At 40.6% G+C, this 275,316-nt stretch overlaps 4 protein-coding genes and 2 long non-coding RNA genes across 15 annotated transcripts; 3 read left to right on the top strand and 3 right to left on the bottom strand.

The window, feature by feature from the left end:
* Positions 1-50,395: 50,395 nt before the first annotated feature.
* Positions 50,396-169,334, top strand: RFX3 (regulatory factor X3). 5 transcript variants are annotated; one of them, XM_033085588.2, is made up of 17 exons: positions 50,396-50,672; positions 109,708-109,832; positions 117,643-117,740; positions 127,734-127,992; positions 139,306-139,380; positions 143,432-143,613; positions 144,175-144,294; positions 146,685-146,806; positions 149,108-149,220; positions 150,006-150,121; positions 150,688-150,842; positions 156,310-156,407; positions 156,668-156,817; positions 158,237-158,445; positions 159,389-159,542; positions 161,604-161,646; positions 162,543-169,334. In XM_033085588.2, exons 2-17 carry the CDS (start codon positions 109,716-109,718, stop codon positions 162,779-162,781), a joined length of 2,250 nt encoding a protein of 749 aa, XP_032941479.1. In that variant the 5' UTR covers positions 50,396-50,672; positions 109,708-109,715; the 3' UTR covers positions 162,782-169,334. The 5 variants fall into 5 exon arrangements, with proteins under 5 accessions (XP_032941479.1, XP_032941481.1, XP_032941482.1 ...); XM_033085590.2 differs by lacking the exon at positions 50,396-50,672 and adding an exon at positions 50,960-50,979; XM_033085587.2 differs by lacking the exon at positions 50,396-50,672 and adding an exon at positions 81,314-81,361.
* Positions 61,029-65,137, bottom strand: LOC117010703. Its single transcript, XR_004420745.1, has 3 exons — positions 65,097-65,137; positions 64,702-64,789; positions 61,029-63,471 (listed from the first exon to the last, which is right to left on the bottom strand). It is a non-coding gene; the product is annotated as an uncharacterized LOC117010703 (long non-coding RNA).
* Positions 169,335-177,711: 8,377 nt separating the features above from the next.
* PUM3 (pumilio RNA binding family member 3) lies at positions 177,712-260,884 on the top strand. 6 transcript variants are annotated; one of them, XR_004420730.1, is made up of 20 exons: positions 206,641-206,728; positions 210,764-210,838; positions 221,641-221,747; positions 223,204-223,386; positions 226,005-226,140; positions 226,865-226,940; positions 227,640-227,733; positions 227,936-228,002; positions 228,554-228,728; positions 230,328-230,431; positions 230,947-231,025; positions 232,705-232,803; positions 233,871-233,924; positions 235,461-235,541; positions 237,252-237,394; positions 238,074-238,296; positions 239,337-239,424; positions 241,278-241,368; positions 246,525-246,706; positions 260,810-260,884. XR_004420730.1 is itself a non-coding variant. In XM_033085473.1 (19 exons), the coding sequence occupies exons 3-19, from the start codon at positions 221,651-221,653 to the stop codon at positions 246,652-246,654; spliced, it is 1,920 nt and encodes a 639-aa protein (XP_032941364.1). In that variant the 5' UTR covers positions 177,712-177,849; positions 210,764-210,838; positions 221,641-221,650; the 3' UTR covers positions 246,655-246,777. The 6 variants fall into 6 exon arrangements, 5 of the variants coding, with proteins under 5 accessions (XP_032941364.1, XP_032941362.1, XP_032941359.1 ...); XM_033085473.1 differs by lacking the exons at positions 206,641-206,728; positions 260,810-260,884 and adding an exon at positions 177,712-177,849 and having other exon boundaries at positions 246,525-246,777; XM_033085468.1 differs by lacking the exon at positions 260,810-260,884 and having other exon boundaries at positions 246,525-246,777.
* On the bottom strand, positions 206,349-213,515 carry LOC117010669 (acrosin-like). Its single transcript, XM_042780170.1, has 3 exons — positions 208,215-213,515; positions 207,321-207,998; positions 206,349-206,793 (listed from the first exon to the last, which is right to left on the bottom strand). The coding sequence occupies exons 1-3, from the start codon at positions 208,424-208,426 to the stop codon at positions 206,349-206,351; spliced, it is 1,335 nt and encodes a 444-aa protein (XP_042636104.1). The 5' UTR covers positions 208,427-213,515.
* KCNV2 (potassium voltage-gated channel modifier subfamily V member 2) lies at positions 260,812-269,919 on the bottom strand. Its single transcript, XM_033085474.1, has 2 exons — positions 264,550-269,919; positions 260,812-261,122 (listed from the first exon to the last, which is right to left on the bottom strand). The coding sequence occupies exons 1-2, from the start codon at positions 265,987-265,989 to the stop codon at positions 260,847-260,849; spliced, it is 1,716 nt and encodes a 571-aa protein (XP_032941365.1). The 5' UTR covers positions 265,990-269,919; the 3' UTR covers positions 260,812-260,846.
* Positions 260,990-263,292, top strand: LOC117010670. Its single transcript, XR_004420731.1, has 2 exons — positions 260,990-261,074; positions 261,829-263,292. It is a non-coding gene; the product is annotated as an uncharacterized LOC117010670 (long non-coding RNA).
* Positions 269,920-275,316: the final 5,397 nt, after the last annotated feature.

The following is a 275,316-nucleotide window of genomic DNA, read 5'->3' as shown; positions in this document are numbered from 1 at the left end:
TAATCACACTACCTGACTATCCCAGCCTTTTAGAAATAATTTTCTGAGCAACAAATTCTTGGGTTAGGGAGCTGCCATTATTCACTAGCAGAAACAGTAAGAAAATTACCTCAGACTCAATCTGAGCAGCTCAAGCTTCTGATTTTGCAGAACTTAGCTCTCATTGACTCTGTTGTCAGGCTTGGATTAGGAAGTACATACGCAAGTGCCTGACAAACTGAGTTAAACTGTTTCCAGTTTATGTCCAAGTCTCTGAAGTTGACCGAGAACATGCTTGATCTGATAATTCAGCATCAACAAATTTGGTTCAGAAAAATATGCACTTCTGTAGTGTTTTAGTGACAAAAGCCTACAGATAACATGAGTCATACTGACGTTACACTGCATTGTTTATCCCCAGTAACACACATTTCACCCACTGCTGGAAACGAAGTTACTTGAAGTGTTTCATCAGAAAAATGTGTATCTGCTTGGTTCCTTATTGCTGCCTTTCACAGATATTATAATGCCATCAAATATGAAAAGTGATTTGTCTTCTGTCAAAATAGTCCAGAATTCAAAGTAAGACCAGATTTGTACCTAATGCAAGCTTTGCCACTTTATCCCTTCTTTGCTTTTACAAATGCTTGCAAAGAACAAAAACTGTTATGGCTTCTGCATTTTCTAACAGTTTCATTTACACTATTCACTAACAGAAAAATAATACCACATAAAAAAGACTTGAACTAAGTTGTCTGTCAAAGCAAACACTGTGGACTTACATACTTGCAGTAAGTCTTCAGAATGCATTCTATACTTACAACAGATTGAGCAATAGAGTTGTAAGAGGGAATGAATATAACGAACATTTCCAAATGCCAAGTCCCGAAGAAAGCTGTGAAATGTCATCATTCGGTTCACCTCAGTAGACAAAGAAAATCCAGACCTTTGATGACCCCTGCTGAATAAACTAAGCACTGCATTTAAATTGTAAGTCAGGATGTACTTGGAAGAATAGTTCAATGCTCAGTATCATCAAAAAACCAAAGAAAAGGTTTTTATTTTTTTTTAAAGGACACATTCTTTCATGACATCTAATTAACTACAATCCTGCATCCATTAAAAAAAAAAAGTCAAGCTATCAGATGAAAATTATTTTACTGTACAAATACTACATGCTATATTTCTTTGCAGAGAAGACCAACCTGTGCAGCAATCACAAGCAGAATCCAGACACTTTCTGCACTGTCCGACATTGCTTAGAGCACTGAGGAGGTTCCTACAGTTCCTTTCCACAATAGCTCTTTCTGCAAATACTCTGTGCTAAGCCTTCCTTTTGGAGTCATGTATTAATGATGGGAAGCCCTTCATCAAACTCAGTGACTGCTCCTCAGTGCATTTCTCGGGAGAATAGTTAAGGGCAATGTAGAATTAGAGAATTATTTCTCTCCTTTAATACATAGAAAGTGTCTAACCCAGACATAAGCGTAAAAGTTATGTCTGTTTCATAGGTAAGAGGAATAATTTATTACAGGTAAGCAATATATATACAATACAGACCAGCTGTAGACATTTCTACACCATTCCTGCTCTTTTGGCAGTGAAATCTAGGACATGTGGGAGACACATGAGAACTGCAAACTAAGAGCTTAAGTGAAGGACATTTTTACAACCCAATGAAAGGTGAAGCACTAAATAATCAGAGTTTAGACATAACACTTCTATTAATCAGTTATAAAATTTATCAATAACATTCAAACTATGAAACAGACTGAAGAACTTCTTAGTGTGGTGTAATATTTTTGCAGGCAATTCTGAGTTTCACACATGGTTTAAATTCCCCATCTCTCTCTTCTCCATCATCTTGGACTTCAGTCTAACAAAGCCAGACAAATTCATTTCCCACTAGGAATTTCAGAAATGTTACACAAGACAAAGTATTTATTGGAAAATCATGAGATTAATATTTTTTTTTTTTTTAGAAAAGCAGGACCTGGTAAAATTGAAGGGTCACTGCAAAAAGCCTGGAAGATGCTGTTTTCTCCTACCCAGCAGCTCTTTTCAAGAGAACGAATGGAGCCAGAGCTGGGAAAGGGACCATCCCTGAAGTCTCAAGATAAAAGTATATTCCCTTTTAACTCTGCTGAAACACAGAAAGGAGTGTCAGAGCAATAAGCTTCCCACATTTCTTAAGGAAGCTAGGCTTGCTTTGCACACTTCTTCTAGGCCTTCAAAGGAGGGCAGCTCTAGAGAACACAAAAATCTTGTATTTCTTCAAAACCTATTAAAATACAGCATTTGGTCTCTGTTCTAAACAAAAATGGTGTACGATTCCAAAAACCATGGCATCAAAAATTAACACTCAACCGAGCTGCAAACATAAAAGAAACCTTTCCCCATTAGGCTAATCTGCCAGCTTTCATTAACCATCATGTGTCCTTCACCAGTGAGGGACAATTCAAAGACAACCTGTGATACTATATATATATATCTTGAGCTGTCACTTGACATTTTAGGTCACAGTTACCTGTGATCCAACACAATGTCTGAAAGTGTCACAAGAAAACCCTGCCACTGTTCTGACGAACAAATCAATAACATAATACGGGGGATGAAGAAACCTCTTGTCACATTTAATGGTTGCTTTTTCAACCTGAATCAGTACATTATATAACTGAAAGCACTGACCTAATAGCTAGCAGTGATAGCAACATAATGAAAGGGGAAAATAAGGGCCCCAAGAAAGAACCTTTTCAGTCAAAACATAAAACCGTGTTATCATCTGGTCAGTGGTTTAGGATACAGATATAACACAGAGAATATGCAATCTGCATAATTAATTTACATTGCTAGATATTGGGTCACCTGAGGATATCTGTGAAATCAGTGAAAAGACAAGATTTTTGCAGTTTTTCTCTACTAGTAGAAAAAAGTAAAATACTTCCAGACACATACATAGGAAAAACCAGAGGAATCCAACCAGTTCTCACGGCTGTACTTATCAAAATATTTCACCACATTTAAATTAGATAAGCATTGCAGCCCAATGCCATGAAGTAAGGCCTTAAAGACTGGGTAATCCTCAACAGTAAACACATATATTTAGATTTGTATCTGTATTATGTCCACACAAAAATTTTCTTCATGTACCAAATACACTGTGATCTTTTATACAGACTGTTATACAAACCAAAACCTGTTTTGAGTTTCTCTGAGAAACAATTTGATGCTTCTAGCAAGAGGATTTATTATTATCTGATTGCTCAACAAGGCAGCCATTACCCTGAACAGACACTAGTCCTCCCTTACAGCTAGAAAGAGTTTTTTTGTTGTAACTTGACAGTAGGTTTGTTGAATTAAATGTGTCTAAGATACAAGCTCTTTGTGTTACTTCATATGGTTTGTGTAGATCAGTTTTAGTTTTTTCCTTTGTAGCCTACAGCGAAAAGAATAATAGTGTTTCCTGAATTTCTTTTATATTGCGCTCTTTTTTTGTGAGGAAAAGTAGAATGTAATATTTCAATCAAATAGACGATTCCTTTCTCTGAAACTTCTCGAGAATCAAAAGTGGCAAAAATATTATTTTTGCAAATAGAGATCTACTTACCTTACTAATTGCAGCCCTCAGGGCAGTGTGAAGGTTGTGCAGGTGTAAGAATTTTCCCCACCTGATCTCACAAACTGAAAGGGACACTATTGGGCTAAAACCTGTATTTTAAAATAGAAAAAACTTTTAGAAAAAACTTCCACTAAAAAAAATCCCTTTATGTGCACCATTTTTGAGGGGTCTTTTTTTTCCTCTTTCTTCAGTTATAGCAATAAAAGCAGACTGTTAAGATGGACACAGGACACAACACTCAAGGGTCACGCGACAGCAGCCCATTTTTGTTGGCCGTAGTTCCCTTTAAATAGTGATCGCAAGCCCACATGGTTGTTCCTGACGGGCTGAATTCTGCTGCTGCCCAGTCAACCGGCCAATAGCTGTCTGCGCCCCCAATGGCCTAGACTGACGAGTTACATAATCATAAGTTACAAAATTAGTCATTTAATTATGACTGGGGTTATCTGTAACTGGGAGGCCTCCAGGCCAGTTGTTAGCCACCACAGAAGAGTACGCAGACTCATTTTAAGGAGCATTCATTTTAGCATGTTGTCTCATGGTAATACAATATTGTGGCATTGAGCTGAAATCTCCTGCAGGAATATGCTTACTTTCAATGCACTCTACTGTACAAAATGTTTACAAATATTTTAAAACATTAAATACGACTTACCATTAATCCCCAAACGCTAATGCATTTTTGTTACAAGTGCCATTGATTATCCTTTAAATAAACAGACAGAGATTCCTTTTCACCACTGTGATATATTACTTATTACCCTAATCCCTCTCATTATTGTTACCAGTTTCCCCTGTTGATTGTATAAAATTTGTACAGAGTACTTAAAAAGGACAAGAAAATATTACTGAAAAATAGGAAAATTAGAGGTTTGTTTCAGTAGCTGCTTTTAGTACCCAAAATTACTTCATATGTTTTCCCTTCTTCCCCTTCTTTTTAAAGCTTGCTCTTGATCTCTCTCATGCCTCTCTTAAAGTATCAGGAATTTTATGTACTACCTAAATGTCAAGAAGGTTCTGACAAGACAAACACACAATGCAACTAAATGAATTTTGAGATATCATGATAAGATCATGATGATGGAGTTTCTTCTCCTTATTGTCACCTGCAACATTTCATGACTACAAGGTGCACCCTTTTGACTAAAATTTTGGTCCAAACCCAGAAGTGCACCTTATAGTTCGGTGCACCTTATATAATGTACAAAGCTGTGAAATTTGCCAACCCAGAAGTGCGAGCTGTGAGCTGAACCATGGGGGTGGGCAGCCCCCGGCCAGCAGGAGCCAGGTGGGGAGGGAGGGAGCGGGCAGCCCCACACCGCCCAGAGCCGCACCACCCCAATTCGCAGCTGTCCTGAGCCACCCTGAACCGCAGCAACCCCGAGGTGCGAGCCATAGTTGCCCCCAGCCCTGGCAGCCCCGAGCCGCCCCGAACCATGGTAGCTGCGAGTTGCGGCCGCCCTGAGCCCTGCCTCGCCAGACGGGGGTGGGCGGGAGTGCCAGGGCCTGCGTACGGGGAGGACGCTTGGGGTTGCATTTAAAGGCTACACCAATCTGTGAAAAATGTTTGCACATTGAGCACCTACCAGTAAACTCCACGATCGCAGGATTCTTTTACTAATTTGTTACTTTGTTGCGCGTGGCACGGATCTTCACTGCAAAAAAAAGTGCACCTTATAATCCGGTGCACCTTATATAATGTACAAAGTTGTGAAATTTTCCGACTCCCAGAGGTGCGCCTTATAATCCGGTGTGCCTTATAGTTATGAATTTACTGTATGTGTTTTCATGTAATGCATGCCAAATTTTAAGTCAGTGACTTCTATACATTATCTAAATGTTTTTCAGAAATCAACTTTGAAATTTGATGAAATTTTTTTCTGAAGAAAAACCATTCCAGGGATGCAGGGCAATCTTCCAGGTAGATGTTTATTTTTTAGTTTGGATAAAGTCTTGAGTAACCTGGTGTTGCCTCGCAGGTGGAGGCGTAGTGACCCAGTTCCTAGGACGGGACACGTCGGCTAACACTTTACATGCCTGACGGGCCAAATCACTCACTGACACCCATGGGATGGATGGTGAAGTGCATTTATTTTCCGGCAAACGCCGGCTTAAGTAACTCTGGTACAGTTGTGATTGGCTAACGTCACGGAGAGGGTGTGCCCTAACTCCTCGTACATCACGATGTCTTCCGAACGATCTTTCTGGCTCACCACATTTCCCCCCTCTCCATGACCGGTTAAGCTTTCGTAACTGTACTAAACTGATGTTAGTAATAACTCGTGAAACACGTTAGTAACAACTCGCGAACCATTTAAAATGTCCGAATGCAATTGCAACTTGGCTATAACTTATCTAGTTAACAAATCACATAAACAGTTGAAGTCACTTCGCTCTACAGCGTAATATCGACTTTGTTTGAACGAGTTTTCACGAATCGGGCTAGTTTACTTATGAAACGGGGACCGAACATTAACACGGGTACAACAACTGCAACTGGTCCCACTAGGGTGAACACATGGCTGGTGAACTAGGGTTGCTGGGTAAACAGGGGAATTGAACTGATTTCATTGCCGGAGCGTTTGGCCGTGACGTTGGAACTTGTCTTCGAGTTCTTTGCTTGGCCGATGAAGCGGGTTTGGCAACAACAGAACACCGAAGCACGAAGATGGAACGCGAGGCTGACAAGATGGATCATGGCGGCAAACCTGTCAAAAGAAACTCAGAGATCTCGTTAGTTTCATCGGTTTTGTTAGACAGCACGGGCTTTATGGATTTTAATGGGCACCACTTGATGACATCATCCTTTTTTTACTGCCACGTACCCTTGCCCCGTGACCACTAGTCTCCTACCTTGTTCCTTCCCACTCCCTTACTCTGTTCTTAACTATAACTTGTGGGCCTTTCTCTAGCACTCAGGTGGCCCAGTATCTCTGGGTAGGACTATTTATCTCATACCCCCTGGGGAATTGATTTAAAGCTGGCAGTGCGGTTGCTAATATGCGCACTTGGTCACTCGGAGAATGGAATTGGTAAAACCCTTTGTCCCTGCCAGTACTTCCAGCCTAGTTCTCAGAGTTCGACCCGTTCTCTCAACGACGGTCTGCCCGGTGCTGTTGCACGGGATGCCATGCACCAGAGATGGCTTAGAGGCATGTATATATCTAGAAGGGCATTGAGACAGCAGTTTGATCTTCACACATATCCAAGAGAAGCATACATGCTGTGCAAGCTGCGGTGGTGTGCATGGAGCAGGACTTGGATACACTGGGCCAGAAATGATGAAATAAACGATTACCATGTGGATTACCATCTTTGAGCCAAGAAACTACCGTTTCTGTGACATGACCTGGTACTTGTCCTGGAATCCCGGGTGTGAGAAGACGAGGAGAGCGGGAGAATTTTCCAGGAGCCGGGAATCCATCAGGAGCCAGCCAGAATGCCGGGATTCCCACCGAGATTTATGGGAGCTTTGTGGGAATGTTGAGGGTCGGCGAGAATGCTGAGAGCAGGAACTCAGACTCAGGCTCGGACTCAGACTCGGAGCAGCTCGTTGTGATCGCGTACCTGCAGCTGAGCCTGGGCACCAGGGCGGTGGCAGAGGAATTCTCGGATGTGTGGGCGCGCTCCCGCCTGGACTGCTGGACGGGGACCTGGTGCCCCTCCGGGAGGAGCGCCTGCAGTCCTGGCGCAAGAAGAAGCTGATGGAAGGACTGCTGCGTGGATGGGAGCTAGATGTTCTTCTTTTGTGACTGGCTGATTCAATGCCCTGATGCCTTAGGGCAAATCTCCTGTCTTTCTCTCCCTCTAACCACAACAGAGAAAAACATGTATTTTGAATTACCTTAGTTTGGTGAAAACCACAATTCCCGATATTTTACAATCTCATCTTAGTGTTTAATATTGTTCGAGAACCTTCCTTTCAAATGACAACCTAGGAGAATCCTCTCCGGACAAGATTCTCTGTGTTCCCTTCAAAGGAAAAGGTTCTAGCCCTTGCAAGGCTGAATCAACCCGTCTAAATTACTTGTTTTCGATTTTAATTCAGAAATATCTGAACTTTATAGTTTTCTCCCCTTGTCAGCCAATTCCAATCTGGCCACAATTGAAAGAGACTGAGAAGGTTTTGATGGCAAACGTTCTTTGCTTAGCTAATATTCCAACCTGGCCAGGGCTGAGATATTAGACTAGGCAAAATGCTTTTTCCTATTACATTTTAAAACCCAACCTTTACTAAATTTTGAAAAGTGGTAAGGGATAAGTATTCTAGAAAATCACACAATTTCAATTTAACAATAAAATGCTTTTCACCAAACTAAATCACTCAATTTTTGGTTCCTCAAATTTATGATGTTAAAGGAAGCAACATCCCTAAGTTCTCTGAATGGCTAACAATATACGATGCCAGTGCAATGTACACAAACGACAGTAACAAACGTTGTGGTGTAAACTTCCTCATACGCTTAAAAAATGCTAACATGTGCTTGCTGTATTGATAAGGCACGTTTTCAGCAACTGCTGGAGAACGAGTTACCAAGGCGATTATCAACCTGGCAAGGTCTGCAAAACACACAAGTTCCGACTAGTTTGGTTCTGAGATGGGCAAGGCAGTTGCCGAACTTCCCGAGGGCATGTCCCGGGGAGAAACCCTCCTGTCTCCATGGACGCTGAGTGAGATGTAGCTGGAGCCACCCCTGGCCACATAACATCAGCAGGATAGCCTGTGTTCTTTTCTTGACTGTTTTAAACGTCCCTCTGTGCTGCTGCCCTCTAAAATTGGACCCTTGGCTTTTGACACTAAACTTCGGACCTCCAGGACTTTCACTTCCTGGTTCCAGTGGGCCCCTTTTGTTTGTGCGCGGTGTAAACAAGCCAGTATGTTTAATGGGAACGGCTGGCGCATTATTTCTATCAGAATCGGATTCCGATTCTGTACTGGATGTGTATCGTTTTGTGTGTCTTTGCTTCCCCCACCGCTCGTGCCGTGATGTCTGTCCAGCCCACCCGAACTCGCTATCCAAGTCGGCAGAAGTGGAGTGGTAAGGAGCTTCTGGCCACCGGTGACTTTTGCCCGAACTCCGCCTTCTTCTTCCCCCTCCCCTTCTCTGCCCTTCTTCGGAGGAGTTCTCCTCCTCCCAGGGGAGTGTTTTGGGGTGAGCTCCCCGGTTGGATCTTGGGGTCTCCTCCCTCTTGCCTGCTGCGTCCTCCCCCTGGTGTTCGCAATTGCGCATGCCTGTGGCGGGAACGGACTCCTCGCCCAGCCCCTCTCTCTCTTCCCCAGCGCCATTTTGTGACGCATTGGGCAGTGGCTTTTTAAAAACTTCTTCAGGGCTCGCCTCTTTAAGAATGCCCTGAGGCTCACATACTTTCCTGCAGTCTGGCAACCGATTAGTAGCTAGATTAGGGGGTGAGATAAGGGACTGGGACCACGAGCGGTTGTTAGTTTTCGACCCCGCGCGATCCCCGCGCGATCGCCAGATGCAGTCTGGGTGGCAGCGGCCACCCCCAAATTAGGTGTGATCTTTAAACAGCTTCGAGCTGCTTTCCAAGTCTCTTGCTCTGATAAAGCCCTTTCCAGGGCCCGCGTAACTTTTCCTCGGCTCCTCAAACATTTGCCTGATCCTGTGATTATCACATCTTCCACGAGTGCTTTGAGGCATTTATCCCGATATCCCGAATGCAGCACGTCCACAGGACGATCTATCGCACCCAATTCTATTAACCCTTCAACTGCGCACTCCAAATCTTTTCTTTTAACACTTAGCCCCCACTGATTGTGCAATTCCCCTATTACCTCACCGAGCGCCTCCATCTCGGCGGCACTGGGAGCGTCCTCCCCGTCGAAGTCGGTCCAGTCGCTTCGACCGTCCCTCCTGAACCGGCGTGAATCCCGTCACCCGATCGCCCGCGCCCGTGTAGCAGGGGGCTATCCGCCCACGCTCGTACGTCAGGGGGCTATTCGCCTACGCCCGTGGGGCAGTAGACGATGTTCCCTCACCCGAACGTCGAGAGGTGACCTTCCCTCACCCATACACTGGGGGGTGATCCCGGGTTTCGGAGTCACTTTGTTGCCTCACAGGTGGAGACGTAGTGACCCAGTTCCTAGGACGGGACACGTCGGCTAACCTTTGCACGCCTGACAGGCTAAATCACTCACGGACACCCATGTGGTGGATGGTGAAGTGCATTTATTTTCCGGCAAACGCCGGCTTAAGTAACTCTGGTACAGTTGTGATTGGCTAACGTCACGGAGAGGGTGTGCCCTAACTCCTCGTACATCGCGATGTCTTCCAAACGATCTTTCTGGCTAACCACAACCTGGTTGAGTGGAAGGTGTCATGGCAGGGACATGGGGACTAGATGGTCTGTGAGGTCCCTTCCAACCCTTAACATTCTATGATTCTATGATTTTGTGATTTAGAAAAAGATCTGGATTCAACCTTAAACCCACATAAATAGTACAGTACATACAACAATGCTTTAAAATGTCAGTTGCTACCATTCAGGTTCATTTTCATGAAGTGTAAACCTACAAATATCTGGGAGACTGTAAATCTAGTTTGAGAATTCACTACAGGCTATAGACTGGAGAATGATACAGATGCTGTAGGATCACTGATGTACATTTATCAGATTAATTTGTATAAATTTGACCTGCAAAAGGAAAAAAGAATGAGAAAATATGAAAGCTGAAGGTACATCTCATGGGTGAGACTAAACCTCTTGTTTGAACCTCCCAATAAAATTTTACCAATGAAAAAGTAATAGCCTAGATTTTAGGGAAAAAAGTTAACAAACCAAGACAACAAAATTTTTTGAAAGCCAAAAGTGAGGTAGAAAAAGCCTCTCAAAGTCAAGAGTAGCGTAAAAGAGAGTGATGATATACTGGTGTGATCGCTTTGTTTCACCCTGCATAGAATACAACTGGACCACAAAACACTATTTTTTCTTTAAGAAGAATGAAAATTTAATTCCTCATTCTTGGAATTAAGGAAAACAGACCTTTTAACCTACACATTCCTACTACTGCTTTATCACTTGTGTTTTTTTAAACAACTGTTTTAACAATTTCATTTAAATGGCTGGAGAAAGGGGCCAACAGGAAAGTAATGCAGTTTAACAAAAGGAGATTCCAAACGCTGCACCTGGGGAGAAATAACCCCCTGAACCAACAGGGCTCAACCAGAAAGGCCCAGGAGGAATGCGGGCCAGCAGTGAGTGCCTCCGTGCCCTGACAGGGTCAGCGAGAGCGCTGCCAGTGGGACACGGAGGGATCCTGCCCTCTCCCTGCCCCACGAGGCCACGCCTGGAGCGCTGTGCCCAGCTCTGGGCTCTGCAGCCCATGGGAGATGAGGAGCTACTGGGGAGAGCCCAGGGGAGGGCCACAAACACGGTGAGGGAACTGGAGTGAAAGCTGAGGGAAAGCTGAGAGAGCTGGGACAGCTCACCCTGGAGAAGACGCCACGACACCAGACTCACCCCAGGACCTGACAAATTGGGGGTTTAAAGCCACCAAAATATGTCGGACATGCCATGGAGCAGGGTCTTTTCCCTCTGGGATATTTGTTGTGCTCACCAGGTTCAACAGACAGGTGCCACAGGCTCCTGTGCTCGCAGACCTGGCCCAGTGTGCGGCCTCCAGCAGGACCCAGGCCCGGCACTGGCAGCGCCCTCAGCACCACTGAGGGCTCCCAGCGACTTCCTCCATCCCCCACCGGCCCCTGCAGGTACCCTGTGCCAGCTGAGCCTCGCTGGCTGGGCGGGAGCAGTGGAAGGGACACTTCTCCTGGAATGGGGGGCAGCGTGCCTGAGGGGAACAGAGGGCGAGGCACCTGTGGAAGGCAGCTGAGGGGCTGCTCCATCACTTTCCAGTAAGGTCTTCTTTCCCTGCGAGGAGACGAAGGCTCCTGTCCCCCCTCTCTGTCCCACACCGAGACCCTTCGGGAAGCCCCTCTCTCCCCTCTGCCCCACACCGAGACCCTTCGGGAAGCCCCTCTCCTTCCTCTCTCCCCTCTGCCCAGGCCCTGCGCCCTTCTCTGCTGCCGGTTCCCGGCTCCACAGCAGCTCGGGCCCTCGGCCGCTCTCTTGGCAGCACATGGCGCGCGGTGCCGAGGAGGCTCGGCAGGAGAGCGCCTCAGCCCCGCCGGCCGGCTCGAGCGGGGGCCAGCGGGAGCCAGCGGCAGCCGGGCTGTGCCCCATCTGCCTGGGCGACCTGGACAACGCGGCCCACGTGGGCACATGCCTGCACACCTTCTGTTTCGGCTGCATCCGGCAGTGGGCTGCCGTGCGCGCCGCCTGCCCGCTCTGCAGGCAGCGCTTCGGCCGCATCCTGCACACGGTGCGGGCGGACGACGACTACGAGGAGTACGAGGTCGGCCCGTCCGGCTGCCAGCAGAGCGCCGCGGCCGGGCACAGCGTGCGCGCCACATCCCCGCGCCGGCGCTACCAGCTGCGCCCGCGGCCCCACCGCGATCGCGCTGCCGGGAGGAGGGGGCGGCCGGCAAGGGGCCAAGGGACAGCTCCAAGGAGCTCCGACACCTCTGCCCCATAGCTGCAGGGCAGCGCTCGGCCGCTTGCCCTGCCGTGCTGGGGGCGCGGCTCACGGCCCTCCTGCCCTTGGAATGAACATCCAGAGCCTTTCCGGAGCACGTGTCTCTCACAGCCCCTTGGGATATTGATGTGAATACACTTAGTAGGCGGAGGTGTTATTTTAGCTCTGTGTTTCTTTTTCATTACTATTATTATTAGTCATAATAGTATTGGTATTTTTTAAATTATTAAAGTGTTCTTATCTCAACCCAGAAGGTTTATTCTTTTCTTTCCAATACTCCTTCCCAGTGGGAAGGGGCTGGTAAGTGGGTGCATTGATCTTGGTTGCTGGCTGGGGTTCTCCACTTCATTGTGCTGATCCTGGAAAACCATTGGCTTTGTGGACACCGAACAAAGATCCAGAAGCTTTTCAGAGCATGATTCTCTCAAAACCAAAGAAAGCCACTTCAGGCAATGCTTTCTAATAGTGCCTTAGTAGTGTAGGAAAACAAAAGGGGAATGTACTGTGAAGTTCTTTATATAAATGCTGTAACAGAGTCCCTTTCACCTGAACTCCCCAAGCACAAGAGCATCACTGCCCAAGCTCTGTGGCCATCAGCCAGAATGCCTGACCTGAAGCAAAGCCAGGTCCATGGACACAGGCTATGCTGACAACCTGCTCCCTCCTAGTGCCTCCACACCCAATTTAATTTGGCCATCCCCCTGTCACAGCGCTCTGAGCCTTCCTCTGACACTTTCATCCAGCAGCAGCCCAGCTCCTCTGGCCCCAGCCCCCACTGCCGTGGTTGGAATGCAGGAGAGGGCTGGGTTGAGGCTTTACAAATGATACTGCTGGGGATTATCTGCTGACCTGTACACCTTGGCTTGGCTTTTTTTGGAGAGCAAAGCTCTTAACTCCAAGCATCCCAGGACTTTGGAATCACCAAAGACTGGCATGCAAGCCGAGCGTATCTGTGCCAGGGGCCAAAACATGGGCATCCCACTCCCTCCACCTCCAAGTCTTACTGGGCCCATCCCAGTCCCCTGCTTTCAATCCTTTCTCCAGACACACCAGCACCAAACTTGAACATTTCCACCAGCTCTGCAACAATCCCGTCTTGCAGTGCTGGGACAGCCCCACAGACTCTTATCCCACGTCCCACAAGGGTCCCCAGCCCTGCTGGCAGAATTGCCCCAGCCAGTGAGGCCCCTGGGCTGCATTCCTGTGGGATCCATCTCCACTTGGCAAGGCCTGGAGGGCTTGGGGACATCAACATGCAAGCAGCACTGGTGGTGTGCCCTGTACCCAAAAGGCAAAGAGGCTCCTGGGGGGACACTGGGAGTGCTGCCAGCAGGACAGGAAGGGATTCCACCCTCCCCACCCTCTTCTCTGCCTGAAGAAATGTACAAAATTCCATGCAAACACAAGAAAAAACTTTTTGCTGTGTGGTGGTCATAGACTGGGATGTTGTTGAATAAGTTGTCTATACATTTAATTGTCATCATTGGCCTTCAGTACCTTGGAAGCAGGAGGTAATCTTCCCTCTACCTGCTCCCTAGGTACTTGGTTGTGCAGAATTAACCAGTCAAAATAAGGCAGGAATCTACTGGGCCTCCTACACTTCTACCAAAAGCTTTGATGAAGTTATCACTAATTACAGATTATCTTCTATAAAATATGGATGAAAAATGCATTAAAACATAGCATGAAGTTCTTTGATGGTGTGTTGTCCCTAAGTCAATGTTATTGAGCCTATGTATCTAATTCTGTGTGGGACTCAACACACGTTAATGTCTTAATTTTGCAGAAAAATCTAGAAACTGACCCACACAGATCTACCTTCCAAAGTTACCTTAATGCTACTACGTCTGGGCAGAAAAACTTTTTATACAAATTAACACAGAAAAATAATAGCATTATCATTTTGTCCTTTAGGCAAATAAAAAAATACATTTGTTTTAAATTCAGGTACTCTAATGAAATCACATAATTTGATAGTATTTTCAAGTTTAAAATAGCCATTGATCTCTGTTTGAGGACCCAAAACTAATTTTCTTCAAGTGTATTTTATGAAGCATCAGAAGAGGGAAAAAAAAAAAGCCCAGAATTTGTTTGAAGGGATGTTTTTTGGTTTTTTTAAATGGGAACCCCTCGATATAGTTAAAAGATCAGGAGAATGCATGAAAGATTAAGTGGAAGATGAGATAATAGACAAGATAATTGCAGAGCATTGAAGACTCAGGGATTTATTTTTAAGACATTCAAGCTCTATTTAGGAAAGCACTTTGCTAACTTTTGTAAATCCAAAAATAATTATCCTAACATGTTGAACAATAATGGGACTAACGGTGTTAAAGCTTCATCATTTCCTACTCCAAAGCAGCCCAAACAGTAACTGGCCACAGAGTGTTTCTGCAGCACAAATAGAAGATAACAAGACTAGAGGAGTCATAGTGCAGCAAAACCTCAATATACCACAAAAAGAGATTTGTTGTGCTCTGTGCTCTCAGAGTGGGAAGTGATGAGTCCTGAATTTTCTCACTGAGTTAACATGCACAGGGAAGTTGAACACACTTCCCCTCACTAGCTGTTCTTAAGCATCATTTTGTTTCTGTGGCACCAGAGGGGTAATGCTAATTCAGGGTGAGAGCTGAGGGTGTGAAAGCCAAGTGGACAGTTCCCTGAAATAGAACTGAACTAGTCTGACAGGGATAAAATCAAAAGCAAACATAAATCTGTGTTGATAAGTTTACAGGCAAGTAGATGTGTAGCTTAGCAAAGAAACAGAGAAACAGGTTCTGTATTGGTTTGGTCTTGGGCCTGCAGAGCTGCCTTGAGACTCCCCTGGTTTTATTCCTCCTTTCTGAGACAACAAATAAAAGAAAAACATGTTGCCTATTTTCAAAGTCATCTGCATGCCTTCTAGTGTTATTACACTTCTGTAATTATCACATCTTTTCAAGAAACTTCTAGACTCCTCTGTTTAGGAATCCTATTCTCTGTGTTGTTACAGAAAGGCTGAAGAAAGTGCTTTCCTCCTATATTTTTCATCTCCTCAGATTAAAAAAAAATTAAATGTATACTTAAATTATAATTTTTAAAAAAAATATATGGAGCGGTACATACATTTTAGATATCTATTAATGCATACAGTTGTTTGTAGATACAGCTACATATGTGTGTATATATATTACACAAATCTATAAATACTCGTGCTTGACTAAACACTATAGATTGCAAAATATGGACACCATCACAACACATGAGATGACCTGTTTCCTTTCTGTTAATGCCTGAAATGACACCAAAATATAAATAAACACATTTAATTGTGTTTTTAAAACTATGACTGACAAAAAACAATTCTACTGAGGTTTTTGAAAATGTTCTTAGTTTTATCATTACACTTACAATAGAAATTATTTCAGGTTAGATAGATGTGAAAGTTGTCTCTAACCATAATGAAGTATTTATTTATTAAAATAATTTATTTGTGTGTACAAATAACAGGCAACAAAGACCACTACTACAGACAGATTAGAGGAAGAAGCTGAATTCCTGAGGGTGAGGGAGTAAAACATGGGAGGTAAGACTAAAAGGAGACATAAAAATGAAACTCAGTATTTTATGGTTGGTGAAGGAGAAATTTCCAGAGTGCAGCAGGGTACAGGGAGGTAATGAAAACCACAGTTTAGTGAAAGTATGTTTGCATTAGCATGCTGAAGAGCTGTAAGTAAAACATTTTGCTTTGCTCAGAGATAAGAGAGTGTTGACATAATTACAGTTGAAAATTAAGATGATAGCTGAGGCCTGAAAGACATTTTTTATTTGTGTGGATAGATTAGAAAGGCTTTACCTCAGATTTAAGTTCAGGAAGTATATACAAGAGTTCATTATGTCAAGAATTTGGGGATCTAGGCATAATGCAGTGTTGAAGATGATGCTACATTATATACTTGAATAACAGTCAGTGTGATCATTTGTTCGACAGGAAATAAAATGTGCATAAAGAAGGGCTTCTCTTCTGAAAAGCTTCAATAATAGAAAAAAATATAGAATTTCCATGGCAACAACCAACAATCTTAAATGCCAAAATGGAAAAAATAAAACAGGCAAACAAAACATAAAATCAATTAAGAATTTAAGCAATGATAAACTACACACTTTAGAGTCTGATTCTATATCATGTATTTCAAATATTATTTCAGATTAAACAAACTATTTTAATGCTGTTGGTATTTTAAAGATCCTCAAGAAACTAAGGCCTGGAAAAGTGGACATAAACAATAGAACAATAAAATCTTAAGTCTTTCGTACAGGGGAGAAAGGAGGAGAAAACAGAAGAAAACGGATTTTTACAAAACTATGCAGAAATAACTTTTATATTCACATTCTTAACATGACATAAAATAACTCACAGATGGTAAATTTAAGAGTCTTTTAGTCTCCATTCTTTCCCTATGCTAAATTTACACCAATTTCAGGAATTTCTCAGCAGTTAACGATGTAATGATGTACTACCCTGAGTCTTTTTGAAGTCATTAAATGAAACTGCTGTGGACAATAGACTACTGTCCTCATTTTCATTACAGCCCCTAGCAAGGGGTCCACATTTTCTACTGAAGCAGTATCTTTTGGGGCTCAGTGGACCTACAGTAACTTATCTCATACTGTGACTTCATAATAACAGAATATAAGCCAACAGCAAAATTCAAGTTCTCAAGACAGAAGGGCAAATAGACTAGTAGGATTGCACAAGAGAGGATGAGGATAAAGAACTGGAAGAGATATGAGGCTGAAACTAAATAAGAAAGAAATATGAGGATATTCATTTTTCATAAAATAGTGTGTCTTGGAAAACGTGCTAATAATCGTATCTTCTATTCACATAACAGGGAATTTTTAGAGATCTGCAGAAGGGTCTTCTGTGTAAATCAAAAACTAGTGATACAATTTGGTAAGCCTTGGTGAAAAATATTAATAAAACTATATCCCTATGTTGTTCAGCAGTAGTGCTAGCAGACTCTACACAGTGAACTTTTCTGGGAAGGAGTAACTTTTTTAAAAATTTTATTTTACATCTAGCTCCATGGTTTTTTACATAATTTTGGTGATCTACCTGTCTGCCATCAATCTTCCTTTCTAGCACACTCTTTTATTCCCTTGTTTCTTGACTGGGATCCTTTCTGAAATTATTCTGAATATCAGTCTTGCACCTGTGAAGCTTCTTTAAAAAACTTGAAAAAAGCTAACGCTGTCTTATTCATCTGAAAATGAAGACCTTAACTCAGTTAATTTAATGCACTTATTGCAAAGTGGTACAACTTCATTACAGAGGAGTTTCAACATGGTTATGTTTAATCAACAAACAATGGAACAAATTGTTTTGCTTCTGAGAGCCGTCATATGTATCTCCCGAAACTTTACATTTACAACATGTGTAATGTGTCTTTGAAAAGAGAAAGAACCACATCTGTAGTGGTAACAGAGAAGTTCTAAGGGTCAATTTTATATTGTTGAAGTACTTCTGATCTTGGGCCGTAATGAGTTCCTCTTGTGCTGAGTACCTTAGTAAGTTGTATTCCACAATAATGAAGTAATGTACATAAAACTACTCAGCAAAGAAACATTAGACATGATGAATGGAAGTCCTGTCTTAAAGAATAGTTGGGACCCTAGGTTCTAAGGCAGAGTTGGTTTATTTCAGCTAGAACTGAGTACCTTTGGAGAGGCGACAACCTATGTCTCTGAGACTCAGAAATAAGAGTTCTCTTCCAAACTTGGTTTTCAATAGCAGCCTAGATGGACTATTTGCATGCTAATGTGACAATGTTTGTAATACCTCTCTGGTGGAAGTGCTGGTGTATTTACCTCTTCACTGTTAAAATTAGCACTCCTAACTGCCACTGAAACGCTAAATGCAGGCAAAGCAGCCTTTTCTCATATTTGAGAGATGTCAGGTTCTGCGTCAGCACTCCATCATTTCTCAGATACTGGCTGAAGCTACTTACTCAGTAAATGAGTAGCTGCTAGTGAACCTCTCAGGCACCTGTTCTCAAGCTTTAGAGCAGTTTGCAATTTTTATATTTATATACAGATTCAGTCTGAAAACCAATCTTTTTCTACGTGGAACTGGGCACTTTTGTAGTGATAAACACCCCTTATTAGTTTATACAGTCAGGCATTACTGGTTTTTTTAGCTAATACTTACAACACCAACTCTGCCACTGAGGTACGCTATTGTTTCTGCCTTTGCATGTCTTCACTGTAGCAAGCAAGGTTCTTTTGCAAGTTGTGACTAATTTTCCACTACAAGTTGCTTTTAGCTGACTAGCCATCTATTGGAAATGTTAAGGGACTGACCAATGTTTATCACTAACACTGGATAAGCTAATTTTCACTTTCGTAAATGTGAATCAAACTAGGGAAAGAAGTCCGATTAGTGAAAGGGAGTACAGAGGCAACAAAGTCAGCAAGGCAAGTTTGTTTTGACTTAGAAGTTTACTTTTTCTAAGTGAGTGAATTAAGCCAAATTATTCAAAATTCCACAAAATCTGGGGGCAAAATTGTGCCATATAGAATTTTAAAAAATTATTAATTCTTGTAGGAATCTGGGATGCATGTATATTTGACATCTTCCCTTCCCAGAAAAAGCAGAATAAAGGTTGTGTAAATTAATTTCCCATCCACTCAGTCAGTAGAAATCAGGTCAGCTCTACTTACGGCTGCATTAGCATTCCGATCAAGCTCACTTCACTCACATTTCCACCCAAACATCTCATTACAGCAGTCAGTCTAGGCTGTTCAGGGCACAACAGATATTTTCATCTTTTCCACATCTGGCCACTTGAAAGATGTGCTTTCAGTTTCTCTGAAGGAGTCAGAAATAGTTTTTGTGAGGTCATGGACCAAGTTTTGCGCACAAGGTGTGAGTCATCCACTTCCAAATCGTGATACTGTCCAAGTTGAGTGTGGTTTGCCTCAATGGCATTGACCATGCACTAGGTATTGTCTGGAAAAAAAACCTGATGTACCAAGTACAGTAATGTTGCACCACAAAAAAAAACCTGAAAAAAGTTTGCCTTTTCTTGAAAAATCCTTTGAAAGAGCTTTGAGGACTAATATGCCCTAGGTTATAAAGATAAATATTTGAACACCTGCAATACAAAAAATATCAGGGGATCAAATGTAAAGAGGTAGACCTATGCTGTTTCCAGAGAGATCATGGTTAAAGTCAAATTGATATCTCATTTAAAGTGTGCTAGGGTACTGCTTTTGAAAGATCTCGTACTATCAGAAAGTCATGTTTTAAGTAGTTAAATCTAAAAATGATTGAGATATCTTAAGAGAGAAAATACAGCCTAATGTTGACTGCTGGCTTTAGAGCTCAGAACTTAGTTGCCAGTATTTTGGGAACAGCATTTCCTCTGGGAAATGAGAGTAGATACCACTTTTAAATAATCTCTCCACCCTTTAAAAAACAGACAGACAGAAATGGCAGTAGGTGGAGCTGCCTTTCCTGCAGCCAATAGAGAAGTTTCTCTGCAGAAATTGCATTTGCAGGCAGCCAGTCAGCTTTTCCCAGTCCCTGACAGATGGTACTTGAACAAATCATGAACATGCAAGAATGCAGCTTTTTTGCATCATGTTACCGAAGTGCACAAGTCAGGAGAAGACTGAACACAGTACTGACAATGTTTGTCAGCACAAGCTGTTTATTTTTTCTTTTTTTTTTTTCTTCCTCAGTCATGATGAATGGCATTATTTTACAGTGATATGCTTTTGCTCTAGAGCATCTTGTTCACAACAGTAAAACATCCTATAATTAATGCTTGGACTGAAGGTAATGCTAATGTAAATATGTCTATTTTCATCATCTTCAGTGCTGACGTACATGAAGTACATCTTCGCAGATGATAATCAGGCTGACAGCTTTTTCTTCCATTATTGTTCCGGTGAAATAAATATGCAGTTCATCTATTTATTACTAAAGAGTACTTCCACTTCATCTCTCAGCTTGAAGCTGTACAGTGTAATGAGGGCTGTGATCAATGCATTGTCTTTATTTTAAAAGGGAGATTCATGAATCTGATTAACTGAAAAAATGAATGTGGCATAAAAACTTCTGAGAATCACTTACATGAGGTGAAGAATAATCATGGTTCAAATTTATGATACATGTCTGAACATTGGCTTGTTTCATATGACGAATTTAGTATTTGCTTTATTTCTGAGGCTTTGAGTAAGTATGGCAGGAAGGTTCTCTGACCACCATCTTCAAGTTGACTTTGCTGAGCAAATATGGTTCATTTTTTTTCACATGGCAGGCTACAAACCAAAACATTAATATTAAAATGAGTAATTTTGCTTGTGAATGAAGAGTTAATGCTGCCCTAATAGACATAGATATTACAGTAAAATCAGCTACTCTGGATGTTTACAAAGCACACAGAACATACGTCATCTTCTGATTTTATGCATCTCCATATGGTCTTCTTCAGCAATCCTAATTTCCAGTCTTTTCTCCAATATGCCTAAAAAAACTCAGGGAGGCTGACTAGCACATCTTCAGGTGATATGCTGCACAAAGACAGTCTGTAAAATCTTTGAAGAATATTTCTTGTTTTGTGGTAAGGGAAAAATGCAAGGAAATGTTTATTTTGTGGCTATGGCGAGCAAAATATGCACAGAATGGTATTTGATTTCACTGTAGTAGTAACAGGTGCAGGGCCTTTGGGCTCAAGTCTCCTGATATCTTTCTCATTTTATAATTTCTAAACCAAGAAAGACACTTCTAATGAGGACCTGACAATGACAATAGGAGGTGCTTGAAAGCAGCTCTGAGCAGTAAGATACTTCAGTGTTCAATAGATGGTAGAGGTGCATGGTTGCTATATTTATTTTCAGAGTGGCATTTACCATTCCTCTGACTGTAAGATCTTGAAGTAATACCCACCCCCTCCCCAGTTTCTGTCTGGCCTTAAGATCAGAAGGTGGGGACAACAATGCAAACTATATAGCTTTGTTTGTTTTTCCTATAGCTTGCCTCAGTGAAAGGAAAAAATAATTCTCCTGAGCTACAGTTCCATGTACATTATCACAGCTACTGAGCACTGTTTTTATATTGTCTTAATCTTAACAGTCTTTTTCAATCATATTAGGTTTTAGTGTCTCTTATTAATGCCCCAGAGCCAGGGCCCTTGCCTATTTCATTGAAGTGTCTCTAGACAGCTCTGATTTAATTGAACTTCAAGATGATCAGTAGTTAAATGGCTGATGATTCCTTCCAGCACATGAGATAAAAGCTTTTGTTTCTATGTGTACACCAAGAGTTGCACAATTTTGAGAAGTAACTTATTTTCCTCATTTAAGTTGGATCCATCTGGTAATTAATAGGAAAGTATCAACTAAATAAACAGAAGGTGGTAAAGTCAATAGCTTCAAAGTATTGTCTTGATCAGGAACTAGTTCTGTTTTTTAAATTTATGTGGATAATCTGTAAGTGATACTTATTTTAATTTATTGCTTGGCTGTTGGTTAAGCGTGTATCCTGGTGAACTGAAAATCCTGAAGTAATGGCCATGAAACTATTAGTCTAAACCCAGTAGCAATTTAGAAGAAGAACATGGTGGTTGTTTTTCTGTATTTCTCAGTTTCTTCTGCCAGGAAGAGGTTGGACCTGGCAGCATTGGTCATCAGCTGATAACAAGATCTTTTGTGGACATGGCCTAATCACCTCTGTTACACTCTGATAATACAAAGGCACAGGATGTGTTTAAGCTTCTGTCAGTTAACATCTGTGGTACTGAAAACTAATCTCAAGAGAATGAAGTTTGCAGGATGTAATCAGTACTGAGGAGATTTCAGATCAAGAAATTTTAAATTAACAACACCAAAAATGTTTTTTTCAAGACAGTGTTGTATAAAATAATACTTCATTCCCATTCAGAGTTGTTATTTTTATTTTAACAATTGGAAAAGCAGATGGGGAAAAATGTGGAGCCCTTTATTCACTATTGTTCAATGGCCAAGACTCCTCTGTAGAGCTGCTGCCTTGCCAAAAGTCAATTTTAAATAGGTAAATGAAATGTTTCAGTTCTATAATGAGAAATTTCTTAAACGAAGGTGATATTCCTTAATACCAGATTTATTTGCCTTCCTTCTGTGAGAGTTTTTGATATGGCAGGATTATAAGATCAAAATCATGGGTAATGTGGATCAAGACCATCATGCTGAAAAACTTCAGATAAATTTTATGCTGATATCACATGGCAGCAGCAAGAATGGGCAGAACAAACAGTCCCATGAGATCTCCATTTTAGCTGTCTAGCTTTACTGCATTAATACAAAAGCTTGATTTCTTACCCTATGTTTGTCTGCTTATATCACACTTCATAGTAAATGTTTTACTACTTTAATTATTAATACTACTATTATCATTTACAGTAAAGAGATAGAGTCTCCTATCCATTGGGGTTCTTACCTTTTCTTTAGTGTTACCATGAGTGGAGATCATGACATAAACTGAAAAAAAAAAAAAACGAGAGATATTTGACAGAGAGGAAAGATAGTGTTTACTCTTAATGAAACATTCTTTAGCCTGAAGTTGCACATGCTCAAAAGCATAGTCTATTCCAACCTTAGCCAGACTTCTCTCCCTGACCTGCCAATAATTTATACACTTTTGTCAGGAGTTAAGTTTGTTTCAACATGTTTAACCTTGATTTTCTAAGTCTTCATCTCCCATGCAGAAGATAGATAATAATGAATGTTTTCTCCACTTACTGTGAGCATGATCTTTGAAAGGTTTCAGTCATTTCAGTTGGTATGTGTGATGCAGTAATTTTAATGAACGCCTAAGCAGATTTCATCTAGTCCTTTTGTGTAGATAGGAATCATTAACACTCATGAAAAACTATCAGCTATTCTATTATCATATCATATCATACAGATTAACCTAATCAATGTGAATTTGGGTTTTAAATATCAATTGTCTAGATTACCCAATTACATTTTATTTAACTTTTTCAGACATGCCTGTTTATTGTGTGAGTGACTCCAACATGTATTTCTTTCCCATATTTAGTTTTGTTTGGGGATGATTGCATGAACTCAGAATAACATGGTGTGTTGTGCTATGAACACTCTTTATGAATATGATACTGTAAATTTTTAATAGAATTGAAGATTACTGTATGTATTTCAAGTAGGAGTCTAGGAACAATTATATATGTCCAGCAATGAAAGGAGTTGTACTTAATCAGAGTATACTTAATGACTGAAAAAAAATACCATCTACTTTAGTTTTCTTTACACAGGATGGATGCATCATGTTCTGTTACAATTAAACCAGAAATCCCTAGAGAAATGAAAGTCCCATCAGGCCAAATAAGGATATTATCAAAGGTTAAAGGAGATACTGCTTCAATGAAACTGGCAAAGTTCCCAGTGATTGAAAAAGGGGAACATAACTCATATTTTAAAAAAGGATTAAAAAGGAAGACCCAGGCAAATGAAATATGAGACCCAGTCAGTCTCACCTCAATCCCTGGCAAGATAGTGGAGCAGATCCTCCTAGAAACTATGCTGAGGTGTATGGAAGGCAGGGAAGAGATTGGTGACAGCTGACATGGCTTCATTAAGGCCAAATTGTGCTTGCCTGATTTGGTGGCCGCCTAATGGGGTTACAGCATTTGTGGATAGGGGAAGAATGACTCACATAATCCACGTGTCCTCATGCAAAGCATTTGATACTGTCCCATCTACATCCTTGCCTCTGCACTGGGGAGACACTGATTTAGTGGTCAAACATTTGGGGGATAAGGAATTGGCTGGACATTTCACTTAGAGAAATGCAGCCAACAGCTTGATGTCCAGGTGGAGACAGTGATGACTTGGGTCCCTCTGTGATCTGTACTGAGATGAGTATTATTTAACATCTTTCTTGGCAACATGGACAGTGGAATTGAGTGCACCTCTGCAAGTTTACTTGCCGAGCTTAATTGATGCTCTAGGTGCAGTTGATATTCTAGAAAGAGAGAATGCCATCCAGAGGGACCTTTACAAGCTTGAGAAATGGGCCAGCATGAGTTTTATGAAACTCAGTATGGCCAGGTGTTAAGTCCTGCACCTGAGTTAGGTCAATCCCAAACATGGATACAGCCTGGATGATGAATGGACTGAGAGCAGCCCTGCAGAGATGGACTTGAGTGTGTTGGTAGATGAGAAACTCAGCATGAACCAGCAATGTGCACTTGCATCCCAGAAAGTCAGCCATGTCCTGGGCTGTAGCCAAACTAGCAGGGCAAGGGAGGGGATTCTGCCCCTCAATTCTGGTCTCATGACACCCCACCTGGAGTGCTGCATCCAGCTATAGGACTTCTACAGGAGTAAGTCCCGACGGCCATGAACATGACCAGAGGGCTGGACCAAATCTTCCCTGAAGGCATGCTGAGACAGTTCAGGTTTTGGGACCATTCTTTAAAATATGCTTGCCTGAGGTTTTGCAGGTTTAATGAAGGCATTGTCATGAAGCTGTTCTGCAATGTGAGCTATGGATGCAATGCCAGCTAGCTCTCAGGTCTCCACAGACAACTGTGCAGGTCAGCTAGTGCTAGCTGGTAACAACTAGTGCTTAATTTGGCAGTCTCCGTTTTAATATCAAATCATGGCCTTTCCTCTCAAATACTAAAATAATTCATTTTATACTCTGTGGGAAATTAAATAAGGTCTCTCCTAATTATTTCATTCCTGATTTCACATCTGTGGCCAAGCACTTTCCTAGCACATAAATTCAATACTAACTGTAGCACAAAAATTATTGGAAAAGATCAGACACAGGTTGCACAGGTCCCCCCGACTTGTGGATCAACAGGATGCTGGAGGGGTTTTGCCTGGCCAGTGGAAGTTTCTCAGCTCCTTCTGTGCATTCAAGGCCAATGCAGACAGATCATGAAAGCTATAAATCATACCTTAATCTGGTCCCTCTCTTCTCTGTTTTCTCAGTCCTCCACCAAAGCCCCTACTATATAAAAATGGAAATCCCTGAGAAACCTCATTGACTATTAAATTCTGATATGCTAAGCTGTGTTGGTTGTACTAAAATCTTTCCTACCTCTCTCTAGCCATCTTCACCCTTCAGTCATTTCATGTCCACATTTCCTCTGTTTCTACAGGAATGAAAGAGTAAACATGCAAAATTTAAAATGTAAAGGAAAAGAATCTAATTAAATTTGTGTATTGGCAGAACATGAAATCACAGTATTCCAAATTTTAGCTGATTTTGCTTTGTCTGCCTCTCATCTTCTGGTCACGATTTGGCTTCTTTTAGATCTTTGTGTCAAAGTAAGTCTTTTGACTGCTATGAAAGGACTGTCATTGAGTATTACTGCAGTAACTGTACCAATCCTAGTAGAGGTTTTTATTGTAGTGACTCCAAATATTAATTTCTTGGAAGCTAATGGCCTTTAAACTAGCTGTGAGTGAGCACAGGCTCCAAGGCAGCCTGTTGGTCACCAAGTCAAGCTCAGCTGATAAGCCCTTCCCTTTACACCCAACAGCTGGTAATGGATGACATAAATCAGATGCTAGGATAACAATTTAAACATTAGTGACCCCAGCAGGGCTTCCTCCAATGTAAATTTATACTGTCTTTTGGTATGTAGAAAGCATTTTGTAAATCTTTTCTGTTCTGAACTATTTTAGCTGTTTTAGTGCTGTATTTTGGCCTGTATTAATGCTGTCATTTGTGTCATCCCACAGCCTTACATAATCCTCTTCAAAGAGAAATGGTTAAATGCTTCTTAGTTCCATCTTCAATAGAATTTATAATTCTATTATTATCATTATCAGTATCATTACCATTATCATTATTATTAACTATCTTTATCTTTATCTTTATCTTTATCTTTATCTTTATCTTTATCTTTATCTTTATCATCTTTATCATCTTTATCATCTTTATCTTGTCTTTATCATTGTAATGCGCATGGTTTGCTCCTGGACTAGTTCCAGCTTTTTCCAAGGCATTGTAGGAAATGTGCATTACCTCCGTTTGTCAATTTGTTTATGTTAGCAGATACAAACCTTGGTGTGTATATTTTGGCAAGTAACTGGTAATGCTCAGCACTCTCCTTTTACCACCCAAAAGTCAATGCATTTCCATTACTTTCTGCAGGGCAGAAAGTCAACAGCATAGATGCTTTTTCTCTAAAATTAGTATTTGTTTTTTGATTAAGTCATGTAAGCTAGTACAGTTCAGTGGAAAATTCAGACTGTAAAAAAACCCACGCAGGTTACATATATGAATTAACTATCTCAAGTTTAGTTGATACATTACAGCAGCAACCTTTGAGCTTTGATATTCTGATAATACTGCTCTGCTGGCTCGAATGCAAAGCATTGCTTGCTCCAAGTCAGAGAATTTTCATACACACGTAGGTGTGTTAAATTATTGCAGAGTTGAATTTTCAGTAAACAGGCATTCTTAGAGGTTAAGGTGATGCAAAAATGCTTTCTGAATGGCTTTTTTGTTGTTGTCCCCCCCCTTTTTTTACAATAAAATGAAGACCAGGTTACCAGGATTTGATGTCATTCTGTGTATGGGGAGGATAGTTGATTTGAACAGGGCACTGTGAAATGCTGCTTAGAAAGTGTGAGAAGCAAAAGAGATGCTGGAAAATGTACACTAGAACGCTAAAGTGAGAAGAGAAGCTAAGTAAATGAGATGCAGGAGTACAAAGAATAAACTGCAAAGTAATTGGAGGCAAGACAGAGTAAAATGTTGCAATACTTCAATGTTTAGAAGGATGAAAAGGCAGGTAATGTCTTGTAATGGCTGGAGATTAAAGGAGTTGTCCTTCTGCTTCTAGAGAAAATATCTCATATGTATTTAAGGCTGTATTTTGACCTTTAAACATTACTTCGTTTTGGGAACCTGTGACTCAGGAAGAATACTTACCAAGGTAAATACTGAGTAAAGACTGAGCAAGTACAGTCTCTTTAAAAATTTTAAAAATTTCAAGCTGAAAAAACATTTCCTTACCATTTGTTTCTTTCTTTTTTTTCTCTTCAGTTTGAGATATGTTGTTACTCCTGTGAAAATGGAAACATGAAACTAAATTAATATTTTCGTATGGTAGAAACCTTCTAACTGGTTTCTACATTAGCTTTCCAAAGGTAAAAATAGATAAAATTTTTCTAGCAACATCAGGATTACTTGAGTTTAGGTTCTTACATAGTTTTGCTGGGAAGTCTTTAAAATTCTGCCACTAATTTTTACCTCATTAGAGTGAGAATTTTTTGAAGGTCCTATAAATGTGGCTATTAGGGACAAAGAGTGGGATAATGGTCTGTATAAATACTTACCTGCCAGACAGTGGGTGCAGCATAGTTTCTGGCCCTGACAAGCAGGAAAGATCAGAACTGAGTTTCCTATATTTTCTCTCAGCAGGAGACACAGTAGAACCTGTACAGTCATTTTTGGAGGGGCAAAGAACAATTAGCAACCTACTTGTTTTGATTTGCTCTCTTTCTTTTGATGGTGCTAGTCCCAGATACTGTGGCAGTATTCCAGCTCTTTTGGGAAACTGACACCTTGGCAAAATTGAGCTATGATAGCTCAAAAATGCTTTCATGGCATTAACTGGTGTTCAGATTTACCACCTCCCTGGTGTTTTTCTAGTACTGATATGTGCTGGTTGCAGCCATATAGATATTTTAAAATACCAGAAAATGAGATTCAGTATTTCCTTCCTAACATGCACCGGAAAGTTACAATCTGAATTGGGGTGTGGAGGGGTGAACTTTTCGAAGTTTTAGAAGCAGCAGAGGCAGGATTAACAGAGTCCACCTGAGTTCTTAAGGGCAGTTTTCCATTCTTGAATTTTCATATGTAACAGAAACTTGGTGCAGAAAGCTTGACAGCTTTCATGTTTGCTTTGGACTGCTGTAAGAACTCAAATTTTCTTATATTTGAAAATTTACTCTAAGATTTCAGAATTACTTTTGAGAGAGTCTCCTGGGGAGGCTTCCTAAAAGTGCTGAGCTAGCTTCCTTCCAAAAAGGACCGATTAGAGAAGGACTTGTGTACTCACAAAGCTATCACATATTGAGGCTACTTGCTGCATTATGCATTCTAAATTTCGGTGCAACTTTTTCACTTTCAGGCCCTGCCAGGCAGACTTCCTGGAGCATTGAAGGAGAATAGTAGAGTGACACTTTCCATAAACTATGAGCCAGCAATGGTTGCAGCAAGCTACCATCCATCAGTGCATCTTGTTAGCCCCACAATATCACACAGGTACTTTTCTGTGTTTAATTATTTCTGATTAGTTCTTGAATGCTACTCAGCCTCTGCCTTGCTATCACTGCAGTCATTAATATTTGAGTTACCATTGTCAAAATGTCACCTGAGAAGGCATAAACACATTCCAGTATACAAACAGAAGGTTGAAGAGTAGTGGATAAAGTCAGTGCTTGGCATGGTACCTTCTGCCATGGTAAAATGCATCCTAAGCTGGCTCCCAAGCTGTTTGTTTCCTATTGAAGCATTAAAAAAAATGCAAAACCCCAGGCTCTTCCTTTAATCCAGTTTTATTTTGGGTCAACCGGGCTCTTCTCTCAGTAGAAGGACAGGAAGTCCTATAGTGCTTACATGTCCCTTACATGCTTAGTTTTTCCTCCTTTCTTGTTTAGTTCTTCCCCATGTCTCCCACTGCTTATGAGATATCCAGGGTTCACATCCCATATGTCTTGTCTATGTATACAGAGTCCTTGTCTAATAAAAAGGTGCTATATTATGTAGTCACTTTTCAGATAGAGTAATACTTTAATTATTAGCATAAACTGAATTTTCTTTTTTTGGTGAAAAGTGAAAAGATCATAATTTGAAATTATCATGCAACAGGGTCAGCACAAGAGAAATTGCTTTTCATGTTTTGATTAAGTCTATTTGAATCTAGACAAGAAAAGTGTAATATATATATTGAGGGAAGAATCCAATAGAATAGAATTGATTTTGCATTATATATTGTATTAAAAAATAACAAAATGTGAAGGAAAAAATAGAGCTGCAATAATCTTGAGATGGAATTTACAAAAAAACCAAACAAAAACCCAACCCAAAACAAAACAAAACAAAATAAAACAATCCCAAACAAACAAACAAAAAATCAAAACCCCAAACTAAGTCTAAACTCCAAAACAAGCCCCCAAAAAAACCCAACCCCCAAAACAAAACTAAAAAAAAACCTCCAACCCCAAAATAAAACAAAAACCCCAAAGTAATTATAAAGGAAGAAATATTGTATGAGGACTTATAAAAAGAAAACATTCTACAATTAAAAACAAAATGCCTTATATTTATAAGAAAGTACATATTAGAATTAATATACAATTTTACTATAGTTTTGTTCTAGAATCCTATTCCTTCAACTATCGAAACTGCATAAGCAAATAAACAATTTTTTTTCTGAAGGCATCCTCCTGGCTCTGGGTTTGTAGAGAGAGAATTACAGTAATTTCATGACTATAAGGTGCACCCTTTTGACTAAAATTTTGGCCCGAACCCGGAAGTACACCTTACAGTCCGGTGCGCCTTATATAATGGACAAAGTTTGGAAATTTGCCAACCCAGAAGTGCAAGCTGCAATGGGGGGCCGGTGCTGCGGGAGCGCCGGGTCACAAAGGGGGGTGGGAGCGGGTGGCTGCCACGTGGGGAGGGAGGGAGCCGGCAGCCACAGGCGGCCCTGGTGGCCGGGAGCCGCGCCAGGAGGGAGGCAGGTGGCGGCTGCAGGCAGCCCCGGCCGGTGCTCCAGGAGGGAGGCAGCCGGCCACCGACCGGGAGGAAGCCACGCAGCCGCTGGCTGGGGGTAAGCCGGGACGCGGCGTGGCTGCACAGTGGGAGCTGCGAGCCATGCCAGCCACCACTGGGGGTGGGCAGGAGTGCTGGGGTCTGCAGCACAGGGAGGGCACCTGGGGCTGCGTTTAAAAGGCTACACCGATCTGTGAAAAATTGAGGCCAAATTACCTGCCAGTAATTTGTTACTTTGTTGCATGCGGCGCAGCTTCTCGCTGCAAAAAAAACCCCCGTGCCTTATAGTCCAGTGCGCCTTATATAATGTGCAAAGTTGTGAAATTTGCCAACTCCCTAAGTTGTGCCTTATAATCTGGTGCACCTTATAGTCGTGAAATTACTGTACATATTATCACGTGTGAGTATTTGAGAGGTTGAAGAGAGTCTAATTGGCTATGAATATACATGATCGAATGACCTCTACTGCTGACTCTTTTGACATTCCCTACAGAAAAAACAGGTTGAAAGAATATTACATTTGTGAAGTTATGCTTAGAATTCCAGAATCAAACTTTAATTTTAAACTTAGAGCTGTCTCTAAGTTCATCTATTATGCCAAAATCGTTGCATACAAAACGAACACCCAATACCCCATCATTTACCATCACTATAATGTCTTTGCTGTCTGCATCCTACTACTAGGGATAGCACAGCAAAATGGCACCAGGTATCAAAAGAGGTCAAGGGTAACAAGCTTCAATAGGCAAAAAAAACTTGTATCATAACAAATTTTGGTATTTTATTTTCTTTTTTTACTACTCTAGAACTTACCACCTACTAAAAAATGGCCTGTCAAAATGCTCACCTGCTACTAATACTATTTTTTCCCATCTGCTTTTCAGCCTTGTTTTAGGACATATTTTCTCCTTCCTTCTACAGGCCTCTTCATTCTGCTTTGCAGAAACTAATACTTTCACGTTGATTTTTCTCCCTTTCCTGGGATTTTGGTCATATGTACACAATGTGTAACAGCAAGCAGGGGGAATTGGAACCTCATGGCTCTGTTGGTCTCTGCCCAAGAGCAAAAAAAAAGATTTTAGGGCCTTGGGATGAGTGGTTAAGGGATCAGGAGTACAGGTAGTGTTTGTTCTTCTCTCTCCTGCCATTTGCAGGGAATGATGAGAGAAGAAACAGAAGATCACAGACCAATACCTGGCTCTGAGCTTGGTGTCACTGGCAGAATTGTGGGTTCTTTGATCATGGGTTGGTTTACATGACAGCAGGCAACAGATGAGGTACACTTGTAACAAATGAGGAAAAGGAACTTGCACAGGAGCCAAGAGCATTCATTGAGAAAGTCTAGGGGAAAGGGAAAAAACCAGGCCTGATAGAAACAAGCCTGGGGACAGCACGACATTGTTTGAAGGGTGGTGTACCTGTGCAGCCATCTCAGTAGAGGCAAGGGATGCAGACCATGCAACAGCAAAGATGTGAGGGCTGTTGATGCATTAGAAACCACAGATGTGCCTGAGAATGGTGACATAAGCAGTGGAGCTTCTCTCCCTGCAAAGGTGGCGGGATCAATAGCCCAAATGAGCTGCTTCTACACCAATGCACACAGCATGGATGAGAAATGGAGGAGCTGGAAGCCACTGTGCAGCAGGAGTACTACAATGGTCAACACCACAGAACCATGGTAGGATGATTCAGGCAGCTGGATTGCTGCAACAGGAGGCTATGAGCTCTACAGGAGGGATAAGCAAGGAAAGAGAGGAAGTGGGGTAGCCCTGTGTACTAGGGAGTGTTTTGATTATCTCGACTTAATAATTGTAATTGTGAGGCTGGAGGTATATGGGTAAGAATCAGGGGGAAGGCCAACAGAACAGATATCCTGGTGGGTTTCTGTTACAGACCACACAACCAAGATGAAGAGGCAGATGAAATATTCAGCAGCTGGGAGAAGTCTCACAAGCATTAGATCTTGTTCTTGTGAGGGACTTCAACTCAGCAGGTGTCTGCTGGAATACAGTACCCCAGGAGGTTTCTGGAGTGTGTGGCAGATAACATCCTGACAAGCTGGTAAGTAAGCAATGTAGGGAAGGCATTTGCTATAACTGTTGTTTGTGAGCAGAGAAGGACTGGTGGGTGATGTGATGGTTGGCTGTATTGGGCACAGCAATCATGAAATGACAGTTCTCAATTCTCAGAAAGAAAAGAATGGAGGCCAGCAAAACTGCTGCTTGGAATTCTGGAGGGCAGACTGGCTGTTTAGGACACTGATTGACTGAAACCCTTGGAAGGCAGTCCTGAAAGGCAAAGATGTCCAGGAAAGCTGGACATTCTTCAAAAAGGAAATCTTAAAGACACAGGAGCAGGGCTGTCCCCATGTGCCAAAATACAAGGTCCTGGGGCACAAGACCAACATGGGTGAACAAGGAGCTTTAGCTGGAACTCAAGAAAAAAAGAGGAGAGTCTAAGCCTTTTTAAAGAAGGGGCATGAACTCAGGTGGACTACAAACATATCATGAAATTATATAGGGAGAAAATGAAAAGGGACAAAGCCCAACTAAAACTTGATCTCACTACTGTCATAAAAGACAATGAAAAATGTTTATATAATATATTCCCAACAAAGGCAGGCTAAGGAGAATCTGCATCCTTGATTGGAGAAAAATAATGACAAAGGATGAGAAAAAGGCTGAGGTACTTAACGGCACTTTTGTCTAAGTCTTTAATGGCAAGACAAGGTGTTCTAAGGGTACCCGGCCACCTGAACTGGAAAACAGGGATACGGAGCAAAATGAAGCTCACACAATCCAAGGGGAAATAGTCACTGGCTTGCTACACTACTTAGACACACATGTCTATGAGGCCAGATGGGATGCAACTAAGGGAGCTGGTTACTTAAGTGCTACTGACTCATTTTCCATTATTTAGTGGCAAAACTGGCTACCCAGGAGGGTCCTAGCTGACTGGATTTTGACAAACATGACTCCCATCTATAAGAAGAACTGGAAAGAGGACCTAGGAAGTTACAGGCCTGTCAGCCTTGGTGCCATGGAAGGTCATGAGATAGATCATCCCAAATCTCATCACGTGGCAACTATAGAGCAACCAGGGGGATCAGAGCCAGTCAGTATGGGTTTGTGAAAATCAGCTGCTGCTTGACCAACCCAATCTCCTTCTATGACAGAGTGACATGCTTACTGGATGAGAGAAAGACTGTGAATGTTGTCTACCTGGACTTGGTAAAGCTTTGGATACCATTTCCAACAGCATTCTCTTGGAGAGAATCAGTGGCTTGGATCAGTGCACGGTAGACTGTGAAAGGCAAATGGCTGAATGGCCTGGCCCAAAGAGTGGTGGTGGATGGAGTTATATACAGCTGGTGGCTGGTCACCCATGGTGTTTCCCAGGGCTGAGTACTGGGGCCACTTCTGTTTAATTTTGTTTTTTATGATCTGAACAGGGAATTGAGTGTACTCTCTGGCACTGTATGGATGACACCAAATTGGTAGGAACGTTGATGTGCTGGGGGGCAGGAAGGCTCTGCAGAGGGATCTGGGCAGGCTGGATGGATGGGCCAAAGCCAGTGGTGTGAGGTCAAACAAGACAATGTCCAGGTCCTGCCCTGGGTCACAACAACCCCAGGCAGTGCCACAGGCTGGGGCAGAGTGGCTGCAAAACTGCCCACAGGAAAAGGACCTGGGGGTGCTGCTGACAGCAGCTGAACATGAGCCAGCAGTGCCCAGGTGGCCAAGAAGGCCAATGGCATCCTGGGCTGTACTAGCAATAGTGTGGCCAGCAGGAGCAGGGCAGGGATTGTGCCCCTGTGCTCAGCACTGGTGGGGCCACATGTCAAGTCCGGTTCTGGGCCCCTCAGTCCAAGGAGGACATCGAGGTGCTGGAGCATGTCCAGAGAAGGGCAACGGAGCTGGGGAGGGGTCTGGAGCACAAGCCCTGTGAGGGAGCTGGGGTTTTTTAGGCTGGAGAAAAGGAGGCTCAGGGGAGCTCTTACTACTTTCTACAACTGTCTGAAAGGAGGTTGTAGCCAGGTTTTATTTGGCCTCTTCCCCGAGGTAACAAGTGACAGGACAAAAGGAAATGGCCTCAAGGGTGCTAACGGAAGTTTTGTTTGGATACTAGGAAAAGTTTCTTCACAGAAAGAGTGGTAGGCATTGGAACAGGTTGCCTAGGGAAGTGGTGGAATTACTAACTCTAGAGGGATTTAGAAGATGTGTAAATGTGGAATTTGGGGACAAGTTTAGTGGTGAACTTGACAGTGGAGTTTAATGGTTGGGCTTTATGCTCTTAGAGGTCTTTTCCAAACCAGATGATTCTGTGATTCCGTGTTGTTTCTATGTTGTTGCTTTACCAGAACAAAAGGCTTAAGAGTACGACACTGTGAAGAGTGGGTAGCCTGGAAGCTAAATGATTTTGGCCTTCAAAAGGGGCAGTGAATGCCTCCTGTGTCAACCAATCTTCCTGTGATCTTTATGGGCAGCCAGGACCCTAACTTCTGCTTTTGGTAGATACTGTATACTCACTTTTGCAACAAATATGTTTGTGGGCATTGAGCTGAAAATACCTACCCTTCCACCACAACTCCCTTTCCATTGCCTGGACAAGACTTGTACTCATTTTAACTAAATTCCTTCCATTCTGTCCATAGTGAGACTATGAATATAGACTTTTTGCACTGCAGGCCAAAACTGCTTCTCGTGTCTCTGCAGTCACCAACCACAACTTACAGATTGTACTCCCTGAATGGACATAGTAATAACAGTAATGAAATTCCTAGATTTATGAACTTGTGTAATAATTGTACATGTATCAGAGAAGTAAAATATTCTTACTAAGATGCAGAATATGAGGATCCAAGTTTTTTGATCTGTTGCTTCAGTGTGTGACCCTAGAAAAATCTTCACTCTTCTTCAAGTTTCTGTTCTCCTGTCTTCAAAAACTGTCACTGTACTCCTTTGGATGATATAATTGTATTTGAATAGACACTGAATTTGGCAGTAAGCAACTTGCACAATCTAGATCTTACTGTTCCCCCTACACCTTGCCAAAAATAAAAGATAAAACATGCTACAGTTACTTGAAATAACTTCTAATTTGTGATACATCCACTTAATCACGGTCATTTAAAAATGCATTCATCTAAAACCTTACGTGAAATTCTGTATAAGTGATGTCTAAATTCAGAAAATATATTCATGACTTTTCTTAAGAGTGATGTAAAGTAAAAGTGCACTTTTATCACATACATTGTATTTTGATTCTTGTGAAACGCAGTCCAAATACTGAAGTGCAATAGGATTTTTGTGATTCACAAAAAAATTATGAAAATACGTTAGTCATCATGACTGTGACAGTTACTCTGGGCTTAAAAGCACCAATATACAATAACCATAAGGCTTGAAACAAGATTTGGTGTTCACAGACAATGCTGGGATAGCTCATAGAATGAGAGAACAGCAGTGGGCAGGTTCAGGGTCTGCAGGAAGGATAGGTTGGGAAGGTGAGGAGGGGACATCATCTTCTATGTGAGAGAGCAGCCAGGATGCATGGGTCTCTGCCCTGGGCTGGCTTTCTGCCTTAGGATGAGTGATGAGATGGCTGGGTCCTGATGGCTAAGGATTACTAGGCAAATCCTTATGTGAGGAGAGATGTTTATGAAGGGTTAGGAAAATTGACTCTGATGAGGGATATGGGGAGAAAAACAAAGCTTTCTGCAGGTTCATTGTTGGGAAAAAGAGAAGGGAAAATGTGAACTTATTGCTGAATAGTCAGGGATCTAGAAGTAAGGGACACGGGAGAGGCCAAGTAGTCAATAACTTCTTCACCCCAGTGTTAACAGATAAAGCTACTCCTGTTCACTAAGACCACGGAGAAAGATTGGGGCCAGGAATACTTATCCTTGGTGGAGGAGGAGCAGGTTAGAGAACATTTAAATAGACTGCATATGCATCCACAGGACCCAACAGCTTGTACTGAGGGTGTACAGTGAGTGCTGAAGGAACTGGCCCTTGTACTAGTGAGGCCAGTCTCAAATATCTTTGAAAGGTCACTGCAACTGGAAGAGGTTCCTGAGGACTGGAAAAAAGCAAGTGCCATTTCCATCTTCAAGAAGAGCACAAAGGAGGATTCAGAAAACTACAGAGTTACCACCTTCACCTCAGTCCCAGGTTCAAAGGGTTATGGTGATTTGCACACACACCAGCTGGTGTGGAGTGGTCATTACTGATATGCTACAGGGATTGAGACCGAGTCCACTATTATTTAAGAATTTCATTAAGGGCCAAGAAGTGGTGGGACAAGAGTGCAACCTTAGAAAATTTGCACATGATTCAAAACTGAGAGAAGCATTGCTATTCAGACAGATCTGAACAGGCTGGAGAAATGGGTCAACAGAAACATCGTGGAAAAATGCAAAGTCCTGCACTCGGAGGGAAATAAGCCTCCATGCCACCACAGACTGAGGACTGACCATCTAGAAAGCAGCTTTGACCAAAAAACATCTGAAGGGCCTGAAGGATGAGTAGACCATGAGAAACATACCTTTACAGTAGATATTAGTATTTATCTTCTTTTTTCCTCTTCAGTCAGAGCTGGTATTGAAATCATGAGAGACAAAGTTTCATGTTTGGACTCAGCTCTTTATTAATTCTTATCTATAGTACAGTGAGTGCTACAGCATTTCTAGCTAACAAGCTAAAAGTAAAAAAATTGAGCCGTATTTCACTTGCTACAAGGTTTTTTAAAGCCAAACAGTCCAATTAAAAGCTAACACCTACATTATTTTTACTTTTGACCCTATGATCAAACACCTGTGACTTGCAGTGCAGCACTTTCTATCCAATTTAAAAAGTACTACTGAAAACCAAGAAGAAGGAGCAAGAAGGAAAAAAAATTTCCACTCCAAAACTTCCATCTTGTCCCATACCCATCACTATATTCTAAAACCCCAAATTCCAAACCCTTCACCATGTGATATTACCCACTTCCATCCAAACTACAAACTGGTGATTCTAACTCCATCACTCAATTTTGGAAGACTTCTTCAATGCCTCAAATGGAAAGCAGTGTTCCTCTGAGGATCAGTGCCTGACAGCACAGAAAGTTCAAAACTCCCAGGCTTCAGGGTTCCAACAAGCAGAGGCCTCTCTGTTTGCATCCGGAAAAGTGTTGTCAGCAGCCAGAGAGATTTCATCATTACTCTCTGCTCAGCCCCAATGAGAGACACTTGGAGTGCTGTGCACAGTCCTGAGTTCTCCAGCAAAAGTGATCCACAAACATATAGAAGTCCAGCAAAGGGTCACAATGATAAAGAGGTAGAAGCATCTCTCACGGAAGGCAGAGAGAGCTGTGCATGGAGAAATCTCAGGGAGGTCTTATGTAAATATCTGATAAGCAAAGGCAAAGCCAAGCTCCTCACAGTGGTCCCCAGTGACAGCAGAAACAGCAAAAATCAAAATACACAAAATTGCTTTCAAAAATAAGAGGAAAGTTTTTTTACTGTGTGGGTGAGGGAGACTCATTGAAGGCTGAATGAGGATGATTGTGAACAAGCTGCTCAGAGAAGTTGTGAAGTCTCCATCCCTAGAAATATTCAAACTCAGCTGGACACACAGCCCTAAGCAACCTGCTGTGGCTGACCTGCTCTGGGCAGAGGTGCCAACCAGCTTTGACGCTTCTGCAGTTCTGGAGCTAGAACCTCAGTTAGACCCAATGGTAGCATAGCACAGTCACAGGAACAAAGGCTGGACACACTGTGCTACTGTCAATATTCTCTCAATAAGAAAGAACGGGATCTGAATTTGTATTTAGAAAGTACAAGGGCACTTGGAGCAGACCTGTAATCTCTCATTCTACATATCACATGCTTTAAGAAAACAAGACAGCACCTGAGGGAAAAAAAAAATAAAGAGAGTTTAGCCAGAAGAGGTATGAAAATCAAAATTTGTTTCTGCTTCTGTCTAATGGTAGTGCCCCTTTTTTTCACTATTCACTTTTTGCCTTGAGTCTTGGCCTTTATCTTTTGTAGTTGCTGTTGTCCAGGGCTCCCCTGTGTTGACTTACCTGCTGTGCTGCCATGCCACGCTCCTGCCTGGCAATCCCATGACCAGCAGCCTGGTGAGGAAGCTCTGCACTCACAAGATGACCCTGCTTACCCTGGTCCACAGCCACCCATAAGATGGTCTTGCACAGGCCAGGGTAACTTGCTGAAGAAGCTCATGTGATGCTCTTAGCAAGGAAGGATTTCATGCCCAGTTCTTCAAAGAACTGAAGCTTGTTTCACCCCTTGAGTGGGTGAAACTGGAAGGCTTGCTGGAAGCAGATGCACTTGCCCTGATTATCAAGCTCTCACAAACAGTACTTCTCTTCCTGCCTCCTGGTGCTTTAAACAAGCATGAGGCTTGTGGTTGCAAAGCCCAAGTCCCCCCATCAGCCTCCTGGGGCAGGCCTTTTGGGCACTTGCAGCCCATGCTGGTTGACCACCATTGTAGGGACAAATCCGGCTGCCTCCATTTCACAGCCCTACAGCCACCCATGCGCGCACACACAGCCTTGTTCCATTGTAAGACCAGCCTCCAGGAGAAGTAGTACAGACTGAAAATGAGATGGAGAACCCCACAGAGCTGCAGTTAATTAAATGGGACTCTGCCTATCTGGAATGGGATATACCCTTTCTGAGTCTTTTTACATGATTCTTATTTTAGATGCTACCAAAAAGAAAAAAATTAAATTCCAAAATAGCATCAGATTTTAAGCATTAGTATGTAACTGGCTTTGAATTTGACAGATTTGATTGTACACATTAGGAAAGAAATGAAAATATACATAAGAGTTTTACATCAGGAAACAAATGAAAATATACATAAGAGGTTTGAATAAATGTTTTCTCCAGGTTCACTGCAATGGGTAAAAAACTGTAGTGCAAACCTGTAGATATTTATACTGAAAGAAAGCTATAATGCCTTTGACTGTATACCACAACTCCTACTCCATACTTGTTTTTCATAACATTGTATGTGTTTCTCACTGACTCAACATACAAAGCCTTATATACAAACAAAGGCTGTTGTTTACAGATGCCAAGCCTACTAGAAGACCCTAGACTGGTCTACTCTAGCCCAGCCAGTGATGAAGTATCCCCATTTGACTTCAGCAAAGAAGCCAAATATATGTAAATAAGTGCATGATTTGATTTATAATTATATGCTGAATTTAAATTAAGATCTAGTAGGCATATGTTCTTCCGGGTGGGTATTTGTATTAGAGAAGGTCTCTACTAGATCCTTAAATTTCATCTGCAATATCACCCACTCAGGAGTAGGCAGTAGAGTTCTCACAAACAGCACTGTGTGCCACACTCATTTACTACTTCAGGTGTCTGAAAGTTGTTTTTCTGGAAAGGACAATACTCACATGGTCTTCACACCAGCTAAGAAATCCAACCATACTGTGATGAAGGCAAGGACTTGCACTAACTCTGCTGGACACCAGGATGTAGAAGGTGACAATTAATTATTTTACCCTCTGTCACTGTCCAGAATGAATTGATTTAATCAGAACACATCAAGAGGATGATTCTAGCCATGCATCCAAAGACTTTTCTGCCATTGTCTTTGAGCATAAAGAAGAAATTTTAAAGTCTCATCTGTGGCATGCCAGACAGCAAAACACTTCTCTGGTGTCTGTACAAACACCACGGCTTAGACTCAGCAATGTCTGACATTGCCACAGCTACAAAATTGATCTATTTGGCACCATTCCCTGACATTAAAAATTTTGACTGAAATTACTTTTGCAGCAATTGTTTACATGACTATCACAACTCTGGTTAAACAACTAAAGACCCTGAATTCTATAATCAAAGGAATTTCTTTCAGGATTAAGGCTGAAATTTGTTTCAATTTTTTGAAAAGAAATACAGATTCTCAGTGGCTCTACAATCTCAGATTTTTCATGGCAACCAATTTTGTATTTCTTTATCTCAGATACGATGTAGCATAACACGTGCATACTAACTATATGTTATACTTCTTATATCAGAAACTGGAGAACAACAGATGTCTCATCCTGGGTTATCTTTACTCATTATACAGGTAAAGATGCTCTAGGAACATATCTCAATATAATTCAAAAAATAATGATTGACATTTCTGTGTATGATACTTTTTTATTTAAAACAGTGCAGCCAAACTCAAAGCAACTTTAAATCACATGAGCACAGAATCATTAGGTTGGAAAAAACTTCTAGGGTCAGCAAGTCCAACCTTTGACCCATCACCACCTTGCCAAATCAACCATAGCATTTAGTGTCACATCCAGTAATCTCTTGAAATCCTCCAGGAACTGTGACTTCACCAACTCCCTGGGCAGCCCATTCCAACGCTTAACAACCCCTTCAGTGAAGAAAATCCTCCTGATGTCCAGCCTGAACCTCCCCTGGCACAGCTTGAGGCCATTTCCTCTTGTGCAGTCACTTGTTGCCTGGGAGAAGAGGCCAAACCCCACCTGGTTACATCCTCCTTTCAGGCAGTTATAGAGAGTACAGTAATTTCACGACTATAAGGCACACCCTTTTAACTAAAATTCTGATGGAAACCTGGAAGTGCGCCTTATAATGTGGTGCACCTTATATATGGACAAAGTTAGGAAATTTGCCAACCCAGAAGTGCGAGCCGCAAGACCCACGGGAGAGCCGGTGGGGCCCCGGTACCGTCAAGTGGCAACGGCCCCCAGCTCCACCAAGTGGCTGCGGCGCCCGGCACTGCTGAGCGGCACAGGCTCCCGGCACCGCCAAGCAGCAGAGGCTCTCGGCCCTGCCAAGTCGCACAGGCGCCCAGCACCAGCAGCAGCCTCAAGCGAGGCTGAGCCTGCCTGGTCCCAAGCTGAGCCAGTAAAACCCGCGATCGCGCAATTCCATCACTAATTCATTACTTTGTTCCGTGCGGATCCTCGCTGCAAAAAAAAAGTGCGCCTTATAGTCTGGTGCGCCTTATATACGGACAAAGTTCAGAAATTTGTTGACTCCCAGAGGTGCGCCTTATACTCCGGTGCGCCTTATAGTCATGAAATTACTGTAATAAGGTCTCCCCTGAGCCTCCTTTTCTCCAGTCTAAACACCCCCAACTCCATCAGCCACTCCTCACAGGACTTGTGCTCCAGACCCCTCCCCAGCTCTGTTGCCCTTCTCTGGACATGCTCCAGCACCTCAATGTCCTCCTTGGACTGAGGGGCCCAGAACTGGACTTGACATGTGGCCTCACCAGTGCTGAGCAGAGGGGCACAATCCCTGCCCTGCTCCTGCTGGTCACACTATTGCTAGTACAGCCCAGGATGCCATTGGCCTTCTTGGCCACCTGGGCACTGCTGGCTCATGTTCAGCTGCTGTCAGCAGCACCCCCAGGTCCTTTTCCTGTGGGCAGTTTTGCAGCCACTCTGCCCCAGCCTGTGGCACTGCCTGGGGTTGTTGTGACCCAAGGGCAGAATCTGGAAGCCTTGGCCCATGATACTGCCTGTCCAGATCCCTCTGAAAAATCTTCCCATTGTCCAGCAGACCAACACTCCCACCCAACTTTGTGCTGTCCACAAACTTAGCAAGGGTAGACTTGACATCCTCATACATCCTCATTGATGAAGATTCTATAGAGAACTGGTTCTAGTAGCCCTGGGGAACACCACTCGTGACTGGCCACCAGCTGCATGTAACTCCATCCACCACCACTCTCTGGGCCTGGCCCCCAACCAGATTTTAACGCAGTGAAGAGTACCAGTCCAAGACATGGGCTCACAGCTTTTACAGAAAAATGCCATGTGCGATAATATTGAAGGCTTTGCTGAAGTTCAGGTAGACAATATCCACAGCTTTTCCATCATCCATCAGGCATGGCACTTGGTCATGAAAGGAGACCGGGTTGACGAAGTAGCACCACCCTTTCCTAAATCCCTGCTGGCTGGGCCTGATCCCATGGCTGTCCTCTAAGTGCTGAGTGACCATAATCAAGATAATCTGTTACATAACCCTCCCCAGCACTGAGGTCAGATTGACCAGCCTGTAGTTCCCCAGTTCCTCCTTCTGGTCGTTTTTGTGGATGAGCATCACATTGGCCAGCCTCCAGGTCTGAGACCTTCCCAGTTGGCAAAGACTAATGGTGGAGATTTTCTTGGTGAACACTTCTGCCAGCTCCCTCAGTACCCTTGAATGAATCCCATCCAATCCCATAGACTCCTGAGTGTCTAAATTGCTCAGTACTTCATCGTGTATTGCAGATCTGTTCTGCTCCCTGTACCCCAGCTCAGGGGGCTGGTGGCCCTGAGAATAAGAGTCTTACTGTTAAAGACTGGTGCAAAAAAGACATTAGGGACCTCAGTCTTTTCCTCCTTCTTGGTGGCAATGTTCCCCTCCGTGCCCAGTAAAGGATGGAGATTTTCCTTAGCCTTCCTTTTGTTGAGGTATTTATAAAACCACTTCTTATTATCTTTCACAGCAGAGGCCAGATTGAGTTCTGGTTGAGCTTTTGCCTTTCTAATTTTCTCTCTACATGTGCCAATGACATTTTTGTACTCCTCCTGAGTTACCTACTTATTCCTCCAAAGGTCATAAACCCTCCCTCTGTATCTCTAAGTTTCTAATTATACTGAAAATACTGATAATCATGTCAAGTTTCTGAATTATCCATGCATGTGGTATTACAGTATTTTAGTTTATACTAAAGCTCATACACTGTCAAGGCAAATCTGTCACTCTCCATTATTGTGCTTTAATTCCCTTCATGATGCCATCTTGGTACATACAAATTTTCAAAACACTTTTCAGTGTAACCAATGACAGGTGCATTCCAGAAGTTCACATAACATGTATCATTTGCTAATGCAGATGCAAGAGCCTCAACTCAGTGATCAAGCTGCACTCACTTAAGTGTACAGCAAGCACAGAGGTAGGAGCAGAAAGCTCTCAGTATGTACAGCTTATGCCATACCCTGTAGTGCTTTTCATACACATAAAAGGTTAGGTGTCACCAGTTTTACATACACTCTTTAGATCAGCCTTTATGATCAGCTTTTGCAATCTTACCCCTTCCTCATTCCTGCAAATGATGGTATTGTCCATTACTTGTGTCTCAGAATTATCAACAGGGGGCCACACAGGAACCTACACGGAATCTAGGAAAGTGCACTTCTTGTAAGATTCTGTGGACAGAGAGCTTATACTACTAGGAAGACACCAAATTGATGGTCTACTAGTGATGTCTCATCAGCTACTGATGAGAGGACCAGCAGTCAGGACAAAATATAATTGAGAAAATCAAGTATTTTCTGTGTGGAAAAGGTATCAACTTATCCTCACCAGAACCCAGGACTTACAGAGCAGCACAGCAGTGTAACAGAGTGCCTAGGCAACCCTAAAGTGTACGCACACCTGAGTCTCCTGCCCAGCAAAGCAGCGAGGCCATCTGTTCCCATCCCAAAGGTCAAACATGCAGACTGCACAGGCAGTTAAGTCAGTAGAGGAAAAGGAGTCTCAGTTTCTCAACTATCTGGTACAGATTGACAAAAAATCCTGGTGTACCTGAATGATTAACAAGGGAGGTGACTGTCCCCTTTACTCTGCTCTAGTGAGACTCCACCTGAAGAACTGCATTCAGCTCTGGAATCCTGGGTACAGGAAAGACATGGACCTGTTGGAGCAGGTCCAGAGGAGGGCCACAAGGCTTAGGGCTGGAGCACCTTTGCTATACGGAAAGCTTGAGAGTTTTGGGGTTGAACAGCCTGGAGAAGAAAAGGCTCTTGGGAAATCTTATCATTCTTTTAGTACTCATAAAGGGAACTTAAAGTAAAAATTAGCACAGACCTTTTAACAGGGCATGTAGTAATAGGACAGAGGTAATGATTTTAAACGTAAGAAAGGTATGCAGACTAGATATTTGGAAGAAATATTTTACAATGAGTGGGGCAAACACTGCCAAAGGTTTTCCAGACAACTGGTGGATGCCCCTGGAACCACTCAAGGTTATGTTGGACACAGATCTGAGCAACCTGATCTAACAGGAGATGTCACTGCAGGAGGTTTGGAGGACCTTTTAAAAGTCCCTTCTAACCCAAAATATTTTAGTGACATCCTGTGACATTCCAGGATGCCAACTGAAGAAGAAAAGTCAATATAAAACCCCCATATACTGTTCATGCAACGTGTAAGGGACTGACCCTATGGACCAAGACAACTTCACCTAACCTTATACAAATCTCAAAATATTTGTAGCCATTTGGAGAACATATAGCACATATAGCTGGAGTAAAGGTATGCAGATCACCACGTAAGAAGGAACATTCACTGCATAAGGGGGTGTTGGGATTAGGCTTCTTTTCTTTTTTACCCATAGAATTTTCCCCATAAGTTACTAGGACACACTAAGTACTGGGTACTTAAGAAAATGAAGAAGGGGCCAGGCTCAGGGGGAAGGAGGGCATCTGATTCCACTTCTCTCATCTGGGGAGTTTCTCTCCGAGGGACAGAGATGCCGTGAGAATTGGACACGTAAAGGACGGGGGCTGGGGCAGCTGCTGGCTGTCTCATTCTCGGCTTCAGAGGGCAGTCGGAGCTGCTGTGTGTGGAAGGGAATTTGCTGCTGCTGCCAGAGTCCAGCCCAGAGCTGCTTCTTCTGCCACGGGGTGAGCCCCTACTCATGAGAGGGGAACTGGGACCTTATTATTACCTACCTCCCTGAGAGAGGGACCTATCCCCATCTGCTTGTGTGCCCGGGATCCTGAGCTCCTGCCCTGCTCAGATCCAGGCCGCTGCTGTTCGCCCCTGCCACTTCTTCAGCACGGCTCTGAGCTTTCGCTGCACTGTAGTCCCACACCCCCTGCCTGCTGATACATCTTGCTGTGCCCGCTTGGACTCTTCAGAGTCCTGCAGAGGCACTGGGATCAGCTACCCAGGGTTTATGAACCAAGGCCTCTCTCCCATCCCTTCAGCCTGGGCACAGGGACCGACACTGCCCAGGGTTTATGAACCAAGGCCTCTCTCCCATCCCTTCAGCCTGGGCACAGGCACCGACACTGCCCAGGGTTTATGAACCAAGGCCTCTCTCCCATCCCCTCAGCCTGGGCCCCGCCGCCATTCCCGCGTGCTGCCCCAGCCCGCCCCGCAGCGCCCCCTGCAGGCGCGGGGGAATCATCGCCCCCACCCCGCCCGGGGGAGCCACCAGCGCCCCTGCTGGCCGTGCCCGGAACTGCAGCATGGGACAGCGCCCGTGGCCAGGAGTGTCCCTGGGCTCCTGCTCGGGCTGTGGTTAATGCTGGGCTGGTTGTTGTTTGTTTGCTTTATTACACACACTAATAAAGAACTGCTATTCCCATTCTCACATCTCTGCCTGACAGCCCCTTAATTTCAAAATTATTCTAATTCAGAGGGAGAGGGTTTACATTTTTCATTCCAAGAGGGGCTCCTGCCTTCCCCAGCAGACACCTCTCTTCCAAAATAAGACAGGGGTATAAGCAGAAAATAGAACGACTTGTTATGCCATTAGATAATGGAAGATTGTTGTATGTCCTACTATTTACCCAAAATGTATGTTCTACTATTTACCCAAAAGGTAAGTAGTAACCAAGTAACTAACTTGTTTAAGTAGAATTGTTAGTCTTCTGTGTATTTATGACAGTATCCAAAAGAATCATGACTGCCAAGCAACTGGACATTGCAGTCTCTAGATCTGCCTAAGTTGCCTAGCCTTTAACATCAGCATCTATACATACCTGCTTTTCCTTTTCTGCCCACATCATGAGCACTCGTAAGAATTAAAACCACAAAAATCAATGGCACTAGACTTCCCAGAAAGCAAAAGGGCTTGTTTCCTCATATAAAAGTTGGCTTTTCTTGACAAAAGATTTTGCAAATGCAAAACTTATACATGAGTTTAAGGGGTGACTAGGGAAGTTCTTGGAAAAGATTCTCTGATGTATCTAAAAAAAAGATTAATCATGGAAGGTTCAGAGAATCACTGAGCTGGAAATGGCCATAGGATGGCAAAGTTAAAAAAGTAAAATGTGTTTATGCTTCTAATTGCACTTGCCTAGGAATTAACTTTTACTATCCAGACTAGTAAGTATATTGGATTAGATGTTCCCATGGCCTGAGTCAGTTTGATTGCTCTCATGCACTTTTACTTTAGTATTTTGGATTGTCTTCATACTGTTTTATAAGATAGATAGCTACTGTGATCTGCACAGATATGCTACAAATGGCAGAATGTATCTGAAAACTATTCGGAAATGCAAACAACCTATGAAATGGACTTAAATAAAAAACAGCAATGTTATATGAAATTACTAGACAGGGTAATTATGACTTTATAAAAAATATGCAAATTGTGTAAGAGCCTGTATTTTGGAAAAGTACTGAGAGATAGCAATGTAGCTCTGTTGAAAATAAAAAAACTAAAAGCACTTTAAATCCAGCATTAAAGAGAAAAAGAGTAATTAATAGGCATAGTCTTTCTTCCATTACCATTCTCAACACACAAAACTGCAGTAGAAATTCCTGCATATGACATCAGCTATTTTTTCAGAGGTGTTGAAGTTTAGATTCTGGCAACAAAGAGTGATAATTTTCAAGGTACATGAGCAACTTCTGCCCAACCACCTTTGACTGAAAAACTTTGATTATATTTTGATTATTCCTTATCCACATAGTAAGATATAAAATTACCTTGATATATGCAGCATATTCTGCATCTTGCTGCAAAACACAAGGCTTTTAGCAACACAACCACTTTTAATCAACACTGCTTTCATATTTAAATTTGGCAGATTGTTTAATACTGCCATTAGTTACAAAAATTCTATGAAGGGATTGAATGTTTCAGTGAATGTTTTGCAGTGAATAACTGCGAAGTTGAATAAGTTAAAAAAACTCATCAGAAATTAAGATGAGACGTATTCTTTGATAAAGATCAAATTGATAAAATGTTGGGATACAAATTTGCAGAAATTTATTTTAAATTATTTGAAACAGATTCCACTAGGTCCTGACTGATCTAAGTGGGTACCTTTGCAAATTAACTTCATAGATGGAAACATCAAAATATTGAAGTGATTAAATAATTTTCCTGTAACAAAAGTAGCTACTTTCCTTTGACAAAGGAATTAATCATTCTCTTGTAGACGGAAACATGCTATAGATTCAAATATTTGCAAATATACTGGCTCAGGGAAGATGTATAGTGATATTTATACATACATTTTAAATTTCTGCCAAGGCCTTAATTTGTTCCTTCCACAATAATAGACACAATTTCAGGCAGAAAATCAACAGCCCAGTGCTTTTATCATCCAACTTTACTGCATTCACCACAGTTCACTCTAAGGTTGCCAAGCACATAACGATGCAAGTGACCACTGACACAACAGAAAATATCCAGAATTAAAATACTTAAGGTCAGTGCTTTCTTTAGCAACATAGATGACATGAATGTCGCTGAAGCTTTACCATGGAATTAGGTCACATCACTCTGGCAACAATCTTCTGGTAAAACTACTCAGTATACAACACCTCTATTTGGTTTTCACCTTATTCCTAATATGTTCACCTAATATGAAATTTAAAATTGTATGAAACACAAATCATTAAACCTTCCCATGTACAAGCTAAATTAAAGTACAGTAAATTCACGAATACAAGCCGCACTGAGTATAAGCCGCATCTCTGGGTGTTGGCAAATATTTCGGTTTTTGTCCATAGATAAGCCGCACACGAATATAAGCCGCTCTGTCGTTCGCAGCGAGGACCCGCGTGCAATTAGTAACAGAACCGCGGGAGGGCGGGGTTTACTGGCTGAGCTAAGGCTGTGCAGGCTCGGCCCGCTAGGGGCCGCTGACGGGGCCAGGTGGCCCAGCCCGGTGCTGCCGCTCGGGGCCGGCCGCCGCTGCCCCTGGGCTCGGTCACCCCGGGTCGGCGCTGCCCCGCGGTGGCAGGCAGGGACGGAGCTTCCCCCGCTCCTACGGCAGCGGCGGCGGGCAGGGACGGAGCTTTCCCGCGCCTGTGGCGCCGGCGGCGGGCGCGGACAAAGCACCCCGCCTCCTCCCCGAGCCGCGGCAATGGCGGCACGCACTTCCTGCCCCCCCCCGGGCCGCGGCAATGGCGGCGCGGGGCTCCCGCCGGCTCCCCGAGACGCGGCAATGGCGGCGCACACTTCCCCCCCCCTCCCCGGGCCGCGGCAATGGCTGCGCAGGGCTCCTGTCGGCTCCCGGAGCCGTGGCAATGGCGGCGCCCCCCCCCGTCGGCTCCCCGGGCCGCGGCAATGGCGGCGCCCCCCCCCGTCGGCTCCCCGGGCCGCGGCAATGGCGGCGCGGCCCCCCCGCGTCCTCCCCGGGCCGCGGCAATGGCGGCGCGCCCCCCCCCCCCTCCTCCCCTGGGCTGCAGCAGAGGAGGGAAGGAGAGAGCTCTCCCGCCTCTCTCCCCGCCCCCCGTGCTGCCTGCAGGGAGCCAGGGCAACACGGTAACACTGTAACAATTGCGAAATGCCGGCTTTTACTGGCCGGTGCTTGGCTCGGCACTCTGGCTGGCACGTCTGGGGTTGTAAATGTCAGAAAATTATTAATATATTAGCCGCACCCGACTATTAGCCGCACTTCCGGGTTTCCACCAAAATTTTTGTCAAATTGCTGCGGCTTGTATTCGTGAAATTACTGTACATGTATTTGCTAGATAGAAAGATGCTTATCAAAATATCTTTTACTTGAATTAATTGAATGCATTTCGATCTCTTTTTTATTAAATTAGATTGCTTATAGTTGTGTCTCATTTTCATGTTTTTGAAAAGTCATGTGAGTGTGAGCTCCAAAAACACCCAGATATCCAATGACATTATCTCAGCTGAAGTTACTAGTTTAGCATCTCATGAAAATTAGGTTCCACAGCAGAAATATCAAGACATAACCTCAGCTGTAGAAGTGCTTCAAACAGTTTTATTAATTCAAGATTGTTCTGTTATAGACTTAAATCTCTGTCAGTCAAGATCTTGTTTGTATATACTTAACCCTATTTCCCAGTACTTTCAACAAATAGATTCTATAGCTTAAGATGGTTACACAGGGCCCTAAAATCAGAGTAAATATACTAATGTAAGAGCAATTTCAATTTGTTTATGTAGGGATAGAGCTGGTTGTAGGCCATTCACACAAACGCAGGTGCTTTTAGCAGGAGGTATGAGAAAGATGTGACTGGTAAACCACGTGTTTGTGGACACAGACCAGTACATCAGTCAAGAGGGAACTCCACGGTTTACATGGATTACAGGCAAGCATTACTGGCTACATAGACTGCTGCAGCTGCGTATGAAGCTTCGAAGATACTTTTCTGGTTAGAAAAGGGCCACAGATGGGGATGCAAGGGGAATACTGGAAGACACAGTAGTAGCCAGTGGATGCAGGGGCACTTACGCATAGCCTCAAAGTCGTCTTCCCCCAGGAAGAACCTTTTTAGCTTGAGTGTGGCAGAACACTAGGCCAGGCTGCCCACTGAGGTCCTGGAGTTCCCTTCTCTGAAGACATTCAAAACACCAGGATATGTTCCTGTGTAACCTGCTGTGGGTGACGCTGCCTTGGCACGGGGGCCTGGACTAGATGATCTCCAGATGACCCTTCCAACCCTGTGACTCTATATACACCCGGAAGGAGCAGACGCAGCCTGTCACGAGAGCATTCGGTTATCACATTTAGTGGTAACTTGCCTGGAAGTGTTTAAGGAAAGACTGGACATGGTAATCAGTGCCCCGTCTAGGTGACATAGTGGTGTTTGGTCATTGATTAGAATTGGCGATCACAGGCCTTTTCCAACCCAGCTGATTCTGTGACTCGGTGTGCCAGCTGGTACAACGGCCCAACGCACACACTCGGGCCGAAAGGCCACGCGGGTTGGTAGCAGCCACCGCGCACGCCGGGGCCTTGATTCGGCCCCCTGCAGAAGTCCAGGGTCGGCAGGGCTGCCGAGAGGCCACCGGGAAGTCGGCGGAACAGGAAAGACGCCAGGCATGGTGGCGGCCACGCTTCCCCTTCCATCGCCGCTTGTCGCCGGCGACCCACTCCTCCTCTCACTCCTCTTCCTCCCCTCCTCGAAAATGGCAGCGCGGGCCACGGGCGGTGGGGGAGAGGCCCGGCTGCCGCCATCTTGAGGCGAGAGGGACGGCGGCCGCCGAGCTCCTCCTGCCCGGCCTCCCGCCGGAAGTGGCGTCAGGTGGCCCCCGCGAGGTCCCGCCCCCCTGCCTGGCTTCGCGCGGCCGCCGCGCGCCCCGCACCGCGCCGGGCCCACCGTGTGAGCGGCCCCGCGCGGACGGAGAACCGGGCGGGCGCGCGCCCCACGCCAGGGGGCCGGGGCAGCCGCCGCGCGCCAGCCGTTACCGCAGGCCCCGCCCCTTCCGGGGCGCTCGGCCGCGCCGCCGCCCCCGCCTCCCTCCGTCCGCCCGTCGGTCCCTCCCTCCCGCTCCCGCTCTCCTTTTGTGAGTTATAGCAACCGTTGCCTTGTGAGTCGAGCGCCATAGTCACCGTAGTCCTGGCGACTGTTACCCATCAACAACAGCCGCTCCGCTCCCGCTCCCGCTCCTGCTCCTCCTCCTCCTGCCGCTGCTCCGCACCCCCTGCCTCACCGTCACCCACCACAACAACAACAACAACAACCGCAGCCGCCGCCACCAGCAGCAGCGACAGCGGGAGCGCCGCCGCAGCCCGCCCCGGCACAGGTGAATGCGTTCGGCGGGCGCACCCCGGCCCTCCCTCCTTTTTCTCCGCGCGGCATCCGGGCCCGGGCTGCGCCCTCGGGCTGCGCCCGTGCTCGCGGGGCGGCGAGGGGACGCGGGGCTCCCCGCCGACCCCCCGCGGCCCTCCCGGGAGCGCCGTGCGGTCGGGGGGAGAGGGGCGGCCGGCATAGACGGGGGTGTCGGGCGGGGAGCGGGGCCGGCCGCCGTGCGGGTTGAGGAGGAGGAGAGGCTGGGCGATGCCGGGGACACAGGCACGCTGCGGGACCTCCTGGACAATCGCTGGGATGCGGTGCGTGTGCGTCTGAGTTGGGTCTCGTTTGTACGGCTCGGGAGACGGAGAAATTGGGGGACGCGCTGCGGCCGCAGTCAAAGGTTAATGGCTTGAAACCTGAAAAAAGCCGCAGGATTGGGAGGAAGGATGCAGCCAGATCTTGTAGGACAGCAGGAGTATGGGTTGAGTTCCCCCTTTCAGTTACAGGGGCCTTGTCCTGATTTGATGTGACTACTAAATAACTAAATGTTGCAGGTTTTCGTGAACTTGCTGTATCTTTTAATTACACTCTTCGTGTTGTCGATCATATCTACCTCTTCTTTTTTTGTGCCTTCTCTGTGTAATTTTTTCTTTTATTCGTAATTAATGTTGCAGTTTATTTTCGTGCATGCTATGTTTTCTTTGTATTGTGAAGTGGGGTTTTGTTTATTCAATACCCCCACTAATACATACACAGAGTAGCAGGTTGGTTTTTTTTATTCTTATTGCACTCCTTCTGCAGGGACTTCTTTTTAAATGATGCTTTCATACTGACAGTGTAGCTTGGAACAGTGCATGTGTAGGTCTAGTTTATTGCATAGTGAGTTACGTTCATGTGAAGAGAATCCATTTGTTTCCTTAAACTCTCCACGATTAAGGAAATTCAAGATACTAACTGCGAGTTTCAGCACTAAACAGCAGAGAAAGGACAAAAAAATAGTTTGAAAAAGAAGTCTGTGTGATTTTCTTAGTGGAGCTGCTTTTCAATAATACTTTTGTGAAAGCGGGAAGGGCTGCTATTTACCTCTAAAAGAGATGTAGTAGGACTCATGTTGTTAATGAGTATGGTTTTCCTCTTATTTTCAATCCAAAATGTATGCTTTCTTCATCCTTCTTGTGATTGCTTATTAAGATCTAAAGATTTTTGTTCTCACAGATGTCAAATTATACTTCATATCATTTTAAAATTCTTTGGATGAAGTGAATTTTTGGCATCTTTTATGGCAATGGAACACACATACATCCATACATACAAAGGGGAGAGTTGCACTCTCTGCTTTGACTTGTCAAATGATGTGTTGTTTTTGGCAGGCTTTTTTCTTTCTGAAGTGGTGACTTACTTATTTCCTAAATATTTAGTAAAATAGTTAGGAAAAAAAATAATGCCTCTTGTTTTTTTTAATCTAAACTCTACATTTGATTGTGTATGCATCTTTTGCATTTTTTTGTGCTTAGATAATCCAGTGTAAGGTATGGGATTTGTCTCCCATTGGAACTACCAATGAGTGTGAGTGGGGCAATTTTTTCAAGCAGGTATTAACTACGAAATCTGCTAAGTACTTAGTTCATTGTTTGATACAGCTATTCCTTGAGGTAAGGCATATTGGATTTTTTTAATGTGTTTTAATACTTCATAATTCACAAGAACTTAGTAAATAAATTACTTTAGATTATGACCAAAAGCCTCTACATCATCATCTTTTAGTTTTTTTACTCCAACATGAAACCACTGTGTGCTGATTTTATAGGTGCTGGTGTAAAGTTCTAAATATATTAATAATTTTCAGAATGAGTTCTTGCAGGGTATCAGTTATATGGCACATCTAAGTCTTTATGGATTTGTTGTTAGTTTCAATGAATCATTGGCTTTGAAATAATTCCTGGCATCTACTGTTGTTGAAAAGAGAGTGTGTCAGTTCTGCACCATACCTTTGTTGAGTAACTGTCCTGGATCAGGACAGAATACTGCTCAGAATGGGATCATTCCTGGGTGTTGAAGTCTCTTTGTAGAATGAGTATCCACGCTGCTCGGTGGCAAAGGAAAGTGTGTGCCTCTGTGTGAGACAAAGTTTCTGTTCTTACTTTGTGGGGTGATGTATACAGGTGTTTCTTAAAAATCATATTAAAAGCACATGTTTTAAACCCGAAAGACCTTTATAGTACTATTTGGCTGCATTTTCCTTAGCCAGTGACTACAATTTGGAAAATAATAAAGCAGGTGTAATCACTGCTTTTAATATTATGGACTTCACTGAGAAAAGTATTGACTCTTTATTCTTTCTGAGATACTGCAGTGACCACAGATGAGATTTGCATTATGCATTCTGGTTCCCTAATACCCACTGCTAACAAAATAGTTGATGTTTGTGATGCTAACCAATGTTTGAAAATTACATGTCTTGTGATTTTTTAAAAATTTATTTTAAATGCATAGGCTTTCGTGACTTGGAGAGTGTGACTATTTAATTTTGTTTCAGTGTATCCAAACAGTCACAATCAGGTGCTCTGTTGTGTTACTAGTAAGCTAACTGACATTACACTGCTTTGGAGAAATCCTTTCAGGATAGGCATCAAAGATACTGTTAAAAGCTGTTAAAGATTTTAAAGTCATGCAGCTTTATTAGATAATTAGATTCAACTTCGTTAGCACTCTACCATTTCTTGTTCCTGCCTGACAGGGTAGTTTGTTAAACAAAAACTACCTAGAGAAATAAATGTTACACTTTATTTCCACTTACTGAACTTTTGAGAGGTTAGGCTGCTTTTGTTTTCTTCGCTTGCTTGAAACATAAGCCAATGTCTAAAGTGCAATAGCACATTATCATTGTAGTTCCTTTTAGTGTTGTAGCTAGCGTTTCTCATTTTCATGCTTTACTTTGAAAGGCTTTCTTCCCTCTGAAAATATTCTACATTAGTTGTATTTTTTACCTGCAGTCTTCAACAGCTTACCATCTACAGGTATGTGTTATGCAGAATGTTTAAAAAATAAATAGGCTTTTAAAAATATATGTGACTATTAAAATGCTTTTTAAAAATCATTGTCACTTGGAAAGACATGTGAATGCTTGATAATAAAGAATAAAAAATAAGCTTTCATTGGCAATGTAGTGTCCTTGTAGCTGGAGTTCCATTTCAAAATCAAGCTCTTTGTCAAATTTGTATGCTAGAATACAAAAAGAAGAATGTTTTGAAATCATCAATGAAAACGCTTTTTGTTCTTTTACTAACAATTAGGGCTAAAAACTTAATGAGGCTTTTAAAGTGAATAACTAATGTTTAAGATTTTGTATTTCAGTTAGCCACAAGTTTATTATCTGTGTATTTTGCCTGCAGTTGGTTGTCAATCAAAACAATACTTCTCTTTTCTCACAGATGCTATGCATACCCATATTTTGGAAATTTAAGGATCAATATATATACTGATTTGGCTAAATCTAGTTTGTTAGGAACAGATGGCTAATTTAAACAGGTGTCACTTTCATTTCTTGTGCCTTGTGTTGAAACTTCCAGAGGTTTACAAAAGAGCTTCCTAAAGCAGATGGTGATCTCCTCTTCTGTGATTAGAAAAATGTACTTTTGTAGGAAATTATTTTCCTACTGACTATGTGTATTTTAATAGTTTGATGTGTCATATTAGAGTTTATGCTTTAATAGTTAGAATTTCATAGCAGAGTTTGAAATGTTTCATATAATACAATCATTTAAAAATTTCTCACTGGGCTTTTAAAGGATATGTGATTATTTTGGCGTGAAATTCAGTAGTTTGAGTGTGTGGATAGCTGTAGACATAATAATTGTTATTCATGCAAGACCAAGAGCAGATATATTCTGTGGTGTAACATTTTGGTTTTACTACCTTATATTTTTTGCTTAGAGATTATTTCATTTTATAATATTGTTAAATAAAAATGAATTCCTATTAAGAACACAGGATTAGTTTCAAACTAATATGTCTAATTTTTTTTTTTATGGCACCCTTCTGTATTAGCACATCAGCAGGTTTCTTTTATCTTATTTTTTTAAATCCAGTAGTTATAATTTCCTCTATTGCAAGAGGTTTTCGTAAGAAAGAATGAAATTTAAGTTGGTTTTCTATTTTTTTGGTTATTTTTTGTTTCTAAGGATTCTTTCTTTCTTTTTTTATGTTGACTTTTTTGTCGCAATGGCTGGTGTTTATTGTTAGTTGTTTTCTTTCTAGCAGATGCACCAGAGGGTGCTATGCTATTTGAAATACAAAAAGGAAAGAAAATCCTAAAAGTTTGTTCATTGAAATGCATTGATATTGCATATGAAACTTGAATAAACATTACTGAATTTTTCACACTTTCTTGTTCTGTGCAGTGCAACAAAGCAAATGTACTGTTTTGACAATATTATGTTAAAAATCATAGAGGAAATTGGCTGTTCTGGAGTTGATTATGTCTGTGTGTGTAGATTCACACACTTAAAATGCAGTTTCTGTTCATCAAAAGAAAACAAATATTTATATGTAAATTATGTCTGTTTCACATATAGCTGAAACTATATAGGCTGTATACTCATTGAAGTACTATATGAATTTATCTGAGACACACATGCGTTTTGGAGTGACCTTTATTGTATGTTACATGTTTTCTTTCTTTTTTTTTTCTAAGGCTATTCACATTTTATGGAACTAATTTACTCATATGTGAACACTCTTTAAAAAATGTATTGCTGTATGTAGAATTTTTTTCCTTTCTAACTGAAGCTCTTCCTAGATGAAGCTGAGGTTGGCATGGGATCTATGTACTTTAGAATTGCAAAAAGAATAGGATATTTTTCTCCATAAATCATCAGTTCTGGGAAAGAAAGTCACCAACCTACCTCCCCCTCACACCCTCCCCGCAAAAGAAAAAAGAAAAACTCCAACCAGCCCCTGCCTCTACATATTTGCAAGTACTATTATGTTTTCATTTTAAAAAAATCTCTATGGATGTATGAACCTATCAGATTAGAAATTAATTGAAGTAACTTCTGTAATTTAGTAATATTTGTTTTTTATGATACCCCACAAGATTAATAAGGCAACATTTTTTTTCTATGTGTAGGTGCTAATGGTGTGTAGTTTAGTGTAATTTCCCTTTGGAAGCATGCAAAAAGACACAGACTGTATCTAGGATCATACATCTTAAATTGCTTGGTTTTGCACACTATTGCAAACAATTTTATTGTTCTACCTGTTCCACTCTTGCTAATTTGCTTGGTTAGTTAGAAACTTCAGTTTTAGTGCCCTAAAATCAAGAGCTAGTGATGGAATATATTGTAAATTCTATTTGATAAAGAAATTTCCTGTATATTAGTGGGACTTGGAAGGTTAGTTTCTAGCAATTTAGGTTTCCTCTTTGAATGTCTAATTTATTTCTAACCTGTCTTCTTTAAATTCTTGCATGACATTCATAGCAATGCTATGAGAATGTCAAATACTGTATACGAATTACTGAACTGTACTTGTAGCGTTTATAACTTTATTAATTCATCAATGAGAAGAAAGACCAATTTAGCAGTATTTTTAAAGGTCATTTAATTCACCCACAGATCCAGTATGTTGAGGACATTTCAGCTTCTTAGACCATTTCTGAGCAAACAATATGTCTAGTTCTTTCATTTTCCTCTTATTGAAGACCGATTTCAAGTAAATTTATAAGGCCTTTAAGGCAAGAGCCATGTATTTAGATTTTGTTTGGGCTTTGGATGCTGCTACTACAACTAATGGCTCAAAGCCATGTTTACCATTTATGTACCAAATAAATGGATTCTCTCTTCTGTTTTACTTTCTCATTATATTTAATCTAACAATGCTTTCTTTTATGTACCACATCAGGGATGTTCTCTAAACTCTGAAATTCAGTGTAGTTAAATCATGCAACATTGCAAAGTAGAAACAGAAATAGGCTAATCTGTTAAAAGGTGGAGTATGTCAGTTTGCAGGAGCCATTAAATCAGATTATTCTACCTCAGTTAAGGTGTTCTGGGGTTTTTTGGTTTTTTTTGGGTTTTTTTTTTTTGTCTAATAACTTTTTAATGTGCTGTTAACTATGCATCCCTTACAAAGAACTTTAAAAGTATAATAGGATTATGTGACAGGAGAACTTGTATTTAAATAATTGAATAAATAAATGTATTTATTTATTCAAAAATACATTTTCTGGCTCCAGTGAACTGGTTCATATCTGCTGAATTTTCAGGTGATTCTCTTATACCTTTGGTCTGACTTTCTTCTCCTGTCCCCAAAAGTTCTGAAATCTGAGGTGGGAAGAAGGGAGAGCAGGCTTGTTTATGTATCTCTCTTTATCTGACAATAATATTGGATGTTTGTTGAATTTCTGAAGTTTATTTTCTAGTGGATTAGATGATTAGGACTGACAATTTGTACTATTGTGTTTTGGTGTGACCTGTTGGAGATTGTCCACGAGGCATTTTGAAATGTTGCTCTTGTACTCTGTGACCGACCTCATCCTAACAAAGTTAAGAGTCTTATCACCTGAGCTTTTTCTTCCTCGCATCGTGGTAGCATTCTGCAGTGGGAAGAGATAGGAGTGAAATTAACAGTGAAACTAAGAGAGTTGAATGGTGAAAAGTAACTAGCATTATCTAAGGAGGACTTAATCCCTTCATTATTGGTAGGGAAAAGCAAAAATAACAAAATAGCTGTAGCTCTCACACCATTGGAAGCAGTAGCCAATGTCTTATATTAAATGTCTCATAAATTTGAGGAGTTATTTTCTATTTAACTGCTACAAAAAGTATTGTAAATTCTGCCTTTAGAGTCTTAACTGTTTTGTTTTCCCAGTAAGATGTCTGCTGTATACCTCTATTCTGTGGTTTGAGAGTATACAGTAGAGTTACAGATTTAATGAAGGAAGAATGTTTCCTACCTCCCGCTTTTGCTGATGAGATGCGCATTGTAGTTCTTCCATTAGGAAGGACATGTGGCTATACACAAAGGATTGTTAATTTGTTTTTCTAGTTAAGATTTTATGTAAGGTTTGTAATTGGAAATCAGAAGTTTTAATATATTTTGTTTATTATTGGAAGTCGCTGTTAATTACTTTGTATCTCCAAGTTTAGAAGATATAATAAAGAATTAAGCTTGCATTGGAACTACTTTTTAAAAATTAAAATCCTATTCTTCCTTTTCAAAGTTTTAAAGAAAAATAGTTGTTCTATAATCACCATTTAAAAGCTTTTTTCCTAGTTTCTGATTGAAAAATCTGGAATAATTTAATGATCAGATGATATGCATTTTACAGTTAAGTTAGATATTGTTTACATATATATAATTCAAGAGACTATTACAATCATTTATAAAGTACATGATTTATGAAAACTATTTAGATTACTTCTTAGGAAAGTCCAGCTGTTTTCAAAGTTACAGTAATTTCACGAATACAAGCCGCACCAATTTGACTAAGATTTTGCTCCTAAACCGGAAATGCGGCTAATAATCAGGAGCGGCTAATACAACCTCAGAAGTGCCTGCCAGAGTGCTGAGCCGAGCAGCTGCAAAGTCGGCATTTTGCGATTGTTACAAATCGCTACTTTGTTGCACCGCGGGTGGAGCCTGGCTGCCTGCAGGCAGCACGGGGGGCGGGGAGAGAGGCGGGAGAGCTCTCTTTCCTCCTCTGCCACAGCCCAGGGGAGAGACGGGGGGGGGGCCCGGCGCCGCCATTGCCGCGGCCCGGGGAGGAGAGGGGGGACCCGGGCCGCCCCTACCGCGGCCCGGGGAGGAGGGGGGAAGCCGGCGCTGCCATTGCTGCGGCCCGGGGACGGGGGGGGGAAGCTGGCGCCGCCATTGCTGCGGCCCGGGGAGGGGGGGGGAAGCCGGCGCCGCCATTGCTGCGGCCCGGGGAGGGGGGGGGGGAAGCCGGCGCCGCCATTGCTGCGTCCCAGGGATGGGGGGGGAAGCCGGCGCCGCCATTGCTGCGGCTCGGGGAGCCGACGGGGTGCTTTGTCCCCGCCCGCCGCCGCCCCGGCAGGAGCGGGGAAACTCCGTCCCTGCCCGCCGCCGGCGCCACGGGCGCGGGAAAGCTCCCTCCCCGCCCGCCGCCGCTGCCGTAGGAGCAGGGGAAGCTCCGTCCCTGCCTGCCACCGCGGGGCAGCGCCGACCCGGGGTGACCGAGCCCAGTGGCAGCGCCGGCCGGCCCCGAGCTGCAGCACCGGGCTGGGCCACCTTGCCCCGTCAGCGGCCCCTAGCGGGCCGAGCCTGCACAGCCTTAGCTCAGCCAGTAAACCCCGCCCTCCCGCGGTTCTGTTAATAATTGCACGCAGGTCCTCGCTGCAAACGACAGAGCGGCTTATATTCGTGTGCGGCTTATCTATGGACAAAAACCAAAATATTTGCCAACACCCAGAGATGCGGCTTATAGTCAGTGCGGCTTGTATTCGTGAATTTACTGTACATAAGCCTTGGATAGTGAGGAGCAGTTGAGCTATCTGTGTAGTAGCTGATTTATCAAATTGGCTGTGAGCCATGAGGTGAGTTGACACACTGTGGTAGCTATGTTCATATCAACATTTGTGTTTGTCTTTAGCATTTAGTTCACTCCTATTTTGTTTTGTCCACTCTGTGTTAAATCACTTCAACTGAGTTGCAATTTGCAAAGGACTTGATAAATAACTCTTCCATATTCATTGTATTGTTTCCCTGTCATATTTAGTAAATGGAAAAAATGTAAAAAACTCCAGTATGTTTCTAATTCCTCAGAGTTGATTCTAGGTAATAGTAATAGCAATTCCCTGTGACTCCTAGGAAGTTTATTTGTTGGACTTTCTGAAAGGTGTGGAAGCTCTTCCATGAGCTACATCTTCCTTACAGTTGTTTTAGAGAGTAAAACATGCTTAGTGATAAATTGTAAATTTAATGTAATTTAATAGAATCATTATTTAATAATAAGTAGGATAGAAATATAGCTTCATTCGCTTACTTTGTGGAAATACTTTTGAGCTGCAAGTCTGGATTTTGAAGTGGGGCAAGAGTGAATGAATTAAGATGAAAATGCAGCTCTTCATGGTATTCTCTCTTTCCAGGTGCTTTCTGATGGAAGGTAATCCTGAGTTGCTCTGGCTTTCTTCCAACTCTGAAACTCCTTTCTAGTGTAAGGAGCACAGTCTTGAGAGGGTATTTCATGGAACAGTAGTGAGCAAATAAATGTATAGAAATTTCAGTATGCTGGGTCTGTAGTGGTATGGAGATGAGAAAGGCTATGGGTTATGCAAATCTCAGGCTAGTTAACAGAATTTAGGTTTTGTATCTGAAGTACCCTTTGCTAGCAAACTTATGTCACACTGAAGAAAGGTTTATTTGCAGGAAACTCAGAGATGGTCCTACAAAGCAACAGCATAATTTATTGTGTAAGTAATGATTCTGTTTTATGGAACAGACCTTCCAGTGTTTTAAAAGGTTCTGGGTTTACACTGATTCACACTGTGGATTTACACTTTTTAATGCTGTTGTTTCAGATCATTCAGATGGTCAGTTGTCATAACCTTATGAACTTGTGTGGTCTGGGATATCCAGATTTTATGTCACTGTTTTATATCCATACTTTCTGTGGAGGCAGATTTAAATTTCAGATATTAAAATTTCCTGCCATGATCCTAATATGGGCCACTGAATCAAACTTCCTGTCCTTAACAGGGTTTGAAAGTCTTCAGTATCTTCACTCTTTGGCCTACTTCAGTATTGATTTCTCCTTATTGAATTCTGAAGAAACTGACATTTCTTGAATTCAGGGAAAAGTTGGTCACAGGGTCATGATTTCAATGCAGTGACTAGCTTTCATGACCTGATGAAGATAGATTCTTTACACAGTCTCAAGTCACTGGGTACAAGTTTGTTTATCACAAACATATTTCAGGCAACTGAGATGAAGAAGAGTTTTGGGATTACTTTGCTTGTAATAACAGCTTCCACTGCTTGATTTCAGGACGAAATACTAGGTTATTTGGCTAAGACTTGTAACAACTCAGTGCTATAAACCTCAGCAGCTTTTAATGGCTTGTGTCCTCAGCACAGCTGTATGTTTGAGATACTCAGAAGTTCTTGTGTCAGCATAGTTGTATTTTCTGTTACATGCTATGATCCAAGGATGGTAACTTTTCAGATGCAGCTGAATTTCTTGAAAGCTCAACATCAACAGACTGACCAGCTGTATCCTACTGAAAAAAGGGTTAAGCTGGAACCAGCAGTTCATTTTTTTCCAGCACTTGAAAACAATTAATATTTTGAAAAACTACAAGCATTTTCTTCCCATATTTTATAAAATGGGAAAAGATATAATGTCCAAGTCAGGAAAGCAAGCGGATCTGGCAGATAGGAAAATAGAAGTTATGTTTTTATCATGTGTGATAAAGTAAGCAGTGTGTGTGTGTGTGTAAGTTTTGGTCAGAAATTTTAGTACTTGTCCCAGAGTTTGTAGTATAAGAAGGGGAAAGTAACAGGTTTTGGCCGTTAAAAATGGCTTGAAGATGTAATTGGGTGTTAACAGTGGGAAATGAGATGTTGATTCATAATACATAAATCCTCTAATAAAATTGCTTGTGTTGTCTCTGTAAAACAAACTGCATGATCATGAGTTTAACTTTGTTTTATAACTATGCTTCTGACCTCCCAGTGATCTGTTCTCTTTGGGTAGTATTTAGATTTTGTTTTTTGAAATATGTTCATTCCACATGAAGTACTTTAGTCTTCCACAGACTTATGCAAAAGTGTGTGCTCTAGTTACAGCATTTAACTTGCTAGTATGGAAATGGGTGTTTACCATAATGATGGCAGAATTATTTTTTGTTTTATATTTCCTTCATATATATATTTCTGTAGACTGTTGTTGTATAGTTATACAGTTCCTAGGTATCTCCAGTACTTTTCCCTTCCCTGATAGGCAGAAAGACAAAGTACATTCCAGAAGCTCCAAGTCCCAGGGGTCCAAGGCCCCTATCCTGTCTTGGTTCTCTTTGGGAGCCAAGGTTCAAACCAGCTCTTGGAGACACATTTTCATAAATAAAGTTTAGCTCCTACCTAAGGCAGGGGGCAGTTCAAGAAAGGGTAGAACCAGGGCGAATTACCTCATCGCTTGTGCTTCTAATTTAGGATTCTTTTCAATTATGCTGATTTGCTAAATGTATAAACCTGCCGCTTGAAGGCTTCCAATGAAGACCAGCCTTTATATTACCTCCTGTTCTAATACTGTCTCAAAAGTGTGTTGCTCATTTCTAGGTCTTTAAGGCATCAATAAAACCAAAGGAACAGGAGATGCTTAAGGTACTCAATACAATATGGTGTGCAGTTTGTGGTTGTTTTGTATTTGGTTGATTGTTAGGGGGTTTTTCCCTTGAAGAGTGGAATAAACATGGCAGATAATTTCTTAGGAATAAGAGTTATCTAGCAGGACATTTTATTTTAATCTAGGTGATTCAACTTGGAGTTACTTGTGTTAGGGCAAAGGGTAAAACTGGCAGTTTTCACATCATTGACTGGTATGTAATTTCTGTGTTGAGCATATTTTCTCAAATAATCTGTTAACTATCCTTCACAGGGTGTTAAAAAACTTATCTTTCCTTACAGCAAACGTACAGATTGACCATTGTAGGCAAGTTGTCTTAGGGAAATCTAGAACAAAAGTGGTCGCTGAAAAAATTATTCTTTTAATCTATTTCTACAATAATCTTCTGGCCAAAACGGGGAGGAATGACAGTTCTATGAAGCTCTCTTCATAGACTTCAGAGGACTTCAAGAGACCTGTAACTGCAGACTGCAGACTGGGGACAGAGTGGCTGAGAGTACAGGCTGGATGAGGCCCTGTGGTTGTCAGGTAGCTGAACATGTGCTAGCAATGTGCCTTGGCTGTAGGGAAGATCAAAAATGTCTCTTGAGCTGTGTGAATGCAGGTGTAGGCAGGAAATTGAGAGAAATACTTATCCAGCTCTCTTCTGTATTTATTATACAACATTCACATGCATTTCTGCTTTTACTCTCACTCTTCTGCAGTTGTGGGAAAGGTGTTTGTTGGAGTAAGTTCAGCAAAGGGCTGCTAAGACAGTCAGGAGCTGGAGTGCGCATATCTGTAAGTGGGCACTGAAGGATATGGACTTGTTCAGTCTTGAGAAGAGAGAGTTACAGGGCCTTCCTGGAGGTGGAAGCATGTGGTGAATGGATGAGAGACAATTTTGTAAGTTGAAATAAGAGAGGTTTAGATTGGAGACAAGAAGAACCAAGTGAGGTTTTGCATCTCCATCTTTGGAGATTTTCAAGCTCTGGGGAGCTGTCTAATGCCAAGTCTGAACCTGCTTTGGGAGGGAAGTTGGGATTGGCAGCTCCTGAAATCCACGCCAGCCCGAGCTATACTATGATTTTACTTGTAATTCTTGTTCTACAACAGAAGTTCCTGGACATGATCTGGTTTGCCTTCTAGTCTTGTTGGCCAGTTCAGTTTCCTAGGACAGCATTTGAATCCTCACATCTAGAGGTAAAAGTGGAGGGATAGAGCTAGAGTCACAAAGTAGTCCACTTGACTTACATCATAAAGACCTGGATTGGGTGCCCAGAAGATGATCTCCCCAATAATGCAACTCATGGCTTCCTTTTCTTCTTCAATGTGTTACATATCTGTTATTTTTGTCCAACACTTCATTCTATGGATTTTGCAAACTTATGTCTGGACATAGGCTGGATTCTTCACATTTATTTATACAATATTTTAGAATGAAACGTCAAGATTTTCCATTGGATTTCTGCAGAGGCAAAAAAATAAAAGCCATAATGAAAACTGCAGTAGCACGAAAGCGTTTTTTAGGTCTTTTCAGGAAAGACAGTGATGAACAAAGGGTTTTATAAAAGAAGGAAGGACCTTGGTTGAATATCTGGCAGAACCAAACCCCAGCTGCTGACACCTGTGAACATTTATTTGTGTGTATTTATCAAAGTCTTAATTGGCAGGTTTTGGTTTTGTTGTAGCAAAAGAGAAAAATAAATCAAAAGAGGAAGAATGCAAACAGCATTTTTTATTGGAAATAATTTAGAATTTTAAAATAAACTGGATAATTTCCTTTGTTGAAACAAGTTCAACGGTGTTGATGAAACATTCTATATTTGGCTGACTGCCTGATGATTTGTAAGTAGTGTTCAATGTACATAACAGCCTCTGAAGAAGAGGTCTTTTTTGTAATGAGGATATCTAAAATATTTTCCTGTAACTTGCCTGTATCTCTGTTCATTTTTATAAGTACTGGACCGTGTCCAAAAAAAAAGGATTTCAGAAGCAAGGACAATAATTTTTGAGTGTATGTAAAGATATGTTAGTTTTAAAAAATAGTGTTTGATTTGCTTTATCATATAGCTGCTGATATAGAATTAATAGCAATGATAGCGGTCAAGAGCAAGGATCTAAGGAAGTGTGCTTTAGAGTAACTATTATTGGTGAAATCAGAAAAAATATGTTGATAATAACACTTCTGTTGACTGAAGTGGTTCTCTTTGGGGGTCTTTTGTTTGTTTGGGCTGGAGTTTATCATGATGAGACATTCAGACCGATAGCAAAATAATTGTACAGTAATTTCACGACCGTAAGGCGCACCGGACTATAAGGCACACCCCCCGGGAGTCGGCAAAATTTGCAACTTTGTAGATCATGTAAGGTGCACCGGACTATAAGGCGCACTTCTGGGTTCGGGGGAAAATTTTAGTCAAATGGGTGTGCCTTATAGTTGTGAAATTACTGTACTTTAATTTCTCTTACTCTTGTTTAGTACTGAATGAGGGATAAGCAAAAACATGTATACATAAATAATTATGATAAATGTAGTCTTGATAATCATGGCAGTATTGGAAAGTAATCTCTTAATTTAAATAGAGATGTTTCCTATCAGCTAATAAACTCAATTGAATTGAATGATTAAGGCCTGGATAAGAAAATACATTTTTTAGGATAAGTTTTTATTTTATTCATTTTTTGTTAAACTTACCTGTCAAATTTGAGAGTTTCAGTTAAAGTGGGATGTAGGATTTCCATGAAGTGTTTCCAGTGATTTTTTCCAAGGAAAAATCCTTTTTCTGATTGAACAAAGTACATGAGTGCACAGTGAAACTCTAAGTACCCCAAAAGATCTAACACCGTGATGTAGTCAGTACCTTTTTCAAGTACCTCTATTCTAATGTGCTTGTCTTTTAGGGTGTTCATGTCAAGTCCTCCCTGACTTTTTAAAGTCAATGATTAAAATTAATATCAAGAAATTCAAGTACAGTAATTTCATGAATACAAGCCGCACCATTTAGACCAAAATTTTGGTGGAAACCCGGAAGTGCGGCTAATACTCCGAGGCGGCTGATTTATTAACAAAAATGTGATATCTGCCCTTACCTGGTACCGTGCCAGTCCTGTCCCGAGCAAAAATGGTTTGAAATCCATGGTTTCCCGGTGTTCTGACAATGAACCAATCAGAGAACAGCTTATTGCCTGCCTATGGATGGCGGCGTTACTGAGGGGCAGGGGGTGTTACTGGAGTGAGTTACCTCAGTGCGTTCTCTCGGCAGTTTGATAAAAGTGTGTGATATTTCTCTGTACTTTTTAAAGTGTTTTCAGTCTTGTGCGGCTGCGCGGCTGACTGGGCTCAAGTGGAGTGGGGTTGGGCACTGGGCTCATGCAGAGAGGGGTGGGGGGGGCGCTGGGCTTGCGCGGATGAGCGGGGTGGCTGTGTCAGCATGGAGATGCAGCTCCGCTTGGAGCTCGGCCGCGCGGATGAGCAGGGTGGCTATGCCGGCACGGAGATGCAGCTCCGCTCGGAGCTCGGCCGCTCGCCCGCACGGCTGAGCAGCTGTTTAAAGGCAACATGGATCCGTTGGGAATGCTCGCAAAATGACCACACTATTGTTGGTGTCTTTTTCGGCTTGTAAATAAAACTTGCAGGGAACGCTGCCGCAGCTATTGTCTGTGTCTTTTTTCACTTGGAAATAATGTTTCCAAGGTCGGCAGTAAGCCAGTAAGCCCCGGCGATCCGTGATTGTGTTACTAAATGACGACTTTGTGAAAGTTTACTGCGAACGAAAGTGCAGCTAATATTTGGGTGCGGCTTTTTTATTGAAAAAGACATCAATGTTGCCAACACACCAGAAATGCGGCTTATACTCTGTGCGGCTTGTATTCATGAAATTACTGTAATAGAAATCCTGTTGGACAAAACAGAGCTGCAATAAGGAAAACAAGTGAAATAAGATTATCTCAAAATTTATATAACTAGTGTTCAGTGTTAGTCTGGTATGTGTTGTAGTTTAGATTTCTATATTTCCATATTATAAATGAGATATCTAATGATATGTGATATTATTTTTACTGTTACATGGCAATTATGTAAGAACAATGAAGTGGTATGTTATATAGTCATATGTCTTCATTTTAAGACTCAGAAATCAAATTCAGTTTCTGCTGTTCATGACATAAATTTTGAATAAATATTGTTACTGAATGTTCTTTATATTTGAATTGGTTTTTATTCTCTAGGTGCAGTATGGTGCAGCCTAATTTTAAAAAATCACCAAATAATTATAAAAATCAGTTACCGTTGCCTTTTGTCAAACCATCTTTTGAACGTAATATTATTTAAATGTCTTGGCATCAAGCTTTTTGTCATGTTATATGAAAATTTCTATTAGGAAAGTTTTGTAACGTTAGAAACCAGAAAACAAGTAAACAATATGCTTTGGATCCAATTGTACAATTCTCAATAGTCAATTTGTATGATAATTTGTATGATAAGTACAATTACTGTAAACTACTCTAAATGTAGAGATTAGTTAAGTATTCACTGTTGTACAGTACCAGCTTGATTAATGACATTCTTTCATATATTTTTATAATTAATGAATTTTCCTTATTTTTTTACCTTTTTTTTTTTTTTTGCATTTCTCTCTGCTGGTTTTCAATATTCTGGTATGCTTTTCAGTATTCTTTACTTCACTTGGGTTTTACGTTGTACTGCATTTTTTTTTAACTCAGTGTTTTTTCTTTGAGGCAAAAAAGCCACGCTAGATAAACCTAGCTAACTTTAAATTCTTTAAATAAGAATCCTTATGCATATTTTCATTTTACAATTTGATGTTTTCAAATGCTTTCTACAGGCAATCGTAGCTAAGAGCTTAGAGAACTTTTCTTTGAGAGAAAGGTAGTGGTGAGCAAAGATTTAATAATTATAGGATATTGTTTATAAATAAATGCCTGTAAGCTGAAAGTATAAGTTGAAGTGGTTTAGTGGTTCTAAGTCACACATGAAATAAAAGTAAAATATTGGTATGTATCCAGGAAATGCAAGCTGTGGCTTGTTCAAATCACTCTTTTCAGGTGTTCAGTATTGTTAAGTTGGAAAAGCTGAACAGAATGTGCTGTTTGGAACTGCATGTCTTTTACAGTGAGGGCAACAAAAAGCCATGTGGGAGGTTTTTTTGTATGTTTGGCTTAGGGAATTTTTTGGTTTATTTTTTTGTGTATGAATTTGAATGTGTTTAAAATATTAGAATATATTTCATTTCATGCGACATCAAAATCAAAGCCGGTAGTAACAGTGTCTTGTGAATAAATATGTGCCTGTGAAAGCTAACATACTGGGAAAGGTCACACAGGAAGGCAAACAAAGTTATAATTAATATCTTAAGTAATGTGTCAAGTGTGATGGTAAATTTCAAGCATGTTTGGTAGAATAATGTTTTTGGAGTGAGAGACTTTTTTTGTCATTGCTTTCAACATAATGCATTTCTTGTGTATTTCACTGTAGAATTGCTGCTGCTGAATTTTCTCTTAAATTCAGTATACATTTCTTAAATAAAAAAAAGAAAAAACATGGTAAACATAGTGAAATGTTATTTGCCTTGTTACAGTTATAGTACTTCAAATAAATGGTTACAAAGCTGAGTAGTAGATTTCTAAAGAGATACTTCAAATTCAGATGGTAGGGCAGGGTAAGGGATATCTTTAGGACATAAAGCAGTATTTTATGAGACAGGTTTCTGTAAATGGGTTTCTAAATTTCTAAGTTTGTAAATGTTTCTTTCTCCCTTTTCTTCTTTCAAGTTAAAGTATGTGCCAGTCTTGATTTTTTTTGTCAGCATTTTTTCCCTCCTTTGTGGTTTATGATGCAGTTATTTTTTTGCTACTTTATTTTATCATCATTGGTGACAGTGATATCTGCTTCCTTATATTTTGCAATTACAATTATTTCTTCAGTACTTTTATAGCACTCACTTTTGTTATTAGGCTCTGCGGTTTAGTATCCGCAGATTGGCTGGTTGCTGTTTTTTTTCCCCTGTTATTGGATGCCTGGCTTGGATGTGGTTTAATATTTAACAGTTTACCCGAGATAGTGGGATGTGACTTGTCTGCTAAGCATCAGACAGTGCCGACGTATACCCTGTTGGTGGTAGGGATAGCCTACAGGTGCTGAGATGGGCTTTCAGGGACTGCCTGATTTTTTTATTTGCCAACAACCACTTTGCTTTCATGTTTGCTAATCTCTAGCTTTCTCTTGGGATGCTTTAGCCTGCTTCATGGCAATGTTTACAAAATTGATACTTAAAATATATATTTGGAAGAGTGTGCTTTTAGTCAGTTTGATAGAATTGGAAATAACTTGAATTGAGAAATTCAGAATCTGTTTCTTTTAACAACTACGTGAGAATAGGTAAATCTCCAGACTCTCCAAAAAATAACCAGACTTATTGCAGAGTGGAATGCTTGAAGAATATTTTGAAACTAGATCTTGAGTTATTTGGGGGTTTTGGTGGAAGGGGTATATTTTTTGTTGTTTCAGGGAACTTGGGAGCAATTGTGCATGCGTTTGGTCTGGATTAATTGTGGTGGTAGTGAACTCTATCCTAAAAATAGTTTTCTAAAGTTATGGGAGAAACGTTACCTTCATATGTCATCTTACTAAGGTGGAATTGTCTCCTAGAGCTAAGGGAATGTTCAGCTTGCACAGCTTATTTGAATGGCCAGTTTGCAAGTGAGTTCTGTAATAAAGGGTGAAGGAATCTTAGGCTTGTCCTTGAGCTGATTGTGGTGAGGTTCTGGTCAAATTTATTTTATAAACTGTCAGTGAAGACAACCAGAATATCTCACCAGACTGAAGGCATCAAGGCCCTATTCTGTTTTGTGTAAAGAAATCACTGATACCTACAAATTTCATTTGTATCAGTAACATTAAAGTAAATATACTTACAGAATTTAAGGAAAAATGGTGGATGGACAATGTTTTCCATCTGTTCTCTTTGTCAAAGTCCTCCTTGTCTCTAATAAGTTCTTGGGCAGCACAAAAGTACATAACAAGCTCTAACAAAATTTGGCTGCAGAACTTAATTCAGATAATCAGCGCCTACTTCTTAATTCTAAACCAGTATGTGGTTTCACAGCGTGGCATGCTTCGGTTGCACCTCTAGCTGTATCTAGTTGTTGGTGTTGTCCAAGCAGCCTGTCGTCTTTGAGGTCATGATGACTAGGGTAACATACTACAGTGATCTTTTTTTAATAAAATAATAAAAAGTCAACTGGCAGTGGTGATTATACACCACCTTGAGAAACAGAATCTCCCTAAATTCAACACTAGTTTAGTCTGAAAAGAAAACCATGACAACTGTTTGTACTCTTGCTTTATTATTACATCTGACCTGGTCACTATTGGAAATTCAATCTATTATTGCTGCTAGGAGCCTGTTGCTATGCAACAGATTTATCAGTTTGGCTGTAGAAGTTGATAGAAAGTGTTTCATTCTGACATTTGCTTTTAGATTCTACTATATTGGTGTCTGTCAACTGTTTCAGGCTGAATACCTCAAGTACAGGGGATAAGGCAGGTTTTTTGTTGCTTGAGTGTTACCCTGACACAGGTGAAAAGTTCAGTTTTGCCTTTGAAAAAGATTTTGAAAACTTAAAAATTCTGGAAAAGCAACGAAGTTGTAATTGGAAGAGTTTGAATTCATTAATACATTATGCTGATCTTTTGCTGTTTTACCCCCAACCATCTGAGATTTTTGTCTTCAGAACATGCTTCATGTTTGTTTTTGTTTTCATGGTTCCCCTGAAAAACATCAGTCACTAAGTAGTACAAAGCAGTTTGGAAAGGATAAATCATAGCATTTCCTTTTATGACTACTGGAATCCATTTTGTGGCACAGTCTGTTGTATCTGTTTCCTAGATAACTAATCTTAACATTTCCAATAACTTTTGGGACAGTGCATTAATTTATTAAATTTATACTCTTAAGAAAATAAGTTTTGTTTGTTTTTTTCTTCTGATATGACTGTATTCTTGAAAAGAAAATTAGAAGTTTCAGAAAAACATACTAATAAAATAATTAACTTTAAAAGGTAAGCAAAAATAGGTACTACCATTGAAGAAGAGACATTTGCAACTTATTTTTCAGTCCCAACATTCTGGATAGTCAGGCAGCAAATATTCACAATCCATCCTACAGTGTTATATGGATCCATTTAAAGGATGAACCTGGAGGAAATGCTGTATTCTTAATTCTGGTGCCATGGAACAACTTGTTCTTTGATGCAGCCTGGAACTGCTCCAGATTATTAGAAAAAAAAGCCATAATAATCAGCTCTTTTGCATGTCATTTCTTAGCCATTCTTCAGCAGATTTACAAAAATATTGCTGAAAGAAATTAATCAGCAGAGATTTACATAGATGTCTAATATGTAGAATATGTAGTGGTGACAAAGACAAAAACAGATCTCACTTGAAATCTGGTTAGAGGTTTGTTGAACATTTTTTTATAGAGATTATAAATAAGAAATATTCTGCTCTTTTAGAGTTATGTAGTTAATTTTTCCCCTCAAAGTCCCACTTTTATTATCTAGAGTATGAAAATGGTATGAAAATGTATTATTCTGTCAGAAGTTTGTTATAAAATATCTTTGCAGAGCATGTTTAGCAACTCCATTATACTAGCTGGTTAGTATGTGAAGGTTAAACTTTGATGGAGTTTGGAGTTAACAGATTTTAACTTTGCTAATTTAAATGATGAATTAGAGGAAATACTACTATCTGCTTTGTTGTAGCGTGGGGTATAGGTCAGATATTTTGTTTCTGTGTAATTTTTTGGGGTTTGTCTTTGTATACAGTATTCAAATCTGTCATTGTAACTTTTTTAAGGGTATGCCTGGAACTGGGGTTGACTAAGGAGAGTGTTCATCTATTTAAATAAACTGGTTAGAGCCATAGGAGAAGGCCTGTGGTGTTTTCAAGGCTTCTCAGCCTGAAAGTGCTGCATAACCCTTTTAGGTTGCATAGCAACAGGTTCCTAGCAACAATAATAGATTGAATTTCCAATAGTGACCAGGCCGGATGTAATAATGAAGCAAGAGTACAAACAGTTGTCATGGTTTTCTTTTCAGACTAAACTAGTGTTGAATTTAGGGAGATTCTGTTTCTCAAACTGGTGAACCTCTTTGCAAAATGAAAGTAAATTTTGAAAATTGAGGTACAAAAATGTGACAAGGTGCTTAAAATGAATGACTTTCATGTCTGGTAGTTTTGGAACATTGAGGAAAACAAAGAAACATTGAATTAGTTGTTAATGAAAAAGAGTATTTAGTAACCACTTTCAATTGCTTTTTAATCTCAACCTCTTTTATAAATTGACCTGGACTGGATCTTCATAGAAACCCAGACTGTACTGATACACATGTTGTTTAGAAAAGTTTGGAAATAGCTTGTCACTATACTGTTAAAAATTTCACGGTTATAAGCCGCACCTGATTATAAGCCGCATGTCCGGGTGTCAGCAATGTTTAGGTCTTTGTCAATATATAGCCGCACCTAATTATAAGCCGCACTTTCATTCACAGTGAACTTTCACAAAGTTGCCAATTAGTAGCAGGATCACGGGGCTTACTGGCAAGTGCTGACCTTGGAAACATTATTTCCAAGCGAAAAAAGATACAGACAATAGCTGCAGCAGTGTACCCAGCAAGTTTTATTAACAAGCAGAAAAAGATACTAATAATAGTGTGGTCATTTTACAAGCATTTCCAACGAATCCGCATTGCCTTTAAATAGCCACTCAGCCGGGCAGCTGCACAACCGTGTGGGCGGGGGTCCGGGCGGGTGTGGAGCCGGGTGGCCGGAGAGCCAGGCAGCCACGTGTGCGGGGCGGGGAACCAGGCAACCACGCAGGTGGGGAACTGGGCAACCACGCAGGTGGCCGGAGAGCCAAGCAGCCGCATAGGCAGGCAGGGAGCCGCGCAGCTGCACAAGACTGAAAACACCAAAAAAATACAGAGAACTATCACGGGCTCGGATGGGCGGTACGGACCAAAACTTTAGTCAAAATGGTGCGGCTTATAATCGTGAAATTACTGTAATAAACGTGAGTAACTATGTCACTAATCTGTCAGTATTTCGTATTTTCAAGACCTATTACATGTAAAAGGTAGAAATATGTGGTCAAGCAAGTGACTTGGAATGACAGAAATAATCTCACAAAATAGTAAGAGTTGTAATTCTGGATGATTGCATTTCAGTTTAAATGTTTTGACCTTGCTAACAGTGGAAAATTGTAAATAAATTGTTAAATAAAGATGCAGATTGACACTAAATTAACACCTGCGTCTCTTGTTGGGAGGGTGTTGAAGTATTGCTATAGTAAAGGCCAGTTACCTTAACAAAAAGGACAGATTAGTTGTTTGCAATCTGGTATATTCCATTAATATGGCACCCTTTGTTTTCGAAATAGATAAGAACTGTTCAAAGAATATAAAACATTCATCTTTAGTTACTGATGACAGAGGCAACTCTGGGGGCTGTACACTATTGAAGAAAAAATATAAAATTAAACGTTTGGAAGTTACAGGCTTGACTAGAGATGTTTCTCTGGATTTAGATGTTACAGTATGATCCAATGTTTATCAGTAGTGTTTTTTATCTCAGGATTTTTTAAAACTGAATTCTGAAAAAAGTGCTTCTTTTCAGTGGACCTCTTAGGTCTGACTACAGACAGTATTCTCCATTTTAACTGTTAATATCAGCATTTTGATAGAATCATAGAATGTTAAGGGATTTGAAGAGACCTTAAAGACTGTACAGTTGCAACTCCCCTGCCATGGTCAGGGACACCTCCCACTAGACCAGGTTGCTTAAGGCCTTATTCAACCTGGCCTTGAACATTGCCAGGGTTGGGGCATCTACAACTTCTCTGGGCAACCTGCTCCAGGGTCTCATCAACCTCACAGTAAAGAATTTCTTACTAAGTTTTTCCTTTTTTGACACTAGAATTCTTATGGTGAAGGGTATTAGCATGGTGACAGAGACATATTTTGGATATGATCAATGAAACAAGATACTTTTATGTGATTGTATTCAAAAATAGAATTCTCTTATTTGAATTGTGAGTTAATCAGTGAGTTAAACATTCTGAATTTGTATTGTGTTTGTAATTTAGACTATGCACTCATTTAAACTCTTGAATTTTAAAGCTTGAAAACTATTTAGGGGTGTAATCTAGTCTGAGTCTGACATCTAAGCAAAGGCGTTTGACCAGCATTTGTGGATTGCTGACTAATTTTGTACACAGAGGTATTATGTGGTAAAGTAACTACTGCCACAACTGGAGAGCTAGGAGAATTTGAAGGATTTAGCAGAATTAGAGGTTTGTAACTTAGAATAAGGTTAAAATTTGATAATGAAATTTTGTCTAGGATATAGAAAAAAGAAATTTAAAAATACATGAACATAACTTTTACGACCTTCATGGATTGTGACTGTTAAAGATATTTTTACTGAGAAATGTTTTGTGTAGTACAGTTGTGATATTTTCAAGAAAAGTCTCAGGCATTTTAACCTTACATAGTAACAATAGTATCTAGTATTTATTATGGCAAATACATATTCTTAAATCATGTACATTACTCTCAGAATTCCTGTAGGAATGTACAGTACAGTAATTTCACGATTATAAACCGCACTGAGTATAAACCGCATTTCTGGGTGTCAGCAACTTTTTGTTCTTTGTCCATACATAAGCCGCACGTTACAATACAGAGTATGATAAAAGGTATCTATTCTATCACCATCTGTTGAGGGTGGGGGCAGTGATCCTTATCTCAACGGCAGATATTCTGCTAATGGGCCATCCATTGAAACCAGGCGGGGCACTGTTCTTTATCTTTTCACAACCCATCCTTCCTCCAGCGAGTCATTTTCTGCTAATGGCCCACTGAGTCCCACTGTGGGACTGATAAAATTACTTCATCCCATTGGAAGTTGCTCCAGCCAGGACGAAGAGCCCAACATTTCTTACCAAGATAAAAACAGAGGTTTTGGGACACTAAGGGAACCCCTTCCTCCACTGGACTCCAGAGGAAAACCGGATTTCTGCACATCACCACTGGACCTCCACAGGGAAACTGCACCTTCTACAGGAGCACTGCTTCAACTGAATCACATCTGTCACTGCAAGAGGACTGCAGCCACCATTTAATGGAACTGCTACCAACACCCTGCCTGACAGGGTGTCAGGTTGTACCCTGACTTTGTCAGGGTTTGGAGTTTGTTTCTTTGAAGTACTGTATTTCTATTTTGATTTCCCTAGTAAAGAACTGTTATTCCTAATTCCCATATTTTTTCCTGAAAGCCCCTTGATTTCAAAATTATAGTAATTTGGAGGGAGGGGGTTTACATTCTGCATTTCAAAGAGAAGTTCCTGCCCTTCTCAGCAGACACCTGTCCTCCAAACTAAAACAGCAACTTTGTGTTTTTTGTCCGTACATAAGCCGCACCTGATTATAAGCCACACTTTGGGTTTGGACCAAAATTTTAGTCAAAACGGTGTGGCTTATAATTGTGAAATTACTGTAATTTTACGTGTATAAGGCGCACCCTTTTGACTAACATTTTGGTCTGAACCTGGGAGTGTGCCTTATACCCCGGAGCGCCTTATATATGGACAAAGTTCAGAAATTTGCCGACCCAGAAGTGCGAGCCCGCAGCAACCCCGACCCGAGCTCGCTCAGCCCTGGCGGCAGCCCCAAGCAGGGCAGAGCTCGCCCGGCCCTGAGCCGAGCCAGTAAACCCCACAATTGCGCAAGTCTGTTACTACTTCGTTACTTTGTTGCACACAGATCCTCACCGCAAAAAAAGAGTCCGCCTTATATGCCGGTGCGCCTTATATATGGACAAAGTTCAGAAATTTGCCGACACCCGGAAATACGCCTTATACTCCGGTGCGCCTTATACTTGTGAAATTGCCGTATTTACTTTCCAGAAGTAAAAACTCCTTTTCCATTCAAATCAAAAGAGCAGAGGTTAGGTATTTGACACTGTGTCAGATATGATAGTAATAAGTGCTTCTTTGTTTCCTGTGCTTTCAGGTGAAACACACCTGGAAAGGATATTTTGCATTTGTTAGAGCTTACAATTTTCATGAAAGAGGGAAAAAATATTTAATATAATAACTAAAAACTAGGAGGACAAAAAACTGATTGTAGAGTCTTGTAGCATGTAACAATGGAAAATTTTGAGGAACAAAAATGGAAGGTGAGCAAAAGAGAAAAGAAAATAGTTTTTTTATTTATTTTTTTTTTTTAACTGTAAGAATATGTAATTTTAGGAAATTTGTTCAAGTGTTTGGAAATGTAAAAAAAGACTGAGAGAAGGTAGGTCTCTGAAGTTTAGAGGACAATAGCAAACAAGAAGGTTGGCAGAAACTCTGTTGTCTCTGGGCTATTCATTTATCCTCCTACTGAATTGCTGTGAAATGTAACGTGTTGTGGCGGGACATTGTATGTTTAATTCTATTTTTTAAAAATTGCTACTGTTGATATGCAATTTATTTTCAGTATTTTCCATTTCATATAAACACATTCTATTCTCATATTGATTTATTGTAAGAACAATTACACTACAATTTAGTGTAAGAAGTCAAAATGTTTTTTTTTTTTTTTTTGTTTAATATCTGTAAGTTGAAAAGCATAGTTTGGAATAATTGACCAAACACCATTTCTGAAAAGAACATCTCATGTGCTTTCTGCTTATTTTTTGTTCTGGTGTCTTTCTTTTCTCAATACACTAACTATGACTAAAATAACAAATACAAGCAATAATGTTGGTTTATGTAGTTAAATGCTGTGTAAAATTACAAGATGTTTAAAAATGCACAGTTTTTTTAATAGGTAAAGGATCAGGCTGAAGTAGTTAATGCTTCTAAGCAAAAAGCTGTATTAGCGTTAAGTGTAGTTGTGTGAAGGATTACAAGATCTAATTAATTTTTTGGACTTAATTGCTGTTTATATGCAACTGGAGCATGTATGATATTCTTCTTTCATAAATTTACCCATGTAGAATATTCACTCTTTGATCATATACTGTTATTTATGCCACATTTATCTGCCAAGAAGAGTGAAGAATGTCAATGAGATGTTTTTCTGCTTAATTAAATACTTAACACCCAGCTTAATAGATCTACATCACATAAACATAGCCGTTAGTCAGATATAAGTACAGAATGCTGTTTGTGCATTGAACCTGAACTTGTGTGTTCAGTATCTCTCTTTTTGATGCACTCTTCAAGATTTTCTATTGGAAAGAAAGGTATAGGAAACTCCTGTGCAGTATACTTGCTTTAATCTAGGGAGGACAAAGATGTAAAAAAATAATCTTTAACGGTGACCTTTTGAAGAGAGAGATGGAATTTTCACATTATGAGACTTATACCTGTTTATATGAGATTTATATATTTTTATATGTCTGAAAAGTAATTCTTCAGCATGCTCTCATTTTATCCTTTTTTTGGAAGGGTTTCATTATTGGAAAATTCTGAGTTATCTAAAATTTGCAGATTTTTCTTAGGTATTTTCCTGTGTTTCTGACAATTAAGAATCTAAGATTTTTGTAGTGTTCTGAGAAAAAAAAATTTTGACATCTTTCTTCCAAATGCATTTTATGCCATAATAAATAGGAGAGTATCTAAATAGTATTGCTAAATATTACATACAACTTTACATTTATACTTTCATATACTAGTTCTTCGTGCTTCATGTTTTTAATAGAATTTTTTGACTATTCTGAAAATACTGACTATAATCATACAATCTTAAATGTTGCCCTTGGGGCTACCTATTTAGTATTAATTATTGATGAGAAGCTGTCATAGGAATATAAGAATTTTGCAGATATAGCATGTGAATTGCAGTCTCTCATAATTTAATTTTTGAAACATACTAGAACAAAAAGCCCTTGAAACATGGGTAATTTCTAGGTCTTTCTAGAAGCACGGAAATTTTCTATTGCAGTCATTGAAGGTACTGACCTATAATGCAAACCTTATTTTAATTTTCTATTACTTGATCGTGGGATATAACTACCAAGCCAAAATCAGTCAGTAACGTGAAGTTATTTATGCCTTGAGATAACATGCCATTCAGTTTTTACATAAATATGAGAATAGTGGTGACACCACCTTACAGTAATTTACCTCCCTGAAATAAAATATATTAAGCTTCTAATAATTAGATAAATGATACTGTTATTACAGTAATTTCACGATTACAAACCACACCTGATTATAAGCTGCACTTCCGGGGTGTCAGCAAATTTTTCAATCACAGTGAGGATCCATGTGCAACTTTCACAAAGTTGCCAATTAGTAACAGAATCGTGGGATCGCGGGGTTTGCTGGCTCGGCTTGGGGCCAGGTAGGCTCGGCCCACTCGGGGCTGCCGATGGGGCCGGGTGGCCCAGCTCGGCACTGCTGCTCGGCGGGGCTGCTCGGGGCCATCCAGGCGGTGCTGCCACCGCTGCTGGGCTCGCTCGCCCCTGCCCACACTGCCGCCTCCGCGTTTGCTTGCCCTGGCCCGACACTGCTGGCCCTGGCTCTACCGGGCTTCCCCGCGCCACCGGGCGGCCCCGCACCACCAAGGCTCCAGCTTGGCTTGGGCTGCCGCAGGCTCACACTTCCTGGTTGGCAACTTTTAGAACATTGTCCATATATAAGCTGCTCTGGATTACAAGCTGCACTTCCAGGTTCGGACCAAAATTTTAGTCAAAATGGTGCGGCTTATAATCGTGAAATTACTGTACTTGAAGTCTCAGTAGCTAGGCCTGTTTTTTCCTTTTCTGTAGAAGACAGTCTCTTTTGAACTTGAAGGTTGCTTTGACATGACAAATGTGACATTAAAATCAGTATAGTTCCTTTGAATAATTAATTGGGATGCCAGTGCTTTTATAAAAGTGGCAAATGTAGGATGTATTGTTACTTCAAAATAATTTATAATTGTAGTAATTCTTACTGTAAAAACATAGTGTTGTGGGTTCAGACATACATCAGTTCTTTTAAAAAGTTTCATTTCCTTAGTGTATTTGACTAGGTAATGTAATCAAAATTCATTAACATGTCAGTTGTGCCATGTAATTGAATTTGGGGGCAGGGGATATGCCCAATTGAATTCAAGTACTATTTCTGCATTCTTTGATATTATTGTTTTTAATATCTTAAACAAAACCATTGTAGTGTTGAAAAAGTACCTTTTACTAGGTAATGATGCCTTAAATGTGGAGAGTTTGACTCCCAACTTGTACCAGTAGTCACTTCTGACTGCACACTACAATTCTTTCCTGCACTTTTCACTTCCATTCTTTATTTCTTCTTCAGTATGTGAGACAAATGCATAATGAAAAAAGCAAGTAGTTTTATTTTCAGTTGTATCAATGAAATCTCAAACTGTAGCTGTATGACTAAAACCATGATGATGTCACACTCTTGCATACCCTCCAGTGGGTTTGATCAAAAGGGAGCAGCTGCTGACTGTGAAGAATAAGTTGCTGTCAATGCTCTCTTTGGGGATTATTTAAATATAGAAATGTGTGGAATGGAGGATAGGGAATGAAATGTCCAGACAGTAATTGAAGATGTGTTCTTTAGGTGCAGTTTGTGGCAGATCTGGTAGAAAAGGACAATGGTAAAGGCCAAGGTATCCAAGGTACATTCTTCACCTTGGTCTTTATTGGTAAGATCTGCCTTCTGGTGTTGCAGGTACCAGTGGAAAACTGGTGGATCACGGAAGGTTTGTCCTCTGTGGAGGAGTGTCAGGTTCTGACTAAACAAACAGGACATACAAAATTCCATTGATTCTGGGAAAATGCACACAGGAATGCTGAGGGAGCTGACCAATGTCACTGAGAGATCACTCTTGATTTGTTTGAAAGCTCATGGTGGTCTCGGAATGTTCCAGTTGTGGGGTTGGGATTACTTGTTTTCACTAAATTTTTCATCCATGCTTCTGTCTGTAGACAATTACCATAGAAATGCAGTTGTTTTATATATATTCTTACTAAAAATAACTACACATTCTTCCACATGTCTTAGTCCATTTTATTAAACTTTTTTTTTCTCCCTGAATTAATAGATATCTTTATGGTGTTCACTTTTGCTTAGGGTTGTATTTTCTTTTTTGGTACAATACTGACTAAAACCAGATACTAGCACTGGATAATGGAGCTATTCAGCTACAGTTTCAGAAAATTTATTCTGAATGCAACATGATATGATTTGGTTAAAATGCTTTCAATGCTCTTTTGCTTTCTGGTTTATTAAAGAGGCTTTAGGATAGTATAGACTTTGCTAGTAAAAGACTAATGTAAGGACATAATTAAAGAATAGAATTGTTCATGGTGAGTTGAATTTCATTAATTTAGTCAGTTAAATACCTTAATTAAAAAACCTATTGAGTTAAATCTGAACTAAATGTGGGAGCATAGTGATAGTCTAGATGCTAAAGTAAATTGCATAGAACTATTCCTTGCTTTTCATTTATGCTGGTGTAATTAAAAAGATCCCATGTCAACGTTCCCATGGCTTTGTCACTGCGTAACTTACTATGTGACCTGCTGTTCAGCAATAGCTTATTCCTCATGATTTGCTTTTAAATGGGCAATCTAATTTTTACAGATTATACAATTGCCATCACTGTCTATTGTTCATCTGGGAATATTTGAATTAAAATTATTAGATATTTGGGAATTGATTTATTGGTCATAAATGTTAGCCATATCTTATTTCCATAGGAATTATCTGTCAGGACTCAATTGTTACAGTCAACAATTTCAGTCGTAAAAATGTGTGAATAATTGATTTTGTGCTGTAAATTGCCATTTCTTTACTACTGGATATTACTGGTTCAGAAATGGGAAGGTTGATGAAGAGGATTGAATGGTTGAAAAGGCAGAGAGACAAATCAAAGGTCATGAAAAAGAGTGTGGGAAAACAGAGTACTGAACTTAAAAGATTCTTAGCTCTTAGACAAGGATCTTCACTGCATGGGCCAGGATGCCTAAGAGTTATTTTTGTTTTTCTAGCCTAGAGGTTATATAGAGAGCAAAATGTCTACTGGATTTATTGAGGAATTTTTTTCCGCGCTTAAGTCGGTTAAGTACTAAGGACATGCAATACAGCAAGTGGCTATATGGAAATAGATGTTCATTTTGAGGATATTATTAGAGTGTAGAGCTGAGGATACTCAGTTCTACTGCTAGCTCTGAATTCAACCCTCTAATAAGGTACTAAAATGAATTTAGTAAGCAGCCAAAATAGAGTTTCCATGGACTGGAACTTCTGGGATTAGCTGCAGCTTAGCAACATTCTTAGTGTATTAAAGTCTGTGTAATTCACAATTGTATTTCAGAAGCTAATATAATTAAGATAATTTTTGGAGTTTATGTTCATTCATGACTATAGCATAATAGAGCTACATTGGTTTATCAGTTCGTCTTCAATGATACTATTGAAGTTGACCTAATAACATCTTCATTAACTGAATTTTAAAAAGTAAGTTCATAAGCTCAGTCACTGTAGGGGAACTTCTAATGTAGTACGTTACCTTGATGGTCAGATAACTGATTTATCAGTGTGATCTAGTATGACAGAGATACCTACTCAAAGCACTTAAACTGAAATGTGGGTAAGAAAGATTGTACCAGTGATTATATTTTAATCTTCCATTATATTTCATTAATTTCAGATGTTTCATGTTTTAAAGAAATTTCTGCATACTACAGGAAGAAAGATCAAAACCAAGCAAATTCTCTATAGGTATCAGTCAGTCTCTATCAGTAATCATGAGAAGTTGGGAAAAAATGAGGTGATGGATTTCAGGCAGGCATGCATTTGGAGTTAAAAACTACCAGGTGTGTATAGTATTTCTAGTAGGTGCTTGTCATAGTAAGAATTGGTGTCTCAGCCTGTTTTCAAGTATCTCTACAGTAGCTAATTTTATTTTTATCCACTTGGTGTTTAAGATTTCAGGGTATTTAAAGACTTCAACTTCCATACCGTTAACTATTTAAGAATGGTTATGTAAATAACTGTTTTGCTTTCTTTGCACTGCTTCTGTATTTATATAATTTATATACTATGGCAGTAGTGGTGATGGGCATTTTAGTTAGGGACTGTTAATTTCTTATGTTTGGGGTTTTCTTTGACCTTGCTTGAAAACATGTAGACCCCTGTCCTGATTCTTTTTTTAGGCTGAACTGGAATACCACTATACCAATGCTAAACTGGAATGAGAACTAGACAACATTCAGTGTAATAAAGATTGATCAGAAACCCTGGAGCACATGAATGCATTTTTTAAATTTAAGGGTAAGACAGAACACACTTTGAGAAAGAGCTGTCCTTACTAAACTGCGTCTCTAGATACTTGTAGAAAATGTATAGGAAGTATTCTTAAAACTGTGCAGTCACAACGTTATAATATACTACTTCCTAGTTTCCCATGCTGTAATGAATGTGTAAGAAAGCTATGTGAATGAATTGATACCTTACCTTGTTGTTACACCTCCCTCGTGTGTGTCTGTGTGTGTGTTTTTGCCACCCTGTGGGCCAATTTTCTTTTTTTTTCTAGAATTAATTCTTCCTTTATTCCCTGGAGAGGAGCAGTTAAGTTTTTTCTTACATGGATTTTTGTACAGTTAACTCTTCTACAAACCTTCAATTTCTGCTATCAATGGCTGGAATTTAAAAAGATTCTAGCAACGTGTTTTTTCTTCAGCTTACTTTTTAGCATATGTGAATTTAAGAACAAAAATGTTTAAAATGACCTGGAGTTTCAATTGACAGCTTGACAATGTGGTCTCTTCATTGGTTGTCCTCTACTTGAACACCTTCCTCTATGGACAGTTGACTGTTACAGCAGTTTCTAAATGGAAGATGTTTTTAGGAAATCAGATTTTGTGCAGGGGAGTCAGTACATTTGTGAAAGCAGACGTAAAGGAGGGTGAGGCCAACTGGTGAGACCTTAACTGTAGCATGGAGGATTGAGGAAGCATGTTGTAATTAATAAGCACATGCTCTGGTTGGAGGTGGAAAAGGATCAAGACATTCAATACAAGAATAGGGAAGGAAAAGTTTCAGAACTATTGTAGCATAGATAGATTTCTATAAAATATAGTTATTTTTAGTTTTTGAAAAATATATAGTGAAAACTAACAAAGATTTCATGAAAGCTCTAGAGGCAGTGACTTCTGTACCTTAAACAGTTAGAAAAGTGAGGACAGAAAGTACACTTTTCATCCTCTTCTTCATGTCTGCCCACCACCTCTTCCTTTGCCCTTGCTTTGTCCTCTTTTCTGCTTTTTTCCCTTTCTTATACTTTGCCAGAAAAGAAACTGTGATAGAAGAAGACAGTGAAAGAAGAGAGTTTAAAGTGTCCTTAAAATACATACTCTCACAAGACTTAGGTTTCTCTTGATTAAAGTTTAAATTTGCAACCACTACTCTTGCAGTGATTTTTAGATTAAATTTTTTATACAGGGTGATTCTTTACAACAAAATTCTAGTTATGATAATAAAAAAATGAAGATATTTATTTCATAAAGCATATGCACATTTAAAATAATACAGGGAATTGTTTATTAAAAATAAATTATTCAATTTTTATGCCTGATGTGTTCACTCTTTTGTAGATACTTACTGTTTTGTGTGAGGTTAGACCTCCGGTGCACTCCGTGACTTCAACAGTTTTGTTATAACATCCTGCTTTCCAGAAAGGAGACAGGGCAGGGGGGAATGAAGTTTAAATGTGGAATATATTTTAGCTTCTCCAAAGCTTATGTTGACATAAACAGATCTAGGTCTTTATGGTTTGCATTTGCAGTTAATTAGCTTTCTCTTCCTTAACAAACAAAGCAAATGGCATCACAAGACACTTGTTACCTTTTCTGTCACTCTAATAATAATTTACGTATTTAACTTATGCAGATTCTTCAAATGTTTTTAGCGCTAACCTTCCTACATTACATGTAATGGAAGTGATAAGTGAAAGTCGCAAAACGTTTGTGTTGTAAGAGAAAGCATAATTGACAGCTACATTCCTCTCTATAGAAAGAAAAAAAAAGCATGTGGTAGAGCCTGAACAGTGTCCTAAATATATAAACCTTACCACTTGAGATTTCAAAAGTTGACCTTGAAAAATGATTGCAACTTTAGGTTGCTTTTGGTATGGAAACAATTCTTTAAATATTATTTTGAAAACAAGGTCTTGTTTTGTTGGTTTTGGTTTTGTATTTTTAAAAATTTTTGTTTGCAGTATCAGAAATAGAAATTACAGAGAAAAGAAAATTTATTTGATACTCTGAAGTAACCCTTTACCTTGTTGGAAATTAACCGGTGTCAAAACTGTCAAATCCAAATAGGTAAAATGGAAGACACAGAAAAAGAAACTAATATACTAAAATCCACTGTGTTAATGTGAAATAATATGGGACTTAACAGTAATACTTTGTGAGAGATGGTTATGAGCTACAATAATGTGTTTTTCTAAATTGAAGGCTTACATGTCTATTGAAGAGAAAGGAAGATCCAGAAATAAGGGTGTTAATCTGGAAATTTGCAGTTTGTTCCCTATGTGGCTAATTCTCTGTGTTGTCCAGAATTGTTTAGGCCTACATACCTGAAGGTACTCAGGAGCCTAATTCCTCTTAGCTGTTCCTTAGTCAGAGTTTCTAAGTATTAGGGGTTTGTTGGTTGTGATATTTTTTCTTCTTTTTTTCTCAAAAGTGTACTTTTTTTTAACATATTGAGGTTTAGCACCTTGAATACATTGTGGAATTTAGAAGGAAATTGCTAGGATTTAAGAGATGCCAGTCTTTTTAATGTTTTTAGTACTTTTTATATGGAGTATTTTTCAGTCAGATTGAAGCGCTTCTATCTGAATAAAATAATATATTGGTATAAAATTGAAATATCCTAGTCAGCAGAGAAGAAATGAGGATAAATTGAGGGCTAAAAGTGTTTAGCATCTACGAGTCTCCAGAAAAATGTTGTGGAACTCAAATATAAGTGTTTTTTTCTTGATCTTAGCAATTTATTTCACAAAGATTGATCCTTATTGTTGTTTGTCAATGCAAGAATGTAAATTGCTAAAGTACAGTAATTTCATGACCATAAGGCGCACTGCACTATAAGGCGCACTCCTGGGAGTTGGCAAATTTTGCAACTTTGTAGATCATATAAGGCGCACTGGACTATAAGGCGCACTTTTTTTTTGCAGCAAGGCTCCACCTCCAGCTCCCCCCGCGTGTTTGCTGGCCAAGGCCCCACCTCCATCCAGCTACCATGGCACCATGGCCCTGTCTCCACCCAGCAGCCCCGACCCCGCCTCCAGCCAGGAGCCCCGGCCTCGCAGCCCCGCAGGCACCCAGTGGCCCCAGTCCTGCAGGCACCCAGCAGCTGCAGCCCCAGTCCCGCAGGCCCCCAGCAGCCCCGGTCCCGCAGCCCCATGGGCACCTGGAAGCCCCAGTCCCGCGGGCACCCTACAGCCCTGGTCCTGCAGGCACCAGCAGCCCTGGTCCCACGGCCCCACAGGCACCCTGCAGCCCCGGTCCTGCAGGCACCCAGCAGCCCTGGTCCTGCAGGCACCTGGAAGCCCCGGTCCTGCGGGCAGCTGGCAGTCCTGGCCCCGTGGGCACCCGGCAGTCCCGGCCCCACGGCCCCGCCTCCACCCGGCAGCTGCAGCCGCGCGGCCCCACCTCCACCCAGCAGCCATGGCCCTGCTGGCTCCCCCTGCGGCTCGCAGCTCTCACTTCCGGGTTTGCAAATTTCCGAACTTTGTCCATCAGATAAGGCGTACCGGACTATAAGGCGCACTTACGGGTTTGGGGGAAAATTTTAGTCAAAAGGGTGCGCCTTATAGTTGTGAAATTACTGTAATTTAAAAGGAGATTTATTTCCTCATGGCTTTTAGTCACTACCAATCACTGTTACAAACCAGTCCTTGCAGTTGTGTATTGCCCACAAGCTTGCTGAGGTGCACTGTGTTCCATCCTCTAGGTCGTCAATGAAGACATTAAACAGTTCTGTACCCAGTATTGATCCTTGCAACTGATGGCCACCTGCTGGACTTTGTGCCACTGGTGACAACTCTCTCTTGTTAAATTCTGTTCAGAGCTCTTGTGAAATGTGGATATCACCAAATACATGTTTCAGAACTTCAAGGACTTTAATATGCATGCTTTCTAGTCCCAAGAAGTTACTAGTGGGGCAGGCTCTCTCTTGGGCCATAGTGTTGCAGTTATATGCAGTTATGTGAAAAAGACTCATGGGACATACTCGAAGTTGTGTGTGCCCTGGTTCACTGACTGGTTCATAAGGGTTGCGCGACAGGCATTGCTGTCAAATTCTTACTACATTTGTTAGGCTGATTATAATCTTAATTCCTGCTTTGTTCAAATCTCATATTATAGCACTATATTTTTATTTTCCGTTAATGATGGCTATGTTCCTGATGACACAACAGTGCCAGGTTTCAAGTGTATCCCAATGTAACTGTATTATGGTTTTGAGCAGAAAAGGGGGGAAGGGTACTAAATCTTTGGGTTTTTTTGACACAAGATTGTAATTATTCAAATCTATTTTTAAAACAGATTAGATACAATCCTTTTATTAATTTTCATTTTCCTTGCCTTGTGCTTTCATCAGTAGTAGTATTCTTCCCTTTGCTTTTTAATTATTACCTAATTTTCTAATTTACTTAATGAGTGAAATTATATAAATCCTACTCAACTTTCCTTATTTCCTATTTTAAAGCTCTCTCTACAGCATGTGGCAATAAATTGCAAATCTACCATTGCAAATAAAATTGGGTTTTAACTTTGAAAACAATCCATCTCAATGAATTACTGGTAGTGACCAAATAGCCTATAAACTTGATGATAGAGTCAGCTCTTAAGCTATTATATTTTATTGAGGTTTTATTGTGCTTTTGTGAAGACGATTTCATGTTCTTTAGTCTGTGAGAAATGTTGCAGAGGATACAGTTGCTACTTGTCTTCTTTTAGAGTCTGTATTTGTTGTTAGTTATTACCTTCTCCTTCCATTGTGTCAGTCTGGTTTCTAGCTCTAATAAAATAGGGCTTCAAATAATGTGCTGCTTATCCTAAGCTAAGACACAACAGAATTTTTTTTGTAATTTGATTATCATGAAGATACATCAATCTTCATGCAAAAGTTAGACAATAGCTTTTAAGACTGAAGTTATAAAGTGCTAATATACTGTGACTTTGATGTAATATATTAACTGCTGAAAGTATTCTTATCGACATTTATTGCAGAGTGTGCTAACAGTAACAGTTTAATTTATGACAGCTTGCTAAAGGAAGTATGCCCTTATTTGCTTGAGGTCACATTCTACTTTTGCACTTTGTGTACTACTTGTGTACCTACTTTCTGTTAAAATCACCCTTTTCTTCAGTGATAGCTCTTGGAATTTTTGTTGTTCCTTGTCGGTTTTTTTCCTTATTCTTGCTTAGATATACCTATACACTTGTTGGCATTTGTTGAAAACTTCATAAAAACAGAAAAAACAATCCATCTTCTTGTTCACCTATGCAGTTTATCTGTATAAGGCAATCTGATACAAGGCAAGGAACGTTTATGTAAAAAACAAACAAACGAAAAAATAAAAAATGTACTGTGCTTTTGGAATGCAATTCGTTTCAGTATCTGCAGTGCATAGGAAGTTCTTGTAAGAAGACAGACTGAAATTCTTGCAAGTAATCATATGCCCATAAAAACTGTCACAGTTTTAGCTCACTCCTCCTTTTTGTGCCATGACTCATTTTAAAAGGTGCAGCGTTTGACCCCAGCTGGGAAGTAAGCACTATGAAGTCCCTCGCTCACTCCCCTTCAGCAGCTGCCTCCCCCCACTCATCCACTGCGGTGGAGAAAAGGTAAACTTGATCGGTTAAGGCAAAAACACTTTATTTATTTAAACGAAATGTAATTAGTAACGAAAAAGAGCGTGCAATATACCAAGGGGCTGTGAGAGACGCGTGCTCCGGAAAGGCTCTGGATGTTCATTCCAAGGGCAGGAGGGCCGTGAGCCGCGCCCCCAGCACGGCAGGGCGAGCGGCCGAGCGCTACCCTGCAGCTATGGGGCAGAGGTGTCGGAGCTCCTTGGAGCTGTCCCTTGGCGCCTTGCCGGCCGCCCCCTCCTCCCGGCAGCGCGATCGCGGTGGGGCCGCGGGCGCAGCTGGTAGCGCCGGCGCGGGGATGTGGCGCGCACGCTGTGCCCGGCCGCGGCGCTCTGCTGGCAGCCGGACGGGCCGACCTCGTACTCCTCGTAGTCGTCGTCCGCCCGCACCGTGTGCAGGATGCGGCCGAAGCGCTGCCTGCAGAGCGGGCAGGCGGCGCGCACGGCAGCCCACTGCCGGATGCAGCCGAAACAGAAGGTGTGCAGGCATGTGCCCACGTGGGCCGCGTTGTCCAGGTCGCCCAGGCAGATGGGGCACAGCCCGGCTGCCGCTGGCTCCCGCTGGCCCCCGCTCGAGCCGGCCGGCGGGGCTGAGGCGCTCTCCTGCCGAGCCTCCTCGGCACCGCGCGCCATGTGCTGCCAAGAGAGCGGCCGAGGGCCCGAGCTGCTGTGGAGCCGGGAACCGGCAGCAGAGAAGGGCGCAGGGCCTGGGCAGAGGGGAGAGAGGATGGAGAGGGGCTTCCCGAAGGGTCTCGGTGTGGGGCAGAGGGGAGAGAGGGGCTTCCCGAAGAGTCTCGGTGTGGGGCAGAGAGGGGGGACAGGAACCTTCGTCTCCTCGCAGGGAAAGAAGACCTTACTGGAAAGTGATGGAGCAGCCCCTCAGCTGCCTTCCACAGGTGCCTCGCCCTCTGTTCCCCTCAGGCACGCTGCCCCCCATTCCAGGAGAATTGTCCCTTCCACTGCTCCCGCCCAGGGGCCGGCCGGGGATGGAGGAAGTCGCTGGGAGCCCTCAATGGTGCTGAGGGCCCCAGAGCACTCAGAGGAGCCATGGCCAAACACACTGGCTCCTGAAGTGCGGTGAGTTTGTGGCTGTGTGCCCCACAGTGATAACACGTAAGTCTCTGGTCCTGCACCACAGCCAGCACCTGAGGAGGACAGCAAACACCTTGAAAGGGGGAAAACCTTTGAATCACAGGATGTTTATCATATGGTGACTTTTGGAGTTGAGATAAGCCTCAGTCTCCTCAGATCCTGTAATGGCTGACTGTTTCCCCTTAGTGAGAGGACTCAGGAATTGGCAGTGCAGGAACGCAGGCAGGGAGCTCTTCGTGCCTGTGAAGTTCTCTGTCTTGGCACTTTAAAGATCTGTCAGGGAAGAAAGACCCTTTGCTTGTGGTAAGAAAACTTCAGCAGTGAGAGAAGTAAACTCCGGAGGCATTTTCTTTCAAACAGCTGCTCAAACATGGCCACTTAAGAGTCGGTTGCTTAGGACCATATGCAGATGGCTTTGAAAATCATCAGGATGGAGATAGCACAAGCCATTCTATCAGCTAAAACATTTCCAGCAAAAAAAACTTTTCCTGATATTAATTTATGATCTTCCTGTATTTCAGTTATAGGCTGCAGAATGGATATCTGCTCCATTGTGGATCTCTGGGTTGTGGGAGCAGAAACTGTGTCACCATGTTTTTTCCACAGGATTCAAGAATCTCTGTTCCAGCATCTGAATCATGTTTCTCCCTTCTTCTTCTAACCTTGATGTCTGCAATGTTGCTTGTCTTTCTCAGCTGCTGTTGGATAGCTTTTTTTTTTGCCCTGTCTTGGTTATGTTATCACAGGGGCATTGCTGCCATTGCTGTTCAGCTCACCTTTGGTCAGCAGTGAGTCTGTCTTGGAGCCAAGTGGAAGTGGCTCTCGCTGACATAGGGGGAAGTTCCTGAGAGCTTATTGGAGCCAGCCCTGTAGCTCTTCTTCTACCTAGTTGATACAGGAGCCCAGAATTGGACACAGTACTCCCAAGTGTGGCCTCACCAGTGCTGAGCAGAGGCTAGTGATCACCTCTCTTTTCTTGTCTTCAATACTTTGTATAATGCAGCTGGGGATTTTTGTAGCAAAATACAAGCTTGCTTCTTTCAAGGGGAAGAATTCAGGGTGGAGCCTGTTGTGCATATATATGTGCATATCAGTAGTTTAAACTTGAAAAGTGTTTCCTTGGCACATGAATTACAGTAATTTCACAATTATAAGCTGCACCATTTTGACTAAAATTTTGGTCCGAACCCGAAGTGCGGCTTATAATCAGGTGTGGCTGATATACGGACAAAGAACAAAAAGTTGCTGTTTTAGTTTGGAGGACAGGTGTCTGCTGAGAAGGGCAGGAACTTCTCTTTGAAATGGAGAATGTAAACCCCCTCCCTCCAAATTATTATAATTTTGAAATCAAGGGGGTTTCAAGTAAAAATATGGGAATTAGGAATAACAGTTCTTTTCTAGGGAAATTAAAATAGAAATACAGTGCTACAAAGAAACAAACTCCAAACCCTGACAAAGTCAGAGTACAACCTGACACCCTGTCAGGCAGGGTGTTGGTAGCAGTCCCATTAAATGGTGGCTGCATCGTCTTGCAGTGACAGATGTGATTCAGTTGGAGCAGTGCTCCTGTAGAAGGTGCAGTTTCCCTGTGGAGGTCCAGTGGTGATGTGCAGAAATCCGGTTTTCCTCTGGAGTCCAGTGGAGAAAGGGGCTCCCTTAGTGTCCCAAAACCTCTGTTTTTATCTTGGTAAGCAATGTTGGGCTCTTCGTCCTGGCTGGAGCAACTTCCAATGGGATGCAGTAATTTTTTCAGTCACACAGTGGAACTCAATGGGCCATTAGCAGAAAATGACTCGCTGGAGGAAGGATGGGGTGTGAAAAGATAAAGAACAATGCCCCGCCTGGTTTCAATGGATGGTGCATTAGCAGAATATCTTCCATGGAGATAAGGATCACTGCCCCCACCCTCAACAGATGGTGATAGAATAGATACCTTTTATCACACTCTGTATTGTAACGTGTGGTTTATAATCAGGTGCGGCTTATATGTGGACAAAGAATGAAAAGTTGCTGGCACCCAGAAATGCGGCTTATACTCAGTGCGGTTTATAATCGTGAAATTACTCTCATGTTACATGGCATCCAAGTTAAAGTTTAAATATTTGGTGTTTTAAATATGATTCTATTGAGCATATCTGCACTATCTTAGAATTAGTTAGTGCTGCTTTAAAAATAATTTCATGAGTTTTTTGATGTTGTTTTTAGGTTAGGCAAGTATATGTGTGTACATGTACATAAAGGTTGCTAGTTATTTCTTCCATCCTGTAGGTCAGGAACTTATTTTTGTTATGTATGCACAGAAGTTCCTTTTTAATATTTTAGCATTCTGTTTAACAGCTCATTATATTCATGGCAAGTAAAATACGTGCAATTTATTTATATTTTAAAGCAAATTTCTGTTTCCTGAGCAAAGTCTTAAAAAGATTTTAACTTTGTCATATACACCTTGCACTGAGAACTTCAGACACCTTTTCTTTTATTGTACTGTGTCTTGTTAGGTGGTGGTTGTATAATAGCTTTTTCTGTGCACCGTCTCTAAGTGAAAACCATGCAAATGATGATTTAAACTATGGCGCATTTCAAAGTGCAAAACTAATGCATTTTTAACGGTTTGTGTTAGATAGGAGTAACATGCAGGTAGTCTTCTGCAGTGTAGAGAACTTTTGTCCAGGGGCTTGAGGATCATGGGAGAGTATGAGGAGAGACAGGAAGGGAAAGAAGAGAAAAACAGCAGTTCTTGTAAATATCACAAAACTCAGGTAAGAATACTATTGTGACTTCCTCTTATTCTAGGAGATACACCGTCTCTCTTCCAGTAAACAAAATGAAGGGAAGAATATTTCATTAGTGTTTTGTTAGGTGTGGTGTGTGACAACTGTGCAGTTTGTCCTGGTATTCTAGATTTGTGTAATTTCTACTTCATAAGGAAATTTCTGTTTTGCCTGAAGTGTTTAAGCACTGTAGTGGAAAAAGTAGCAAATATGACTGTCTACTTCACTGATTAGTGAGCAGCCTTGACATTTCAAACGTGAGTAGACCATTTAGATTGTGCTTATTTGCAAATACATTATAAAAGTATAGTGGATAGAGCAGGAAATGGAAGAAAAGCTGTCTAATTTTCAAATCCTGTAAGTATTGGCACTGATCTTATTTTGCATTTGGTGTGAGTTGAAGTACCTTTTTTGTCTTGCTTTCTCAAAACATTATCTTGATTCTCCAAAAAGGGAGAATTACTTGGGAACATACCAAATTTGGACATTTTAAGTGACCAGGTATCTTAATTATGGTTGTTCAGCTCTGTGGCTTTTTGGGTTTTTTTGCTTAGAACGAAGACAAAATAAGTATTTTTTTAGGTGAGCGGTGTTGTTTACGTAGAAATTACACAATATAACATAACAAATCAATGTTGACTCACAATGAAAATAAGTCTTGCAGTAGCTTGGCACAATTTTCTACCATAAACTTGAGCTACAATCCACAGAATTAAAGGAGAACTGCTCTTTACCAGAAGTAAAAAATCAGCATTTATCTAAGCATGATGTAGTCAGTGTGATACCTGTCAATTCGTCTCAGATATTAAATGTAAATATAATAGCTGCATTGACATATTGGCTGTGAGCAGTAACACTTCAGCAAACTTGTTTAAAACACATAGCTAGTTATGTGGGGTCTGACAGGCAAGTTTTCTTTTGCAGTCAAGGAACTTGCCTTACAGTGATTGATGGTTTTTGCTTGCTTCGTTGAACTGTAGTAGAACTGCCAGTAATATTTGTCTCTCTACATGCTAAATGAGTGAATAGTGGAGAGTAGCTCAGTTTTTAAGCTCTTCATGCTACAGTTGTCTTCCTAAAGTTACCAAAAAAAAAAAATCCATACTGATTTGTTTTGTGGGCAAGAACTATTTACTGTGAAATTGTAAACAGACTTGAAATATTAGCTCTGTAACAATAAAACCTTTTTGTACTGAAAGACACGTTATACTTTATACAGTGCAAGTTCCAGATGTTGGCATGAGGATGCTCTCTTTCCATGTGAAAAGAATCCAGCATAGCAACACCAGTAATTTTTGCAAAGTGAGAAAGACTCACAGTTTCAGATAAAGCCTTGTGGAACAAAAACTGTAAAGAGGTGCAGTAGGAATCAAACAGTTTTTTTCAGTAAATATAACAAACCTACAACTGTAATGCTGCAAGGATGTGAGCAGTGAAATAAATAATTTTTGTTTCTTAGCTGGAGGCAGGGAGGTATGCTGTAATCCTAGTGAGCAAATAATAATGTGTATGGTGAAGCTCATTCTTAGGCAAAGTTATGTGAACTGGGAAGTATCCTAAGTTATTTCTTAAACCTGACCAACCGTTTGAATTAAATCTTACTATTTCCACCTGTCAAATGGTGGAGAAATTTGATTCATATTTCCGGTTTTCTCTGAGAACTTTCTTTTAATCTCTTAGTTGTGAAGATGATGTACAGATCCAAGCTCATTCTTAATAAGACATTTTACTACCTCAAAAATCTACGTCTTTTTTCTTATATATAGTGTTTTGAACTTCATCTTCCAGTCTGCTTGCACTGTTTTTGAGTCTCACTATTTTGTGTACAACCGCCAGTGGATCAGATGCAGACTGTTGAACCTGGAACCATACAGTCAATAACCTGTCTTAGTTTGATTTGAATTCATTCTTCCTGTAACCAATTTGTCAGTTGCTGCAGTCAGCCATTTTTTTTTCACATTTCTGTGTACAGACTTCTGAAATGTAAGTGAACCCATCTGTAGGAAACTAAAACATTCCAGTTTTTCAATAAAAATCTCTGCTCTTTTGATGCCTGGAAGATGTCTTACTTGCATATAGGTTAATAATTTACTTGGTTTTTTCCCTAAGATATTAGATGGGTTAGAAGAGAGAAGATAGCAATGAGTTATGGGAAGAGCGTTGTTAGTTTTTCTTTAGGTTGAATTAAGAAAACTAAGCACTTTGCGTAATTCTCTGGTTTTTGTTTGTTTTTTTTTTTTTTAAATCAAGATTTAGGTTGTCTTAGAAAAACTACTGGCTTACTGATTTATTTGAGAATTATAGTCACTGTGCTACAGCATAAGCATCATCTTTAGCATTCAGAACACATCATCTCGAAATTGGGTGCTTCTAAGATTATGTGGGGAGGCTACCTCAGATAAATGCTGGTACTGCAATAATCATATTTACCATTAAAAGTACTTGGATGTTTCTGAAGTTATGAAGGTATGTCATGAAATTCAGGAGGCAAGCAATTTACCTGTGAGTCCTCCTTCAGGAACTTACATGTATGTATACTTCTTTTATTAAGGCTGAACAAATCTCTTCTGGTCTGCCATTCCTCCCACATTAAATATATGTGCCTTGTTTTTTTTTTTTTCTTTTTTCCTCTTCTGTGGAGTCCAATGATGGATAGATGGATAGAGCATTTCAGGTGGGGTTTAAAGTCTAGAACTGAGGCACTTGCCTGTTACAGTCAAGTCTACTGTTTGTTGCCCTTACTGCAAGGATATATCAATCTACAGTTCCCATTTTCTGTACTCCTGTTGTGTTGAAATACTTGGTAATTTTTAACATGTCAACACTTAATACATGTTACAGTGTATTGTTGTTTAGGGAGAGCAGAAAGACTTAGTTGAAACAAGTTAAAGTCATACATAATTAAAACTGTCAGGACAAATAAAGCATATGAGAATATTTTTTTCTACTATTATTATTAAAATAGAGAGCACGTAATATGTTGGGATTTGTACCTTTTAAAAATCACAGATATAAATTAAAACACATTCCACTGTCTATTCTTTGAACAATTTAGTCCTTGCAGATTCTCTTTGCAATATAAAATAAAGTTGTCAAAGTATCTTGAAAGATTAATGTTCTACTATAGCAAATACTGTCAAGACAGGAACAATCCTAAGTAGTCTTAGGAAGAGAGAGGACTGTTGTCCATTGATACACAAAATATATCAGATTATGGTTTAGGAACATACAAGCCTTCTGGTAAATCAGAAATACTAAGCCACCAATTTGTGGTTGGTCTAGGACCTAAAGTTATTCAAAATACAACATTTAAGGGGTTTTTTTCCATCGTAAGTTCCATATTTTCAGGTTCCACACCTTCACATGAATTATTTGATCAGTTCCTAGGTCTGAAAGTTTAATTTCCTCAAAATAACTTCAGAATTTTTTTTTCAGTTAAGGGAGTTCAGAGGATACATCTGCCTGGTGTTGTGCAGACCATGATGCGCAGATTATGCCAGTATTCAGGGCTGACTGAGGCTTCAAGACAGATTTAATTACTCTGATTCTAAAGAAGAGTTCCCGCATAATTCATGACTGAACGTGATCAGTAAAGAAGCTTTGCACCGAAGTGTTCACAGCATTTGGCTCATTCTTCTTGGCTTCATTGTCAGTGCTTCTGACAGAACACAGAAGCACTGCATTTTATTCTTTGGAATATTTGTAGATTTAAGTATGGTTGAAATCCATCTGGCACCTAAACCCCATGCAGGTGCTCAGTCACTTCCTCACCAGCAGGATGGTGGAGAGAATCAAAAGGGTTATACCTGTGTTTAGTTGTGGTCAGTTGTACTGGCTGTGTCCCCTCCCAGCCTTTTGCATGCCCCCAACTTACTTACTGGTGGGGTGGTACAAGAAGCATAGAAGGCCTTGGTTCTGTGCGAGTGCTGTTCAGCAGTAAGAAAAGTACCTATATAATTAACCCCGTGTTCAGTACAAATTCAAAACCCAACCCAATATCAGCCACTGTGAAGAAAATTACCTCTACTCCCCCTAAACCCAGCACATTCCAGCCCTTATTTCCTGTCATTTACATAATGCTCAGGTCCTATGCTAGTCAGTATGTCTTTACTAACCACTACCCCGTTTCCATTGTTTGATATAATACACAGATAGCATTCCATTAGTCTGAGGATCACCTCAGCAAAATGTTCATAAAATATCCGTGGAATTTGTTTAGTCCATGACTTTGGGCTCCGTCTGTGCTGGTGGTCACTTGAGACAGGGGCGATGGTGTTTTGCATGAATTAACTGAGCACCAAAGCGAGGTCAGATCAGCGCTGCACTGGAACTACTTCTTGTAAGTTTTCTCCTCCATTGGTTTGGGTGGTTACTGTCATGGTAATTCCTGTAAGATGTAACTCAAATCACAGCTTACAGCAACAGTTTAAAGCTATATCCATTACAAGCTCTGTCCCTCATCCTTTTGAGCCAGGATTTATGGTTTAACATTGCAGTGAACTCTTTCACTTGTTCCAACCATGCCTAACAGCAGCGGGTTCCTGCTCTGGTCCGCCATTAACCTCCATGGGCTGCAGAGAGACAGTGTGCCTCACCATGGTCTTCACCAAAACAGTCTCCTGGGGAATCTCTTGCTTCCCCTCCTCCATCATGGGCACCACCCGCAGGAGACAGTTCTCCATAAACATTTTCAGTGTGGGTCCTTGTCACAGGCTGTAGCTCTTCATGACCTGTGCCAGCCTGAGGTGCAGTCCTTCAGAAGCAGCATGCTCCAGCATGAGTCCCTCATAGGGTCACAAGTCCTGCCAGCAAACCTGCTCCAGGGTGGTCTCCTGTCTCCATGCATCCACAGGTCCTGCCAGAAACTTGTTCCAGCATGAGCCTATCACAGTCACAGCTGCTTTCAGTCATCCAGCTCCTCCACTGTGGGGTCCTCCATGGACTTCAAGTGGATAGCTACTTCTGCATGAACTCATTCTTCTACTCAGGTTCACATTGATGTTCCACCTTGTCCAGTACAGCAGCACAGAAAACTGCAGCAACACCCTGGCTACCTGCCAGCCCAGACACTTTGCCATGGCTGTTTTCAAAATGCTCTGGAGCGCAACACAGTAAGGTGATCAGCAGCACAGCGCTGCAAGGAGCAGCAAAGGCAACAAGTGGCCACTAATGAGCACTAGACTAATATTCAGTCAGGCGAGTAAACTCCATGGCAAGCACAGGAGCGTGCTTATTACTAGCTAAACAGCATTAGGTATAAATTTGGTCTAGTACATTTGAGTCAAATCTGTTGTAGTCTTGAACCCTTTGTACTTCACAGTGACCACCAAAAAGAACTGTTATGAATTAACCCCAGCTACCAGCTAAGCTCCATGCAGCTTCACTTCACTGCCGGTGGGATTGGGAAAAGAATTGGAAAAGTGAGAAAACTCATGGGTTGAGATAAAACCAGTTTAATTGGGAAAACAAAAGCCGCATACACAAACAGAATAAAACCCAAGAAATTAATACAGTGCATTCCATGGACAGGTAGGTGTTCAGCCGTCTTCAGGAGAGCAGAGCCCTATCACACATAATGGTGGCATGGAAAGGCAAACACGATTGTTCCAAATGTCCCTCTCTTCTTCCCCCCAGTTTATATGCTGATGTTCTAGCCTTGAATCCTCCCAACCTCCTGTGCATGACAGTGTCATGCAACCACCAGCATGACAGTGTCAAAACCAAAAAAGATCTTGGCTCTGTGTAAGCCCTGCTCAGCAAGAGCAAAAGAAGCTCTATTTTATCAACCCTGTGTTCAGCAAAAACCCAACACATAGTCCCACACCAGCCACCGTGAAGAAAATTAACTCTATTCCAGCCAAAATTACATGATTACTATAGATTTTTTTCTTTTTCTTTCTTTCTTTTTTCTTTAATTAATGCTCTTTCATCAGGAACATAAGAAAGGATAAGAATAATATGGGACCTGAGGGTAATTTGGGAGAAGGGTGTGAGGATAAGGAAGGCTTCTTTGGCTACGCAGCTGCTAGGTGCAGAATTACAACTGTAAATGAATATGGTGAAGTTCATCAGGACACTGTATGTCCTTATAATCTTCTACATTCTCTGCCTGTTGATATCTTAATTCTTTTCTAATTGCATTGTATCTCAGAATTATCTTGCATTTCTAATGCTTTCTTCTTCATTTTCAGGTGAGTTGACACCATACCAAGCAGAATCTCAGTTGCAGCTAAGTTGTGAATTATTGCAGCTGTTATTACTGGGTAATTGGGGACTGTTGTAATGGTAATATTGCTAGAGACATGGATCAAATCTCAGAATTTCAGGCACGCGATTTTTTATGCTCGGTTACTATCTGGTTAGTCTGTTACAAGCTAAGAATCAAGCACTAATCAAATGCATTGGTCTTTGGTTTCTTCAGAGGGTTGATACCTTTTTTCAGACATCTTTCCCTTAATCTGTTTCCTGCAAATAGTTGCAGACCGTGGCACACAATTCAGTATGATAGAATACTTTTCTTCTGATTCTTAATCGTTCTTTTTAGGTGTCTAGGTATAATGTGAACGAGAATTTATTTCATTTTTCTGTTTTAAGCAAGCAGTGTAATGTCTCAGAGCAAGAGTAAAATGATATGTTTCACAAATAGACCTTCTCAGTACAGGCAAGGAAAGCTCCCAGGAAAGATATGCATCAGATGATGCCTCAGTCATTAGCAAAGTAAAATAGTCACTAACTTGTCTCTTGTCATGCATGATATACATCCTTAAGAAATAAAATTGCAGATTGAGGAAGACAGAAGTGGGAGAAACTGGTGAGATTTTATCTGTTCCGTTAATATCCATTACATATAGTTATCCCTGAAGTAAGCCTGCAGATATCCCAACTGTAAGCCTTGCATGTTACCCAGGTCAATAGAAAGGATTTGTCTTAGCTTGCTTCTTTGTCTTAAGCCAATATAGCTGTTATAGGTGTTAGTTGTAATATTCTTGTTGAAATCTCCTTTCTTGTACTTTCATAGATAAAAGACAGCTGTAGGTTCTGTATTTAGTAACCAAAGGGATTTCACATTTAGCCAAGAGAGCCATTCCGACTTGAATCAGCAACTTGAATCAGTGTGGTCAGCAGGACCAGGGCAGGGATCGTCCCCCCATACTCGGAGTTGATGAGCTCAAATCTTGTGTTCAGTTTTCTGCCCCTCACTACACGAACACTGAGGTGCTGGAGCCTGTCCAGAGAAGGGCAATGGACTGGGGAAGGGTCTGGAACACCAGTCTGATGAGGCGGAACTGAGGGTGTTCAACCTGAAGAAAAGGAGGCTCAGAGCTCTATGACAGCCTGAAAGGAGATTGTAGCAAGATGGGGGTCAGCATCTTCTCCCAGGCAACAAATGACTGTACAAAGGGAAATGGCCACAAGTTGCCTAGAGGGGTTCAGATTGGATATTAGGAAAATTTTTTTATTGTAGTTGAGCACCGGTATGGGCTGCCCAGGGAACTGGTAGAGTCAGTATCCTTGGTAGTGTTCAAATAATGAGTAGACATGGCACTTTGTGCTGTGGTTTACTGGCTGTGGTAGTGTTTGGTCAAAGTGTTTGATCTTGGAGGTATTTTCCAGTATTAATGATTCTACGATTCTGTGATAATTTATCATCATTTTTCAGAGCCTAAGCCTGAGATATTTAGAATATATGTCTCTAAAAACTTTCAGTGTGTCAACAGTATTTTTCACTCAGAGTACTGTTCTGTATCATGAGGAGAGTATCACATAGTAGGAACAGGAGCTATGGAGAGTAAATGTCCAAATGGTATAATACAGACAATGTGATACTTTTTTTATTTAAACGTGTAATTAATACATGCATATTAGTAAATTTTTCTAGCATAAATTTAGTTTTGTTGTGTGCTACTACCAAAACACTTTCTTTTAAAATAATATAAAAATTTTATTATACTGCAATGCAATACTTTCAGCAAAAATACAGAATTTCACCCTAGCTCAAAGGTGTTGTATACACAGGGTGCTATCACATAGTTATCCGCTCACTGTAGTATGTGTATTAGGCACTTCAGTTGAATATTGTGGGGATTAGGATTATATGTTGGTATCAATGCTGTCTGCATAAAAATCATGTGAAGTATGTGTGAGAGCCTGAAACACTGTTTCCAATGTTTTGAACTGCTTCAGCTTCTCAAAAACTGAAATATTAAGATTTATGCATCCTATCTAAAAAACCCCAAAACTTTAACCATTTGGAATCTGATAATTTTGTGATGTGTGGATTTTGAAGCAAAGTTTGCTGTAGTTCGGAATAAGGGAAAAGATGTCTCTCTTAATTTTCTTTTTCTCTTGGATGCACAATCTTGCATTAGAACTATTGTTCTCTAATATGATGTAGCAAGACAGAATCATGTTTAACCTTTTATTCTGTACATGTTCCAAAATCTAAAGATATTTTAATATTGAATTACTTTTAGTTTCTAGAGAGTACTAAATAGCTCTTCAAGAGCTTTCATCAGTCTTTATCCTAAGCCTTCTTTCCTATCCAGTGACTGTAAATTCTAATTTGGCAAATGATATTGATTATATCAACCTGAATATGATGTGAGGTTATTGGGTGAAACCTCTTTTTTTTCCTGTCCTTTTCTTTTTTGTCTTCTTTTTTTAATTGGCTTCCCCCATTCCTATTCATAGGGAAGTCATAGATTGTCACCTGTCTCACCATCTGTTTAACTACTGCTAAGGTGATGGGTAAAGGAAGAAAATTAACAACACAGCCATTGGGCAATAATTCTGGCATGAATTGTTTCCTTCTTCTTGTACCTGGTGAGGAAATGGCTAAATGAAGCATTTGAAAGATGTCAGTGTATTACTAATAGCACATTTAACAATATTTATCAATATTTATTGAAATATTTATTTAAATATTTATCAGTATTTAACACTTTTAAGTGTTAAATTGTAACATGGGCTAAGGCAGAGCTGAGTCTTTTCCATGGTGCCCAGTGTAGGTACTAGAGGCAGTAACAGGTGGTCCTCTCTCAACCTGAACCAAAGCTTTTTCTATGAGAGTGACCAAGGATGGGCACAGGTTGTCCATAGAGGCTGTGGAGTTCCTGTTCTTGACTATATTCAAAAGTCACCTGGACATGGTCTTGGGCAGAAGGGTAGAAGCCACTTGAGCAGGTACCTTCAGTCTCTGGGATTGTACTATCATTTGGTGAAAGTCCAGCAGTAAGAATCACAAACAGAAAATTCATGACACAGAGGTGATACATGGAGAACATAAGCTGTTTCCTCTAATACTGCTCATTCTATTAATGAAGTAGATTTTTCCAGCTATGTTTTGACTTTTTCATTTTATGTTTTGGTCTACTGAGTGATTAAAATAAATATAATCTCCATTTTGACATCAGTTTTTCTCCCTTTATTTCAATATTATCAGGTACACATTCAGTCTTTTTATGAAAGGACTCCAGCACAATATCATATTAGGAGAAAAAAAACCTACCCAAACACCCATAAGTCACTTCTGAAGCAACCTAGACATCTCTTTTCATAACTGTATAAATGATGCAGAAGCATAAAAAGCAGGTGATTCTCCTGCTTTCATATTCTTCCTCAGAAAGTAATCGAAATACATTTTGTTGTCAATAATTTTGAAAGGTTTGAAGAAATAGCGCTGTACATGTTAGACTTTATCATTAATTCTGCTGTTATCATTATTGCCTTAGAATAAGATCTTGGCTCAAGCTTGAAATTTCATTTGATACTGTAACTATCATTTTGCATAGAGATATTTTTGGGAGATTGTGAACATGCTCATTCCAGCCCATGACGGTTATTCTAATATAATAAAGACAGATGCCTCTGTATCTGAAAAATATCTGAGTACTATTAAAGATGCATAATACTTGACTAACTTTGAATTAAAAGCCATAATATACTAGACTTAGCAGTATGAATAGCAACTTGGAAAGCACACTAAACTTGTAGAAGTGTTCTGTAATAAAATTCTTTATCAAAATTTGTTTCTGGTTAAACACTACAAAATACCATCCCAACAAGGAAGTTCCTGTAAATTTCATCCTCAAGACTGTTTAGATTATTTCCTAAAGACTTTTTTCTATCTGAAAAAAAAACTAAACTGTAAAGTCAGAGAGCTTATGTCCCTCTATTGCTACCATTCAGTCATGTTTGCTATCCCAGCAAGTCACCATCATCTCAACAAGATGATAGTCTTGCAAGTGCGCAGAGGTCTCTATTCCTCATGTTTTTTCATTGTGCTGGGTGTGAGGCCGTTGTATACCCCTTCATATATGAGCTCTTCAGACAGGCACTTCAGCATGCTGATTTCTGAATGAAAGTCTGTGTGTCTTCCTCATACAGATGTCTTGTAGCCACTTCCTTGCTCGTATGCATGTGCTTGAGATGACCCTGCTTAAGCCTCATTTTTGGATTGTGTGTTGCCTTTCATTCATGTCACCCCAGGCCTTTGCTTGTCAAACTGTCCACTACTCCTTTACAGGGCTGCTGTAAATCTTTCCCTCCCCATATCACTCCTGGTTCCAGTCCCTTCTTACCAGGTCAGCTGTCATGCTGGCAATGAGGCACATCCCATCTCTCCTAAGTTGTTAGCCTCAGAGAATGTTCTATGGTCATAAAAAGCCAAAGTCCTGTTGCCAGTACCAGTTCTACAACAAAACGTTGACATGCAGTATCAGTGCCTTCTTCCTCACACCCTTTCACCCAGGATGAAGGAAAACACTACTTGGACTTTTCTACTCTCAGAATCTCAAAGCTTTATCCTGTTTGTGAATGTACAGTAATTTCACGAATACAAGCCGCAGCAATTTGACAAAAATTTTGGTGGAAACCCGGAAGTGCAGCTAATAGTCGGGGGCGGCTAATATGTGAATAATTTTCTGACATTTACAACCCCAGACGTGCCTGCCAGAGTGCCGAGCCAAGCACTGGCCAGTAAAAGCCGGCATTTCGCAATTGTTACAGTGTTACCGTGTTGCCCTGGCTCCCTGCAGGCAGCACGGGGGGCGGGGAGAGAGGCGGGAGAGCTCTCTTCTTCCCTCCTCTGCCGCAGCCCAGGGGAGGGGGGGGGGGGGGGCGCCACCATTACCGCGGCCTGGGGAGGAGGGGGGGGGGGCTGCGCCGTCATTGCCGCGGCCCGTGGAGGACGGGGGGGGGGCGCCGCCATTGCCGCGGCCCGGGGAGCCGACGGGAGCCCTGCGCAGCCATTGCCGCGGCCCAGGGAGGGCGGGGGGAAGTGCGCGCCGCCATTGCCGCGTCTCGGGGAGCCGACGGGAGCCCCGCGCAGCCATTGCCGCGGCCTGGGGAGGAGGCGGGGTGCTTTGTCCGCGCCCGCCGCCGGCGCCACGGGCGCGGGAAAGCTCCGTCCCCGCCCGCCGCCGCTGCCGTAGGAGCGGGGGAAGCTCCGTCCTTGCCTGCCACTGCGGGGCAACGCCGACCCGGGGTGACCGAGCCCAGTGGCAGCGGCGGCCGGCCCCGAGCGGTAGCACTGGGCTGGGCCACCTGGCCCCGTCAGCGGCCCCTAGCGGGCCGAGCCTGCACAGCCTTAGCTCAGCCAGTAAACCCCGCCCTCCCGCGGTTCTGTTACTAATTGCACGCGGGTCCTCGCTGCGAACGACAGAGCGGCTTATATTTGGGTGCGGCTTATCTATGGACAAAAACCGAAGTATTTGCCAACACCCAGAGATGCGGCTTATACTCAGTGCGGCTTGTATTCGTGAATTTACTGTAATCTCGATGCTGGTATATAGTGATAGATAGGGCTGCCATGTAATACTGATTAATTTTCCAGCAAGAGTACAGTGATTTCATTAATACAAGCCACGCGGAGTGTAAGCCGCACTCCCATTGTTTTTGACAACGTTAATGTCTTTGTCAATAAAAAAGCCACACCTGAATATTAGCCGCACTTTCGTTCGTAGCGAGGATCCGTGTGCAACTTTCACAAATTTGCCAATTAATAACAGGATCGCGGCATAGCGGGGTTTACTGGCTCGAGGCGGGGCCAAGCAGGCTCGGCCCGCTCATGGTTGCCGACGGGGCTGGGTGGCTCAGCTCGGCGCTACGGCTCGGCGGGGCCACTCGGGGTCGGCTAGGGGGTGCTGTCGCTGCTGCCACCAGGTTCGCTCGCCCCCCGCTCCCGTCTGCACCGCCGCCGCTGCGTTTGCTCGCCCTGGCGGGCACTGCAGGCCCCCGCACCGCCGGGCTCCCCCACACTGCTGGCTCCGGTTCTGCTGGGCTCCCCTGCACTGCTGGGCTCCCCTGCACTGCTAGCCCCGGTTCTGCTGGGCTTCCCCATGCCGCCGGGCAGCCCCGCCAGCCAGGCTTCAGGCTTCTGCCATGCTCCCCTGCACAGCCGGGCTCCCCCACACTGCTAGCCACAGTTCCACTGGGCTCCCCTGCACTGCTAGCCCCAGTTCTGCTGGGCTCCCCTGCCCTGCTGGCCCAGGCTCTGCCACCCACCCCCCGCACCGCTGGCCCCGTCTCTACCAGGCTTTCCCACCTCTACCGGGGCCGGCCGGGCTCCAGCTTGGCTTGGGGCTGCCGCGGGCTCTCACTTCCATGTTAGCAGCTTTTAGAATTTTGTTAACATATTAGCCGCCCCGGAGTACTAGCCGCACTTCCGGGTTTCCACCAAAATTTTGGTGAAAATGGTGCGGCTTGTATTCATGAAATTACTGTAAATACAATTTTGATGGTTTCAAAGGTAAAATTAGTAAGTAGATCAAAGCGAGAGCATCATGAAGTAGTCATTCATTCTAATGTGCTGTGATCTGCTGGCAATACAGAATTTCATTATGACTGCTGTTGACTAATACTCTTCTTAGGTACTTAGTAAACTGATCATCAAGACAATGCTTTTTATATTATGAACTTCCTTGTAAGTAGTTACCAGGAGTTCCTACTTCCACAGGTCCCTTACAGTGTGCATCTCTGTATCTCACCTTTTTGTTTGTTACTTTTTTGCAGGGTTTTACTTCTCAGAAGTATATGTGTAAGTCCAGAGAGGCAACTTCTAAAACTTCCTTCTGCTCCATTCAGTTAAACTGTTACTCCTCCATAAATCTGAAAAGCTGAAAAAAGAGTATGGAAATTTTTATTAATAACTGCAATATTTAGCAACTAATACCAGGCAGAGTCCAGCTGCCTACTTTGGTATTCACAGGAACCTTGGGAGAAGACAAACAATCAAATAGTGTTTTTTAAGAAACTGGGGTTCTTACATGAAAATACATTACTATCTAGAAACTACTGTGATATTCTGTTCTGCCTCTGTGAATAGCTTGTAATCTGTCTTCTGCTCTGTGACTAACAACAACACTATTAGGAAGCAAATTATTAATAAAATTTTTGTTTATACTAAAATTGAAAAGGAATGCTTATGTGAAACTAGTGTATTACTGAAAACTATTTCCATTTATACTCTTGTTCGAGAGCCAAGTATTCTGTATTAATTGTTGGAACTTAATGTTCTGAGAAGTTTTCCTTTATTGTGAAACACATTATGTTGCTGCAAATTCTTAATTAGTATATTGGCTATTCATCATTATAAATAGATAAGATCTTAAGATTAGCCTTTTATTCTGACTATTAAAAGCCTGCCATTACTGGATGTGATTACGAAATCTAGTTCAGTTTATCTTCTGTGATGTTTTGTTTAGGCTTCTAGAGGAGAAAAAAGAAATTTCCTGCTGCACTTGAAAGTAAATTACAGGCTTTCATTTTCTGCATTGAATTAAAGCCCGCTACATTATTTGATCTAGACAATAAAGCATATGTAGCTGAACAAAACTTTGCAAACTCTGGTCGCTTAAAGAAGTAAATTAGTTCAGTGCGAACTAGTCCAGGAAGAAAATAAATTGTAATCTGACACATTTTAACAATCTCTTATGATAAGTAATAGAGCAAGTTGTACTCTTAAATCATTCTGTCTTCATATTTCAAATCTAGAAAACAGAAGGATTCCAACTGAGAATTTGGGTATATTAAAAATCTTTAGGAAATTTAGCAGACAACATGAAACTGAACGAATACATAGGAAAGGAATAATTTTCAGCATACTAGCTTTACGTAAGTTCTGCCCATTATCCTGAGAAATACTAACCGTGTTGCATTCAGCAGCTGGGTCCCGACAGTATCTTTTCCCACTTGGAGGGGTTAATTAGTCTTCTTTCAGAATGTGACCTGTTTAGCTTACATTCACATCATGCAACAAGCACTGGCTATACAAAGCAATACCATTAACAGATGGGTGTGTCCAACTGCTTAATTAGGCAGAATAAAAAGGACCTTGTCAAACATTCATCTGTTGTTTGTCATACACCTGACAGTCCAATTAAGCAAGTATGATGTCTTTTCTGCTGTAATATTCACTCCTTTACTTACATAGAGTGTCAGTGAAAAAGTGGGAGAGTCTTCATTTAGATTATTTTTGTGGCTTTAATTCTAGCCAACAGCCAAACCTCCACAACCACTCACTCACTCTCCCACCAGTGGAGTTGGGAAGAGAATCAGGAGGGTAAAAGCTGAAGAGCTCAGGAGTTGAGATAAAAACAGTTTAAAAGGGAAAGCAGAAACCACACACAAGCAAAGTTAAACAAGGAATTAATTCAGGGCTTCCCATGGGCAGGCAGGTGTTCAACCATCTCCAGGAGAGCAGGGCCCCATCACACATAATGGTGACCTGGGAAGACAAACATCATTGCTCCTAATGCCCCCTTCTTTCTCCTTCTTCATCCCACTTTATACACTGAGCATGATGCTGTATGGTCTGGAATATCCTTTTGGTCAGTTTGAGTCTCTTGTCCTGGCTGTCTCCTCCCAGCCTCCTAAGCAGCCCCAGTCCCCTCATCAGTGTGGCAATACCAAAGGCAGAAAAGGCCTTGGTTCTGTGCAAACCCTACTCAGCAATAACAAAAACATCTCTGTATTATCAACCCTGTGTGTGAAGAAGAGTAATAACTAAAACCAGCAGCATGCTCTCAATATTGATGCAATGTAAAGGAATTACGCTGACTGCATGACTGACACAATGCTAGAAAAAATTCCAATAAATAGGATGATGCTTAAGATTGACTGTCAAACCATATCATATGGCACTAGCAGGAAAAACCTGTACAGTATACTGAACTACTTTAAAATTTTGCATTTAGGATAGAGACTTAAACCAAAACAATGGAAGCGGTCCTGGCTGAATGCCAGGTGCTCACCAAAAGCACTCTATCACTCCCAGCTGGACAAGGGAGCTCATTGATGAAGATAACAACAGGGAAAGATCACTCACCAATTACCATGACAGGCAAAAGAGATTCAACTTGGGGAAAATTATTTTAATTTATTGCCAATCAAATCAGGGTAGGATCCTAGGAAATAAACCTAAATCTTCAAAACACCTTCCCCTCACCCTCCACTTCTTCCCAGGCTTAACCTTTTTCCTGAGTCTTCTATCTCCTCCCTTCCAGCAGCACAGGAGAATTTGGAATGGGGATTACCATCAATACCTCACACATTGTTTCTCAGGGGGTGAACTCATACTTTTCCTCAGCTTCTGTGCAGGGTGCCTCCTACAGGAGATAGTCTTCCATGCGTTTCTCTATGAGTCATTCCTGTGGGCTACAGTTCTTCACAAACTGCTCCAGCATGAGTCCCTTACATAGGGTGCAGGCCTTCAGGACCAGGCTACTCCAGCGTGGCTTTCCCTTGGGGTCACAAGTCCCTCCAGCAAACCTGCTCCAGTCTCAGCTCAGGCTGCTGAGATTCTCCTGCTCTTCCATTGATATGTTTACAGGTTCTCTCATATATTTTCACTCCTTTCTTCTGTGACTGCAATTTGCTTCTGCTCAATAACTTTTCCCCCCTTCTTAGATATCTCAGAGGCACTACCACTGCCACTGATGGGCTCAGGGCTCAGCTTTGGTTGGCGATAGTTCATCTTGGATCCAGCTGGCACTTTCTTCATCAGACATAGGGGAAGCTTCTGGCAGCTTCTCAGAGAAGCCATCCATGTAGTCCCCCTCACTTGCTACCTAAACCTTGCCAGACAAACACAATACCCATCTCTCCTCCCTCACCTGTTCTTTCTGAACAGCCTGTAACCGTTGATGGCTGCATTCCCACCTATGGGTTTCATCATACTGTCTTTGAGTAATGGCAACTAGATTGTAACTTTCTAGCAGCATGGAGGCTTCCAACTCCTCCATATTTATTGTGCGGACATCCATTTTAATTGTTAGGATTTTAACATATAAGTGTAATCTGAAGTTCTCTTTCTTTCTTCTTTTTCTTTTGTATGCTGATTTATGTCGGGTGTGCTGGGTTCTGAAGTACATCCACTGCTTAAAAGTAGAGGGTTCAGTTAACATGAAACTGAGAGTCTGTTGATAATCTGAAATCAGTTTGATCAAGAAATTATCTGTCTTTCTGAATATTTCAGAAGAGGAATTTAAATCAATCAAGTGTGCCATAGGCATGGTTTCCTGGAATTTAAACCGAGACTGGTCCTAATTGGCAAGGTCCTGGCCCTCTAGCCTGATCTTATGCCATATTTATATACCTGTTTCCTGCTTTGCAGTGGCTACAGTAATTCCACGATTACAAGCTGCACGGACTATAAGCCACATCTCTGGGTGTTGGCAAACATTTCGTTCTTTGTCCATACACAAGCCGCACCCAATTATAAGCTGCTCTGTCGTTCGCAGTGAGGACCCGTGTGCAACAAAGTTGCCAAATAGTAACAGAACCGTGGCATGGCGGGGTTTACTGGCTCAACTCGGGCCGTGCGGGCTCGGGGCTGCTGACAGGGCCAGGTGGCCCAGCTCGGCGCTGCCACTCGACGGGGCCGCTCGGGGCCAGCCACTGCCGCCACCGGGCTTGCTCGCCCCGACCCGGCGCTGCGCTGTGGTGGCAGGGGGACACGGAGCCCGCCAGCACCCGCAGCAGTGGTGGGAAGTGGGGATGGAGCCCGCTGGCACCCACGGCGGCGGCTGCAGGAGGGGATGGAGCCCACTGGCACCCACGGTAGTGGTGGCAGGAGGGGACAGGAACCCCCTGCCTCCCCCCAGGCCGGGGGGCCAGCAGGAGGGGGCCCCCCGTCTCTCCCCCGGGCTGCTCTGCCTGAAGGAGGGAGCTCCCCTGCCTTCCCCACCCCCCGCGCTGCCTGCATGGAGCCGGCTCCACCCGCTGTGCAACAGAGTAACCAATGTGTAACAATCGGGTAAAGCCGGGTTTTACTGGCAGGTTGCTTGACTCAGCACCTCGGTTTGCACTTCTGGGGTTGGAAATGTCAGAAAATTATTCACATATTAGCCACTCCTGAGTGTAAGCCGCATTTCCGGTGTGGGAGCAAAATTTTAGGCAAAATGGTGCGGCTTGTAATTGTGAAATTGCTGTACATTTGAATGCAAAGTGAGCTAGAGATAGTTGGAGGGAGGAACTGTGGAAACCCAGTCTTAAACCAGCTTAAACTGCTGTCTTGAGAGGAAAGTTTGCTGTTGACAGCTGGTTCTGTTGTCAGGCAAGAACACTGAATTTTTTTGGTACAGTAATTAATTCCTCCTACTATCTAGTGGTATGTCCCTCAAATGTTTTATTATGGGGAGCTTCATATTTGGTGGTGATGGTGGTAGGGATTAAAGTCCTGTTTCTTCAGTGTCAGCAATCTGGGTCTCATGAGTTAAATTGAAAAAAAAAATAATTGCATAGGTCATTCTAAGTATCTATAGATTTTTTTTCCATATTAATCTCTTATTATGCATGATAAAGCTACTCATTTTTAGTGACAGTAGTTCTCAGATTGCCAAAGTATTCCATAGCTAATACGGATTGATAGAGATTGAGGACAGTAAAATTTCTCACAGAATATTTGGATTACAGTCTAATTACAGCCTACTAATTTGTATTTGTTCACTGTGATTCTTCATAGACACATACAGTCTTCCGTTTTGAAGGTACCAGGTGAAGAAGAATCTTTCTCATCTGTTTATTATTTTCACTGGTTAATCATCCACTGCTTGAAAGAAATTTAAGAAGAAAGTGAAATAAAAGACTGATTCACAATTTTGAATTAAATTTGGTTTGTCACCAGTCAATTGTATTGTCATTTTGGCTGTGCAAAATTGAGGAATCTGTTTTCATATCAATGTTTCATATGAAGGCATGTCATTCTTGCTTGTCTTTTTGATAAGTTTTGTCAGGGATTTTCTTTGATTCTTGATCCATTTCTTAATTCTACCCAAATTTTGTTGTTTCCTTTAAACATCAGGGCCATGATCATAGGCGCTTGTCTACCATTTATGTATTTCTAAATGGTTTCAGAGTCAAAAAGTTTCTTACTAATTGTTTTAATGCTTTATAAAATGTTTTTTTCACTTTGACTCATTAGATGCTTTTCAGTTTGCTTTCAGGAGTAGAGGCCATCATTCTGTGGCCTGCTTCAAGTTCAACTTTTAATTTGAATGTATAGAGATTTTAGTGTAATTCAGTTAGACACAGAAAAAATGGTTTAGAATGCTGACCAGTTATTTACAAGCTGAAAGAAGATCTGCTGCTGATTTTTCAGTTATTCCTAAAGTGACAAAGTTCAGATAAGTGATATGTTTCTTCCTATGTGAGCAAAATATATTTCAAATATAAGTAAGATTTAAGTAATATAAAACCCCATTTATACAAACTCGTGTGCTAGTAGGGGAAAAAATATTTGTGCTCATAACAAGACTGGTATTAGCTACTTCTAAAATATTAATAGAAATAAGGGACAAATTAGTGTGCTAATGTAAGTGGCAGAATAAAAACATTTATGCACTAACTTTTTGATTTTATATTTTAATTTTATTCAGAGATCACAATGCAGACATCAGAGACTGGGGCAGATACAGGTTCGACTGTGACTTTACAGACATCTGTGGCTGGCCAGGCAGCAGTGCCCACACAGGTAGTGCAGCAAGTACCAGTTCAGCAACAGGTACGTGGCTGTTAATTTTAAGAAGATTCCTAATAATAGTTCTTACAATATACAGTAATTTCACGACCATAAGGTGCATCGGACTATAGGGCGCACTTTTTTTTTGCAGCGAAGATCCACGCGGCGCGCAACAAAGTAACGAATTAGTAACTGAATTCCATGGAGTTTACTGACAGGTACACAATTTGGAAACATTTTTCACATCTCGGCATAGGCTTTCAAAGGCAGCCCCAGGCACCATGCCTGTGCAGTGGGCCCTGACACTCCGCCTGCCCCGGAGCCAGCGGGCACAGCTCGGTGCAGCCACGGGGCTGCCTCCCCCTTGCGACTCTGTGCTACCGCGGTGCTGTTCCCCCTCACGGCTCCACGGAGCCACTGTGCCGTTCCCTCACTCGACTCGGCGCTCCTACTGTGCTGTTCCCCCTCGTGGCTCTGCTGCCGCAGCCCCGTTGCCCACCCCTCGCTCACCGCAGCTCTGCTGCCGCCCACCCCTCGCTCGCCGTGGCGCTGCCACTACCCGCCCCTCACTCGCCACGGCGCAGCACTGCTGCCACCCTGCCGCCTGTCCCTCACTGGGCTGGGCGCCGCTGCTATGCTGCATGTCCCCCATGGCTCGGTGCTGCCACCATGCTGTTCTGCCTTGCGGCTCCGCAGTGCCGCCTATCCCTCGCGGCACCGTGGTGCCACCTCCCCCTCGCAGCACGGGGCTCCTGCGGCACGGGGCTCCCACAGTGCCGGGACTGCGGCGGCTCGGGGCATTCACAGCTCGCACTTCCGAGTTGGCAAATTTCTGAACTTTGTCCATTATATAAGGCTCACTGTACTATAAGGCGCACTTCCGGGTTTCAGGGGAAAATTTTAGTCAAAAGGGTGCGCCTTATAGTTGTGAAATTATTGTATTGAGGAATTTGGTTTTGTTCAAGACTGCTAAAGGAACTTTTGCTCTGCTTTTATCAATTTTGGTTTGATGGAATTCAAATAACCAGAGAAAACCAAGCTGTTTTCAGGATCTCTTCCTTAACTAGAGCATCTGACAAGCTCTGGTAGTACTCATACATGGTTCTAACTGTTATTTATTATATAATTCATGCAGTTGCTCACAGAAGTTTGCTTTATGTTGCTGAATATTTCCATTTTTCCTTTAAATAATGCATATGTTTCTGAAATTACTGACTATATAGTTTCTTCATCTGTTTGCATGTCCAAGTAAATGCAATACTAATGTAAATATGAAAAACACTGTTCTTTGCCCTTTTAGGCTTGACTGCCTGCAGATATATGCACGATGTCATGGAAGTTTTTGTGGTATGACAATCAATAACTCATAATGTAAATTTGCCAGGGAAGGAAGGTTTGTGTAGCAGCCAGGACAGTGCACTGTTCTGTTACATGAGGTGGTTATTCCTATGCAGCACTTACGAGCTTTATAAGAAATGGAGGCAGAAGAAAGCTGGGAGCTAAAAAGAAAAAGTATGGATGTAGAAAATGGGGACTGGTGAAACCCATGATGGCTGTCCAGGACTTCTCCAAAAGACACTGAAATTAGCTGTCTGTGTGGTGGGTATTCTGGATGACATCTGATGTTTTTCATCAAAATCTGACTTCCCATTTTTCAAAGCAATTATATGAGAACTAGATTTATTTTATTAAATAATGTCATTTGTGTCTCTGCTGGTACAGTATTTCTCTCTAAATTAAACTCTTCAGCATTTATTGAGTTCTTAAAATTACAGTGGATTTTTATACGTGTGTTTCACAGTCTTTGTTGCCCTAAGTGGGTAAAACTGTTCCTGATCACCTTTACGTACATCTCCTTTAGTACTGCTACTTCTGAGTATCACCTTGTATTGAATGCACCATCATTATATTGGATTGTTTTTCCCTGTGGACATAGTAAATTATTTCTGTCTGACTCTTAACACTGACTGTACAATCAGTATAATGTTTGAGAAAAGAAATCTAAAGGATCGGGGATTGAAGATCCAACAAAAATGTTGGGAAATCCAGTGCAGACAGTATTGCAGTGATTGAAACACATATGTATAGGAGATATGTGTAGAGAGAGATGATTAAATTGTAGGAATAGTGAGGAGGAAGGGAAGAGTGAAGATGTGAATATGGTATGCCAGCAGGAAATGTGATGAAGAATGTAGGCAGGGTAGGTAATTTCAACTGCAGGCTTGAAAAAGAAAGGAACAGCAAATATAAAAACAATCACTGTGTTGAGGAAATCACAAGTATGATTTGTCTTGGGGAATTACCTATGTATAGATTGCATTGGCCTAAAGTTAATATTGTCTTTATGTATGTTTGGTAGGATTGGGCTAATTTGCCTAAAGAAAATTAGGAGAAAGAGCTATTATAATGGCTATTTTAATAAAGACATTGTTTTGATGGCAAAAGGAGGACTTATTATTTCTCCGCATTTAAAGTTACCAGTGTTGAAAGCTGGAGAAAAGGTTTTAAACATATGTATATAAAGCGTGGTTTCTTTTCTTCTATGGTTTATAATGGACATGCTTAATGATTTCAGCTGTATCCAAATTACATGTGAATATTCAAATTTTGATTATATTATCTTGTGAATATACATTACTAAAAACATTGGGGCACTTCTGTGATTTTGTTAAATTCAAGGATACTGTAATACAAGTATCCAAGTGTATAGAACAATTTGATGCAAGATGATTTGCAGTAATTTATTAGTGCATTCTAGTGAATAATGCAATGTTAGGTAAATTTGTTTTTAATTAATATTAAAGAAATGTATAGTAGTTAATTTTTCTAGGGAGATTTCTGTTTCCCATGTTTCTATTCCAGTATGTACACCATATTTAAAAGACATCACTGGAATGCATTAATTTGGCGTTGATTTCGTGACATCATCTTTCTTTTATGCACACAAAATACACATTTTTTTTTCAAAATGAAATATTTTTGTCCTGAAGAGGAACAAGCTGAATAAGTGGAAGGGCAGACTCTTCAGCTGTGTTAGCACTCCGGCATCCTATCTCTTGAACAGTCAACAAAAGAGTAACTTTTAATATTTTTAGCTGAAACAAATCCCTAATTTCCATCTAGCTGGTATTAATATGCTGCTTATAAAAATCTGCTGTAGTGCTCCAAGAACAGGAACAATAATGGTACCATTAATGAAAACCTGGATTTTTCTTTTTGCAAAAGTGACTCTAGTGGCAGCTGGTTTCATGCAACACAGCAGAAGTCACTGTTGAGATGGGTAGAGGGGAATAAGTAGCAAAAAGCCACAACAGTAAGACCAAAAATGTGGGAGTGTAATTAAATTCTGTTTAAATAGCCTGAGGAGTTCTCTTAGTTTTCTGTTTCCTTGAATACATGGATTTTTCATTAATATATCATTGCTTTTTCAACAAGCTGTCTTCAACTCAGTGCAGTAAGCTTCTAAGGATTCAAAATTAAACTCACTTTTGAGTTTATGCCATGCAATATGGAAGAATTGGAGAAATAAAACTAAATATAAACTGTTTTATAAAAATACATCCATGCGTCTGAAGCTGGGCAAAGCATTTCTTCACAATCACTGAATTCAGTGGCTATCACATTCACAAAGCATTCTATCATTCATTAATTGGAGATGCAGACTTTTCCTAATCAAAATTGCTCTTAATGCAAAATCATGTTTAGCATATGAAACACATAATCATGAGCTGACATTAGCCATTATATAAATATGAATGTGCTTAGAATATTACAGCATGTGCTATTTATATGTTACTTGCCAAAAGTAATCCATACTAATGAAGGAAAAAATTATTTTTATCTCCAAGGACAGAAAATGTTGCACATCCAAGCTGTTTGCAAAGACGCAGTGGATAATTATATGTTCTTTTTAAAATGGAATTTAAAAATCCTTATATATATTGCTCTGTTGTTCTTGTCTTGCTTACTAGTACTTTGAACAGAAGCATTTTTTATTGGAAATCAAAGTTCACTCTTACATTTTAATTCATGCTTCAGTGTAATTTCAGCATTTCAGTGTGCTTTTATATGCTTTATTAACTTTCATAGATAAAATATTAGTTAGTCCCTCATTTATTCCTCTGAGGTAGTATAATTGAGAATACAATTTGTTTTTTGCCTTTTTTTTTTCCTTTTTCAACTAATAAATATAACTACACATGTATAATTGAATAAGTTTTCGTTCACCTCTTGTTGTCCTGCAACATTTCAGCTGCTTGCTTCTAATCCTGTTCCAGTTTTTTATTTCTGGCTAGAGTCACTGAAGCAAGAGGAGTGAAAGCTCTACTCTCTGACCTTATTTAAGTTAAAAATTGCTATACAAGTTTGTTGATTTTCTGTTTTCCAGCCAGACAATAATGAAAATTGCCATTACTAGTTCACCAGTTCACCCTAGAACATAGTTCTTAAACTTGCATACTGTTGCTCTTTAATAAATATTTTATTGTGTTTTCTAGTTTGAGCCCAGTTCATTTAATTATTGGAGTATGTTTTAATACAAGAAGATCAGTTAGGTTTAGGTCTCTGGAAAACACAAAGAGAATACTCAACAATTTCTGCTCTGCCCCAAAAACTACATGACTTAGCTGATACCACTCCTTTAATAGCTCAATAAAAGGTGAAAGGATAATGATAAATAAAACAGGTGAAGAAAAATGCCCCTTTTTGTCATATTTTCCAAAATTTTTTATGGTGCTTTGTTTTCTCCTAACCAACTTCCTTCAAATAATTTTGTTCATAGAGAGTAAATAAACGCATATCATTTCTTTATGTTGAAGATTAAAAAGAAAATTCAGAGGCACTAGATTTAATTCTTATTAAAGCATTAAAAATGAAATAAAATAGGAAATAAAATTAGTCTTGGAAATATCATCTAACAAAGATTTTCGTCTTAGCAGAGATTTCATATACCATCCTAAAGCCAGCCTAAAGGCTCCTTACTTATTTGTCATAGGTTGATAGGGAAAATATTTGCATCTAACCTTCCCCACCCTGTAGTTCTTAGTACACTGAAATACCATGTAGTGACTACACAGCTTCCTTTGGCAGGATAATGAATTTAACTGTAGCAGTACTGAGTTTCAGAGAAGCTGAAGCAAAGTAAGTTTTTTTGCAAATTGTTTTTTTACTGCATTGGAAAAAAAAATAATTCAGTGACCCTCTTTGTATTGATCTTCAGCATTAAAGAAAAACATTTTGATTTTCAAAAGTAGGTAAGATGTTTTAATATCACTGTAGTATATCCATTCTTAAATATTGGTTTAAAAATAAGTTACTTTCTATGCATAAACAGTCATGAAGTTTTCAGTAGTATTATGTATTAAGCTACTAAAGAACCTATATTTAAAAATTGCAGGAAAATTGAAATTAAGCAAACATTGATGCACTGTGTACACACTTTGTCCCTACAGTATCATCTCAGTTCTGACAGAAAGGTCTTGCACTGTGCTGAATTTGATGTTTTTGGAATGGGTAGCGGCTAGTAGTCAAGAATAATGGGAGGATATAATGCCTTGTATAGAAGGGGAACATGACCTCTCTGTTTTAATGATGTGTTTGTACACAATGCAGAGTTCCATTTTATCAGTATATGCAGGTTACAGGGAGAAAGTCATGTTTCTATTAACAGCAAAATAGTGTGGGTTATTTTTACTAGAAACTAAGCCATATTCAGTGTGTGTGAATAGGGAGCAAAGTGCATTTTGGGAGTAGTCGGGTGAGAACATGGAATTGATACTGACAACAGCATCATTTCGACAGTGTTTCCCCATCTGTGCTACTAAGAGAGAAAATGGGGCATATCCATTACACGTCAGGTGACAAGCTACTGGTTTTAAGAACAAAGCCCGTGTTCAAGATGTTTTCTCACAGCATAGGTCAAGTAGATCAGTTTGGTGTTCTGTAATAGACTGATCTACAATGACTCCCCTTCTCCCATTGATTGAAGGTCATAGAATTGACTCACCCAAAAGGAAGAAATATGCCTAGAGATGAACTTTAAAAATATCACAGTAAGTTGCATATATGTTTCACAATAAAGCACATACACATTTTGGCCAATTACTGCTTGAGAGGGTCGTTTTGTCAGAGTTTGGCAGATCTGAATATTGAGAGGTATAGATAAATAACAAGATTACAGGTCTTTCTTGCAGTGGATTTAGATCAATTTCATTCCATGAAATTATTATTTGAATTAATTGAAGTTATGAAGTCAAAGGTGATGGAAATAGAAATAATTTAATTTTGGAAGATGTTTCACAATACAGCTATTAATTTTTTTTTAATTCAGAGAATTTTCTAAGGTCTTAGTAATGTGCATAGTTTTGATTAGAGTTTTTTGTGTTTACTTTGAGAACAGAAACTTTCTGTTAAATAACTAAATATTGTTAGGAGAAGAAATGTACACAGTTGCCTTACCTTAATAATTAAGTAAACATCTTCAAAGTATACTTTCTAAAGTTGAAAAATTGTATTTTAGTTGTATTTCTGAATTCATGTAATGATTCATGCAGGAAATCAGGAAAATTTGGATTTTAATAGATATCTTAGCCATCATGTTTTGTCTCATTGTTAATGGACAGAAGCATCTGATTTTTCATCATAGCTGCATTCTAAACTTTGGCTGTTTTGTCTCTATTTCAGACTTTGGGTTCTAATGTTAATCTAAGGGAAGTTTTATGTGAAAATCTAGATTTTTATTTCAAAGTCAGAGTCACTATTATGAAAAAAATGGCTTACTTGCAGAACTTTTTAGATCACAACACAGGTGAAAGTATTAGATTAGGATATTTTTAAAGAGCTCTTGGAGGGGGTTCATCAAATGCATGAAACCTAGACTAAAGTAGCCTTATAACAATATGAGAAAAATATTCTCACCAAACATTAAATCTATTTACTAAATAAGTTCATAGATACTTTCTTGGTTCAATTCATTGGGTAAAATTTGTCAATCTGTCAAGTCTCTGTAAGTCCTTTAGCATGTTTTAGATTCTTGGATTCTTTGCTCTTGAACCAAAATGCGGCTTCTCTGAAAGATGGAAGGTGTAAAAGACGAAATTCTTTATCTTTACTGTGGCAGAAGACAAAAAATTAAGACTGAAGTGAAAATTTGCATAACCTGAAACATTCCTACAATAGTATATGAATCAAAGGAATTGATGAGTGACTGTCCTTAGCAATACATGGGATGATAACCATGTCTTACTGCCTCTTGTTGTTTTGTTTGTTGAAGTAAAGCAAGATTGTGTTGGAGTGTTTAATAGCTGATAATATTCTGGGAAAGTGGTTACTCAGGCTGGGGGTTTTGGCCCATAAGTGTACACTGTAAAAGAAATCTTGTATCACTGTGATTTGACTCCAGTTAATAAAGAGCTGAAGCATCTTAATGAGAACATTTATTTCTAAACTTACTGCAACATATTTGAGCTATGATTTTATGTCTCGTACTATTTAGGACTTAAATGGAATAAGAAAAAGCATAAATGTATTGTAATTATACTTTCTTCTATAGTAATTGTAATTCTTCAGCTTGGTGCAAAGCAAAGTTACACTTCATCTCATCTTTGTGCTCTCCAGTTAGTTATGTCTTTGGCCCTGGAGATATGTATGCTTCATGAGTGTGTATCTTCAGTGTTACGGCACCGTTTACCAAACCTACAGCACAAATATTGTGTAAGAATACTAGTTTTCTTTGCTAGTCCTGTGATATACCTTAAGTAATGTTGAGTACAGAGATATCCCAAATTGTTTAGAAGCCACTGGAGCATTGGTACTTCCTTATGATATCCCAAACTTCTGGTTTTCTTGTTTTCAGGTACAGCAAGTACAGACTGTGCAACAGGTACAGCATGTCTACCCAGCCCAGGTTCAGTACGTGGAGGGAAGTGACACAGTCTACACTAATGGAGCTATGTAAGTTGGAAAATGGTTAGAATTTTAATGTTCATTAAAATGTGAAGTTAAATACATATTTTCAGTTAGATTCTATTGACTACTGTATATTAAATTGGAAAGAAAAATTATTTAATTACAGTTCTTGTGTCAAAATAGTTTTTGGATGACAATATGAATTGACACTATTTTTTTTATTAAAGCAGAAGTTTTATGTAAGTAGAATTGTTTGATTGTTTTAGTTGTACCCATATGGCATAGTGTTGTTTAAAAAACTATCTTCTAGGTCATGGATATGTTCTGTCTGAAAGACATATTGTAAAACTCCTGTCTTCAGGACAAAAGGCAGGGCCTTCTATCTTCCTGGTTGCAGTCCTAGTGGCAAATGAAGGAGAGGTGCGGCAGCTGTAGTTACTATCTAAAGAAAGTCGTAATATAATTTCATTCCTGTGTTTCACAAGATGAGATCATCTTTTGTTTTTCAAAGGAACAAGGAAAAACAGAGGAGGGAAATTTTGCTGCTTCTGTAACATCTTTTTTCACATGATTGTGCATTTCCTGCTTTCTTGAACAAGCTTTTTCATCACCAAGATTTTTCTTCAATACACAAGCTAAGAAAGACTAAGAAAAAAAATCGAGTTTTGATCTGTTCTCTGGACCTTACCAGTCTAGTAACAGACTTGAAGCTACACCATTTTTCAAATTGGCTCAAACTTCAAAGTAGACTATGTTGCTTCTCAAAGTCATTTTTTTATTTATCCTTTTTACTTTCTAACTGGCTTTATGAAGAAGTAGAATTTAGAAAGCATTTTATTATCTGAAGATACTTATGTATTGATGGTAATTCAAAAGCAATTCAAAAGAGTACAGTAATTTCACAATTATAAGCCGCACCGGATTATAAGACACACTTTTGTGCAACAAAGTAACCAATTTGTAACAATCACACGATCGCGGGTTTTACTGGCAGATGCTCAATTAGCGACCACTGCTCCCCCCATGGTGCCGGCAGGAGCCAAGCCCACCTTCCCCTTGGCCAGGGTGGCAGCGGGACGGAGCCCAACCAAGCCTTCCCCCGGGCTGGGGTGCCGGCGGGATGGAGCCAAGCCCGACTTCCCCTGTGCTGTGCTGCCTGCAGGAGCCCACCTCCCCCTGCCACGCAACAGAGTAACCAATTTATAACAATCACATGATCATGTGTTTTTCTGGCAGGTGCTCAATTCGCAAGCTCAGCTCAGCTTGCAGCTCACACTTCCGCATTGGGAAATTTCTGAACTTTGTTCATATATTAGCCGCTCCGGAATATAAACCGCACTTCCGAGTTTGGACCAAAATTGTAGTCAAAATGGTGTGGCTTATAATCGTGAAATTACTGTAATATTATTTGGATTCGGAGATTTAGGACGCTAACACTGACAATGTTCTTTGGTCATTTCTACTAGCACATTTTGATTTATTAATTTTATATGTACTGTCTTCTCTGGTTTTTTTCTCACTTGTAAATCCTAAACAATGTATTTTAAATATGCATTAGACTTCTCTATTGTACTGATTTTGTCTGAGATAGATTAATTTTTTTCCCAGTAACTAGTTCATGACTGTGTTTCAGACTTGTGCTACAAATGGCATTGATACTAACTACTGTGAAGAAAGTAACTCTACCCCAGCCAAAGCCAGCACATAGATACAGCAGCATAACATAATTTGTGACCATGATAGCCTCCAAAAGATGTTCATTCTTACATAAGCTATTTTTCAAGTTTCTTTTCCATTCATTACTTTTAAATTCATTTGTGTGCTGTTGGGACTTCTGGCAGTGTATAAAAAGTGTATTACACTATTGATTACAGTCCAAGAGAAAAATAGAAGCAGATGTGACTGCTTGGCATGAACCTTCAGGTTTCTTTAATTTTATTGTATTCCCGTATCTGTATCCCTCTGTCAGTTCATGCAAAATCAGTTAATAGGATATAGAAGAAGAAAGCTCTTCTTAGCATGGGAGCCAAATCTAGATTGTTTTTCCTTCCTACAAAGAAGATTTTACCTATGCTGTTGTGAGCAACAATGTAATAGACAGGTAGTTTTTGTTCAAGCCTTACAGGAAGATTAGCCTTTCTAAAGATTGTAATTTCATTAGCAGAGAACATGTGAATGTGTTTCTAGTCAGACTTTTTAAAGATTCTGTATAGTGAAGCACATTTTCCATGTGCTTTTGTTTATCAGATTTTGAGTAGTCTTCCCATGATTATGTGCTTGATATATTTTATGATAAATCAAAATCTTAATTCTAATACATAATCAGAGATGGGTTTGTTCCATAATCTATCAAGCAACAGTACTACTCTAGCAATGGAATGAGAAGTCTGAAAATCATAGTCAGGGTGAAGACATTAATTCATAGGGGAATCTCTGGAATAAATTATCACAGCATGCCTGATAAAAGACTTCACTCTTCACTCTGCTCTCATGAGACCCCACCTGGACTGCTGTGTTCACTTCTGGGTTCCTCAGCAATTAGAAAGACATGGACCTGTTAGCACTGGAGCCCCTCTCTTATGAGGACAGATGAGAACAGACTAAGAGGCTTTATTGTGATTTCCATTACTTGAAAAAGACAAAGAAAATGGCAGGAGAGGGACTTCTTACACAGGCAGATAATGATAGGCTAAAGGGGCAATGGTTTTAAACTAAGAGAGGAGAGATTTAGATTAGATTGCATCAGATATTATGAAGAAGTTCTTGGCTCAGAGGGTGGTGAGAAAGGTCGTCCAGAAAAGTTGTGGGTACCCCATCCCTGGCAGTGTTTAAGAGCAGGTTGGATGGAGCTTTGAGTAACCTGAACTAGTGGAAGGTGTCCCTGCCCATGGCAGGGGGAGTTGGACTAGAAGATCCTTAAGGTAGGTCCCTTCTGACCTGAACCATGCTACAATTCTGCAAAATAATTGTTCTTTATTTTAAGATACAATGCTTGCAAACTAGCGCTGATTTAAATCCATGTACTATAGCAGTAAAGGATGCAGTTGAAATATATATCAGGAAAAAGTTGTTTCATTCTTTGAATTATAAAAGTAAGAAGTTTGTCAGGTTTCACAGTCTTTGTTAAGTGTAACTGTTGTATTCCTATAATTAATAATATTATTAATAATTATTAATGATTTTTAATAATTATTAATAATTATAATATTCCCACACATTTTATATTGTAATTTGTCCACACTTAGAAGTTATTTGGTTTTATTATAATTGGAGGGAATATAACAATAAAAGGGGTATAGCCCACAACTTGTCATATACGTTGCATGATATAAGAATATGTGTCTTTAGTTAACAGCAGATTTGCTTGTGAAGCATGTCACTCTATCCTGAAACAAAAGTGCATTGTTGCAATGCCATGTACAGGCTTACCTGGCTGTTCAGAAAATATTAAGACTAATATTGCTGTACCTATGTTAGGAAGTCAATTGGTTCCACATATTAGAAGTGAACTTTATTCTTACAAGTTGTAGCACATGAATAAAAGATAACCACTTACCTCGTAGTTCTGATGCGGCAAAGAGAGTTTTAATTTGCTGGGATTGTGCAAGAATTGCTACTACTGTTGCATCCAAACAACATTCTTCACCAACTTGTACAACAATTTGTGGTGTTTATGTTGGCAAAATACACCGTTTAAGCAAACCCAAGAATTTGCTATTACCCTAATTGAAATCTTAATGGTTAAATAAAGTAATTATTATCAATATAGTTACAGTTGTAATCTTCGTACTAGTTTCTAGTACCTATCCCTTTTTCTGTGGCATCATCCTTTTCCTTTTACTACCCTTATGCACACTAAGGTGAATGGCACCTCTCTGAGCTACAGAGAATTTCAGCAATTTACCACTAACACAGGTGTTACGTGTGGACAATGTATGATGGGTGGTGAGGGCAACCCTATAGTGTGTCCACTTGGAGCTATTTTTAATATGTTCTAGCATAGTCTGCACTTTATCTGTTCTTCACTGGTTTCCATTTCCATTGTTTATTTGAATTTGTTTTTTGTGGTCTGTTTTTTGTCAGAATGGATACTTTTTGAATACTGTTATGTCAGCTCATGATCCTCTTTGCTACAGTTTTGATTTAGGGTGACAGATTGTTTATTGTGTACAGAACAGCTGTTTGATATTGTCTGTTAGACATTACAATGCCTCAGCATTTTAATTATAGATTTCATACCATACAATATTAGAAAGCTAAGCTAAAATGGAAACAGATGAAGTAACATTTATCTAATTGTTCAGTAATCACTGCTAGAACAAAACTCTAGACTAAGACAGAGAAGCCTAGAAAAAGAGAGCCTGAAAAGCCCAGTTTCTGAGGTCTTGCAGATTGAGTACATGCTCTTTGACGTGTTCCTAACAGTGGCAATGCTGTATTTCTTGGACTATAAGGTCTGCTGTACTTTATCAGAATTTTGGAAATCTGTAATTAATGTTTCCTTAACTGTCTAAAATACAGATCCTTAGAATAAAATTTATTGAATTGCACCTTTGTTTTCATTTACTATACTCCCTGGTTTGCAGGGTTTTCTGTAGTTGTGCATTGTGTGCGCTTTTATTGCATTGTTTTCAGGTGGAAAATGGTCTTGGACTGAATGTTGAAGATCTCGTTCTTTTTTATGGCTAACAAATGCCTCTCTAATATAATTTAATGGTTGTATCATGGTCTGTTGTGCTTGTCTCAGGGTGTATGACACTTCCTTTTCTTCCCTTTGCTTAGGATACATCACCTCCAGAATCTGCCTGTGATAAGGTCTTACCTCCATATTAGACAAAGAATTCTGTTCATTCTGATTTCTGTGAAGCTCACTATTAGCTTAAGGACCACAGAATTATCCTAAAAACTTAAAGGATTTTGAGGATATTGTTCTGGCATGAAAGCATTTCTTGATTTAGAGGTGTTCTAAGGTTGAACACTGATAGATAGTAGTCAATGGATCAGGTATTTATATAGAATCTGATGATAGGTGCAGATGGGATTAAATTATTTACAATGTGTGCATGTGCACACTGAAAACTAAGGGAGGACAAGAACAAGTTTACTCATTCTGTGACATTGTTTTTATTTTCCTCCTTTTTTCAGAATGTCAGTGTCTTTGAAAAGACAAAAGTGTCTGTAAAAGTTTGGCTCAGTAACGTTATATTAAAGCCTGTAATGTAGGGTAAGATATTGCAATTGATTTGCATGGTAATGCTGAGGCTTACTCAATGTAGAAAGTAATTATTTTCTGTTTTCATGTGCAGAAAAAAAAGTATTTTAAACAACTTTATACCACAACTCCAACTCTTTTATTTCTAATGATGTATTTTGTAAATCAAAATGTATATAAACAAGCAATGAGGCATAATAGGAAATGCCTTTAATTATTGTACCTTGCAATGCTAGTCCAAATTTTGCTGGTACTGTTAATTTCTGATGTGGGATCTTAACATCAGGCTTCTAGGTTCTAGGTTTAACATCAGGTTCTAGGCTTGCTTAATCTGAATTGAATTCACACAGTGCCTGACTTTCTGTTGCTTGCTCTCAGGGTAAAGATGATCTACTTAGCACAGCTTTCTGGAAACAAGGATTCTGCAGCCTAACTACTTAGATTTTAAATTTACTTGTAACTGATAAGCTTTCCAATACCACATTCTAGTAAGCATCAAACTTTGCAGTGTTTCAGTAGTAGGAACTGTCAGGTTCTGAAGCCTTCCTGCTATCTCAAGCAGGAGTTAATCATCAATGTGTTCTCATAAAGAGCACAAAAACTTAGAGATTACTCCCTGTACAATTTTATATGCAGCTGTTAAAGGAGAGAAGAGCTAGGAATGCTTTTGCAACCTTTGCAGTCAGAAGGAGCTGACTATGATATGTGTCAGGCTATTTGAGAAGGTATAACGTACCTGTGCTACAAGTACTGTGGAGAAGTAGATCACTTTGTTATTTTCCTCTTTGCTGAAACTTTTTTTTAAAGGGTGGTGTTACCATGTGTAATGACCTTAAAATATTCAAGTGTGCTTTCTAAAAATATCATTTCCCAAAACTGCTTTTTAAAACATAATCTTATACAGCTGCATTTTTAATTTCCAGATTGACTAATTTTGGTTAAATGAAATGTCTCTTTGCTAAATTGCAATTATTTTTGCATGTAATAATAATAGTTTCATCTCACTTTTAAGTACACAGTTGATCTCGGTTGTGAAAGTTTTGGTAAATCGTCTCCAATGATCAGGTGTTCTAGAAAAGCCTGCTAGTTGTTGGGCCAAATGGAAGAGTGTGTGAATTTTTGAATCAGACCCATTGATGTGTCCCATTGATACACTGGTACAGAGTGCTCTTATAAGCAGAAATAGGTGCTCTGTTGCAATCATTCCTTATTTAGACACTATGTGTGATATAGAGGTCTACAGATGATATATATAAGATATACAGATATACCTAAACAAGATAAAAACAAACAAGTATTTTGTCTCCTATTCCATACCAAGTCTGCAACTTTGTTTTCTTTGAAGGAGAAGTTTGAAGCATTCTCTAGGATTTGCATTCCTTCCAATATTCAGTTCCAGTTTTGTAAGTGAGATTTGTTCTCCTTGCGTCTTTTGTACAGTGTATTTCCTCTAGCCATGTCTATTTTTGCTGTCAACAATGATCTTACCCTTTCATTACTTCCCTTACTGACAACTGATACCAAGATTTTTCTTTCCTCTTTTGGGAGAAATTACAGTGTCAGTCACTTGGTGATCATTTCCATGAACTATTTCCCCTGAATCACTACATCACAACATTTCCCTACATTTCACCTCTATTGCATAGCACTGTTCACACATGTAAAGATAAGAGGCAAACTCCAGTCTGGTAGTGGTTATTGTGCTCATCACAAGATGAATGACCTCAAGGTGCGCCAAGGGTTAGACATTAAGAAAAATTTTCTTCACTAGAAAGGTGATCAAGAAGTGGAACGGGCAGTTTAGGGAAAGTGGTGGAGCCACCATCCATGGAAATGTTCACAAAACATCTAGATGTGGCACATGGGGACATGATTTAGGGATTAAGATGGCAACATTCAGTTACTGGTTGGACTCTATTTTTTTTGAACCTTAACACCTCAGTAGATCTTTTCTATGGTTCTAAGATAAACAGTATCCCTAAGGTATCACAAGGTATCACCACGACAGCTTGGTTTGAGAGAGCAGATTAGTCAGGACTTGTCCTCAATATTTACATAGGTTAGTGCAATGCAAAGATCAACTGTTTTTGACTTCCAAAAGGAGAGTTAATAGATTAGGTGTCTGTTTGAGCATTAGTCCCTAAAATAACTATTTTGCTTTGTTTTGGGTTAAAGTTTTTTTGCAGCTGATCTTGAGGTTTTTGAAATACTCAAAATGGAAAATGTTTAAATAGCTTAAAAAGGGATAAGAGGGAATAAGGCAGTATGAGGCTTATGAAACATTTCCGATTTCAAAACTCAAGTTTTGGAGATTCTGGAAGTCTCTGCAGGGGAAGGGAGAACCTGTTGTAGCCGTAGTTAATAAAGCAAAATTTCTGACATTGTTTGTTGATGAGGTATTATTATGTTCCTCAGTTATTTAGAAGTTATACTTTTCTGAAGGTAAAGAAGAAATTACAATTTCTGGGTCTGTTGTTTTCTAATTAAGTAATCTTACATAAGTTTTCGTAATTAAAAAAATAACAGTCAATTGCCTTGACTTTTTCTCTATATTAATAAAAAAAATAAATATTGTACAGAAAAAGGGGAAGAAAAGTCTGATTTCAGGTTCTTGCAAAGGTGTCAATCACCAGCTTACTGCATAAAACATGACTCCTGCATCCACCTGTTTCTGTACAAAAGTGTCTGGGATTTTGTTGTTTGGTTGTTGGAGTTTTCTCAACTTGTTTAGTTACATGCTGTATAAATTGATATTGCGTTGGATAACAAGAAATGTTACCAATTTTTATGCTTAAATGAGAAAATTAATGATTGGGTAAACTGACTGATTTTTACTTGTTATCATGCTTGTCAACAGAAAAAGATCCAGTCTTTGAAAAAATGAGTTCTATTTACTTTATAATTTTGAAATACATTGGGTTAAATATCTAATTTAAGTTGTGGGAACAAATACAAATTCAAAAATTTTAAGAAGATTATAACACATGAAGACTAATGATTCAAAATACAGTAATTTCACGAATACAAGCCGCAGCAATTTGACAAAAATTTTGGTGGAAACCCGGAAGTGCGGCTAATAGTCGGGTGCGGCTAATATGTGAATAATTTTCTGACATTTACAACCCCAGACGTGCCAGCCAGAGTGCCGAGCCAAGCACTGGCCAGTAAAAGCCGGCATTTCGCAATTGTTACAGTGTTACCGTGTTGCCCTGGCTCCCTGCAGGGAGCACGGGGGGTGGGGAGAGAGGCGGGAGAGCTCTCTTCTTCCCTCCTCTGCCACGGCCCAGGGGAGGGGGGGGGGGGGGGGCGCCGCCTTTGCCGCGGCTCGGGGAGCCGACGGGAGCCCTGCGCAGCCATTGCCGTGGCCCGGGGGGGGGCGGGGGCGGGGGGCACCGCCATTGCCGCGGCCCGGGGAGGACGCGGGGGGGCCGCGCAGCCATTGCCGCGGCCCGGGGAGGGGGGGGGAAGTGCGCGCCGCCATTGCTGCGTCTCGGGGAGCCAGCGGGAGCCCTGTGCCGCCATTGCCGCGGCCCGGGGGGGGGGCGGGAAGTGCGCGCCGCCATTGCCGCGGCTCGGGGAGGAGGCGGGGTGCTTTGTCCACGCCCGCCGCCGGCGCCACGGGCGCGGGAAAGCTCCGTCCCTGCCCGCCGCCGCTGCCGTAGGAGCGGGGGAAGCTCCGTCCCTGCCTGCCACCGCAGGGCAGCGCCGACCCGGGGTGACCGAGCCCAGTGGCAGCGGCGGCCGGCCCCGAGCTGCAGCACCGGGCTGGGCCACCTGGCCCCGTCAGCGGCCCCTAGCGGGCCGAGCCTGCACAGCCTTAGCTCAGCCAGTAAACCCCGCCCTCCCGCGGTTCTGTTACTAATTGCACGCGGGTCCTCGCTGCAAACGACAAAGCGGCTTATATTCGTGTGCGGCTTATCTATGGACAAAAACCGAAATATTTGCCAACACCCAGAGATGCGGCTTATACTCAGTGCGGCTTGTATTCGTGAATTTACTGTAAGTGAATAAGAACATGAAACATATAATAGAAGGTTTCAGTAGCTGAGCAGTTGATCAAGGTGAACTGGTTAATGACATGTGAATGTTTCATACTTGATAATTATTTTTAAAATGTTAATGTTACATTCCTTTAACTTCTTTAATCTTTGCAACCATTTTATAAATTATAGTTCTGTTTGGTTTTTTTATTAGATGCCATTTTGTGTCATTACATGAATTCATGTCTAGTTTGGAATTTGCCCTGTAAAAATAACTGCATTTCCCAAAATACCGCCAGACTCCGATTTTCAAGCTTCATTCAAGAGCTTCAGTGACTTTAAAAACAATAGACAACAGAGGATTCTTGAACGTTGGACTCTGTTAACTGACATTTGTATGAATTGTTTGTAATTTTGCAAACTGTACATTATGCAAAACCTATAACATCCGATGAGAAATCAACATTCTGTTGTCAGATTTTAAAAAAAGTTAATGCAGGCAAAGCTTTATAAATTAAATATATTTTATATTTGCAGTATATTAATAATTGTAGTAGCTCTATGTGCCTGCCTTCAATTTTTCTTGTTCCTTTCTCTTTTCCTCTTTATGTAACACTGACAGTTTTTCCGTAATGTTGAGTGGATACTTGGGTTATCATTGACACTGAGTTAGTTATTTAATGGTTTAACTTGATTAACTGTTATTCTCTGAGGAGAGAGGGATTATTTGCCAATCTGGTTTGATTTTCATTTTTGTAAATCAGTTTCTAGAGTTATAACATTACCCTCAGCTAAATGAAATACAAATAATTCATTTCCCTTTTCTTTTATTTTCTTCTCTTGAAGCCGATCAACAACTTATCCTTACACAGAAACCCAGATGTACAGTCAAAACACTGGGGGAAATTATTTTGATACTCAAGGAAGTTCTGCACAGGTGACAACAGTGGTCTCATCTCATAGCATGGTGGGCACTGGAGGGATTCAGATGGGCGTAACAGGAGGACAACTCATTAGCAGCTCAGGAGGGACCTATCTGATTGGCAATTCAATGGAAAATTCTGGTCATACAGTGACTCACACAACGCGGGCCTCCCCAGCGACAGTAAGTATTCCAGACTGATGCAAAACCTTTGAGACTGGTCTTCTAGTCACTCAGATGTTCTTGCAGACTGACACAGTTTTTGCGGCAGAATGCATTGCAGTACTATGTTTTCAGAATAAGGATTGCATAGTCCTTTTTGTAAAAAAAGCACTATATATGTATAACATGCAGGAGTAAGAATACTGTGAAAACTTAATCATGAAGGCATACCTTTCCCTTGACAGCTTGAAAATAATTGCATTTCTTATGTTAAAAATTTTAGCATTTTATAATTTTTCTGAAAATGTAAGAAAAATGCAGTGTTGTTGAGTGTAACTGTGTTAGATGTAAATGTTAAATAATGTAAATTGTAGATCAGTATCAGTAACTTCCCTCTTTGTTCACCTGGATATTAGTGTAGTTTTGGTAGCTTATTTCAAAAAATTTCCAATTGTTCAGAATATTGAGGTAATATGTTTTAACACTTTATTCGTACTTATCTATGGTATGTCTCCAAATTCTGTTCCAAATTAAAAGCTCATTGTGGGAATATCTGACAGTGCTATGGGAGCATGCATTCTGTTACAACTGTGGTATAGAATATTGTGGTTGCATAAACATGAACATGAAAAACTTTACCTAAGATCTTACTCAATCAGCCTGTATTTCAGTTAGGAAAACCTTACCTTTGCTGCTCTAAGGAGCACTTTTACATCACTCTTCTGAGTATTCTGGTCTGCACATAGAGATTTGGAAGTAATGGGGAAGAGAACTGCGAAGCATGGGGTAGCAGCAGTTTGAAAATATAGAAAGGAGATAAAGCATCAGTAATAATATAGATTCATCAGTATTCAAAAAGACAATGAAGTTAGGGGACTTAATTTTTAGAAACTGATGTAAAAGCATTGGATAATTTAGAGGATCTGAAAATTCTCTTCAATTTGAGTCTTAAGGTGATTGGTACAGGTAAATATAATTTTTGGTACCATGCAAGAAATTATTACCCGTGCAGTATTATTTCCTGAAAGTAAAAATTGTGAAGAGTCAAAATTCATGAGTAGTGTAACTATCCTGCTTGAACATAGTGGGATCTTTCACAGCAGCAGAGAATTTTATACTTGAGTTATAAAAAAGAGTGTGTATTAACATTTGCCTGTATTGTGCATGACTTAATAGAAGATTAGGGTTTCTGAAAAAAGTGTCATTCCTCTTTCAGAATTCAGGTGCTTAACTGGCTGTAAAAACAAGGGAGGCTTAAATATATCCAGTAAACACTAATGAAGAGTAGTAGAGTTACTTAGAAGTTGAAAATCCTAGAATTATTCTAATGTCAAAACTCCACGCTGTATTTTGAAAATTAAAAACTGGTTTGATCATTTTTTCAATAATTAAAAGTAGAATTTGCCAACAGTGAACAATAGCTAAAGTTCATGGCTTCAGCAGCATCTTTCTCTTGCTCTATGTGTCAGTAAAATAGCCTGATTTTCAGAATTAATTCTATACTGCTGTATCAACTCACTGTTAAGAACAGGAAAAAATACTGCTAGTTAAACAACAATTATTAAATTGCATTTTGACACTAAAATAATTTCCTCGGTTTCTTGGGGTGTTATTTCTTCTGTATAATACAGTTTTTTATAAGAATGATGCATTAGAATATGTATGAAGTACATTTCTTGCTAAGGAAGCGGGACATAACATGATTTTAGATCATAATTTTAGGCTAGGTGTGTTTCAGCTGAAACATTCAAGAATTAATTGAAACATTAAAGGTTTAGTTTATAGTCACTTGAAAGCACCAAGTCTGTTTTAATTTTACTAGGTAGCATAATTAAACTGCATTAAATAGAGCAATGTAATACTTTAATTGGGTTGCACCTTAGATAGGTAGAACTTGTTTCACATGTCATCTTCATTTGATCTTTACCATCATAACTTGTTTTATTCTTATGTAGAGAATATATTGGAGCCATCAAAATAACCTATATCTAGACTGTTTTGCTAGAATAATACGCAGAAAAATTTTCCTAGTTTTGAATTAGTTTGGAGAATTTTCATATAGAAAAAAAGGATATAGAAATTAACAAGAATTTATTTATTAATATATGTGGTCATCACAAGTTCTCTTTATTTTGCCACAGAGGTACTAGTTCTGTTTACTTTTCTTAGCTGATAACTTCACTTGTTTTATCGTTTATCACCCTCACTAATTGAATCATTGCATTCTGTAATAACCAAAAATTATTATATGAATGATGTTATCTTTTTCTGATACATCTAGCTTAAAAAGAAATGAAGAAAGGAGCAAGAGTGTTTCAGGTTAAAAGTAAAATATGTAAAATAGGTAAATTTTATTAACTGTCTTTTAGATTAATTAAATTGAAACTATAGTTTACTCTTAAGCAGGTAAGCTATTTTTTGATGCAGAATTAAATAAAAGATAGACTTTTTAGCTTAAGTTTATTTTCACTTGTTTCTTTATGGTTTAATGTAATTCTGAGTTCTGCTTCAGAATTTTAATAAAGATTTAATATTTTGGTTGTAATATTTAACTTGTTTTCATTTTCTGTCAAACATTCACACTAAAAAGCTGTACTTATTGAGCTGTAGCATGCATTGAAAGTGCTGCTATAAAGCCAAAATATCAAGACTTGTGCTCTGTCAAAACTATTCCAACATATATACAGTAGTGTTTTATGTTGGTATGCATGAGGAATATTTGTTAGCTTTTTCTTTACTTTTTTCATATCCATTGATTTCACTGCTTCATCCCTTGCTGGCCTATTAAGCTACTGTCTCTGTGTGCTAAAAAGGCTTTTTTCTCAAAACCAGAAAGTCATTCTGATTATAAGAACTTCTATATGAGATGCTCAGTAGGTAAGCAGGTTTCCAAAATTATAATTTTCATGTGAGTATTTTTGTGGATTGATCCAGAACATATTGTGATTGCAGACTGAAGAAGAACTGCTTTAGCCTAGCTGGATATCTATATGAAATGAATTTGCATGTTGAAACCTGTATGAAAGAGTCATCTGTTTTGTTTACTGGCAGCTCTCATTAAATAAGGAAACACTACATTTAAGGGACTCTGCAAAAAATTGTATTGCCATGTTAATGATGAAATATAAATAATCTTCGATTTTTTTCCCCATATGTAAACACCTAAGGATTGTTCCTGTGATGAAAAAAGGTGATTTAATCACCATATTTCATAATATCACAAGGTTAAAAAAATCATACAGTTTCTAGTAATAAATATGTTGTTATGCTTGTCAGTCAGTGAGAGGCTCCCATCTATTAGACTTGTTTTCTAACAAGCTTTATGACTAATCCTCAATTTACAGTTGTCATTCAGCAATCACCCACCATAGGAGGTCTCCATTCACACAGTTACAGAAATTCATCCTATTTCAGTGCAAATCTAAATCTGCATGAAAATAAAATCATAATTAATATGGATATAATGTATCACAACAAGCTATTAGTTCTGCTAGTAAAAACAGTTGCTATTAACTTTCAAGGAAGGATAGTACCTGCTGAAAATATGTTGTAATTATTGGAAAGAAAACAAGAAGTAAGAAGGCCCAATGCAAATACCATATCCTGATAATACAATTCTAGTGGAAGTATTGTAACTATTTCAGAAAAACTAGTAAATAGTAAATCTTACATAAGGGCATGAAGGTTACAATCTGGAGTGAAGTTTGAGTGAGATTTTGTTTATTAATTTCCTTCTCAGTACAGGCACTTTTCCCTCCTCCATTTCTTAACTTCTCTGGTAATTTTGATGTAGCTAAATCCATTTTGGCATAAAATAAAACATTTCTGGTCAAATCAGAGATGCACAGATTTTTATGCAAAAAGGATTATTAGATCATTTTGTCTAACATCATATACAGGCAATATATTTATTTATTATTCCTGCAACTGAGAACAGTGACTTCTTTTGTGAAAAAAAGGTATCAGGTGGATCTTGTGCCTTGATAAATCTCCTGCTTTGCTTTCTGCTTCAGAGCTGTGGAGCCTCATGGTTTCTCCCCGTCTCTTCCAGAGGTTTCAGTGTAGCAATGTCACCAAAACAATTTATGTATTTCTTTGTCCCTTCGAGTGCCTTACTGCTACATTGTAATGTTTTGCATTGAGACTATGTCATCTTCACAAGACAAGGAATGTGGGAAAGGGAGAATAAGTTGCTATTGAGGTCAGCCACACCTACCCACTGCCTTTGTCTGTCTATGCTCCTTGCTTCTCCTCTGTTAAGGAGTGACCTCATTGTCTTTTAGTGTGTTTTCTGCATAAAAACTCTGCAGCAACTATAGTGTTCCCAGTTTTGGCAGTTTAATGTTTATTCTGGTATTTGTTTATCAAAATACCAAGTTGTTGGAAAATCAGTTTATTCCAATATAGTATTCAAATTTTATTTTAATGGTAATCTGAATTGAATTTTCTCTTTAGTTTCTCTATTTTGGTTCTCTGGTGTGAATAACTCTGATATATTTACTTGTGTTTTTCAGTGTTAGGTGGAATGTATATATTTCAAGTCTTTATGACAAGCTTGACAAAAGATTTTTACTGGGGATTTTAAAAGATCTTAAGAAACACAGTTTCTTAATCTTAAGATGTCAAAAATAGGTATCTTTCAATCCATGGGAAGAATTTAGTTAATTGTTTTGTTTCAAAATGTGTAATAAACTGGATGCCAGGAGACTTTGCCATGATGTTCTCGAAACAGTCTGGTTATCAATGGCATAGATGCATCAACTTTCTAAAGGACTACAGGTTTTCTTTGGTTTTGATTAAATACACATTTGTCCTAATATGACCACTCTCTCTGTCTAAGACTGTCATGCCAAAAATGCTTTCAAATTTTATTTTAATGGTAATCTGAATTGAATTTTCTCTTTAGTTTCTCTATTTTGGTTCTCTGGTGTGAATAACTCTGATATATTTACTTGTGTTTTTCGGTGTTAGGTGGAATGTATATATTTCAAGTCTTTATGACAAGCTTGACAAAAGATTTTTACTGGGGATTTTTTTGGTTTTTTATCCTAAAGTGAGGAAAATAACCACAGAGAAAAAGGTTTAGGATATGTTTAAAGATGTATATGAGACATTAGGTATACAAATAACTGGATGATCTGGGGAAAAGATGGTAAATTAGTCAATTTCTAGCAAAGAAGATAAAGAGAGAATCATAGATTTTAGGGGTTGGCAGAGACATTAAAGATCATGTAGTCCAATGCCCTCTACCAGGGGCAGGGACACCTCCCTCTACAGGAGGTTACTCAAGGCCTTATCCTGCCTGGCCTTGAACACCCTCAAGGATGGGAAACCACAATCTCTCTGGACAATCTGTTCTAGTGTTTTACCACCCTCACAGTAAAGAATTTCTTACTCATATCCAACCTTTGTTTCTCCCCTTTCAGTTTGTCACTGCAGTCCCTTATTAAGAGTCCCTCTCCACCTTCCCTGAAGGCCTGCTGCTCACGCTGCTTTGAATGCAGCCCAGGACACTGGCTTTCTGGGCTGTGAGTTCACATTGCTGGCTGTTGTTGAGTTTTTCCCCAATCATCACCCCCAAATCTTTCTCTGCAGGGCTGCTATCATGCTTCCCCACCCAACCTGTAGCCTGGGGTTGCCATGACCCAGGTGAAGTGGACCTTGCAGTTCACTTCATTGAATTTAATGATATTTGCATTACCCCACCTCAACTGTGTCAGGGTCCCTTGGGACCTGGGCAGCAATACATTTGAAAATTTGAGAAGGAAAAGGTAATCAGATTTAACTCCAAGCATTTTTTATTTTTCCAGTCTGTAACTGCTTGGTGTGCTTTTTCTCCCAGATTACTCTTTTTATAATTACAAAGAGAATGTGCTGTATTCATTAGTCAGGAATACCTGTCTTATGTACCTGCAGACTATTGGTGGTGTGCATTTGCAGCAGTTGTTTTGACCCATATCTGTTATGTATATTAAACTTTCATAGTTACAGTTTAATCAAGGGACTTTCTAGGAATAAAAAATGCACTTATATTTCTAAATTTTTAAGGTTTATTAGCATTCTTTTAAGGTCAGCTTTATGTAAAATACTGCGCTTGACATATTTTTTTCTTTCTTCTCTTTCTGCTTATTTACATTTCTTTCATTCCACAGATTAAATAAATCATAATATTTCTTCATAGTATTGTTTCAATATTTTGACCAAAATTTCACACAGTCTGTTTACAGGAGTTACTATAGCTTTTTCAATTGACAAGAATGCAAATCTTTTAGATTTAATTCTCCCATCTGTATGGGCCAGTTTGGAATTCTCTTCACATGGTCAATGCAATTTCATTTTCAAACTTGTTTCTTGTGGGGGAGCTTGTCTGCCTGACAGAACTCTCTGACACAGGTTTCAGAAAACGTTAGGACATACTTTGAATACTTTGTCCTGAAATAGAACTGAAAGCCACCGCAAACCATGTATGTTCATGGCATCCTAAAAGGGCATAAGTATCACATTTTCAAAAGGCCTGTGTCCATTTATCCTGTATTTTCAGATTAGTTCTGCCTTATTTAGGTAGGCACAATTGTCACAAGTACCCAGGACTTAGCTAGCTGTACCACCACATCAGTTTTTCTTGTATACATATGATGAATTAGTAATTCCTTTATAATGGAGCATTGTGATGATAGCTGCTTTTGAATTTCACTTCCTTTAAAGCCTAAAAGAGTGAACCTTTGGAATTGAATAAAGGGCATTGTGAATGAGATGTGCCTGTGGAAAAAGAGACAGGAGCTATCTTTTTCAGCATGTTGCAACAATATATTGAATACTAAGATACCACCTGCCTGCCCTGCTGCTGGTGGAGAGTGGTTTGCAAATGCAAACAGAAAAAGAAAAAAAAATTGTAGGGTACCCAGATTATTCACTAAAGCTCAGGACTTCAATTTTTGTACACTGTTTTCCTTTTTTTTTTTTGTTTACCTCCTCAGAGCAACTTACAATAAATATTTTGTACAATTGTTAAATTGTTAGTTAATCGTGGAAATTGTTAGTTGAATCATAGGGAAAATAACTATTTCTTTCTTCTTCCAAAGAGGAAGGGAGTTTTTTTGCAAAATGGGTTTGCTATGTCTGTGCTGTATGCATCTTAGACTATTATGTGTAACTTGTTTATCTAGTAACATGTTAATGAATACTAAGACATTACCTAGCAAAAACAGTCAATAACATCCAAGTCAGTAGATCATGTAAGGATTGCGTTATAGACGCACATACTGGGATCAAACTGCTGAATTTTTTAACCCCAGGAGAATATCCTTATTCATTAATGATTGTGTCAGTATCAGTACCAGGCAGTATTTTACCTGGCTAACAAAGTAAATTAAAGAAATTCACAATCATAGTTTTCTCATCTATAATGCCCTTAATTTAGTGACTGTCTGTGTTTGTAACTGTAAAAATTAATTAGTGTTCCTACATGTAGCGTAACATTTAACATGGTTTAGTTGGAATTGCAGTGGGAGAGATAGTGTACATTTCAGTTATCAGAACTTTTAAATAAATGTTTTTAGTCTTATTAAGAGAAAAAAGGAGGGAATGTATGACTGAGCACATATTCAAATAAGTTAAATTCTTCTTATTTAACATATCACATATGTTAATCACATATATATATGCATGTTATCACATATATATCTAAATATGTAGAAGGTTGTGCCTGGAATCTCTCACTGCTTATTGTTAAAAATGGGAGAATATCAATCTTCCATTTGTATTTACACAGAATATAATTTTAAATGTTAAAATTACTTTTATCATTCCACAAAATATCATAACAATATGCACTGTATTACTCGTGTAGTTATTTTGTGTTTGTGCTTAAGTGCTGTTTGAATAGAGACATAATGTTCAGTTTTTCTAGAGCCTAAATAAAAGTCCCTGGCCAGAACTTAGGACCTAACAGCTTGAAGGAACAGATCCTTCACTTAAGGAACTTTTTACTCAGGTAGCTTCTATTTCCTGTACACATGGTCACATAGAACCTCTTGAAAATCCAAAACCTAGGAATAACAGAGCAGAAGAAAATAAAATACTTCACCTGTGGGAACCTACGGGAATCATTTATTCCCACTGCTTCACTTCAGGGCTGACCCAAAGGTAAAGCAGGTTGTTAAGGGCTCTGTCCAAATGCTCCTTACACACTGACATGCTCAGGGCATCATCAGGCTTGACTACCCTGTCTATTAAGAATTCCCTTCCTAATGGTGAGTCTGAACCTCCCCTGGCACAGCTTTGAGCCTTTCCCACACATCCTATCACTGGATGCCAGGGAGAAGAGATCAGCACCTCCCTCTCCACTTCCCTTCCTCAAGAAGCTGCAGGGAGCAGGGAGGTCGCCCCTCAGCCTCCTTTTCTCCAAACTAGACAAGCCCAAACCCCTTAGCAGCTCCTCACAGCCATGGTATCCAGTCCTTCCACCAGCTGTCTTGCCCTTCTCCAGGCATCTCCAAGGACCTTCCCATTGTTCGGAAATGGTGGAGCCCAGACCTGCGCCCATTGCTGGACATGGAGGGACGGTCACCTCTTTGGATGACCGGGGATGCAGAGTTTGCTGCAGCCAGGACTGGGTTTGCTGCAGCCAGGATTGGATTTGCTGCACCCAGGACTGGGTTTGCTGCACCCATTGTGGGGTTTGCTGCCCTTCTGGCTGCCAGGGCACACTGCTGGCTGCCACTGCAGGTTGGGTGCTACCAACCAGCATCCCCAGAGCCCTCTCTGCATCCCCAGAGCTGCCCCTGTCCCAGTTTAGACTTGTTTGGCATTTTTCTATCCCAGGTGCAGAATCTGGCACTTTGACTTGTCACTGGTGATTGCCCAGTGCTCCACTGTATCCACATCCCTCTCTTTGTAAGGGCTTTTGTCCCTCAGGAGAGTCACCAGCACCTTCCAGTTTAATAACACCAGCAAACTTACTAATGGTGCATTCAACTCCTGTATCCAGGTCATTGAAAAAAATATGAACAGAACTGGCCCTAGAAATGAGCCCTGCAGGGCACCAGTAGAGTAAAACAAGAAGCAGCTGTAAGTTTTCAGAAAGGTCTTAGTGTCTAAAAAATCTGTCTTCAATCATATTTTGTGCTCCTCTTAAAAACTTAAATAGTTAAGAAGTTATTTTACAATCTGTATGCAAAGACCATTTCTGGTGTTATAGACACATCTGTCAGATAAATGTGACAGTTCATGTTATCAAAATATAACCCAAAAATGGTGAACAAAATAATTAGTAGTGAAAACAATTTCTCTTTAAACTTGTCCTAGTAGAATATGGTGGAGATTCATTTTAAATATAGATCCCATTTCTGGGACTGATAAAGAAATTAACGTATTTTAGTGGTAACCAGTGTTGCTTGGCTTATGTGATACACTAAAAGTGAACAGATTCTTTGCCTTCAATAGTCAAACTGATGAAGTCTACTAAAAGAAACTCCAGCAACATAAATCTTGCAAATGACATAAAACCCAACACTGATCCCCAAAAGCCATGGAATCAATGTGGCAGTGAGGAGTCAGTGTCGTCTGTAATACCACTTTTCAAGTGAAATTTCTAGACATTCCCATCTTTTTAACAGATTGGTTGTCTGAATGAAGAAGGCCACAAGTTACAGCAACAAAATGAATGTAGGACAGTAGTGAGAATGAGCAGCAGGTGGTGTAACCCCAGTGTACAGTACTGCTGCAGATTAAGCACTGTGGTACATGTGACCTTACATTCAAATTTGGGATTTAAATGTCTACACAATCTCAATTGTTTGAGTGTAATATTTTGTTAGGAAGGGAAGTTCTCTCACTACAATGTGTAGTAAGCTGAGCTTATGATGGTCTTTTCTGCTTGCATTTTTACCCTTGCAGCATGCTTTCAAAATTTGATTTTTCCTGTGTGATTGAATACTTTGACCTCATAGTATTTTCCACTGAAGCAAGGCAGTGAAGAAGTCAGATTGTTAAAAGAAAGAACGTTATTGCCAAGCAAGAATGTTTTCTTATGTAATTATTGTATATATTTAATAATGTACCTTTTTTTAGAGGCTTGAAAAGCTAATATTACACAATTAAAAGAAATTACTTCTCACAACTGCTAAAATACTTGTTAATTGCACTGGGAAAAAAAAAGGATAAACTAATTTTACAGGTAGATTCAAGTATCAACTACAGTAGGTTTTCATTTCTGCTATACAGAGAATAAATTCAGCCAATACTGATGAATTATGTCACTAAAATTATTGTTAGTACTGTGGTATTTCAAGTAGGATAGAGAGGGCTATTAAAACATTAAAAATGTTCACAGAGATAATTACAAGTATTTTTTAAAAGTTTAAGTGGTGATTCCATTGCTTTCATTTTGGCCATTTATTGTAGCTAATAATTGTGTGCCTTTTCTTTCTGTGCATTCCATTGTCTCTGTCATTTTCATTGTTGGTTTTTGCTCTTCTGGCCCCCCAGATAAATTACAGTTAGGTTTTTTCTTTAATGTTGTTACCAAACTGATCAAAATCAAAATATCCATTGTTATTTAAAAGGAAAAGAAAGAAAATGGATGTGAGAGTAACCATACATTTGCATTTGAAAAAAAAATCTACTTTGTATTTTAGTTATACTGTGTTCTCTTTTCCTTTTTAAAAGTAAAATTATTGTGAACAAATCTGCTTTTCCAAAGGCTGGATCCTGCAGTCTGTGTAACTCCTGACTTTCCATTTACTTTGACAGCTGGGGATCTTCAAAGGATGCTGGCAGGAGTTAAGGATTGATGTCCTGTCCCAGTGAAGCTAATGGCATAAAACCTATTGAATTACTTTGTTTTGGGATTTCATTCTGTGATTTCAGATAGTTAAAGTTTTGTTTCTAATTCAATTCTTATTGCAAGCTCTGCATGTTTCTTCCTGGTCTAGTTGAAGGGAAAACATATGGAGGCCTTTCTGAAAATTGTTCAGGGATTTTTTTTTTTTCCTTTAGTATTATATTTTTGTTCAGTCTGGGTTATTTTTATTTCAATGCAGCTCAACAGTAATTCTACATCTTTGAGCTCATTCTGAGCAGCTTGGAAGGTAAAATGAACTTTAAGACTGTGATCCTACAGTATACATACAAACAAAATTACTTTCTTACCTCATTGAGGAGGCTTGTGTTCACTGGGACCCTAGAATGAGCCCTTTTCATAAAATATATCTGCCCTAGCCAGGAATAAAGCAGGCATTTCTGTTGATCTGTAAGGAATCTGTCAAAACTTCTCTGATCAGGCTTTTTTACTATCCCATCTTGAGTCCTTTTTTTAATGACATCTATTATCAGATTGAAATGGCGATTGAGACACTGCAAAAGTCTGATGGTCTGTCCACTCACAGAAGCTCTCTTCTCAACAGCCATGTAAGTTGTCTCTTCTTCACATACACTCTCTCTTGCTTGTTCTGCATGCTTAGCCTGCCTCTAAATGTTTGTTTTATTTTATTATTACTTTTTGCTCTTAATCTTCCCATCTTAGTTGCTTGTAATCTTCTACTACACCTCCCATGGCTTTATTTTGTCAGATTAAATGTCTTTTATGGTATATTGCAAACTGTTACCTGTTTCCTATGCTCTACACCTGTGTTAGGATGAGTTAACACATTTGACTGTTTTGCAAGTTACAATGTAAATGTCAACCTAAGTTCAATTAATTCTAAATTAGCTGGCTTTTGGCATTTTAAATAAAATTATCTACAATGTAAGAACTGTGTACCATATACTGATTTTGGGGCATGTGAAGAGGAAAAGAAGAAACAAACAGCACACCTAAATAATATATTTAGGTTATTCTTAGGTGTTTCTTCATTTACTCTGACTAAAGAGTTTATTTTGAAATTACTTATTTAAGAACCCTAAGGATCCTTATGATGACCTGGTAAAAACTGAAAGCAGTGCCTTAATTTAAAGTACACAGAAATGTCATGTTCATCTACCTTTTACTTTGTTCTTACCCTGCAAGTCATACAGTTAAGAACTATTCAAAGACAAAGCTAAAATATATTTGGGCAAAAACATGATCTCCAAATATAGTAATAAATTCATTATATATAACTTTAAATAAAGGGGAAAGATCAAGTTAATTTTAAATGTATTATATAAATAACATTATTAATTTGTAAGTTGTTAGTCTTTCTGAATTTTTTTCTGTTGGTACTTACAGTTTAGAATTTTGTATTTTTGCCATGTTGATTTATTTGTATTTATATTAATTTTTTTCCTTCTCAGCATTACTTATTATGTAAATTCAAATACCCTTATTGCTTTACAGAAGAAATTGAAATTTAATTTGCAGTCTAAAAGTACAGTATGATGGTAGAAACTGTCCTTTGGAATTCAGATTTAAAATGTATGCTTTGAAGGCTTGGGTTTTGGATTTTTTTTTTCCTGTAGGAGTCTGGTTTTGTTGAAGTTAAAATTAAGAATGTTTTGTGGAGAAATTAGGCAAACTTTCTTTTTTCTTAAACCTAAAATTGGAAGAGGAAAACCATGTTGTAAGAAGTTCCAGGAAATTATATACAGAAGGACATTTAGATTCCACCTTGTGTGCTTTCAAAATAATTATTTTGAAGATAAAACAGTATCAAAATTATTAATATTTAAATAATAATCAACATTATTAGACTGGTAATATGAAAATCATTGTTTAAATGTAATTTTAAACAGATCATAACTTTTTTGGCAATGTTTTAGAACTCTATGGAAGGACTTAAAGCTCTGGAACTATTTAAGTTTCTGGTTAAACCTGTTAGGAAGTCCATAGTCTTTGTATAAAGCCAAGAAAGGTAAGCTGCAGTGGCTCTGTAAACTGTTTCGCTCATTCCTAATTCTAGGCACTATTCACAGTGTCTTCCTAATAACAAGATTTACACAGAAGATCACAGTCTTTCCAGCTGTGAAGACTTATCATGGTATTTATTGACTGTGAACGATTTGTGAAAAATGTTGTGATAGAGATATATCTTTGTGGGGAAAGAAAAATTTAAAACAACCCTTGTACATATTTTAGTGGCAATAAGTATTTCCTGGTTTTGGTAATTTTGAAAGAAATTTAAAATCTAGATCAAGCCTACAGGATGTTTTGCCTGTTTTTGAAACAATGTTTATTGTCTTTAAACTCAAGGATAGTGTAAAGGAAGTTTAAGTGTAGATGTACACTTCATCTATTTAAACTTTTCTTGAATTTGCCTTCTAATGGTTGGTTGGCATTTAATAAGATAATTGGCTTAACAAATTTTAAAATAGAATTCTAAATTGTGTTTTTAATTAACTTGCACAGTTTGCAGATGATAAATTAATTTCTGGGAATGTTTTAGTTTGGGATTTTAATTTTCAACCTTTGATACCTCAGTGAGGTTTTGTAGGATTTTTTTTCTTAAATACATGAGTTCTCATTTTATGGAGTTTGTCCTTAAAATTTCTCCTCTGTTTTCTTTTGTTTCTTGATGTATTTCTGCATGGGATCAACTTATTCAACTAATTGATAGTTGAGTATTTTATAAACATTGCAGCTTAATTGAAGTCACACTCGATTGAACAGGTCTGGCTCTGTAAATATTTCGTACCTTTCTCCATCTTACCAATACATTATGGTCAGTACTACAAATTTGTAAGCCAGGACTCAAACCTGAACAGTTTTAAAATTGTATTTCAGGTTGGTAGAAAAATATGTGGGGTTTTTTTAAAAGTTGCTTAAAATAATGGTTGGATTCAATTTTCTCTTAAAATCATGAGTTAACTGCACTTTTTCTTCCAGGCTATAATCTATCAAGTAAGGATTTCAAGCCCTTGCTACTAAGTAACTCATTGCAAGAGCAAAGATTCTTATATTGCACTTAACTTTTTATTTGGGGTTTTTTGTGTGTTGAATAATGCACGTTATGTTTGAAATAACATCTGTTAGAAATTCATATAGTTAATGAAGTGCACTCAAAGTGATTAATAATAGATTAGAAACCATCTGGAGGAAAATATCTTTAATGCTACATACATAACTTCATTACAAAATAATTATTTTTTGTTTGTCAGTCTTTTGGGATTGACAGTTTTTCCCCTTGGGGAGAGCAGAAGTACTTCACGTTCTGTATTGTTCTGGTTCTATTCTAGATGTAGCAATATATGACAAATATTATATAAATGTATTAATAAAAATAGAGATGTAATAACAGATTTTTGATATGGATAGATTGCAACCATTGAAAGCTATAATTACCTTTGTTTGTAAGCCAAGACAGGCTTATGTAAGATCACTAGTGGAATAAGTTTAATACTTGCACGCAAAACTCAAATGTTTACAATTATACCTTTTCTTCAGCTTTTTCAAAATTACAGGTGCTCAGTTTGGAAGTACTTCTAAATATTAGTATATATAAAACAATGGTATGATGATTAACTGTACTTCTTCATTTACTTTATTTGAAGTGCAAAATTGCCTGCAAACCAAGCTAAAAATTTTATGTTTCAGAAGCATTTGCATCTTCTTTCTGTATTTTTCTAGAGCTTAGAAAATTGTAGGGATCCATGACAAGTATTGGGAAAAATAAGGAAAATGTTGACTCACCAAAAAGTAAAACAATGAAATTCAGTATACTCTCAGACTATATTGGTTTTGATGTATTTTGTCATTTTCCTTTAATATTAAATCTAGGAGTATTAAATTGTCCTTTTAACTTTTTTTTTTTGGGTATTAGCAACAGCTGGAGGTATTTAATGAGTATGCTGTACTTAGAACATGCAGTGTTGTTATATAAAGTCTTTTCTTGCATGTTTCTAATTATCAGCCACAATTACATGAAAAGATTACTGTTTTTCCAAGAAACTCATTCTGTGCCGTTTGGAAGTCAAAGGCAAGCAGGCTACAGCTGATAGGGTTTGTATCCCTAATTATTCATAGATGTACCAGTTATTTTCAATGTTACCTAGGTAGCTCTTTGACATTTATGCAGGAACTTTTTTCTTATGTATATCTTAATGTTTTTTAATAACAGACAAAGAGAAACAGTATCATATTCCAGGTTTTTACAAATACATTAACTACCTATAGTGTCCAAGGAATTTGTTTTCTGCAATTTATGTGTATTACATTAATGATTACTTTATTTCTTTGTACTAACAATTTGTCTCCAAAGCATAGATACCTTTACCATGTACTGATGTGTGGTATTGAATTAAAAATATTTTAAGAAAAGAACACTTTCCTGAGGTCACAAGTACAAAGAGTTCTGCTGTTTCCTGGTAATTCTGAAGATATGAAAGCATTATTGTTCAACTAACATTTAAAGACACTCTGATGAAGGAAGTGATTTTTGGTAGACCTGAAGGGTGGTTCCAACTGTTAGAAGTTAGTGCTGTATGGCTACAATATTTTTAATAAAGTCTATAATAAAAGTTTTTTTCTGTTTTGTATATGATATAGCTTCAATGGCTTTTAGACAACTATGAAACTGCAGAAGGAGTGAGCCTTCCAAGAAGTACCCTTTACAACCATTACTTACGACACTGTCAGGAGCACAAGTTGGATCCAGTCAATGCTGCCTCCTTTGGAAAACTCATACGGTCAATCTTCATGGGACTACGGACCAGAAGACTTGGAACTAGGTTTGTGTAATTGAAATAATGAATTATAATTTTAAAAAAAAGTCATAATTATGAATAAGAAACTTGTCTGCTAGGCAAAAGAATACATAAGACCTGCATTAAAATACTAGTGTTTTTCTGTTAGTTGTGTTTCTTCATGTTGAACAGTTTTATATTTTTTCAAGATGCTATTATACTTTTATTTCTTCTGCTTTTGACAGTTTATGCGTTTATATTTTGGTAACTACACTTCAGATTTTTATCATTACAAATAAAACATAACTTGCCATTTGGAAATCACTAAGAATACTGTTTGCCCATAACTAGATAAATTGTGTTTATTTGCATTTTATTTTTCTTACTCAAGTGGAATGTAAGTTAATATGCTGATAATATTTGTTTAAGAGAGTGAACTAACTTCTCAAAGGTAGAAAAATGACAGTCATGTAAAACAGGTGTGACAGGAGAGTGAGACCTGATTTGTGTGTGTTATTTTCCAGCCAATGTAAATTGTAAAGTAAATGTAATGTAAATATATAAAACTAGTATTACTACTTTTTTAATTCTTACTCTTTCATAAAGGGGGAACTCCAAATATCATTACTATGGGATTCGTGTCAAGCCAGACTCTCCTCTTAATAGACTGCAAGAGGACATGCAATATATGGCCATGAGACAACAGCCCATGCAGCAGAAACAGAGGTAAAGTGTGAAACGCAACTAATCGCTACTGTTTCTAGTTCATCAGGTCTTACTTTTGCTTACATGGACAAGTTAGAATCCCTGTTCAGCTTTTCTGCTGTGAAAATAAAAGTGTGCTGGATACCCAATTGATGTCAATGATGTCAGGCACCAGTCAGTGTGAAGGAATATTTACCTAGAAATTGTCATAAATTTGCAGAAAATAAATAATAATAAAATGACCTACAATATGAATAGATTCTTCTTAAATACATTGAATTAGTGTCCTACAAGCTGAATAAAAGCAGTAAGAGCTTTAATTTCAAACATTCCTGCCTTTCTCATTGCTGTATCATTTTATGTTCACACTTCTTATCAGAGAATTTACTATTAAGTTGCTTGGTAATTATTTCATCTCTCTGTGAAGAATTAATGTGACCACAATGGTTTGCCTCCAAGTACATGTAAGTATGTTCCCTTAGTATCTGTTGTTCCTGAGGAACCTGTGAAAGCTCAGAAGTAATTCAAAGCAGTCCACAGGGCTGTAGTGGTAGTGAAAGAATGTGTGAATGTGCATATTAAAAACTACATTAAAAAGAAAATTTTAGGGGAAATAATGGGCATCAGTAAATTTCTTTGAAATTGATTTTGATTTGACTGGTGTCACTAGCCATCCATATTACCCTAAAGTAAAATACTTCAGGGGAATATTTTGTGTTCTTTTTACACAACTGAGATATGGAGAACACAACTTCAAACATTAACTTCAAACACAAAGACCGCTTCGATCTGAAATGATTTTACTGTCATTTCCAGACAGTACAGATCAGTTACAACACTAAATGCAAGCTCATGGTAAGATATATGGTCTTAACTATCTTTTGCTGAGCATAATACAGGGGCATGAGATGTCTCATAATTACATCATATAGAAAACACTTGTTAAAAAAACATGGCAGGATTATATATTAAGGAATGATGATAGATATTTGCAAAATCTCACAGCAAGCTTATTTTACACACTCATTCACTTAGATGTTTCATTTAGTTGTATTCAAAATTAAATATGTGCACCAAAACATATCCCACAATGGTCTAACTAGAATTATTTCTGGAAAAATTATGCCAGTCAGCTAAACACTGTCACATCTCTTATCTTCTTTGTGATTCACAATGAAAAAGTGATTTTGGAATTCCATTATATAGCTGTTAGGACTGGATATTTCCTATTGTATTATTTGCTTGATTATTTTATTTAACACCACTATACGTCTTACACAGTTCCCTTATTTTCCCTTACCTAAGTATGTTTGGCATCATTCTCTTAACTTTATATCAGCATATTCCTTGATTATATCTGAACAAAATCACACATATGGCACTGTATTCAGTTAGTGCACACTTCTTCTGTGCCCCATGTTTTGCACTTGCACACATGTACCTGCACCAACATGTGCCCAATTCAGGCTCAATTCACACCGATCCTAAGGTCTCCTGTGAGAATCTGTAAAGGTGTTGATGAGGGGTGGAAACTGCAAGGTACCATTATGCAGAATAGGTAACTGTTACATGAAAAATACTATGCCATAGGAGACTTCATCTTTAACTTCAGTGTTTCATATATGACTGTATGTCATATGTATATATATATGTAACAATGATATGTATATCATTGTTATCCAAGTGCATTGAAAAATTCTAGCAGGGCTTATTAAGAGAGAACTAAGAGACTCAATATTGTAATTTTGATTATTATGGTAATATTGCTCTTTTGTCAGCTTGTTAATATTACTAGTGGTCCATTTTTATTTTAAATTAGTGGTAAATTGCAGTCAAGCTATATCTTTTCTGGCTAATTATACCAATTCTACAATTTCTATTAGTCACATCTAATTGAATAAACACTTCTCTTCAGCAAAGCTGTAGTCTGAATGTAAGCAACACATCCTTTTTCTTCATTCCTTTTCTTAATTTGGGGGCCATGCACCTTTTGTTTTTGTGTAACTTCAGTATCCCAAAGTGCTTTTGTTGAAGTCTTCATTATCCTCAGAGAGTAATGTTGTTTCTTCTTAAAAGTAATGAAACATTACATGTGTATTACAAAATTATGTCAAGCTGTGTGGAAAAGGAAGGATTTGATTCTTTTTGGTATAAATTTACTGGTGTTGCAATATCCTGTTACTAAGCTAAATTCTACCAGATATTGGAGTACCACCTTTGTGAATTCTGTAATGCACTCTAGCTTCCCTTAGGGTTTTTTTCTTCTGTTACTTACAAAGTAAGTAAGGATCTCTAAATTCTTTTGTCACTTGTCCTGAAAATTTTATTTTGAGATGGAAAAATCAAATTCTGTGTTCCATTTATGAAGACGTAAACAGAAAGGATAATTTTGTACTTGATATTTTTTGCAGGTATAAACCTATGCAGAAAGTAGATGGAGTTGCAGATGGCTTCACAGGAAGTGGTCAACAGACAGGCACATCTGTTGAACAAACTGTAATTGCCCAAAGTCAACATCATCAACAGTTTCTAGGTATGAAAGCAAGCTTTATACTGCTATTTAAATAAGTAAGATGAAGTTTGTTATCACAGTGAATATCATGCCAGACAAGTATTAATAGTTGCTTCTGAAGTTATCATGCCCTCTCTAAAATCGTTACTCTCAACAGAACAGAAAGGCTCTTAAATTACATTATGAACTTTATGTAATATTTAATATGCATCATGTAAGTATAAGAGGAAAAATAGGGTGAGATATACTTCATATTACATAAATGAAGTTGCTTTGCATAATTATAATAAATGTGCATATTGAAATTCCTGCTATGAAAGTTGTTTCCTTCATGTGCATTACAGTGCATTTTATTTCAGGAAAGTTGGGGTAGAAGGATGGCGTTGCACTACTATGCAGTTTAGCCACTCCTGGCTGTTCTGAAAGGGTGTTCTAGTATTGTAAGTGGAAAAAGACAAACAGTTTCAGCTGAAACCCTGATGGTCATATTTAAAAATATCCAAATTATGGATTTTTTGGTCCAGTTAAGCATGTATTCCAGTCACAGAAACAAATCATAATTTAGTTATTTGCTTATGTAAAAAGAGTCCTTAGGTATGCTGATAGAGTGTACTGTTAGTGTAGGCTTATTTGGTTGGGATTTTCAACCACCAAATCCTTTGGCCTGATTTTGCTTTTACTAAAATCACTTGGAGCATAAAGGTAGCATTAAGATGTTTTGAATCTTCTTTTCCAGTCCAGTATTTTTTTCTTACCGGCTTGTCTCTCAGAAACATTTGTGGCAAATAGTAAAAGCACACATTGGCTCTACTTGGAAGTCTAGTAAATGTCAAGTAAAAATGTACAGTAATTTCACGAATACAAGCCGCAGCAATTTGACAAAAATTTTGGTGGAAACCCAGAAGTGCGGCTAATAGTCGGGTGCGGCTAATATATTAATAATTTTCTGACATTTACAACCCCAGACGTGCCAGCCAGAGTGCCGAGCCAAGCACCGGCCAGTAAAAGCCGGCATTTCGCAATTGTTACAGTGTTACCGTGTTGCCCTGGCTCCCTGCAGGCAGCACGGGGGGCGGGGAGAGAGGCGGGAGAGCTCTCTTTCCTCCGCTGCTGCAGCCCAGGGGAGGAGGGGGGTGGGGCGCCGCCATTGCCACGGCCCGGGGAGGAGAGGTGGTGGGGGGGGGGGGCGGGGGGCGCCGCCATTGCTGCGGCCCGGGGAGCCGACGGGGGGGGGGGGCGCCGCCATTGCCGCGGCTCGGGGAGCCGACGGGGGGGGGGGGCGCCGCCATTACCGCGGCTCGGGGAGGACGCGGGGGGGCCGCGCCGCCATTGCCGTGGCCCGGGGAGCCGACTGGGGGGGGCGCCGCCATTGCCGCGGCTCGGGGAGCCGACGGGAGCCCTGCACAGCCATTGCCGCGTCTCGGGGAGCCGGCGGGAGCCCCGCGCCGCCATTGCCGCGGCCCGGGGGGGGGGCGGGAAGTGCGCGCCGCCATTGCCGCAGCTCGGGGAGGAGGCAGGGTGCTTTGTCCGCGCCCGCTGCCGGCGCCACGGGCGCGGGAAAGCTCCGTCCCTGCCCGCCGCCGCTGCCGTAGGAGCGGGGGAAGCTCCGTCCCTGCCTGCCACCGCGGGGCAGCGCCGACCCGGGGTGACCGAGCCCAGGGGCAGTGGCGGCCGGCCCCGAGCGGCAGCACCGGGCTGGGCCACCTGGCCCCGTCAGCGGCCCCTAGCGGGCCGAGCCTGCACAGCCTTAGCTCAGCCAGTAAACCCCGCCCTCCCGCGGTTCTGTTACTAATTGCACGCGGGTCCTCGCTGCAAACGACAGAGCGGCTTATATTCGTGTGCGGCTTATCTATGGACAAAAACCGAAATATTTGCCAACACCCAGAGATGCGGCTTATACTCAGTGCGGCTTGTATTCGTGAATTTACTGTATATTGAGTTTATTAAGCCCCACCCCATCACACCTGGCTTCATAGAAACTCTTCAGCTGAACAACAGAAAAATTATTCAAGCATTAGTCTCTCCTGCACAGACTCTAGATATTTTCTTGCACCCTATAATAGTCTGAAAAAGCATGTGTTAGCTTCTCTATATAGGTATACTATGCACATGATAGCATTTTAATCTATTCAATTATAATTTTGTATTTCTTTTTTAGTAAAAATTATTAATGTATTTAGTATTTTGGCATACAACAGGTATTAAATACTTTCCTTTTTGAATATTATGACTTTTTGGAATTTATTTTTTTGTATAATCCTTAAATTATTTTTTAACCCTACTGTAACTGTCATATTTTTCATTATGTTGTCATGACAACAGATGCATCTCGAGTACTGCCAGAGTTTGGAGAAGTTGAAATATCTTCTCTGCCAGATGGTACTACCTTTGAGGACATCAAATCACTACAGAGTCTTTATCGAGAGCACTGTGAGGTATTTCATATAAACCATGTATTTTTGAAAGTTCATGACTTTTACTGAAGGCCGGTAGAGGAGAATAGTGCCAAATATATTGCAGCCATGCTAGTGGCATGTGTCTTTCCCACGATATTTTACTTACTTCATTGAAAAGGATAGCAAAAACGGTTTTCTGGAGGACCCCCTTTAACAGGGGAAAGAGTCATATGTAATAGATACGGTAAATGAAATGTTGTTACATGTATGTTTTTCAGAATCTTAAGACTTTAGATTGTGCAAACAGATATTTGGTTTCATTAATAGGGAATTTAAATCAGTTTAGATTATAATTTTATTTTCTTTTGCATTAGAACTAGTAACTTTTTTTTCATATCAGAGAAACATTGAGACGTTCAAGCCACATTTGATACTGAACAATATGTCTTTTAAAAATAATTTTTGAAGATGCTTCCAACTCATAAGGCATTTTGAAAAGAAGTAACATGTCAGGTTTACTTTTTTATTTGCAGGAGCAGTAAATATTTTCTGTGTTTAAATTCCTCTGATATGTTAACATAAACCATACTGCTTCCTGGGGCTTCCATGCAAGCCTTCGGCAAGTCTCTGTGCACAGCAGTTTATAGTGCTGGATAATTTACGGATATCAAAGGTATTTAAAGAGATACCATTTATAACTTGAGAAATGTATAGTTTGCCTTGGTTCCACTATGTGATGAAGGAAAAGAGCTGTCGATCTAGTTGGAGTTGGGAGTGGAAGGATTCTGGGTAAAAGACAACATGATCTCATTTTATTTTTTTAGGCAATACTGGATGTAGTTGTTAATCTTCAATTCAGCCTGATAGAAAAATTGTGGCAAACTTTCTGGCGCTATTCTCCTTCTGCTCCACCTGATGGCACTCCTGTTAATGAACCAAGGTCCGTAAATGTTACTCTTCATTTAATATGTCTCTTGATAATCTAAGAGTGAAATTTTAAAAATCATATTAGTTTTATCTTAATAATTTTTTCTCCTATAATTATTTTCCAAATTAAATTTATGTTGTCTGGTGGTTTTGTATAGCCTGGGTGTATACCAAAGGGCAGTCTTGAAGCAGTTGTGTCATTCATAGGGATATTTTGCATGGACAACTACAGTGAAGGTGTCTCTTCCAATATTTGATCCATTTCTTTTAAGCCAAAAGAATCATTCATACATCTGCAGTATTTATGAGCTGTAGAATTATGGAGACATTTCTTAAATCCATGAGACAACATGTAAATAAGTTATATTGGGTGCAGCTGAGACATCTATAATGCCTGTATAAAAAAGTACATTTTAACACCCAGGTTTTTACTGGCTATAAATCATGGAATCATGGAAACTTTAGGTTAGAAAAGTCAAATTCAACTGTTAACCTAGCACTGCCATGTCAGCTGCTAAACCATGCCCCTAGGTGCCATAAATGCATTTTTATTAATTTGATACATTTTTTTAACACCAGCAATCTGAGTGAAATAGAAAGTCGACTTCCTAAAGCAAAGCTGATTACTCTGTGCAAGAATGAGTCTATTCTGAAATGGATGTGTAACTGTGACCATGTGATGTACCAGGCTTTGGTGGAGATTCTCATTCCTGACGTCCTTAGACCTATTCCTAGTAAGTTCAACACCTGAAACCTTTTGTAAGAATTTTTCTGCAAGTGTGTTTGTGGTGGAGTTGTACTTCTGTCTCACAGGGCAGCTTAAGAAAAAAGTTTAAAGTTACAAAATACTGTGTATAGTTTATCCATAGTTTTATTGTGTAAGGAATTGTGCTGAGAATTCAGGAATTGTACTTTCAGAATTCAAGGCATTCTGAAAGTTGGTAGATCTATTTTTTAATATACAATTTCATATTAAATATATTTCTTTCTCTATGTCTGTTACATCTTCAGGTAAAAATGTTTTCCTTTTACCCTGGCTCCTGGATGCATGGTAGAAAGAAGTCCTGTGGCTCTGTGGCAATGTGCACTATTGCCAGTGAATCCTTCCACTAAATTCAGTAGTTTTCAGTTCAAACATCACATATTAATCCTTGATTAGTCTGGAAGAGAACTGTGGTCTTTGTGATTCCATGTTTGAAGAGGTGGTCCTTTGTCCTTGACTGCTGAAATCAATTCTAATAACTGTTACAGCAATGAAAAGTTCCTAATCCAATTTGTTACTCCAATCTACTGTTTTCCTGTCGTACATCCTCAATGAAATAGTAATTGTCCAGTCATACTGCCACTACCAGGAATACAACTTTCTTTTCAAATTTAATTTTACTAGAATCTGTCACTGCTCTAGCAGTGTATTTTTATGGCTATCATTGCTAGAAAACAAATTTATGGGAAGAAAGATGAACTCCTTCATGAAGTATGTTGTCTCACATATACTGTCCGAAATATGTGAAGAAATCTTGTTAGCAACCCATTAAACCCCTCACAATTCCTACGTATTATCTTCTTCCAATGAAAAACAGTACTTACTTTAAAAAATTGGATTATTTTTTTTAAATTAGGGCCATAACTAGTTTGACAGGGAACAAACCTATGTGGTCATGCTGTGAACACGTCCTCTGCTATAGTGACTCCAGCACTAATAAGCACTCAGTAAGAATATTTGGTGGTTGTGCCTTGCAAAAAAGTTTTATTGACTTCCTGCTTGCCAGTGGAATAAAATCAGACTTTAGCAAATTATGTATAATAAAAATAAAAATTGAAACTGGAAATGTATAAAATATGAAGGTTTTCCATTTACAGTGCACATTTTAGCTTTTTTTTTTAAAGAATGAGTACATTCTTTGCAGCAATTCACATTATTTGTGCATCTGTATAGCAGAATAAAGGAAAAATGTTATCTCAAACACATGCAATTATTGACAACTATTATGTAAATTATTTTGCATTGGTTTATATTTAAGGCTTTACTTCTCTAACAACAATACTATTGGTAGGATTTTAGAGTAATATAGTGTATCACAAACAGGTAATAATAAAAACCCCCATAAATTTAACTGGACCATTTAATTGGGTGAATGAAAATTACCACTTGCAAAAGCAAGTTATTTTCTGAATAAAAAGGTAGTGCAGACACAGTTTTTAATTAAACCTGCTCTTCTTTTCAGTTGCTTTTCCTGCAGAGCCTGGTATTATCTAGAGGGGCATTTAAATGGCATCATGCTGTCTTCCTGACTTGCTTCGGATGATGCCAATGCAGGATTTCAAGAAAATGGGACAAAATCAATATCAATAACTAGATGCATCATGTCCTTTTCATGTTACTTCTTTCTTTCTAGAATTACCAGCATATTTGAATAATTGATAATTACTATGTTTGACATTCCTGTTTTGGGGATGGTTATCAGACTGTTGGATTCAAAACCATCATCTGATCCCAGGATAAATTCATCCTAAGAGACTTCTGCCTCCTTTTTGTGAGCAGTCAAGTGGTTTTCTGCTCAGAATTGCACTCACTGAGCTACTTTTGGAAGACAGCTAACACATTTTCTTACTTTATCCTTCAGGATCAGCTAATTAAATGGCTTTTTTTTTAGTAGCTTTCCTTTAATGATTGGCCATTCAAGTTTCTTCTTCACCGTTAAATAGTTAAAGTCTTGTGATTTTTTAGACTCCTGCTTTTGAATAAAAGCATCTCCAGTCGTTACAAGAGACTGAGATAATGGCTTAAGGTTGAATATAATAAAAATGCGGCTGGGTGAAGCAGACAAATTCATCAACCTCTGTGGGAAAATACCAGCCTGTAGAAAGGTTTGGACTCTGTAGAGGAACTGGGACTGTAAATGCTTCATTAAAGGCACGTTTATAATCTTTTTGAATAAATGGCAAGATAGCAGAAGCTACTGTTCAAAATAGGGAAAAATATTAATTTGAAGGGAGCTTGAAGAAAGCATGATTTTTTTAAAAGGGTTGGGGTTTTTTTACATCTTCAGTGCCTTTTTTTTTTTAGATGTGTCCTGTTGTTGACACATATGACTGGAGTAGAATAAAAGACTGTTGAGGGGAAAAATGGTTTTACTTTTAACCTCTGTGTTAAATTTGTCAGCTGAAGTATTTCATACCCATAGAATGAGTGAAGAATTGCTATGTATAAAACAATGAAATTCCTGTTTCTAAGAAAAGTGAAATGCTGTCCGTTGGAGCCAAGAATAAAGATCATACTTATCTAGTGTCCTTGGCAATAGACAAGAGCTATTACATTTTAGAATGGACACCTTGCATCTTCACAAATGGCACAATGGATAGTAACAAATTTGGTTGTGAGTTAGTTTCCATGATGGGTGGAGAATTTATGCAAAATACACTTCCACGCCATATCACACAATTCCAGACAGACAAAAAATCAAACCACAGACTGTAAAGCTCAGTTTTGTACAGAGTGGTTTTCGTTCAGAAGTCAAGCTTTTTAGGTTTTTATGTAAATCAAACTTTCAGTAACTGCCATTGCCACATCATTTAGTGGGTGACTAGTAACACCTCATTATTTAGACCATTTACAGTAATTTCATGACCATAAGACGCACCGGACTATAAGGCGCACCACCCGGGAGTCGGCAAATTTCGCAGCTTTGTAGATCAGATAATGCGCACCGGACTATAAGGCGCACTTGTTTTTTTTACAGCGAGGCTCCACCCCCAGTTCCCCCTGCGCGGTCGCTGGCCGAGGCCCCGCCTCAACCTGGCAGCCATGGGCCCCCGGGCCCGCCTGTACCCGGCAGGGCCAGGCTATGTCCGCCGCTGCTGCATGCAGCGTCGCCGGCGCTGGGGCATGCCCGCAGCCACTCCGTGCAGCGTCCCCAGGGCCAGGCTATCCCCGCCGCCACTCCGTGCAGCGTCCCCAGGGCCAGGCTATGTCTGCCACTGCTCCGTGCAGCGTCCCCGGGGCCCCGCTGCTCCAGGAGTTCCCTCGCGCTCCAGGTGACCCTATGCTGGCAGGCTTGCCCCGTGCCGCCGCTGCCCCGATTCCGGTGGCTTTCCCCCCATCACGTGGCGGCTGCCCCAATGCCGGCGGGCCCGCCCCCACGCAGGGAACGCCCCGCAGGACCACCTCCCCGATGCCGGTGGCTTTGCCCCCCGGCCCAGGCTGCGCTGCTGTCCTTTCCCTCCCCCGCGCGGCCGCTGCCCCAGTGCTGCCGGGCTCGCCCCGGCCTGGTGCTGGCCTGATGCTGCCGCTGGGCCGGCTCTGCTCGGCTGGGGACTGTTGTGGGCTCGCGCTTCCAGGGTGGCAAATGTCGCAACTTTGTACATCAGATAAAGCACACCGGACTATAAGGCGCACTTCCGGATTCGGGGAAAAATTTTAGTCAAAAGGGTGCGCCTTATAGTTGTGAAATTACTGTACTTTGCCTATCATGCAAAGATTCTTTGAAGGGACTCAGATGAACTTCAAAGTTCAAGGATGTAGGTACTTACAGTTTTGGTAATGGCTAGATGTGTACTTAAGCATATGAAAAAATTCTCCAAAGCTCATTAGAAATTCATGGTGGTTCTATACAATACTGATACCTAATTAGCTACTTTAGCTGTTTTATTTCTTCAGAACTTAGAATTCCTTTTATTCATTCCTTTTTTTTCCTAGTAAAATGTCTTTTTTAAGGTCTGAGCTGTTTTTTTTAGGGGAGATCAACATTGCAGTGATGCAAATAATTTTGTAACATATTTATATACTCTTGGGTATAAAATATAATGAGAACACTAGAAGTGCAAAAGTAGTAATATTTTTCTTAAATATCTTAAGTGCCATTCATGCAGTGTTTACATTATTACTTCCATCTTGTCTGGTAGGTAAGAAAATGTGAGTAAATACATAGTCAATTAGTAAGTGCACTGAAATAATTTACAAAGCAGCACAAGTGAGCTAGGGGATTGACAGGGTTGAAGAAAAAAGCTTGTTCTTCACATATAAGGGAGAAAAAAAACTGATACCATAAGAGGGCTCAGCTAACACAGATACTTATGTAAGATCAAATTGTGGTCAGCTAAGCATCCAAAGGCATGGTACTTGTTAGAATTACCAGTATGGATTCTACTGCTTATGACTGCAAGTTTAAAGACATCAGAAAAAGATATCACAAAGAAAACAATTTCTCTTCTAGTAAGTTTACATTTCTGGTAGAAAGCTTTTTTTAAAAAAGGTATTATTAAAAAAAGGTATTAAGGTATTACTTCCTTAGGTTTTTTCCTCTTCACTTTTGTAGTTGCATTCATTCTCTGGTAGTCTTCAGAAACCTGTAGTTTTTTCTTTTTGTCTCCTACTTTTTGCAGCAGTTTGAGTGTTGTGCTGTTATGTCATTGTGCTAGGGTTAGGCATGGGAAAACTGTGTTTCTATCACTCAGAAGATACGATTTTATTTTTTCCAGGTACTGTTCCTTCAGACAATACTTCCTGTCCTCCTCTTTTGAAATATTAAAATTTCTGGTTTCAGTAATGCAGAGTACTGTAGGGGCTTCTTCACTGTCTCTAAATCTGTCAGCCATTCAGCATTTCTGTGGATGCCGTAGAAAAGAAACAAAATGCACACAGATTTCACAGTCATTTGAATAACTTTCTGTCAGTGAAACACACTCCTATATCTTGCTTCTTGATGATATCCTTAAGCAGTCCTTATAAATTGAATTTATTCATTGAAACTGAATTAAGCAGCACTATGACGTGGTTTAAGATTACTTTGGACTTTTTTGAGGAAACCGCAGTCTTCCTATAAGTGGATTTTTCCCAAGACTTTTGTTTTTTAAAAGTAGTGCTTAGGTAAAATGAAAAGCTGAAAGTGTGAGATGGAAACTTTACAACACGACTGCTGCAATTAGTGTTGTTCTTGTATATAAGTGCCCCAAACAATACTGCTAAGTCACAAACTTCTTTGGAAGATTGTCTGCTGAAGAAGTCAAAACTGCTTATTAAACCAAAACTAAAATCATTATTGTGTAATCTTTATCTCATTGAGACATTTTGAACCTAGACTAGATTTGTCTAGTAAGTAAATGCAGCAGACCTGAAAGTTGAGTACAAGAGCTCTGAGGATGCAAAACATTTCAAGACAGGTGCACTGCTTTCTTTTATTCTGTTTTTATTCTCCAATGCAGGTGCCTTGACCCAAGCCATTCGCAATTTTGCAAAAAGCCTTGAAGGTTGGCTTTCAAATGCCATGAACAATATTCCACAGAGGATGATACAAACCAAGGTAGATAAAACTTGAAGCACTATGCTTGCAGTGCTAAACCAAGTGGGCAATAGCATCTAAAAGGAGAAGCATTTTAACTTTAATGCTAAATTTCATGTTTAGCATCAAATAATGGGAAAGGAAATAATATTATTTGATCTGCTACATGGTATAATTCAAATACGAGGACTCATTAATATACACTATTAAAATAGTCAAGATGCAATCTGTAGAATTAATCTACTGAGTACAATATTTAAAAATAATAAATTTCTTTGTAGGTTGCCGCTGTAAGTGCCTTTGCCCAGACTCTGCGAAGATACACATCTCTTAATCACCTGGCTCAAGCAGCTCGTGCTGTGCTTCAAAATACTTCTCAAATCAACCAGATGCTCAATGATCTCAACCGTGTTGATTTTGCCAATGTTCAGGTAAAATTTGGTTTTGAATAGCAGGTTTTTTTATGTGTGATTTCCTCTATGGTTTTGAATATTATTGTCAGGCATCATTCTATCAAGAAAAGTCAAGTGCGAATATTTTACTCATTCGTATACATGGTGACTCAGTCCAAATATGACAGCTTCATTCTTTAGAAAGGTAAGACCTCAGAACCATCACCTGTTTCCATTTACTCTCTTAAAATGCACATATTCTTCCAGCTTCTATGCAAATGCAGAGCAAATACTTTCTTAGAATGGGTGCCATAAATCGTGTCTTACTGATAGCAAAAATGATACTTTAGGATTAGATCTCAGTAGTGTATCTTCTGAATGTCTGTTAAAGTTATTAAATGCATAACATTGTCAATAGAGATTGTCACCATTATTTAATACCCCGTGCATTGGTATGTTTTTTCTATGTGCCTCTCCCTAAATTTACAAGATTTCCTGAATAATGGATAGATTAGTATGGTTAGAACCTGTTGTTGCTTGTCTGAGGAAAAATACTTTTGTCCTTTTGGCCAGTAAAGTTTTCAGATTCCTGGTAGTTCTCTGTTGCTCTTCATTGTGAACAGGTGTTTTAATGTACTTGTCAGCACACTTAACAGAAATCTAGTCAAGAGTTCTTGACCAGAGAGACAATATATTAAGTACAGTAATATGCTGACATGGATACAGAGTCTCTGAATGAGATGTTAACTTGGCACATGACAACAAAGTTTAAATGGAAATGGCTTGCAGTTAGTGAGCTGTCATTTTTTTCTCATTTTCTGAATTGAACAGTTAGCTTTATTTAAACTTGGTAACACTGACTAAATTGCTGATTACTCTATGCATATTGTGTTTCTCCACTCATGTGCAGCTTATGTCATCTTTAAGTAATCTATTACTCTGTAGAGTCAGCAAACAATCCTTGTTTGCATACAAAGTTTCTTTTATAAGACGATGAAACAGGATTTGTCTATAAGCTTAACTTCTTCAGAACAAAGGGAATGTTGCACTTGATTTCTCACTACTTCTTTTATTACTTTAGTCCCGAGCATTTTACTCTTCTTCCTGCTTGCCCTGCCTGAAATCCAAGAAAAAAATTCCAAGATACAAGTATTTCAGTAGAAAAATTACAAAAGTGGAAACCTTTTTTCACAAATGAATGTGGGAAACAGGAAACTTCAGTTGTTTATATTTTTCATTCTAATTTCTTTATTTGATATCAGTTCTTTTGTGCTATGCTTTTCCCACCTATTTGCTTCCAATAAAATTACAATAGGCATAAAATAAAAACCACTTCTTTGTCTAGTAAGTGGGTCCAGACTCTTTCATCTATTGAAGAGCTTAACCTTTGAGCTACAATTACATTGTGTGCTTTGGCTTATGTACTGTCAATTCAAGAGTTGCCATATGCTGTTCCAGGAGCAGGCTTCCTGGGTGTGCCAGTGTGATGACAACATGGTTCAGAGACTTGAAACAGATTTCAAGATGACTCTTCAACAGCAGAGCACTCTGGAGCAGTGGGCTGCCTGGCTTGATAATGTAATGATGCAAGCATTGAAACCTTATGAAGGAAGACCCAGCTTTCCTAAAGCAGCACGGCAATTTCTGCTAAAATGGTCTTTCTACAGGTAGTATTTAATAGATTTTAAAACATTCTAAATATTCTATTAATTGCTGAATTGTGCATTGTACTGAAGTTGACAAATCTAATATCAAACAGTGGCTTGGTATATTATGAAAAACATGGGGTTTTTTTCAGAGGACTTCTGTTATTAACCTTGAACTCAGTGCTATCAGGAAATGACCCTTGTTTATTGTTTTAAAGGCCATCTGAAAATGAATACAGGTAATTTTGTCCAGAGTTAGAAACAAATAATGAATTGTTTTGGTTAAAAAACTATGGAGTTATTAAGTCACTGTTTTTAGTATTACTTATTAAAACATTGTGACACCAATGTTTATTAGATAAGAAAGGCAAAAGCTGTTTTTAATATATGAAAAGAACATTAAGACAAGCATTCCATGTTAGCTGCTTATTGAAACAGTTATCAGAGTAAACCTTGTTCTTTGAACCTGACTGGAGCAACTGCTTGCTGAAGATGCAAAGATACAGTATGAACACACAAATCTCTTGGTTTTGAATTCTAAGTTTAAAAGCTTTTTAAATTCTGGCAATTAAAAGCCCTGGAAAGATTGACACAACAGACACTATTTAAGCAATAGCTTCTTTCAAATCAAATAGTTTTCTTAGAATTTAGTTGTTTATGTTTTCAACAAGGTTTCTTTCAAGTTAGTTTTACACTTGCTCAATTAGTGGTAGCTACGCATAGGTCAATACCAAAACCAGACTAGTCTAGTTATTTCTTAAGTGGTGTCCAACATTACCTTCAAAGAAAAGAGAAAAGCAAATGATTGCCCTTTCTTGGTCATCCCTTTAAATCAGGCATTTGAGGATAATGTTACTTTTGAGAATATTGGTTTTGAGGTGAAATGTCTGTCTACATGGAAAAATGTTAAAATGTCTGTGGCATATAATACATAAACATATATATTTTTTTTATTTTTGAATAGCTCAATGGTGATTCGAGATTTAACCTTGCGCAGTGCTGCTAGCTTTGGCTCTTTTCATCTGATCCGCTTGCTTTACGATGAATACATGTTTTACTTAGTAGAACATCGTGTTGCTCAGGCAACAGGAGAAACACCTATTGCAGTTATGGGAGAGGTAAGATAATATGTAAGAGACTAGATTTATAGATTTAGTGATGAATGGAGTGAGTGTTTTTGCAGATTTTAAGTGTGTATGTAGAATGGTAGGATGTTCTGCAGTATTACAATAGACCGAGTTACAAATATATACGGTGGTTTCAAACTTGTTTCACTGGTTCATTGTAAGAGTACTAAAATCACACTGAATTCTTAAAATCAATTATTTCTAAATGAACTTGCTCTTTTACAAATTACACACTGATTCATGTGCATAGCTTGAAAAATGTTGATCAATCTACAACCATTTTCCGCTTTTTGAGACCTGAATATTTTATGTGAAAATAAAAAAGAGCATAGTAATAGGAAAATTGTATTTCTTTGGATCTGTTTACATGCATTTACACACATAACTCCCACACAAAATGTGTACCCTCTTTGACATAAGACGACTGGTATACATGCAGAATTTTGGTTTGTACAGACCTGTTCACATATCAGTGCAGACATATGTAGAAGTTTGCAACAAATTTTATTTCCATAAAGTTGTTTTGAAGACACTTGATTTAAAAAGCAGATGTAGAGTCTCAATTCATAACTATTTTTTATACTAACTGTGACATCTGCAAGGCAAAGTTTCTCTTATCCTTCTTCTTTTCAGTAGTTTATCTGTGCTTTTATTTTGAGTGAGACAGTAAGGAAAGCATGAACAGTTCCCAAAGAATAATGCTTGAAAGCATTATTTTATATATTTGAAAATATGCGAAATAGTTAATAAGGCAGATTTGTTATATTTTTACACTTGCGAGTCACTCTCATGTTCTGTGTTACCTATGAATTGCAGGTAATTTTGCTAGTTGAGTTGTCATTCTTCCCACAAGATGTATTGATAGGCTTATTAAATATTATTAAGAGATTATATACTTTCAAGAGAAATTGAAAAATGTCTCAGCTTGTTTTGTCAAATTATTTTATATCTTGTGTCATTACATATTTCAGAAAAGTTAAACGTTTCTACTTAGTAGAAAGACCTAGAATCATATATATACCTATACATGCTCTTACATTTCTTGCCTTACATTTGCAAAGTACTACACAAGTATGCAGTTACTACACTCTTGTTGTCTCAGCAGACTTTATATGTTAGACATAAATGTAGCATAGGGCCTTCTAAAAAGTTTATAAGACTGAAGATGGAAATACTATCAAGAAGTAAGTATTGCAAAATTTTTGGAGGTGAGAGGCATGAAATGCATGTCTTCTCATGTCTCTGTGTATTCAATGGCTGAAATATAGTGAGAAAGATTACAGTCCAACAAGCACTGTAAAGCAATATAACTGGTTGCACTGAGAAAAGCATTCTCATACTTCTCCCTTCCTCTTCTTCCACCCTTGGACAGGTATTGGCAAAATTCTTCTGGAAAAGACTGGTATCGTCATTTATGGTTAGAAATGTATCCATCTAAACAACGTGCTTTTCTTTTAATATCCATTAGTATTTTACTCTTCCAAATTTCACACCAGAGAAATGGAGGAAGGAAAGGGAAGAAGGTTTCTAACTTACATGCAGTTTCTTTTAAAAAGTCTGGATTTTGATGTAAATCAGTTATCAGGTTATAAACCCTTTCTCAGCAGTGCCTTTCATACAGGTAGATTAACAACACTTGACATACTCCATTTTTTTCCAGCACAATTAAAATGGTGCCAGGGAAATTTTAAAGAGAGTTTTTTGTTATGTTATTGGCAGTTGAGAATGAATATCCATTATAATGTATGGCTTTATAGAACACAGAAATAGCTCACTTCAAACAACAAAGGCCCTGAGGAAGCAATCTTTAAAAAAGGTTGTACCTCTCCATTCTAATTTTTGAGGGTTTACTTAGTGATAATTGTCTTAATAAGCACAAGACTGAAATGGAATGGGAAATTGCTCTGCTATGGATGTGGCTGCATTTAAGATTATACAGTTGAATGAGTGCAACCATTAAATAAGTGGAGCACAGATTTCCTACATCATAGACATTGTAAGTTCACATTTGCTTAAGACTCTGTCAAATTTTTTTTATTGTTTATTTTGCAGTTTGGTGATTTAAATGCTGTGTCCCCTGGAAATATGGATAAAGGTAAGCATTTTAGTATCTCCAGGGTATAATTCTGTGTAGAGCTAATGTGTGTCTGAGCAAAATAAATCCTTATGTTTTAAAAACAGAGTCAAACAGAGCTGTATCATCCTTTAAAGTTCATGTATATACTGTATGGATACATTGATATAATACAATAGCTATGTGTGTAATATACCACATGTAATAATGCTGGAATATTGTAGGTTTGTTTTACAATGAGAATATTTTAAAGATGTTTATTATTGTCACAAAGAAATATTCCAATTTTTATGCCAATTTTGTTATATCTAATAGGATGGAGGAGTGTAACCACTGTGGAAAGAAAGACAAGAGTATTCTTATGTATTTTTAACTGTAGTGAATGTTTTGCTAAGTCAAGAAGCAGAATTGTTATGCAAGTAGTCAGGAAGAAATTAGTTCCTTATATTCTCTTCATGCCTTATTTTGACATGCATTCTTACACTGACTACTTGAATGATTTGGGGTGATTTGACCTAAGAACACTCAACTAGTGAGTTTAAAAATGTTTCTAAAAATTTGGGGTCAAGTGACCACAACTTGCCTCACCTCCATTTCCCTATCTATACCTAAAAGTAACTCTTGTTCATCATGTTTTGAAAATGAGGCATTTCCAAATACGAGGTTAACATTTTTTGTTAGACCTTTTGAGATTGTAGTTGTTTTTTCCACATCAAAAGTGTGTAACTCAAGTGATCAGACCTGAATCTGTTTATCTATTTGAGATAAGAGTTGACTTTTTTCCATTAAAGGTTTAATTTTCAGTTTGTGCTTTATCAGATTGCTCCCCTGCATTTCAACTATTACTTACAAAATAAAGAGCCTTGTATTAGAAACTTCTTGCTTTTTGATAGTTACATACTGGTTTTTTTGTGCAGATGAGGGCAGCGAAGTTGAAAGTGAAATAGATGAAGAGCTGGATGAAAGTGGAGAGCCACAAGCTAAGAGAGAGAAAACTGAGCTGAACCAGGCATTCCAGGTGGGCTGCATGCAGCCAGTGCTTGAGAGTGGAGTACAGCAGAACCTCCTGAACCCAATTCATAATGAACACATTGTTGCAACTACTCAGACTATCAGACAATGCAGTGCTACTGGAAATACATATACTGCAGTCTAATGTGAAACTTCCCCTGGCCTCCAACACATGCCCCATTGCATTTTAGCTGTTTAGGTTTACTATGAAAAAGAAAAAAAAAGATAATAAGTCTGAAGGTTGACTGTTGTCAAATGTAACTGTTCTGATCATTATTTTGTTGGAGTTGTTAAATGGAATGGGTGTATGTATTTTGCCAGGTCTGTTTAGAAACAGAAGAATTTTTGTAAACAAAATCATTTTACATAGGCCACTCAATATGAAGAAGTTTCTTTGTATCAAATGCAAGGAAGATTTTTGCAAAGTTTAATGTTAATGTTCTGTCCTCTTACAATAATTTAATTTTTTTCATAGTTTTAAAAATATTTTAATGTTAATTATTAGTTATTCTGCTGATTTCATATAGATAGGTTTTTAATTAGATGCACTTCTGTGAAATATCAAAAGAACTATTTTCTTTGATTTACACTGGAGGCATACTTATTTGACAGCAGATGTATCAAATTTGTTATAAAAGGTGCTTTTCATCGTACTACGAGAAGACACTATTTTGATAAAATTGTGAGTATTCAGGGGGATTTTTTTGTAATAATGCTGGAAGGTTGAGAAGATCTCCTAGTTTCTTCCTGTGAGGAAGAAGCTGTTTAAATGACAGAATTGTATCAGAATGTGGTAATCTGTATGGCATAAATGTACCTGATTATCTGAACATGATGTAAACAATGCAAGCTTCATTTAAAATCAACAGTTTCAGATATTATTTGCATACCAGTTCCTTTGTTTTGAAGACTACTGATTCTATATGTGAGGTCACTGAGCAGATGCTTTTGATTGTTCAGTGACACTGTAGTTGTTAGAAACTGAAGCTAAAAAAGAAGTGACTTGATTATTGTTAATTTTAAGTGTATGTGCTACTTATGCTGAACTGGACATACAGGAAAACATTCCATTTGGATGACTTTCTTCTATTCCAGGTCTTTTCCTACTAATGGTTCAATCTGCTGCTCTTAGAAAAGATGATTTATAGAATGCAAGGAATGTAGCAACCTGCATCATTTTCCTTTCAAAAACATTTCCTTGTTGTTAAAGTGGATTTAAATTTTTACAAAAATTAGACAAGGCAGTGTAACTGGCACACCTCACTTGTACTTATTCCCAATTGTGTAGAATTTGAATAGGTGGCTAGATGGACCATTGCCATTTAAGAATGTACATCAGGGATCATTGTACCTCGGCTATTACATGGTGCCTTAAACAGAACTGAAGCTAAGACTTAGTACTTTTTGTTATTCTTAACTCTTAAATTAATTCAACAAGGTGTGCCTGTCATTTTCAAATTCCCTAAGAAGTAAGGACAGGTTACACAGCCTTCAAAAGAATAAAAGGATTTTTTTATTATTAAATGATTTTAATATCCCTCTTAGAATGACAATAGACCTATTTTTTCTCGTTTCTAGCTGGATTTCACTTTAATAGAAATAAAATTTGCTTGGGAATTTGGAAAGCAAAACTAGCTTTAATACCAACTTCAAATGTCGAAATAGATTGACCATAGTCCCAAGCATGATTATATATTTTCTAAACCCTTGCCTACTTTTAATTTTAAAAACTAAAAAGAAATAAATGAGCAGGTACATAATGCAGTGCATGTTTTCAATTTCTATATTTTGTGGTGTATCAGCCAGATACTACATTTTAATGGTTAAATAATATCAGTTTATAGAGACCATATTAATTGACATTAAAGAACTCAAGTTTTTCTTCACAAATGTTTCATTATGCAGACACATGAATTTGCTACACTAAAGTATGGAATCAAATAAGGAAAAAAAAGCCAAAAAGTGAATGAGAACACAAAAATATTAACTTTACAGGAAAGGCTGTGTAAAACAATTAGGATTCTTTTATTCTGGTTTATCTAATGTGTCTGAAAGTGACTTTAAAGTCATATATACCAAATGGGAGAAGAGCATATAAAATGGAAGTGTATTTATAGCAAACAGGTTTGTTGCTAGAGTTTACATATGCTCCAAATACAGCTGCACATAAACTAAAATGTCCTAACATTACTGGTGCACAAAAACAAATTTTAATTCCTTTGCAGAATTGTGAACCTATCCAGCTCATTCTGTGTAGGCATAATTCTACTAATGTCAGTAGATGGCTTTTGCCTCAGTAAAAAGTAAAAGTGAGGTTTATATTCATTATTTCTTAACTAATAAATGCACTGAATCTCATTATAGATTTTGTTGTCACATATATTGCTCAGTGTGTCCTGATTTTTCCTTAGAAATCAGCACATCTGTACCCTTCACCAAAAATGCTAAAACTAAGCTGTGATAAATATTTACTCCCCTTCATTGTGCATTATAAGATGTTTACAAGTAAAATAAAGTGAATAATTCAACATTTTTTTCATTTTCAGCTTTTTTTTTAATACTGTAATAGTTGTTTTAATTTTTGTGTTCATTTGTGTTTTCTAATTCTTATTCTTTGTTTTAATGTTGAATTTATTGTTGATGAAAAAAGAGTACAATTGTAAAAGGTAAATCTAGATTGGTAAATATGATGGGATTTGAGTATCTTTCATTATTTAGCTCTCCATTCAGTTGTTAACTGTTATAAAGTGAATAACAAAACTGAACAAAAATCTGAATACAAAAAATGGAATGTATTTCATAGCTTCTAAAAGCAATGAATTATCAAGACAAATTGGATCTTTCACAGGTTCAGAAAACTGACTGGAGTCTCTATTCTTATGCTTAAATTCTAAAGATTTTACCAGATTTTTTAGAGCAACTATGTTACTGTGTTGTAAACTTAGAGATTTGGGGGTCTTTTGTTTTGTTCTTACTGACATTTCAATCAAACACTTAGATAAAACATTTTGCACAGTCTTGCTGTTCAATAGTTGGGTTTTAGTAATCGCTGAAGGAGAGACGAGTACCTCAGTGTGTATTCTGTAATGTGTAGCGTGCGGCTGCATTGCCACACCAGTTCTGAACTCTGCTGTCAATGCTAGGGAGAGGTGTAGCGTGTGTCCACAGGGTAGACATTATGAGAGTTGACATGATTTATGTGTTTTAGCTAATCTTGAAATGGAATCCAGAATAATTATTTTAGAGGCATTTCCCCCATTAGCACAAAATAGCACAGTGAACAGTGTGGGGGAAGAGGTCTTGTTGAGCTACCTTTTCAAAGCACAGGGCCCAATTTTCAAAAGTTTTATATTTGTTAAAGTGTTTTGTTACATTTGCATCTTTCTTGTAGTAAATCAATTTTAAAACTTTTTTTTTCAGTTTTTATTTTTTTGCTTGTACTGTAGCATGCTCTAAGCACCTTCATTTTTAAAAATTTTCATAACATTTGGAAAATAGATGTTAAATTATTTGCCTATAAAATGATGATTTACAGCATTATTGCCTTTAGTTAAAAAAAATAATAATGTTCTGTCATTCAGGAATGCATAGGTCTATATACAAATTTCATTTAAAGTGAGGTATTTTTAAATATCTGAAACAATTTCTGTTTTATCTTGTTTTCCCTAGGAGAAATTATCTGATATCTTTACCATTCTCACCAATTGACATCTGCACTGTTTAGAAAAAAATCCATGTTAGAGATGCACTGCAATTCAATTTAATTCAGAATGCTTTCACAAAAGAAAACCAACCACTCATAGCCATAAATGTGCTGACAAAAACCCTAGATTTATTAGTAATATAAGTATAAAACACTAATTTCAGAGTTTAAAATACAAATTTGAGAGAGCAAGATAAATTTCTGAAAATTGGGCCCTTGTCACACTAACAGGACATGCTCTATGTATACAGTTTAAAGCAAATTGATACATGGAATTCTAGTATCTCTGCTAATTTGTTTGGTGATTTAACACTGACAATAAAAACTGGAATAGAAGCATAAAGACACAGTGCTTAGTTCTAGTATTAGGAAATTAATTTGATATAATGCCTTGCATTAACCCTTTGAGCATTGTAAGTAACATGATGGGAACAAAGATTTTTAGATAATTTAACTAGTCCACTGAGCATATACTTTGAAATAGCTTATAGTGTTGTAAATTTTTTTAACTATGTCTAAAGTAAATACTTGCATACAATATGGGGATGTTTTTTTATTAATAGGGAGCTCAGTAGATGTAGGCAAAATATTCATTGCCATTGATATGTACTGTGTAATATAAAACAGTACTGCAGCTCCCTGGTTTTCGTAACTGCATAGATATACAAAGAAAATCAAACATGATTCTACAGATAGGAAGTTGTCTACTTTAAGATGCCTTTAGAAGATAAAGGTTTAGAAAATATATTCAGCTATTTTGAAATTTTCCTGAGATAGATTAGTATTGGAATACTCTGGTACTGTAAAAGAGAAATCTTTAGGATTAAAAGAACGTTTAGTAATAATAAATTTTGCAGAATATTTAATGTGTTTCATTGAAATTTTTGGCAGTGTTTGTGAGAAACAGGAACAAAAAGTGCACAATTATGTTAATATTCCTTTTAAAACTCAGTCACTGCAATAATGACTAGCTAGAAAATGAAGGTATTTTATTAAATTTCACATACAAGGGTACAGTTTGGATGGCCCTTATTGAATGTCAGAATTTTAAAAGCAACCTAGAGATTGCACGAGCAAATATTTTTAAAAGCCCCTTTGTTCTTACAATTACTGCTTACAGGAACGAGGGAACGAGTGTAGTAGCAAGCAAAGATTCTTTTAACTTAGAGATACTGATGCCACCTCACTGAGAATACAGTACATTTTCTACTGGTTTCTTGCAATATCAGTCAGCAAACACTAAAGCAGCTGTACTTATTTAAGTCTAGCTGAGGGCAAAGAAAAAGGGTATCATTTGAAGTTATTTAAGGGAATTACGTCAGTAGTATAGTGCAAGTAAGTTGTAAACATTTTTAGTCAGTTAATGCAAATTAATGCATAATTAATTAACATAAATGCAATACTCAAAGGGTTTTAATTTAACAACTTTTTTTATTCATAATTTACTGTAAATGCTTCTGAGTTTGCATGCCTTGATCATTGCTGCTAGTGATTTTATGTGCCAGTAGACCTGAGTTTAATTTACCAGTTTAACTAAGAAATAGTAAAAGCCACTTACAAAGTGACTGCCTAGTGTTTGTTTGAAGTAAAATATGCCTTAGTTTGGAAAACGATCATTGTAATTCTTGTTTTATTCTGATTTTTTTCTCCTTTCCCTGTTGAAAAAAAATTGGCATTTTGGGATTGGAAGCCCTGAGTAGTTAAATATTTGGAGATTGCTCATTAAGGCTGAAATTCACTGTAGAAAACAAGGCCCAGAAAAAGCCTGTAGGCATCAAATGAGCCTCACCACTAATTCAGGAAGATGTTCTTTGTATGTTCTTAAGCACTTTCTTGGTTATGGTGCAAACAACTTACAGGAATTTTCAGTTCTAGATTAATTTTACTCTGAAATGTCTTTTCAGGAGGAATTTAGACTTCAGAGGAACAACCTTCAATGAATTGGTTTTTAACAGGAACTCAGTTCAATTCTTTTTGACTCACTGATACCAGCAAAAGCTTTTTACACAAAGAGTATTTAATGGGTTCCCCAAGTAAAGTTTCCTTCTATACAATATTAAAGTGACTGCCTTGTATTTAAATACCCATCTTAAAGTAATCCAGTTCAACAGTTTAAAATATGTTGGGAAAATACCACTTTGTACCAAAGCAAGTTGCCCATTTCCACTCATACCCACTGAAAATTTGGATTTACAGTTAATAACCAATGAGGCTGTTAAAGAAACTTCGAGTGCCTTTCAAAAACTTGGAAAATTGTGCCTGAGGTGGTAAACTTTAATTAGGTTAATTCTAGAGCTACCAATCAGTAATTTTATCATCACTCAGGGCTTTCTTACCTTCTAGGAAACTTCCCTTGTTGCATTTATTTTATACTGTATTTTTTTTAAGTGCCATCATTTAAATTTCACTTAGTAAGTGGCAGATTACATTATCCAGTCCCACAGCACAGAAACATCATAACACTAGGACATATTCAATCTCTTATTTTCCAGTTGACTGAATATATTATGTAAATGAGGTAAGCAACTTTTTGTAGATTGTATGTGTGAGATAATGTAATGTTCTTTTCCAGTTTTTGGGCTACAGTTGAATATACTTTTTAATTATTTAAAGAAGACATCTTTACAGAATAACGTGATGGTTTTTTTTGTATAATGTATTTGATTTTGTAAATACGTATTTCCTGATGTGATTTTTGTGACAAATGCTAAATCTTTTAGTATATAATGTCCTCTCAGAACTGGCAGGAGCTAAATAATAGTTTGTTGGCAATTTGTATTGTGTACTGTACAATAACTGGGGACCTTTTATAATTATAAAAATATATATTAACTTTTAGTGTGTTGTATAAAAAAATGACTGGAACATACTAAAGACAGTAGGATTTTTCTGAATATTTCAGACTTGAACTCAGGCTAGCTTTCTTGTGTTTTTCAAAACAAAATTGTGTCTTGTCTTTTAAAATCAATAAATTTGTTTTCTTGTTACAAACATATCTGAATGGCTTCAGTTTTTATATAGCTAGATATTTTGGACTGTTGTACTGTTGATTTTAAGAGAAAAGTTATTGCACTTACACCTCTGAAATAAGACCACTTTTTTTTTTATTTAATAACCACAGAACTAGGTAGCAAGTGCATCTCAGATGGTGAAAAACCCAAGTATTTTCAATCACTGAATCACTGAATCACAGAACTGCTAGGGTTGAAGGAACCTCTGAAGATCATCTAATCCAGCCCACCCTGCCAAGGCAGGGTCACCTAGGAAGCGTCAGTTAACTTAGTTGCTGTCATATTCCCAGTAGATAGAGACTGTAATGTACTTACTCATTTCAATGAATAAGTTTTCAGTAATTTCTCATTACAGATTTATGTAGTTAACAGCTAGCAGGGAGAGGCATGCAGACTTTGGCCTCCAGGAATTAGTGGTGTCAGTTTAGTACCAGGAGAACCTACTTCTGCAATTTTTGCTATAAATATTCTGCAATATGCTAATGTGTTAGATGTTTTGACAACTTTACAAAACATAATTGAAGGCCTCATCTTACTGGATCATCTGTTCTATGGGTCTCTAGTATGTGTTGCAGCATCATGTATGTTTCATATTATATTTCATATAAAGAAATGCTGAATTTTATTTTAATGGGGAGGACCCACCAAGTAATAGATGCCAGAACATCAAAATAACTATTGGATACTAAGAGTGATATAGGTATTTCACACAAAACCATGATAAAGGTAGAAGAGTTGTGCCCTACAGCTTACTTTTCTCAGGATGTTTAGCCATAAATTATGATCCACTCACTGCCTATTGTTTAATTTGAAATAAAGACCAAAAGTTCAGTATAGTACAGTATCGGTCCCTGCATTGCATGTATCTTGCAAAACTGCAATTACACCAGTGACCGTTGCAACTAAAGAGTCATGGAATTGTCAAGGTTGGAAAAGACCTTCAAGAACACCCAATCCAACTGTCCACTCAGCACTACCCTTGTCATCATAAACGATCAAACCACATTACCAGACCCAGCTGCCTCGTGAGCACCTCCAGGGATAGTTACTTCCTCTGTAGGAAAACTGTTCCAATCTGACAGTCCTAACAGTGAAAAAAAATTTCTACTATCTGAATACCCCATCTCAGTTTAAGGTCATTTCCTCTTGTCCTCTCACTGAAAGGACAGCAGAAGAGATCAGTCCTCACCTTACTGCAGCCTCCTTTCAGGCAATATAGAGAGCAATGAGATGCACCCTGAGCCTTCTCAAGACTAAACAAACCCAGCTCTCTCAAGTGTTCCTCATATGACATGTTCTAAAGTTTTCGTGAGCTGTGTTACACTTCTCTGGGCACAGTCCAGCACATCAATGCCCTTTTTAAACTCAGGGGCCCAGAACTGGACACAGGATTTGAGGTGTGGCCTCACCAGCACAGAGTCAGGGGGTCAATCCCTGTCCTGCTCCTGCTGGCCACACTACTGCTGGTACAGCCCAGGGTGCCATTGGCCTTCTTGGCCACCTGGGCACTGCTGGCTCATGTTCAGCTGCTGTCAGCAGCACCCCCAGGTCCTTTTCCTCTGGGCAGCTTTGCAGCCACTCTGCCCCAGCCTGTGGCACTGCCTGGGGTTGTTGTGACCCAAGGGCAGGACCCAGCACTGGCCTTGTCGAACCTCACACCACTGGCCTTGGGCCATGATCCAGCCTGCCCAGATCCCTCTGCAGAGCCTTCCTGCCCTCCAGCACATCAACACTCCCACCCAGCTTGGTGTCATCTGTGAACTGAGGGGACCCTCAATTGCACCAGCCAGATAATTGATAAAGATGTTAAATATGACATGACATCCCTAAAAAGAGCCCTGGGAAACACCATTGGTGGCTGGCCACCAACTTGATTTAGTTCCATTCACCACCACTGTCTGGGCATGGCTATTCTGGCAGTTTCTTACCCATTGAAGAGTCCACTCATCAAAGGCATAAGCAGAGTTTCTGTGAGGATTCTGTGAGAGATGGTGTGAAATGCTTTTACTCAAGTCTAGACAGACACCACTCACAGCATTCCTCTCATCTACTAAGCAGGTCGCTTTGTCATAGAAGGAGATTGGGCTGGTCAAGAAAGACCTGCTTTTTGTAAATCCATGTTTGCTGGGTTGTCCTGCATATGCCATGTAATAGGCTTCATAATCTCTTTCATAGCCTTGCCCAGACCTGAGGTAAGACTGACACTGGCAGCCTTGTAGTACCCAGGATCGTACTTTCAATTCTTCTCACAGATGGGCATTACATTTGCCAATTTCCAGTCTCCTAGAACAATAACCAGGACTGCTTTAGATGATTGACAGTGGTTTGGCAAGTTAGTTTACCAGTTCCCTCATTACTCTGCGGTGGATCTCAGCAGGACCCATCGACTTGTGAGCGCCTAATTGGCACAGCAGGTCACTAACCATTTCCTCCTGGGTTATGGGGCCTTTACTATCTTCCTATGCAATTTCCAGCTCTGGTAATCCTTCAAGCTGGGTATCCCAAGGACAAGGGAGAATGATATTAAGGACCAAGGCAAAGAGGGCACTAAGCACCTCTGCCTTTTCCTCATGCCCTGTCACTCACTACACTACCCTCTGCATTCCACAAATGATGAAGACACTCCTCCTTTTGTCTTAAACTGTGGCCAAATCAAGTTCTAGTAGGGCTTTGGCCCCTCTAATCTTCTCCCTCCTTACACTCCTCCCAAGTTATTTGACCCTCATTCCAGAGATGATAGATTCTCTTTTTCCCCTCACCAAGTTCTCTTTATCCAGGCTGGTCTTTTTTCCTGATGACTTGTCTTTCTAGACAAGGGGATAGCCTGATCCTGAATATTTAATAATTCCTTTTTAAAGCACATCCAGCCTTCCTGGGCTGCTTTGTCTTTCAGGATTGACTCCAAAGAGACTCTGTCTCTTGTCTCAGTGTCCTAAACAGGCCGAAGTCTGCTAGATGGAAGTCCAAGGTGGTAGTTCTGCTGATGCCCCTCCTTACTCCACCCAGTACTGAAAACTCTAATATTTCATGGTCTTTCTGCCCAACACAGCCACCAACTACCAGCTATCACCCACTAGTCCTTCTTTGCTCATTGTCATGGCTTAAGCCAGCCAGCAGCCAAGCCCTAGGCAGCCACTTGCTCGCTTCCCCACCAGCGGGATCAGGAAGACAATCAGAAGGGTGACTGCCAGAAAACTTGTGGGCTGAGATAAAGACAGTTTAATAGGGAAAGCAAAAGCCATGCACATAATCCAAGCAAAACCACTTACATTCTAAGCATGATGCTGTATGGTCTGGAATATCCCTTTGGTCAGTTTGGGTCACCTGTCCTGGCTCTGTCTCTTCCCAACCTCCCAGGCATCCCCAGTCCCCTCACCAGTGTGGGAGTACCAAAAGCAGAGAAATCCTTGGCTCTATGCAAGCCCTGCTCACTAATAACAAAAGCATCTCTGTAATACCAACCCTGTGTTCAGCCCAAATCCAAAACACAGCCCCATGCCAGCCATTTTGAAGAAAGTTAACTCTATCCCTGCCAAAACAAGTACATACACATAAAACCCCGGGTCTACCAGGGCATCTCCTCTTTCACCAGCCTTGTCAAGAAGTTACCTTCCACACACTCCAAGAACCCTGTCATCTGCTTCCTCTCTGCTGTGTTCTATTTCTAGTAGACATTTGGCAAGCTGAAGTCATACACACATAAAAGGGCCACCACAAGACTTTTCCTGGCCACTTGAAGAACGCCTCATCTGCCTGTTCATCCTGATGGGTGGTCTGTGGCAGACTCCCATTATGACATTCACCCTGCTGATCTTCCCCTCTCTTACCATAGGCACTCAACGTTGTCGTCTTCATCATAGCCATCAATTTCAATACAATCAAATCACTCCCTAAGTGATCCCATGCTATTCTAGGTTTACAGAATACTCCTAATTGGTTTGCTAATTGAGGCAAGGCTTTGTCTTCTAGCTAGTGCCTCATTGAGATGAAATAGGATTTTCTCTGACACATACATGGGAAAACAATCTGCAGAGGAACATTGTCCCTAGAGGGATCTCACACCAACCAACTCTTGATATAACCAGCAGCCTACATTCCTCAGCTCTTTTCCACTGACAGTGCTATCAGGGACACCCTGCAAAATTCAGTGCTGTTCATATTAATTGAACTTATTTTATTATGGAAGTTCCATTCACAGTAACATAGGTCCAGATCCAGACCTCTAAGCATGAAGTACAGCTAAAATGCAGGAGAAACTTGAAAATACTGAGTATTGTAGGAAAACAGAACTGTAAGAAAGGTAATAAATTATTTCTATTACTTCTGTAAGGTAATTTTCTGCACAATATTATTGTCAAATAAGTATGATACATTCTACATTGAATTATTTAAAGTATATTTAATTTGACTTACATAAAGCATTCATTTAATTATGTAAAATCACATAGAGCCAGTGTGGATCAGTTGTTTAATTCTGTATCAAGTCTATGCCAAAAACCACATGAAATATAAGCCAGTTTTTTTCCACAAAAGTGTCTGATCTAGGCAAAGAAGAAGAAACCATGATGTATTTTTGGCACTGCTAACAGTAGCTAGAAGGAGTTTTTATTCTGACTTGGTTCTCCTGGTCTCATTTAAAATTTTGCTAAATTGCATTGTACATGTACTTCCTCGATATATTAATTTACCTAACATGTAGGACTTTGCTGTTTAAAAACCAAAACAACTTTTCTTTACTGAAATATGCTACTGCTGACCTTTTATTCTAAATGCTTCACAAGCAGAACTGTTCTAGTAAGAGTAATTCTGTGTATAGGCATTTGCCACAGGTACACTGTACGCAAGACCTGCAGCTGCTTTTATGATCAGAGTTCATGGTGATGTAGTCGGTCGCTACATTTTTAGTAACCTACTTGTTAGTAAAACAGACAAATTTCAGAGATCTAGATGGAAGAGATATTAAAAAACTGCTGTCTCAATGCTCTGCAGGTGGATGCTACCTTTGCCCACAATACATGGTGTCCTGGGAGAGTGTGTCAGAAAACAGCGGAAAAAGCTGCAATAGCAACATATTTAAGTTAGGATCAAATTGTGGTTGCAACACAGGCATGGAATTTACTGGTCCATGTGAGTGACAAGGTGACTGTTGCTCTGAACAGTAGCAACCATTTCATCAGTTTATTTCCCTGTCTTCTCTGGTTTCCAATGCCAAAGAAAAAATTAGACTTCCCTTCTTCCTCCAGTTTCACTCAAGAAAATCAAAGAGCCAAATCAAAAGGTTCAATAATTAAAATGGGACAGCTCAAATCATCACCACATAAATGACAGCATTCCCTTCCTGTGAACTTCTTTGTGGGCTATTCTGTGTGTCTTTGGGATGCATAATTCTTCTACCTGCACACTTTACCTCCAACCACTTATTATGGCAAATTCAAATCCATGCTTTACTACAACAACAAGTACACAAGAAAAGCCTTGGTTTTGGATGTTTCTACTGACAAACTTGCTAGAATAACTAACAATATCTATGCTGAATAATGTACCCCAATCAAGCTTTTTTTTCTTTCTCCTATTAAAGAGAATTTAATTGACTTACATTTACTTAAAGAGTGGGTGGATTTTTATTTTTGTTAAAAAAGTGGTCAAATTGGTAATCCATTATAGACAAATTCTGTTGTGATGCCTGAATAGGAAAGAACTGGTCTCATTTAACACCTCCATATCTGATGACTTTAAACCCACTAAGCAGGATCGTAACTGCAGTTGGTCTCAACTTTAAAAGCAATGGGCCTCTACAGAGACAACAATCCAGCTGGGAAAGACTGTGACATTCAAACTCAATTCTGTGTTACAGCACAGAGTATGTCTGTGGAACAAATGTTGGTTGATCTGTTCTAGCCCTCAATGTCAAAGCAGCAACTCAAGAATAATGTTAAATAGAACATATTGTTGCACCTTCAGACTTAAATTTGGTTTAAGTATAAAATACTTCATTTAGCAAGAGACACCGAAAATCTAGTGTTTATAGCATTAGTGATGAGCTCGTCAGTAGCATTAATTTGATACTATGGATACTGCTGACTTTGTTGATGGCCAATGAAAGACAAAACTGAATTAAAAACTGTTTTCCTATTACTTTCACAGATCAGTTTTGAAACCAAAAGGGTGCACACACAAGAAGGCATTCACAACAAGGTAGCAGTTTCAGGTGAGCAACACCTTGTATAGTGTTTACAAGACTGAATTCACCCATATGACGGATATGGTAGTGACTGTTTGAGCAACAACCCTTGGAGTTATTTCTTCATATTCTTGAATAACACCATAGTTTAAAGAGACTGATGAAAACCTAGACAGGAAAATGATCAGAAATTACAAAGGCAGAACAGAAATTGATTATCACTTGAGTTTGCTTTTTTTTTTTTCTTTGTTTTTCTCATTCACCTAACAATTCAACATGTGCATTAAAGGCTAAAAGGAATGATCAAAATTTCCTTTCTTAAGTAGTACAAGTTCACATTAGCTGTTGTTCTTCAAACTTTTAGGAATACAGGTGGGTTTTTTCAGACAGATTGTCCTCTTATTTGATTTGGTAGTTAAAACTAATTTATGCCTTCAAAAAACACATTTTCCCAGTGTATGTTTGATAAAGGGCTGCAATAAATTATCTCAGAACTCTTCTCTGCATGTCCCAGTTCCCCACTTCCTTCCTCAAAAACACATATATTCGGTTCAGGAAGTAAGTTTGCTACCTTATGGTCACTCTTGCAGCTAAAAATGAATGTACTGGAGCCACAGGCATATAGCTGTTCAGTGGTTTAGTGGTGATGCCTGAAATTGGAACCAAGGTGGCAAGCTGAAGCTGAGGCAGTAAAAGTGGCAATGGCCATTGCCTGAATTTGGCCTCTTCTGTGGGACACTGTTTATCTTTTAAGCGCAGGAGAAGCTGCTGAGGAGTAAGTGGTCAGTGTCACACTTCTACCGAGCTGAGGTAGTCATCCAGCAAGGATCCTTCTGTCTCCTTGTGTGTGTGAAAAAACTTACCCCTTCAAACTAGCCTTGCCACCATTTTTCAGAGCATTGTGAGCAACAACATCTTGCCTGTTACCGGTGTGTTATCAGGTTCTTACACCTAGGAGAGTTAAAATCTATCGGCAAGTCACTTTTCTGCTTATCCACTAGACTTCTACAGCTCTTAGCTGGCATTTGCCCTGTGTTTCAGCTACCTGTAGATACCTTCTTCTGTGCTAAACAAATGTAGTGTTGCCATATCTGTATTTATTCAAACTTTCACTGCAATAATGAATTTGACAGCCTGGAAATCTCTGTTATTTGGACTAGATGTTAATTAAGACGCTGTGGAATTGGCTTTGGGTGCAAGTAATCCTGCCGAGTGCTGAAGAACTGACAGATCCAGAAAGCTTTGTTCCTCCTTACAAGGGTAACATCAAATTCCATCACAGAATGATCAAGAGGTTACTGTTACAGATGAACCCTCTCAGTCATTAGTGCAAACAGAGGTGTAGCAACCTGTGCCACTTCTGTACTTTTTGTAGCTATAAAGAAGCTCAGAGGAAAAATTCTCCGATGAACAATTCCCCATGTAGCTGGAGATTGTCACTTTGTACAACCACACAGTCCTTTGAATGCAGTTAGGGTGGCTATAGCTGCTTTTTTTCCAGACAGGATAGCCCAAGTAACCATTTGGGTCCAGAGATTACTGACATACATGCTACAAAATATCTGAAACAATGAGCTCAGGCCAACTTAAAATTCACACTGTACTTTCAAACTCCAGAGCAATTCTCAAATATTGTTAATATGATATGATATAATATATCATTAATTAACCCTCCTAGTGCATTTTTGACACAGAGGCGTAGACACACGAAATTAATTAACAGGGGTTTGTTTGTTTGTTTTTCCCTTTTACTACGACGGGGTGGGGGTGGCACTACCTATCTCCAACAAAAAACACCCAATCCAGGAAAAGATTTTATAGCAAAACAGCGACACCTACTGCTGGACATCACAGTTGCAGCCTTACGCTCCTCGAAAATAAAGCGAAGGGGAAAACGCCCGGGGGGCGGGGGGGAAGCCGAACTCCCAAGGAGTTCGCGAACCTTCTCCCTGCATCGCCACCACGAACCTCAGGTTCCGGTCTCTACACAAGGCTGTCCCAAGCGCCGTGGTCATTCAGCCGAGAGACACGGAGGAAGGGTCTCACGGTGTCACCGCCTCCTCGCCTCGCGTGCCCCGCTGCCTCCCCTGGACACGGACAGGGAGACGGACGGGGGGACGAGGGGACGAGGGGACGAGGGGACGGGGGGACGGGCGGGAGGGCGGGATCTGACCCCTGCTGTCTCCGCCACGCAGCCTTGAAGCGTGAGGATGCTCCGCGCTAGGGAGGAGCTGCCGGCGGGACTGCAGTTCGCCAGCCCCTGCCAGCAGGTCGTGCAGCCGGAGAGAGGCGGGCGCGGACGTGACTGTGACACTCGGGTAGGTACCGACGCCCCTCGGCTTCTTCTCTCCGCATCGCCTCCCAGGGCAGGCCCTGCATCCCGCTCCGCCGGGAAGCAGCTGGTTCCTAAGGGCACTGGGCGCTTCTTGCCGACGGCTCGGCGGGAAGAGGTGCTGTGGCTCACGGGCTGTCAGCACTGCACGCAGCCCCGGTGCGGTGCGAGAGGCTCCTGCCGTCTTCCCTCGCCTTCCCCAAGTGCCGACGGTGGCCGTGAAGCGGGGCCAGAAGGCGCCGGGGCCTGTCGCTCCCGGTGTGCAGTGGCTTGGGGACTCTCCGGGCTCGCAGCGACAGCCCTGGCCAGGCTGCGGTCAGTTCAGCCCTTGGAGCACGCGGCTGTGCTCGGGGCTCTGCTCAGGTGCGGACGCTGGTGGTGCTGGCGAGGATCCTGCTGGCACTCCGGCGGGGGTCAGGCCGGCAGCCGCCGGGAGCGCGACCCGCGGGCGCTGCCCCGGCACGGCTGTCCCGGCCAGCAGCGAGCCCCGCAGCCGGGAAGCGCCTCTCGGCTGTCGGAAGCTGCTCCGTCCGGGAAAGGTACAGACTGGCGTGTCAGGATCGGTTTTCTCTTCCCTGTTCTTGACTTTGTAACTTCAGGCAGGGATGGCCAGAAGAGGTCTTCCCCTTTACCTGAAGGACAAGATCTTTTCTTGCTATGAAGACAAATGGGAGACACAAAATAACCAGCAGGAAAAGGAAGGAAATAATGGAAGGCGATCTGTAGTTTTATGAACATAACTACGTTTGTTTTTCTGTTGCTGTTGCTAGTTCGACTACTGTGCTGTGACGGCAGTAGAGCACAGCAGTGCCCTGGGGACGCACTGTGCTGCTGGGAAAGCCCAGTTTGGTCCAGAAGGGTACTGCTTATCCCTAAAGTAATTCTCTCTGCCTCTGCTATTTGTAGGTAGACTGGCTTAAAATGCACAAGTGATGTCTGCATGGATACCTTTACTGTCTTTCTTGAGAAATCTTTCTTTCAAAGTTGTGTCTTCACAGGGTAATTGCACAGCTGGAATTTTAAAATAACTGCTTGAATCTAGGTGAGGAGAAGACGGTGAAAAAAAGAACATCGGAAGTGGGTGTGTGTATAGAAAGTAGTTCATGAGGTGGATAATGAGACCAATCTGGAGCTGTTCTTGACATGTAGTGCTTGTTGTGGCTTTGGTTTTTCAAACTGGATCTCAGTAACTTCTGAAAGGGTTGATTGAATAGATGTTATACAGTTGTGCTTTGGTTTTTGGTCAGCAATGCAAATGAATCAGTGCTAGTACAGGCACATAGACTTGTGTTTTCAGTCATCTAACATGCCGTTTAAGAAGGCATGAGTGACAAACTGACCACTAATCACAGCTGATACGGGCTTCTGTCTTGCATTGTGTTACTTAGCAGACTGATCTGTAGTTACTGTTCTCCTGGTGTTTCCTTTTGCACATACATTCTTGAATGTGGAAGACCTGCTGGAAGCAGAGAGAAATTCAAAGGTAACAATTTCTTGGTTTGGGGATTTTTTTTTTATATTAATGGAAGGGCATGTATAGGACACAACTGAAAACTTTGACACTATAGTGTGGGTATATTGAGTTTTTTGTATCCATCACTGGGCTTTAGTTTAATAAAACCATATTTGAAAGTTTTGGATGGGGTCGCACCTATGTATCATTGTTTCTAAAAAAGAGAAATATTGCAAACCTGTTTTGAGATGCAGGCTGTCTTCTTTTTTCTTTTCCTTTCATAAGGAGATGTTCAAATTACACCCTATCAGACCCTATGGTAATGCTAAACTTTTTAATGGTATCTGGTAGTTCAGCAACTTGATGCTTGAATACTTCGTGTGTTATGTAAGAGAAAAAGTCTGCAAATACTAGATGGTACAGCCTATTATTAGTACTGTTAATGTGCAGTTTTAGTACTGCTGTGTGTACTGTTGTGCACTGTTATTAGTACTGCTTGTGTGTTTTTCTATCACTAGTATCTGATTATTAGAATGATCTTACTAATATTTGTATTTTCTCAGCTAAGATGGACAATTCTTTTACCAATGTTGAACAGAATAGGTCATACTCTAATTCCTTATGTTGTTGGTGGTAAGATATATGTTATTTAAGGAATAAAAGGAATTGACATAATTTTAAATCTTCACTTTTTTCCCCTTCCCTGCTTCACATTGAAATGGTGAAAATTACTTTATTTTCAAGCTTCCTACCTAAATATATGTCCCCAAACTACATATTGGGTAAGTCTGGAAAAATATTAATAGTTGGACTCAATGATCCTAGAGCTCTTTTCCAACCTAAATGATTTTGTCATTTAAGTAACAAAAACAAATAACAAAATTTAAAAATTCTAGCTTTCAAAACCATCTACAGTAATTTCACGAATACAAGCCGCAGCAATTAGACAAAAATTTTGGTGGAAACCCGGAAGTGCGGCTAATATTTGGGTGCGGCTAATCTATGGACAAAAATGTGATATCTGCCCTTACCTAGTATCATACCAGTCCAGTCCCGAGCCGAAACACTTTGAAATCCATGGTTTCCCGTTGTTCCGACGATGAACCAATCAGAGAACAGCTTATTGCCTGCCTGTGGATGGCGGCGTTACTGAGGGGCGGGGGCTGTTATCGGGGTGAGTTACCTCGGCAGTTCGATAAAAGTGTGTGATATTTCTCTGTACTTTTTAAAGTGTTTTCAGTCTTGTGCGGCTGCGGGGCTGGCTGGGCTTGCAGGGAGAGGGCTGAGGGAGCTGCTAGGCTCGCAGGGAGAAGGATGAAGCGGCTGCTCGCCCTGCTGGGAGAGGGGCAGAGCAGCCGCTCGCCCTGCTGGGAGAGGGGTAGAGCAGCCGCTCGCCCTGATGGGAGAGGGGTAGAGCAGTCGCTCACCGTGCTGGGAGAGGGGTAGAGCAGCCGCTCGCCCTGCTGGGAGAGGGGTAGAGCAGCCGCTCGCCCTGCTGGGAGAGGGGTAGAGCAGTCGCTCGCCCTGCTGGGAGAGGGGTAGAGCAGCCGCTCGCCGTGCTGGGAGAGGGGTAGAGCAGTCGCTCGCCCTGCTGGGAGAAGGGTAGAGCAACTGCTCGCCGTGCTGGGAGAGGGGTAGAGCAGCCGCTCGCCGTGCTGGGAGAGGGGTAGAGCAGTCGCTCGCCCTGCTGGGAGAGGGGTAGAGCAGTCGCTCGCCCTGCTGGGAGAGGGGTAGAGCAGCCGCTCGCCCTGCTGGGAGAGGGGTAGAGCAGTCGCTCGCCCTGCTGGGAGAGGGGTAGAGCAGCCGCTCGCCGTGCTGGGAGAGGGGTAGAGCAGCCGCTCGCCCTGCTGGGAGAGGGGTAGAGCAGCCGCTCGCCCTGCTGGGAGAGGGCTGGGGGGGGCCGCTCAGCTCACAGGGAGAGGGGCAGAGCAACCGCTTGCCCTGCTGGGAGAGGGGTAGAGCAGCCGCTTGCCCTGCTGGGAGAGGGGTAGAGCAGCCGCTCGCCCTGCTGGGAGAGGGGTAGAGCAGTCACTCGCCCTGCTGGGAGAGGGCTGGGGGGGGGCCGCTCAGCTCACAGGGGGAGGGGCAGAGCAGCCGCTTGCCGTGCTGGGACAGGGCTGGGGGGGGGGCCGCTCACCCGCGGGGCTGAGCGGGGTGTCTGTGCCAGCACGGAGATGTGGCTCCGCTCGGAGCTCAGCCCGCGTGGCTGAGCGGCTGTTAAAGGCAACGCAGATCCATTGGGAATGCTCGCAAAATGACCACACTATTGTTCCTGTCTTTTTCGGCTTGTAAATAAAGGGTGTGTCTTTTTTCACTTGGAAACAATGTTTCCGAGGTCGGCAGTAAGCCAGTAAGCCCCGGCGATCCCGTGATTGTGTTACTAAATGACAACTTTGTGAAAGTTCGCAGCGAACTAAATTGCGGCTAATATTCCGGGAGCGGCTTATCTATTAACAAAGGCAACAATGTTGGCAACACACCGGATATGCGGCTTATAGTCCGTGCGGCTTGTATTCGTGAATTTACTGTACTTTCTTCACTAATAAGAGAATATTTTTGGGGAAATATCTTTATAGAGAATAAAGCATGCACTCTTTATGTGTATCTTCAAGTGACAAAATACTCCTGGTCAAACTGTCTGGTCAAAAATTAATCCAAGTTCAGATCTATCAGGACTGGATGGATCAGTTTATCTGTAGTTTTTATACTTTGTGTATCATTACTGCATTTATCTGAATCTTTTGTGTTGTTGTCTGCAATTTAATAATAGTAATTAAATACAGAGGTAACTAGGAATGTAGACTGCATTGCATAGCACAATGTACAGTATACAGTTTATTACTGGTACTCAGAGTGATTTTAAAGTCTGATAAGTTAGTGGGTTATACTGTGGGTGACTGGCTGCTGGACCTTGTGCTCCTTACTTGCAGCTGTTGGTAAGAGTTCCACCAGCTCAGGCCTTAAACACCTACCCTTCATGTGGATGCATGCTGGGGCAATACAAGGTCTAAAGTCAAGAGATGTAAGTACAACCACTCTGTTATCCAGAAAGGAACCCTGAAGTAATAGAATTTCTCCTTAAGTGGAGTAACTGGTGCTTCCAAGAACTGTCAAACAAATATAAGAGGTTAAAACAAGGAAAAAGGTGTCATTGTGCTTTTTCAGACAATGGACCTGTAGAAAGCAAGAATCTCCACAATGCAGTATTCATATATGTGGAGAAAGAAGAAACACTGGACTTTCTCAAGTACAGGTGTCACAGGAAGCAGGTGAGTGTACTTCTGAGTGTGGTGCAGAGGGACCAGCTCTGAGCGCGAGCTGCAGTAGCTAGGGAAGAGCACTCATCAGGAAGACCGTAGATTCTGCTGAGCTGTGAGCTCAAGGAGAGCTGCAGACTCTTGGGCCTCCTGTGGAGGAGAGGCATTGTCAATAAGACAGATGATCACTTGGTCCAAATTACTATCTGGGACAGTTCATCACCGCTGATTTGGAAATGAAAATGTAATCTGCAAAGGAACTCTTGAAAGGTAGGCAGCTGCTGCTGAGATGACTCTGACCTTCAGTCAAAACATTTTCCTGGGTGCTGAACAGAAGAAATCCTGGTGTCTCACAGTATATTGCTTTGAGGTGTGATTATAATGAAATTTATAGCTGGTTATGGAATGATCATAGCAGAAGTTCTGGTAAAAATAGTGAGAACTTCTCAGAAGAAAGCAGAAAATTGTGGTCCAGGGAGTGTTCCTGGAAGGCCAAGAGAAAATCCAGGGCTGCAACCTATTAAGGATCTAATGCAGCTTAAGAGCAAATAGGAGAGTGTCCTAAGATGCAAAGGTAATAGTGTGGTGGCTTCTCCAGGGCTGCTAAGCCTCTTGTATTCCCTATCCTGTGTAAATTGGTATGTAAAGAGATTTCAGTGATAGATTTCTCTTATGCTGAGACCAGTGAAGTTATTGAAAGATTCAGATTTTGCTACAGTGTCACAGTTGACACAGATGCGACTTGACACTGCAAGGTTCATACAGCAATATCAAATTTTTGATTACAGCTTTCTTTTATAGGATTTTCAAAAGCCTCACATTTGGTCCCGATTGTCTACGATTTTGTTACCAGCTCATGGACCAATAGTTGCCTGTGTCCATGCTCATGAGGAATTGGCTAGTGTCTGTTGTTTGAATTTGAATCTCTCAGCTTCTCAGCACCTTCTTCATAGACATGTTTACTTCTTTCCCTTAATAGCACAGGCTGGTTGAGTTATGGTCAGGGTTACTTATGGCTGTGAGGCCTCCAGGCCAGCTGTTAGCAGCTCTAATTCTGTTACACTGCTGCTTAATTGCTCTGAAAGACTAGTTTGTCTGAAGTATTTTTTTCCACCTTGTCTGACAAAAGAAGCTTTCTTGAATACTTTTACAAGCATACTGTAGAATCCTTGAAATCTTGTAGTGGTTTTGGTTTCTTCTGTTGATTTATTACTGTAATTTTTTTATCTCTTACAAGTATCAAGGATATAAAAACAGACTGGATTAAAGCTTCTAAAGAAAAAGACATCCAGCTTCACTGTACCTAGCAGAAGTAAATAACATTGTAATCAGTTTTGGCAATTTGAATATTAAATAAATTTAGATCTATTGAAGCCGAAAAGAAGAACTAACAGCGAACAGCTGCAGAACTCATATTTCTGCATTAAAGTACAAGTACTGGACAAAAGCCGTTACAATAGCTCTTCGCTCTATTTGTTTTGCATGAAGTTACTAGGAAAAACAAAATCCCTGATACTTTTTCAAGAAAAGGTTATTAGCTGTTACTAGTAGTTTGGAGTGAATGAGGGAGGGAAAAAGTAGTATTTTTCTGATTCAGATATTTTGAAAAAATTCAACAGCAGCCTAAAAGATAATGTAATATTTCACTCTAGTTATATAGAGAGTAAACTAATCAATGCCTAGGTAAGCTGCTTTTTGCAAACTGTCTTTTTATTTAAAGGACATGGATAGGATGGTCTAGAGGACACTGGAAGAGCAGTCCTTATTTTTGTTTTGAAAAGTGAGCAAACAGGCTTTTTCAAAATCCTGATTTTTTTTTTCTTTCCCCTTACTTTCCATGTAACAGTATCTGCAGTAATCCTGTTAGTTGTAAATGACAGACCTAAAAACTGGGAGGAGGCAGATTAGTTTCTCTCTGTTTACAGTTGAATAAAGGTTAAGAAATCTGTAATAACTTTGTGGCTTTGTGGCTTGATCAAGTCTAGACAGGTAGTAAAATTTGGGCGTTACATATACAGGAAAGACTATATTTTTTATAATGTTGGTGTTCATTTATGGAAGGCCATTAATTTTTTAATTAGTGAAAGCCCCAGGGAAAGTCTGCTGTACCTTATCAAATATTTATATTATTACTTGTATTTCTTTAAGATCCTTCACATCTTCCTGTATTTCTTTAAGGTCCTTCATATCTTCTGTGAGAGCTGCCTCTCTGACCTTTTTAATTATGAATAAGTCAGGCACAAATCTTTATCCCACAAAAATGCCTACTAATAATTTTTCCACTGTGATTTATTGCCTTTGACTTCAGTTAGCATATACCTGGAAGGCACCTGGAAGGCATTACACTTGCACGTGTTTATAGAATTGGGTTCTTTTGTGCTGAAAGCAAATTGCAGCTCTTTAATACAGACATCTGGAAAGCAAACTATCTGTGCTGAGGTTATGATGATCTGATCATATCAGTTTTGTTGGTATGGTTGAAATCTAAAGGATCACAGGTCATGTATCACCACAACTTTTTCTTTGCTGTTTTATGGTAGCTCATTCTCTTTAAGTCTTACATAAAACTGTAGTTGAAATGTAATGATGTTCTCAGAAGGCAGTAGACATAGCAAAAATAAAGTAAAAATAAATATATCCTTAATTAGAAAAGGAATGGGGTCTTCTCTTTTTGCAAATCTGGTAACTTTACATCAGGCTCACGCCCTCCAAGATTTTTTTGTATAAAGGAGGTGCACTGACTCATTAAATGTCAAGTTGAGTAGACAAGAATAGAGTAAAATCAATTTTCAAATGGCAGTACGAGGTTTTGCAGGAGTTATTACCGGGTACAATAAAGTGCCTGAGGTGTATAGCTTCTGATTTTTGTTGGAGCAGTTTTAGGTTACACTGGGCTTTGAGGGGTCTCTCAATATTAAAAATTCACTGAAAGGACGACATTTCCAATTTTACCAAGAAGTAAGCAACGCAAGTAAGTATACTACTGCATTATTCAAAATCGAAGAAAAGGAAAATTTCTGCTCTAAATTGAACTAGAATGACTAGTGAAAGATATTTTCACTAGTTACTAGATACTTGCAGCACCACAAGAAAGCATTTGGTGGTACTTGAAATTACATCTTTGACAGTAGATATTGCCCTCCCTCAGCTTCAGAAATATATTTTCTGGTGCTCAATGAAGCATTGCTAGGTGTACAATGAAACAGATGCTCCCAATGGAAAAAGTACCAGGGATCATCTCATGAATTGGTCTCTTCTCTTATTGTAGCCTGGGAAAAAAGGCTTTCAAAAACAGATGCTGCTCACCAAAGCAGCTAGACGGAATTCTGCTTGCTTCTTTTCTATTCAAGCATCAGATGCTTCAGCCTTTGGGCTATTTCTAGTTCTTCCAAAACTGTGTTTCAGGTAAATGACTAGCCCTTATCACAAATAGTGTGGCATTTGCCTTTTGACCTACCAGGGAATATATATATAAGGTTTGGTTGGTTTGCTCTCAAAGTGGGCCTGCTGATAGCACTTTAGCATGAAACTTCTATTTGGTTATTTCAAGATTTTTTAACTGCCTGTGGAAAACTGTGCACACTAGCAGGTTTTGAAGAGAAGCAGTATTGATAGGGCATGCACTGATGTGCAGTTTGAAAGGGAATTTATGAGGAATCAAGGAGATGGCACTGTGGCAGGACATCCTCCCTACCACAGAAGAGCTTATCTGCTCTGTCAATCAACTGGTGCAATACTTCTGCACATTCTTCCCTGCACATGATGTGATGGATAACTTGCTAGTGAGTTATTTCTCTCTGTGGCACCAGGGGTAGAACTACCAATAAACACGTGCTCATGAGAACAGATGTGAGAAGATGGAAATTCCTGACTGAGAAACACTACTTTACAAACTATACAAGCTACACTCACTTTCATGAAGGCAAAACTTCCTACACACTCTGGAAATGTGTGGGACTTCTCACACAGAGTTTGGAAACAAATTTGGCAGATACTTCCTGGGAATTGAGTGAAAGAATTCTATATGTACTCCATCACCACTGGTGGTAAGTTACATTGAATCCTAATGTACAGTAATTTCATGATTACAAGCCACACCGTTTTGACCAAAATTTTGCTCCCACACTGGAAATGCGGCTTACACTCAGGAGCGCTAATATGTGAATAATTTTCTGACATTTCCAACCCCGAAAGTGCAAACCAAATCAGTGCAAACTGCCAAGTCGAGCACCTGCCAGTAAAACCCTGCATTTACGCAGTTGTTACAAATTGGTTACTGTGTTGTGCGGCGGGTGGAGCCGCTCTGTGCAGGCAGCCTCGTGGGGGGAAGGGGGGGGGGGCTCCCTCCTACTGGCCTCGCAGCTCGGGGGGGAGGCAGGGGGCTCCCATCCCCTCCTGCCGCCGCTGCCATGGGTGCCAGCGGGCTCCATCCCTGCCTCCCACCACCACCGCACGTGCCAGCGGGCTCCGTGCCCCCCCGCCACCGCGGCGCAGCGCCGGGTCGGGGTGAGCGAGCCCAGCGGCGGCCGGCCCCGAGCGGCCCCACCGAACAGCAGTGGCGAGCTGGGCCACCTGGTCCCGTCAGCAGCCCCGAGCCCTCACGGCCCGAGCTGAGCCAGTAAACCCCGCCATTCCACGGTTCTGTTACTATTTGGCAACTTTGTTGCACGCGGGTCCTCCCGGCGAACGACAGAACGGCTTATAATTGGGTGCGGCTTGTGTATGGACAAAGAATGAAATGTTTGCCAACACCTGGAGATGCGGCTTACAGTCAGTGCGGCTTGTAATCATGAAATTACTGTCATTTCATGACTATAAGGCGCATCCTTTTGACTAAAATTTTCCTCTGAACCTGGAAGTGCTCCTTTATAGTCCAGTGCGCCTTATATAATGTACAAAGTTGCCAAACTTGCCAACCCAGAAGTGTGAGCCGCAATGGGGGGGTGGTGCCGCAGGAGCGCCGAGTCGTGGGGGGGGGCAGGAGCGGGCGGAGCCACGCGGGGAGGGAGGGAACTGCCACCGGCCGCGGGCCCAGCAGCCACGCGGGGAGGAAGGAAGCTGGCACCCGCCCCGGCCACCGCATGGGGAGAGAGGGAGGGGGCGCCGGTCCCGGATGCGGCACGGGGAGAGAGGGAGGCAGCGCCGGTCCCATGTGAGCCACGCAGGGAGAGAGCGGTGCCGGCCCCGTACATGCCGCGCAGGGGGAGAGCGGAGCGGTGCCGCGCCGGCCCCGTACGTACCGCACGGGGAGAGAGCAGAGCGGCACCGGCCCCGACCGCCGCATGGGGAGAGAGGGAAGCACCACCGGTGGCCCGGTGCGAGCCACGCAGGGAGGGAGGGAGCAGGCAGCCACAGAAGCCATGAGTCACGGCCTCCCCAAGCCAACCCAGATCACGGGCAGCCCTGAGCTGCCCCAGACCACCGCAAGCCGCAGCTGCCCTGAGTTACGCCAGCAGGCAGGCGGGAGTGCTGAGGCTCACGGCATGGGGAGGGCGCCTGGAGGTGCGTTTAAAGGTTATGCCAATCTGTGAAAAATGTTTGCAAATTGAGCACCTGCCAGTAAACCCTGTGATTGCGCGATTCCGTTACTATTTCGTTAGTTTGTTGCGCGTGGCACAGCTCCTCACTGCACAAAAAAGTGCACCTTATAGTTCAGTGCACCTTATATAATGTACAAAGTTGCAACATTTGCCGGCTCCCGGAGGTGCGCCTTATAGTCCAGTGTGCCTTATGGTTTTGAAATTACTGTGTACTAATTCTTGGACAGCTGTAAGTATAGATACCTTTATCATGCATTGTATTTTATCTACTAGTAGTTATTTTTGTTTTACTCCTGTGTAGTAAGTAGTCTGTTTAATGTCTGTTAATTTTGTTAATTCAGTTAATGTCTGTTAATTTTGTTAATTCAGTAAATAATTCATCCTGTAATAGACCTAATCAACCACTATTAAGAACTTGTAAGTCAGAGTAAAGTTGGGCATAGGCCACCTCAAACAGAGCCACTCTCAGAAATCTGCATCAAAGGCCGGACTTGCCCTAGCTCCCCCCTCTCATTCGTAACAGGCAGCAGGACCATGTCCTGCTGAAGTAATAGTGAATGCTGCATCTCAGTAGCTCACACATTTAGGAGTACTGAGGCTACTCATAAAGAAGAATACTAAGATCAGTATGAAAGTACTCCTATTTAATTGCTTAAAACAAGAAAGTCTCTAAAAGATGCAAAAATGGTCAGTGCTGACATCTCAGGAGAATTTAATTTCTCACAGCGAACAGCAATCTAGACTGACAAATATCTACTCCCTATTCAGCTTAAGTACTTAATTCAGGAATACTGAAAGCTTTGGGGATGCCTTTGCTTTTGGCAATCCCTGTCACTTGTCCTTAGATATCCAGAGCTTCCATTGCCTGGCAGAGGCCTGCAAGTCTAGCAGAGGTGTTTTGGGAGCATCAAACTGCACAACACTTCTAGCAGCACCTTGGCTTTGTTACTGTGTTTTGATGTCCTTATCACAGGCACTGATCTGATGTGGGACAAAGAGAGAATGACAAAGGTGTAGGAGAGATAAGGGACTCCACTCCTGCTTTCACTATTGTCATAATCAATTTTATACCAACATTTCTAGCACAGATGAACCTGTCCATTTCTCTCCAGAAGTCAGTGGTCTAGGGAAATTTGGATCTGATAAGGCTGAGCAGGGGTCAGAAGAAATGTGGGAGCAGCACAGGCAGAGCAGCAAGATGGGCAGGCAGCTCTCACTTGTGCTCTGAGAGCGGCTTGGGCTAACTGTGCCAAGGACAACCTCATCACAAGGCTTGTGAGTAACCACATCTTGCAATCCATGATGAAAGTTAGATAGATCAAAGCCTTATCTAGATCATCCAGATTGCTCTAGGCATTAACATGACCTCTTAGAGTTTGTTGATATCATATCTTTATGAGGTTTTATCTCATCTAGAGCAAATATGGCTGACCACAAAGATTTGGAAGTGGAAATTCTTCATTAAATTAAGGCGTTTTCAGAGTTTTGCAGACTCCTGAAATGTATCTGTCTGGTATAGCAGCAAGAAAATATTTGTCTTTGGCAGTCTATTAACAACATCTGAGTATTTCCACCTCTTCCTGCACTCAAGTGCCTTAATAAATAAAAAAATGCCACCATCTCTGTCTTATAGAAGAAACTGAGGGATGGCACAGCTACGACTTACTGCTCATCACAATAAGGTTTTTTTGGGACCCTTCTGCCAGTGGATCAGTGACTCTGATTTTGCTTGTGAAATAACAAAGAAAGGGCAGCAGGACACATAGGAAGAAAGAACTGTTGAAAGGCTGGGAAATATGGTATAAGTGAAGTTAATCTGCCTTTAGAATTCCAATTCCAGACACCTGTTCTGATTCTGCAGCTTTAGTTGTGGTGATAAATGACCCCCCCACAGGTAAATCTGAATATAGCTGTACCACAGGAATGTGCAATCAGTTTTCAAGCTTTTGCCTGAATAAACAGCAATTTGTTTAAGACAGTTTGGAAATCAGGGATTTTTGATTAGCCACTAGAAAAAGTCTCAGGCTATTGCACTGGATGCTTCAATGCCTTTGAAAATATGAGCTTGTGCCTGAGCAGACTGAGCTTGCTCGGTTCTCTTATTTTATTTAAGTGATTATTTTGCTAAAGATAAAAAGCCCCTCATATGTGACAACTCCAGCATGGTGAAGTAGTGTTTTGTGACCTCTGACAATTTGCTGAGCCTATTTCTTAACAAAGCAAGCTGAACCCCTCTCTCTGATCAACTGGCTGATCACTGGCTGGACTCTGACTTGCAAGCAGCTGCTTGATGTGGCTTAGTGGGAGGACAGCAAAGCTGTATCTCTGCTAGCTCAGTGCCAGGCCACCTGTTTTGCAACATAAGAGTAACTACTTCTAGTAATATTTAATTGCCAGAGCTAGTCTTGGCTGCTGTTCCACTTCACTCCTGCCAGCTGCAGACCCACTGTACTTCCCGCTCCACATGTGCAGGCAAAACCATCATACACAGTTGGCCCAGCATCAGTCTGCGAGTTTATTCAGCCTCCACCGTGTCTCTTTCTCTGGCTGCAACCTTGAACAAAGGCAGCAGCCAGTAGTATTTTTCAGGTGTGTCTGATTTTCCTGCTGTGAATCCAAGGAACGATTAGTTTTTTCAGGACAAGAGCAAAAAATGCTGGCCCAGGCAGTCTGTTTGATAAGTATTTTTCTGTAAGCTTTAATCACACAGTCAGTGCAAGTATCCATAGCTAAGGTTAAGTGGAGCAGACAACCACAATATTTGCAGGTGACAGAGGGAGTGCTGTCTCCATCATTCATGCTATTTTGCACATGGGCCTCTTTTGCTGGAAAAGCAACCTGTTTGCAATGACAATGTTCCCAAAGTCTATACAATACTGCACTAAAGGATTAATCCCTTTACTCTTCAGTAGCTTCTTGGCTGGATAATCCAGTTTTATTGAATATCAGCCAGAGATTGCTTACATATTACTAGACTGTTTCTTTTGACAAATAATGGCTGAGCTGTCTCTCCCTGAGGTACTGCTGACTGAAAACCAGTCTCCTTCATACCCCATATTATAGAAGGAATTTACCTTTCACCCCCAAATTAGTTACCATGCATGCATGGAAAGAAACCCAAAAAACCAATTACAACAGAAAACCATTTAAGGACCTTCTGGAGGATCAAGACATAAAACCAGATTTTGATTATCAACCCACAGCAACTGCATTAAAATGTGAGTCTATGAGCCTTTCTTCAGCATTTCATAATTGTGGGCCCTGAGTAGTTTTTGATAGATAAATATGCAGTTCATAGCAAGTAGATACCACACAGTAACAGGGGCAATCAGTCATCCACATAACATTCCAGCAATTGCACTGCATTTTATTAATATAACTGTGCCCAGCACATTGCAAGCAGCTTCTGGTGTGTGTTTTGCCACTTCCCTTTCACATTCTGAGTCAAGAGCGTAAACGTCTTTGAGGTTTTTGCAAAAGTCCTTTACTCCATTTTAGGGTGACTCCCTTTGCTACTCCCTTTGTTCTGCCGTGGACATTCCTCATTGTTTTTCTTCCTGCTCCTACTGAAGATCTGCAGTCATTGGTTGGCACTGCTCGTTATGGGCTCCCAAGACAGCAGTGATGCTCTGATGCATAGGTGACCTTTGGGCCTGAGGAGTGGTTGATGGTCTGTGCTACCACTGATCCAGGCAGTGCCCAGCACCTCTCTGGAGTGAGCACAGCCAGTCTGCTATGCCCATGGCCCACAGCCAGGCAGGAATGCCGTCTCACTGGCATTGTTGGGTTGTTTTCCATGTCCTGTCAGCTCTGAACCCCTTCCTGCCCGCCCTCTCACCCACCCTCAGGTGGGTCACTCACAGGAACAATGGGAGCTGCTGGCAGCACCAGGACACTGTCCTCCTCAGGGATGTCAGGTCTGAAGGAACTGGGGAGCTGTTGAAGGGACAGGCGGCTGAGAGGGCTGGGGGCAGCTGAGGGGGTGGTGGGGCTGAGGGGGATGAGAGGAAGTGATGGGAATGAGGGGTCTGGGGTAGCTGAGGGGATGGCAGAGGCTGCAAGGCTGGGGACACTGAGGAGCCATGAGGAAACTGATGACGTAAATACTCAAAAAGAGTATTGGTTGTGGTATCTCAGTTGTGACGAGTTTAAAGTTTCACAAACCATAAGAAAGTTTTCTTACCAAGGAGAGAAGTTGCTCAACCAAGACAGCAGGCCATGAGCCAATTCGTAAGTCATGTCCTCAGGTAAACTTGTGGCCATGAAAGGACCGAGTGAGGTGGAGGCCATCCCCCAAATAACCACCGGAGACCCTCTTGAGACCATTCCCCAAATTGCATACAAATGCCCAACTATAGGGTGTACAGCTTTTTATATGTAAATAAGTTCTAAGAAGGGGGAAGAGAATCCTGCGACTGTGCTGGCGTGTTTTAGGAGGAGCGGTCCCCCGTGCCCCCCGCACTGAAATAAAGTAACGCCTGCTCTCTAATACTGAAATTACAGTGTTAGAGAGTTGTGTTCCTGCCGACCTTTCAATGCCGCTGAGGGCAGTGTGTCTGGGGGCACTGAGCGCGGCGAAGGGCTCTGAGGGCACCGGCGGCGCCGGGCGCAGCGTGGCGCGGCCCGGACGCGAGCCCGAGGGTACCCGCGGCGCCGGGCTGGCGCCGGCGTGAGCCGCGCGTCGTGCGTCGGGCGCGTGCCGGTGCCCAGCGGGGGCGGCGCCGCCCTCGCGCGGCGGCCGTTGTGGGCGCCGGGGCGTTGGGCGCGCGCCGTCGCATGTCGCGACAGTTGCCGCCCGGCGCGATGGCGAAGCCGCCGCTGCTGGCTGGTTTCCGCCCCTCGTCCGCCGCCATCTGGCCCCGCTCCCGCCCCGTCATCCCCTGGCCCTGCACCTTCCCCATGAAGCTGTGGTTGCTGGTCAACAGCCCGTGCGTCGACTCGGTTCGCTGGGACGCCCGCGGCGAAGGGCTGTTCATAGACCAGAGGCTCTTCGAGCAGGAGCTGCTGAGCGTGGGGCCCAGCGCCGCCGGGGAGGAGGAGCTCTTCAAAACCAAGAACTTCGGCAGCATAGTGCGCCAGCTCAACCTGTACGGCTTCCACAAGCTGGCGGTGAGTCCGGCCAGCAGCGCGATCGGGTCCAGGCCAAGGCCGGCCACGGCGGGGGGCGATATCAGCTACGCTGATGGGCCCCTGCACCACTTCTGGAACCCGCATTTTCGCTTCGACCGCCCCGACCTGCTCGTAAAGATCAGGAGACTGACCAAGGCCAACAAGGAGAAGCTGGACGCTGGCCTGGAGGTGACCAGCCGCCTGCCCGACGACTTGCAGTACATTACTGGAAGGGGACTCGCTGCTGTCGCCCGTGTCCCTCGGCGAGGTCGGAAGGACCGGTGAGACGGACGGGTCACGGGTGGCGGCCGTCGGCCTGGGGGTGGCACGGATTTAGAAAATTGACACTGCCCTGGGGAGAGCGAGACACCTGCCCTTGCTGGTTCTTACACTGGTCCCATGGTGTAAGAAAAGCGTTGTTCTTCAGGAAGGTACATCTGCTGCCAGTAAACAGATGGCTACGACTGTGCTACCTGTATACAAATACACAATCCGTTTCTGAATATCTAGATCCTCTCACTGAATAACTCACAGGTCCTGCTTGTATTATCTCCAATAAATGACGTGGTTTGCATGTGTTTCAGTGTGCCTGTAGACTGCCAGCAAAGACCTAAAACTAATATACATGCCAAATTGTCCTTAGATAAAAGGTGCAACATGCATCTTTGGTATGTTTAAAGTCTTTGTAACTAAAAAAAAAAAAAAAGAAAAAAGAAAAAAAAAGTTGCCCAAAACACAGGTTCAGCGTACTTTGAAAATATAGAGGCCAATCAACAGAAAACACTGCAGCAGTTCTGCTTTTCACATCTTGTTTTTTCAGCTGTGGGAAACCATATACAGCATAGAGAAGAATGGAAAGGAGAGAAGAAGACTTTGAGATCTACTTTAGGAACACATACAAATTGAGTAATTTTCAATGTACGCAAATTCAGGAAAAAAGTCCATAGAAAAGTCAGTTATCTCAATAAAACATTGCTTGATGCAATATGCTAAGAGCTATTATTCAACACATACCAGTGTTCTAAAATACGAATTGTTGAGTAACATTCACATGAACTGAAAAATACATCCTTGGATACTTTGTAACCTTCAAAACCTTGCCTTTTCTTACAAATAATATTTCATCAGGCCCTTTCTCTTTTTTATTTTGTTTGAAATTAGCTTCTGATCTTATTTCACATCACTCACATTGCTTTTCTGATAACACTAAGATGTGCTAACATGAGGCCTGCCTTAGATAGCTGAGAGACTTTTTTCACCTTTCATCCAAAGAAAAGTTCCCCAGCCCAGGGCATCATGAATGGTATTATGATTACCTGGGCCATTACTGGCGTGGCTGAGGATGGGCAGGACACTTATTGTGCAACCCAGCAGAGACTGATGTGACATTGCTACCCTGCGTTAGCACAACAAAGGGAAACAGATGAGATAATCCAGAAAATCTTCCTAATTTTGGAATGAGAATGAGCTCAGAGAGCCTAGAGTTGTCGTAAAGCTTGCGCAAAAGGCTGTGTCTGATTTGGATAATGAAGGAAGCTGTTTCTCTGCAATATGTACAGACTGGCTGTGGCCAGCACTGCCTCTTGCTGTCTGCTCCACATGGGTAGACAGTTCCTACACAAATCTTCAGTCTGTGTTGTCATCTCTCTCCTCTAAGACCATTTTATAATAGTGAGAAGCAAATGAAGCTAAGTGAAATAAGACATAGTACCTCAAACCTGCTAGGCTTTTTTAGAGATTTGAGTACAGTGCCTAAACAGGCACCTAATTCACAGTGTGAGGTGTCCTTCCATGAGTTTACTGTTGCTAATCACTGAGTCCTGGTGCTACCTAAGGATACCATGGGTCCTTCAGATCTCACAGTTACTGTGCCATAAATGGAAAGAAAAGCTGGAACAACTTATGTAAAACTTAATGTGTTCAGGGCAGATACTATGAGAGAAGGCTGTATGGCTTTTTCAGTTCTGGGGTTCAGATTAAATGACCGTAACACTGCTTTCTGGACCTAGCTCCCCTGAATCAGAGCCAAAAATCACATGTATGAGGTCCTTTAAATAAAGATTTAGAAGTCTAATTGTTGTAATGCACAGTTCATCAATTGTAAGTAAGTTACTTGTTTTGGATTTTTTTCCCCCAATGCCCTCATAGTGGACATAAATGAAAAACTTATGACCAACACTGTCTTTCTACATTTTACCTGGACTGGCCTTGGCAAACCCCTGCATGAAGAAGATGAATTAATGACGTTATCATGAGCCACATTAAATGTGCCTCTGACACGACAAAGGATTTAAATTATGTTCTTAAAGACACGTTCCTCTTTTGGGAGAGTCACCCAGACCTTAATTGTACTTAATGCAAACATATCTTCTAAGGTGGAGAAAAAAGGAAGGAATGGTGGGGTTTCTCAATCTTCTAGAAAGCACACAGAGGAGAGATGTCTAAAGGAAAATGCAAAATGACAAATGTTGCATATTGTCATCTCAACAATTACGTATCATCTTTGTGCTGCACGTAGGTGCAGCAACTGGCAAGTACAGTTGAAGCATGTTTAAAGATAAAAACCACCAGTCTACCAGAAGATTTTAAGTGTAATATCATCAATGAATCACAGGAAACATCCTAGCTGTCTGCTCAGGGGGCAGAAACATCATGACGTGACAACAGCCACAACAGAGTGACCATGGACAGTGCTAGAAGGAGGTAAAATACAATGGCTAGACTCCAGAAACACCAGAAGCCTGGGAAGGAAAGCATCTTCTAAAAATTGAGGCAAATCAGATACATACAAGAAGAAATGCTTATCTAAATTGGAAATAAATTTAAAGAGATGGATGGCCCTATACTGCGTCTAGGACTGCAACCATCCAGCAAAAGTTCTGCTCTGCCTCACTGCCTGCCAAGCATGGTGTGCCTCTTCTGAAGCCGATGTCACTTCTGTGACTTTCCTGTCTTTCATTCACCAAGTCCCTGTTGCACAGCAGAGCAAGCAGAGTTCACTTTGACCTGTGACACCCTGGCGGAGTTAGGGGTGATGCAATGTCCCTGCCTCTTGTTCTGCCTAATGAGATCCCACATAGCTCTTCTCACTGTGTATTGTGATGTGTTTATGCTGCTGCTAAGTTGCCAGCATGGCATCTGCATGGCAAAGAAATTGTGTTTGCCACCATCTATGCAGGTACCAAGAAGCAGAAGCACAATGGCTTATTCAGTGCCAAATTCAAGTTTTGTTGGCTGATTTAAATTACTTTTCTTTAAGCTTCTTAAAGGTCAACCGCTTCTGAGTAATAGTGTGCCCTCAAACTCGTAACTGGAGATGTAAAAGTAGACTAGTAGATTAATGACCCAAGGGATGGATGGATGGATGGATGGATGGATGGATGGATGGATGGATGGATGGACGGACAGACATGGATGGATAGGATGATGAATAGAATGCTTTCTCCACCCCTAGCACCATTATTCCAGCACACTGAAGTCCTGTAAAAGCATACTGTACCATCTCAAGAGGCATCTGCCAAAATGCAGAGGGAAGGATGAAAAACTGTGAGACATTATATTTTAAAAGAAAGGGATTGTTATTTGGTGCCATTAACTGTTGCAGTTCTATCAATTTCCTTACAAAAAGCTGAAAATCTAGTTTTTAAAAAAATGAAAATACTAGTGAGAGATTTTAAAAAACAATTAATGTGGCCAGAGAACTGCTGCCAAACTTGCCAAGTTTAGAAAACCCAAATAGCTAAGAAGATAAAACATTCAGGTAATTTTTTTTTTTAATGGAGCAGTCACAGTGGTGCCTTGGATACGTAATTTAACCTGTATTCTCTATTTGAATTCAGACCCCCGAACTAGCTAGTGTACAATATATCCTGTTTCAGGTTTTCTTCCTCCCAGGAGCAAGAATCAAAAGGTAGGCCGTAAATGCTTGTAGATAAAGGACTTGACTCTTTGGTAATCTCTGTGCAGGGCATTTCTTGGTTGAGCTGATGTGTGGTCATGTGTTCTCCCTGGAAAAAAGAGACGCAAGTTGGATGAGCAACAAGCCAGAAAGACAAGGGAGGTCAGGAACAGTTTGTCAGGCTTGCAAAGGAAGAAGCAGAGATATATCTGCACTCCCCACTATAAAGGAGGAGAAGCAAAACTCACACCTGGACGTCTGTAACAGGCAAGGCTTCTTAGTTTAGACAAATTGCCAGCAGGGATAAGAGCAACATGAAGAAACATCCTTAAGTGCCAGAGAAGTTGGTGTGTACCCTACTTATCAAATAGTCTGTTGCTGACCTGTCTCCTGCAGGTCCATTCGTCATCGGCAGACTTACAGCAGAGAACTGTATTTTAATGGTCTCAGTGATGTTTTGGCTCTACCTGAGGTCAGTGGCCAAAATGCTACAAGGCTCAAAAAGGTTAATTCTCACCTTCAACCTGAAAACTATTTATAAATCATTTATTAAATACAACTCTTTAAATTGTTGGACTGCTTAGTGTTTTCACTGCCACAAGTGTATGACATTAATAAAAGTGCCATGGATTCCAGCTGGTAGAAGGAATATAACTATGTTGTGGTGCTCCTGATGACAAAAGGAGTATAGCCTTTCCCCAATATTTGACTGTCCCACTTAAAAATAAACAAAGCATAACAGCATTGACTTTTTTTCCCAAAATGTAAAAATCACAACAGCAGGTTTTGTTCCTGAAGACCAGATTTGGAATTCCAAATGTTCATTAGCTTTAAATCAGTGCTGTTTAGCATCTTGATCAATATTTCAAATAATTATGTTGAAGCAGTGGCATTTTTTTTCTTTATTCATTAGTATCAGCCAGTGGACTGTTTAGATCTTATTTCTATTAGTGTTTTTGCTTCAGTTTATGTAAATTTCCTGTAATTGCACCTGTGGTACCTTCTGTAATTTAGTTAACTATTATCTTTATTTATAAATCTGTTATTACATTTATTCATCAGCATTATGATTAGAAAAATAATGGATAAATATTCACTTACAACTAACAGTGTAGGAACAGAAAACCATTTCTAACTACACTTTTTAACGGCTTTGTAAGGGGATGAAACAGTACAGTAAGTAAAGTTTAAGGGTGACATATGAGGCAAGTTATAATGTCAGCTGTACTGGACATTCTATGTATTTCACTGTAAACATTTGATTATGTCCAGATGCTACACTAAAATAATATATTTACAAATTGCAAAGTCAGCTTCTGAGAATTTGAAGGCATGTTGAAATTTGTCCATTGGAAGTTTGTGAACAGGAAGAACACTGGAGGAAAAATCCATCTCACTGCTTAGCCTATAGAAATCACAGTAAGGAAAATAGCTTATGGTCACCTGTGCCAGAACTGGATACAGATTGGAGGGCAGTAAGCCATTGCCATACCATGGAGGACCAGAATTTGAGTGGGAAGGGATGTCTTATCTGTGGGGTTTAAAGACATTTCTGATAAGAAGAATAGAGAGCATTGGGAATTCCCAATCTGTGTACACAGTCCGAGAACACAAAACAAAGAACTTTCCAGAACAAAAGTTTAATCTTTTTAAAACAACTAAAAATTAAGGCCTATAATGCAAACTAGAGTGTAAATTTACTCCACCTGCTGAAGATGTTAGTTGTACAGTTACACTAGGGGAGTCCTAACCCAGAACAAAGATCACAAAGGTTCTGAATGAATAGACAGAAAGGCAAATACACATATTGAGAGCTGCTGTCTGTTAATCAAAAGACAGAAGACAGAATAAGACATCATGGGTGCTGTGAGGAGCCAATTTAGTTTTGTTACGCCTCAAAAATGGGTATCAGAGGTACATGGGAGAGGGATTGCACTGCAGGAGGCAACTAGAAAATCCTTATCTCTGGGAGGAGTTTGCCTGGTAACATCTCTCACGGGACAGGCAGGAGGAGACACAATGAGCTCCCCAGAGGGGCTTCTCCAGTCAGATGGCGAAAGGTTGGACTGGGCCAATGATGTCCTGCCAGCAGCAGGCTTTGGGAGGGGCCAAGGGCATAAACAGTAACTGCGTAACAAGCGCCCGGGGCTTTTTGAAACCTGCTCTTTGAGTGTGGATTTTTGGCTTGGAGCTCTTTTGAGACTGTGCTTTTGCGGCTTGTTTTTTTGAGACTTTTCGAAATTTGCTTTTGAGTCAGGACTCTTTGAGTCCTACGCATTTTGCTCTGGCCCCAGCCTGCCTTTTGGGTCTTCTGCCCACGCCGGCTCTTGCCCGCCCCCGCGTCTGTCCTGCCGCCCTGTGTCCCTGACCAACGCCCTGCCTGCTGCCTGCTGCGTCCCTGCCTTGTTCGCTGCGTCCATCCCTGCTGCAGGGATGCATCCTCTCCGAGAGAGGCTCCTTCCGATCTGTGCTCAGGTAGCCAGCCAGCACACCCCCGCCGCCTGCGCGCTAAGTACCAGCGCTTGTCTGGCTCGCTGGTGGCAACGCCCCCTTCCGTCTCTGCCTTCTCTCCCTCCCCCCTCTCTCTCATTTCTTCACTTTCCTTCCTCCTTTTCCGTCTCTTACCCCTCTTTCATTTAGGCAACTTCTTTTCCTTTTCGTTCCAATAAACAGACCACAGATACAAGGTTTGCGTGGTTTGGCTAATTTCATTCCCGACCATGCATTACTGAGAGAACTCGCAGCTCCCCTCCACAATGGAATGCGACAGATGCCCCAAATGAGTTGGGGCTGAGAGCTGTGCTGCAGATGCTGGCTGGGTCATGGTGTCTAGACACTCAGACCCCAAGACCATGGCCCCAGAGACGACATGGACTTCAAGAAGGAGCTGTAGTTGAAGTTCCACTTCAAGAGCTTCGCCTCTGTGGGCAAGCTCAGCAGGTGGGATTTTTACAGCCACCTCAAGGACTTCTGAGGTTTTGAGGGGAAGTGTTCCGCCTTCCACTAGGGCTGACTTCAGGGGACAGGAGGGACTTCATCCTAGCCCTGAAGCTTGGAGGATGGGAATTGTTTCCTCAGTGTGGGAGGTTTTGTCTTGTTTATTATGATTGGTTTTTTACATGGTCAGTATAACTACTCTGGAGAGAGAACAAGCCTGGATCTTGTACTACAACACAATGCTGGCTGCTGGTGGTGGGTGCTCCCTGATATGGGGCTGTAAGGTAGATGCCAGGCTGTATGTTGGCTTGGGGAAAGGGAGACCAGTTGGCCTGGGAGAGGGCTGGAGTGATTACTGCCCTGCAGACCTGGAGACATTTTCAGGGGATGGTGACTGGTGCAGGGATAAGTATTGGCCCACAGACTGCTGCCGTTGTGTGGTGGAATGGCAGCACCATGGCCCTGGACACCCCACTCCATAAGAACTGTCTTCCTGTGGATGCTGGATTTGGTGGGACTTTGGGGACAATGACTTAGCCTCATTGCCTCAGACCATGGTGTGGTGACACTCCTTCTCCAATGGGACAAGCAGGGTAATGACACATCTTTTGAGGGGGATGCCTGGGCTCATCAGGACCCTCAGGTCTGTGACAACCCCCACTTTTGGAGGAACGGGGCTTGCTGGGACCCTCAATGGGACCCCAGCACTCCTGCCAACCCTGTCCCCTCAATAGATGTGATCACCCTACCCCTGAAAGAGGTGCAGGTCCTTAGCATGAGGGTTCCCCCTTGTATCCCAGGCAAGTGCCCTCCCAGTGCCAACTGCTTCAGTCATTCTTGGTGTGCCTGTCCTCTCTGCAACTTCCTCAGCTCCCTGCTGAGTCAATGCCATTCCAAGACACTCTGGAGGCAGCTTGTCCGGCTGCCCTCCAGACACCCATTCTCTGGGTAATGGTAGCCTGTTTTTCAGTGCTGGCATTTGCTTTCACTTTGGTTTGTACCCCCAAAGAGACTCTATCGTTGACTAAAATCACATTGCAGCACTTGATTTCCTACCTGCTCCTTTCCCTGCACCTCCTAAACCCCAATTCCCACATCCTTCTCTATATTGTTGCCAAGATTTCCATCCTGGAAACAGGATTAGTAAAAGTAGGAAAGATTAAATTACAGTAATTTCACGATTATAAGCCGCATGTCCGGGTGTCAGCAGCATTTAGGTCTTCGTCAATATATAAGCCGCACCCGATTATAAGCCGCACTTTCGTTCACAGCGAATGTTCACAAAGTTGCCAATTACTAATAGAATTCTGGGATCGCGGGGCTTACTGGCAGGTGCTGACCTTGGAAACATTATTTCCAAGTGAAAAAAGATACAGACAATAGCTGCGGCAGCTTACCCTGCAAGTTTTATTAACAAGTGGAAAAAGATAGTAACAATAGTGTGGTCATTTTACAAGCATTTCCAACGAATCCACATTGCCTTTAAATAGCCACTCAGCTGGGCAGCTGCACAGCCGCATGGGCAGGCAGGGAGCCGGGCGGGTGGGGAACCGGGCAGCTGGAGAGCCAGGCAGCCACGCGGGCAGGCGGGGAGCCAGGTGGCCAGAGAGCCAAGCAGCCACGTGGGCAGGCAGGAAGCCGGGCAGCCACGTGGGCGGGCGGGGAGCCGGGCAGGCAGGGAGCCGGGCAGGGAGCCATATGGGCGGGGAACCGGGCAGCCATGTGGGCGGGCAAGCAGGGAGCCAGGCGGGTGGGGAGCCGCACAGCCGCACAAGACTGAAAACACTGAAAAAATACAGAGAACTATCACGGGTTCGGATTGGCGGTGCCGCCCCGCCACCGGCAGGCTCCGCCTCGGCTCGGGGCTGCTGCAGGCTGTCACTTTTGGGTCAGGAAATTTCTGAACATCGTTCATATATATTAGCCGCTCTGAAGTACAAGCCGCACTTCTGGGTACGGACTAAAACTTTAGTCAAAATGGTACGGCTTATAATCGTGAAATTACTGTGCTTGATTTGTGAGATTACAACAAGTACCTATTCTGCTTCCCTAATGTCATTCTCTTCTGCTAGGAATGTACAAAGATACATATTTTTAAATATTTTAATATTTATTACTATTTAGATAAGAAGAAATGTGAAATGTTGAAAGTTTTAATCACATTCATAGAATCATAAAATGGCTTGGGTTGGAAGGGACCATCTAGTCCATCCCCACTTCTACTAGACCTCAGGTTACTCAAAGGCTCATCCATCCTGGCCTTGCATACTTCCAGGAATGGGACAGCCACAGCTTCTCTGGACAACCTGTTCCAGTGCCTTACCACTCTCACAGTAAAGAATTTCTTCCTAACATCTAATCTAGACCTACCCTGTTTTAATGATATTCCCCCCTTGGTAATATCACAAGATATCACATCTCCTCTGTAATAAGCAAGGCTGCAATATCATAGCTGCTGAGTTGTTAAGGTAAACCACTGGCAAATTTTCAAATGACACCAAGTGGGAGGTGAATGTTGATCTGCTGGAGTATAGTAGGGCTCTGCAGAAGGACCTGGACAGGCTGGATCAATGGGCTGAATCCAGCAGTATGAGGTTTAATGAGAACAAGTGCCAGCTCTTGTTCTTTGGCCATAACAATCCCAGGCAGAGCTCCAGGCTGGGTACAGAGTAGTTGGACAGTGGCCAGGCAGAAGGGAACCTGGGGATGCTGACTGACAGCAGCTGAACATGAGCCAGTAGTGCCCAGGTGGCCAAGAAGGCCAATGGCATCCTGGCCTGTACCAGCAATAGTGTGGCCAGCAGGACTAGGGCAGCGATTGTCCCCCTGTCCTGGCACTGGTGAGGCTGCATCTCAAATCCTGTGTCCAGTTCTGGGCCCCTCAATTTAGGAAGGATATTGAGGTGCCGGAGTATGTCTAGAGAAGGTCAACAAGGATGGTGAAGGGTCTGGAGCTCAGGTCCTGTGAGGAGCAGCTGAGGGAGCTGAGGTTGTTTAGGAGGCTCAGGGGGGACCTCATCCCTCTCTACAGCTCCCTGAAGGGAGGGTGTAGCCAGATGAGAGTTGGGCTCTTCTCCCAGGCTACCAGTGACAGGATAAGAGGACACAGTCTTAGCCTGTGCCAGGGGAGGTTTAAGTTAGGGAGGAAGGACCTTAGGAGGCATTTCTTCACAGAAGGGGTGATTGGGCATTGGAATGGGCTGCCTAGGGACATAGGGGAGTCACTGTCCATGGAGCTGTTTAAGAAAAGACTGGATGTGGCACTTAGTGTGCCAGTGTCTGGTGCACAAAGTGGTGTTCAGTTGTAGGTTGGACTCGATGATCTCTAAGGTCTTTTCCAACCTAGTTGATTCTGTGATTCTATGAAGATGGGAGTAGAAAAGACAGTCACCAGCGACCATGCCTGCAACTACTGTGCAAAGACATTCAAATTAATTACTGGATAGTGGAATACCCCATAGGATCCTGCTATTGGTAAAGATCCATCACTAAGAAAACAAGGTCACCATAGTTTTAGAAAAATAAGCTAGCATGAACAGCAGGACATTTCAGAAAACAAAATGGGCATCAGTGAACAAGTGCTAAATACACTCTTTCAGTACAAGGAACAATTGATCCAGGGATGTTTTTCATGTTATTGTGTTGTTCTGTGCTAAATGAGAACTTGTTATTTCAGAAATAAGACACTTTTCTTAAAAAAGTATCTAATTCTTGGTTTTACCATTAATTTCTTATCTTCTTACTCTATATCTTTATTCTTAACCATTTATTTTTCTGGCTTTGTATCACCATTCACATGTCAACAGAGCTCATTACTCCTCAGCCCTGCCATTTGCTATGTGCCTGTACCAAAAGCATCGTAAACTAAAGAGCCTCTTTTGGTACTGGTTATGCAGGGAAAGTGTTTAGGAATTTCAGATTGCAAATATATCATGACACAAAATAGTCCGTTTCAAACTACTTGGGTTTTTGAGCATGTTTGTTTTCAGTGTGGGTTACTGAAGGACGTTATGTGCTTTGTTTCTTTGTAGAATATTTAAATTTAAAACATGATAGTTTTGCACCTGGAATTATTAGTATTTTAAGTTCCAGTTCTGAATTCACTGCTGCAAAACCAGGTAAGTCATGTATTGCATTTATCCTAGTTTTGGCTAGGATGTGCCCTGCTAGTGCTGTGTTTTGCCCTGCTGCTAAGCGTATGTAACAATACCCTAGAAAGGCAGTTCAGTGACTTGTCCAAGAGTGCAGGCAAATATAGTGTGAGAGAAAAAATAATAAATCTTACTGCATTCCTTTAATGTTTCTTATGATTCAGATCTGGTTGTTTAAATTAACAGTATTTAGTAGAGACCATGCTTGTAAATAAGATTCCCTAAAGAAGTTGGGGAAAGAACTATTTTGGGAAAAAGCTATAAAAGAACAGTGGATAAAAAAAATACAATTACTAACATAGTGCCCAGGGGTTCAAGTTACAATGGTAAAGGATGTAATTACATATTGTTCCTCATGTCCAACAGAAATGCATTATATAATGTAAGTATGTAATATAATAAAATACACTGTAGGGAACACATGAAAATCATCAAGCTACAAGGAACAGTCATCTCTGGTAAGTGAATGATTTCATAGTAGTTTTAGTTTGCAACTTACTGTTTAGTATAATATAAAAAAGAAAAAGGTAAGAAGTGTTGGCCAGGATCTCCTGTGGTAATAGGACAACCTCAAAAAGATGTGCAGGAGTGTTTGTAGCACAAATGTAGTTCCTCAAGAAAAATGCAGTCTGGCATCACTCTTACTGCTATGGATTTTGTGTTATAGAGGCATCTCAGTGATACAGCTGGATAATGGTGGCTTATGGCTTCGCTGAATAGATCCTTAGATTTTTTTTTCTGTTTGAAATTTTCCATCCTTATACTGCAATAAAAATGTTGAAGCAATAATATCAGCCTGCTTTAGCAAAACTGCTTTAGCAAAACTGTCATCGTGTTTTTTCACAACTCACACTGCCTGTGTTTATGAGACTGAAAGACAGTGAGACCTGCTATGAAATGCAAGCTCTTGAAAGGGTCTTAGTCATAATTTTTCTAAAGGAGTTTTCTTTCTCAGTGCATAGATAATAAATAGCAATGAAATTCAGTGCTATTCAGCCCTACAGTTCTTCTATCACTCAGAGTTAATATTTTACTGAAGAACCACTAGTTATGATATTATTACCATAATAATGACAATTTGTAACTCATTCTGCATTTCATAACAGTAACAAGGAATTCTCAGTTTGGCATATATACAATGAGACTTTTTGAGATGGATAAACTTTACCTGGCAGGTCTGATAATTAATCTTTGGAAGTAACATCAGGGGTGAGTACTGTCTGTGGTAGCTCATAGCGCTGAACTATTTGTTAGGTATAGCTCTGCTTCCTGAGGGACAAAACTGTGTGTCTGTGCATGTGTGCATTCCAAAGAGTCAGACAGATCAACACAGACACAGAGACTTACACAGTTACTGTGAACAACAAACCAGGTTGACATAGACAGAACAATGCCTTTAACTAGCATAACGACCTCCTTCATGAACATGAACAGAGTCCTTTTCTGCCTTTCCAGGTGATCTGGATTGGATGTTTTCTAGTGAAACATGAACACATCTTCACTCCCTATATTCATAAGTACATCATGTTCCTCAAATAACAGTATAGAAATTAATTGAAATTTATCCATTGTACTGTCTGTGGCTGGATGTCTAGCTCCTTACCCAATCCTTGCTGCAAAACTTGGGTCTTTCCACAAACCATGTCTCCTGGCTCATGAAAGAGTCCGCATTTTCCCCAGTGCATGGCACACAGACTGATTCCACCTGTAGGCAGCCTAAGACACGTTAGACTTAAAACTGCTGCTTCTAAGATCTGTAAGCCCCTGTTGCTCTGTGACCTGTATTCCCATCTTCTGCTGTGCCCTTGCTGTCCTCTCTGACCACACACAGTTTCAGTCCTTTGGACTGGCTCTTTGCTATTGCATCTGATGTCTGTCCTCAGCCTAATTCTGCATGTATCAGATGTGGAAATTCTTGCCTTGCATGGGAGACTGAATGGGACTGAAAACACCATTAGCAGTGAAATCTGGTCACTTTACTTCCACAACTAAATCAGATTCAGGATTTGTGTGCACACAGAGGAGAAGCATGAGCAGGATAGAGCAGGCCTTAAGCACTGAGGTTGCCTTTGGATCAACAGGCATTCATTGCCCCAGAAGAAATTGGTTGTGGTCTACTGCAGGCTACACTGGATCCTGTTCATCCTGCTTCTCTAGCCAGTTTTCTCCTTACGGCCTGAAAGAGCTCCTGCAACCAACTGAAAAATTCCACCAGCTTCTGGAGTGAAAATGGGCCAGAGCTAAACGTGTCCAATGGTGTTGGTATTGGCGTTGGTGTCTGAGGAGGGGTTGGGGCAGTCATAGAATATCTTGATGCCCTTCTCTCTGGCTGCAGGTCTATCTGGACCAGGATCCAGTCATAGAAGTGCTGAATGGAGGTGTAGACTCCAGGTTGGTTTGCTCTTGCACAGCCTTTTCCCCAGCTGTTCACACCAACGAGCCAGAAGAAGGCAGCATTGTTATCTTTGCACACCAGAGGACCACCGCTGTCACCCTGCAGTGGAGCAAGGGAGGAATAAGGTAATGTTGGGTGGCTGCTGTCAGCACTAGAGCTGTCTCCTTCTCTCTCACAGCCCTTGACAGAGCTGTATTCCTGGCAGAGAAAGTCTCAGCTCACATGCTGGAGCCTCCAGAACTTTGGCTGGCAGCAGGTCAAGGGGCTTGTATAGTGCTGTAGATACTTGTAGGGCAGTGTCTCATCTCTGAACAGTGATCCTGGATGTGCAGAGCATGGATATTCCAGGGCTGGCATCTAGACTTTTGGACTGCTAATTCTGGGTGTAGTGCCAGGTCTCTGGGGCAATGGGAACACTGGGCAAGGACCTGCATATGGGGAAGGGGAGGGAAGCTCTAACAGTGGTGGGCAGCTGGGGCTGGGACAGTGACTGGTCAGGCAAAGCAGCCCTGGGCTGTGTTGGGTGATGCTGCTGAGGCTGGCCGCACTGCTGGGGGCTGAGGGGTTTGTCTCACATTCCTACCTGGCAGGGGTTGATGCCACCCACTGGGTAGCCAGCACACAAGTTTTGAGTGTGGATGGTCCCTGTGTACCAGAGGCTGCTGTTACAGAGCTGGACATCAATGAGGTGGACCTTAGCCTCCTGCAGGACATCACTTGGTCTCTGACCTGTGAGCACAGAAAGAAATGAGCATAAGGCAGTTCCTTGTGGTCATTTCCCCCCGCCACTGGGAGGTGAAGCCCTTCCCTCGGGCTTCCATGGGGTTCCCTGGCAAATACCATGTTGTTCTGCTTTCCCCCTTCTGTCTGGTTTTGGGGAGTGGTCTAGGACTACCTCTCCAGAGGCAGACATTCTTCAGCCTGACTCTGGCTTTGGCCTGTGCTGTTGGGAAGCCCAACACATCTCCCTGGTGTGCCAAGTTTGCCCTCAGGGCACGTGTCCTTTTCGGGAACTCACCTCTTGTAGCAGTAGAACTCCAGCCAGCAATATAACAGGTTTTCAGCTCCGACACTTTCAGTGTGGCGTCAGGCACACAGCCCAGCTGTACATAGTGGCTGCACACAACAGGCTGGTCCAGTTTCAGCAAAGCAATGTCATTCCTCTCCTCACCAGGAATATAGTGTTCATGAACCCGTAGCTGCTTAATCTGGCGCACTTGCACCTCAGGGCCCAGCTGAGTCAACTGGGTGGCCCCTATCACCACCTGCCATGTGTTGCTGTTCCTAAGAAGCACAGGGAGAAAGAGGTGAGAGGGAGCAGGGTTGTGTACTGCAGCAACACAGGAGTTACCCTGACCTGTGCTTTCAAGACAGAGAAGAAAGCAGTATGCATGACTGCCCTAGCATGACTTAGGCTCTGAGAATGTTGACCTAGAGGCTTCTAGGAAGCAGTGGCAAGAGTGCAGAGTGTTCTCCTGGGTAGTCTCTCTGTTGGAGTCTGCAGTCCCCAGGCATTGGATGCAGAGAAACAAAATGGGAATAGCCCATGGTTCTGCCAGCAGAGTACCTGCTGGTGTTGTGGAGATATACCCATTACCTGCTGCTCCCTACCTCGTATTGATGAAGCAGTGGGCGGCTGTGACAACCCACTCTGTGCTGATGAGAGACCCTCCACAGATATGCCCTGTGTCTGGATCCTGGATGCTAATAATCCCGGCCCAGGCTCCTGGCTGGACACCTGTAACACGGATGATGTGCAGGTCGCCATAGTCTGGAGCCACAGGGTCATAGTCATAAGCCGCAGGGCCGTAGGAAGCAGACATGGGCCAGAGACCACAGGTCCCTCTGTAAACAGAAAGTCATTGCTGTCCTGCTTGATGGCTTGCTGCTGCTCAGATTGAAGGCCAGCCAACTTCCCTCTACCCATGGCACTGTTTGCATGGACAGCTGAGCCAGGGAATCCCACGGGGCACATGTCTGTCCTCCCCTGTTTCTGCTTGAGTGCCATAAGAAAGTTGTGCTGCAGCTTGGGTACTGTCAAGGAACTGAAACTCCTGCATGGGGCTCACAGGAAAAAACCCTCAAATATTGTCCAAACTCCCTCCAAGAGTCTGAGGCAACTTACCCACAGGTGTCCCATGAGCTGAGCACAGACTTGCACATGACAAGTAGGACTAGGATGCACAGCAAATTCATAACACCAATTCATCACATGTATCAGGTGCAAGGAGTGAGGGCTCGTTCAGTGCAGCTGCCAACTAATGCCTGTAGTACCTTTGGTGCCGGGGCTGATGTCACAGAGGAGCTGGTTCAGTGTTTTGGGCACAGTGGCCTTGGAGGGTGAGCAGTGGAGAGGAACAACATGGCATCATAGAATCATAGACTGGTTTGGATTGGAAAGGAATTTAAAGATTATCTAGTTCCACCTCCCCTGCCTGAATGCCTTACTCTAGAGCAGGATGCTCAAAACTCCATCCCACCTGGCCTTGAACACTTCCAGGGATAAAGCAGCTTCTTTAGACAGTGCCAGTGCCTCACCACCCATGAAAGTTCCAAGCAGGAAGGGAGGCAGAAGCTAGGACTGGACATTCCTGATAGGCCGCAGTGAATGCTCTGCTGGTGGGATCAGGGTGTGCAGGCCTTGTAGCAGGCAGCAGCATTTGGCTTCCAGCACTGCCTGCTAAAAGCTCACAGGAACACATATCCCATGGGGCATCACAGCCTCTTTGGAAAATTCACTGACGCTTTGCTCTCTGCATCAGTTTGCCACCAGGTTCCTCCCAAAAAACATTCAACGGAGAGCAGTGTGCACGTGTTTGGGTGCTGAGGACCCAACCCAGTTACAGCTGTGGTGTCCATGCTGGCCATGCCAGCTGCAGTAACAGTCTGGCAGACTCCATGTCCTTGCTGTCTGTGGCTTCTATTGCTGTTCTGGACTCAGGCTGACAAGGACGGTTTTAGCATCTAGGGTGTATAGTCAAGGACATGCTATTCGAAGCTGTAGACAAGGAAGGATGGTCCTGCTCTCAGCTCCACATGCCAATCTCCATGGCTTTAGTAAATCCCATACCAGTCTCATCAGTCTGGCTGCTACAGCCTTGTTCCCCTGCTGGAGTACAGGGCAATCATGATAGAAAAGCAGGAGCTAGTTAAATCTATTGAAGCTGCTGAGCAGAGCTACGTCGCTGGAGGGGAGGAGCAGTGTCTCTCTTCTGGTGTCTTCTACAGAAGTCACCTCTGCTGATCTAACCTGCCTCCCTTTACAAGACTTAGCCACTTAAACCCAACTCAAGGTTGCAGAGAAGAGCTGTGAGGACACAACAGAGAGGAGATAAAAAGGGCCTAATGGCGAGAAACCCAATCTGGTTGACTTCTTAGGGAGATGGTGAAAGATCAGGAATGGGAGCTTGATACTAAAGGAGACTTCAGCCTGGCAAGAAATACTTCACAGACTCTAGCTGATGTTAGGTAAGCTGAAATAGAAGGCAAGATGAGGTTTGATGTTTTGATTTTTTACCAGTAAGTGAAATTACTGTTAAGGCAGCTTATGAAAGGAGGGCAGGGACAAATAAATGTGAACCATGCTGAGCACTGTTCTTTCTTGGGTGAATAATTTTTCTGCTGTTCACTTTAAAGAATAGAGTGACATTTTCCCAAGTGATCTTGAGTTTTGGAGAGTACAACCCTACTCCACGAGATCGTTCCAAAGCAGGTGGCTCAGACAAGTGCAACTCTATGATTTTGCTTCAAAGCTGTCCTGATGACTCATCTGTGACTATGCCAGAAAGTCTGCTTAGGCAGACTAATACTCAGCATTAGGCCATTTTGATTCCAGTCTGAAAAGCAAATGTACCACATAGATACAAAGCACCCTAAGCTCACCCTTTGTAATCCCTCTCTCAGCCTTCTCCCATTATTGGGTTCTTTGTGCAAGCACTACATGGTTCTCACACATCTTGGGAAGGTCTTTGATGAAAAATACTTGAATGGAATTTATTAAAACATGGGGAATATTTTTATAAAATCCCATTTTAGGATGAATCTTTTTTCTGTTGCTCCTCTAAGTGTTGAAAGTTTCTTCTTTAAATGTTTCTGGAAGAGCCTGTATTTTGCTCTTGTAAATGATACTCACACAATATTCTGTGTATGTATTTTGACAGGAGAGACAAGAAGACATGAAAGCAATTAGAAAAGCAGAACAGTACACAGAGAAGATACAAAGGTGGGGGGAAAAAGTGAGTACTTCAGTTTACAAGAAAATACCAAAGGGAATTAAGGAAATTATTGATTGGAGATCAAAATATGCTAAAATCACAGATTCTGAAGAGTTGGGAAGTATACTGTAATGTTTCAAAATTGACAAAAAAGGAGTTGTTAAAAAATAGTGTTTGTGTATTCATTAATCTCCAGTAAATGTACCTAATAAAAAATAAAAATGTGTTTTATTTAATATACATTATTTGCCTTGCTTGACTTGAATTGCCTTGCTTGAATTGAACTGGAAAGCATAAGAGTATACCTTTTGTGAATTCATCTTTCAATTTTAAAGTTATTGGCAGAAAGATCTGCACCTCAAATCAACAAGATGTCTTCCTCTCTCTGATTCCTACCCCAGATTCAGTAACTGTCAGTGCTGTGTGTGTGAGGGGTGAGTGATCCGCAGCACAGTTTGGTCCTGAGCAGGTGCAGGCTGTGTTGATCAGCCTGGAGAAAAGGAAGCAGGGGAGACCCTACTGCTCTATTCCATCCCTGAAAGGAGGATGTAGTGAAGTGGCGATTGGTCTCTCCTCCCAGGTAACAAGCAGTAGGACCAAAGGAGCCAGCCCTTGGGCTGCTCCAGGCGAGGTCTAGTTTAGAAAATTGTCTCTGGTTTGTCAAACTTTGGAACAGGCTGCCCAGGGAAGGGATTAAATAACCATCCCCAGACTTATTTAAAAGCCACAGAAATATCATGCTTAGGGAACATGGCTTAGTGATGGACTTGTCAATGCTAGTACAATATAGCAAACACATGGAAAGGGGTAAAAGGTCATTTGTAGTTATTGGTGACACTTGACATTCTCTGTTGTGCTCATTTGAGTTTTTTCCTTAAGGATATCTTCTAAGATACCTTTAAGACACACAGCCATCTGGACATCTTCCCTTTATACAATTAGCATAGGACTAGTAATGCAGAATTTATCACTATTAAAGAATATTGCCAGAAGGGTTTAGACTAAATTATCGAATTTTTTCAAAGTTGTTATAGTTTAGGATTTGTATGATGATCTAACAATAAGGACAAACATTAAAAGTTACCCTTTTTAAGTGCTTCTCAAAAAGTTAGAAGGCTTGACCATGGTTTTGTATCTAGACCACACTTCTGTGGCAAGGAGATGAGCTTCCTTGCCGTTTCTCCTTTCCACCCCTATGTTACCTGATAGTAAAGATACCTATTAAACTTTTCAATTAATTGATAAGAAGGTAATGTGCAGGAGGAAGATTACTTCAAGTATGTGTATTTTAATTTCAGATTTCATACTAGAAGTACTTAGAATATAGATCAAATGCACATTTGCATATTGATAGTATCAAAATTTTGGTTTTCCACATTCTGCTGGTATAGGTTGACCTTCATTTTCTTATTTGATATCGATAAAAATAAGAGATCTGTAAAAGAGGTGGCCTCATCCCTGTTCATTTACACAAGGTCCACTCCCAATTCTGGAAAGCTCAAGATTACAAAAGTAGTTTAAGTTTAGCATCAGCCTTTTTCCCTATTTTCTGCTTGGTGTATCTATTCCTTCAGAGGCATAGTGTGAAATGTCTTCATATGTCTGTTCTAGGGGATAATGACACCTCAATGCTGTATAGTGTGTCTGTGGAAAGGTGAAGTAAGATTAGGAAGGCTGCAGTTTGGCCTTTTGAAAGACAGAAGAAAAGGAAAGAATTGTTTAGCCACACTTCACCTGCCATTTACAGGTGCCATTTATAGTCAGGGTATCTGGATTTGGTTGGAACACAGAAAAAAACTATTTTTCCCAGAACACTTAATATGTTTCTAGGTACCAAAAATATTTTTATGGGATCAACCTGTGCAGCCTGTGCAGTGCAGCTGCATGTGAGTGTTTTTGACAACCTATTGTAAGTTTGTATGTCTGGGATCTAATTTCTTGTTTTTCCCTCTCTCACCCTCTTCCCCAAATCCTACAGCTATACTACCCTCCTTAGCTAACAGAACACAGTGGCTGTTCAATAAAGAGACAGGAATTAACTCTACAAGTGTGAACACAGATGCTAGAAAAAGATACTGTATATAATATTTCTGTTTTTGCTGTTAATAACAGATGCCTAGGGATACGCACACATCAGGAATCAGAGAACCACAATTTCTTTAGATTGGAGAACACCTTTAAGATCATCATGTCTAATCACAAACCTGGCACAGCCAAGTCCACCACTAAACCATGTCCTTAAGAATCATGTCTACATGAATTTTAAATCCCTCCAGGTAGGGTAACTCAACCACTCTCCTGGACAGCTTGTTTCAATGCTTGGCCACTTTTTCTGTGAAGAAATTGTTCCTTACATCCAATCTAAACCTCCCCATGAGAATTTGAGGTTATTTTCTCTTGCCCAGTCACTTGATACATGCAAGAAGAGATTGATCCCCACCTGGCGACAACCTCCCTTCAGGCAGCTGTTGAGAGTGATAAGGTTCCCCTGAGCCTCCTTTTTTCCAGGCTAAACATCCCCAGCTCCCTCAGTTGCTCCGCATGAGACTTGTATTCAGAACCCTTTCCAGCTCCGTTGCCCTTCTCTTGACACACACTCCAGCACCCCAATGCCTTTCTTGGAGTGAGGGGCCGATAACTGGGCACAGGATTTGAGGTGTGGCCTCACCAATTACAAATACAAGGGAACAATCCCTGCCCTGCTCCTGCTGGCCACACTGCTGCTGGTACAGCCCAGGGTGCCATTGGCCTTCTTGGCCACCTGGGCACTGCTGGCTCATGTTCAGCTGCTGTCAGCAGCACCCCCAGGTCCTTTTTGCTCTGGGCAGCTTTGCAGCCACTCTGCCCCAGCCTGTGGCATTGCCTGGGGTTGTTGTGACCCAAGGGCAGGACCCAGCACTGGCCTTGTTGAGGCTCACACCACTGGCCTTGGGCCATGATCCAGCCTGCCCAGATCCCTCTGCAGAGCCTTCCTGCCCCCCAGCACATCAACACTCCCACCCAGCTTGGTGCTCCACTGAGCTGAGTGAGGATGCCACAGGGAGCAACTGTCTTCCTAACATGCAGCTTCCCTCATTGTTTCTAATCTCTTAAACAAGTGAGTTGACCTTGATTTTCCCCTTTCCATCCACAAATGAAAGGAAAAGCAGCCAAACAGGCAGGTTTCTGTATAATGAAACAACCCTTTTTAATATGTAAATATCCTTTTATATTTTGTAACTTGGATTTTGCACCAACCAGTATTCTCCTTCTTATTAGTAAAAACCTTGGGGGGACCTAGTTAGGAAGAATGGGGGAAAAAAGCTTTCTTACAACTCTGGGGAAAAAACAAAATATTGGTTTTATTTAGGCTAAGTAGTTTAAGCAGTAGTATCAGTTGCTGTTGCATGGTGATCCTAAAACCTGTCCAGAAATCTGGCAAGACCATCACATTATTGATGTGATCTTCTGCACTTAACTGCTTTTGATACTTGAAATGTATACAAGAAAACTCTAATTTTTAAAAATAAATTGCAGCTGTCTTTGTCTGTAGCATGGTCATTTTGTCCCTTCGGCTCTCTGGCTTTCAATTAGACAATGGAGTAATCCCTAGACTGCAGCACACACTTGCATCCTGAACAAAGTACTTGGTTTTGATTTCTCAGCTGAGATTCTTCTTCCATTTAAGACCAGAAATGAATTGCTCAATAAAAGCCAAATTAAATTGTTACTTCTTTTTAAAAAATCACCCCTTGCTTTACCCTTGTTCTGTAGCTAGATACTAATTATTAATGGGTTAACTTGGGGCAATGTGACACAAGACTTTACATTCAGTTTGCTTTACTTAAAAATGAGTTTGTGAGCAATGACAGATTAGGATTAGTACATGTGATTAAGAAATGAAAAATTAAGTGAAAAGATTTCATTTGCTGACGGACCACTCCCAACTTTTTTCTAGGGGACAACCTGTATTAAGTAATTTTGCTTTCTATACTTCATTTAGTTTCCAAGTATTTTCATACTGTCCTAGTTCAACTTAACCCAAATGAACATTGCAGAAGAGAACATTAAAATGTGTTTATCTTACAATAAGCAAAGCAACGTCTAAGCCAAAGAAACCCACCTTTTCTTTCTTATGAGTGAATAATTTCTGGACAAAAGTTATTTTTTTCTTGCTTGAATAGAACAGTCTTTGACAGATGCGTAAAATATACATCAGGTGTATCAGAGATTCTTGGAACAAACATGTTTACACATGAGTGCTGATTGTATGGTATGTTTCTGCAAGGAGGTGATGTTTATCAAAAAGTTCTAAAATACACTTCTGTTAATTTGTGTTGAGAACTGCCCTTTATTCATTTCAAAATTAGAACTGTCAAGATTTTGGACTAGCACATACATTACAAGAAAATGGATATGTCTGGATTTGTATTTAGTATAACAGTTGATATTAACATTTTTAATATTAAAAAAGGAACTAGAAACTCTGCATCAACAGTTGAGAAAATGGCAGACTTTAAAAAACTGACTCAAACTATCTGCTGAGAAGGCCTACATTTTGGAGTAGGCAATTGTTAATCAGCAGTTCTTTCACTGTCGACAACTCTGGGAGTTCTTTATCTTAATATTTTGAAATCCAGTCCATTTGTCTCCCCATAACACCTGTATTCTGCCTGTTTTGCACTTAGAGATCTCCTCAGTATATTATATGTGAGAAAAAATGCTTACTGTTTGAATAATTTTTTAAAAAAAGTTTAATAAGGGAATAAAAGGGGCAATATCCAGGCCTGGGGTGTTTTGGCAATTAGCCAAAACAACATCCTTAGCTTAAAACAATGTTCTCTATTTACTACTGTTACATTACAGGGGGTACAGGCATGTTCATGAGCTTTATACCTTCTTCAAACATTCCTGTGAATTTAGAGGTTCTAGGAATTTTTTTTTGCTTGGTTTTAAATTTTGACTTGTCTGTATGCCATCCTTCAGATTAAATCAATCTATTTTATTTCTTCTCATAGTTCCATCCTGTTGTTTTTACACTCTTTGATAATGAGGAGTGAATAAATTGGCTCATAAACTGGGCTCTGCTTTTTGTCACTGTTATCATTCAGATAAGATAGTCCACAAATATAAGAAACAACATAATTATTTTACATCATTCCCTGAATTAGCTCATGAATAAAAGCATTTTAACATTACATTAACATAGTCTCTATTTTAATATTATGCCAAGGCATAAGATATATTTATCACACTACTATTTATATAAGATATACAGCACATACATACACTGACAGATTATATTATACCAATAAGCAGTTAAAAGAGAATTATAAATTGTACCATATCAAAATCCTTGTGATTAATAATTGTATGCAAAAGCTAATACATAAATGTAAAAGATAATACTATATTGTCATTTATAACATTATAGAAATATCTCTTGGAAGAGAAAACTAAGTATAGGACCACCTTGGTGAGTGTTTTTTAAGGATGAAACTGCTATTGTGATGAATTTTGTTTCACATTAAGGACAAACTTTCATTTCCTGTGATTTCATGATCCATTGAAGTTGCCTGAATGGTAAGAGGAGAGAGGAATTATTATTCTCTGTCCTATCATTGCAAAAGAAGATGAACTCTCCATTTTTCTAGGTAAGAAATGCTTTTGACAAAATTGTACCATTGTAGAGTGGTGAGCTCCTGTAGATCAGGAAATAAACCACATGTACTGTAGAAGAACAAGTTTCTGACCTTACAGTTTATTGTATTTGTGCAGGCGTTGTTGTTTTGTATTAGCAGTGGTTGCTTATATACGTCAAAATTCTATTTAGGCTGTGTGAAAAAGAGCAAAAAAGGAAAAGTTTTACATAACTTCAGTTATGATTTAGTGTTGTGACAAAATAGTTGACATTTACTTACCTCAACTAATGTGTACTTAAATCCTTTGCTGTTTGCTGTTGTTATGCATGACTGGAGGAATCAGCAGTATGCCAAGATTCACTCTGCTATGTAAGTTGGTGCTGAAAAAGAAGGACACTTCTTTCTGTTTTAAATGCAAAGAGAGGGAAAAATCTATCTGCTGCAATCCATTCCAACTGAGCAGGGATCTCAATTAAGTGTTTATAGCAACATTTTTGGAAGAAAAGCTGTTAATTACAGATCAAAACAAGCAGGGGGAAGGAGCCATCAATTCTTCCAAAAGACGAAAAAGAAAAAAAAAAAAAGGATTCATAAGTAAAACAGGTTGTGCTCTGTTCTCATTCTTATGCTGTATTTGGCATAAAAATATGCAAAAACAGCTGATGGAATTGATTTTTTTTTCTGGAAGTACCCATGGAAAATGCATTAATTGTTTCCTGTTTTGTATATTTTACTTCTACATGAAATGTACAAGAGAATATATGAGAGACCCATATGAAAATTCCACAGTAATGCTACAAAACAAATACCCATGAAGTCTGATGAAAATGAATTAATTTTCATTGGCATATCAAAAGTACAGCACTAAAAACTATCAATTTCCTTAGATTTGACCTGTGACATTGACAGTGCCTAGCTTGGTTATGTTTTTGGTTTGGTTAATATCGGTTTCTAATCTAAAAGCTTTTTGAGAGGATAATTATGAGTAAGTTTACCAGTTTTCTAAAATCTCTGTACTCATTCTCAGCACCCATTGCATGAGTGACTTTAAAGCTGACACAAGTCTACTTATTTTCAAGCAAAGGAAATTTCTAGTAAGTTTTGAAGCAAAAAAGTAGAAATAATTTTCAGAGTGCTATCAGTCATTCGTAAAAAAGCAGCGAGTAAAATGTTCCAGTTGTGTGTTACATCTAAAAATACCCTAAGTTATATGAAGAGGTACTCTAGTTTGAAAATTGAATGTAAAGGATAACTATATGTTTCCATAGTTGCTAGCCAAATAACCATATTGAGTTCAATAATATTGACTACTATTCTTATATACATTAGCTCTTAAAGTGCTTGGTTGTGAAATCCTGCCACAGCACACTAACCACATTTAATAGGCTCTCCTCGTGAGACTTCACTAAGTTTTTTTTTTTAATTGATTCTTCTCCATTCAACCCCTGTCCTCCCACAGCAATTAGCAGAACTCTGAAAGGAAAAGCAGAGTCAAAGAAAACTTCCCAAACGGGGGGAAAAAAAAGCTTATTCAATAGGAGAAGAGAACTTTCAGAGCATTTTTAATGCCTTAAAAAATTACAGGTTTTTAACTAGGACACATTAATTCCTGTGCATGGTGGGACATTCTGCCAACACATACAGCCTTATTCTCTTCTATGCCACTGCTTCAAAGTCTCCCAGATGCAAATATTTACCTCTGTACCACATGGATGAATAGTAGGGAAGGGGCAGTTCTGGACATTTTTTTCTCATTTAAAACAACTCCCTACTAATTTTACAACATAAGGTAAAAATAAAAGATTGTACTTCACTAGACAGTGAAACCTTTCACTTCTGTGAAGGCAATGGCCTGAGATGTTATACTTAAGAACAAAAGAAAGCCTCTTCCTTAGCAAAGTAAACTACAGTGGGTTTGGCAGCACATTTTACACTTGCTTGCACAGCTGCAAATCAAGATGAAAAAACTTACAATTCAAATTTGAAATCATGTTTTTTTAAATAAATCCAGTAATACCACGGAGGACTGATTTCCTGGGTTTATTCCAATTATATTTTTCTGACATACATTGGCTGAGTGTTGTGCTTACACTTTCAATTTCATAAAACTCTTTATTAAATGCTAAAAAGCAGCCAATAGTTTTTACTACAGAATAAAATCAAAACCATATTGGAATTTATTGAGTTTACTTAGTAGAGCTAGTGCTGTAGTAAGCTGTAGAATAGTGTATTTTTATTAGAAGTATTTTATTCCTTCATCCATTTATAAGTATGCATAGAATATATCTTAATACAGCACCTGAAAACAGAGGTTCCTGATAGACCTACTAGTGTTATATAAGATCACTTTGCAGCTGTGCGGTATATGTGAGTCACATGAGAAGGGAACACTGTCCTTCCAGCTCTTTTTTAAAAGTTGAAATTTAGCTTGCACAACATTTAAGCTTGAATTGTACCAGACTCAGTTTTATTCCTGACAGTTCATTTGATATAGAGAAGGAACTACTTTTCTGAGTTCATTTTCACTGTTTTACAGTATGTTCATGTAGGTTCACCAGTTTTACTTTTTAAAATACTCTTACCAATATTCCAGGTTATGGAACAAAACCTACATCATGGTCATGAATGTAAACATCAAAATATCTTTGAGCAGTATGCAACATTCATGCTTTAAACATTCAGCATCTGCTCCAGGTACTTCCCTGAGTGAGGATAATCCTGTGGCTCACCACAGAAGTCTGTTAAATACTGCAATTTTCTCTCAATGGACTCAGCATTTTAATTTGAGACATGAACCTTGAGTCATTTTGCACACCCTTTGTAAGTGTTCAGAGATTTCTCTATGCCTGTAGAAGTCTAACAGAACATATTTGTAAATGCCCCCCAGCATAACATGATATAAAATTAAAATGATAGGATGTGTCTTTCACCTTTTCATAGCTCTGTGAGAAGTACTGATAGTGCAAGCTACATAAATATCTACTTTTCTTTTGTATACTTAACAAATGAAGAAATCTAGAGTTGTAGAACAGATTTCAATGAGCTCTCACTCCATGTAATGTCATCCACAAGCACATAGTAACTGCTATAGAATATGTTTCCATGTGGTTCAGTGTATGCCTCATTCTGAACAAATGATCTAGAAAATCAGAAATCAGAATCAGAAATGCACGTATAATTTTAATTCCAAAAACACAACTGCAAAAACAATACAATCAGCCTTTAGCCTACCACACACTGTTGGAATGCTGATTTGAATTAAAAGCCCCAGGAAAACAGACAATCTTCTGAGGAAGTTACATGCTGCTCAAAAGAATTAAGAAACAGCTATAGTTTCAGAGATTTTTCTCCAAGTCAATGGCCATTTGCAGATATTTAAAGACAGTTTATGACATTATGGAAAATAATCCCTAAAACTGTGAAAACTGTAAATGGCTGAAGCTTCCTGGGTGGGGCCATGAAACCACTGAGGATAGCATCAGCCAATGACTGGCTTGTTATTTCTAGTAGCATTTAATACAGCAGGCATTTAGAGGCTGGAAGAATAAGTCTCCAGTCTGCATACATTTTACTCTTCCTTAAGACCTGGCATGTGAGATACATGTTTCTACACTTCATAATTAGAAAACACACACATTTACAACTGTGCATTGATCAAAAGGGAGCTAAAACTGGGGAAAGATGCACTGTCATGTTGTAGCTGGAGAGTCAGCAGGATAGAGGACAACAGTTCATCAGGAGACTCCAGGCAGAAAAATTATTTTCTTGCTGAAAGCATCCAAGACGGTACTGAATATCTGTTACCTGTTCAGGTTCAGCTCACCAAGTTGAAACTAGACATACTTTATTGACACTCAATGCACATATTTACAGAAGAAAAATAAACAAAAGTGAAGTCAAGAAAACAAAGAAAAGGGAGTGGGAAGTATAAAAGTATCTTTCTTTCAGCGGCTGTCTCTCCCCAGATTACCCATTTCTCAGGCATGTCATCTCACAATACTAAACTGAGACTTCAGCCCGATTTTGCTGAGACTTCCAATGGGTTATGATTCCAAACTACTGCAAACAAAGCATTGCTCAATGGCTCAATAGAACTTATGAAAATCAATCTTATGTTTAATGCCTCTGAACAAAAGTCCGTGTTAAGCTTTTACTTTGAACTGCTATTTTTAATCTTATTGTTTCTACAATAAACATTTGTGAGTATCTGTGAAGAAATCCCAATCTTTAGCATTTCTTCAGTGCGGAAGGGGAAGCAGAAACTTGTTTTCAGAGTTATGGTAGTTTTCTATGCTGAGGTAATACAGCTAACACTACAGAGATCCTCAAATGTACATTAATCAAACACTCATAAAAGCATTAAAAAAAGAGGATATTACCACAAAGTATGTATTACGGCTGAGTTCAGGAAATAGCACAGAACTGAACATGGTACTTCCTCTAAAATAAATCATTGTCACACAAAATCCCCACAGAAAAAAAATTTCCCATGCTAATATATAAGTACATCTTGAGAGGAGGAACATGGATTCAGTTTTGCTAGAATACAGTTCGAATTTCCCAAGAATTTGAAGAGAGCTCCATGTCTCTCGTGTCCTGAGGAGCCCAGAACTGGACCGAGCACTCCAGGTGAGGCCTTTTCAGAGCTGAGCAGACGGAAAGGATTACCTCCTTCCACCTCCCGGCAGTACTGTTCCTAATGCATCCCAGGATACGACTGGCCACAACGGCATACTGCTGGCTCACGGAGGCGCGTGTCCCGCCAGGCCTCTCTCCGCCCAGCCGCAGCCCGGCGAGCGCCCCGGGCTGTGCCCGCCCCCCAGCAGGGGCCCACGGCTGCCCGCACGGGGGCGCCCGGCGCGCGGTACGGCACGGCAGCGCGGCACTGTCGCGCGGCAGCAGCGCGGCGGCCAATGGGGAGCGGCGCCCGGCGCACGCAGCCGCCAGACGCGGTCGGGCCGCACGTGTGCGCTGGGAGCGGCGGGCGCGGGAGCCGCCGCCGGGCCGGGGCTGCGCGTCTGGGCAGCGGCGACCGCGGGCGTGCTTGGCTGAGCCTCCCTGCCTGTGCGCGGCTTCTGGTACCCCACCGTCCACTGGGAGGGTGTGACTTCGCCATGGGTGTTAACCTGGAGGCGCAAGCTGTCTTCTCCTCGCAGGGGAGCCGCGGCGCTCCAGTAATGCTGTCTCTTGCTCTGTTTGCAGCGTTGCCGAGATGGAGAGCAAGGGTAAAAAGAAGTTCGTGGGGAAGAGTGGAAAAGGACCTCGTGGAAAAGCACCACACTGGAAAAGGAAGTTTAAAAAGGATAATGGTAAGAAGGCGAAGGGTCGTCAGTAGGAGCCCTGACTGAATGGTTATTTGTTGTATACTGGCGTGCTTGGTGCTGGTTTTTTTTCTCCCTTGGTAAATTCATGTTTTGAAACGACTAGTTTGGCAGATGAGCGACAAGAAGTCGGTGTTGTCTGCCTGGAATTGAATAAAACTTTGACAGTGTTTCTCTCCTTTGAGATCCTCACAGAGGTGCTGATGAATTAAGGGCTGCAAGAGCAGTTGGTGAGGTAGATTGAAAACTGGGTGAACGGCTGGGTCCAGAGACTGGTATGCTCCCTGGAGACCACTGATTAGCAGTGGATCCCAGGAGTCAGCACAAGATGGAGTTTGGTTCAACAGCTTCATGGAGGACCAGTATGATGGGGCAAAGTGCAGCATCTTCAGATTCACAAGTGACACAGAACTGCAAGGAATGTTACATACACCAGAGGGTTGTGCTGCCCTCCAGGGGGATGTCAGCAGGTTGGACAAATGGGCTGGCAGAAACCTGGTGAAATTCATCACGGAGTGAAGGGAGAGTTCTGCTTGAGAGGAACAGCTCCATGCACTTGAAAATACTGGGAAAAGCCCAGGGGCTTCTGGTGATTGGAGTTGAACATGAACCAGCAGTGTGCCCTGGTGGCTAGCTGGATCTTGGGCTGCATCAGGAGGAGTGCTGTCAGCAGATTGTGACCCTTGCCCTTTCCTCAGCCCTGGTGAGGCTTCACCTGAAGTGTGCTGTGTCCCGGCTCTGGCTCTTCAGTGCAATGGAGATCTGGACATGCTGGAGAGAGCTCAGTGAAGGGCTGCAAAGATGATGAAGGGACCAGGGCATCTCTTCTCATAGGAAAGGCTGAGACGTCTGGGTCAGTTCAGCCTGTCCCACAGAGAAGACAAGGCTGAGGGGGATCTGCTCAATGTGTACTAGCAGACCAGAGAACAGTGGGCACAAATTAGAACACAGGAGATTCCTTCTTGATACCAGGAAACCTATTTACTCTGGGAGCGACTGTGCATGGGCTGCCCAGGGAGATGGTGGAGTTTACTGCATTAGAGATAGTCAAATGCTACCCAGACATGGTCGTGGTTTTGGCAGGCCTTGTGTGAGCAGGAGGGTTGGACCAGGAGACTTAGAGAGGTGCCTTCCAACCACAGCCGTTCTATAACTGTGTCTTGTATTCAAAATACAATTCATAATATAGACTATTCCTTTTTATGCCTGAGCTGTTACACTGTTGCCCAGAAAATAATGCCTGGGCAAAACTTCCCGAGAGAAAACATCCATACCCAGGGACTGCAGTGAAAACAGCGGCTTTGAGAAGCACTTCAGAATTTTTGTTCAATACAGAATTGTTATTACGAAGTAGTTTAATTCTTGTTACAGTAAAATTTATTTTTATTTTGAAGCAGCAGTAGCTGTATGATAGCATTTTAATTTATCTTGTTTTGTTTAATAGATTCAGGTCCACCAAAGAAAGTCTTTAACAAAGGAGATGAGGAAGGAAAACCTAAATCCATTTCCAAGAAATTTGTTAAAGGACAGTTAAGACCTGCAAAAGCTACTGTCAAACAATTCAAGAACAAACAGCAACCGGAGAAGTTTGCAAAGAAGAGAAAACTACAGGATAGTGAAGAGGGAGGTGAGCAGATTTTTAAGCCTGGATGTCAAGGGAAACCAGGTTTTGGGAAGCACATTGTTCATCTAGAGCTTCCTCTTTCTGTCAGCCTTTCCAAATTGGCTGAATAACTCCAGGTTTACTTTCTTTTTAATCTATGCTGTGGGAAAAAATTACTTCACTTGGCTAAGTTTGAGGCTGAAGTCATGAAAATCAACAGTTTGGAATTTTCTTGGAAGTCAAAAGTAAAGACACAGTACCAAATTTAAAAATTTGGTCGTACCGTCCTAAAGCTCTGTTTGTTTTAGTGGCAGTGTTAAGTAATTAGCTAGAAATTGGCAGTTGTTACACGACTTACAAACACAGAGGTTTTCATAGTATGTTTTGGACTGTTTTAGAAGTACTTGCTATGAGCTTTGGAATAGAAATTCATGCAACAAAGTTGATTATCCTTTACATTATTTCCTTTCTATCTGGTCAAATCCTTTAACAGAAAAAAAAGCATAATGGATGTTACCACTGCTTTTGTATGCAGCTTTTGCATGCAGTTTTTTTTCCTGGTGTTTATACAGAAAGCCTAAATAGTTGTCTGGTTTTATCACGTTTAAATAAATTTCTTTTAAAATTACAGTAAATTCACGAATACAAGCCGCACTGAGTATAAGCCGCATCTCTGGGTGTTGGCAAATATTTCGGTTTTTGTCCATAAATAAGCCGCACCCGAATATAAGCCGCTCTGTCGTTCGCAGCGAGGACCCGCGTGCAATTAGTAACAGAACCGCGGGAGGGCGGGGTTTACTGGCTGAGCTAAGGCTGTGCAGGCTCGGCCCGCTAGGGGCTGCTGACGGGGCCAGGTGGCCCAGCCCGGTGCTGCCGCTCGGGGCCGGCCGCCGCTGCCACTGGGCTCGGGGCCACCTGCCGTGCCACTGGGCTCGGTCACCCCGGGTCGGCGCTGCCCCGCGGTGGCAGGCAGGGACGGAGCTTCCCCCGCTCCTATGGCAGCGGCGGCGGGCGGGGACGGAGCTTTCCCGCGCCCGTGGCGCCGGCGGCGGGCAGGGACGGAGCTTTCCCGCGCCCGTGGCGCCGGCGGCGGGCGCGGACAAAGCACCCCACCTCCTCCCCGAGCCATGGCAATGGCAGCACGCACTTATCCCCCCCCAACCCCTGGAGCCGCAGCAATGGCGGCGCCCCCCACCCCCCCCCCCGGCCTCCCCGGGCCGCGGCAATGGCGGCGCAGGGCCCCCGTCGGCTCCCTGGGCCGCGGCAATGGCGGCGCGCCCTCCCCCGTCCTCCCCGGGCCGCGGCAATGATGGCGCAGGGCCCCCGTCGGCTCCCCGGGCCGCAGCAATGGTGGCGCGCCCCCCCACCCGTCCTCCCCTGGGCTGCGGCAGAGGAGGGAAGAAGAGAGCTCTCCCGCCTCTCTCCCTGCCCCCCGTGCTGCCTGCAGGGAGCCAGGGCAACACAGTAACACTGTAACAATCGTCTGGGGTTGTAAATGTCAGAAAATTATTCGCATATTAGCCGCCCCCGACTATTAGCCGCACTTCCAGGTTTCCACCAAAATTTTTGTCAAATTGCTGCGGCTTGTATTCGTGAAATTACTGTAATTTATTCTGCTTGAGATCTTAATCTTTTCCTGTCCTCTCCTCTGAAGTAAATCTGTACTGGGGCAGTTAATGAGTCTTGTAAAATGAGAAGTGGAATCTTAAATGAGGAATTCTGAAGTTCTGCAGAAATATGTCATTTGTTTGGAGGACAGTAGATTATGTTGAGTATTTTTATTATTGCTGTTCTTGCTTGTTTGCAGAATGGATTCACATGGAATATGCACTAGATATCTGAAAATCTAATAACAGTAGAATGTTTTTATTAGGCTGCTTTAAAAAAATGAAACCCACAGCAAATCTTTGAGTATTGTTCATAAGAGTAAATGAAAGCCTCTGTATTGCACTGCTCTCAAAGCTTTGCAAGTTTTACTTCTGATCTCTTAGGAGACGGATATAAAAATCAATAATATGCTTTGTAAAAGGAAAGCATGGGTTTTCGAATGGGTAAAACAGCTGAGTACATGCTGCTAAATACCAATGAGCAGTGTCTTTAATGCATGATTTGTGGCCCTTTTATAGCATTATTTTGCCCAAATTTGTTGTGTGATCGGCATACAGTGGTTGTATAGTAAAGTGCCATGCTTAAGGAATTTGAGTAAAAAAAATAGCTTTTTGTCTTTTTTGAGTTTTCAGACATGTATCTTTGAGTTAGAGTTCTCTTTTTGAGAGAGGGAAAAGGTATGCATGAATTAAGAGTGAACTAAAACAGGAAAATTATTGGGGCAGCCATAGTTGCTGAGTACATCTTCAATCAATTTTCAAGCTATTGAGAGATTTGTGATGTATCCTGTTTTGAGGAAAACAGTTTTGAGGAAAGTTAATTGGTTGCTTTGTTCTTCCAGTAGTCTAATAGTGGTGATTGCTAGCTTAGGACACTTATTCAAGATTTATGGTTTCATGTTAACTAGCTGAGTAACTGTAGGCTGGTCCTGAATTGTTAGTGATTCAAGTCATAGAACATAGGTTTAGGCTGGTAAAGAATTCTATTGCTGCTCTTTTATTGACTGTAGAAAATGTATTTGTTTTTGTCCTAAGGGTCAGATTCTAAGAAGCCAAAATGGGATGACTTCAAAAAGAAAAAGAAGGAGTTAAGACAAACTAGACAAATTAATGATAAAAGTAATTATGACATAGTTGTAAAATCAAAACAAATATGGGAAAGCATGAGAAGGTAATGACTTTTTTTCTTCCACTCTGTTGACTTTTAGCCATAAAAAGCTAGAATACCCTCTTTATCATCTTAAAATTATTTAAAAGTGTATTTCCAAATTGAATCTCTTTAGGTGAGCGGTAACATTGCATGCAGTTTTGTAGGTAGTTCAGACAGAGTATGGTAACCCATGGTCCTGGAAATGTTTGGATTGAACTTGTATTTTAGGCTAAAATTTATAAATTTGTGAGAAATTGCTTAAGAAATTGCCTTTTTTTTAAACCCTGAAAAACAGAGCATGATTCATCCTGATTCTGCAGTGGGATTGCTGCATGAGTTTTTTGTGAAGGGTCCTTCTGAGGTTGTAATTCTAGAACTGATGCTCCATGTCAGCAAGAAAAGTTAAATTTGCTTGTTCTAAGTGTTCATGCTTTGCATGCTTACAGATCTTTGGATCTATAGGCAACTGACTGGAAATTTTAGTTTGTTTAAAAAAAATACTTTTACTCAAAAAAAAAGAAGATAAAGTTAAAGTGTGGAATTCTGGTTTGATTTCCACAAAGTAAAACAGCTTAATCACATCTCTGTACAGGGTTAATGAATGACACTGTAAATTTGGATTGGCAGAAGCCAACCTGGTTTTATTTGTACTGTCTTGCTTCTTAATTTATAGATATCAGTGAATCATACTACAAAAGAAACTGCTTCCTTAGAATTGTTTTACTAAGTTTTTTTTTGCTTGTAGGAAGAAATGTGATAAGGAGAAACGAGAAAAGCTGATGAATGAACTACAGAAGCTTCTTCATGGGAAAATTAAAAATGTAAGAAAAAACTAATGGCGTAGTGCACAAATTCACAAAATCTTCTTTGAAGAACTCTTGTGAGTAAAAAGAATAAAAACAGGGCTGAAACACTGCATTTGACACCTGTGTTTCAGGACAGTAGTCCTGGGATGCTTTTGTCAGCTGGCAATTGTAAAAGGCTATCAAGTAGTTTAGTCTCCTGAAATTGGATGTTAGCTGGAGTTCCGGAACTCAGAGGTTTGATTTGTTACAATGTTGCTTTGCAATTTTATAGTCAAGTTAGTGTCCTCATGTTTAATTATACTAAACAGTCTTTCTGCTTTATTCTTAAATACATAAATTTGCAGTGAAGAGCATGTTGAGCTTTTCGTATTCCATGCTGAAGTGGAACTGTTCCATCACACTTACTCTGAAATTATAAAGAAGAGGAACAAAATACCATAGAGATACCATTTAATGGTTTTATTTCAGTATGAAAAACATTTATGCTTGTCCTTAATTATCAGCAGCTGTTGTCTGTATTTTCTTTGATAGAGTACTTGTGAAGGGGTAAAAACCCATGAGTCTTGGTTTTTATAAGCAGGTAACTGCTTTTGTAATTTTATAATTGACATTTAAATAGCATGAAACTATACCAGAGAGCACATACATAAAGATAATTATGGTGCACACTGCCTTTTGAGTGGTCTAGAGTAATGAAATATCTCTGTCTTTTAGCTGGCATTTGCACACGATTCAACCCGAGTGATCCAGTGCTTTATTCAGTATGGTAATGAGAAGCAAAGGCAAGAGACATTTGAAGAATTGAAAGGTATTTTCATTTTACTTTCATGCTTCTGTGTTGTGGTTAGAATGCATTTAAACAAATTATGTTGATTTTGAATATTTTTGCTTTTTTTCTGAACTGATGCATCTCTAGTGAACTTTTCATACTTATTTAAATAATGACATATAATTTCATAAAGTTAATGTAGTGAAAAATAAACTAGCTAAATGCTTATACCTTCTTCTAGATAGCCTAATAGAGTTGAGCAAGTCGAAATATTCCAGAAATATTGTGAAGAAGTTTCTTATGTATGGGTGAGTATCAAGTGAATTTGCATATCAGTGTTGTGTTGTTTCATTTCCAGTGTGAATGCTGCTTCTTAATCTGCAGTGGATTGATCATGAATAAAAAATATCTCTCTGGAAACAACTTTGTAATGTAATGGAAAAAAAGGGAGGGTAGTGCTAACAGTATTTTTCCTTTTGCAAGAAGTAAAGCTGATGCTGTACATGTCAAGGAGAACATGACAAAAAATGGTCAGATGTATGTTCAGAGTTGGTCTTTGCTGTATATAAAACACTGGCTTTTTAAAATTTTCTTTGCTAAGCATTTCAGGATGGCATTCATTACTCTCTAGATTTTATTCACTGTTTACTTTCCCTTGAAATGCCTTAAAATCTGTCCGCATTCCTGGCTTTCGTTACATATTTTCCCAAGTGCCATAAGGCTGATTCAGATTCATAAATTTCATGGTTTCTGTGATAAAATTTACTACCTAAATGTGTTTCTAAAAATAAAACTATCGATAGATAAGCCTATCTCTAGAGGTTTTAACTCTTGCCATTTGTATTTCCCTGTAAAACAGGACAAAAGCACAGGTTGCAGAAATAATAAAAAGTTTTAAAGGCCATGTGAAAAAAATGCTCCGTCATGCCGAAGCATCTGCTGTAGTGGAATATGCATATAATGACAAAGCCATTCTGGAGCAGAGGAATATGCTGACAGAAGAACTATATGGGAACACTTTCCAGGTTTACAAGGTGGTATTTCAATACTTTGTAGTTTAAGATAGTTTAGCCCGTAAGGTATTGTGTTAGTAATACCTTACCTATCTTGCCTATGATTTCTTCTGATTACATTTCTTTCTGTCAGCTGACCAAAGGTAGTCTAAATGTAATTTAAAGGCAGTTTAAATATTATGATAACTTGTGTGTTTCTTATTTAGATGAAATTGTGGGGTTTTTTTAGTTTAAACCGTGTTCATGTATAAGATTGCTCTCTGCTCATCAAAGACAGTTTGTTCTTATATAGTTTCAGTTCTCATAGTGTCTAGGCTGCAGTCACCCTTGCTGAGCTGAGACTTAGGTGTAATTCTTCACTAATACTGTAGATGACTCTTGTGTCAGGGCTGCCTTATATCTCGTGAGAACTGAGTGTGGGCAGAATGGGCCGGTGTCGACATTCAGCATTTCATGTAGGCTTAGTTTTCCTCTTTGTTTTCTTTTCCCATGGAGATGGTAGGACTTGAGTCCAAACTCCACTGAAACCTAGGTCTGTGGTAGATCCTCACTAGGCATTTGGAACCTTCTTAAAAACTACAACTTCTCTTCTTTTGAATTCTGTTTTTAATTTTTGCTGACTTAGGAAGTTGTTATACATTAGGAATTCTACTACAAAGTACAGAACTGTTTTACACAATTACTAACTTCACTCCAATGACTTTTTCACCTGTTCACTTATACCCAAGATTTCTGTCTAAAAATCTGTTTGATTCTGTTTAAAATTGTCTTAAGAAATTAACACCTCATGTCTGAACCTGTATTTTCTTAACATGTTATTGTAAGTTCTGGTTAGGCATTTTGCAGCACTGAGTAGTAAAGAAGGATGTTTGTTGTGATAATGGGCTGGAAGTGTACTAAGAGTCAAAGGGCCCATGAAATCAAGTGCATGAATTCCATCATTCTATTTTTTGCATAACTTCTTTAAGTAACTATGCATTGTGGTGCAAAACCAAGATTCAGCACAAATGTAGGTTTGTAAAAAATTGCAGTGCAGTCTTTAAAAAGTAGCAGGGATGGTTTAAAAAATACTTCTTCTCATTGTCTGTCCAATCAGACTTCTCTTCTAACAGCAGATTATTTGAAAAGTGTTACCACTGTAATTCTTTTGTTATGATTCCAGGAGGTATTTCTGTGTGTAAGGTATATGGTATATATTCCTCCTCTTTGCTGTTCCTGAACTGGAATTTTGGGGCCTTTGTTTGCTTCTCAGTTCTTTAACTTCTTGTGTTGCCCTCTGATGTGTGCATGAAGCAGGATTTCTGCTTAGCTCAGGAACACAGTGCCTGTTTTGTGTGTTTTGCTGATATAACTGGCAAAAAGCAGCTCAGACTATAAAAGTGGGTTTTGTTTGCTAATGAGAAATATTTAATTTGTAGAAACCTAAGTTTACAGCTCCTGACATACTCAGAAAAGGTAGCTTTTTATTTTTAAAATTGCAAAAATTGTTAGTTTTGCAGAAAATTAATTTTGTTTTTGATATATGTGACATTTGATTGAAAAAGGTCTCAGTATTATAATTTTTTATGGACTCTGATACTTATTGGTGTGATTAAACCTCTGATTGTGCATTCATTTCAGACACCAGCTGTCCCAACATTGGATAAAGTGCTAGAAGCTCAACCTGAAAAGAGAGAGGCCATCTTGGATGAAATGAAGCAGATTCTTACACCAATGGCACAAAAGTAAGGATAAAAATTGGCTGAAGGTGTTACAATCTAATGTAAACCAGTTTCTCTCTGACATACAAACAATGACACTGGTAAATTTGTAAGTTCAGATGACAGTGATACTGATACTCTTTTAAGCTGTAATGTTGCTGTGCTGAATAGTCTATGATTTTGTCCCAGGTGTCGTAATGAATATCTTGCCTTGATTTTGAACTCCACTTCTATGAATTAAAGTGTCCTCTGTCCCAGTCAGACAATTGGTAGAAATGTTGCATTGTGATGTATTTCCATAGTGCGTTATTTCATACGCTTCTCCTGTGGTCTTTATGAGAAAATAGGTTCTATAATTTGCAAGTTTTGGTAGAATCTTCCATGTGTTGTAAGTGTTAAACATCTGAATCCAAAATGACCATGTGGTTTTTGTTCGTTACGCTGCCTAACTTTTTAAGATACAAATGAGGTATTGCTAGCATAATTGAAATTATTATTTGTGGTGAACTTGTTGCTTATTTTCATCTATCCAAATACAGAGAGGCAGTGATCAAGCACTCACTGGTGCATAAAGTATTTTTGGACTTTTTCACTTATGCTCTTCCAAAACAAAGATCTGTAAGTATCTTTATTTTGCTTTTTGTCTTCTTTTGCCTTTCCGTGAAATGATTTTTATCTTCTTGTGAAAATTTTGTAAGTTATCTAGACAAAAATACACATCTTTCTTTAATAGAGTTCTACACATGTGGTGATTCTAGATAGATGATGGGAGAGTAGTGTTGTATGAAGATTTATAGTCACAGTGAATTTTCACAGTAGTGTTTGTCATACTTGAATTTAAAAAAAAAAGTGAGATGACTCTGCTTTTTCCTCTCTTCCTGCTAAATGATCCTTCTTAGTAGCTGGGAAATAATTAAAGTGAGGATCACTGCTTGCAGTAGTTTAGCTTTCCAATGTGTAGTTTCTTAGCAACTTGAAGTGATTGTCCAAAAATCTCTTGACCGAAATACAATGAGATGGGTCCTTCTGTCAGCAGCCAAAACTTTGTCTGCTATATCTGAATTAAGCTGCAAATTTAAGATTACATCAGACATTCCTGTATTTAGGCCTAAATCCATCTGTGTGATGTGACACGGTTTAAGCTGGTATGCTCTTTGACTTTACCTTCAGTGTGTGTGCCTCAGCCTCACCTTGGTTCTGCAGCTCAGAACCTCACTTTGAATCAGACAGCGCCTTCTGCACTTGCTGCCTCTTGCCTCTTTCTGCCAGACCAGACTCCTTCGTACTTCTTTGTTACTGTTAACAAACTGAAAGCTAAGGGTAGGGACATGAATTATTTTTGGCCTATTCTGAGTCCAAATCTTCAGAGTCCAGAACATACCTGTGCATGGTTTCATTTAATGCAATGTGTGAGAATGCTTTTGGATTTGCAGATTTGCATGAACCAGGGGAATAAGGGCATATATTCTTGCTTGGCTTTCTGTGCAAACGTGCTAGTATATGGACATGCTCTTTGGGATTTGGAAACCCCTTCTGCAGATCGGTTCCTGCCTGTGCTTACAGCTAGTGACACCAATTGTGTCGTGATTGAGCAGTTTGTAAATAATTGGTAAAGTGCTTGGAGCCTTTGGCTAGAGAGCAAGAAGAACTAGGGATAGAAAGAGGCATAGGTGGGAGCTGTGCTTCCAGGAAATCTGGAATAATGGGATAGTAACAGAAGTAGTATCTAGTAACCCAAGACAGTGTGATTGGATTTAATTTTTTTCTTTGGCTGATGGTATTGTCAGATAGCTTCAGACAACCTCATTCCTTTGATACAAACTTTTGGTTGTGTCTTGTAATATCTGATGTATAATGTAACCTGGTGCTTAAATGACTTTTTAGTTCTTCTTTCTTTCTGACTTGTACTCTGTATGTATGAATATGCATCAGCTTCAAAGATTTCTTCCTAAATTAGTGGTTGTCTTTTTCTCTAGTTTCTGTCTCACTTCTGAGTACACTTCCTTAAATTTTTAGTAAAAGGACAGCTGACCAGCTTCAATACAGGTGTGGTTTCGTGGCATGATTGTGATGAACAGTGTAGTTTTAAAGAGAGAAAGCTTGTGTCATTTACAGTCCTTTGGACTCTTCTTGAGGCAGTTTTTCACAGGTTGAGGGGAATGAGAGTGATTCTACAGAGCCAGTGATGCAGTATAGTGTGGGCAGACAAAATAATACTTTCAGGCCCTCACCCACCTGCCTTGAAATTCTCAAGCCTTTTCTTTCATCTTTTTGCGTTATCATCTCTTCTTCCCCAGGAAATGATAGAAGCTATCAGAGAAGCTGTTATTTACCTGGCACACACTCACGATGGGGCCCGAGTAGCAATGCACTGTTTATGGCATGGCACTCCCAAGGTAATGTTTGGTTTCCCTCTACTTAGTCTTCTCTGGCTACCCACATGGGTCCTTCTGCTTGTACACATTTTCATGCAATTAACAGTTAGAGAGCTAGGCTAAAAACTGGCCCCTCTTTATCTGTTGGCAGACTTAAGCAGTGTTTTTTTGTGAATCAAATGCTTTTATTAGAACTAATGGAAGCATCTCGTTTTATTTTTAGCAGAGGTTTTGGCAGTGACACATGGAGTAATTTCTCCATTGTAAGGTTATTGGCATTTCATTTGTTCCATGGATTTCTTAATATAAGCAAAATTTACAGTAGGGAGAAGTGAGTAAAGAAATCATGATGTGAAACAGTGTTTGGCTTTGGAATGCCAAGACTTAAAAAATATTATAGGAAGTGTGTTTTATTTCCATCTGCTGATAAAGTATGCAGAAATATTTTGGTGTAATGTATGTCATCTTGTCTTGGAAGTACTGTAATGCCTCCTATGTTTTTCTATCTTAAAAAAATAAAAAGAATGACATGTTAAAGCAGTCCACTTGTTAAAGAATGCAGAAAAAAGAATTAAATTCTTAGGATCTAGGTGTAGTAATGGATCAAAAGAAAACTGAACAGTGATTCCAAGAGCCAAAAATACAGGGAGGAAACAAAATATTCTTGCTAGTAATAGGGGTTTAAACCAAGCTAGAGTTTCAGGTCCTGTTGAATATGTTTCTTTCCAAATGAAGAAATTAAATGCATTCTTCTTTAATTAACAGACAAGATATGAGTGAACATATGTGGTGGTTTGGGGATTTTGGTTGGTGTATTTTTTTCCGAATTTTCTTGACATCTCCCATTGGTGATCTGGACTTGTAAATATGCCACAGGATCTCTCTGAAATCAAGTCACAATTCAGGTTTAACTTTTCACATTGGTTCTGGGTGTAAACTAATAGAATATGTGTGGGTCTTTGGTAAATGCCTTTGCTTTAGAAAGCAAATCGAAGATTATAGTTTTGAAAAGTGTAAATAGCAGTTTAGGTACTCAGAATCACTGGTGTTCTAAGCTCATTTTGAATTTCCTCTTTCCTTTTGGACAGGACAGAAAAGTCATTGTGAAAACTATGAAGACGTATGTTGAAAAAATAGCAACAGTGAGTGTTCATTTACCATTTATTTCATAGTCTCTGAAACTAGTGATTTGGTCGAGGATAGCTTGAATGTTCTTTGGTACTGGGAACAACTTTGAGATCTTAATAAAACTAGTCTTAAAATAGCAGTGATGTTTTAGATAATATAAAATAATTTAACTATGTAATATTTACAGACACACCAAGAAGCTTCATTGTGGGCACTACATGTAGTACTATGCTTCGTTATGGCTGAATTCATTATTATTCCTTGATTTTCTTTCTACTTTTTGTTTTGTTGATCCTAACTTTCTATTGCATCTTCATGTGGCTCATTGGTTAATTCTCCTTGGTTGGGGGTAAAACAGTCTGTATAAGGAAAAGGAAGAAAAATCAAGATGTGTTGGAGATGTCATTGAAAAGGCTCTTTGAACATGCATATTTCTTAGAAGATGCTCAGTATTTTTTTCAAGTCAGGAACCTTCAAAATACATTGGCATGCAATAGAATAAGTGTGTTTTATTTTTTAATGAATAACATATGTGCTTGGAGACTGGAGCACCTGCAGAGTAACAGCTGAAACCAGATTTCACAGAGTTGGGCAAAAGTGCAGCTGTATAGAAGAGCTTTCTGAATTTCCCTTCCTGGTTGCTTCCCTTCCTGGTTGCTGTGGGGTTTGTTATTTGCTAATAGTTATTGTGGTCTCAATCAGTGGCCTTCAAACATATTGATCACATCCTGGGCATGCATCCCCAGTATATATATATATTTATGCGTAAATTACATGCCTTTACTACTATGATAGTGTACATTTTAAAGCATACACAGAAACAGAAAATTGGAAAGGATGGGATAAAAATAATCAGAGGCTAATTTTGGTTTTTTATTAATGGTGTGAAAAACATTTTCTTTTTGCATCGTAGTGGATTGTCTGGTGCAACCCACTTTGAGGGCCACTGTTCTAGGTAACATTTCTCTCCCTAATTTTCCACTAGAACAAATGAGTTGTTTCATTTTATAAATTATATTGAAATATGAGACAGTGGATAAATAATAGCTGACACAACACTGGAGCACAGATGTAGAGCCTCACTGACATACAGTTGCATCTGGTTGTGCCCTGTTGAGTGAGACGATCTTCAGCAATGCCGTAGAGGCTCATTACAGAGATATGATTTCCAGAAACATTGTATGGGACTTTGTTCAAATTTAAGCCAATCTACAATAGAAATAAAGTCTGTATGTAATGTTGCTGTAGGAAAAATACTGATTTCAAATGTTGACAATACAGTAGGATTAGGCTAATAGCTTGAATGTGATAAAACAGTATATCCACTTGAAATGGAAGATCTACCTTTGTTTTAACGACATACTTCTCTTAATGAGCCTTGCTTTTAGAGAGAAACCTAAATCTTGGACTTCTTTCATTCTGTGACAGTAGTCAGAATTTGTTTGTCCTTCATGTGTTATGTTTGACAACCCTCAGAAATCCTGATTCTCAGTCAGTTAGTATATCAGTAAAAATGACTGTATGTCGTTTCTGATATTTCATCTTTGCAGGGTGAATTTTCTCATCTGGTCTTGCTGGCAGCTTTTGATTGCATTGATGATACTAAACTTGTGAAGCAGTTAATTATATCAGTAAGTAATTTAATTTCTCCTAAAATAGTATATTAAGTAGTGTCAGTATGTTTGTCAATGTATAGGAGGATGAAAGTAGGAATCCATCAGCTTTTTAGACTATTTAAATACTTTCTATCTTTATTGTTTCATTATATTTATGTATCATCATTAGTTTTTTCTTTGCCTAGTAGACCGTGGCAGTTTCATACATTGTTTTCATTATTTATTTTAATTAATTTTTAAGCTAGATTCAGAGTGTTTGCTGAAATTTTCCCTTTTAGTATACATTCATTCTGGATAATGGGTGACTGGAGTCTCTTTAAATTCAATGTCTTTTATCATAGAAGTTTGAGTTCTACTGGTATTTCTAGAGATTAAATTGATGGAAAACTTCGGAATGATGATGTTGCCTTACTGATTTTACAAGCAAAACTATTTGCATCCTCTCAGCAGAGAAATTAACATTGATGTACGTGTAATGGCTTGCAGTAGTACTCATGCTATGGCTGCAGGGGCTGACTGTTTTAGGGGAAGTGGGAGGGAGATGACGATGAGGCACATCTGTGTGTGGAGAAGGAATATGAGGAGAAAGTGGTTCTGGTGAGGCTTGTTTTGAAAAATAGGAACAGTTCTTCCTTTGAGCAACTTTGTCTAGGGATTTTGTACCCTATCATAAGGATTTGGCCCTTAGATTGTGCCTCTCTAGTGGGTCTGGAGAGATGAAAGCATCTTCTTGTGGAGGTGGCTTTTGTTCCTCAACAACTTCAGCTGTAATTGCAGCTAGGTTTGGTTCCCAGGCCAGTCTGGAATGTAACAACTTCTGGGAAAGGTCTAAGGAAATAAGCTGTCCTAGTATGAGATATTTGACCTGTTCCTGTACTGTGTAACAAGCACTCTGCTTTTTGGAGAGTTTATTAGTTCAGATACTATGTCTTTAGCTGAGCTTCCAAGATGTCATTAAATTATAGAATCCTCTGAGATCAAGAATTAATCAAAGGTAATGGGATATTTAATGTTTGGTCATCCTACCACATCAGTCTGGACAGAAAATGGAGAACAAGACGCGACCTTCACACATACACAATTGGCCCATCAAGGCTTATGTGAGGTCAAGAATGAGAAAGGATGGCTGGAAAAGGGGATATTCTTCAGATACTGAATGAAAACTGCTAGCAGATGGTGAGGTGAGGGCATCTGAAAATCAAGCACTGAAGCATATTCTGTAGAGGAAACCAATCTTTAATATTATTTCACAGAACACAGTTAGATTTCAAAAATATCTTATAGAGATTGGCATTCTGTTCATTAAAAATCTAGCTTTTTGTTGGTTTGGAATTTTTTTGGTAGTATAAAATACATCATTTATGTGAGTTGGCAGTATGAGTGAGAATTTGTAGGTAAAGGAGGATTTTAAGCTCTTTAAATCATCTTGAGGAAAGTATTTTGTTATCATCATCTCTCAGGTCCACGGAGTCTTAATCCTGGACTAAACTCTGTGTGTGATGCTTTGAACTTTCATATGTAATAGGAACTGCACATCAAGTGCTTGGCATATGTAAGGATTCAGGCAGATTTTAGCTCAAAATCCCTCTCATTCTGAGGACTCCAAAAAGATGGAGACATTACCATTTAGAGTTTCTCCTGGTACTTCTTCACAGTTCTAATACTGATAGTGACCAAGAACTGTTATTTCATTAATGTTTTGTTGTGGTTTATTTACTCTCTCAGGAAATAAAGGCTTCTTTGCCCGATATAATAAACAACAAATATGGAAAGAAGGTCTTGTTGTATCTGCTGAGTCCTAGAGATCCTGCACATTTTGTTCCAGAAATCATCACACTTCTGCAACAGGGAGATGGAAATGCCTATAGGTAACTCAGATGTGAATGTTACGTGTTTTTTTCTTAAGAGTCCAGAAGAAGTCATGCACCTTTTTGCCATGATTTAATTTCAACTTTTCTTTGTAATAAATCTAAGTAATATGTAAAAACATAAGTAAATACATAAAAACAATACCCTTTTGTAAAGGGCAAATATTGTGATGTATTTTGTGTGGAAGCTCATGTATCCAATTTAGTATAAAGGAAAATGTGTAATATGCATAACTGGTGCTTAGAGTAACATAAAAATAAATCTCAAAATCTAACAATAAGAAGGGAAATTGTTAATTTGGTTTGAGTCTCTGGTATTGACATTGATGCTTACCAGCTTTTGAAGAAGGAGCAGTTCTAGATGACTAGTAAGCTGTGTAAAAAGTACATCTCCATAGTCGAGATAACAAAATGAAAAGATACAGTAAATGTTACTTACAAGAAAAAACTTCATGGGATTTTGAGACAGTCAGCTTTAAACACTTTTTCACTCCATGTGTTCTTAAATTCTGTGTCCAACATATGTTTAATTGTACATGAAACAGAGGGAGCAATAATGCCTGTATTTGAATCTAGCAGTAATTTAAATGTCTCAAACAGCACATACATTCTGAAATTCCCTTACTTGATGTGCACACAGTGCAAATCTTCTGCAGTAATGTGCTGTCTCTTTCATCAGTAAGAAAAATACTGAACTCCGTCGCCATGAACTTCTGGAAGCCATTTCCTTACCTCTGCTGGAATATTTGCAAGAACATACCAAAGAAGTAGTGATAGACAAAGCTACTTTTGTCTTGGTTGCTGATATTTTAAGAACAGCCCTTGGTGACATCCAGCCTGCACTAGATGCAATTGCTAAGTTAGCAGCAGAAGAGCTGGTTCCAGGGGGCCGTGATGGACAGGTAATGTTCAGAAGACAAGGGATTGAGATCTTGCAGGTCTTCTGCATTGCTAAAATGAATTCTGGTCTTGTTTTCCTTTATGTAAGACATCAGTGTACTGCCTTGATAGCACTTGCACATTTGATGTGGTCCTGTCTTCTGACTTGTGGATTTCATAATTTATTATTAGTGCATCTGGATGGTGGCTTGAACCAGCATTTCAGGAGTTGTAGGGCAAGGTGCTTTGTAATCTTCAATCTTCAGAACTCCTTTAAACACTTAGTGGAAATATTGCTGACAAGCATGTTACACAGTCTCTTTTCATGTTATCACTGCAGTCAAGCACTTAGAAAAGTTTTGTAGGTCATTTGACTGTTTACACTGAGAGGGACAGGATCTCTTACCTTTCAGGTGTACATATCTCCATGTAAGGAATGATCTTAGATAAGAGCTATTTGCCTTCACAGTAATGACCTTCTCTTCAAAGAGTTTCCCTCCTCTACTTTGTTAAAATCAGTCAGATATGTGTCCATAGACTAGAAAGCAAAAAAAAATACAATGTATGCTATATTTAAGATAGATATCCTCCAGATAGTTGTGGTGTTTAGCTCTGTGTTTCACATTCTTTGATACACATTTTATGAAATTTGATGTGAACTACATGTGTTTCTGTGACTTTCTGTGAACCATGCTGTAGCTGATTTTCAAATGTGGAAATGTAAAAGGTCTGGAAGTGCTGACAGAGGCAGTTTGACCAGGAGATTCTGTTTGTTAAGAATGAAGTCCTTGGAGGAGTGGATGAAATGTTGGTTGGTGCAGTTTATATTACTTAAAGTTGAGTGTTACAGGGACGATGGTAAGAGTTAAAATGGTCAGTTTGAATGAGTAGCCAGAAGCTTTCATCAAACTTGTTGACATTAGCATAGGTCATGACTCAATGAATGACTGTGATGGCAGAGGGAATAAATCAAGCAGAAATATTTATGGCCAGACATGTAACTGGATTTTGAACCAACATCACTAAATTTTGTTTTAATTTGGTTTGTCTATTCCCCTTAAAGCTTCACATTGCAGAACATCCAGCAGGCCATCTGGTTTTGAAATGGTTAATAGAGCAAGATGAAAAAATGAAAGAGAGTGGAAAAGAAGGTATGTTGGAAATACAGCTTTATATGCTCAGATTGACTTCAGAGTAATTTGCTATCTGACCTCAAATAAGATAGTTTTGCAGTTATTTCTTTGAGTATACTAGTATGTGGAAAATTTAATGTTGTTTCTATCTTTTTGCTGTTGTGAGCTGCTATACAAACAGAATGCCAAGGATATGTTTGCTTTTTTTGCAATGCAAGCAGTGGTTGGGTTTTTTTCTCAGGGCTTTAATGTGTATTTGGGGCGGAGCTCATTTCTGTGCTAAAAATGTCTTGATAGCTTTGCTAAATTATGTAGTAGTTTAAGGATAATAATAGAAACAGTAAAGTCTTTCCTACAGGAACCCCTGTTTCATTAGTGCTTGTAAGCCAGGCTGTAATCTTTACTGTGTTCGTAAGTGCTGCTGGGTTAATGCTTTGTAACTGTTACTAAAATAATTTTGTGCACAAAAATAGAAAATCTTTGCTAGTTTATGTTCCATAAGGCAGATATTGGACACAGATGTTCTCATCTTAATTTAGCTTTTAAACTTATGTTATTATGTAACTGTAAAATCTTCTGTATGTATTGCTCTATTCTAATAGTGATTACTTTTTCTCATACAAAATGCTCAAAAAAATGAAAGCATGTGGTTGGCAAAGTATAATCTGAGGCCACTTCTCTGTGTGTCATAGGTTTTTCTAAGCAGAATTATCACATCTTGTTAAACTTTTTATTTCTTTTCCTCTTGCTACGTTCAGTATTCCTTTAAAAATACTAGTTATGCTTTGTTAAACGTTTCCGAAAGTAGACTGTTTTCCCAGCTCTCAAGCAGATCATTAAAAATGTGCAAAGGAGAAGTATTATGAGTGTCTTTCAGAGACTTGCCTGTCTAAAATGATAGTAATCTGGATTTATTTCTGTAAAAATTGTACAATTTCCCGTTTAATCACATGCTGTTCCTGTTGGTTTCTTCCAAAAAGTACTATTCAGAATTGTTGCTCTGAGTTTATTAAATTGTCATTAAACCTCAAGCAAATTGTCAACATATGGGGAACAAGTTGTATAAAATCTCACCTGTCTTCAGGTGGAAATAGTGACAGTGAAAAAGTGTTTGGAGTGTTTCAGTGTTTGGCGGCTGATGCTTATTGGGGTTGGGTGGGGATTTTTGCATTGTTTACTGGTAAGTTTGCTCAGAATACAAAGTTGTTAAGAACAGTTTCCATACAGTTCATTTCTTTAAATTCAGCTGTCGCTTTGAAGTCAGCCTAAGTTAGTGTGATGAATCTGAAGTCAACGTAGGCTTTCAAAGCCACTTAAGAAATAGAGCCCTAAAGCATCAGTACAGCTGAAAAAGACAAAGTTTTTGCATCAATAAAGGATTAGCTCTGAAATTTGAAGTAACTTCAAATTCTTTTCCTCCAGTTGTAGAGTCAGGTGCTTAAAAATGGAGCATTTTTCTACAGAGGCATTTACGTATTTAGTATATTGCATACAGTGATCTGTTCAACCAGAATGATTCTGTGATTCTTGCCAAGTTCTCTCTTTGGACTGGATGCTTTCTGTAAGACATTAGTAGCCTTTCATGCCTTTTTTAAAAAACAAACAAGTTACTTCATACTAGTGAACTGTCACACAGTGCTGCTGTTGTCTAACAAATTCCTTGCAGTACAATGGAAGTGGTCTAATATCTATAAAGGTTTGCATTGCATTGAACAGTCAATTATTTTGAGGGAGCGGAACTTTGTGAATACTTGGGGGACTAAAAACAATTTGATTAAATCAAAACTACAGAGGACTTTCAACAGGCTTCTTTGTAGAACGATACTGTCTGATTTTTTTTTCTTCCCCTGCTTCTTTCCCACATTTTGCAGTTTGCTTTGGAAGAACACTGGTGGAACATGTTGGTGTTGAGAATCTGAAGACCTGGGCAGAAGTAAATCGAGGTGCCATTATTCTTTGTTGGTAAGTAAGGCACATGACTACTTCTGATTTGATCATGTGGTTAATGTCTTGAGCAGCTGAGAGCACATCAATTGAAATTTCTGCCAACAAAATCTGCGTGTGCTGTCTTGAATGCAACTAGCTAGTATTGACTAAAACAGGGATTAGAAAATTCAAACCGTAGTTTTTACAGGTTAATCCTTGAGTTCCGTCTTTTATAGTACCAGTAAGCAGCTCAGTATCAGAAAATCTGAAGATTAAAAACAAAATTATTTTTAAAATTGTTCTTACTGTGTCTTGGCTTTACAAGCATAAAACTCCCAAAAGAGCAGTCCGCAAATAGCTACATTAAAATAATTAACTTTAGAATACCTGGGACTGGTGGTAGCATACAAAAATCTGGAAATTGTTTTGAATTGTTTGTTTCGCTAAATTATTGCTTTGTGTTGATACCTTAATTGCAAAGCCTAAAGTGTTCTCATACTGAAGTAGAGAAGTGTTTGAAGAGACCATACCTAAGAATAGATTGTGTAAAGGCCTATGATGAGCTAACTGGTTCACAAATTTGAAGCAGTGAACCATGCAACTGGTGAGATCAAAAACATCCCACAGGGATCAGATTAACATTAGCATTTTGTTTTATGAAGAGTGAACTGCAGTGTTAATCATCGCTGCTTTCACTTTGTAGGTAACTGTCAGTGTCAGGTCACAGAAACCCAAAGTTGTCTGGCTGAAGTGTGTGTCCATGTTCTGGAGCTTGTGTATCAGCCTGGCCCTTCTGGCACCTCACAAAGACTTTCACTGAGCCAAAATCAGCCAGCAATTCAAACAGGCAACATGATTTTGAACATTAAGTGCCTTGATCTCTTTTTTTCCTCCACTTTTCTCCCTCTGAAAGTAACAATAGATTCCTTGGTGTTTGCTTTCCATCTCTGATGTATATCAGTTTAGAGTAGGGCTGCTTTGATGTTCGTGCTCTTTTGCAAATCTAAAGCAATTTTGTGAATCCAAAGCCATTTCCACATCTGTTAGCTAATCTGAGTTTAATTCTAACTATTTTTGCTCATTATCGTTTAGATCACTAGTGAGAAGAACTGATAGTAGAAGAGTAGTTGCAATCCAGTTACAAAACAGGTTCACACAACATCTTACTATATGTGTGTGGCTGTTAAGATTGTTCAGCTGCCAAAATGGTAATGCTCTTTCTTTGCCTCTTGTAACAGGCCTTTAGAATTCAACAAATGCACCTAATACCTTTAAATTATCTGATCCTGTGCACAGATGTTCAGTGAAGTTTTGTTAGAAAGGCTTATTCACTGATACTGTATTAATGCTTGGGCGTTCTTCCTTTAAGTCAAGGCTGAACATACTCATTTAACATGTGATGGGGGTGGTGTATGTACTAAGCTGTTGGGATTGTCCAAATAAAGTTGTAAAGTAAATTAATAGATTTTTTTCCAGTATTTATCACTTTAACAACTGTTTGGCAATCACTGTGACAAAAGTCTTCTAATAGATATTGAAGACTTAGAGATGAAACAGGAAACTGGTAATAGCTCATTAAAGAAACTAACACAGGAGTGGTGTATTTTGTGGAAAAGTCTTGTGGAAAGGCAGTCTTTCTCCTTCTCTGCTATTACTCACATCACTCCAGGTGGAGCCTTGACAAGTGTCCTTTGTTTCTAAGTGAGGGATCTTACCTTCCACCATTTTCACCCATACTGAAACGTAACTTAAAAAGTGTATTGTAGGACTCTTTGTTTGATGGAATTTTGTTGGTAGTGTTTGGTTTATTAAATCTAAATCCTTTGTGGAATGACTTCTCTTGATGACTTTTTAGGCCTAATGTCCTTCTATTTAGGCAGTTGAGAACACACAAACAAAATTATCTCCTTTTGTTCCATTTCATGTGACACTTGCTTACCTCACTGTCACATAGCAATGAATCGCATTTTTGTTTAACTGCACTGAAGTCAAAAAATTACCTAAATTGTACAGCAGTGATTAATTTAGTCTTAATTTAGTAAAGTAACAGGGGAGGATTTAACATAAAGTAAATGTTGAGTTTTTAAAAACCTTTGCGTTTAAAAAGCCCAGATACTTCTTATTGTGATTTAACACTGGCCAAATGGCAGGCATCCATGAAAGCACTCACTCACCCTCCCCTGCCATAGCTGGGCAGAGGAGAGGAAAAGAAATTATCAAAGGGTTCATGAATTGAGATGAGGACTGGGAGAAAACACTCCAAGGGCAAAACAGGTTTAACTTAAAGGTAGGAAGTAAGTTTATTACTAACAGAATCAGAGGAGGATAATGAGAAGTAAAATAAGCCCTCAAAAAAACCCCACCTTTGTCTCCCTCAGCCCCTCCCCACTGACAGCGCAGGGCATCAGGGTTTTGGTCAGTTCATCACTGAGATTTTCTTCTGCTGCTCAGGGAGAGGAGTCCTTCCCCTGTGAGGCCATGGGGTCCCTCCTGTGGGACACAGTTCTCCATGAACTTCCCCAGCGTGGGTCCAATCTCACGAGCAGCAGCCAAACCTCACCTGCTGCAACGTGAGTCCCTCCCATGGGCAGACAGGGCTTTCAGAACTGCTGTGGTGTGGGTCACTCTTCCATGGGGTGCACTCCTCCAGGGACAGGCTGCTCCAGCCTGGGAGCAGGGGCCTCTCTTCCTTGGGTCTCCCACTGGATCACAGCCTCCTCCAGGCATCACCAGCTCTGTCATGGGCACCTCCCCCAGGGCTGTGGATGGATCTCTGCACCCCCATGGATCCCCATGGGCTGTGGGTTGATATCTGCGTCCCCCATGGATCTCCATGGGCTGTGGGTGGATCTCTGCATCCCCCATGGATCCCCATGGGCTGTGGGTGGATCTCTGCATCCCCCATGGATCTCCTTGGGCTGTGGGTGGATCTTTGCATCCCCCATGGATCCCCATGGGATGTAGATCTGAAACTCAGAATTACTCAGTCACTCCATTTGAAGATTTTTGGCTATTTAGTCCTTTAAGCTTATTTATCAGTTATAAGCAGTCACTACATGTGCTTGGCTTCTCAGTAACCTGGTATCCTCTGGACCTTTCCTTGCCTTACTTGCTTTTGATTTTTATAAAAATATCTGGGGCCTGGTTCTGACTTATCACTATCTTGGGTACCCTCTGCACGTTCACATGTGTGTGTTAAGTGTTCTAAGTACGTGAATGTCATAGATGCTTGCCTACGTAAATTCCTGTATATGACTTTTCTATATATTTTTAAATTTGTAAATGATGTGTAGCATCAGGGTAGAAAATGGATAAGAATGTACTTCACCAAATGTGTTATGTTTTACATCCACAAAATACAGAGGTGCCAGCTTTCTAGACCTTGTAAGAACTTGGAGAAGAGTAATTTAAAAATACCCCACTTTGTCACTATGTTGGTCTTTTGGCTGTGTTATAAAACATGAAGATGTTCTGTATTAAGAATGTCTTAACTTATCTGTGGTTACTATGACTTAGAAAGTGTGTAGCTGTCAGAAGCTGACATAGAATTTTAGAGATGAGTAAAATGCAGTCTAGAAAATGCTTTGTGTGGTCCTTGTCTCTTACGGTGAGTGAAACATATAGACCTCTCCATGTTAATTATCAATGTGTTCAGCGCATCCTTTTCCAGAATTCTGGACTTTCTTGCTTTATCAGGGGATCATGACTTATAGATGAGAAAATATCACCCTCAGCTGTGTTGAATTCAGTTTTAAAGAAAAGCCTCTTGATTAAATGATACCATTACAGCTAAAAGTGTAACACAATTTGTTGCTAAAGGTTGTTGTAAAGTCATAGTCATAGATATAAATCTTGGAATTAAGTAGCTGAAAGTTGTGGTGTTGTCAGATGGACATCCATTGCTTTCCTGCCTATAATGTGTTGCCATCCAGCACAAGATTTGGTGCTCTAAAGGAGACATAATTTACATCTTAAGATACATTTGCCATGACTAATCATTATTTTAAAAGTAGGTAAGAAACAAGCTTTTAGGTCGATGCAAATTTGGGAGCCACTCAGAAGAATCCTAGGGATTGTAAGGACTTGTAGCATCATGCAGCCTGCTTCATACCAGCACACAGGTGTTAGAATCTGTTAGAATCTGTTTCCAGTGTTAGTTTATTTGTATGTCAGACTCGTAGTTCTGATCTGGTTTGCACAAACTGGGTGTAGAAGGCACTTTTCTAGGCAGTGTTCACTCATCATTTTGAAGTAGCAAATGAGGTGTGCCATTAACTCGGCAGATCTTGTATTTCAATCCAAGAACATTTCACTGTCAACTGAAGAAAGGGAGAAGACAGTCACTACTAAGCTGATAGTATTTTACAGCTTATGGTGAATTTCTTTGTTTCTGAGGAAGAGAATTTATCTGGTAAATATGATTTGTTTTCCAAAAGGAGAACAGAACTGGTAAGGCTTCATTGTTTTTCACTAACTGCAGAATGAAAGTACAGTAGTGAAGGTGCTTGATGTATAATTAGATGTACTTCACTCATTCCAGTTTTAGGATTCCCATTACAAGAAAGGCATCAACAACTGGAGTGGATTCAATGAAGGGTGACCAGCGTAGTTGTAGACTGGGTCCTTTGGCCTGGAAGGAGAGGCTGTGGGGCCAAGTCTGTTTCAGCTGGGAGAAGGGGCAGCTTGTGGGCTTCTGACAACATCCCTGGCACCAATGGTGTGGATGGAGAGCTGGTCCCCTCACAGCAGTGTAAGTGTAGAGGGCAAGAGGCAGTGGCACAAACTGAAACACGAGAAGCTTAGGCTGGAGATAAGAAGAAACCTTCTCCCCATGAGGATGGTGCAGCAGTGGGGCTGGGACCTGGGGAGTTTTGGTTGTCCTCAGCCTGGCAGGTTTGAAGCCCAAACTGAGTGAAACCCTGAACAACCTAATCTGACCCAGTATTTGAACATGATTTGAGTAGGGTTAGCAGTTCCTTGCAGACTGATTTATCCTCTGTTGGCTGTGTTCTGACTTGGTGTTTCGTATTTTATGGAAAATTTTACATGTTTTTTGTAATATGAGGTGATAGCATCTAACTTGAACTATATTTTCTTAAATAGTTATGGTTTCCCATAATTGACAGCTCCTTTTTCTGTAACCTACATGCTGACCTTTGATATCCTTCATTTTTTTTCCTGTGTCTTGGCAGCCTTCTCCGAAGCACTGATGAAAAGGTGGTAAGCACAGTCAAAAAAGGACTAAAAAAACTCATCCCAAAGCTGAAGCGGAATAGAAATGTAAAAGGAATAGAAGCATTACTGGAGAAATTGACTTCCTAGTGTAAATGAACCTAAAATAATTATTTACATCAATGCAATCAACTGAGATTTGGTAAGATTTTGTACCGTGGTTGTTTTAAGAAGCAGTGTATGCATTTGTATATTAAATAATTTCTAAAATAACTTGTCATTGTACTCATTCGGTTGTACACAATAGAAGATTCTTCTCAGAGATTGAAATCTCAAGATTTGAGAGCTAATGGAAACTTCTGAACACATAATCAAGGCATTAAATCTTTACTGATAACTTGCACAAAAAATGTTTTAAGTGTTGTTAAAATTTGCATGTGTGGTGTCATGGTTACCACAGAAACACAAGCATCTGTTCTGGACATGCTGTGTTTGGGCAACTGTATTTGTTTTAATCTGCTTCCCTCCTGGTTTCCTAAAAAACCCCCAGATCACCCAGGAAGACTACTTAAGTCCCATTCTTATCCTGTGATGCAGGCTATCGTCCCTAGGAACTAACAAGAATAAAATGAAAATAGTGTCTCTGATTTTTTTCAGAGAAGGTCCTGAAGGAACAGCTGACTGTTTCAATGGACCACAATTTGATTTCATTCAAACCTTCTATCTACACACTTTTAAGCCCTAATAAACCCTAAGGATTTGAGGGGAAAGGTGGGGGGGGCAGTGGTCTAGGGTTTTTTTGTGGTAATGGGGGAGACGTGAATTCACTTCTACATTATACCAAATCAGTATCCTATTGATTTTTCCTGTACCTTGTTTTGATCTAGAAAAATGAAACCAATATTTTATTTTCTGCATTTAGAAAAAAATCCAAAACTTCCTTTGTAAGGCATTCATGGAACATCCACTCTGCTGGTGCTCAAGGCTGTGCTGTTAGACTGATCCAGGCAGAGAACCTGATTGATTAAATCTCCAGCTGTAGGAGTCACTCTTTACTGTTGCTTAGCTTGGCAAGATGTGGTTCCATTAGTAATAGCAGGTATTTAGGCATTGCTTCTCCTAAGACAGCAGCTTCCTCAGCAACTACCAGTGATTGGTTGCTAGTGGTAAAGTAAACTGGTTTAAGTTCCCATGATTTACATACTTGTAATCAATCTCAAATTACTGCATTTACTGACAGGGGTCATCATGATCCACCACTAGTCCTGCACTACACACTCCTGCACAAATCACAGCCAGATTACACAGTGTTAGACTCAGACTTGAATGCGTAGCAAGAGGTAAAATACAGTAAATTCACGAATACAAGCCGCAGGGAGTATAAGCCGCATATCCGGTGTGTTGGCAACATTGATGTCTTTGTCAATAAATAAGCCGCACCCGGAATATTAGCCGCACTTTAGTTCGCCGCGAACTTTCACAAAGTCGTCATTTAGTAACACAATCGCGGGATCGCCGGGGCTTACTGGCTTACTGGCTTACTTCGGACCTCGGAAACATTGTTTCCAAGTGAAAAAAGACACACCCTTTATTTACAAGCCGAAAAAGACAGGAACAATAGTGTGGTCATTTTGCGAGCATTCCCAATGGATCTGCGTTGCCTTTAAACAGCCGCTCAGCCGCGCGGGCAGGCAGCTGAACTCCGAGCAGAGCCACATCTCCGTGCTGGCACAGGAGCGGCTGCTGTAGCCCTCACAGCCCCGCGGGCCGAGCGGCCGCTCTAGCCCTCTCCCTGCGGGCTGAGCGGCTCCCCCAGCCCTCTCCCTGCGAGCCCAGCCAGCCCCGCAGCCGCACAAGACTGAAAACACTTTAAAAAGTACAGAGAAATATCACACACTTTTATCGAACTGCCGAGGTAACTCGCCGAGGTAACTCACCCCGATAACAGCCCCCACCCCTCAGTAACGCCGCCATCCACAGGCAGGCAATAAGCTGTTCTCTGATTGGTTCCTCGTCGGAACAACGGGAAACCATGGATTTCAAACTGTTTCAGCTCGGGACTGGACTGGTATGATACTAGGTAAGGGCAGATATCACATTTTTGTTCATAAATTAGCCGCACCCAAATATTAGCCGCACTTCCGGGTTTCCACCAAAATTTTTGTCTAATTGCTGCGGCTTGTATTCGTGAAATTACTGTACTCTGGTTCTTTGGGGAGCACCTGTATGGCCTTGATGTTAAAACAAACAAAGCATCAGATTCATGGAAGCACACGTTCTTACATGGCTGTTTGCTGTTCAGTTTATCAGCACCTTCTCTAGCTATGACTTAATTTCATTGCTCCTGTATGTCCGTGCCAGGTTCTAAACATTAGATTATTACCCTCAGTAACCTGAAAATTGAGAAGGGGATTTTTTAATCCTCCCTATTTTGCTATAGCACTTATTGGAGCTACCAAGTTATCTTGGAATTGGAGCATCTCTCCAGTGAGGAAAGACTGGGGAAACTGGGCCTGCTCAGCCTTGAAATCACTTGAGTAACGACCTCATCAATGCCTGTGAGTGTCCTAAGGCAGGGTGCCAGGAGGATGGAGTCAGGCTCTTCTTGGTGCTGAGCAATAGGACAAGAGGCAAAGGGTGGAAACTGCTGAACGGAAGTTCCACCAGAACATGAGGGAGAGTTTTTTTGTGCAGTGGAACAGGTTGCACAGAGGGGTTGTGGAGTCTTCTTTCAGTGGGGGCATTCCAGAACTCTGGTCACTATCCTGGACTGAAGTGCTTTAGGATGACCTTGCTTCAGCAAGTAGGTTGGACCAAATGACCCACTGTGGTCCCTTCCAGACTGATTAATTCTGTGATTCTGTACTTTTGTAATTATTCAGCATCAATCTCTTGCATATTTTATTCAGGTTTGCTTTTTTGGCAGTAACTTAGAATTCTTAATAATAGTTTTGCAAGCGTTGAAATTCACTATCTGTTGCTAATTAAAACAATCTGGTTTATTGTCACAAAGGAGAATTGTGTTACAGATACAGGCAAACTGCAGTCGTCAGTAACTAAGAGGATGTGTTTACAAGCAAGAACCTTAATGCCAGGGCCAAGCAGGTCTAATTGGGATTAACCTTTGAATATTTACACCTACTCATAAGCTTAGGTGGAATTAGAGGAGAGCACAGTCAGCAAAGTGTCAGTAAATCAACAGATGCAAATAAACAAACAATATTGGAAACTATTTTCATAACTATAGCATTTATGTACTGCCCAAAGTAGCCTAAGTAAACTACAAATTACAATTTGGTTTACGATTTATTTTTTATTATGAATTTGCCTATTTGAATATTTTGTGGTTTTTTGTGAGCTAACAAATACTGCCCCCAGACAGGATCAGTGAAAAGCAAGAGATTTTTTATAAAGATGAAACAGTGCATTTCACTGCTTAAACTATTTAGACTTAAATGTAGAAAATGTACTTAATTCCAGCATCTGATTGGCAGTGGCATTAAGTGTTCCTGCTTGTAAACATACTCTCAGTTACTGAAGATTGGATCTCATTAGCTTCTGTAACAGGATTTTCTTTTGTAACAGTAAAACAGATCGGTTTAATTAGCAGCAGATAATGAATTTGAATTGTAGTGAACTGTTTATAAAGAAGTCTCAGTTACTGCCAAAAAGCCAACCTGAATGAAGTATGCAACAGATTTGTGACTGAATAATTAATGGTAAAATAAAACAGGGAGAAGGAAAAAAATCTGGTACAACCCTTCTCGATTTTTGGGTTATTAAGGGGAACTAATACTTACAATCTGGCACAGACATACTTCCAATCAAGAGGATTACAGGGAGGAATGAAAGTAAGTCGTAGCTATAGAAGATGCTAATAAACTGAACAGCAAAAAGCCGTGTAAGAATGTGTGCTTACATGAATCTGATCTGATGCTTTGATTGTGTGCTTTAATTACAGTTGCTTTAGCTGGATGTGTACCAGACAGTTTGTTTGCATTTTCGAGTCTGTATACATCATTTATTTTAAGTTGTGTGCAGTAATTTGTAGTGACTAGGTGTTAGTTTTCCTTACCACAGGCTGAGAAATGCCTGTTTTCATTAAACAAACATCAGTTAAGGTTATGCATAGTTACCACTGTTTTCTTGCCAGAGATGGAACATAATTTTTACTGTTAAGGTGTGTCTTTAATGTCAATTGAAAACAAATTCTGAAATAACCTAAATGGAAAGAGAGGAAAAGCAAGTTATGTGGCGTATGAAAGATGGTTTCAATGGCTTAAGTTACTGCAAGGAGTTACCTGGTTTTAACCAGTGAAGAATTTGATTAGATGAAGTGCCATATCTGTCCCAGTCTGCCATGATTCTCTGTGGCTGTGTGAAGGCAGAGAAGTAAATTTTTGGAAGATTCTGTAATAGTAGTGGTTTTTTTCCTTGATTCGGGGGTTTTTAAAAGTATATTCTGCTTATTTTGTTTGGTATGTATTTTTTTGCCTACTTCAGGTTATCCAAAGTGCTCAAATCATTGCCAGCATCTTAATACAGCTTATAGTAAATTTTATTGCCAAGAAAACAATAGAAGTGCACAGGCTGCAAGTAAATTTTTTTTGTCTGCTACTTGCTCAGAAGAAAAGCTTTGCCTGCAGTTACAGGGCATTTGTTTTAAAGCCATTTTCCTGAGGTGAAATGCCTGTCCCTTGTGATCAGCCAACAACTCACACCTTACTTAGCAGAAGTTGGAAGGTGAACCACCATTGTGAGTGCTGAGACAGAAAAGGTGGTAATGATTGTTTTTTTATTTTTTGTTCTTAGAAGACAGAAGACCCATTTCCTTGATATTGATGTATATTACTGTGTAACAGTGTATTTTCCATTACCTTGGAAATAGGGGCATGCAGATGGGTGCAGTTGCACCTTGGTAGCTCTTGGTGTAAGGTGCAGAAAAATCACCCTTCCCCTTTGCTGCTGACAACAAGATCTACCAAGAGCAAGCAAAGTTTTACTTTCCCACTGATTCCACCAACTTGCCTTATCTTCTAAAGCAAAAAAGTACAGTAATTTCACGACTATAAGGCGCACCCTTTTGACTAAAATTTTTCCCGGAACCCAGAAGTGCGCCTTATAGTCCGGTGCGCCTTATCTGATGAACAAAGTTCAAAGATTTGCCTACCCAGAAGTGAGAGCTGCGAGCCTCGGGGGGAGCCGGCAGGGCTGCGGCTGCCAGATGGAGGCGGGGCGGAGCAGCGGCGGGCACACCCTGGCCCTGTGCAGGTGGAGCCGCCCCTCCACAGGCACCCCCCAGCCCCGTGCAGGCGGGGAGACCCCCCCACAGGCATCCTCCGGCCTGTGCAGGCAGGACAGCCCCTCCAGAGGCATAGCCCAGCCCCGTGCAGGTGGGATGGCCCCTCCAGAGGCACGCCCTGGCCCCGTGGAGGTGGGACGGCCCCTCCAGAGGCATACCCCGGCCCCGTGCAGGCAGGACGCCCCTCTACAGGCATAGCCCGGCCCCTGGAGGCGGGGCGGCCCCTCTACAGGCACCCCCTGGCCCTGTGCAGGCAGGATGGCCCCTCCAGAGGTATAGCCCAGCCCCGTGTAGGCGGGGCGGCCCCTCCACAGGCATAGCCCGGCCCCTGGAGGCGGGATGGCCCTTCCACAGGCACGCCCCTGCCCCCTGGAGGGGGCACGGAGGGGCGGCGGCCACAGCCTGGCCCCTGAGAGGCGGCACAGAGGGGCGGCAGCCACAGCCTGGCCCCGGAGAGGCAGCACGGAGCAGCGGCGGCCATGCCCCGGCCCCACCGGGTACAGGCAGGCCTGGGGGCCCGAGGCACCCATCCTGCCGGGTACAGGCGGGCCCAGGGGCCAATGGCTGCCGGGTTGAGGCAGGGCCTTGTCCAGCAACCGCGCGGAGGGAGCTGGGGGCAGAATCTCGCTGCAAAAAAAAAAGTACGCCTTATAGTCCGGTGCGCCTTATGGTCGTGAAATTACTGTACACAATGGCTGTGTTTGTTTCTGAGTGCAGAACTGAGGAAAAAGTGGGATCAGCAGAAAATGCAGAGTGATTAGCTGAAAAAAATGGAGGAATGTTTGGGGACAGTATACACATTGCAGATAGTGACCCATAAGCTTTGAGACTTTCTTGCTTAGTCCTGTCCATCTCTTGTCTAGTTGGCTTGTAGACTGTCAGAGTGAACACAAGGCCATATCCACACGGGCACACCACTTGTTATTTATGGCATTCTACCATGAGTTCTCTTTACTCTTGTGTTATGTCTAAAAAATTAAATTGTATTAATCAAATATTAAAAGTGGGGACTTTTAAATTTCTTACGTCGTTAATCTGTACTGCCCATTTAACATTTGGCATTATCCAGTGCAAGATCACTGCCAAAATCCATCCATTTCGCCTCAGTGCATATCACATTGCTTAGCTGCTTTGTGAAAACACCAGAGTTCATTTACCTATAACCATATCATTCATCCATCGGTTTCCTCGTTTTCTGCTTAGGGTTTAAAACTATTGCTTTGAGTTGCTCTCTTATGTTCACTGTTGTGTAAATTGCACTTTTTTCCCTCTTTTTGTAAGTTTTTTGTTGTTTAAAGGCCATTCTATGGTTTTCTGTGTCTTCTTTTAAGATCCTGTACTTTTCAGATGTGAAACCTTTTCAAAGATCTATAAATAGTAAATAGCTTGTGTTAACCATCTAATAAAAGAGCAACAGATATTTCTGGAAATCATTGCTGTGTAAGAAACACTAATTAATCTATCATAGTGAGTCCTCCACCTTTTCTCTCATTCCCGCAACTCTAAATTTCAGCAGTTCAAATTTCCCTTGACATAATTTGTAAATGTATACAGCACGTGTAACCCATTTTACTGTAGCATCAAAATAGCCAGTAGGGTGTTACACACTGTTCTGCCTGGAGGGATTGAGGGAAGGGAAAGTCACTGATGGCTGAAAAAAACAGAAAACATGTGAGTTAAACAGATTTATCAGCAGTAATTCCTTGCATATCCCAACTAAACATCATATACCTTTGTGATTTTCCTCTTGCAGTAGTTGTATTAAAGTTTTGTTAAGGGCTATGCTGGTTGAAGTGGATTTAACCATCTTGTCATCTGCTGTCATGGAATGGTTTTAATTGCTGGATTTATGTATCTTTCAATTAGAATGTGCCTTACAAGTGCACTTATGCTTTACACAGTGCAAAAATCTACTGATTTTCTGATTTCCACTGTCTTCCCCACAGCTGGTTCTACTTTCCATTCAGGTGTCCTGTTGGTCTGTGCTCTAACTAGAATGTGTCTAAATGGATTACATCTTTTATTAGAATTTAATACCAAAAGTAAAATGAACAGAGAAGGGAGCCTACAGGACCTCTGGGTATACAGACATAGACAAGCAGGTGCTATAAGCATTGAATTAAAAAGTCATCAAAAACTTTTCATCTGTTTGCAAAGCAGATACAAATAAGATACTTCTGGGAAAAGAAAGAAAACTGATCCGAAACAGCCAACCATCACCACCACCACCACAAAAAAAACCCCAAAAAAACCAAAAAAAAACCTACAGTAATTTTACGACTATAAGGCCCACCCTTTTGACTAAAATTTTCCCCCAAACCCATAAGTGCGCCTTATAGTCCAGTGCGCCTTATATGATGGACAAAGTTGCAAAATTTTCCAACGTGGAAGTGGGAGCTGTGAGCGGGGGTGGCGCCGCGGGAGTGCCGAACTGCGTGGGGGGCAGGGAGCCAGCGGCCCCAACCCAGCAGGAGCAGGGTGGGGAGAGGGGCAGGGTGAGGAGGCAGGGGAGGGCAGGGAGGCAGGAAGACGGCAGCCCCAGCCCAGCAGGAGCGGGGAGGGTAGACAGGGAGCCGGTGGCCCCAGCCCAGCAGGAGCAGGGTGGTGAGGCAGGGGCAGCATGTGGGGAGGGAGGCGGGCAGCCCCAGCTGCCGCGCGGGGAGGGAGGGAGGGAGGGAGGGAGGGAGCCGGTGACCACCCCGAGCCAACTCAGAAGTGCGAGCTGCAGCCGCACCATAGCAGCCCTGAGCCACGCTGGACCACGAACAGCCCCTGTTACTAATTTGTTACTTTGTTGCACGCGGCGCAGCTCCTCGCTGCAAAAAAAAAGTGCACCTTACAGTCCGGTGCGCCTTATGTGATCTACAAAGTTGCAAAATTTGCCGACTCCCGGGGCATGCGCCTTATAGTCTGGTGCACCTTATGGTCATGAAATTACTGTAAAAGAAAGAAACAAACCAGAGTTTGTTATTTTAATGATAGACTAAATTATAAGCATCTCTTAGAAAACATTTTCTGGGGAGAATAGTAAGATAGTATGAGAATTGGTTCAGTATGTTGTGGTTGTTAAAGTTTCTGCTCCCAGGCTGTGGTGAGAGGAAGACCATTAGCTGCCACAACACTTGCAGTGAAGTCATCTTCACGGCATGGTGATAGCACCAGTTTTCAAGGCAGTGGTTCTTACATTTGAAATCCTTTCTGAGGCTGTATTACAAATTTATGCCACCTATTTTTGTATATAGGCATGTTAAATTTTTTGAGTTTTTTCCTGTTTATCTAAACAGGTAAAAATATTTACGTTTAGAGCCTCTTTCAAATTCTATGTCTTGATAGTGGACAGTAAAAAAACCAGACTCTACCAATTAAAGATGTTTGAGATATGTCTGAATTATTTCTCTACAGCTGAATTTAAAATGGTTGAACTTTTACATTACTGTAAACACTCCACCCCTAATGACAAGACCTCAGGCCTTCTGGTAGACTCCCTTAGGAAGATGCAAGCACAGCTGGCTAACATGGCAGGTAGCAGGCACCAGAAATTGTTAAGGAAAAGGGGAGGCTGGCAACCTGTAACCTCTGAGTGGCAGCAGTGAACAATGTTCCATGCCAGGAGCTGTTCTTCCCACAAGGGGACCAACCCAGCCACTTTGTCCTGCCCTAAAAAGGTCCCCCATCACAACCTGCCTGTGATTTCCTGAGTTTTCCTGAACTTCTGGAACATACTGCTTGGGGTTTTTTTTTGCTTTTTTGTTGTGTTGTTCATTGTCGTATGTTGTCATTGTTGCTCCTGTCAAAATTGGTGAAGGAAAAAGTGAACATGGTGGCTTGAAGAACAGATATTAAGTGATGGCAAAAGACTGGCTTTAAAGTATGGTACTTGCTTATCTAGTTATTAATTATGTCAAATTCTTCTACTTATAAATTTCAGGAATTTGAATGGCAGTACAGATTAAATTTTTAGAGTAGAACTAGTCACTGACAGGTTTTATTTAAAAACTTTGATAATCTCTATCTCAGGACTTGTAGAAAGCTTAAATTTTTCTCAGCATGTTTCCATTAAATTAGATAAGTACGTAAAAAAACTTCTACCTCTGACCTTTCCCTATTTTTGTCCTAGATAAAGGACTGGATTACAGTCAAAAAGCATGTACATAATTTTTATACTACTGAACAAAGAAATCAATGAAAGTTTTGTAATAGTAGATAAGCCTACTTTTGCATGACATAAAACCCAAATGGTCTAAACAGTTGAAGCTATTTTTTGAAGCAGAAGATGATTTTTATTTCTTAGTCTTTTGATAGTAATTATATTTAATAAAAAACCTTGAAGTGTTTCTAGTTGCTGTTTTTAAAATTTCGCTTAGTTTACTTACAATATTTAAAGACTGAATATTGTTATTTCCCTTAGAAACCTGGGAATAGTACTAGATGCCTATTAATCTGTGGCGTACTGTAGCTACCCCTTCAAGTTTTGTCTTTCTGAATGAGAAAAGCAAACAGCTCCTGAACTGCATTGAAAAAGTGATGTTCTTCTAAGACAGGGTTTGTGCAGGAGCATATTTTAACTGGAATTCTTTCCACTGTCTCATGTTAGGACAGACTCTACATTTGTACTACCCCCACCCATATTAAAAAAAAACAAAAACAAAAAAACAACTCTTTTCTTTCTTTTTTATTATTTCCCTTTTTACTTTTACTTTTGTTTTTTCTTCTTCATCCCCTTTCCCCCCAGTAATTCCAAGGACTAAAATAAGTACAAGAAACAATGCTTGGTTCTCCTAAAATGAAGCCAGACCATCCAGATAAACTGTTTTCTTTGTTTTACAGATACACCATGAAACATAATGATAGAATGTATTTTTCTTTTCCCTCTGGGTCTCATTAGTATATGCAATTAGTTAAAATAGAAGACTTTAGCATGGCCATATTTAGAGAGATTTCTAATTTCTCAGTGGTTTGAGAATTCTCCACCCTGTTTCCCCAAAACCTTAGTTATGCCAAATTAGCATCTCATAAAACAAGACTGTCTACTTTATCTTTAATAGTATTGCCCATCTTTGTTGGGTTTAAGCATGTTTTCCCTTGATGTGTTATTTCAAAACCTTCTGATTGCCAAAGCCCTGTGGAATGCAAGTAACCAAGACAATAATGACTTTGCTGTGTTGTTTTTGGATGTCATCATGTCTACCCCTTGATTATTTCCTTTGAGTAATTTTGGGACAGTGATGCTGTTGGATGTGGCACAATAAATTAACTGAGTCTGCTGAGGGAAACATTGTGTAAAATTAAAAAAAAATAAAAAGGCAAAAAAGCTTCATCTTCTTTCAAAACCAGCTGATACAAGTTTGCACAGCCTTCTGCAGGTTCTCAAAAGTTTGTGGTAATATGAACTTTTTCCTTTCTCTCAGCTGGCTGGAGGTCCATTTTGTATGGTAGGAGCAGAAGAGAATTTGTGGGAGGATCTTGCTAGTTTTTGTCTATACAGGGTAGTGTAGAAAGTGGTGGTATTGACAGAGCCTTGAGCAATCCAGGCACTGTCTGGCTCCTATACTGGCACCTCAAATTTAAGCATAATCTTTGCTATTGAAATGCACAGACTTATGCTTCTCACCCCTAAAATAAGAATAGTCAAGCCAAAGGCTGAAAACTGCGTAAGATAATCCAGAGAAGAAAATTACAAATCTATGGGGAAAAAAACCTACCAAGCACTAACTTCTGATTTTCTGGAAAGTGCTTTACTCCACTAAGCTCCTAACTCACCTCCTCAGTGCAGCAGAGTAGGGGTGACAGGTATTGCAAAACAAGACGCAGCAATTTTGTGTAGCCTTATGCTTAGTGTTTCACTGCCGGAGATGTGTCCTCTGGACTGCACATTTCTAATACATACCTTGTGCCAGCTCTGGTACTAGTCAGAGCTCGTGGCACTGAGCTTGGTCATGAGCCAAGTGAGGATCTATCCCCAGTCCCCCAAAGAGTCACATCTGTGTGCCGAGTCAGTGCACAGAGTAGTCAAGGTGGTACCAAAGCTGCCGTCTGTGAGATGGTGGGGCTGCATGAGGGATGAGGGAGCAAAGTGCATTGAGAAAAAAGAGTGGAGCAGCTGCTAGGTAAGCTGAGGTGCCCCAAGTGTGATGGCCTTGGTGCTCACAGCACCCAAATGGGATCTTTTGGTACTGATGACAATGTGCTTCTGAAGGGACAGAAATCACTCTGTGTCTGGCAGTGTTTTAGCCCCTTGCCATTAGTCTGTGAGGTACTCTTAAGTGAGAGTTTTACCTTCATGTGGCTGTAGTGTGTGAAGACTGTGGATTCCTTCTAAACTAAAGTCCTCAATTAAAGATTGCTTGGGTCAGAGGAGACTGGGTGTTTTGGAAGACTTTGCTGGTTGGTCAGGGTACTTTCATAGCTCTTCATTGAAGCAGAGTCTGTGATACCCTCCTTTCCACCCAGCTAAGTGCTGGAAACACCAAACTCTATTGTCTTCCTTTTACTTTTGGACCATTATTGACCTGGTGCAAAGTGGAACAGATTAAACTAGAGGGGTGCAAGAGACCCTCTTCAAGCTGCATTTGAACAGTTAGGGCAGTACTGATTTGTGCATTGAAATCTCAATGAACAGATAAAGCATTTGCCAAGGATGTTCAATTTTGACTCCTGATTAAAAGACAAGACTCCTTTGTCTTCTTCTTGTGTTTGGTGTAGAAAATCTATTTCATTACATGTCTTCAAAAATGTCTACTTGAATAGGTCCTGCAGATGATGCAAATGGGGTGGAAAATGAGACTAGTGATCTTTGTCAGATCTGAGGCTGTGACAAAATCCAATCTCAGCAGTTAGTGCTCAGGCTCTGGATTTCTGTAGGTGACCAGAAGCTGCTGAGCCTGCCATGCAAGGCTGAATATCTGTGTCCCATCTGCATGGTCATGCAAATATGAATTCCTTCAGCAGAGAAATTGGTTTACAGTGTCCTGTATTTTGGAAAATTCAGTAATCACCCGATTTTAAATCTTTTTAATGGGTCTATCTCAATTTGCATGTTGAAAATAAAGCATAGTCATGTTTTTACATGCTTGTAACTTATCACCTCACTGAACCACAGTCAGAGATTTCCTGTGGTTCCTGGAAGCTTCTTGTTCTGTTGTTGCTGTGCAGAAGGGCTATGCAAATTCCCTAGAGCCAAAGAAAAGCAGCTATTCTTCTCAGTTAGTGCCAGGATTGTGCTGCTGCATTGTGTGCAGTCCAGAACAGCAAACATCTATTACATTGAACTCCCAGAGCTCAGCTGTGCCTTAAAGACATGGTTTAGCTTTTAACAGAGCTGATCAGCACACAGTGTTCTGACTGTCATTCCTAAAGAACAAAATGACAGATGGGCTTATGATACGTTTGTCTGGAGGTAGAGAATGAGAAGAGCAAGTTGGTTACTAATTGCCTTCCCACCACTGAAAGGAAAAATATCCCCATGCTTGACACAATTCGCATAGATGTGTCAAAATTAATGAACATTTTCACCCTCAGCTGTCCCAGCATGAGCTTCACACCATTGTGTCCCATGTGGCCCTGAGATCTTAATGCAGCCATTTGCATTCACCAGGGCAGCACAGACACAACGTGAGAGTTCAAGAGTTTTGAAATGCATCTCTGCCATCAAGATGCCTTGCAGCAGTAGCACTGCTGAGTAACAGCCATAGGTCGTATCAGTACGCTGTTACTGTTGATCCTTTTCATTACATCTTTTTTCTTTAAAGTCTTTGCATATGATTTATCAATAAAATAATTTTTCTTTCAGATCTGTTATTCAGATTACTGTTTCTAAATTTGTATGACTGCTCTTAGGTAAAAAAATTATTCCTCATATTCTTTGAAGTAATACAAAAAACTACAATTCCATTTAATTTTTGTTGGTTTTATTTATTACTTAAGTGTCAGGATGAGTTTAGACACATGAGAAATCCCCTCCAGCTGTGCAAGAAGACACAGTAATTTTAAGACATAAGGTACTCCTGAGGGTGAGCTAAGATGTCAGGATTGTGTCCCTAATGGCTGTATATACCAGGTAATATCAATTATCTTGATTTTAAATTATATTTAAAATTGGTTTCAGTTAAATGCTGATAAGATCTTTGGTATGGTCTTTAAGAGTTACTACCCATTACCTAAAGGAATCATATTTCCTTTGATTTCTTTTTTAAATTAATACTGCTTTAATACTTCTCTTCCTTGACAGTCTATTATTCTAACAATCCAGTAAGTAGATACATTAAATACTGCAAATTAAATTATCACTTAATCCTATACCTAAAAAGGTTTGGGTTTGGAAATATTTTCAGATTTGATCAGTGAGATTTATCAACTCAGACTCCAGAATTCTTCACTAGTTCTCGTCATAGTGAAAGGTGACTATAGAGGTGGGGGTTGGGAAATGCTAAAAGCAGTGCATTACTTGACTAGGCTTGAAGATAGGAGGGCTCATTTGCAGGACTGCATTTGAAAAATAAAATTGGAACAATGAAGCATAGCTATCTGGCAATAGGACAGGCTGATATTTTAAGGACTATAGCTGCTGCTAATATTAAGGTAAGTGCTCAAGGCCATTTTCCTCTAATTGAAAGCTGACGCAAAACCAATTTAAGTGATGCAGTCAGTATATTGGGTATTCTATTTGTTTAATTTTTGAAACTGCCTTGATAGGGGTAAGTTGGCTGACCCTTAATGACAGCAATTTGTTTTCAGTTTGTACAATTATGGTGGGGTTTTGTTGTCAATCTTATCAGTAGCAGAGTTGTATCTTCATGTGAGATGTATTCAGAGTGTTTAATCTAAAGGAAGTAATTTCAGAGAGTTGATAAGCACTTAAGTGCTGCTCACAGACTATCAAAGTTTTTAAAAATCTGTTGTTTTAATCTGAGCCTTTTTAGTTTTGAAAACAACCCCCTACTTTTGTTACTTTTGGCCCTTTTCATTTATCTTTTGGCTGATTTACTTTTCCTCTTTCTCCTTCAGCTTCTTGGTTGCTCCCCAGTATCCAAAGCACAAGCTGTCATTGCTGTGACAAAGGGTGAGATGCACCCTCTCCACAGCACTCAGATATTTTCCTCATGGCTCTCCGTGTGAAGTCGACCTTCCCTCTTTCTTTCTTGAGAGCAGTGTACTCGTAGGCCTTCAGCTTGCTGTAATAGTCTGAGAATTTATTGTAGAGGATGGAGATGGGCATGCCATTCAGGATTATTCCAAAAGCAATGCAGAGGAAAGCAAACAGGCGTCCAAGGTGAGTTTCTGGACACATATCTCCATATCCCACTGTAGAGATGCTGACCTAAAGGCAAACAAACACGCAGCTTATTAGCTGAGAAGAAATACATAGACAGGTATGTTAATTGACCAGGGACAGTGGTAAAGTTAGCTCTTATATACTTTGCATTTTAAGTCTGAAATAAACATTCTGCTGGGGTTTTTTGGTGGTTTTGTTTGTTTGTTGGATTTTTGTTTGGTTTTTTTGGTTTTTTTGTTTGTGTGGTTTTTTTGTGTGTATTAGCTCTCTTATGCAAAATATCCCTAATAAAAAATAAAAACTTAAAAAAATTCCGCTCATGAAGTAAAGAAAGACAATGGTTTGACACCATTGAAGAGGATTTTTAGATTTTTGCCCTGCAGAGGGAATTCCCAGACAATTTCCACACCACCCTGTCCAGAAGGTGAGTTTGCTTGACTGTAGGGAGACATATAACTCCCTGACCATGCAAATCCGCTGATAGCTGCAACCCTGCTCCCTCATCATGTCACTTGGAACAGATGTCCTGTTTCTAAATCCACTGTGCTGATAAAGCCCTTGATAGAGGGGGACTTATTCTGTGGGTTGGGACTTATTCTGTGAATTGTATATTGAGTTTTGCCTTTGTTCGATGTATATATATATATATATATATATATATATATATATGTATATGTATATTAGGAACTAGTGAAAAACATATGAAAACCTTCAATTAATTATGAAATGAATTTTCCTATTTGTATTACAGGAAGAAATGATCCAGGACTTGCAAGTTTTTAGATAAAATCCACTTTAATAATTACATACCTACAAGGAACTGTAGCCTCAAAGTTTTTGCTTGCAGCGTATGGTTGCAAAATATATAGTTATAGTGTTAAATAAGTACACCGCTGGGTAATTTTTGCTGAATTTCCTTTTGAAGATGGATTTAGAGGTTGTTTAAAATGTTTAAGCTTTGGTTGTTGTATTTGGAGGGTTTTATTTGTTTTGTTTTGTTTTGTTTTGGGTTTCTTTTGGTTTGATTTTATTTTTTCTGAGAATGATGGTGTTTAGTGTATTTGTTTTCTATACATCTGAACACTTTGCCAGCTCATTGTGCACATGCCTTCACATTTTTCTTCTCAGCCAATATAATTTTCTCTTTCTAGCCTGTGGATATATGAAGGCACTGTGTTATGGGTCCAGTGCTACATCAACTACTGAAATATTTCCATTGTAAAATTCAGATAAAAAATAAATTGATGTTTGATTATGGATATACTACATTTGAAAGATATACTCTCAAACAGTCAACATAACTCCTAATTTGTTTAGTTTCATTGTACACATCTTAATGTGTTATAATTTTTACACTTAGTAAATATAACTTTTTTTCTGACAGGTAAAACTTGCATGTTTCTGTCACCTCTCACTTTCTAGTCTGTGAAAGAGATCCTTTTTAGCCAGTTAATTGTATTCAATATTTTTCACAATGTCTGTGTGTATCTGTTAAACAGTAACTTAAAACTCTGACCAAAAAAAAGCCACAGATAGTAGGACTTTCACTGAAAATAAGTCTTCAGAAGGTCACTGTGTAGAGTTTACCACCCTCTAAAATGGTAAATAGAATCATATTTTAAAGGAAGAAAGCATTAGAATACATGAGACAGCACTGGGTGAGCACATTTTTAGGATGCACCTGGTGCTTCCTGTGGAATAAAAAGGATTAGTGATTCGGTTTAATGGAAATTAAGTCACTGGATTTGAATGATAATACAGGATAAATATCTCCAAAAATAAATACTGAGATGAAGGCAAGATGTTTATCTCTACCAGCCAGGACAAAAATGTTATCCTGTGATAAGGTTCTGTACGACTGGCATAGTCTTATTCATTGTCTGTAACAATTTAGGAGGGATGTTTCTTCTGCATGTGTGAGATGGTGAATACTGTTGAATTTTTATAAAATTTGAATGATCTAGGTGTTTTAATTTACAGTCTTAAAGAACAAATAGGCTTTTAAAAAATGTTTTATGCTTTGGAATTGCAATGTGCATGATACAGCTTCTGTTTTGAAGACAGAATTGCTCATCTAAATAGGTCTTTTTCACCTAGCCATGTAAGTTTATTAGGAATATCTAAATGATTATGGTGTCACCGGTTTACAAAAATGAGTCCTGAAGACTGCATATAACCTGTTCAGAAAACAAAATATATTTTAGCAATGTGTGAATCACCAGTGTTTTCATAGCCTTTGTATATCACTTACAGATGATCTGTGAAGATGACATCACAGGACCCTTTCCTTTATTCACTGATTTTTCCATCCTTCCATGGCCCACCTTAAAGGGTATTCAGCACAGTTACACCTTCTCATGTGCACATATAAATGTGTGCATCCATGCTTGTCTGTAAGGCTTTTTTTCTGCCATGTGCAGAATCACTGCAAATGTGTGGTAAACCGTCACATCTCATTGTCCATGGCTAAACCAGAAGTGTAGACCTTGGGCTCCAGGACAGCTGGCCAGGAGAAGTGACCTTGAATTGGTTGGTATTACTACTCAGTGGGCCCCATATGCATTCTGGTGCATCCAGTGTCTGTGCTGAGATGTTCTAACTCCTATCCAGTCTATTTTCATGGGCTTCTTTCCCTGGGGAAGTGGCTGGGACATAGCCATGCTCAGGAGTCAGAAGTGCTCCTGGGCCCCTGCATAAAAATGAACTATGCAGGCTGACATCAGCTGCTGCAAAACAAAATGTATATGACAATAGCCTAGGACAAACCTTAGGATTATGGATGGCCAAGATGTGGGTGCTATGCCTTCCCTTGGCATCCACAATGTCTAGCTACCTGCTGGTTTCATCTAGGATGCTACAAATACACACATCTTCTGCAGCACACCAGAATGCAATCTCTTTCATAAAACAAGAGATTTTGGATTTTTAACAGCTGGAGTTCTGGGACAGCTTTCACTTTTAAAGTTTGAGTGATCTGACTGTAGTTAATAAACTATGTCTTACCATTCTGCAGTTTTATGATGGGTCGCAGAAGATCTATGCATAGAATAAGAACAAAAGCCCCATAACTAGATAGCCTAATGCAGGCATTTTTTCCCCATTGTTTTGCCTACGGTGATAATGGCAGTAAATTGGGAAATGCTTTTTTATGCTGTGTGTTTGCCCACTTCTTCTTTAAAAGTGAAAATACTGTCTGCATTTGGAGAGATGGGAATTTCAAGCCCTTGCCTGATTAAGCCTTGATTTAAGCTTACAGAGAGGTGAATGAGTGCATGTGTGTGTGTGTGTGTGTGCGTGCGCATATGTCCTGTAAGCTCAGAATTCACAGCAGATGTTCACTGATCTGAGCCCATTGTTTTCAAGTCTGTCAGCAACTCCAGCAAGGAAGGGGAGGGGAGGGGAGGGGAGGGGAGGGGAGGGAAGGGAAGGGAGGGTCTCCAGCTACCCAGCAAGATAAGATGTGTTTACTTACAGCAGCCCACCACCAAGCATGGGGAATGCTGGTGAAGTTGGTACTGGAGACATCGTGCTCCACTGTGTAGACCATGGCAGAGAAGGCAAAGATGCCCATAGCAATGAAGAGCAGAAGGCAGCCCACCTGCTGGTAGCACTGGCGCAACGTGAAGCCAAAGGCACGCAGCCCCGTGGAGTGGCGGGCCAGCTTGAGGATGCGGAAGATGCGCATGAGGCGCATGATGCGAAGCACTTGTCCTACCTTGCTCACCCGTCCCACCTTCTCAATATCATGCTCATGTTGGGAGCCCCGACCCCGGGGTTGGTCATCATCAGTAAAGCATTCAAGCAGCAGCTGCAGATAGAGGGGCAGGATGGCAATGAGGTCTACAGCATTGAGGGCACTGCTGGCAAAGCGGCGCAGGTCTGGGGTTGAGACCAAGCGCAGCAGGTACTCCAGTGTGAAGAATGCAATGCACAAGGTCTCAACGTGCTCCAAGACAGGCCGGCTATCCCCACTCTTCCAGTCTACCTGCTGCATCTCCTCTACTGTGTTGAGTGCCAGGGCCACCACAGAGATGAGCACGAAGAAGCTGGAAGCCACTGCCATCACTTTGGCAGTGACAGAGGAGAAGGGTTTCTCCATGAGGTTCCAGAGGCGCCAGCGCTGGGGGCCATAGTAGCGCATGTGGTGGAAGAGCTGCTCATTCTCCTCAGCCTCTGCCTGGGAGCGCAGCTCCCGCTGGACCTTCAGCTGCTCACTGAGCTCGTCCCGGCGCTCCTCGAAGCAGATGCGGCAGCAGCGGGGTGTGTATTTGAGACGCACACCCCAGTAGCTCAGCTCCTCCAGGAAGCTGCGGGGGCACAGCTCGTCCCTCACCCGCAGCACCCCTGAGGCATAGAAGTTGTACACCAGCTGGAAGACAGCTGGGTCCCGGTCAAAGAAATACTCATCGACCTGGGCAGCATAGTCATCGCACAGGCCCAGCTGGCAACGGCGGTCAGTGGAGGTAGCCAGGCGGCCCAGGCGGGTCTTGGGATAGATGGCCACTGCCTGGTAGGTGAGGCGGTAACTTTGGCCACCGACATTGATGTTCAGCACAGATGGAGCAGATGCTGTGGCTGGGGTTCTTGGGGAAAGAGCAGGGGAACAAGGAATAAATGATGAGGCCTTGCCTTCTCCTTTAAATGCATCTTCATGTGGCCATGTTTCTTGTTCTTTCTCTTCATCTTCCTCATCTTCATCATCCACATAATAGTTGTAATTCCCCTCAGGTCCTAGTTGCAGTAGGGTCTGGGCATTCAAGGGAGTGGTGGCAGAGGAGCTGCTCTGCTTGTCTACAGGAACGACTTCCTTTTCCTTCCCCTTGCTGGGCTGCAGGAGGATGTTTGGTACTTCCATCTCTCTGCCTTTATGTTTTAGGAAAGGAAACTCTTGCTGCCTGTTAAACTGCAACATAATATTAGTCCTTACTCTTCTGCCCTCTTTTAATTCACCTGATCAAGCAGTTAACACCAGTCCTTTTCAACACTGCAAAAACCGACAACCTGGTTTTCTAATCTCTTTTTCTCAGAAGTATCATGCGCAGCAGTGGTTCTGCATATTTCTCCCTGCCAGCCACCACTCCAGTTGTTGTGAAAGACCTGTGTGGGATATAGACACATGAAGACTGCTGTTGACCGTTTTAATCTTGCTGACAGCAAAGATCTGAGTGCTTAGAGGAGGGGATTTAAGGGCTATTATCCTGTTCAAGCCTCGTTTCCCTTAAGCTGTGACGTGAGTGATTATGGATCCATAAAACTATGAAAAATCAGTAGGGGGGGAAATCCCCTAAAGTTTTATTGCTAATAAAACCCACACATTTTCCTATTTCCTATTAAAATTCCTATTTTAATCCTATGGATTAAAAATAATCTCAAATAAAAATGTATGAGGGGCAGAGAGAAAGAGAGCATTGCATATTTCTTTCATCCCCATGAGCATAGCATGGCTCGGTTTTCTTTAATGAAAATAATTAATAATTGATACGCAGATAAAGGGTAGGAACTCACTGGAGTAGCTCTTAAAATATTTTCAAAAAGGTGAGCAAATAAAAGTAATTTCATTTTATTCACAGTTAGAACACTTCCATTTGAGTAAGAGCTAAGGAATATTTCAGTCTGTGCCTGAAATTTTGGATGCACAGTGGAAGTGCAGGTCTAATGCACAGTGGAAGCAAAGGACGGGGGTGTGAAGGGGTTTCCAGCTTCAAACTCATAAACAGCATAAACAGCATAAAGACACTCTTATTTCTTTTGCAGATAGTGTTAGATTAGTATAAAGCTTCAGTGTGTAACTAGCAGGAGAAATGCTTTCCCTGTGTTTGGATGGAGGTTTCGTCTTCAGCTGTGGTTGAGCTGGCACCAGAGATTCCTGTAATAATGAGCATCCCAAAAACCAGGTTACTTCCCTTTGTCACTGAGAGCACTTCAGCTAAGCTGGAGTTCCTGTAAAGCAGGGGATGCACTCAACAAAATGCACTCCTTGTGCATGCTCTTAGCACCTGACTTGTGACTCCTAAGCAGCAGCTCATTATTCCACCTGTGTCCAGGCTGGTGCAGGAAGAGACAAGGCACTGAAAAACGGCTAGCTTTGGCAACACCCTTACTGGTCTGGAAGGCTTCCCGCTCCCTTTCACACAGGCTACTGGGACAGTGTATCCCAGAGCACTGCAGCAGTGTTTTCACTTTATTGTCCTCAAATTCCTGTTCTTCTACATTGGTCTCATTTTCTTGCATCTTCAGATCCCAATACTGTTGTTTTGATGGTGTCCTATGTGAAGCAATTGCTGCTGCTATGAGAATATCTCCTTCTTCTTTCCTGTTTCCTTACCTTCAGTTGTAGCTTTTGTATTTATTTTTACTAATTCTTGACAAAATGGAAGATGCCATAGCTGAGCATTTTGCAATACTTTTGGTCTCAGTCTGTATTCTACTGAGTGGATCACACTAAACTGTTCAAGGTTTCGAGTCACACTGTTTAAGGCCTGAATTATTTGTAACTCATATTTAACTCTGCTTGAAAGTGAATTGGTCTCCCCTGCCAGTTCTCTTTCTTGCTGCAAAAGATGCAAGGCCCCTATTAATATCTCTTTAGAGATACCAACCAGGTTTGAAGCTTGCCTTGAGCATTAAACCATTTCATGGTGACTCCTTTGTAGAGCAACCTTAATGCAAATTCATGTCAAGTTTTGAGGCTGTTTCTTTCTCCTAAGAAAACTAATTCAAATGCAAGAAAAAAGTAGTTCACAATGCCATCATTTTAGCACCGAAAATTCTTGAATATTTCTTAATCAAGATCCAGGATAGACTATAACCATATTCCTCATGCCAGTCTCTGCTGTAACATTTAATTTTGCTTTTTGCCAGGCTTTCTGGCCTCTTCTGAGAGATATCCAGTAAGATTTATTGCTCACTATTCAAGAGATTATTTCTTATGCCATACTGCAGCAGCAGGAGCTTCTACAGGGTGAACTTCATGACTGTCAGGCACCAGCTCCTCATGTACATGGACTCACATCTTGGACATCATTACTAAGCAAAGCAGGGAAGATCACTAGCTTTGTTCTGCTCAGACTAATCTTTTGACCTAAATATTCTTGGGAATAGAATTCTGGGGCACCTGCTGCACTCTGCTCAAACTTGTCTCTAACAGACAAAACAGCTAAAATAAAATAGTTTAATATATGTTCTTTATTTTCTGGTGGGAGTTGATTCTGAGGTGCTAGATTCTCAGTGTAGATACATAGGAAAATGAAGTGACTAGAAAGGAACCACTTTTCCCCCTTATCTGTATTATTCAGTGTGCTTCTTTTCTTCATAAATGTCATAGTAAGAATTCCTTGTCTTTTTGTATGGGGAAGAGAAAACTATGGGCTGCTTAAAGAACTAGTTCGTGAAGTCCCTTGGGAACTTTTTTTTGGTTAAGTTATTTGAGTTACATGCTTATCCCTTCCCAAGAACTCTTTTTTAAGAGCAAGAGCAGCCAAACACAATGTGTTGAAAGCCAAGCCAATGGGGCAGAAGGTTGACTTGGCTGAGCAGTGTGCTTAGAAGGAGAAGGAAAGCATATGAACACTGGAAGCAAGGTGACATGGGAGGGTTACAGAGATGCTGCTCATTTCTGTGGAGAGAAAATTTGGGTGACCCAAACTCCGATAGAATTCAAGCTGTCCAGGACAAGCTGTGAAGGAAAGCAAAAAAGGTTTTTTGGGTTTTATATGCTGACAGCAAAAAAAGGACCAGAGATAACATTGGTCCATCGTTTAATGAGGTCCAAATAAAATGATGACACCTTTGCCATATGTCTTCAAGACCAATGATGAGCTGGGATCCTTGGAGGCCTTTGTTGGAAGGCTGTCACTTGGGCAATGATAGATTTCCCAGGCAGTCCTGAAATTGTCTGAGACTTGCTGTTTCAGTTGGATGCATACACAGGTATATGAGGCTGGATAGGATTCTTTCCATGGAAGAATTGGCTGATGAAGGACCTCTCTGCATTGTGTCATTTCATTTGTCCTGTGAGTCTGGAGATGTCCCAGTCAGCTGGAATCTGGAAGTTTGTCCCAGTTTTCAAGAAAGGTAAAAAGAAATCTCTGGAAGTTATAGGCCTATAATTTTCACTGCAGGACGTGGTAAAATTATAGGAAAGGTTTTTCTGGGAGTTACTGAAAAATGTTTGAGAGATAATGCAGTCATTGTTCACAGCTAGCACATGTTCACAAGGGAAACATCCTGTTTGACCAATTTAATATTCTTTTATGTCAAAGTAACCCATCTAGGTGACCAAGGGAACCCACTAGATGTGGGCTGCTCTTTATTTTAGCAGAGCTTTTGTTACTGTCTGCCACAGGACCCTGCTGGATAAACTGCCTGGCACACAGCTAGTTGAGTCCATAATGGGCTGTGTGAGCAACTGGCTGGTGGGTTGGGCTCAAAGGGTTTTGGTAAATGTTGCTACATCAGGCTGGCAGCCAGGGACCAGAGGTTCCTCAGGGCTCCATTTCAGCACCAGTGCTCTAAAACATTTTTATAAAAGATCTGGATGCAGGGATCAAATGCACATTAAGTAGGTGTGGTGATGATACTACACTAGGAAAAGTTGTGGATTCCCTTGAAGGTAGAGAGGCTCTGCAGAGAGATGTGGGTAGATTAGAGATTTTGGCAACTACCAACAATTAGAAATGACACAAGTTCGTTTGCAGGATTCTCCACCTGGGATAGGGTAATCCTGGATGTACATGTGGATTTGAGGACAAGAGGCTTGGGGAAAGAGATCTGGGTGCCCTGATAAGTTGAACATGAGTCTGCAGTGCCCTGGCAGCCAGGAGGGCCCCCTGTGTCCTGGGGGACATCAGGGACAGCATCATCAGCTGGGCAGGGAAGGGGATTGTCCTGCTCTGCTCTGCACTGGGGCAGCCTCACCTCGAGTGCTGGGGGCAGCTCTGGGTGCCACAGGGTAAGTAAGAACATTGAACTATTAGAGTGTCCGTAGGAGTATGACCAATATGGGGAAAGTTCTCAATGGCAAGACTGAGGCCATTTGGTTTCCTCAGCTTGGAGAAGAAAAGGCTGAGGTGACCTCAGGGCAACCTACAACTTCTTCGAGGTAGACTGTGGAGTGAGTGGTAATCTCCTCTAATCTCCTCTCTCTGGTGACCAGTGATAGGATATGGGGAAATGGAACGAAGCTGCATCAAGAGAAGATCAGACTGGACATTAGGAAAATGTTCTTCATGGAGATAGTGGTCAATGATTGAGTCATGCTTCCCAGAGAACTCGTCACAGCACCAAGACTGTCAGAATTCAAGAACTGTCTGGACACCACTCTTAGTCATATGGTTCAATTTCAGGTAGTCCTGCAATGAGTTGGGATTTGTATTCAGCGATTCTTATGAAGCCCTTCTAATCTGAGATGTTGTATGATTCTCTGATTCTATCAGAGAATAGAAAAAGAAAAGAAACTCGAAAACTTAGCAATAAGTGACATTGGAGAATGCTGTCCAGTAAGCTGACAGTGCTCTGGGTACTAGCTTCCTGAAAACAGGATTTTAACAACAGAAAGCTGTAATTAAAATGGAAGACATTCATGAGCAGATGAGTCTTTGCAAACCTTCATTTTTAGGAGTGCTGACTTTTCCAGGATAGGGCACTGTTGTACTAATACAACTGTAGTTGTAATGCCCTTTCACTGAGGAAATCAGCTTCTGAATTGAGTACAGTAGTTTCACGAATACAAGCCGCACGGATTATAAGCCGCACTTCCGGTGCCTCGACAATGTTGCTGTCTTTGTCAGTAGATAAGCCGCACCCCGAATATTAGCCGCACTTTCGTTCGTCGCGAGAATCCGTGCGCAGCTTTCACAAATTGGCCAATTAGTATCAGGATCGCGGCATAGCGGGCTTTACTGGCTCGGGGCGGGGCCAGGAAGGCTCGGCCCGCTCATGGTTGCCGACGGGGCCGGGTAGCCCAGCTCAGTGCCACGGCTCGGCGGGGCTGGCCGGGTGGTGCTGCCACCGCCGCCGGGCTCGCTGGCCCCCCTCTCCCGTCAGCACCGCCCCGCTGCCGCGTTCGCTCGCCCAGCCGGCAGGGCTGCCGCCGCCGCCGCCAGGCTCGCCGGCTGCCCCCTCCCGTCTGCACCGCCGCCGCGTTTCCTCGCCCTGGCCGGCACTGCAGGTCCCCGCACCGCCGGGCTCCCCCACGCTGCTGGCCCCGATTCTGCTGGGCTTCCCCCGCTGCCAGGCAGCCCCACCCGTCGGCCTTCCTGCTTCTGCCATGCTCCCCTGCACTGCTAGCCCCAGTTCTCCCGGGCTCCCCCACCCTGCTGGCCCGGGCTCTGCCGCCCCCCCTGCCCCGCCCTGCTGGCTCAGGCTCAGCCGCCCACCCCCACACTGCTGGCCCCGCCTCTGCCAGGCTTTCCCACCTCTGCCAGGGCCGGCCGGGCTCCAGCTTGGCTTTGGGCTGCCGCGGGCTCTCACTTCCGTGTTGGCAGCTTTTAGAATTTTGTTAATGTATTAGCCGCCCCGGAATATTGGCCGCACTTCCGGGTTTCCACCAAAATTTTGGTCAAATTGGTGCGGCTTGTATTCGTGAAATTACTGTACACATGCTTTTTCTTTGTTTAAAAATAAAATAATTTTAAAATTAAAATTACTTTAAAGAATTTATATAAAGCCTCAGTCAATCACCTGCTCTGAAGAGATGACAAATTCAAAAAGTCTCTCTCCTGTTGGTGGCAGCTTGGCTCAGGCTGTTCTCAGTCCCTCTGGTGCTGGAAAATGCCACTGCTCAGACCAGGCCCTGGTGGCCACAGGTGCAAGCTCTGGGAGCTTCACCCGGGTCCCCAGTCCAGAGCAGGTTCCAATAATTCCAGGAAAAATGAAAAACCTTTCCAGGGAACTTCTCTGCTTCAGTTAGTCAAAAACTAACTAAAAGCAAAGGGGAGCTCTCTCCCACTGTCCACCACGGCGACACAGTCCAGGAGACGAAGCGATGGAACTCCTTTCTCTGTGTTTTGAAAACAACCACCTCAGACATTCCACTGCTTCTCCTTCCCCCACTTCACTCTCAAATCCCACCTTAAAGGTACAAAACTTATTTCTAGGCTAGACAGATGAATGGGGATACAATTCAACACCCCAAAGTCACCCCAGGACACCTGGTCATTGTTTTCTCTATTTCTGCTTGTTGGGTTTTCTTTCTCCCTCACTTACCAACCCTGCTGCTGCAGCCAGCCAGACAATGCTTAGCAAAGATGAATATGTGGGAAGAAAGGGTAATTGAGGGGTGGAATAATCAGTGTCATCTTGTTGACCTCTTCCTGCTTCCAGGTAAGAGCTCATGTGCCTGTGCAATCCCCTTCCTTCATTCATCAGTGTTGCCTTCATCTGGAAGGGGAAAGAGCACAGAATGCCAGCTACAGACATAGACCAGAGGCAGAGGGGCAGGGTGGGGTTGTTGTTGTGTCACCTGAGCATTCAGGCTGTGTCATCCAGGCAGCAGCAGTGATGTATGTCCAAGGGGTGTACCAACTGACTGCAGCAGCACACCTGAATCCAGAGACCCGGGACAAATGACGTGCACTCCCACTGCTGTTGTGTATCAGCCTGTCCTTGTCAGTGTCTATTTCTACCTTGGCCACTCTATGCTATCACTTTCCCCTCCCACTGAACTTCTACTTATTGCTGTAAATTACAATTTTTTTCAACAGACGAACTGACAGTGTTTAGGTGCTTCAGCAAGTCAATACATTACAGCAGCAAACACACATGAAAATGTGACACACACAAAAGCAGCAGTACCATACTCCCTATCTCAGTGAGTTTTTTACAGATGGGATGCTGAAGAACAAAGTGATTTAACCTGAAAACAAGCAGGAGAAGAACAAAACAGTATTTTCTGCATTTCATATTGCTGGGCTTTCCACTGGGCCTTGCTGACTGTATGTGGTGGCTCATTCATGAAAATAAGCAGCTCTTCAGCTCACCAGGCAACTGGTGCCAGCCCTGCAGTGAACACAAACAAACAGAAAAAGCACGCAACGGCAGCAGCAAGAAAAAATTTACTAAATGAGTGGGAATGAATATGAACTGCATGTAAAGAAATAGGAAATATGCTGGAAGCAGAGACCAACATTAACACATTGCTAAAGGTATGGGAGGAGAGACTTGTGCAATCAACAGGCTTTCCATTTTCTGACCATTACAGATTTATGGCAGTAAACATTTCTCTTGCTGACAGATTTGCCAGTTTTGCTTTGAGAATCTTTTTCATATCACTGAATGGAAGTATTGATATGTTTATGCAGTGCTTCCACTTCCTCTCTCTCCCAGGAATGTACACTTGTGGCCTTTTTGTTTGTTTTGCTGTTTCCTTGTGTGTGATAAAGGCACTTTTGACTGGTAGCATGTGTTTGCTTTTTTTTTAGTATGAGAGGACTCTACAAAAATGCTACTATACAAAGAAAAAAACAATAAAAAAATCAACACCAATAAAGTCACAAAATGGAAGCCACAGATGAAGGTGCGGAACAACCAAACAGCCCTTCGTGGCACACTGAGCAGCATGACATGCATCCCCTTTTCAGATTTCAGGATCAATGGTGGGCTAGACATCCATCTGTCCTATGAATTACAAAGAGCCTACTGAGTTGAAAACTGTACCATTTTGGTGCAGTTCCAGACACCATTCCTCCTTTTTACTGTGTTCACATCCCATCCCTAGCAAGAACCAGCCAAAAGGAACACAAATCTCAATTTGACACAGTTTATGGTGATCCAAAAATCAAGATCTTGGAAAAAAAAACCAACTAACCAACCAACGAACCAACCACCTCCCCTCTGCCCCACCCCACCTTGCCCCCCTGCCAAAAAAAAAAAAAAAAAAGAAATAAAAAGGAGGTACATTTAATCTTGGATTCCTTTTGGTGGCATTACAGTGAGTTGTGTTGGTCCCAGTTACAGAACAATATGATAGATACCTGTGTTATGGCCTCTGGACAGAATTTTGTTTTGATTTATGCATTCTGTCACAAGCTGTACCGAAAACTGCTGGTACTTTACTTAGACTTCACTGAAACCAGCTAGCAAAATGGAAAAAAACCCAATCATTCATGCACTATCCTTGTAACTGGATCATACAGACTTTGGAAGGACTTAATGCAAGGTATATATCCAGGAAAAGTCTTTTCCAAGTTCTGCCCCTTAACAAACATATCCATTGTAATAACTTTTTACATTGTTCCTTCTTATTTCCTTGGGTGTAACTGCTGCTCCTAAGCCTTTCTTATACCAGCACTACCATTGATTGTAAATTAGGACAGTTTACCTGTCTCCTGAAGATTTACTTGCTGCTTTGCAGCTGAATTACCCTCATGTGCAGGTCGAATGCTGCGCTACATCCCAAATCTGAAAGAACAGCTTGGCATCTGCCACATCCTCCACCCAGAGATGTATCCAGTTTCACACAAACATTACCTTTAAAGAAGGGAAAAGGGGTGCCATGACCCCAGACTTTTAAGTCCATAATCTATAGTGGGATTTTTAAGGCTGTGCAGTTGTGAAATTCTGTTTGTTTCATGCCTATGCATGCCACATCTCTCCCTCTCCTTCTCCCTGTGTTTGTGGGATTGCAGCTGCATGTCCTCTACTTTTCTGGCATGTATTCTTGTTTCCTTCTCTGCCCCTGTAGGATCTATGCTGTACTGCCTTGGTCCCACCTATCTACCTGTTCTACAGCAGCATCTTTCGCTACAGAATCAGTGACACTAGCATAGTGTTTATGTTCCTCATGAAGATTTCTCTACCCACAGCATGTTTGATGGCTCATTTGTCAGCTTCATCATGAGAGTTTAATATGAAGTTATATGATGAAGTTCAAAGAACAGAAAGTGCATGCTTTTAGCATACCAGTTGAAATGCTGCAAAATTATTAGAGTTTCCTTACACACAAGAAAGATTGGCTAAAAATGAACTAGCTGCTCCTTGAACTTTTCAGAGGAAATTAGTTAACTTTGTGAAGTGGAAGAAAAGATTTCAGTCATTATTGAGATGCTTAATTCAGAGTTTATTGTGATTTTAAATTCCAAACGTTAACAGATTCATAACAAAGCTCTCTATCTGTAAAGCTGCATACCAAGGATAAAATCAGTTCAGGGGCAAAAAAAAAGCTTTTGCAAGCCTGGATTTTAGCCAGTTTTTGTGTATGGATGTTTGCATACACACATATTTTGTGCATATGTGTGCAAAT

The sequence above is a fragment of the Catharus ustulatus genome, chromosome Z (genome assembly GCF_009819885.2).
Source record: "Catharus ustulatus isolate bCatUst1 chromosome Z, bCatUst1.pri.v2, whole genome shotgun sequence".
Classification (NCBI taxonomy): Eukaryota; Metazoa; Chordata; class Aves; order Passeriformes; family Turdidae; genus Catharus; species Catharus ustulatus.
The sequence above is the reverse complement of the archived record's forward strand: the minus strand, read 5'-3'. Positions and strand labels throughout refer to the sequence as shown.

Coding starts and splice junctions, on each gene's coding strand:
- RFX3 (XM_033085587.2), top strand. CDS start 81,337: ATGAATGCATTTTTTAAATTTAAGG. Junction 144,295..146,684: donor CCCATGCAGCAGAAACAGAG/GTAAAGTGTGAA, acceptor TATTTTTTGCAG/GTATAAACCTATGCAGAAAG. Junction 150,122..150,687: donor ACTCCTGTTAATGAACCAAG/GTCCGTAAATGT, acceptor TTTTAACACCAG/CAATCTGAGTGAAATAGAAA.
- LOC117010669 (XM_042780170.1), bottom strand. CDS start 208,426: ATGTCTGCTTCCTACGGCCCTGCGGCTTATGACTATGACCCTGTGGCT. Junction 207,999..208,214: donor CACTGCTTCATCAATACGAG/GTAGGGAGCAGC, acceptor ATGCTAGGGCAG/TCATGCATACTGCTTTCTTC. Junction 206,794..207,320: donor GCTCACAGGTCAGAGACCAA/GTGATGTCCTGC, acceptor CCAGGAATACAG/CTCTGTCAAGGGCTGTGAGA.
- PUM3 (XM_033085471.1), top strand. CDS start 221,651: ATGGAGAGCAAGGGTAAAAAGAAGTTCGTGGGGAAGAGTGGAAAAGGA. Junction 230,432..230,946: donor CTTACACCAATGGCACAAAA/GTAAGGATAAAA, acceptor ATCCAAATACAG/AGAGGCAGTGATCAAGCACT. Junction 239,425..241,277: donor GAAAGAGAGTGGAAAAGAAG/GTATGTTGGAAA, acceptor CACATTTTGCAG/TTTGCTTTGGAAGAACACTG.
- KCNV2 (XM_033085474.1), bottom strand. CDS start 265,989: ATGTTGCAGTTTAACAGGCAGCAAGAGTTTCCTTTCCTAAAACATAAA. Junction 261,123..264,549: donor ATGCTTGGTGGTGGGCTGCT/GTAAGTAAACAC, acceptor GTTTGCCTTTAG/GTCAGCATCTCTACAGTGGG.